The 288358-nt window shown below is 40.1% G+C and overlaps 8 protein-coding genes and 1 long non-coding RNA gene across 19 annotated transcripts; 3 read left to right on the forward strand and 6 right to left on the reverse strand.

Annotated features, from left to right (window-relative positions):
* Positions 1–1284: 1284 nt before the first annotated feature.
* On the reverse strand, positions 1285–3570 carry mos (v-mos Moloney murine sarcoma viral oncogene homolog). The gene has a single exon (XM_051410269.1). It carries the CDS (start codon positions 3412–3414, stop codon positions 2395–2397), a length of 1020 nt encoding a protein of 339 aa, XP_051266229.1. The 5' UTR covers positions 3415–3570; the 3' UTR covers positions 1285–2394.
* Positions 3571–5975: 2405 nt separating this feature from the next.
* Positions 5976–25806, reverse strand: plag1 (pleiomorphic adenoma gene 1). Its single transcript, XM_051410253.1, has 3 exons — positions 25517–25806; positions 17890–18246; positions 5976–17676 (listed from the first exon to the last, which is right to left on the reverse strand). Exons 2-3 carry the CDS (start codon positions 18135–18137, stop codon positions 16488–16490), a joined length of 1437 nt encoding a protein of 478 aa, XP_051266213.1. The 5' UTR covers positions 18138–18246; positions 25517–25806; the 3' UTR covers positions 5976–16487.
* Positions 25807–25997: 191 nt separating this feature from the next.
* Positions 25998–30120, forward strand: chchd7 (coiled-coil-helix-coiled-coil-helix domain containing 7). The gene is made up of 4 exons (XM_051410295.1): positions 25998–26292; positions 27686–27745; positions 27854–27952; positions 29781–30120. The coding sequence occupies exons 2-4, from the start codon at positions 27692–27694 to the stop codon at positions 29883–29885; spliced, it is 258 nt and encodes an 85-aa protein (XP_051266255.1). The 5' UTR covers positions 25998–26292; positions 27686–27691; the 3' UTR covers positions 29886–30120.
* Positions 30121–46474: 16354 nt separating this feature from the next.
* arhgef4 (Rho guanine nucleotide exchange factor (GEF) 4) lies at positions 46475–173918 on the forward strand. 7 transcript variants are annotated; one of them, XM_051410209.1, is made up of 15 exons: positions 46475–46940; positions 53754–53783; positions 105656–110350; positions 112356–112649; positions 113005–113134; positions 149528–149679; positions 162274–162453; positions 162707–162907; positions 163681–163860; positions 164119–164351; positions 165246–165375; positions 165482–165613; positions 166260–166503; positions 169686–169763; positions 172479–173918. In XM_051410209.1, the coding sequence occupies exons 1-15, from the start codon at positions 46752–46754 to the stop codon at positions 172634–172636; spliced, it is 7026 nt and encodes a 2341-aa protein (XP_051266169.1). In that variant the 5' UTR covers positions 46475–46751; the 3' UTR covers positions 172637–173918. The 7 variants fall into 7 exon arrangements, with proteins under 7 accessions (XP_051266169.1, XP_051266170.1, XP_051266173.1 ...); XM_051410210.1 differs by having other exon boundaries at positions 112356–112628; XM_051410213.1 differs by lacking the exon at positions 112356–112649.
* An 8395-nt stretch (positions 173919–182313) lies between these two features.
* On the reverse strand, positions 182314–188857 carry LOC127369188 (CBY1-interacting BAR domain-containing protein 2-like). The gene is made up of 9 exons (XM_051410296.1): positions 188756–188857; positions 188347–188581; positions 188184–188252; positions 185511–185612; positions 185110–185115; positions 184888–184992; positions 184677–184790; positions 183311–183514; positions 182314–183200 (listed from the first exon to the last, which is right to left on the reverse strand). The coding sequence occupies exons 1-9, from the start codon at positions 188773–188775 to the stop codon at positions 183006–183008; spliced, it is 1050 nt and encodes a 349-aa protein (XP_051266256.1). The 5' UTR covers positions 188776–188857; the 3' UTR covers positions 182314–183005.
* A 3466-nt stretch (positions 188858–192323) lies between these two features.
* On the forward strand, positions 192324–216899 carry frrs1b (ferric-chelate reductase 1b). Of its 4 annotated transcripts, XM_051410242.1 has the most exons (17): positions 192861–193069; positions 194222–194416; positions 194502–194653; positions 196642–196736; positions 197033–197165; positions 197857–198045; positions 199016–199114; positions 199194–199341; positions 201709–201822; positions 202290–202405; positions 202605–202691; positions 209719–209816; positions 209972–210030; positions 210774–210917; positions 214280–214338; positions 214434–214486; positions 214770–216899. In XM_051410242.1, the coding sequence occupies exons 2-17, from the start codon at positions 194224–194226 to the stop codon at positions 214771–214773; spliced, it is 1743 nt and encodes a 580-aa protein (XP_051266202.1). In that variant the 5' UTR covers positions 192861–193069; positions 194222–194223; the 3' UTR covers positions 214774–216899. The 4 variants fall into 4 exon arrangements, with proteins under 4 accessions (XP_051266201.1, XP_051266203.1, XP_051266202.1 ...); XM_051410241.1 differs by lacking the exon at positions 192861–193069 and adding an exon at positions 192324–192381 and having other exon boundaries at positions 214434–216899; XM_051410240.1 differs by having other exon boundaries at positions 192864–193069; positions 214434–216899.
* Positions 216900–218934: 2035 nt separating this feature from the next.
* Positions 218935–221642, reverse strand: palmdb (palmdelphin b). The gene is made up of 3 exons (XM_051410233.1): positions 219542–221642; positions 219356–219447; positions 218935–219034 (listed from the first exon to the last, which is right to left on the reverse strand). The coding sequence occupies exons 1-3, from the start codon at positions 221592–221594 to the stop codon at positions 218951–218953; spliced, it is 2229 nt and encodes a 742-aa protein (XP_051266193.1). The 5' UTR covers positions 221595–221642; the 3' UTR covers positions 218935–218950.
* Positions 221643–239685: 18043 nt separating this feature from the next.
* Positions 239686–242537, reverse strand: LOC127369191 (uncharacterized). Its single transcript, XR_007886026.1, has 2 exons — positions 241459–242537; positions 239686–239959 (listed from the first exon to the last, which is right to left on the reverse strand). It is a non-coding gene; the product is annotated as an uncharacterized LOC127369191 (long non-coding RNA).
* A 7737-nt stretch (positions 242538–250274) lies between these two features.
* On the reverse strand, positions 250275–282215 carry LOC127369156 (palmdelphin-like). Of its 2 annotated transcripts, XM_051410238.1 has the most exons (9): positions 282047–282215; positions 272439–272543; positions 271245–271295; positions 266157–266237; positions 264283–264413; positions 259423–259537; positions 257389–257413; positions 256148–256258; positions 250275–253871 (listed from the first exon to the last, which is right to left on the reverse strand). In XM_051410238.1, exons 2-9 carry the CDS (start codon positions 272511–272513, stop codon positions 252613–252615), a joined length of 1848 nt encoding a protein of 615 aa, XP_051266198.1. In that variant the 5' UTR covers positions 272514–272543; positions 282047–282215; the 3' UTR covers positions 250275–252612. The 2 variants fall into 2 exon arrangements, with proteins under 2 accessions (XP_051266198.1, XP_051266199.1); XM_051410239.1 differs by lacking the exon at positions 272439–272543.
* Between the last annotated feature and the right edge of the window lie 6143 nt (positions 282216–288358).

The following is a 288358-nucleotide window of genomic DNA, read 5'->3' on the forward strand; positions in this document are numbered from 1 at the left end:
ACGGTGATTATAATAATTTGTCACGTCACTTTCTTAGCCACGTGTGTAAATTAGGGTTGTTAAAAAGTGGATGAAATTGTCTTCATAGACATTCCTATCTCACACTAGTAAGGGAGATGTTTGAGTTAACACTTCAATAATGTAGTTTTGTCTCTCGTTTCATTATCTCAACCTTAGTCATGCTACAGTTTGGAGGATCATCTCCACAACCAGCAGGATCAACAACCGTACCTCCTCGCTGTTGGGCGTCAGAAGAACTGGATCGACAGCTTCTACATCACCATGGATAAGCATCTCATTTCATGCCAGGCAAACCACTCCCTCAAGCCATCAAAGCACATTTTGCCTTCACTTTGTACAATTTCTGTGACGACATGATTGTGCATTGTTTTACACATGATAAAGCAAAATTAATGTTTTTTTTTTTAAATTGTTGTGAGAATTGTAATTAATTGTTTTAATATATATATATATATATATATATATATATATATATATATATTTTATTTACATTTTATCAGTGTAGATTCTACACTTTAGGGAGTAAAATTACCTCCACACAAATAGTAAAAAATGTAACTCAGAGCAGTGTTATGTCATATCAGTGTTAATTTAACTCTGGAGTGTGTGGAGCTATATAAACCCTAACACTTTCGTTTGTAGGTTTGACACTTGTGTTCCATTTCAGATAAAAGAAAGACTCAAAATTAAACATGTCTGTCTGTTCTAAGAAGCAGGTTCTGAGTTATCTTAGACCGGGCTCTGAGTTTTTCTCTGTGTAGTTGATCCAAACAGCTCTGTAAAACTACCTCTTGGAACAGGCACCCCAAGTGTTCATGTGATTAGGAAGTGTCACAAACTGACTCAAAAGTGGGTGACAAAAGAGGGAGACCACACAGTCTGAGATCTAGTAAGTATTTGCAAATGAACACTAGAATGTAATGTCTGTCAGCAAATCAAAAACCGAGTTCAGTAAGCAGGCCAGGGGAAGAGACTGAGAAAGCTCCTGAGCCCAGTCTGCTCAACTTTCCTTACTGAAACCACAAAAGGTACACAGCAAACAAAGAGGAACAGAATAAGGTCTAAGACCATCACAGAAGGTAGAGCCAATAAAAACACCATGGCCCTTACACCAACTGGGTTCTTTCTGTGTGGAGGTTTTATGTTCTCCAGATGCCTGAGTGGGTTTCTTCCCACAGCCCGAATGCCGGTCAGGTTAAACTCTGTGACAAACTGGTGTCCTGTCAACATGATGTGTGGAAGAGCTAAGAAGTACAATACATACACAATATAAAAATAATTTTAATGAAAACCCATCACACTTAAATCTCATTACAATCTCATCATGGCAAATAAAACTCAATTCACAACACAATTAAGACAAATCACTAAAACAAGTTAGGAGGGAGCAGTAATATATTGTGCTGGCAAATTGTACAACTCAAACAGTGGATATAGAATGGGGTTTTAAAATGTCTGTCAATGGGCTAAAATAATGACATTTATCCAAACAATTATCCAAAGTTTCAAAAGATCTCCTTGACACAAAGTTTGTTATATTGGCATATGAAAAAAGTGCAAATACATCAGCCTGTTGGTAGATGGTCTCATTTGTTTTCATTCAAGGTCAAACATTAAAACTTAAAGTGAGAATATATCATATTTGCTGAAACTCTCTATATCCTGACAGTAGTACATGAGAGAGTTAATCTGTGAAAAATATCTGGTTCCTCTGGCTCCTCCTAGTGCTCCTAATGGCATTTCTAAGAATCCACCTGAAGGAAAACGACATACAGACACTGGTCGTGGGAATGAGATTTAATCAACTATCTTGAAGCCACTGACCCAAAGCGTCTTTCTGTCTTAATGGGCTCTGATTGGTTGTTTTTCGTTCAGGCCCGGTGGATTCTTGCAAATGCTATTATTAGGAGCACTAGGAGGAGCCAGAGAACCCTGATTCTTTCTCATATTATCTGTCTCACGTACTACTGTCAGGATATAGAGAAAGTTTCAACAAATATGACAAAGTTATTTTTATAAAAGTTACCTACTGCAGCTTTAAATAGACACAATTAAGTGTCTTAGTTCATTGGAAGCCACTTCAATTAGGCACATAATTACCAATACTCTTTACAATACTATTTCACGGCTGTTTTTGTCACAGGACGTGCTTTGCAGAGAGTTGTGCATCATTATATAGTGCAACCATTTTAATTTCCGCCAATACACAAGAAGGCACTTCTTCAAGAAGGTGCTCTTTTTAAAATGGGATTTGGCATGAATGTGAGCATGAGATCTACTGCTCCTGAAGCTGACACTACCGGAGAGGACCTAGTAAAATGTTCTAAAACATATCCATTGTGAGACCCACAGTACATCTGTGCACCAACAGAGTCAGGTCTGCGAGCGCAGCTGCTCCAGCTGAGGCAGCAGCTCCTCGGCACTGGGTCTGCAGCGGCCCTCTCCGCTCCAGCACCGGCTCAACAGAGTCCTACACAGACGACCTTGCTCGGACTCAAACACCGGGAGGTTCTGCACGCACGGCCGCAGGTTGTGCGCCACCACCGCGTAGAGCACGTGCTGCCTGTCCCCGGTGTAGGGCTGCTCTCTGCTGATCAGCTGCCACAGCGTGATCCCGAAAGAGAAGATGTCCGCTTTAGGAGACACCCCCTCGCCTTTCAGCAGCTCCGGGGCTCGGTGCGTGTACGTGCCGCCTACGTGGCTGAGATGTGGGCTGATCGGGCTCATTTCACTCCCGTGGTCCAGTTTCAAAGAACAGCCAAAGTCGGCAATTTTGCAGACGTCCTCACTGGACACCAGCACGTTGGCTGGTTTTATGTCCAGATGCACAACGCTGTGGGAGTGGAGGAACCGCAGGCCGTGTACAATGTCTGTGGAGTACCTGAGCCACCGGTCCTCCCCCAGCGGCTCTGCACGTCCGTAAATGATCTGCTGCAGATTTCTGCTCCCCACGAACTCCATCAGTATCGTCCCGATGCTGCTTTCATCTCCAAAACTCGCCGGTACGCAGGTGGTCGCCGCGATGACGCGCACGATGTTCCTGTGGCGCAGGTGTGCGGCGTTCAGCTCGGCCCAGAAGCTCTGCCGGGACGCCAGCTTGTTCTTTGTGCACTTCTTGACCTTCTTCAGCGCGACGGTGCTCCCGAGGTACTCCGCCTTGTAGACGGAGCCGAAGCCTCCGGAGCCCACAGGCTGCATGGAGCGCAGCTCCTTCCAGTGGATCACAGAGGACCAGAGCCGACTGGCGACTCTGCCGTGGAGCCGCTGTACCGGGACTTGTAAGGTGGCGGAGCCGTGGGAGTGTTTGGTCAGCGGGCTGCTGCAGGTCCCGATGTCCACAGAGGGGTACAGGTCTTTGGGTAACAGGCGGGTGACAGGGACCGGAGAAGGCATGGTGCGCAGTGGAGACTGTGCAACCTGAAGTCTGCTGCTGACTGAATTGCAGCTCTGTTCTCTCAGAGCTTTTCAACACACACACACACACACACACACACACACACACACACACACACACACACACACACACACACGGTTAGCCACACCGCCACTTAGTGTTGTGGAGTATGTAATGCGTTCTGCTCGGGTTCATCGGGTTCATCCCGATGGTTCAACTCAGTTTACTCTGTCTACAGTAGGGGAGGAAGGGGTACAATGAGCCACTTTTTGCATTCTGTGGTAGTAAAGCACAATAATATGTTTGCGTGTAAGAATGTGTGTGCATACCATGTTCTAACTATCAGCAGCTAGACAGCTGAACACTGTTGTTCACTTTCAGAAGGGCTCACTGACAGATTTGACTTAGACAGGCTGAGGCTGGGGGAGGGAGCCACTGAAGAACATGTTACAGCTCAGAGTGTGTGTGTCCTGTTCACTGAGAGTCTCCCAGCGTGCAGGAACAGATGATGACATTCTAACTGACTACTGCAGTGTATGAAGGTGATAATAGGACAGGACCTGATGTGCTGCATCATCTGTGACCCTCTTCATGTATCAGTCTTTTGTTCTGATCCCTCGTTACTGATGAAGTTGACCTCCTTGGCTGAACTTTAATAGGTATTTGAGACCATCTGCAGTCTCTCTTTCTCCAGGACTGAGTGATGAACCTCCACAATAATACAGGGGTATCAAGAAAACAGATGTGATAAAGTGAGAGAAGCATGAATGTAAAGGCGAACTGGTCAGCCTACAGTAAAATCTAGCTTGGTTTAGTTGAAATTTGCCTCAGAGTCCGCTAATGAAAGCTTTGTACACATAACCAGCCCTCTGTAACTGGCAACGTCAATTGTTTGTTTATCATTACCAGAATATTAAATTAACTTACGACATCAACTTATGACCAATAGCATAAGAGAACATATCTGAGTGTTCTAAACACTTCCCCAGCAGCATGAACCTGGTAGGAATGTATATAGTATGTGCCAAAGATAAATCTGTTGTCTCTAGGACAGTAAACCAAACTTAAGACAAAAGTCTGTCAGGTCTGCTTTACTCACATAGGTAAGTTGGCTATGAGTTATGTTTTATGTTTCACACAAGGTATATTTCCTGATCTGCCCAGTCCACAGTCACAAATCGTGCTGGTAGGCTCCGCCACTAAAATCTAAACTAAAATCAGATTTTCAATGAGCACAGAGAAACTTTCCACTTCAGCAAATGAATGTGAAAACCTCCTTCTAGTGTCAAACTCTGCACAGATAGTGTGTACAGTATATGGATATATGGCTGAAAGAAGTCCCCTGTGTGTATCACAGCCGGATATACCTCCTTCCTCTGTGCCATAACTCCGTTGTTGTCCAGAAACTATTAAAAACACATCAGGGAGCCACAGTGTTGCACTGGGTGACGTGTTCCTTTATTACATGAACACTCAAACTGTAGTTTATTTACACGTCCTGTTGCTCCTAATACTCACTAGAGTACCAAATGTAGATTAATTAACAGCTGAAAATAGTTCTCAATAAATGCAATCCTTCTGTTTCAGTAAAATCTGATAGAAAATACAGTGGACAACTGTTTTAGGAAATTACTGAGCCTTTTTTTAATTAAACTTTATATTTGTGAGCTGTTTTTAAAGATTTACGTCTTCAGTAGGAACCAGTGGGCTCTGGGACGAGAGCTACCGACAGGGTAGGGATTTCAGAAAGTATTAAGAGACAGAATAACATGTTGTTGGTTGTGCCCTTGCATGGGATTTGTTGATAATAAGAAAAATATAGAATAACATAAGACTTTTCCAGCTCAGCTGCTAAACCTTGTAGGCACATATGAGCCTTATCCAGGGTCGGATCTGGAGGGGTGGATCTAGAGGAACACCCCAGTTTGGTGTAAAACTTAACACGTGAACTTAATTTTATGCAATAGCAGGATAAAAAAGTTGGAAATGAATTGAATGATCTGTCATAGCCACATTTTAGACCCAGTGATAGGCTTAAGTTCAGTGAAGACAGACATGAATTTAGATAAATAAAACAATGTAGTGATTTCTAATACCACCTTTAGATATTTATATTCAATGCTTTGCTAATGTGCCACAATAATGTCATGTTTCTGAGTTCAAATATTTATGTTCACTTGGTCGCTTTTCCAAACAAACATTGATATATGTGATTGTAATTAATCATCATATGTTTCTGCCCCCTCTTAAAGTCTCCATGCCAACCTCTGAACACCCCATGAATATTTCTCTAGATCCACCACCAAGCTTCTGCTTCAGCCAGGCCCACTGTTCCAGTTTTTATTTTTATTTTTTATTCCAGTATTTTTCAGGGTGCAGATTAGGGCTTGAATTTAACAAGCAACCAGTTTCAGCAAAGCAGAATTTACTTTCATTCAGATTTAACGTTAGCAGCACATAAAATGTCCAAACTTACAGTAATTAAGACTTGAAAGAAGCACCAGCTTACACAAGAAGTACGGACAAAATCACATTTTAGAATGAGCAGACAGACACACAGTTAGATCCTTCTTTTATGTTTATTGAACTTTCATTAGACTGTGTAAAAACACTGGAGTTGACGACTGCAGCTCTTCTCTCTCATAGCAGCAAGGTATGTAAATCAAATCAGGTTATTCTGCCAGACAATAAATAATCTGCCTCTTTGGATGATGTCAATGTTAAAAAAAAAAAAAAACAACAGGTAAAAGCTGCAGCATTCATTTTTATTTTACACAACCTATAAACATATACATATATATTTACTCATATATATGTTTATGTGAATTACTTTGCCTATATTTATAAAAATACAACAGTAGTTCGTAAAATAGACTTGAAGTAGAATATTGAGAATTAGCAACGAGTCCATCATTGTCACAGGATGGCATTGTTGAAATGCAATGAATAACAGAACCAACATGGCTGGAATGCAGTTCGTCTCTGAACCTCCTCAGCTCATTTTAAAATGGCGTTACGTTGGAGTCGCAGTTCTCAGTTTCGGCGCCAACGTCTTCATCTCCGCCGAGTGACTTCACTCAGAGCAATCTCCCAAAGCGACGACGTTTCCCAATATCACAACACACAGGTGGGGTGGGGCATGTGATATTACAGGCAAGTCTGTCAAAAGACTACAAAAGTCACAGTACAATAAAAATATAATGTAGCTATATAGTACAACAAGGCACACACATGCCAACTGTTCAGCTAAACTGGATACTTGTACAAACGATACATTTAAGAACTAGAAAAGAGGTCTGTAGCACCTTAAGGAGCTTTAGAAGTATGTTAGCAGCTTGATCCAATACCAAAATATATTGCAGTATTGCAGTGTTTCTTACATACACATTCAAAAAAAATTCACTGGTACCACTGAAGCTTATAAAGAAGTTTGAGTTGCTGAAGGTCTGTGCCTCTCACTGAAGAGCATCTCCCACCTATTGGAGACATTCTGCCTTTATATTCCTTTTTCCCAGGACAGGTCAGATTAGCTTTAGATTTACAAACTTTATCGGATACTAAAGTCCAAATCTGGATCTACCAATGTGTAGAGCTTTTTTTCTTTCAACTTTGATCCAAAGTTTATTGCTTTTATTCTGCCCATATCAAATTCTGGATTCTGTCATATGAGTTGAACCTGTTGTTAGCTGACTGGAAAATGTGTGTTTATTCAAAGTCCACATGAAACAGAAAACAGGGGTGGTGAGGGGGCGTTAGCTGCATGAGCTAACTAGCTAACAGCATTTAACATTACTGTTAGCAGCAGTTAGCGAGTGCCGCCAACAGTCCATCTGGAAACTCTGTAAATCATCTTGGTACTGTTGTCGTCAAACTGGCCTCCTGTCTTGGAGGCTGGGTTTATTCCCGGTCTGGCCTTGTTCACTGTGAGGCTGCTAAGCCGGTTTCGGTTGCACGGTAACCGCAGCTACATTTGCAGTTAGCTGAATTGAGGCAGAATATATTTTCTTCATCAAATATGATCTGGTTTCACCAGAATCACTGATAAAGTTGTGTTTTTGTACAGTAATCAGTGAGCTCCGACCTCTAGAAACACTAGCTGTTGCTAAAAGTTGAAGATTAATTGATGGCTGGATTACATGATAGTATTAGTTGAAACTGGTTGTTTCATAAGTGGATTTTGATGTAAAAATACAAAGAAATATTTTTGAAATAATGGTGGCATACATTGTTAAATATGGGTACAAAATGACTAGGGATGTAATCTTAAAGGGTCAAAAAGACATTTTCCATTTCATCTGGACTTTAGCAGCTTTTAGACAGAAACCCCTAAGAAATCAAGTCATTTTTACGTCATAATATGTCACACGGAGGTCAAAGGATGATGGAGGAGGACTAATCACCCTGGGAGTTATTGAACATAAACACTGTCTTTATAACAACCCATAACAAGATAATAGAATTAAGTGCTAGCTAATCGTCCATTTAAGCTTCATTGTTGCTTGTGCTCTCACCTAAACCAGTTGACCAATAGTCAAAGAAGGCTCTCTGAAAAACAAGGCCTACTGAAATCTGTGTTTAAGGTACATTATTTGTTAAAAGACCCCTTAATGAGATACACAGAACACTTGTGCAAGTAAAGCAAAAATGACACTTTGATAGGAAAAACACTGTCAAAATTGTACCTGTAAAAATAAAACATTTTATATTGTATTTACATGTTATTGTTCTCTAAAAGCTAAATATATCATCTATACATTTGTAATTAAGGTTTTAAACAAAAGGTATTGGAGGAAATAAAGGCATTCAATTTACAAAAAGTGCTATGAAAAAAAAAAAAACAATAGCGGCTTGCTAACATCTCTTGTAAAAACACAAACCTTCACAAGATACACATAGCAAATTTCCATAAATGCTTTGAAACATTACACATTCAACTCTACCTTTCACACAACCCAGAAAAATATCGTCTCCATTCATGTCTCATCAATCCTGTCGTTCAGGAAGGAAAACTGGGAACTTAACACTTCTAGTTCATCATCATTTTTGAATCTCGGAGCACAAAAACAAGATGTGAGGTAAATGATAACACTATTGGGTTATATATCCATTAAAACATTTGATGTAACGAAGATCTGTTGACTGCTATGGTGGAAGGAAAAAGGTGATGTTTGGCAAAATCTTTGCAGGCTATAAAGTTCACATTTTTGCCATAAAGTGTGCAGTCCAATGTCTGTTCTAGATGAAATATGTAATCTGTGTTGTATTAAATAATATAGATCAGCTTACATCACCTTTGTGACTTTTCATCCTTCAGTTACATTGTCGCAGAGCTGGTATTGATTTTTTTAAGTTTTCAATATGTGTCAATGATGATACCAGACAGACAAAACAAAACCTTTCTTTCATTTTTACAAAAGAAACAACAGTACTGAAATGTTGATCATTTTTGACCTTGGGAACAGTAGTTTGACAAAATAATCTTAACTAAAGGTTCACTTGATGGATTTTGTACGGCCCTTTAAAATGTTGTTATGGAGTTTGTTCTGTTGTCATCGTGTGACCTAAATATGGAACTTTGGTCTCATGATCAATTTTGAAATGCCAAACATCCAAACATAGGCAGTTGGAAAAGAACTTAAATTACAGTCTAACATTGGCTAAAGATGAGTATGTGGCTTCCCTTTTTTTTCTTTTTCTAAATGTATGTCTACAAGCCAGCACCTGGGGTGTGTGTGCATTTTCCCTCCGTTTTTATTAAAATTGTGATTTAAATCAGGAACTACTAGGTCAAAGAATGAGACAAGATTAATCTGACCTTTGATGACATTTAAATTCAGCTTTTAGTAAAGATTTTGGTATTCAGTGCTACACATGTATTTCAGTCAATATACCCAGCCGCACTGCTGGCTAGTGATTGCTAGCACAATGTTAACTGCATGAGAAATGATACTACAGTCATACAATTGTAGCAACCGCTGGGGAATACAGTAACTGGAATGGGATTGATATAGTAACCTAAACATATCCCCATTTGTGACCTCAGTGTCCTGCATGTTACTGATTGGGAGTTTACTACGCAAACCTGAGTGGAAAAATCTGAATGTTATTTTTAAGCAGCAGATTGCATCTTTAAAGATCCCCTTAAGTCACGTATGAAGATATATACAAATAGTCTGCTTGGATCAATAATGTGTGTCTGATACATTGCTGGATGTTGAAGAGCTGATGCTAAACTGCATTGCTGGCTTTAATTTGTATGGAGAAGTTGCTAAAGGAGTACGAAAAGTAGGAAAAGTGTGTCAAATTAGTATAAATTAAAAGAAGAAAGATGTGGAACATTGTAAGGTTTGAATGGAGCTCCGGGCTTATGAGCAGATCAAATTTGAAAAGAGTATGAATAACTGGAAAAGTGAGAAAGGGATGAAGAATGCAAAATATAGCGTAAGATGTGCACTTAACTGTGTTGCTTAATAACACCTGGTAGCTAAACTGCATTGTTGGTTTAACTTTGTGAGAAAGCAGCCGAAGGAATATGAATAATGACTGGGAGCTAAACTGCCTAGAAGTTAAATGTGCTATGCAGTTTCCTATGCGACGGGTGCTGAGGTCACAAATGAGGCTAACCCAAACTAAGCAACCTTATATGAGCAACAACAGCTACAGTAACTATTCAAGGCAACATTACCACATTTAGAAGATTTAAATCCATGACAAAATAGAGGTAATGGCAGTTGCTCATAACATGTCAAAGCAATGTATCAGTGCTAACTGTAGTTTACTATGATTCTGTTGTTAGCAAAAATATCTCTTGAACCTCAATTTTCTAATAAGAGGTCCACTTTTATCTCACTTGTTCTGTATCTGGTTCATTGAATGTATATAATGTTTATACAGTCCAATATTCAAACCCTCAAAACTAAATGTTTTTAAAGGCAATGTCTTATTCATCATTCCAGCATATATTTTTGGAAATGTTAAAATCATTAACAGAATTTAGAGGGTTATTAAAGGTGATGTTATTATAATGGTTAATGTGTATACAACTATATATGTGATGTGCATCTGTTCCAACACAGTCATTATTTTGTGCAGTTTTTGTGTGTCCACATTGATTCTAAATGACAGCTGATATGTCTTAGGTATTGCATAAAAATAAGGCAAATCTGCTTACATTGTATGATTGTGTCCATGCTAATGACCGAGCAGTGAAGCTACAGTTGAAGAAGACAAGGTTGAAATGTACGTTTGTGTCTGCGTGGACTGACTGAGGCACTGACTGAAATGAAACCCACTGATTCTCTTGGCCTCTCGACCAAACAGAAAGCACTTTTTCATTAGCAGTGAATCACATGCTGGGCGGAGTGTCGCTACATATAGCTTTGACTTTCTAAATCTCTCAATAACAAAAGCCTCAGACAATGCTGGGAAGTCCTGATTGACTTCATGCCCACACCAAAACATCATGTCCTTAAAGAAAGATTGTATCTAAATCTGTAGTTTTGTACTTATATCACCAAAAAAACAACAACATATATTTTCTCTCCCCTCTAGCTGCATCCATCCATCCTAACCCTAACCCAGTTTTGGTTTCATTTGTCCAGGTTTTGAGACTTTTACCACCACATGAGTAACCTTGTGAGATCACACAATTATGTGAGAATCCATCTTGCCAGGCATCAGTGTATGCTTTTCTGGCCAAACTACAGTGGTATCGGACCAGTCAGTGTCTTTTGACTGCTCCGATACTAATGGCAGCTACGTTGGTGGGAGCTAGGTGTGACGCAGTGAGAAGCGATTGTTTGTTAAACAACAATGGAGGCTGCTAAAGAAGTTAGTGTCCATACTGCTAGCATCAGTTATATCAGAACTGGAGAGTATTTCTTCATTGAAAGAAGAGCAAAGAATGGCACTGAAGATGTTTTTGTTGTTTGATGTTTTCTCCCGACTGCCTTCAGTAAAAGTTTGACTACGTCATATGGTCAGGTTACTATACCAGCACAATGGAGGTAAATAGAATTTGGTGTGTGGAGCATCAACAACAGCAACATGTTTTTCTAGTTACTGAGGTCAGTCCACAGAACAGTGTCATTACTATGGCAGCCAGCATTGTAAATGATAACAGTTTATAATGATGTAGATTATCTGATACAGTTTTTTCCAACCCGATCACCAGATAAACCATTGATAATGTTTTTTAAAAATCTTGCTTATTAGTCTTATTCCAATTCCTGGGTGTTTCTGCAACTATGGGCAAGTTTAAGTCCTAGCTGTGAATGCTTGATGCTTCATAAATATATACACAGTGTTATTACACATCTCAACATAAAACAATTAGTAAAGAATGTGATTTAATCAAATCTATTTTTTTTGTTACCATTTTATAGTCGCAATGTTGACATATGTAAAATGAAATGAAACAATTAAAATGTGACATTATTTAAAATGACCGTTTCATATAAATATTACTTAACATATTTTTTTATTTATTTATCATGTATATGATTTTTTCATCTACAAGTGCCTTCTGAGTACTCACTGTGACATTGAACAAAATAAACTAATTGAATAAAATCTAGTTTCTACGGAAACAGAACTTCGCAAGTGAGCACATGGATGACAGGCCACTCACACAATGTGACCCTCAATGTTAAGATCGTCCTTTCTTCTGAAGTATTTATTGTTTGTCGTTAATTAGAAATAGTGTTGGATATATATTTTATTATTACTGTATTTAATTCATGAGTCAAAGCTAATGTAGCAGACCTTGCTAGCTGCCATTTCTCTGCAATATTATCAAAAATTGAATTTCTGTAACATGTCTTTAGGTATAAAGCCATTGTGTTGAAGCATATATATTATATTATATAATTCAAGGTAAATTATATGTAAAAAATAATAAAAATAAAATTAAAAATAAAATTTAAAAAATTAAGTTGAGGGATTCAAGTGGCAAACACCTAAGGATACTGGGATTGATTTTTCACCTCCACAGTATTGGGTGGTGGCAGAAGTTTCAAAAACTGGGGGTTTAACAGTGAGCCTTCGGGCATGTCAAGTCTTTACTATTTCCAAAGAAACTTTCTACCAACACATTTAACTGCATTTGAAGTGATAGTCCTTTAAGGTTTGAAGGAGGAAGGACTACCTATACACTAATTATATAAATCTAGCATGCTTTGGCCTAATGAATTGAATTTTTCTGGGAAGGTTAGAATCTCAGCTCTTATCCAGCACTGTTCTGCTTCACATTCATACAGAATAGATTTACATTTGGGAGATGCCCAAGCACCACTATAGTTTACTATTGTCCCTTGGTAAGCAGCTTTGCTTGTACAGCTAAGTGCCTTGCTAGAGGGCACTAGAAGCAGTTAAAGAAGAGGCATGTGGCCCCTAAATTGGATTCCTACCATCTTAAACATTTCAGTCAAGGATGAAGCCAGTAAACGACTCTCCCTTAAAGCTAGAAACCACATAGCTGAATGTGGAAACATGAAGGTAAATTCTGCAGACTCTTTGATTGTACACTTTGAATTCACTAAAATGAGTGTGCTTCAGTATCTAAAGCTTTATGGCATGAATGCATTTCCAGAAGAATGGGTGCGGTTAGCTTCAATACCAACACTTTTATCTTAAAAGACCAACTGAGCACTGAAGATGTTCCTTTGATTGTTGCAATATACCATTTTCCAGCAGCATATGTAAGCCTCATTGCTGTTATCATTAAAGAGCAACTCACTACACTGAGTCTCTTCACATTTGCATGAAAACTGGAATGCTACCAACTATTGTTTTGGATGAGGGTAAACTGAGTCAAAGACTCTGTCTCCTAGCTCCGTCATGTTTTTAGCTTTCAGAGAGTTTGTGTTTGCAGATTTAGGCCAAGAACCTACAGGACTAACATGTGTTTTGTGTTTTAGGGGGTGACTTCCACTTTAATCTAAACATAAAATAAAGTGGAGCCATGCCAGAGGAAGTCAGAACATGTGGCTCTAGACATTTATTTTAACCATAAACTGTTGAACTGGTTCTGAACTGGGTGTTTCAGAGCTTACAGTAATATTTGCGTTATTACTAAATGTGGTTCGGGAGAGCTGCATGCTGAGTTTTAATGGTAGCAGAACATCCAAGTAACACCTCACAAACCTCTGCACAAAAATTATTTATGTTTGAGAAAAACATTTAGAGTCTAAAGGGAATGACTACCAAGGTGTGGCACAGTCACTCAGAAAAGATTTCCCACATCCCATTCTTTTGGCTAAATGACCAAAATAGCAGCAACATTTGGCAGTTCTAAATAATGTTACAAGAATTTCATATACTATTGAGAAGTTCTAGTGTTCCACATTGGATGACAACAAATGTATTGACAGTTTATATGTATATTCTTCATCTCGCTCTTGGTTCAAAGGTAGTAGAATGTGGTAAACAAAATGTTTGCCATTATTCTGGCAGTTGCTTTTAATGTGTCGATCGGTGTCACACATTATAAAAACTAATGTTTTCTTCCAATGTTAAATGTTTGCAGTTTTTTCTAAGTGGGGTAGGGGTCCAGTGAACATGTCACTTAAAGGACCAGTGTGTAGGATTTAGTGGCCCCTTAGTGGCAAGCGATGAAGTTGCAGATTGCAACCAAATGCATAACTGCTTGCCTTCTGAGCACGTAGGAGAAACTATGGTGGCGGTATCTATGGAAGAGGACACACTTGCTGTGTAGATAACAACAGCTCATTCGAAGGTAACAAAAACACAGTAGTTCTTATTTTCAGGTGATTATACGCTAATGAAAACGTGCCTATGAATATTATATTCCATTTCTGCCAATTGATCCTTCTAAATGTTACTCACTGGACTTTTTTAAAAAGTCAAATGTAGCCACCCCATTATTTGTTGTATGGTTAACTTTTGAGACGATGTTTTACAATACATTTAGTACAATGGTACTCGGTACCATATCCAAACACTTAAGGGTAATGATGTAAATGTAAATTTTCATTTTTTGCATCCAATCTACAACTAAAAAGTTTAGTTTCAGTCCAACAGTCATAAACAAGGCAACCTAACTACACTTATTAGAAGTTTACTAAAAGGCACAGGTACTTGAATACACACAGGAAAGACTTCATGTATGTGATAATGCATTTTTGCAGGAAGAACTTCCCTCATCCTTGAAAGAGTGCTTGCTTTGTGGGTCTTTGATATAATAGTTTTTTTCATAAACTTTGAAAATTAAGGCACAATGACATTAACAAGGGAAGAGTAAAGCAGCTCATGACACACTGGCTATTTTCACACCGCAACATCAGCGCTCAATTCTGATTTATTACTCAGATCTGATCTGACGCAGTACTGAAGTGACCCACCCAATCAGAATAATGGTAAATGGTAAATCAACCTGTACTTGTATAGTGCCTTTCTAGTCTTCCGACCACTCAAAGCGCTTTTACACTACGTGCCACATTCACCCTTTCACACACATTCACTCAGTGATGCACGACATCAGGAGCATTTTGGAGTTCAGTATCTTGCTCAAGGATACTTTGGCATGTGGCGTGAGGAGCCGGGGATCGAACCAACAACCACAGCCGCATAGCCGAATAGAAAAGATCAGATTCCATGTGATTTGTGCTGTCATGAACAAATCTGATCTGAATAACTTGTGCCTCAGTGTGAACATAGCCATTGAGCCTGTAGTACTCTCTCCTACTAAAAGATAACTCTACGGGGTGGATGCTTCCAGCTGGTTCACTAGGTAGGGCTCATAAACAGTGACTGCTTGTGTGTTTGTAAGTCATGGTTAAAAGCGTGATTTCTCAGTTTTCTGGTGTCCAGGACTGGTTAATCCAGATACATGGTTGATCTTAACTCTCCAACTGGGTGTGGCGGAGAGGGTGTTGATTTAACCTGATGGGATTTGTGTCTTTTTGTGTTTGGTTGATTTTGGTTTGGGGTTGGAGGATAACTAAGAAATTCCATAAGACACTGGTGAACACGACTGTTGGAGAATAAAGATAACTGCTCAGTAGTTACTATCCAGTACCTTGTTGTTAACAATGTAAATACATTTCTGATTTATGGGTTGATCAAAAGGACCAGACTGATGTTTTTGTATGTTTTAGACTATTTACTGCTGATGAAATATTAACTTAATGCAAAAAATAATGTTGATGTTTGAGATGTTTTGAGATAGTCTTCCCACCATCCAGGAAGTCATTGGTTTCCTATAATTTCACTAAATATTGGAAACAAACTTGCATGACTTGAAAACTTGATGCGATGCAATAGCTGTCTAGAGCACTGCAAAAAAAACCATCCGAAGTCCGGTATGGTTTGTGAAATGCTCAGCAGTCACGTATGTAAATGGGCGAAAACATTCCAAAACTACAGATTGGTCCCTACCACAAATAAGAAAGACATAAAACAAAGGTCAACTGTAATGACAGGCGACATCACAGGCTTCAAAGTGCTGCACAAGAAAAAATCTGCATACTAAGGTCAACCTATTCTAAAGCATGGGGGGTTAAGTAATGGAAAGTCACTGCAATCAAATTACTATCATCATTCATGTATGTGAAAATTCTCAAACTCCCAAAAACCTTGTGTAATGAACACAACTCTCACTGTTATGGTTAAGCATTGTCCACATTATTACGGGAAAAGAGTTTTAGCTCCATTAATATGTGTGTGGCGGGGTTTTGCACTGATGAACCTTTTTGAGCACAGCCCATGCCTGAATTCTACTGCGGTATATTGTAGCCTGCAGATCTTTGAGAAGTATTTTCTCCTGCCATCCAGAACTAATCATGATAGGTTGTACAACTTAAACTGAGAATCTGGAAATTGTATTTGCACAAACATCCAGCACAAGAGGATGATTGGTCAGCTATTATGTGAACAGATTTGATGTGTGTGTCAGTACTGATCATCATGTGTCTGCAAAATGTGTTAGTGTCTGCTCATGTTGTCATATTAAATGGAGATGGGACTAATATCTTCAAACTAGCATCTTGTTTCACGGTGGGCTGGTGTGTCAGTATGTGTGAGTGTATGTGTCTCATGCGCAGTACATACTGGATCACTGAAAAGCTTGGTGGAAGCGGGGCAGTGTGGTGGGTGTGCTCAAGTTGGATATGAAGGAGGAAGGGAGCCCCTGAAGCGGATTCTCTGCAGCCTCTGGGCCTTCGGGGGGGTGGGGGGGCAGCTGGACAAGAGGTGTGGGCTCTTCGTTGGGTGGATAGGCGACGCCTGGCCCCCCGCTGCCCCCGGCCTGGTTATACGGAGGCCCGTTGAGTGGCAGGAAGTTGAAAAGCTGTGAGAAGTCCATCAGAGAAGAGGATGAAGCCAGAGAGTCTCCTGCGGAGGCTGCCACCACCGGCGTGGACATTTTGGACAGGGACACCTCCTGGCTCGTCTGCTCCAGCACGCCCACTTGAGTCTCCAACTCGAGTTTGGAAGAGGGGAGTTGGGGTTCTTGGGCTGCAGAGGATGAGGAGGGCATGCTGCTCTGCAGCTCCATCAGGTAGGTCTCCAGTTCTCCCTTTAGATTCTGCTCCCGCTCCTGGGAGGAGACGGTGTATGAGGTAAAGTTGGAGGCCAGCGGGTACTTTAAAGAAAAGGGGTGTGTTGGGTTGGGGAAGGGCTCTGTGTCCAGGACGGGGCCTGTGTACATGTTGAGCTGGTGCAACCTCGGCGTCAGCATTCCTGGGAGCTCGCCCTTGATGCCCCCAGACGCCAAGTCATAGGCAACTGGTTCCAGCAAATCAGCTGGCTCAGTTTTTACCCTCAGAAGCTCCCGGGCATGGCTCTTTTTCACGTGGCGTGTCAGGTGGTCCTTCCTACCAAAGCGCTGGGCACAGTACTGACAAAGGAAGTCCTTGCGTCCGGTGTGCACCACCATGTGGCGTCGCACGTCTTTACGGGTGTAAAACCGCCGCTCGCAATGCTCACAGCGATGCTTTTTCTCTTTGGTCCCGCCAGAGGACTTGCCAGCGTGCGTTTTTAGGTGTTCCAGCAGAACCCCAGTGCTGGGAAACGGCTGCAGGCATACTTGGCAGGTGAGGTCTCCACTGTTGGCGGCGTGGAGGGCGAGGTGGCGTTTGAAGCCCAGCTTGGTGTTGTAACTCTTGCCGCACTCCTGACAGGTGAAGGCCTCCTTGTATGGGTCGTGAGTGTGTAGGTGATTCTTTAAGTGATCCTTGCGGTGGAACATTTTCTCACAGTATGAACACTTGTGGTTTTTTTCTGGCGAGTGAGTTGCCATATGCCTTGGAACACAGACACATTCTATGAGCTTTTTTTTCATGAATTCAAGAATCATGTTTTTAAATAGGCATGCTTTACATTACACATAAACACAAGAACTGAAAACTAGAATTCATCAACACATCACAGTGACCACTACTGATCATTATGTAACCAAAGGTGTAAAGAGAAAAGCAACATGCTGCAGCCTGCTATATACTGCTGCTTGTCTGTACCGTAGCAGCTTGTATTTGGAGACGAAAGCCTTGGTGCAGTCAGGGTGGGAGCAGCAGTAGGGTCTCTCTCCTGTGTGAGAGTACGAGTGCACCTTCAACTTCTCCAGGCTGTTGAAAGCTTTCTGACAGTCCTGGCAGAGGAAGTTCTTCTTCGGCTTCCCCTCAGCTCTCCTGCGCCTCCCCATGGGCGGTGCGAGCTTGGCTTTCTCCAGGACGTGGTCACGGTGGCCCTGGGTTCCCGTGGCCATGGCACTCTAAGGGAGACCAGCTACATGGACAAGGGCACAGCGGCCAGCTAGTACTGATGCAATTATTCTATCCAGTTTTATGTGCTCAACACTGCCCGGACTCAGGGGCCTGAGAGAGAGAGAGAGAGAGAGAGAGAGAGAGAGAGAGAGAGAGAGAGAGAAGATTATCTGAATGGTTCAGTTTCAGGTTGCTGGCAGTGCAAAAGACTACATCAAAATAAATCACAAACACTGTTCTGAGGCCTGTGTAACGGCTCTTACCTGTCCTAACTTAGTCTAACACTGGTGGTCCTGGGTAATTGGTATCATGAAGTTGGTTATCAAGTGGCTCAGTTAACTCTGGCTTTTACAATACAGCTCAGAGTGCGTTCATGTGACAGAGGAGGGGTTCTTAATTACAAGCAACATAATCAGAACCATGAGTGGAGGTCTTACTGTGACATGAACTCAAATAATGATACCTGCTGGGGAAATAATAAATTCCAAAGCTGTAAGACACAAATAACAAATATATACTATCTATTGATTTAAAGCAGTTGGCTATAAATAAGAGTGGTATTATTACACCATGTACAATACATGGATTGTACCAGACTGAGCTAAAAGCTCTTTTTCACCTGTAGACCCTGGGTGGAGATCACTAGTGATGTGCCGGTTACAAAGATAAAACATCAGTAGTAAATCAAAACCTTACACTCTGTAAAACAGAAACAGAAAAACAATAGTTCATACCTAATATGGAGCACAACATCAGCAATTACAACACAGAGACATAAAGTTCTTTAGTACAAGAAACCAACCAAACACGCAGTACCAATGCCGGCCACATTCAGTGTCTCACAGCTCAGTGGCTACTATAGAAACATGGTGGTTCAACATGGCTTCTTCTGTAGATAAAAACAGCTCATTTTAAGGTAACGAAAATAAATCATTCCTATATTTAGTACACACACACACACACACACACACACACACACACACACACCTAATTAAAGCAGGAATAAAGCAGCTTTTATTTTTTAACTATATACTAAATTTGATTGTCTTTTCATCATAAGGGGAAAGTTGACCAATATTCTAAAAGGGTCAAACTGTGTTACACTCAAAGCTATTACTTTGTCCAGCCCCATTTATGTCAGCGAGGCTAGGCTAAATAACAAACTTCTCTGTATAATGTATATAACATTCATGAAGGTAAGACTTATTAAAGGACTGTTGTATTAGACTGCTTTAGCTAGGTGTACCTAATAAACTGCAAACTCAGAATAAATAAATAAAATTAAATAAAGTTTTGTTCTCTAGTTGCCTTCAGTTTACAGTGATTTGGCTCAACTGAGGGCAGAGACCAGACCATCACGTCTCTGGCCATAATATCCATTCAGTGCAGTTTTCCCTCGCTGGGTTAAACCAAGACCATCATCTTTCCCTTGTCTTAACCAGAAACTGTCATTATTCTTTAGTTGTCACAGATGGAATGTTGTAAAATTTGTGTTTTGGCACATTCATAAAAAAACGATCAGGGTGGCATTACGTTTCAATCAAAACGTATTTCCTGTTGCAAATTCAACAGAATTTATATATAGAAGATGAATTACAAATTGGGCTCCAGAAGTACATGAATGAATCAATAATGAATTGTCACTACTTATAATGTATGTGTATGTATGTGAAGTATGTGGGCTCATGTGGATAATATGTATACCTCACGTATTTTCTATTTTTGTTTGTTAGGTGTCGACTGTTTTAGGTAGTTGTCTGTTTCCCTCAGCTCAGGAGTTGGTGGTGGGGTACTGTATATGATCATAACTGAATTAGTGGAAGACTGGTGTACATATATGAATTCTATATTACCATTTACCCCTTTTTTAATTTGCAGAAGTGTACACTTAATTATGCAATACTGCTACTAGTAACTAACAAATTGTCAAAGTTCAAAAAATTATTTAAAATTGCATTAAGGACAAAGTCCCACCAAAAACCAAGACAAACCGCATAAGTGCACTTACTGTGGCTTGAGACAGCCATTCATGAATAAAGCTTCAGTGTCTGTAAATCCAATTTCAGGACAATCGAAAGAAGGGAATCTTAGATAGTACAGCCATAATTGGGTGTTATACTGCATATTATGTAGGTAAGTCACAATTTACAGAACTTCATGTTAAGACAAAAATCGAATTCTAAAAAAAGAGGATTTCATAAATTGTAAAATTAAACAAATCTGTCAAGCCATGTTAATAGGTAACACCTCTTAAAAGAACACTTAAAGATTGTATGAATTTTTCTTAATTACTTATCTATTTCAACTTTTTAAACATGCAAACAATAAAACCATTAAATACAGGTATAATGTAACAAGAAATCTAATTAGATTTTCACAGAAATGAGACAATAAGACTACAGTTACTGCACTTTGCCTTTGCACTACCTATGTATCTGTTTGAGGAAAAACAAAGGCAGAGTCATGGTATTTAAGCCACGAAAAGGAATGTAGAATACGCCCATAACTGCTATCTTACCTATAATGCATTTGGCTGGACAGTCAAAAAAACCTTTCTCACTATCATTGTTAGCGTTGCGGTTAGCCATTGCAGGGCAGTACTTCTGGCAGCATTGAACATCTGGAGCAATTGGGGGTTCAGTGTACATACTGTCAATGGTCTTGCCCAAGGACACTATGGACACGTGGACGGGGGATCCAACCCTGTGTTCAATGGAGGCTCTTCCTCCTAAGCCCCAGTGTGTGAGACATCCTACAGGGGCCTTACAATCAGTAATCTTTGTAGACTGCTTGACTGACTTATTCCTGCCAAGCTCACAATGAAGCTGGTTAGAGAATGTACCGTTAAAAGTCTTGATTTTATCATTCTGTAGTTACTGCACATATTTTGTAAAACAAAATCATTTAATGACGAAATCCCATCTAAGTGTGACACATAGGATGGACAGTCATTAAAACACCAGCATATCAGCACAACTCGTTAATGCTATAGTGTTGAACTACTGTGATGAATCGGCTTACTTCAAGCAATGACTCTGCAAGCCAAATGTCATACAGTGTGGAAATGGAATGAATGGAAAGCAGACAGGCAGACAGATGAGAGGATGCTCATGGTGGTTGACAATCAAAATAATATATGACAAACGGAAATCTGAAACTAACAAATTAAACTAAAACTAGAACCATATATCCAAATGTAATATGTATACTGGCAATACCCAGTAATATACTGTATTTTCAAGTATAATATTATTATTATTATTATTATTTCTTTTATTTGAGCAGGGACAGTGCACAATAAAATATTAACCCTGCATATAACAAGGAGAGATGCATTGCACCGGGTTTTAGCAAGTTGCTATTTTCCACCCGTAGTCCCTGGGCAGGTAGATGGAACATACAATAAATTAAAAACAGTTACTAAATTCACAGTTGTGCAAAATTTCAATTACAAAGTTATGCATACACACATTCCCACATCATTAAAACAATTTAAAACAATTTACCCCCCTCCTGCCAACTAGTAGTAGTAGTACATCCTGTATGCTGATGTTATGTACCGCTTTGGCAAGGTTCTGCGTTGGAAATTAGTATGGGAATTGAGAGCTGGTTCCTATTGAGAACCAGTTCCAAATTGTCATATCTATTAGTATGTCTCCGAGTTGATCAGTTCCTTTTATCAATGCCTGCATGTTTTTCTGACAGTTGCACATTGCAAAATAGTGACATCAAACTCATGCCTACGCTGCTGGAAACTTTCAACAAGAAAGGAAGAAACGGTCCAAAGAAACTCACACTACTATAACTCTACTCTGCTTCTACACAGTGTTCAGACTCTCAGATAATAAAACAGTTGTGTTGACACTGAAAACTTTTGCAGTGTGACTTGTTTCCACACAGAAAACTGATCAGGAACCAGTAAGGGATTTGACAAAGAATCAAACTGAATTATATAGGTATCAATAAAATCTTATTAATTCCAATCCATAGTTGGAATTAATATAGAAATGTACAAGTTATATGGACACATGTAGGTATATAATAATAATAAGAATAATAATAAGAATATTAAGAAAAGTAATACTACAGATACAACTACTAATACCAGGTACGTTCTGATCTAATCTGATACTTCTGACCCCTCTGCAAGGTCGAGATGAGATCCAGAAGAGATGATCACATGGAGGTCTCAACAGACTGACCACTGACCTCTCCATCCTACTGCTGCCACAACGCAAATATTTTAAAAATGGCTGCCAGTGGTGCTTTAGATGTAATCTGTAACACCCCTGTAGCCAAAACCACTTCATCCTTAGATAAAATGCTTTTTTCCAGAAAGCTCACACACAGTGAACCAGCTCCCACTACAGACTGAACCATCTAGAAACTTCTATTAACTGATATCTGAGATTCCATAAAAGGACAAAGGAATAAAACAAGTTAGCTTGAAATAATTAATTGTATATTTCAAACAAAGAAGTCTACAGAATTTTCCTGAACAAGTTTTACAAGAAACATTTAAATGAATAAAAAATAGATTCAACTGTGCTGAATAAATATCCAGCAGAGAGGAATACAAACAGACAAGATCACATCTGCCATCATTCTCATATGATATTATTATTGAAAAGACTCAAAATTCACACATAGAGAATTATTAGCCAGCATAGTTTGCATGATCTGCATCTGTTCTGCAAAGCAAATTTAAAAATACTCATTCATTAGTACTGGTGAACAGCAGCACACTGCGAATGCATCACAATTACATAAAGAAAGATATCCCATTATTCCTTCTGATTGTGGAAAGGAAAAATATATTTCATTTCATGTCATTTTATTTAAAATGGTCTGTAACTTCAAAGAACAAGAGTTGCTGAGGAGTCGCTCTTTTTGCTATTGAGATGAAGAGTTAATTGTCTGCAGTGATTCATAACTGACAGAAACTGAACTAAACGGCTGCCAATAACCACATGGATAACAGTAAACTATTTTGCAATAATTAAGACTTACCAGTGGTTGAAACCTAAATAAAAGTAAATATTCTTTAGCAAAAAAGCTAAATTATTTAATTTTCAATACTGAGCCTAAATTTAAACATTTCAGCATAACACATTTAATGCATTTTATAATTCATATTTTGTTCTGCTAAAAAGTCAGTTTTCTGTTCATTTTAAATAACATTAATGATTATAAGAAAACACTGATACATTCTGTATCTTCAGCTGCTTGTCTCAACTTTATGTACTAAATAGAATTTATCAACAGATATAGAAACAAATCCTAAATATCTTCCAAATTATCATCATTTTGTGGAAATTTCTTTCATGTAAATTAAAGTTAAAAAAATATTTATTTCAAGACAAAAAGCCCAGTAGTTGATGTTTTACAAGAGCTGTGTTTAGGGAGAGTTGTCATTTAGCTGAAAACACATGTTCACAACAGCAGGATCATATTGCACATAAAAACATTTCTGCCTAATCACGGCTGCAGTCGGGACAAGAAATAAAACTGCTTCAGACTCGGTGCATTTATATAAAAATAACCCAGGCAGGCAGGAGGCTTGTAAAAAGTAACACAGGAATTATACTGCAGAGAAAACCAAAATTCTTGAAATTCTTAAAACATTTATCAACATTTATATAATGCTTAAATAGAAAAAGAAACTCAATAAGCTGTTAAGGATCAAAGTTTCATGACTATGAGAATTGAGCAGGAATTTATAGCCATACATGCAAATCTTACAGATTACAGGTTTTTAATCTCAACATTATTCCTTCGAAAAAAAATCAAACATAGCCCACACAACATTTTCTGTTAGCCTGGATAGCATTTAAAGTCTGGTGTGAAGCATCTCTCATGCAAACCTGTTTATCTGCTATAGCATTGCACTGTCTGTCCAGAATTTCGCAGAATTGTTTTGGGATTGTTGTGGCCTAAAATGTCTGATTTCACTGCAGCTGTGACAACGTTTCTAGGGATTTTTTGCAATGAAATTGCAGGAGAAACTGAAAATTGCAAAAATAGTTGTGATTTTTTTGTTTGATTCATTAAAAATCTAAACCAAGCTGTTCCAGTGAGACCAGAATTGCTAGTAGTTTGGTGATGTATGTGCAATGTGTGCAGGGGACTGCTATGATTGGTGAAACTCACAGGAAGCTACAGTGATTGGTCGAATTTGGGGAAAAGTTTTGGTCAGTGGATAAAATTGCAAGGTTGAGCGGAATTCACAAAAATTGGTTGAATTTGACTTTTTGTTGTGATTGCAACTTCCTGGAGGGACTGATTCCACATCAGGACTATATTATTGATGAACACAAACACATTCAATCAGCAGCCATTCTCTAAAAGAGTCAATATCCTGCCAGGGCAGCTACACAACAGAGAGTTCAGGTCTGCTTTAAGGTATGGGTCAGGTGTAAACAGAGACCAACATTGACACACTTCCCCTCAGGAACAGTTGCAATTGAAGCTTTCTAACCAACAACAACACACACAATAACACATGTGCTATCCACAGTTTGTGTTGAGCTGACAGGCTCCTGTGGGCTCCACTGGCAGCTATAGGAGCACATCTTGTAAATAGGAATTTCACAGTGCAACCTGCCACCCCGACCCGACTCAACACAATGGGACTTTTGGCGTTAGAAGAAGCAGTCTGCGACAGGCGGAGGCTCAGGCAGATCTTAAACACTGCTGCCTAATTAGTTTGCCTTAAGTTCTCCCTCCATTTTGCTACTTTATTGACAAGCAATTTCTTGTTTGTCAGCCTTACGGCGGGTCACAGCCGAACTGTCACATGTATGATCGATACCTGCAGTGGGTGGAAATGCGATCTAGCACATAGCCTAAAAGACAGTGACACAACGTCAGTGTGGCCGCTGCACGCTTGCGTTTGGCGTTCTGGAAAGGAGATGCTTGAATCGATAAGGACGTGTTGACACCGCTTATGATGAAGAGTGTAACTTCTATGAGGCGAAAATAAATGGGAATGCGGATAGCAGGATCATTGACATTATTGCTGGTTTCAAGTGCGCCTGCTGCTGTCGGTGCTCATCGCACTGCCGTTGTAATTATATTTTTAAAAAATAAACTAAGTGGGGAGGCTATGTTCAACTTTACTTAACTTTGCTTTATTTTGCTGGTTCCTGTGCTCTTTAATGTTCGTGGACACGCACCGTGACACTATTATCACCGGTGACATTATTTATTTGATTTAAAAACTTCAATACTTTTGCCTTCCCTTGGTTTTCTCTGTGGTCCCAAACTGGGTACTGATTAACACAAACTTTTCCCCAGCTCACCCCTCTCTCATAATTTAAATAACCCCGATATTTTAATTCAAAAACTGAGTGACCGCTTGCTTAATTTACATCAAACTTACCCCGGGCGCTTTAACATCCTTTCTGTTGAGTTTTTCTTGACTTTCAACTATTTTCCGAATTTTTAATAATTTTTTTCTCATATTTTTTGCTAGACGCGGCGGGCCTGAAAATTGTTTGCTTTCCTCTCTTTCGAGCAGCCATTGTGTATGCGCTGCGATGCAACCGCACTAGGGTTTAGCCACGCCCACCCGAAGTTCCGCCCACTTGTGCTTTTTGATTTGTGTAAGCCGCTGCCACTTTCACTTCAATGTCAGCTACAGTCTCTTTCAATAAAACTCAATTTTTGGACTTGCTAGATGTACTGTCAATCGTTTAAACTTGGTTTAGTCCAATATACAACGATAGGAAGACCAACATGTCAGCCAATAAATCCTATTGGCTCATTAGCGTGTCAGTCTACGTTGTTAGTTTTCCGGGGCTCCTATTGGCTGACGTTGCTGTCAGTTGTTGGTGACGATGTGGGTGATTTTCCTGGTGCGCTGTTGCAGTAACGACGCTGGGGCTGTCTTGAGCATGACGGGGAGGTTATAGTCTGTGGCTTGTGTAGCTTTATTAGTTAGCCACATGTAGTGTATAGCTGCTCGCTAGCGTTCTGGAGCCTTGTTGGCATTCTAAGGGATATGAATGACAACATCTTTTTTTGAATAGCATGCGTGTATAGGCTTGCTAGTTATTTTGTTCATTTAAAAAACGGGATAACCTTCACTGGATATTAGGTGCATCCACAAGTGATTAGCCTACCCGGAATAAGAGTTGGTAGGCCTGTTTGTAAAAGGTAGGTATAAGGTTCTCCGTTCACCCCTAACGTTAGTCATTCCACCTAGGCTAACTAAAAAGCCGCTACGAAGTTACGTAAGATCAGTGAAGGGCAGTTTGTTACAATGTAGCAACGTTACATGTGGTGGGGGTCACCCAGCCCCGCCAAACTCCGTTGAGAAATCTTGCATTTTAAGTAAGACGTGTTTATTGTAAAATGTACACCCCTGCTCGGTACGAATAAATATATTATGTACAAAAGGGAGAGTCAGTCTTCAATTCGGCAGACATTTTACACATCAAGCTGAAATCATTTAAATAGAAATAATGAATACAAATTTCTATTCCACCAACACACAGTGTGGTTAGTGATAGCAAGGTGAAGGTTAAACTGTAGTTAAATGGACTGTGGCACTATGAATGTAAACTGCGTAAAGTCTACGAGCTTGACAGACGTGAAAAAGGTTGCAGTTAAACATCACATTATTTCAGTGATATCTGCCAAAACCTTTTGGAGCTTTGTAAAATCTAAATGAAATATTCAACAGCCTCAGACATGTATACAATATCTAATAATAGACTGGAAAGAATACGTCCCCAGACAGAATTAGAGCCTGGCAGATATAGTGTCGTGGTAGCTTATCACAGGTACATCAGTTTCAGTGTAGCTGTATTCTGGCTGACAAATAACATATAATTGCAGTACAGTACAAATCTGAGGGATCCTTATCAAATTCTTTGTTTACGTGCGTGTTTCTATTAAAAACATCATACTTATCGTACGGTTTTTACTCTCAATTATCAGGTTGGTATTGGCCCCAAAAAGGTGATTAGTGACTATTTGAATTGAAGACAAGGGGTCTGTTAGCCTCCTCAGTTGCCAGACCCACATGTGGTTCCATCATTACAAAAGTGTGTGGACAAATGGAGAAAGTTTCCAACATGTCAGGCTAAAGCTTTTGTATAAGATGATGCATGAACCATCTAAAATGTCCATTTAATGAAATGCTGCCACCATAGAAGAAACATATTGTCTCTTGTCTTGAATTTCTCAGTTGTTCATACAGTATACAGGGTGTCCCCACGGTCTTAAAAAGTCTAAAATTCAGTAATCAGATATTGAAGTTAATGTTTCTTGTATCAAGTCTCACTTTTAAAAGGGTTTTTGCTAGTGTGGACATAAAATAGGTCTTAAATTGCATTCATTATGGTCTTAAAAATAGGGTTGGACAGTATGGTAAAAACACAATTTCCCACATAGTGTGGGAATGATCATTTTTGCATCACAAATTTAATTTAAAAAAAACAACTATTAGAATTATGATCATTTGACATTTTACTGTTAAGCAGTGTTATCACCCTACTTCTGAGAAACAAAACTAAACCTGTCTATATTGTACATCTGTACACAGATCCAAATGGATAAAAATACACGAAAGCTTCGGAATCAGGACATTAACCCATGCATCGACGTAAGCCTGCCCTGACCCTTGACATCCTGCATTGTGTCAAACATCTGCCTGCAGCTGGGACGTAAGTGTCTCTAATCCTGTCCTGTTGTTGGAACTGCTCTCTTTAAGGAAAGTGACGCCTCCCACAAGTGTTTGGATGCCTCCAGCTACAATAAGAGCATGTGTTCTGCCTATTTCCAGAGATACAAGAACTGTAGGAAATACTGGGTGAGTATGATTGTTTCCAGCATCAAAAACAACAAACTGAGTAAACTGGTGGGGGAAGAGCGTTAAAGACATTGTGCAGGTTATATTTTTACATGAGATAGAGCCTTTCATGTTTTTTGGAAGTTTGGCGTCCACCGTAGTTTCTCCTACATACAGCCTGCTCTCATTCTCAGGTTGTCAGATACAGACGCGAATGGTGTTCAGTTAGTTTCAATCTGCAATTTCACTGCTAGACACCACTACACACTGGGCCTTTAAGCATTAGCTGTCCTTATCTTTGTCCAATAAAAGGTTTGTGATCAAATTTAAGTAGGGAAGTTTTCTTTGTGAAAACCTTAATAGAGCTCTGCAGTGATTTATTACTGCACTCCAGAAAGTCTTAGAACTCACAAAAGGATCCAAGGATTTAAGGTTATTTTATTGTCATTTACAAGGTTGTAGAATAAAATTTAGATATGCTGCCTTTAAAAGCAAAATGAAAATTGATTGAGTTATAAAAATTAAAACAAATTAGTAATTTGTATGATGAATTGTTGAGGACGAATATTCTAAATTTGATAATGTTATAAAAGTGCAGAAAAACCCCAAACTAACATTTGATGGAGAAAATGAATATTCGGTTGTGGGAAGAAAAAACACTGAGATTCAGGTCAAGCTGAAACAAGCAAATAATTCATCAACCATTTGGTAATGATGGCAGAGAGTTCTAGGACTGTCAACGCATATTCTAAATTTGATTATATAGTCGAATTGCAAAAAATAACTGTCAATTATGAAAATGAATAATTAGTTGTGGAAAAAAATAACTGCACTACTGCAGCTGTATCACAAGTTCCTGTGTGTGCTTGAGCCTCTGCATGTCACCAATAAAAAAAAAAAAGAATAGGAGCTGGAGCCACTAGTGATGAGGGCAGATCTGTAACATTTCCTTCATCCTTTTTCCTTTGACTCCAGTCTGAACTGATGATGCCACATGAATCAATACACAGAGACAAATTAAAGGGACGTCTTGTTTTACCTTAAGGCTGCATAGGTAACTTTTATAAAATAAACATTTTTTCATATTTTCTGAAACTTTACATGAAACATAATCTGTGAAAGAATCCGGTTCCTCTTGTTAATAATGGTATTAGTAAGAATCTACCAGGCCCAAACAAAAACAACCAATCAGAGCCAAGAGGGATAGTTGATTGTTGAGTCTCATTTCCAGCGTGTTGTACATCAACGCTGGGAATGAGACTCAACAATCAACTATCTTCAAACCACCAATCCAAAGCGTCTTTCCATCTTTCTCGGTTCTGATCCAGTTTATAACCCCATTGTTACCATCCACTGTTTAGATCTTGGTGCTTTTTAACTCTAGATTCCAACCAGATGAAGGATTTTAGTCATCGATGTCTGGATCTTAAGTTATCAGAGAAACAAGCTGAGCTAATGTTAGCATTAGCTCGGCTCACAGCCCCTCTCCGGGACGTCCTTTGTCTGTCCAACAGCGTGGGAGAAATAGGGATTTTTTAAGGTGGAACTGCTTTATTCAGTGTGTTTAGTGGTTTTAATCAGCGGGTCTGTTTGTTTTGGAGAGGAGGAGACCTCTGTGGGTAATTGGGCTCATGGTACAAACCTCCTGAACCATGAACACTGAAGGAATCCTAACTGGGAGAAGCTGACTGCAATGGTAGTGAAGACCACAACTCCCATGATCCTACAGTACTTCACAATTTCATATTGTCGTCCTTTTATCGTTTTGATGTGAGAGACCCATATCGGCAGAAATGAGAAATTGTATGTATTGTATGTCTAACGGAGCCTTTTGTGTTTGTCTTTGCAGCACAACATAATGCTGCAGAGGAGAAGAGACGGTGTGAAACCTGACATGCCTACTGCTGCCGAGAGGCAGGAGCTGCTCGCTGCCATTGGAGGGAAACCTTACTGAGAGTCAGCGGGTCACACACAGACACTGGAGAGCAGCGGGCCTTGGAAATTCACTACAGGCCAACACACTGTGCTGATGCTACTCTGCCACATTGGCTTGGAGTGTACTGTGATTTCAATCTCAGGTCGTGTGGAAGAGTCACAGAAAGACAAGATGTACAATATGTGATGATTTATTGAGATCTGTTAACAGTGTGACATGAACTGACACTATAAATTAAAGGACATTCAAAGCATTTGTGTTTTTGTTGAAAGGTCCTGTCCATGTTTTGAATTGCTGTGGTCTTGTTGTCTGTACATTTCATAATTATTAAGGTCCTCCAAAAAGGTAGGCACACACTTGAACCTGTGAGTACAGCTGTATTATTCCCACTGAAAACAATGTGTGTGGAAGACTACTTCATGTGTGAAATCTAAAGCAAACTGAGCACTGACTGGATTTCAGCTCACCAGCATTATCCATCATGGGCTTTAATTTAAAAAAAAGTATTGAATCTTGGTCATTGTTTCACGGATTGTTTTACCACCTCATTCTGTCACTTTAGATCATACTTCTTTGTATAATACTAGAGAAAGGTAGAAAATGAAGGAATTTAGAAATGGGATACTTATTTCAGTGTGAAATTAATGTATAACACACATTTTAATCAACTTCATTGGATTGAGCCAATTCAAATCAAATGCTTTTCAGTGTATCTGATGGAGTTGACATAAATCAAGTGTCAACCAAAAACCTGCTCCTTCGTATGATTGCTAGTTGAAACCTTTTTACAAACATGTTTTGTCTGGAAAGAACTTGAGAATGTCTGTTTCCACAGAATAAGGACTGGATTTTGTTTCCTATCACAGATATTGGAGTCATCACTTCTACGACGATTACAATGGCCGTAGAAATATGAGCCTATCCTTCAAAACAGTCAGAGTATTCTATGTAATAATTTAAATGTTTTATAATTTATAACTATTAAAAATAAATAAAAGTTACACAGCTTTTTCATGCACTGGGTAATTTTTGACATTTTGTCTTCTCTCACACTAGTGAGAAAAAACACCCAAAATACACATTTAGCTGGTTTTTTTGTGTCTGTAGATTTCACCAGAAGTTTGTATTAGATAATGCCTTGTTAGCATATTTAAACCTTCCATTTCAGAAAACAGAATTGTCTCAACTTAAGTAATCAACTGGGGAAGTTTATCTATTAAGTCAATAATGTTGCCCCGTTCACATGTAGTGTCTTACATGTACGTACATATTTTGAAAGGCTGTTTTCTCAAAATGAGTTTTTTCTCACACTCTTAGTCAGAAATCTCCTCTTCAGCAGCAGTTACATACACCAAACCTTCCAGTTTTATTCCTATCCATATTCTGAAGCTTTTTACAGAGGGCTTTGGTCATATATATATATATATACACACACATATACAGGAACCACCTACAGCTCAACACAGGGAAAACCAAAGAGCTGGTGGTGGACTTCCGGCGGAGCAAGAGGACCCCCTCCCCAGTTGCGATTGGGGGGAGAAGGTAGAGATGGTGGACACCTACAAGTTCCTGGGGGTGACAATCAACATCACACTGAGGCCCTCTACAGGAAAGGACAGAGCAGGCTGTTCATTCAACGTGTGCACTCGGCTACTACAGATGTTCTACCAGTCTGTAGTAGCCAGTGTCCTCTTCTTTGCAGTGGTTTGTTGGGGTGGAGGCATCGGCACTGGGGGTGACAACAAGCTTAGCAAGCTAGTGAGGAAGGCCAGCTCGGTGGTGGGGATGGAAATGGACAGTGTGGAGGCTGTGACTGAGAAGAGGATGAGAGGGAAGCTGAAAGCCATCATGGACAACCCCTCTCATCCTCTCTACACTGAGCTGTGGCAGCTCAGGAGCACTTTTAGCTACAGACTGACCCAGCCCCGAGCCTCAAAGCGGTTTGGAGGCTCGTTTGTTCCGTCTGCCATCAGACTCCACAACGCCACAGCACCCAGTACCTCCATCCCCCGCTGACTAAGACTGGTTTAAAACTCCTACCTACAACGCACAAACCTGTTTAATTTCCACATGTACAGTATATTTTTATAGTTTTAGTCAAGTTTAATTTTCTGCTCATATTTTGCACTCCATGTCCTACTTGAACAATGCATAGTGTATATACTTTCATTTATAGTTTTATATCTTCTAATATTAATAATATTAGTAATATTTTTATTGTGGTATTCTTTGTTCTCTGTTTTCACTACTTTGCCCTATTGCTGCTGTGTCAACCTGAATTTTCCCTAAGGGGGATAATTAAAGGAATATCTTATCTTATCTTATCTTATATCATTTACAGCCTGATTTATATCACATTTATTCCTAAAAACATGAAAATGCATTTTTATGGCTGATTAATGGAGTGATAAAAAGAGGTATCCAACAATCCCTCTGTAAAAACCCTTTGAGTTTAATATGTCAGAATATGAGAAGATGAATTTTGAACCTGGTTTTATCCAATGTTCAGATTTATGTTCTGGAAACAATTTGTATGCAAATCTGTGCATTTTCTAATTAGATAATGCCTCATTTGCACATTTAAACATAACATTTCAGAAAACTAGAATTGGCTTAATGTGAGTGATCAACTGGAGAAGTTTCATGCTGATATCTATAAGTTACGTTTTGTATTCTATTCACCTGTAGTGTTTCCCCTTAAACAAAGTAAAAGTTGTTTCCTTGAGGTATACATCATTACTTACAGGTATTATCACACCATGTGTGCTAAATAACATATATGGTCATGATTATACAGAATATAGGAGCCTAAACTGATAAAAAAAACAGTTTTTCATACACAACATATTTTACATACTAATAATACTGTTTAACACATTAATGACTGAACATCAGTGTTCAATGTGCAATATGAGACAGCAGATATAAAAGTGTGTGTCTATATATTTAGCAACTTACTTTTTCTTTTAGTTTTTTCTGCCTTTTTTGTTGCTTTCATTGTTTGTGTTGTCTTTTCATGTCTCATCATATCTTGCATTAATAATAAAATAAAAACAAACAAACGAATGAATTAAAATATAAAACAAAAACTAAATAAATATCTTAAATAGACATTAGACCACGCCCTTTCTATCAATCATACGGTTAACGCGAGGACGTCACTAAAATAAGGTCCAATCACAGTGGAGACTGACACTGAGCCGACTCTCTACGCCGGAAAAGCCCCTGAGCCCGTAGCGACCGTAGCGACCGCAGGGGGGCGCTGCTGTTCTCCTACAGGTGGAGACTCCAGAGAGGCTTCAGCAGCAGGCGGACCCGGTCTCACGGTCTCAGGTGGGCTTTAACTACGGCTGCAGGTCCAACATGCTAACTCTGTGGGTTGACTTTGCTCGTTAAGACACACAGAGTACATGTCCCTCAGGCAGCACAGGACCGACAGCATGTCCCTCATATCAGGAGGAAGCCCACTTGTTCTCAGTGTGAGACAAAGTAGTGTTGTCCCAGTGCTGGAAACGAAGCTGCTGTTGAGTTTTTATATGATATAATTGAATATAATAATGTCTCTGGGGCCTTCATTCAAACGAAGTCACTATTATTACGATGCTGTTTGAAGAAATGGTGTCTTATTAGAAGAATGTTGGCTAGTTTTAGTGGCTACATTTTTATGCTAGTTTTAAGAATTCTTGCCAAGCAAAAGAGGCTGACCCCGCTGGCTGCTCAGAGACAGATGTTGATGATATTTAAGAACATCAGTACCTGCAGTCCTTACAGCTGCATTGGGGCAGTGGTGGAGGGGGTAATCCCATCTTTACATAGCCTATATGTAAAAACCCACAGTGGGAAGTTCTCTGTGTGTGCCCTATTTGGAGTTGATATTCCTTGTAGACATTTTACTGTACACATGGGTGACATCTAATTTGAATGGTGGAATAGCAATGATAAGGAATTTGTACAAATATTTCTGGCTGTCACAAGGAAGTCACTAAAATCAGAGCCATAAAATGTGATTTACATTATTTTTGATCACATCTAATAGCTCACTCTTTATTCCTTTTTACTTTTCTCTCATTTTTTTCCTTCTCTTAAATTAAAGTGTCCCATGTACAACTGTAAATAATTAAAGCTAATGTGGTGTAAGGACATTTCTGAGAGCTGTAAATTGGTTTGGTGCACAGTATTGTGTGAATCTACCTGCAGTGGTACCTACACTGCTGATACTGGGTGAACTGGTGAATGTGAGATGAATGCTTTTCCAAAGACAAAAAGTATTAAAAGTAGAAAAATGTCCCATGTGACTGATAAGTAGTCTTACATGATATTATTATTACTGATGCATTCATGTAAAAACAGGATTTTACTGTTGTAGCTGGTTAAGATGGAGCTTATTGTGAATTATTTTAAATATAACTGAAACTAATTACTTTCCTTATAAATTAATCTCTCTGAGGATTTTCTAAAGTAGTCCATTCCATTAGAAAATAATGTTTGTTTCAGAATCAGAATCAAAATCAGAATCAGAAATACTTTAATCATCCCAGGGGGAAATTACTTTCATTACAAACTCCAGATATACATACAACATATAATATATTAAGAACATATATATATATAACTATATATATATATATAAAAGATCAAATGTACAGTTTAATAATGTGCAAAAAGTGCAAAAAATGGTTGTCCGCGTTGAGGTCAGATTACAGAGGGGGGGTGTCTGACTCTCTGAGGGAGGCGTTGTAGAGATTGATGACCACAGGCAGGAATGATTTCCTGTGGCGCTCTGTGGTGCATCTGGGTGAGAGGAGTCTTCTGCTGAAGGTGCTCCTCTGCTGGGCCAGTGTGTCGTAGAGAGGGTGTGAGACATTGTCCAAGATGGACTGAAGCCTGGACAGCATCCTCCTCTCTGCCACGGTCGTCAGGGTGTCCAGCTCCTCCCCTACGACATCACCGGCCCTCCTGATCAGTTTGCTTAGTCTGTTGTTGTCAGCGACCCTCAGCCCACTGCCCCAGCATGTGACAGTGAAGAAGATCGCACTGACCACAACAGACTCATAGAACATCCGCAGCATCGTCCGGCAGATGTTAAAGGACCTCAGCCTCCTTAGGAAAAAGAGTCGGCTTTGGCCCTTCTTGTAGACAGCCTCAGTGTTTCTGGTCCAGTCCAACTTATTATTAAAGTACACCTCCAGGTACTTATACTCCTCCACAGTGTCCACAGGGACCCCCTGGATGGAAACAGGGGTCACTGGTGATTTCGCCCTCCTCAGATCCACTATGAGCTCCTTAGTCTTTTTGACGAAGATTGCCCACAACATTCCTGTATTCAGTCTCATCACCCTTTTCAATACAACCAACTATTGCTGAGTCATCAGAAAACTTCTGAAGGTGGCAGGACTTGGTGCAATAGTTGAAGTCTGAGGTGAAGAGGGTGAAGAGAAAGGCAATAGTTGAAGTCTGAGGTGAAGAGGGTGAAGAGAAAGGGAGAGAGTTTTGTCCAACAATAGTCCAAACTTATAAATTATGAAAGCCAAAAAACACTGAATACAGCTGCTGCCATCTTTGGCCAGAGTCTATGGAGTAGCGTTTGGTGCCGCGGTATCATAGTCACGCCCATACACCCATTCCACTCCATTAGCAGTTGTCAATCATGATGTGAAACCCTTTTTATAGCTTAAAATAACTAATTAAAACCAAACTTGTGATAAAAATGAACACTGTTCATTCAGTGCGAGAAGAACTACCTAAAACAACAGAAACCATCTTTGAGAATAATTTATTTATATATTTATTAAGTGTTCTTTGATTTTTTAGTTTGGTTCACATCCCATCTGCTAACATGGTGACAGTGAGCTTTATGAGCTATACTGCAGTCAGCCACCAGGGGGTAGTTAAGATGTTTTGGCTTCACTTTTGGAGAGCTGTCATGTCGTCCATCTTTATATATGTCAATTTCTATCAGCTATGATATGCAGTCATAGGTTAGACAAACTGTGTGTTTTGGTTCACAGACCTCACTGCCCTCCATCAGCCTCCTCATGGATGTGTATGTTGATCTCTGCTGTTCATTTGGGTAAGTTACACATTTCCTTCAAACACACTGTATTGATCTTTGTGTTTAACTGCCCGACCACTGGATAGCAGTGTTAGAAATGTAAATTGAGGACTATGGTGTTGTATAGTAGGGACTGTGATATAAATGTAGATTCCACTGTTCCGTTTGCATAAAAAACACTTTTAACATATATACACTGTTGCCCTTAAAGTTGGAATAATTTTGATTTCAGACACATTCCTTTTTATTACCTTTTTATTCCTTTTATTCCGATTTATACACATCAGTAATCACCTTTGACCAGGTGCAATGGTTACATACTGAGTCCCAGTTACCCAGGTGAAACAAATTCAGTTCAACAATTGTTTGGCACTATAAAAGGCAAGACATTTGCTGTGTTGTCCTTTTCCTGCTTAAAGTATGTATGCAAGTAAGTCCACGTTTTCAGAATTGGCTGTATAACTTTTAACCAAATTTGACACAGAAATTCCCTAGGCTATGCCTCGTCCGACGCAACTGGCAATACGCCAAAGAGTGCTTGCACTCCGACAAGACGGACACAAACAAGCCAACATTGCTGATGGAGTGCAGTCTGTAAAATCCTCAAACATCATCGAGAGGAGTGTCATTTGAGGCCATGGAAATCTCCAGGAAGACCAGGACTAACTACCAGATGAGATTATCGGCAACTGTATGAAAACTGAAAATGCCAGCAAGCCGCCTTTATCGTTTGTGGAGAAGACACCATGGAATCAACATTTCCCGCCAAACTCAGCATGGTTACCGAGCAAGACGAATCACGCGTCCACGCCTAACTGTTCAACACAGAGTTGCTCGACTTCGCTGGGCTAGGGAGCACAGAAGATTACAGCCTGTGCACTGGCGACATGTTGTCTTTATGGATGAGAGCCGCTATATCCTCCGCCGTATAGATGGAAGACAAAGGGTACAGCGATAACATGGTGAGAACCTCCGTGATAACTGCATCCAGGAAACCACTCAAGGAGGTGGTGGCTCACTCATTATTGAGGAAAAACGCCATTGGGACATGTACTGGGACATCCTGGAGAGCCATTGCCTCCCACATGCAAGAAGGGTCTATGGGAACAACTTTAGGCTGCAAGACGACAACACAAGAGCACATAGGGCAGCTGTAGTGAGAATTTCTTGATGCAGAGGGGGTGCAGGGGGTGCAGCAGTTGCCATGGCCTGCTTGCTCCCCTGATATGAACCCTATCGAGCATGCCTGGGATGCCTTAGGCCGAGCCCTTAATGAGAGGGACAATATTCCTCAGAGTCTACAGGAATTAGCCCGGGATCTGACCGAAGTGTGGGATGCCCTGCCTATTGACGGCGTCAACAAGCTTGTGGACAGTATGCCACAATGTCTTAAAGCACTGATATGTGTCATGGGTGGCCAAACTCAATATTAGTGACTGAGTTAAATTTGACAGAGCAATATTGAATATTATTACGCATGAAATACCCTCAAATATGTGTTTCCTGTTAAATTGATCAAAGTTAAAAAATTTAAACAAAGCCCTTAATTGTAAATCTTCCTGTCCTTCAGACTTCCTGTGTGGGTAGCATCGTTGCTCCACGCAGCCAAACGCCTGAGGAGTGACTGTGCCCGTCGGAAGAAGGTCTACAGGCTCCTCCACAGGAAACTGGTCGGTACTCATATAATAACAACATGGAAAAGTGTGTTACAAACATTGCTTTCTTACATCATGTTCAAGATTTGACCATATCAACACATTTTCTTTCCCAAATCCTCAAATACTGCAGCTTGGTCAGTGGCCAAAATATGACACCGTAGATGCCCCTCCCCCATCATTTCTGGACACAAAGGACTTTGCAGTCAAGAGACCAAGAATAAATATGTATCATTTAGTTAGACTTGAATAATAGTTTATCTGGTTAATGTGAAATGTTCAGTTGGGTTAGGTTCAGGGAGATGGTCATGTTTACGTAACATACATGATGTAATGAACACGAACAGCAGTCTTCTGGGTTAAAGTCCTGTGTTTGTTTGAGCCATCCATCCGCCCCATCACCTCCATATACGGACTTTCTTGCTATTTATACTATGTCACCCGACTTTGACACCCTTAAATGAAGCTACAGGGATACACTACAGCACAGGGTTTACGCTAGACTTGTTTTTGTTAGCCAATATGTCCATTTAAATCCGACCATGTGGAACAACTACTGGACATTTGTTCTCCAATGTTAACCATGATGCACCATTGTTATGGACCAAATGTTGCCCTAACTTGTAAGATCTTCCTATTTTTCTACATTTCTTCCTGCATATATGTTTAAAGATGTTCTTTCATCCCTTTCTTACCATTTATTAAACTGACGAACCCCCTGACTAAATTTTATATTCAAAACTGTACAATCAACCCAAATAATGAACTCCGTTACTGTGAGAATTTTATGTAAAACAAACAGATTTTGAGCAGATTATTTCCTATTTATGGAACTTTTTATACAATTCTCTGTCTGTACTATGTATTTTCTTATTGATTTTTTTTGGGACATATTTAGTGTTTTCTTCTCCCTAACGCTTGGCCATTGTTCTATTTGACAATTTACTTGACATTTAGATTTCTTCACAGAAGTGAACCAGAGATAAAGGCCCACTATGTATATTTTTAAAGTTTTCTTACACCCCTTAAAATCTAGAAGGCTCGGATTTCTCCCAATCTTTCTTATTCCCCCCCAAGTTTGGACCATCTTGCTTTCCAGGCCTGGATAAGCAATAGAAAAGGAATCATCATGGTATTCACAGCTACAAGCAGTCATGAAATATTTGTGTCAGCTCTTCCTCTTTTTTCCTTCCTCTCACTTTTATTCCAGATGTTTCACAGGGTCGGTGTGAAGGAGGGGACTTTGTGCCAGCCCACCTATGTTTACCCTGAGGAGTTGAAGATGTTGATGCGCTCTGTCTTTCCACAGAACATCTGTGACTACCCCGACCCCTGCCATGATCAGGTGAGTATGAGCTCCTTTTACAGTTCATGTAGTCTCTGAGGTAGAATCAGCTCAGAATCAGGTCAGTGTATCCTGTGGCAGTATGCACCACAGACACTTGGTGTCAGGTGGACTTAATTTGAAAGGAGGTATTGTAAATTGTATTGTATGCCATTTTAAAGGAAACCCTCACATATGAAAGAAGTTGACATTTTCAATGAATAAAACACAAGAATAAAAGATGACACAATATACAACACAAATTGCAATATTTGTTTCTCTAAACACTACTTCCTTTGCATTTGCTTCTTTACATCATAGTTCCTTTTTTTCTTTTTTTAAAAGTTGCCTGCACCTTATTTTATTAAATTGGCTCTGCGGTGCAAGCAGTTTGGTTCCTATGTTCACCTATAGGTGAAAGGTTGGCAAAAGAAAACTGCCTCTGACTTCCTTTTCAAAACAATTTAAAATAGTTGTATAAACACTATAAACTGACTTTAAATACTCAAAGTATTTCAGTATTCAAAGAGAGATTTCTCAAATGTCCTGTTGCATAAATAAGAAACAAATTGTTGTATGCCTTGGTGTTTGTCATGTTAAAGAGATGGTTATTAATTGTTGTTTTATAAAGTTAGAACATTAAGTAAGAAAGGTACACAGTTAATAGAGCTCCCCTCTCAATACACTCTACACAGCTACACTGTAGTGCTCTTCACTGCAGAAACAATGCCTATTGAGGAGTTGGAGAGCAGTTGTTTCAGCTATGCTATAGCTACACACAGTATGGTGGTGTATGAAAAATGTATATCATACAGGAAACTAAAACTGGTATACTAGTATACAAAGGTGATGAGAAAGACTCCTTTCCTCTGACAATGTGGAAGAACACCTTACAAACTAATGCAGCCAACTTAACTTTGGTCGAGACAGATGACCACCCACCTAGAGCCCAAGGATCTGTCCTAGGTTTCTGCCTCTTAACAGGCAGTTTTTCCTTGCCCTTGTCGCCAAGGTCTTGCTCATGGTGGTACTGTTGGGTCTCTGTAAATAATGTTTTAAAGAGTTCGGTCTAGATGCTCTATTTGAAAAGTGTCCTGAGATAACTTCTGTTGGCGCTATACAAATAAAATTGAATTGAATTCCCAATTCACACCAGGATCCCCCACTGCCTCCTTCATGAACAGTGAGCTCAGTCTATCTGATAAATGTTCTTTATTCTGTAGTCATTATTTCATTCAGCCCATGGTCAGAATGGTCAGAATAAAATGATGTGTAACTGTGTGTGTGTGTGTGTGTGTGTGTTGTTTCAGGTGGTGTACGTCACTGTAGAGGATCTGCACAGAGTTGAGATCAACTGAAGTGTGTGTATTTCTTCATCTGTTCTCGCATTGATAATGTTATGGACAAGTAGCAGTTGTGTACTGTGGGAAGATTATTTGTAGGCAGTGTTTATTGTTAGCATGTTTGCAGATGTTTGACTTTGACCCACTGATCCTGTGATCCACTGTATGTTTCAGGGTTGAGTCAACCCTCTTGATTAATCAGCAGTGAGCAATTTGATTGAAAAAAAAAAAAAAAAGATCTCACTTGGCACATTTCTACTGAATGTTCTACTGTAGTATCTGGTACCAGTTTGTTCATGTGATAATGCTGTTACAATGCAGATAAAAATTAATCGTTTGAGGAACCCTTTAATGGCATTTGTTCAGGCAATGACAACAAACACTGTTTTTTTTTTTATGAGACCACACAGGTTTGAATTAAGAGCTTCTACCAAATAGTTGAGATGGTGATCAACAGAGTTTTTTTTTCACAAATCTACATACATACACATCTCCGCATATCAGTGGGGCATAGAGCGACTACATCATCAGCCTACACTAAATCAAAAGGGACTGTCAGAACATCTGACCAGAGTCTTCAAGTCACGAGGAGTCAGCACTCACCTCAGACCATTCAACACCTTCACAGCTACACTGGTACACCTTTAGACTCTTATTTTAATGGTTTTCAGTTTGAAACTGAAAAATTAAATGTCCTGTACAGTATATATTCTCCATTCAAATTGCTCATTGAGTACATGTGTAATGATGACAAATTGATTCACTTTGGAGTGTGTAGTTTGTGTTGCTGTTGTTTCAGTGAGGTGCTTTACCCTTACTAATAAAAAGGAAGACTAATGGACAAAACAATAGAAACCTGGCAACCTGTTCAATAGCACCATAGGTCATAACTTCCAAAATGATTGTACAGTTGATGAAGGCAGGCCTTTTTGTGTTACATTGATTCCCAATTAGATCCCCGCATTAGAAAAGTATGCCGTTAAAACCAAAGAGCTAAAAGAATAATGAGAAGGAAACACAAAAAACAAAACAACTATTAAGTATAAAGGTCTGTTAAAAATACAAATACAGACAGAGAATTGTATAAAAAGTTCCCCAAAAAAACAAAAAATCAATATTCACAGGAAATAAGCTGCTGAAAATGTATCCAATGTTAAATTCAAACCAATCTCTGGTTTTACACAAACTTCCTGCAGTTATTGCGGGGTTAGTTTATCAGTTGTTCTCTACTGTTGTGTTGTTATTATTGAATATAATGTGAAAAATCCATAAAATATGTCACTTATTTATGTCAGTTTACTCAATGATAGAAGAGGACTACCTTAAGAAACAATGCTGGCAAATAACTAGTGTACCCAGGAGCGGAGTCAAGGGGGGACCAAGGGAGGGCCACTGCCACCCTAACAAAATCGCCCCGGTGAATAAATAACAAACGCAGCCAGCCAGTGGTTTTGGTGTGCCAACCCAGTAGGGGTAGTGTTAGGGTTTCCATTGTCATGTCAAGGCTGATTTTTGAAGGCACGCCACGGACACGCCGTTTGACTGAATGTACAGATTTTAATAACGTAACATCCTGAACTTCTCTGGATTGTACTCATCAATTCTGAAGTCGTTCTGAATTGCCGGAAATGCGACACAGTTTGACATTCGATTCAAAACGGCCAAATTTGACTGCACGCCACAGGCACGCCATTTGACGTACAGTCACAAATAGCACAACTCAGTGGTTTGTTTTGACTGTACTGACCAATTTTGAAGTAGATCCGATAAATTACCTAAGAGGAGTTCGAGCAAATACAACACGAAAAAGTCACAAAATGACCACAAAATTCAAAATGGTCGATTTCCTGTTGGGTTTGGGTTATGGGTCCAAGAGGCTTTTTTACTTGTCTGATTATGATACACATGTGTACCAATTTTTGTACATGTCGGTCGTACGTGTCTTGGGGGCTGATTCTGGGGGGCGTGGCTAAGCCATTATGCCTGCATATGTACAGGAGCAAGACAATACGTAACCCTTCGCCTAGACTAAATTTTGTGCAAAGTTTCATGAGTTATCGGCCATGTTTAGTCGCCCAAATACTTCAAATGTTACAGTTTTTCTCAGTCGCTTTGGTGCATTTCTCACATCACTATTTACATTTGCACAACAGTTAATGCATTTCTCAAAACAATTAGTACAAACTGCAAAACCTAGTTGATAACCTGCAAAAGCGTGTCACTTGCTCAAAATGGATAGCTCATTCCTCAAAAGCAACTATTCATGTCAATTAAAGTGTCAGTGTCATCAAGATGAAAAGTCCTGACACCATTGTTTATGAACAAGATAGTCAAATGGCTTTGTCATGTTTTCATTATGACAGTTTACTCTGTAAATGTTTTCCAATGCAAAAAAGTCAGATCTCGGTGACACTACCTGAAAATGCTCAAGACAGCACTATATACTATTTGCACAGCCATTTGAAAACTACAGTAAATTTAGACATTACTGTATTTAGTGAGGTAACTGAGTACAAGACACTGAATATGTATGTTTCAAGTGTTTACTGCATATGCTCTTTGCAATTCTAATTTGTTCACAGCATTGTGCAAAAGAAAAAATACACCCTTATTTACAACAAACATAAACTCCCTTTGGATAGAGCTGTGCACAACTGTAAACAATATCGCAGTACATATTGGAACTGAACATACAACATACATAGTACTGTAAATCATTCATGCACATCCAGACGTTCTTCTCTGTCTGGCCACATAGTTTCATCTACATCACAGTGAATATCATCTCTTGCAATGCAGCGAGGAAAGTATCTCCTCGAGTGGCGAATCCACCCTCTGCAGGACTCTGCACATGCTGCATCCATGGCCACTAGCAGGGCCATTTGGGTATGTGGATGCCGGTCATATACCTTCCACCTCCAGGAAGAGAAAAAATTCCTCTATTGGATTTAGGAATGGTGAGTAGGGAGGGAGATATTCCACCAGCATCCTATCATGTGCTGCAAACCACTGTCTGACGACATCTGAGTGGTGAAGACGCACATTATCCCAAACAACAACATGCTTATTCAGATGGTCTCCAGTTAGACCCCTCTCATTCTCAGGGATTATGTCCCTGTAAAGAGTGTCTAAAAAAGCAGATGTTGGGTGATGTATGGACCAAGATATGGGTGAGGACGCCGTTTTCTGAGATGGCTGCACACATAGTAATATTCCCTCCTCGTTGGCCTGGGAGATCAATGGTTGCTCTCTGTCCAATGCGATTCTTTTTCCTTTTGCCGACTGAAACCCGCCCATCGTTTTGTGTGCAGCGGTTACCTTTTGCCAGATCCACTACACTTTTATTACAGAAGAGGAGGGGAGAAAAAATAAAATTTTTGTAAATGCATTTTGACACATATTGTCAGCTGTGAATACTCATACAAGCTGTATATGAATGTAGTGCACGACACTACAAAAGACGGTTTGACAACATTAGAGTATGCATAGAACACATACATGTTTTACCTGTACATACTGGTGACGGATCTCCTTCACTCTGTCGCTGTTCCGTTCAAATGGCACATTGTACAATTGTTTCATGTGCATTTCATTTCTCCTGAGCACTCTGTCAACTGTAGTGATTGAAACAGATTCAATATTCCCAAAGACGTTGTCATCCTCTATAACAGCACTTTGTATCTCTCTCAGCCTTATGGCATTGTTTGCAATCACCATTGCACAAATGGCTTCCTCTTGTTGCGGAGTAAAAAGGGGCCCTCTTCCACCTCTGCAAGGTTGTCTTGCAATCCTATGTGGTGCAGAGTAAAATTACAGTAAATATGGCAAATCTTTACTGTAACACTACTGTACACTACAATACACTAAATCTGTGATGCAGTAAAGTTGTAAGTCTAAATGTAAAATGTAAAAAGTGACAAGTTCTTGTCCCACTGCAAGCTTCATGTATGACACAATGACAGTAGTGCAGTGCAGATTGTTTGGTGCTGAATTACTGTCCGTTTATACACACCTGTTCTCCTGACGAAATGTTTGAATCATTGAATTTACAGTGGTTCTCCCAACATTTGGCTGCACCCTTCCACCAGCCTCAGCCATTGTGAGGCCGTGATTAACAACATGATCCACAATTGTAGCCCTGATTTCATTAGGAATCCGCATATGTACATGGCCTCTTCTTCCTCTTCCCCTGTTTTGTCCCCTTCCCCTTCCCCTTCCTCCCCGCACCCTCACCCCTCTTCCACAAGGCTGACCTTCCATTTTTGTGTTACAGTATTGTAGAAATGGTACACACTATGTCCTGCTTGGTTCATATATGCTTGTGAAGTGGGGGTTTATGGGATTCAGCTCTGAGTGATTGTAGAGAAGTGGCTTATCATTGGTTGCAACTAATGCTTCACACACCCCTTCTCATCAGTGAAAGCTGAGGTTCACCTGAGAGAAATTGTTCACTTTAGGAGACATTTTCAGGAAAAAAAAGATTCCAAAAAATTTATAAAATTTGCTTGACAGATTTTGACAACTAGTTCAACATTTTTGTATGTAATGACCCAAGCAATGAAATGAGGACTATTAGTTTTATATGGAATGACTATTCAGCATTCATAAGTATAGTTAATTTTGACTGACATGACATAAGCAAATGATAATGTTATAAAACAGCAGAGAGTTGTATGAAAGCAATTGATGCATGTCCAAAAGCATTTGCAATTTGTTGGAAGGAATGAGAAACTGCTACTATGATGTGCACAAATGACTAAATGTTGTGGAGGTTGAACTAACTGTTGTGCAAATGTTAATAGTGATGTGAGAAATGCACCAAAGCGACTGAGAAAAACTGTAACACGAAACCGTGTCGCTATGGCAACGTGGTTCTATGAAAATTCTTAAATTCATAAAATGTCATCGTCATCATCTTAATGAACTTCTGACAGAATTTCAGCTGGTCAAACTGCTGGGAGATATACATAAAAGTATAAAACTGACATTTCCTCTCGCCACTAGGTGGTGCTATCACTACTACTGAATATTATCACATAGATGTGTTCAGGGCAGGACTTGCAGGGTTGTGACAACTTCCTGTTTCATGGCAAAACTTCAATATTCTGCGCCACACCACGGGCATGCCGTTTTACACACAGTCACAAACAGCACAACTTTGAATCGTGAATGTCTTTAGATTGCAGTGTCCAAATGTGAAGTCGATCCGATCAATTCCCTAGGAGGAGTTCGTTAAAATGGCCGCTAAATCCAAAATGGCCGACTTCCTTTTGTGTTTGGGATATGGCTCCAAGAGGATTTTTTTGTACGTCAGGACATGATCTACATGCGTACCACTTTTCATAGTCATAGGTGAAACGTGCCCTTGGGGCTGTTCAATAGTTTTCACCATGACTGACGTGGCAGATTTTCAGGACTTTACAAATATGATAAAGCCTCCAAAAAGGCAACTGAAATGCCTGAATACTAATAATTCCTACAAATACAATAGGGCCTTTGCACAGTCAGTGCCCTGCCCCTAAAAAACACACAGCTGGCTTTACTATATTATACAAAACGTTCTCTTTACTTATAACATTTGAACACCTTGAAATACAGCCTATCACATTCATATATTTAATAAAACATACGATTGCTGCATTTACTCAAAGATGAATAAAAGCCCTTGCTTTGCTCCTCCTGTTTTAACAAATAGTAATCTATTCAAAATTGAGAATATTAATTGCAAAAGCTGAAAAACATAACAAATAGTTACAAAGTCAGAAATTGCACTGTCCACAGAGATTACTCATCCACTTGAGACTTAATTAATTAATTAATTAATTAAAGGACTCCTTATGTTCTCAAATACATGCTGTTTATCCTTTAATATGTTATCCTTTCTAATAGAAAGTTTGACAACAACTTGAACTTGCTTACTCTTAAACTGTACTTTTTAAGTTAGAATACAATGCTTGTTAAATTTGTATTCTGCAACAGTTAGATTTGCTCATGGAAAAAACACATTTGCTGAAAACTTGCTGCCAATGGCGAGCTGGCCATGGTGGGGCCCGACACAAAGAGCCTCGGGGCCCATGACCACCTTAATCCGCCACTGCAGGTATGCCTTGTGTTAACGTAATTCTGCCACCACGGGGCGCTGTAAGCCAGCCCTGGCGTTGGTGAATACTGGCGATGAATGAGAGCACAAGCAGTGCTGGAGAGGAGTCGTGTGGCTTTTATTTGAAGAATGAAACGCGTTTCCACTTCAGGCGTTCCGGTTCTCAGTTGCGGCTCGGATGAATCTTCGACGTGCGCGTGCTCCTGCGCGTGATTCGGAGTTGGCACCATCAGCGTCAAGTGTGTGTGTGTGTGTGTGTGTGTGGAAGAAAAGTTGCTCTGAGACCTGACAGTATGGGAGACGCTCTTCAAAGTACCAGCCAGTGCTCCGACACCCGTCCGTGGGGCTTCTAGGTGAACTGTAAACTTTTCCGGAACCGCAAACACGCGTCCAGCAGCGGGGGACCGAGAATGGACAGCCCGGGTTGTAGCAGAGACACGGCCGCGGAGAGCAGCGGGTCGGCCCGCAGAGAGGAGCCGAGCAGCGTGGGACGGTCGGAGCTGCTCACCTATCTTACCTGTCTGACGGAGAGATACCGGACCGCAAAGTTCAGCCTGGCCGCTTACCTGCTCTGCTGGGCCCTGCTCAGGTGGTACCAGGTGAGCTTCTGAACTTCTCTGACATGCTTGGCTGTGAAAGGTAGTGTGTAGAGGAGGTGAAGACAGGCACAAACCTCAAACTTAAAGGTGCCCCCCAGACATGTATTAAGACATATAGTATACACATAGTCTGCTTGGAACAGTAGTGTGTGTATGATGTTTTTTCTACAAAAAAGTATCATTTCCACATTAAAGTCCTAAAGCTCATCTATTTCTTCTGCCTCATTAAGAATTCCAGAATCTCTGAATATTCAAATGTTGTTCATTTCTAAAGTTTTCTTCCTGCTGGACACAAGATGTCTCCTCCTTCACTGTAAAGTCCATTCTCAGTGGATGTGCACTGGTGGCTTCAGGTTTCTACATCACACTGTACAAGTTGATACTGGACCAGGACTGACTTCCTAACTATTGATGTCACAAATCATGCTTGAAGGCCCCGCCCCTTAAAATATTTTTTTCAATATGCACAGATAGAGTATGAACCTATAGCTGCTCTATAGCTGCTCTATAGCTGCTCTATAGCTGCTCTCATTGGCTGCACAGTTTCCACATGTGTGGAGCTCAGTGACAGCCTGCTGGTCACAGACTGGCTCACATGTTGCTGTTAACTGTTAAAGGTTATAATGTCACTGTGTTAAGACTGTTTATTGCACTTACTGTGTTTTCAAGGATGTCAGTAAATCAGTCGCCTCATCTACCTGTTTGAGTTAGCGTACCTGTGATAGTTAAGGGGGCGGTTGTTGTTCGTGCTTGTTTTTGGTAGTGTGTGTGAATAGCTTTCGACCGGGAGTTGATGAAGTGAGATGCTTGTGCGTGGAGCACTGTACACTGCCGGCTTTTATTATTTTGCTGGCGTTGGCTACGGCCTGCAGTAACGTCTGTATTTTGTTCTCTAATAAAGAGTGAGTGAAACCAGCTGTCATGTCCATAGCTGTTAACCGAGGGACACTACAATGTGTTTGACAGCTTGATCTGACCTAGGATTAGACTTTATACGATACGATATGATACGATAATTCTTGTCGTTGGGATGACATTGCCTCCTGTATGTTGTCAGAATAAAGCAGCCTACCAGAGAAGAAGATGTTGATGTTGAATTTAAAATAGGCTCTTAATGGTTGCTAAATGACTTTATAAACACCGTGTTCATGCCCACGTGACATTCAAGTGATTTTAGTAAATTACACTGTTTTTTTCCCAGATAAGTCTAAAAATAGTATTTGTTCCACAGTGTCAGTGTCACAGCAACCTGTTTACTGTGTGTGACAGTTATCAGCTGATAAACTCACTGTGCACATCACCCCACTGTGTGGATCATCAGTGCCATGATTTAGGAATATTCTGTGGGACAATAAAAGCATCTGCACTTTTTTCACTTTTCATTATGTGTATTAAATGAAGAGTTTGTATGAATTGCATATTGCTAATCTGTGATAAAACCAAAGAGGAAAATGTGATGTTGGTGAGTCTGAGGATCTTCTCTCACTGCTGTCTGACAGATTGCGATTTATTGTAACGCATATTGCGATTGCAGTATCCACGAGTAGTGGAAATTAGAAGATTAAAATCACGATGATGTGACTTGTTGGGGTTGTAAAAAGGCAGAGGCAATTATTGTGGTTACCAAGACAGTCCTATATTGCCCAGCTCCTTTTTTCTATTTAGAAATGTTCATTGCTGTTTTATTTTTACTAAAACTTGACAATCATGCTGGTGAAAAAGCCTATAAATTGAGTGAACATTTGCAGATAAAATTAAAAATGTATTTGGTCTGCACTCTGTAATATTGTATAAAACAGACAAACAAACAGGAAAATTACAAGCATTGTGAAAATGAAGGTAATACATTAGGCCTGTTTAGACAGGGTTAAAGTCATTGTGCACAGCGTGTGTTTGTGGTATGTTTTGGAAGCATGTAAAGCAAATTTACATGAAGCTAATAATTTGCATGCTGCAGTGGTCCACCCACTACTCACAGAAAGATTAGCTGCTAAAATCTCTTTCAGATGTTTGGAATAGCTGACCAGGCACAGACCGCTGTGGAGCAGCATGTTGGTGTTTCAGATGAAATGATTATTATGTTTACGCATGAGATCATTATAGCTGACTGTGGATCCTTTCAGTGGAGAAACCAGTTTAAAACAGGTGAGCCTCATCATGACAAACCACTTTTAGAGGCCAAATCAATGTGACAATATTATACAGAGATATTACATTCCATAGTAGTGTGGTGAACTCTGCACAACATTTAGGGTAGTGCTGGGAAATTTGTATCACAGTATTATTTAAGATTCCGGCATGTTAATGGTATATCCTGAACCTTTTATATAGGTTATAAAAACTTTTAATACTGAATGCTTTGATAACTGTAGGGCTTTCTTGACCCCACAAAATGATACAATATACTGTTCCCTAATAGTCAAGTAAACTGTCAGTCGATGGGAATGGTAAATGGACTGTACCGATCAGCCGTGACCACCTGGGCACCCTGGTGGTAAGAATGTTCTGCAGCCCCATATTCAACAAACTGCTCTGCACTGTGTGTTCTGACACCTTTCTATCAGAACCAGCATTAACTGTTTCAGCAGTTTGAGCTACAGTAGCTCGTCTGTTGGATCGGACCACATGAGCCAGCTTTCACTCCCCACTTGCATCAGTGAGCCTTGGCCACCCATGACCCTGTTTACGGTTCACCGCTTTACCTTCCTTGGACCACTTTTGATAGGTAGGTTGATTGGAGATGCTCTGACCCAGTCGCCTAGCCATCACAGTTGGGCTTTTTTAATATATCCCACCCACGGAGAGGTGCCATGATAACCAGATAATCAGTGTTATTAACTTAACTAACGTTATAGCTGATGGGTGTTTTATAGCACCTTTCTAGTCTTTGGACCACTCAAAGTGCTGGGAACTACATGCCACATTCACCCACTCACACACATTCATTAAGTAATCAATCACAAACAGAATCTAACTCATTCATACACATTCAAACAGCATTGCACAGCATCAGGAGCCATTTGGGGTTAGAAGTCTTAGAAGAGTCTTAGTTGACAAAAAAGTGCCCAGAAACATTGCAACATGCATCACAATTTTTTAGAAAACCTGCTGCAACCATTGCAAGTAAGCCTGCGAAATCCTAGAGGGACTGGTTAACTGTACGAGCTACTGACACTAGGTTCCTATCAGCTGACTGCACCTGGACTGTGAGCTTGAAATACCGGGGTAGGTTTGTTTACACCACTAGCATAGGAGGTTTGGACTGCTGGGAGGAGGAGGGGCCGGAATGAGCACCACAGCCAGAGTGGGGCGAGCTGGTTTTCTGGGGCTCAGTAATATTCAAACCTTTAGTATATAGAATCAACATGTATTTTCACAGTAAAAACTGCACAAAGCTTACATTGAGCTGGTACTGTTGTAGTGTAACTGAATCCCTGTCTCATACAAATTACATGCAGCTATTTTTCCTTGGTAATTTACATATATTCAATAGCTTCGCAAATGCAAATTAGTTTGGAACCTTTTAGTTCATGTTTGATTTGCATGGGGCATTTTCTATGGGTGCAGACCAAAATGCCTCTGGATGCAACTGGATAGATCTGCAACCAACGAGAGCAACAAAATGTAATGTACAACTAGGCATGGGACTATATGAAAATTTTATATCTTGATTATCTTGGCCAAAATAATTACGATAGACAATATTATCACCATAATTATTAAAATATACTCCATTCTTTTAAAATGGCACTAAAACATACTGGAATTATCTTTGTTTTTTTAAGCAAAACACATATTTACTGCAACACAGATAGGTATTTTGGAATCTATTCTATTGCCAAATATCCGATTTGAGATTTTTTGTACTGGGGGATACAACGGGCAAGCCGAGCCTTCAGCCATGGAGACAGGTGTATGAGTTTAAAATGACTGGAAAGATGTGGGCATCCTATTGTCGCCTTGTTCAAAATAAATCAGGAATTCAATATAGGACTGTATGCTGGAGAGCTAAACAGCGATTATCGCGATAATGGAAATATACCGCAATACATTTATCGGATTGTTTTTTGTTGCGATACGGGATAATATCATATATTGTCCCATCTCTACCTTCAACCAATCAAAGCAAACAAAATATGTGACTCAGGTTTGAGCTGACAGGCAAGTCATGATGGTGCCAGATTCATCTGCTTCCTAGGCTATATATTCGGTATGCCTCCTAATCAGAAGGGAGAAATATATGTACCAGTGTAAAGCCAGTGTAAATCATTGGTTCCCAACCTGTTTCTTTTGTGACCTAAAAATAAATCAGTGTTTACTTGTTACCCCTCACATCACTGATTATTTCCTTAATGTGGGATGGCAGGGTGTTTTTAAGAATCATGTGATGCTGGCACTTTTGTCTGTGATTCTCTGCACATTGACTTGACAAACCATTATCCAATTTAATAAGACAAAGGTGTGTCAGGAAGAGGGTCGATCCACATGTTGGAAAATGTCCATGGATTTGGTTTGTGTTCTTGTCTTTGTAGTGCTGACTGCGGGGACAAGCAAAGTCATGTCTTGAAACAGCCTTCAGGCTCCTCTTTGCTCAGCCGAGGTAGAGTGGCTCACACCCAGCCTGACCGATCCAACTCCTCTACACACTGTGATATTCCATGCCCCAGTTCACAGACTTCTGCAGTGTGTACACTTTTCTTTACTGATACTTCAGATAAGGTTTTTGAGTGTGAAAAGAAAAAAGCTCTCAGTCTTGATTTCTGTTTTTCACCTTGTAGAATAATACAGGTTTCAGTATTCATTCTCCTTCTCTGGTCTGATCTAAAAGAGGGTTTCTTGTTAAGGCCCTGACATACCAAACCAACATCAAAGAAATAGCAGTGACAAAAGTCAAGTTCTTAAATGTCAAGGTAAAGGTAAAATGTCTTTGTCCTGGAATGACCTAAATATTAGCTTGATTTAATCTGAGTAGGCTTTGAGAAGATACCTTCTTAAAAGCACAGATTTATGTTTAAAATGGTATTGAACTACTTTCTCCTTGCTTCTTTCCTGTTATTTTTTTTTATCATAGCCTTTAAAACTGAGCCAACAGTATCAGCATGGCTTAAGAAGTGCTAGCTTCAAGTGATGCCTCATACGGATGTGGCCTAGTAATACTGTAGTATTTGAGCAATTTATTGGCTGTGACTACCCTCACTGTAACACATGATATAGTTTTGTGTTCATTTTATTTGACCAAGGGGCTGCAAGTCTTCTTTATGTGGAATCTTGTTTTTCTTTGAGCATCAAAGTGCCACAGATGAAGCATATGTTCCAGTTGCTGCAGTGGTTTATATGCAGTTTGTAAGAACACCATTGAGCCTTTTTATGAGGCTACACTGCTTTTGTAAGTGCTTTAACTCAAACTGAGGCTACCGTTGGTTGGGACTGTCTCCACGTGTTTTCAGAGCAGCAGTGATACAAAGAGGCTGCAAAATGACTTATTTAAAGTAATTTTAAAGGAGTGGGGCTGTGCTTTGACAGCCCCACTCTCGACTTTTACACTCGACTTTTTGGACTTTAGACTTTATTATTTTATTTTACACGTAACAACGTGTAAATTCCTTTCCACACGTCTGTACATATCAGACAGCGACCAGCATACAAAGACAGACAGCAGTATACACATCGCCTACCTTGCTCCTTCTAGTAGGACAGCAGTTGTGGTCAGTTTGATGTCATGAACAGTTGTAGGATTGTTTTGAGTGACAGATACAGACATAACCCTTGGGCTGTCCCCAAATAGCTGAGTAAACTGTTAGTCAGTGAGGAGAGTCTTAGTCTATGCACTTTTCATTAGTCAGAAAAAATCCTTCCCTTGTCACCAGGGACAAAAGTATCAGGGGATCGTTGCACCACAGACCTTTTCTCTTGTAACACAACCCTGCTGGATGTGCTAACTGTACTAGCTGCTGCCATTAGCTAGTTAGCAGTCCTATCAGCTGACACTTCCCAAACTGCGAGCTCAAAGTACCGTGGGAGGTTTGTTTACACCACTAGCACAATAGCAGGGCCTGAATGAGCACCATAGCCAGAGTAAGGCGAGCAGGAAACTGAGTGGGGCTCAACAGCCTCCCAGTGACCACAGCCAGAAACGAACAGAGTTAGAAGCCAGGTGATTTACAGTGGCTCCGACCAGGACTACACACAAACGGGTTCAAACAGGGACAGGAGAGGCATGATGGGAGAGGAGCAAGTTTGTAGCAAGTTGATGTGTAAGTAACTTTATACATCATCTATCGCATCAATAAGTACCTAAGATGGAAGTTTTAAACAATGAGACACTGTTGAAATAAATGATTATTATTTTTTTTAATTTATTATTAAATAATTGTTCAGTTTCCTTACTGGTTGTTCTGACACATTCACAATCTTAACCGGTTATTCAGTTATCATTTAATAGGTGGCTGTTAATATATATATATATATATATATATATATATATATATATGTTTAAATAAGTGAATTAATATGATAAACATTAAAATTGACAAGGAAGATCATTAGTCAGGGACAGGCCTAATAACCACACTGGAATGTGTATTCATATATTCACGTATATTCTACAAAACTTTTAGGAACATGCTGAAACATACTGAGTACATAAATAGTCAGAGAAGTCAGGGGGGAAATTTGTTCCGAATTTGATACGATTTGACTACAGCATTTGGTATTCAAAACATGAGTCAAGTATTCCATGAAAGATTAATTCTACAAAGCTTTTTAAAAACTGTTGTATTCTTCACTTCATCATTTATCTTTTTGTCTCCTCAGAAACTCAGATGCCAGCCTGCTCCTCCACAGGTAAGAAGCCAACAGAAAATGTATCTTTTTAACGTTTCTTTTGAGTACTTGTCTTTCTGGTTCTGCTACTTTGGGAGTAAAAGGGATAGAAGACTTTGTGTCCACCTCTTATTCCAACTGTAAGAGTGGAGCTACAACGAGTTGAGGCAAGAAAATGTAAAGTTTGTACAGAATATAGTTTATCTTGATATCTATGGATTATATTGAAGCCGAATTGACAAGATGACTGTTGACATATGATGCCTTTTAGCTTGTGTTTGTAAGGTAACATGTTTTAACAGACACGTTAGGAATTGTTAAAAAATGTGATATTTCCTTTTAGTTGAATTCCATCTGCTAATATGTACCATTTTTAATGTTTTGTCACCACTACAGAAACACTAGCTAATTGCTAATGTAGGATAAGGTTGTCTGACGTTGACTTGGAACATAGTTTGGAGAACTATGGGGATTACTCCTTGTGAAAGATCCTGTAGTGTGTGACCACCCGTTGCAGATCATTCATGTAGTGTGAAAACCACACTAACTTGGTAAATGGTAATGGTAAATGGTAATTCATACACATTCACACACCGATGCACAGCATCAGGAGCAGTTTGGGGTTCAGTATCTTGCTCAGGGATACTTCGACACGCGGTGGCAAGAGCCGCGGTGGCAAGAGATCTGACCACTTTGAAAGTCTTGTGTGTCCAATGCTTTAAATGCAGTTAGGCTGTTGGTGTACTAACCAGATTTAGTATCCATTATTCAAGCATACGTACTAATACCTCACACCTCCACTACAAGTAAAAGTTCTACATTCTAAACCTAACTAAGGTTAAAGTTTGTGCAGGGCAAAAACAACAGAGTGGTTGGATGAAAATGTCTATAAACTCTAGAGCTATGTTCTATATGTAGTTAAGCTGTGTACTTTCATTATCCCAAATGTTTCCAACAGTGAATTTATTGCGGTAACACTGCACTGGTAAATGGTGTAATATCCCACTTGTGCATGCGTCAGAGAAACAAGTTGAGCTAACATTAGCAGCAGCTCGACTCAACCTTTGCACAGACAGTGATTCTTAAGATGGAACTGCTTCATTCAGTCTTTTTAGTGGTTTTTATCAGTGGGTCTGTTTGTTTTGGAGAGGAGGAGGGCATTTGTTGATAATTGGGCTTCTGGTAGAAACCTGAACGAGGAGAAGCTGACTTCAGTGACGGCGATAATGGTGAAGACGACAACTCCCATGATCCCATGCTACTTCACCACCTCATCAAACTTCATCTTTTGTTATCGTTTTGATGTGAGAGACCCCCTAGTGGCAGAAATTACATATTGTACATTTGAAAGATGTGCCTGTTGAATATGTAGCAATGCCACTTTGTTTGTTAAGTTCATCTTTAACCAGTGTCTGCCTCTCAAATTCTACTGCACTATTTAGTAGCAGGCTGAAGACGTTGGAGACACATTGCCAGCAGATGCTAAAACTAAGCAGTGCACAGTGTAAGAGGACTAAATTAGTCTTTGAGGCTTTCTTGTTCACCTTTTACCTGGTTTTTCTTGTTATATGGATAACTGCTAATGCACTTTTTATATGAATTTCAAAGGCTCACATGACTCCAGCTACCGAGTGAGTAGTTGAAACCATATGGCGCCAGAGGCTTCTGATGTTGTTGTGGTGTTAGTTATGGTACCCTGTGTCAGCAGAGGACATATTTGTTCTGGGACTTCAAGAAGAACCTGAAAACAACAGTTGTTTTATATCACAGGACTAGAGTGTGTAGAGTCAAGTGGAATTGGCTGCGCAAACCTTTAAAATCCCTTGCAACCTCTCTCTGTGTTGTTGGGGCACCTCTTCACCACAGTACAAGGGAGTGTAATCGCTTCCAGTGCTGTGACCCCCACTTGAACCCAAATATTCCAGCTCATACAGTCTGCCTGTCAGCGGTCTGCCTGGTGCATTCCCCTGGGACTGGATTGCACTGTGTAAAAAACCAAACTCTATTCCACACTTTTAGGAAACAGTATGTGGAAATGCTATCAGGAACCCTCTCTATAATTTACAGAACTACAAGGAGTTAAGTCTGGTTCACTGTGGAGCTCAAAAACCACAGCACACAGCAGTAATAGAACTGTCTGGACCTGCTGAGCAATGCTGCCCAGCCTGCTGGTTCTGTTGGGTTTCCCAGTTCCCAGGTTTCCCTGGGACCAAAATCAAGAGTCTCAACAGTAATGCAGAGATACTATGACAATGTTTCTGTATTAATGTTAAAAATAACCCACTCACCCAATGAATATATACAGAAAATATACAGAAAACAAGCAACTCTGGTCTCTGAATTTTTTTTCCTGCAATTCAGATAAGTTTGGTGTTGTGCGTAAATAAAAACTAACAGCAATACAAATTTGCCACATAAATGTGAGATGTTTTACAGCTTTTTTTATTGTCACGTCCACAAATGGTAAATGGACCTGTACTTGTATAGCCTTTCTAGTCTTCCGACCACTCACAGCGCTTTTACACTATGTGCCACATTCACCCTTTCACACACAAAGTCCGTCGAACACAAACTAATATTCACACTCACTCACTCACCGATGCACGGCATCGGGAGCAATTTGGGGTTCAGTATCTTGCTCAAGGATACTTCGACATGTGGCACCACCGGGGATCGAACCCACAACCTTCCGATTAAGGAACGACCCGCTCTGCCTCTGAGCCACAGCCACCCCACAACAATTGCAGTGAAGAAGTTGTTGGCATTGAAAATCAGGATGCCTCCAATTGTGCTCTTACAGATATATATAAATGTATAAAGAAAAACCACATAAGTGGAGCAAAATCTAATTAGATTGAGATTGCAGGGCAGGAATTATACCATAGACAAACTACCAGTGCCGTTAATGGCCTGCCATGTGGCCATAATAACCCTTCTAAAATTAACTACCCACACAGCCAGATTGGTGTGCCCTGTTTTGGATTGGCCATTAAAATAAAATTGCTGATTGCTGAACAAAGCCACGTTTCCCAGTGTCTGTCATCATACTGGACATCAACAGAAGCACAAGATTTCTCCCACAAATTTATTTGTAACCAGAGACATTCAGAAAGTTAAGCCTGTGAGCATTTTGGTGCAACCCTAACAAATAAGTAGTCACTGTAGTCAGTTGCAGTATAATAGTTACTGTGTGAAAAGTTACTGTTTATGTAACATTACTTCTGCAACTTCTTGTACTCTTCACAGCAGACTGTGAAAATAGTTACCTAATTAGCATCTATGAGTCAGGTTGAAGAAAAAAAGCCAGAGGTCTTCCAAATACGCTTTGGAAGTGGTGGGTGAAACAGGAGTGATTGTAGTGATTGTGATGACTGGTAGCAGCTAACTGGCACACACAGGTTACCAACTAGCCCACCTTCCTTAAAGGGGAAAGAAGGGAGTTTGCAATTTTGTCATATTCTGCAGCCATCATAGTATCTCCTTCACACTTGCAAGGGAAGGGTGAAGCAAGAGAACTGCAATCAGCAACTGCACCGCTAGATGGCACTAAATCCTACACACTGGTCCTTTAAGCAAAAGCACTCATACCAGCCCCTCCTTGAAATGCTTCACTATAAATAAAAGTTCTGCTTTCTCCACTGTCAAACAGCTCACCACGACAACCACACTCTGTTACACTGAAAGAATATAAAAAACATAAAAGAAACTGCATGGCAGTAAGCCCTTGTTCTGTGGGGAGACAGAGATGTAAAAGTAAAGGTGATGCAGCCTGATCACATTCGATACATCAGCTTTAGTGGTAACATCAATGGGGGAAATTCCAGGCTGAACTATAAATCAAAAACTGCTGTTAGTCCCATGTGGTATACATCCAGTTTAAGGTGTAAAGCAAACTTTTTTTTTTCTTGAAGCCCCTTTTCTTATATCCTTTATCAGATGTAATCAAATGCTTTAAATCCAGTGGAAATGGTCTGGGTGTGTCGATTTTCGTCCGTTATTTTTTCTCTTGGAGTTAAAAAATAGTTTGGTCAGGAAAACCTCAAACCTAGCAACTGTGCAGCTGATCCAGAAGCCATCACAAACGGGCCATTTTCTCCTGGTGACTGTATGTCTTCCTTTCAGTGGCAGTCGCTCAGAGTGCTGTAGTCAGTGTTGTCATTTGCGTTGTCTGTGAAGGCATCTCAAAGGGCTTTGGGCATTTTAAGCTGCCAAGGCAACACTGGTGCCAAGTGCTAACGGCCACCTTCTCTATGGGTCCTTTTAACATCTCAGCATGAAGGAGCACAGCGTTTGTGTGTGTGTGTGTGTGTGAGTGTGAGAGAGAGAGTCCATCTTACAGCATATTATCAATGTCAGGACTTAAGAGGATCAACTACAGTTCACATCATGCAGCTAGCCATTGAGCTCAAGCTTTTTTTGGTGGAAACAGTTGTAGCAAAATATTCATTTGTGTGTGCTATTGATTGCAGCATCATTTAAAGGGCCAGTGTGTAGAATTTAGTGGCATTTGGCTGTGAAGATGCAACCAACTGAATACCACTTGCCATCCAAGCGTGTAGGAGAAACTATGGTTGCTGCAAAAAATGCAAAAGGCCCTATCTACCAAAACAATGTTTGATACGTAAAATATAAATATACAGGTCCCTTTTTTTCAGAATTCAGAGTTCAGCACTGCAAACTCCATCCTGTTAAAAAGTATTACCTCTCAGCACATTGACCTCCCAGGCGTTTCTTAGTTTCACAAGAAGTCCTAGAAAGCGTCTTCATTGATCACCCCTACAGTTGGGGTACCCTGGGCCTCCTCCTCCCGACAGTCCAGCTCCTACGCTAGTAGTGTTAAAGGGGAACTTGGCAACTCTAGCCATTTCTTCGCTGGTTTTCACTTTTGTGTTTTCTCAACGAGCTCCCCCACTGTCGTAAAAAAACTCACTTGCGGCACCCTCCTCCCCCTTTCTACCGCTGCTGATGTGCATTTGTTGCCATGCAACTTTTTCGTGTGGAGCAATGTCTACCGAGGTGTGTAATACATTATACACAGTATCATAGAACATTGTGTTTATGTGGAACTGCAGTAAAGCAGTTTGTGTTTCTCGCTCGTTCTCGCTTCTCACGATACTTCCTATTTCCAACTTAACGGGACGGTAGTCCCAAAGTTGCAAGATTGGTTTTCCGCCTGGGGATGCTAGGGGGAGCAGGGAAAGTCACCATTAACACAGGAACAGGCCATTTAACCATCCAAATGATTTCTAAACGGGTTTATTAAGTTGAAATAGTTGTCAAATTCCCCTTTAACTTACCTCCCTCCTTTAAGCTCCCAGTCAGGGTAGAGTCAGCTAATAGGACTGCTAATAGCTAGTAGAAGCTAGTGCAGTTAGCAAATACAGCAGTACTCGGTAAGAGACTTTCAATGGTACAAGAGAAAAGGTCTGCAAGGTTCTGCAACTATCCGACTAATGCAAAGTGGGTTGATTAAGACTTTTCTCTTTGACTGGTTGAAACAGTTTAGTCAGCCCTAGAATAACCCGCCACAGGCTTCTTTTTAGTAGTAAATTATTACTCATGTCTCATTAGGAACATACGAGAGCACTGAGGCTTTTCCACTAGTTGCACAGTTGTGGAGACTTATAGGACCTGCCGCTGCTGCTGAAGCACTTCCTTTGTCCCCCAATATTTGACAGTGATGGGAACATAATCTGCTTGTAATGCATCACCACATACAAGTAAAGTGCTAGCCAGAATTAAAAACACAGCTTTACAAACAGTTAGGGTTGCTGAAGAGCACTCCCTCCCTCTGGCCCTTCTCCCCTCCCTCTCCTGCTTCTCATGGGCTTCTGTTGTGTGGTTGGACTGCACGAGTCCAAGCTGCTGTGGAGAGACAAATACTATGTATGAAGAGCGAGAAAGTAGTGTTTCTGCTTGTCCGTGCCGGCCAACACAAGCCACTGCAAGATGTTTCTTCGACTCCTCGATGGCACAGGTGAGGCTGTTTCTCTTTATGCGTACGTGAGAAGAGCTGTGAGGGAGCACAGAGTCTTTTTATGTGACAACAGTAGAAGTTCGTTATGTAACAAGCAGCCTCATTAGTTCCACTGGTTTGATTTGTGTTGTCTTTGTTTGACCAGGGCTCCACTGGGTCGTACATACTCTCTGATGGCCAACAGAGCTCTGAAAACTCTTAAAAACAAAACATATGTTCTGCTGCTCCTCTTGTTCTGTCACAGTCTCAGCACTGTGGGAATAGCGTTAAGGCTCTGAACATCCGACTGCCTCCTGTGGGTTGTTTGGCATTTTTTGAGCATCAAGGAATTAGGCCAAAAGCTTATCCTATAGTTGCACTCGCTGCACAACACTCTAGATTAGGGCCGGGATCCTACCCCAAAGTGGCAAGATCTGCTAGTTCAGGAAGTGTTGTTTTCACCACTTTAACCCTTGAGGTACCTTTAAAATGAACATACAAGTTTGAACCTGGGGACCCAAAATAGTCCCTCATAAAAGTATAATAAAAATGTCATATTAATATTTTTTTCCACTTTCACCGCATCAAATCTTTTCAACAACTTCAGACCTAACCAAAGATATAAAGTTTTTACAATTTAAATATGTTTTATGTTTTTATGCCCTTTTTGTCACAAGATGTCATTTGTATCGTCTTTTGCGTGTATTCACAATTCAAAGCATAAACCACTGATTTGAGGTGCATTTTATTTGAAATTTGGCGCACTTTTGTTCAAACCCTTCTGCACTGTGGGCACAAGACACACTGCCTCTGCTTTCTGGAGGGCCTTGGCTATGGCTCCTCTTCCTCCTCTTCCTCCTCCTGACCATGGACCTGGCTTTGGGCTTGTAGGACCAGGCTGGCTGCAGACGGTCCTCTGGGCAAATGGCAGGGACTCTCCATGTGTGGGGGACCATAAGATTTCCCCATTTTCTTGGTCTCCATGGAGCAGTGTCATCCTCCATTGCCTCTAACTCTAATTTCTCCTCCTCCTTCTCCCCTTCTTCCTCCACTGAGCTGCAGGGCACTGGCAGGAACCTGGCTGTAGTATAGCCTCCTGCAACCTTGCATCCTCATATGGGGACATAGTTTTATAGTAAAAAAAAGTCCTGATTTCCTCATATGAGGACATCATTTTTTGTGAAAACTACAAATTGATCAGAAACAATGCTTGTTTTTACGTCTATCAGGTCCTACTAATCCAAAATAGCTAGGAGAAATTGAAAATGCACCCCAAACAAAAGCTCAGGTCTCAGGAGGGTAAAAGCGCATTGAGTGTTCTGAAGACTAGGAAGGCGCTGTACAGCTCCATTTACCATTTACCATTTACCATTTATCATTCCAACTATTCTCACACACTTCTAACATGCATAAACAGTCTATACCAAGCATCCAATAGGAGGGAGGAGGCTCTCTCTTGATCAGGAAAAACATAAACAGCTCATTTGGCCTTTGATTCAACTCTCTCTCTCTCTCTCTCTCTCTCTCTCTCTCTCTCTCTCTCACTCTCACTCTCACTCACTCACTCACTCACTCACTCACTCACTCACTCACTCACTCACTCACTCACACACACACACACACACACACACACACACACACACACTATTTTATATCACTCCCAACATACCAAGACCATTTTCATGGTGTTAAGTTTTTTATTGCCATGCAAGAGAACTAGGCCTCCATTGAAACTTTATGTGATGAAGCTCTGCTGCCCCTGGTGGTTGGGGGGGGGACGACCTAAAACCTGTTTTCCCTGTATTTTGAAGGTAGTGGCTTTGATTTATTAGGTATTCATGGGAAAAGCATTATAATATGTCAAGATTACAGTATATCAAAAATATGTGGTTATAATGGGAGTCAATGTGTCCAAGTCGGGCCCGAGGTGAAAGGTTGTAGGTATAGGTGCGAATCTCATATCCTATACACCTTACGATAGAGGGGATCATGGAATTTTAAAAATAATAATAAAAAACAAATCCTGGCGAAGTTTTCTATAAATAGCCTTTAAAATGATCGATATATTGAGAATCAAACAAGTCAAAAGAGTGTACACGTTGGTCCCCCAACGTGCCTCGAGGGTTAAATTCCCATTTTTCATTTGAAAGGCTTATTTTAATTAATTCCTCAATGTTCCACCACAAAGAAAATAGTAAAGTCATGTAGTAGAGATTTTTAAACAAAACTATAGCATGGGTTTATGTTACATTTGAAATGTTTTTGAGATGGATAGCTTTATATAATGCAATACCCATTAGCCTCAAATGATGCTATATGGAGAATAAGTCTTTTGAAAAAACAAGGGTTATAGAGGGTTATAAATCTTGTATGTAAATGTATGATTTCTTTTTTATACAATGTACTTGTAGATGTATCTGATGTGTGTGTATTGATATTTTGAAGTACATTACATGACATCTTTTCGTACTGTTTTCTATGGATGAGTTAGGGTTAGGGTTTAGGGTATGGACTGTATTGTATTACTTGTTTGATCATTGATCATTACCCTGGTAGGGATGATTATATAGCTTGTCAGCCTATTGATGTCCATGATATATAAATATGGGTGTGGTGCCAACTCTTTTCAAACGTTCTGACCAGATGAAGATCCAACTGGGATTGAAATGTTAAATGTTATTGGTGCTGTTTTCTGACAGCCTTCCACCTGTGACGTGACGTGACGTGACGTGACGTGACGTGACGTGTGTATAATTATTTTCCTTCAGCTCTCTATGAAGAAGTACACAGAGCTATAGTGAATTCAGAATGTTTTGTCATTGTATTTAAAACTGAGGAGTAAGTGCTACCTGGGTTTGACAGTCAATGCAGCAGAAAAACAAGCACTCCTGATGCACAAAGTTTGACTGTCGAGTTTTACCTCCCTTGTAGGGCTGTCGGAAAATTTGTTTGAACGTGGTTCATTTTCAGAGTAATGACCTGTTTAAATCCAAAATGTACAGACACTAATGAGCAAAGCATGGAGCAAAGCTGTCCTGAACGGACAATCACCAAAGCATCTGAGAAGCAGCGTGCTTCTGTTGACTTTGTACAGTGCAGACAACCAAACTGCCTACTCACTTGGTAATGTTAGCTTGCAACCCGAGTGAGGCAGTGCAGCAGAGGAACCAAAGACAATAACTGAGCTATGTCAAGCGTACAACCTTGTCTGACTGCTACTATTCGGCACACTCAGCTTCAGCAGGCCACTCGCTAGAAGCTCGTAAACATACCATCACCAATTAGAGAGCGAGAGTTATGTGTAAGGATATGTGGCCCATTGGTGTGGTAAGAGCGGATGTCATTTCCATTTTATACAGTTGTACTATGTGTTTTGAGATTATTTGAATTGCCTGTCATTTGTGCGAACTTAATTTTGGAAAACTTACTTTTTTTTCTTTTAGATTCAACTTTATTGTCATTGTACAAAGTACAAGGACCAAGACAGCGAAATGCAGTTAAACATCTAACCAGAAGTGCAAGAAGCAGTAGTGCAAGTGCAGAGTAATGTGACTATGTACAGGCATATATAAATATATATATAAGTAAACATTATAGATATATATCTGAATATACTAGCAGGATATATACAGTATGAACAGCATTAACTGAGTGATAAATATGTGTTCGGGTGTGGGGGCTTAAATAGTGTGCAGTAGTGTGGATTAGTGTGGCGGTAAAGTGGAGAGGGGGTCAGTGGTGGGGAATATGGGTAGAAAAACAGTTAAGTCCATGGAGGGTGAGGTGGGGTGGGAGTTCAGGGGGAAGGGAGAGACCTGTAGCGCCTTCCTGAGGGGTGGAGGGCAGTTTGTGTCCTGGGTGGGAGGTGTCCCTAGAAATCTTGCACTCCTTCCACAGACATTACTTTCTTTGGACAGCATCAGTGGTGGGTAGAGGTGAACTGGTGATGCACTGGGCAGTTTTCACCACCCTCTGCAGAGTTTTCCGGTCCGAGGCAGAGCAGTTTCCATACCAGGCTGTGATGCAGTAGGTAAGAATGCTCTCGATGGTGCAGTGATAGAAGTTCATCAGAATGTGAGGAGACAGATGGGCCTCCTTGAGTCTCTTCAAAAAGAAGAGATGCTGGTGAGCCTTTCTGACCAGGGTTGAGGTGTTCAGGGTCCAAGAGAGGTCCTCGGAGATGTGGACACCCAGAAACTTAAAGTTGGAGATGATGATCAATGATCTCTTTGGTCTTCTTGGTGTTAATGACCAGGTTGTTGTCAGTGCACTAGGTCACCAGGTGCTGGACCTCCTCCCTGTAGTCTGACTCATTGTTGTCACTGATGAGGCCAATCACCGCTGTGTCGTCCGCAAACTTGATGATGGTGTTTGAACCATGTATGGTGTGTAGTCGTGGGTGAAGAGGGAGTAGAGGAGGGGGCTCAGCACACATCCCTGTGGGACGCCAGGGTTCAGGGTTAGGGTTGAGGAGGTGTGGTTGTCTAACCAAACAGAAGGGGTCTGTTGGTTAGAAAGTCCAGTATCCAGTTGCAGAGGGAGGTGTCGATGCCAAGGTCGCTGAATTTGGACTGAGTTTGGAGGGGCTGATAGATTCAGCCAGTTTCATATCCATCTGAGCCTTGTAGAGCTCTCAGCCACCTAACATTGTCTGTGTAAAGACAGGACTTGTACCCACCAAATCCAGGATTGTATCTGTACGTACTAGTATGGTCAACTGTCACTGTTTCAGATTCTTATTTACTTATTGCACATTCAGGGGTCAACTAACATGCTAGGTCCAAGACTTGCCAATGGTAAAATCTGTCAATGGGTCAAATCCTTTGCTTTTTGGAGGATCTATATTGAATCCAGTGGTGGCAGACAGTGGTTCTAATATCTGTGACCATTTATTTTCCTCCCTCTTCCTTTCCATTCCTTCTTCCTCCTCTCTTTCAGACAAATGTTGTCAAAATGTGAGCAGACACACAGCTCTGTGACCCCTCCTCCCCCTCCTGTGTTTTTGTAGTAGTGTGAGAACTCTGCACACAAATACACACACAGACACACATGCAGTCATCAGTAAATCAGTGTCTAGAGGCAAAGCCGTCACATTCCTCTCAGAGGCTTATGGCTGAAGTGGGGTTGATGGGGTGATGGGCTGACGTCCAGGCTTTAGCACACAGTTGCAAAGTTGACACAAGGGAGATACTCAGGAATTTGTCTCTTTTCACATCCAGCCAATCTGAGGGGAATGGATGGTGAGGAAACACTCAACTGTCCCATTTCCCATGCTCCTTCATTGTATCCATGGTTATGAGAAAGCCTGTATTCTGTCTTCTTATTTGACTTACAGTGTCTCAGCTTTGTCATGGCATGTTCCCAGTCTGTCTTTTTGTTGATCTTTGACTTCCTAACTGTTGGAGAACAGTGTACAGACTGATTCAAAAATTATATATATATTATATATATTTAGTGATATATTTTATGTTGATAAAATACGATGAAAAAGTCTTGTAAAACATTTCCGGCATTTAACCAAAAGCCAATAGACTTCAAGGAGGGAACCAGAGGGGTAAAATGCTAACTCAGTTCAAGGTTATAGGACTTATACCTGCAGCACTCCATCATAAGGACTGAGTAATTGCTAGAGTAAATTCCTTTCATCCCGTTAATAACATATAAAAGCAGCATAATCATGATGTGTTAAAATGTTGTACATCTACCTGCATTGTAAATATGCAAGTGACGAATAATTGATCATTAATATATTTCTTAACATCCAAGATGTGTGCTTTACTTAGAGTGGAGCTCCTCAGACATCATGAGTACTTTGCAAACACATAATGAAGGCATCATATTTATCACAATCAGATAAGGATGATGTACAGAAAACTTGACAGAACAACATGCTTGCTCATGGTGGTACTGTTGGGTCTCTGTAATTAATGTTGAAGAGTTCGGTCGACCTGCTCTATTTGAAAAGTGTCCTGAGATAACTTCTGTTATGAATTGGCGCTATACAAATAAAATTGAATTGAATTGAATTGAACAATAATATTTATGACATTAAATTACATTCAGTTGAATTCATGTGATCAAATTCTATCCATTCAGTAGCTGTTGAGTCATTCCAATCTAGAAGGGTGTATCCACTGACCAAGTCAACCTTTGATTCTTGCCTTGCATTTCTCCAGCTCAGGGAAACTTAAATGACAATACTGAGAGACCTGCTCTCAGTTCTTTGCACCACTCATTGTTGTGAAAGGGAGTTAGACATCCCAGTTAAAGCCTTAACACTGTTTAGAACCCACTTTCAGATTCTTTTAAGGTATGTAAGCAAAAAAAATATTTCTAGAGGGGTGGCAGAGGGCTGAAGAGTGGAATAGTATAGACTTTAAAAGTACCCAAATGATGGAAATTATGATTGTTGTATAGTTTTTTCACAGCAGTCATTTTGACATGAAACAGTAGGGTAAACACAGGTGTTACCAGTGATACTAATTAAGGTTCTCTTCCATTCAGGTCTAACCGAGTCAGGGTGCTGCTATTGTGCGTGTTGACTCACTGGAAAGGCTCTGCTACACTAAATGGAATAGAGCCTTGATTAAAGTCATTTTTACCCTACTATTTCATGGCAAAATGGCTGCTGTGCATAAGGTGTATGTTGTATATCTGTACATGAATAACACACTGCATGTCTCTGGTGAAGGCTTCATATATTTCTTTAGATCTCAATATGTACTGCAGAAAAAAAAGACATTGTTGTGTAGCCCTACTCTTCTCTACACCACATCAGTGTCACACTACTTCCTGCATTTGAACTGAATGTTGATACTGAACTTCATCCCTGATTAATTTAGCATTTTTTTGAATACACTGTATTCCCTCTACTGACTTTATATTATATAATAGTAGAAGATTGACTTGTTGCTGGCAAAGCACCTGGAAACAGCTGCTGTTACAGTACAGGAGAAGATTCAACTTAGGTGAATGACAGTGAGTCTGTGTGTACTCACGTGTGTGTATGTGTGTTTGTAGTCTCCCAGCCAAGTAGCACTCGGCTACTCTGCTTCCTTCCAGAGCCTGACCACTAATTTTGGACTCAGCGGCCTCCAGGCCCAGCAAAAACCAGTACTTCCAATTAGAGAGGACCAAACGTTAAAGGTGAAGCCAGACTGGAAGCAGAGTTAGCCCACTGTGGCTGAGTTACACATGCATGGACTCTGTCCTGGCCCTTTCCTCCCTTTTCTTCTTATTTTGTGCCCTTCTATTTTAGTGGCGTCTATGCTAATGACCTTCAACCAGAACCAGTCTGACCACAGAGTCCAACTTCCTCTGAATATTTTTTTTCTATTTGACTTTAGCATGCAAACAAAAAAATTCCTGCTTTCACGCACAGCGTAATGTATGTGGTTGATAGATTTGAAGGAGCAATAGATCTCACAATGTATCTCAACTGTCTTTTAAGACATTCGAAGATGACTGACCTGGAAAACCTGGAGACTATTTTTCCACTCATGGAAAGATCTGGAAATTGAATTAAAATAACCAAATATTGTGGAAATAGTCTATATTGTCTTGTATTTTAGCCTCTCACTCTAAAACACAGTAAACTGTAGTACAATCACCGGAAACATTGCATGAGAACAGTGGAAAGCAAGACAACACACACACACACACACACACACACACACACACACACACACACACACACACACACACACACACACATCAACGCCGACCACCTACCTGTAATGAACCTGAGACTCTTCAATAACCCTGCATCGTTAAAAAAGGAGGAATAAAACTGGGGTTAAGTGTGTCAATAGTAGGCCTACCGGTAAATTATATGACCGTTTGAGCAGGAACTGTCTTGTTGCAAGAAAACCCCTGGAAAATGTCCTGGAATGGTGCTGGAAAATGATTTCTTAAAAAGAATGGGAACATGTAACCACACAGTAGCCAACAAGTGCTGTAGAGCTACGACATCAACATCATAGAGTGCTGCAATTATTAGATAATAGTTGTGATGGTAGCCTACATATGGGGCAGATCATGCTTGACTGAAAAATGTTTAGTGAACAGTCAAAAGAAAAGGTAATATGACAAAACAAAAGTTTTTTGCACCACTCATTGTTTTGAAAGGGTTTTAGACATCCCAGTTAAAGCCTTAACACTGTTTAAAACCAACTTTGAGATTTATGTATGAAAGCAAAAAATTCTTTGTGGAGGGATAGCAGAAGGCGGAGCCAAGTGTGGTAGAAGAAGGAGGGGGCTTGCAGCTTTTTTTGGCTTCTCTAAGTCATTAAATGAAAAAGGTCAGAAGATAACAAACAAGATATGAGGTTGTTTTCCATAGTTGACAGGTTTTATTTTCAGTTTCACTTTAACATAGGAAGGCACTATGGAAGGAATTATGCATTGTTTTGCACAGTTTACTTGGCAGAGATAAAAAAGGATTCTATACTTTGATAAATAAAATATATTTTGTAGATTTTTGTCTGAGAAGGTATCCTTTAAGGTTCATATTGGCTTATTCTACTGTCAGGAGTACAGAGAATATAAAATTTCAAATTCAATTCAATTTCAAAATAAAGTTCATGAAATAAAGAACAAATAAACTTGTAATGATTCGTAGCTGAGAAAACTAAACTGAATATGAGATTCAAACAAACATTGGGCTAGATACAGTTGACTCATCAGTAAAACACAGCACTGACTTCACCGCTCATCCTCACCTTTTTTATAAAAACATTGCTGTTTGTCTTATTGTCTTCAGACAGCGTATTAGAGGCTGTGCAATCTTAAACCTCACAGGTGGTACTCGATGCATGTGATATTCGCCTCCTCCTCTGGCTGTAGCCCATTCATTAGAGCTTGTGGTGAAGCAAAACCTGTTTGAGTCTGAAGAGAGGGGAGTAAACCTGATCCGTTGTGGGGATAAGTCCTCACTATTGAAGTTTGTCTGATTATGTGGTTCTCTGTGTGTTTTTCTATAGCTGGCCTAGTTTCTCAGTAGAAGCAAACAGTTGTGACAGTCTGCCTGTGAGACTTCACCTTCCATATGCACCATGGTGATGTCATTTGTATGACTGGGCAGCTATAAAATGTATGCAGCTGAGGTTGGAAGCAGACTGTCCTCTTAACAGAGCCCAACTATTGAAAGAATTGGTAAATGGACCTGCGCCTTTCTAGTCTTCCGACCACTCATAGTGCTTTTACACTACGTGCCACATTCACTCAGTGATGGCAAAGTCCATCGAACAGAAACTAACATTCATACACATTCACACACCGATGCCAGCATCGGGAGCAATTTGGGGTTCAGTATGTTGCTCAAGGACACTTCGACACCTGGCACCAGGAGCTGGGGATCGAACCAACAACCTTCCGATTAGGGGACTGGGAATGTAATGTCAGCTCAAACAAATCTCCACATATTCTCAACAGAGCATATACATGTATACTGCAACTGCTTTGTTGGATTATTTGCATTGTTAATGCCGTAACGTATCTTACAGCTTATATGACTAGTTTACAGAAAATACACATTTATATAGTGCACTTTTGGAGGATTTGTTTTGAACCATTCCGTCAAAGCTTTGACTAGACTGTGTGGATCTTTGTGTGGCTCTGGTGGCTCTGAGTACCTGGAGCTTCTTCCACCTGACTGAAGAGGGTACACAGGTCTTTATTTTCAATATTAAAGCTGCAAGCAGCGTTGAGCGGGACCTCGCACTCCACGCAACTCGGGGCGCATTGCGGCCGCGTCAAGTGCCGTCGCAACACGTGCGGACCACGACATTAAAATGTCACGTAAGCTCAAAATCGCCACGCAACACTTACTTCCTGTTGCCAGTAGGTGGCACTATCTCTATGTCTGAATATTGTCATGTAGACGTGTTCAGGGCAGGACTCTTATCAAACACGTGAAGTTTCGTTGAGATCAGATAATATACACTGAAGTTGTGAGGATGTGTTCAGGCTAGGACTCTTACAGAATATGTGAAGTTTATTGGAGATTGGACATTGCACACTGAAGTTATGAGTACTGTTTTATGGCGAATCGGCTGAATTGGACAAGTCGTCACTGGCTAACGGTTTGATTTACAGTCACAAAAAGCTCAACTTTTCATGGTTTGCATGACCACAGAATTAAAATTGGCCAACTTTGACGGCACGCCACAGACACGCCATTCAACATACAGTCTCAAATAGCACAACTTTTGATAACCAATGTGTTTAGATTGCAGTGATCGAATTTGAAGTCAATCTGATAAAATATGTAGGAGGAGTTAGTTAAAACAGAAGCCCTTAAATACCGGAAATGGCATCACAGTTTGACATTCGATTCAACCTGGCCAACTTTGAGGGCACGCCACGGACACGCCCTTCAACGTACATGCACAAATAGCACAACTTTTAATCAGGACCATTTGATGAGTGGACTGACCAAATTTGAAGCAGAACGGATAAATTCCCTAGGAGGAGTTTGTTCAAATAAAACGTGAAAAATCACAGAAAATGAGCAAAAAAATCAAAATGGCTGACTTTGATGCCACGCCACGGATACGCCCTTTAATGTACATGCACAAATAGCTCAACTTTTAATCAGCACCATTTTTTGACTGTACTGACCAATTTTGAAGTAGATCAGATAAATTCCCTAGGAGGAGTTCGTTCAAATACAACGCGAAAAGTTCGCCGAAAGTGAAAATCAAAATCAAAATGGCCGACTTCCTGTGGGGTTTCGGGTATGGGTCCAAGAGGCTTTTTTGTACGTCCTGGCATGTTACACGTGTCTCCTGAGTTTTGCACATATTGGTGAAACGTGGCGCTACAAACACGACAAACACGATTTTTGGTATGTGAGTTTCAGGCACCACTCTACACGTGCCCTGTGAATTTCATATTCATAACTATTACGGTCTCCGCACAGTGATTTACCATGCCACCAGACCGCCACCTAGTGGCAGATTGTTGACACATTTTTTTGTGAGCCTCAGGGAGCCATGGAGAAGCATCGTACCAAGTTTCATCTTAATCACACATACTGTTGTAGAGATATAAACTTCTTCATTTTAAAGAGCGCCACCTTGTGGCTATGGCCTGAAACTGTGCAAGATGCCTAAGGAAGACATGTGGAACTATGGACTAGGGCTGCAACGATTCCTTGAGTACCTCGAGTAACTCGATTACAAAAAATGATCGAGGAATTTCCTCTGCCTCGAAGCCTCGTTTAATTAAATTTAAAACTCACGTTTCGCACAAATTCTTATTAGTGTGACACAATGTGCAACGGCATTACTAACGGCGTTATTTTTTCAGTAACGGAGTAATTTAATTAATTAACGTTACTTTTCCCATCGTTGCAACACCGTTACCGTTACTGAGAATGTAAAGTGGCGCGTTACTTGCGTTACTACAATGTGGTTGAATGAAGAGCAGCGGTGTCAGGCTTTCTGACAGCCACACATCAGCTGCTGGGCCCTGCTCACGCTGTCTCACTACTACTATAAACACAAGACAGAGACAATGGCGACGAGCCAGCGAAATTCAAAGGTCGCGATATCAAACTGGAAGTACCGACACCACTTCTCGCTTACTGAAGTTAAAGGCAAGAATGTTTATGTAACATGCACTATGCCCAGGAAAAAAGACTTTATCCACGTCTGCCTCAAGCAACTCAAATCTTATGAAGCACCTCACAGCAACGCATGCTAACACGCCACTTGTTGGTGCTGCTAACCCAACCTCAAGCCCAGATGCAGCTAGCGTGAGCTCCAGCGAAGGAGACGGAGCCACTCCGTTAAAACAAGCAAAGCTTGGTCAGTAACAGGTGGCGACTAGGGCCGAGCTGAACACATTGATTGCAAGGTATATTGTTGAAAACATGCTACCCCTGTCCATTATTTCTATGCATATGGCCGGCTGCAATCTGTTGAGTTCAAATAAATACCAAATGTTCTGAAATACTGTATATAGTGCTTTTATTCTTCATTCAGTTATTATAAACATATTTTACGTTATAGAAGATGTTATAGAATGTAATAGCGTTATAGGACATAAAAAATAATGTCAGTTACTTTGCTGAGTAACTAATTACTTTTACAATGTGGTAACTGGAAGAGACAGAAGATGTCGAAGGTGTGGGATCATTTTAAATTAAAAATTAAGGACAAGTAGAGCCTGACTGATATGGCATTTTTGAGGCCGATACCAATTTTAAAGGGAGAATATTTCCGGATTACCAATATGGAGGCCAAGTGAATTTTTGAGCTGGAAGGAAAGTAGACCGATATGACTGTAAAGAAACTCAGAAGGCTGCTTTCTTCAACAAATAGCTTTATTAAAGAATATTTAAGTTAAATATTCTTTAACATGTTAAATAATTGAACATTGTCAACCAATCCTAGTTAACAGTGTTGAGAGCTGCTTCTTCTCTCCTACTCTGTGCTGCTTGCCACAGTATTGTAAACCCCAGTGCACTGTTGGTCAGGCTCTAATATATATTTATATATATATGATGTTAAAACATATGTAAAAATGCAGGTGACCAACATCTCTTTTGACATACCCCACTCTCCCTTAAATACCAGTTATATTCTGAAAAAAATCCTAATTTCATTCTAAATCATAATCCGATTTAATTTTCCATTTCATGTAAAGGTCCAGTGTGTAACATTTAGGAGGATTGGAATCTAATATTCATAGTTATGTTTTTATTAGCGTATAATCACTTGAAAATAGGAAACAATGTGTTTCTGTTACCTTAAAATTAGCCAGTTTTAGGGAGTGTGTCCTCTTCTAAAAGTCTGGCACGTTGAACCGCCATGTTTGTACAGTAGCCCAGAATGGACAAACCAAACACTGGCTGTAGATGGGGACTTTCTCAGCCATTGTAGTTTCTCCCTCGTGCTTGGAAGGGAGGGTAAAATGAGGGAGTTAAATCAGCAACTACCTCACTATATACCACTAAATCCTATACACTGGACCTTTTAAAATGTATCACAGGACTGTTGTATTGGTTGTATGATGATCTCCAGTACTGGGCTTGTATTCCGTAGTCACTTTGCGAAGGTACAGACTGCCAGCCACTGACACTCTGCTATCATGTTTGTTGGCTCATCCAGCATGTCCAGGACATCACTTGTTTGTACGAGCACGAGCCAGGGCTTTAGAGTAGGACCGGGTTACTTTGATCCACCTCTAACCCAAATTCTTCCAGCAGCTGAAAATAGAGAGGAAGAGAAAGGGGTCGAGGGCCGGTAGACGAGCAGAATGGAAAAGGGAGAGCCAAAGAAAGCATTCCTCACACAGGAGGATGAAATGAGCCAGAGGGAGCGTAATGACTGACTTTTCTTTTTCTGGACCTGTGGTTTCTCTGCCTGGTCATTAGGTTTCTCCGGCCCTCCAGCCCCGGCACAACTGTGTGTGTGTGTGTGTGTGTGTGTGTGTGTGTGTGTGTGTGTGTGTGTGTGTGTGTGTGTGTGTGTGTGTGTGTGTGTGTGTGTGTGTGTGTGTGTGTGTGTGTGTGTGTGTGTGTGAGGGAGAGGGAGAGACGGCAATAGCTGGGTTTGGGGAAAACAAGGGAACATTAACATAATAACATATAACATAATTCTTTATATTCTTTTGACAAGTTGGCAACAAGACCTTTCTGAGGAGGACCCTGTCCACTGAATCCACTGAAAGATCAGACGGGCAGTCATTTTTTTATTTTGGAGGAACATACAGTATAATTACACAGAATGTTAATGAGCTTTGCTCCACTGGCTCTCAGCCTGAGGCGAGCTTCTCCTCTCACCATCCAGTTGCTCATGACAATGTCTCACTGTCAGCTCTCATTAGAACTCAGACCACACAGTCTGACCTCTTCAGAGACCCTGTCCCATAGACAGCCTGTATGGATTCTGCCATATGTTGTTTGCATGCTGCTATGATTGTCTGCATTTGTCCATATACAGCACATTTTAACAGGAGTCTCATTGAAGCCTAACACCAGGGCTTTTTTTTTTAATCAAACGTTTCAGAATCCTTCCTCATGCCGAAAGTTGAACTACTAACACTACCACCTCATTATAGGACTGAGAGTCACTTATGAAGCTTTTGGCTGCAAAATCTATTGACGTATTGTAGTTTTCCTGATAGTTTACACAGTGGGGGAACGCTGCATGCAAACAACAACAATGCTTTTGTGGACCCTGTAGGGCTGTCATTTTATCCAAAAATTCAAGTTTGAACAAACCTGAAGTAACACGCAATTTGTTCAAATTAATTTGCAAAAAAATCTTGCAATTAAGCAGTTCCACAGGAGCGGTCGGGGTTAAGGGCCTTGGTGTGTTGTGGAGGTAACAAGGGACTCAGACTTCTGAGAACTGAACCAATGACCTACCAGTCACAAGCTTACTTCTCTAAGCAAAGCTACTTAGCAAAAAAAAAGATTGGAAATATGGTTCACCTGCTTCCAATGATGTGTGTCAACCCTATCCAATCACATTGTCTTACAGTGACTATAGTAGAGCTTTGCAGACTTCCCTTTACCTTGACTTCACAATGTCTACTGGCGAGATGAATGAATCTGTGCATTATCTACTGTAAAAGCAATAGATGTTTCTTTACTAACACACACCCAAAGCATCACTGTCACAAAGCATTTGTTCTGGTACCAAAAAGAATAAGGGAGCAAGGGCCTTGTTGTTTGAGCAGTTACAGTACATCCTGTCTGTATCTCCTGTCAGCTCTAACAGGTTAGGACACCTCTGGAGCTCTCATAAATATCAGCAGAAATATGTGTCACCTCTACTCCTTTCCCTGAAAGTAGGACCAAATATGCGTCACTCTGACAGGATTTGGCCAATAAGGACTGACTTCCTACCCTGGGACGCTCGACAGACACAGAACCAGATCTCAATGAAGACGTCTGGTGGTACATTTTCAACCTTATCAACCGACAAAGCTTTGGGCAGCTGATTTACATGTCCCTCTCATCAATAATTCAGTTCAACGAAGCAAAGCACATTGTTAAGTGGCCGCTTGCAGAGAGCGGAAGGGGTGGAAAGTGGAGGGGCTCTTTGCACCGATGCTCTTTTAGGTTCACAGAGTTGGCCCGGGCCTCTGCTATGCTTGTTATGCAAATTAAGGAACGGATGCATGATGATTTCCTCTTGTAACTGTTGGTTACCCAGAAGATCTGGAGGGCCCACTGTCTTTCATTCATTTGTGTAGAGGAAACAAGAGATTGGGGCTATTCTTATTCTCTTTGGATTGTGTAACCATGGAGGTCTGGTGAAAGACAACTCTGTGCCAGAACCATACCTGAGCTTCTGTACGGATACAAAAGTAATATTTTTTGATACCTTTTTTGTCATTGAACACAGTATGCCAAATTGTTGACTACAGTTCAGTCAGTTTTAAAAACGTAAACTTAAAGTTTGACTAAATAAAAATAGTTAGAGAATGTACTGATTTAGATCAGAAAACATCTGATCAAAGAAAACCTTTAATTTATTTTCTATGTTGTTGAATTTAGATTAAACCAGCTCTTGATTGTTGGTGAATTGAAAGGTCTTAAGATTTACAAAAATGACTTACACTACATTCAATTAAAGACTAGATAATATTTACATCCAGTGAAGCTGCAGTAAAAGATCCAGGGAACCCTGTATGCACTAAATCTAACTGCGTCTGAGTGCTAGCTCATTACTTTATGTTGCTGGCACTTACATCTCACCAGAACCCTGACGCACAAACAATAGTGGACTGCTTGAGAATGTGTAGATATTTTCACTCGTGCATTTGCCCTCCTTACTCCACTTTTACTTCAGTTTCTAATAGTCTTAGTCTCAGCACTTCTGCCATTACTTCCTGTCTCAGTTCATATTTTGTAGTCAGGACTTTGACCTCTTAATGCCACTGCCAAGCCCCAATTGGTTGGCTGTTGTTTAACACATTTCTAAACACACTCAAAGAAAACTGACAGTCATAACCTAGAGGACTGTTGTAGTAGACTGAATTAGTTTTTGCTAGCTGTACTTAATAACCTGGCAACTGAATGCCATTCCCATGTTTCAGATGCTGTAATTTACTGCAGAATAATCACAGCAAAAATCAACTAGGGATGCATCAATCTATTATCTATGTATTTTTTTTCTGTTCCCAACTGATACCGATTTGGAATTTCAATCTTTTATGTGTAAGGCAATATCAAGCTTGACTTTAACATTGCTTTCCTAACTTTGTAAAACAAAATGTAACAAATAAATACACACATTTACTGAATTGTTATTCATTACCGTAATACACAAATTAATAGCGTGGGCTTTTTTTTTGCTTCAATCAGTGAACTCAACCTGCCTTTATTTGGAACAGGGACAGGGCTATATGGGACAGGCCTTTAATTTCTTTAGCACAAAACTCTTGCTCAGCAAAATGGGAAATACCACTTTTTTTTAATTTTTATATACCAGTATGAACATTAGTGACACAATTTGACCAAACATAAAAATAATTTAAAAAATCTTTAAATTGATTTATTTTCCAATTTGAAAAGGTTTCTCTTTTTTTGGAATGTCTTCGTTCACAACCTGGTGGTTTAGTTGGTGATCGTCATTTTTGTGCTGGTTTATAGTTTTAACCATTAGTGAGATGGCTGTTACCATTTTGTGAATTAATCTGCAGTTTGGCAAAATACTACCAGCCCTGCAGACAAGTGATGTAGTGTGTGCATGTAGAAGTAAACATAGGAGCAAACTGAATTGATTGGCCCGATTTTCAGCAATACTCGATCCAGCTATTTGAGTCAATATCGTACCAATATAATATATTATAATATATAATTGGACGGCTGTGGCTCAGAGGCAGAGCAGGTCGTTCCTTAATCGGAAGGTTGTGGGTTCGATCCCCTGCTCCTGGTGCCACATGTCGCAGTATTCTTGAGCAAGATACTGAACCCCAAATTGCTCCCGATGACGTGCATCAGTGTATGAATGTGTGAGAATGTTAGTTTCTGTTTGATGGACTTTGCCATCACTGAGTGAATGTGTGTGAAAGGGTGAATGTGGCACGTAGTGTAAAAGCGCTTTGAGTGGTCAGAAGACTAGAAAGGCGCTGTACAAGTACAGGTCCATTTACCATTTACCATAATTGCAACTCAAAACTAGCCTGCCAAGGTCTTGTTCTCCCTAGTTATTCAATATGTTTGTTTATCAGCCAACAGCTATTGAGCTTATGGATGCTGGTCAGTCAGCAGGGCTGGGTGTCATGTATACTACTCTTAGCTCTTCTCCTTCATTAAAGGACTCATCTAAAGAGTCCATGGTCTTTGTTTTTCTGTTTGTGACAAGAAGCAAAGAAGAGGGTTGAAGTGTTTTTCCCATGCTCTACTGTCCATTAAGGTCTAGTTCCTTACTAGAAAGCAGCATGTAGCACTAAAAGCTCTCAGTGTGCTCTATACACCATTCTCCACCTCTCTGCTCTTGGAGCCTGTGCTACCAACACTCATTTTCAGGGGACTTTTTCTAATGGAAAGCCTCATCCCTTGAGCTTAACACGTTACAACTGCACATGCATTGTCATGTATATGCAGAGGCCACCGTCTTGTCCACCAATGAGAAACATCCTAGAAAAACCACCCTGTCCCCTTCACCTATTGACAGGTGTCAGTTCCATGAAAGAGTATAACAGGTTCCTGTGGGCTTTACAGCTGGCAGGCCTGCATTGGGGCTTAACCTGCCACCTGTGACCAAATTGTGTTTGTGATGACACTTTGTTTGAGAACTAGGCCTCAGCTCTTTTAGCAAGTGGTTAAAGGGACAGGCAGCTGATACACACCAATGTCTCTGTAGAAGGTGGAGTAGGTTAACCACAGTGGATGATCAGAAGTGTTCAATGCCAGCAGCAGTATGTCAAAAAAACATCATGGACACAGTAAAGGAAATATCAACCTTTGAGTTTAGTTTAGCCTGTAAATGTCTGTTGGTTTTGGGACCTAGTTATGGGTAATAACATCTGCACAAAAAGCTAGTCTGCACTGGTGGTGTACTACCAAGTAGGGCAACAAGAATTAAGTTGCACTATAGGTGCTTTAAGCATGTTTGTTTTAGTGCTATATGACTCAAAAGTATTGAGGACAATGAAAAGTCTTTGGTGGTAACTCACAATAAAGTGGTGCTGAAAGCTTGCGAACATAGTGGTTAATTCTGGAGAAAGATTTGTTTGAGTCTCATTCCTAGGTCGTCAAATACTGATGGTTTGGGGAAACAAACAATATGGCTCGGAGGAAGACACTAAACAGGAGATCTTCATGCACCCAGGTTATCAAATACCAACGCTTTGGGTTGCCAAACCCTTTTCAGCATATGCATCCGGCGAACATCTTTTATTGGACTCAATGGGCGCCTTCCTGGAACATGGTATTCAGTTCTCCTAATACAACCATGGAATCCAGGTATTTCTTCCCTTAAAGATCAAGACTCCTTTGACATGGATAGAATTACTATGGATCATCTGTTCTTGTCAGTTTGACGGCAATCAGATATATTTTCCAAAATATCTGTTCTGTTCCTTTTTCAGTTTTGACCAGATATTAACTGTCATGTCTTGAATCCCTTGCACCTTGTTGTTGTTTTGTTGTTTATCAGAATTATTAATGTTTGAGCTAGTTGACAATTCCAGTGGAGGCTAAGACGCTGTGGCTGGCACAGAGGAGAGGGGTCTTTACGTGAGCATGCAAACCTTTAAGCCAGTTTTGTCCTAATTGTGAGTTTCTCGTGAATACATTAACAGAAGCACTTAGCTCTAACTCACATGATACAGCCAGACAACCTTGTTTTTCCATATAAAAAGTTTTTTCTGGTGACAACCAGTCAAAATTGTCTTAAACCAAGTGATTATTTACTTGATGATGCTTTTGTCAGATACCACGCCAACTATTGTCAACATCAGAAATCTCCATTTAAAATGTGCTATTTCAGAAGTTAGCTGAAATGACACTTTCAGAAGTATATTTTTAAGATTGTTTCGAGAAGCATAAAGAAATCTTTCCATAGACAATGCCACAAGTCAGTTCATAAAATTTCTGCCTTAGATCCAATCAGCTGTAAGTGCTGTTATTGTGAAGTGGCATCCAGGAGCAACAACCAGTGCTCACCAATCACCTGTTGCCACTACAGAGTTCCAAACTGCCTATTGAAGCAACATCAGCACGTGAACACACCTCAACTGGACACTGGAGCAGTGGAATTGCGTTCTTGAATGATGGAGTGTTGATCACACTTCACTACCTGGTAGTCTGATGGTGGATGCCAGGAGAACGCTACCAACCAGAATGAATAGTGCACTCTGTAAAGTTTGGCTGAGGAGGGATAATTATCTTGGGCTGTTTTTCAGTTTTCACACATTTGAAAAACTGTGCCTAATTATGGAAAGTTTGGGACTGACTGTCCAACAAAGATTACTCACAAGCTGCTGATTATAGCTAGGAAACAAGAATCTTGCAAATTAGCAGTTTATTCTCTTGTGGTTTGAACATTTTGTCTTTGAACAATTTTTTCTTATCAAGCTGCTTAGTAAATTAAGCACATCATATATTGCATTATAAAAATAAGTTTCCACTGCTGACTGACTGGTGACATATGTTGAATCTCTCAGCTGACAGACACTGTCTGTCTGATCAGTCCAAACCTGTTCTGTTTTGTCCAACTTTTCTGATGAGCCAAATGTCTAAATGGGACATCCTTGGCTCTTAAACCACAGCAATGTTTCTCTCCCTCTGTAATCCTGACAGGCAGCCGACAGCCTGGCCAGGACACAGCCATTTATTTCAAGCCTTCTGGGAAGAGAAAGGCTGGGCTGTCAGAGAAACAGCCTGAGTCATGGCTGCAGCTCACTGGGGACTACTGGTTTTAGGGATGCAAAAGACACCAGACAGATGCACAATTTCAAATCAGCTTTATTTCACTCAGGGATCAGAACTGATTCTCATACAACATTTAGTTAGATTCAGAAGTGTTCAATGTTTAAATACTGAAAAATATAAGTTGTATATGTGACAAAATGATCTAAGTCTTCTCTTCTCTTCTCTCTTCCCTCTTTTTCTTTCTGATCTGAAGGTGTTCAGTCGGTTGTGGTATGTGCTGACTCCTTGTAATGTCACGATACCAGAAAAGTAGTAGTCAATACTAATACCAATACCAGTGAAATTCCAAGGTTCTTTATTGCAATTCAATACCAACATGGTCCTGATCCCCATTTAATATTAAGTATCTGCTGATACAGAGTCCAATCAGTCATCCGGTACTTGCATTGCATAAACAAATGAATATATTAGATTAATATAATATATGCGGTTAGAGTTAAAGTTAAGATAGTGGTCTGTGTGAGTGGGTTTTCTTTATGCTGTGGAATTCCCCTCTGCCTTCACATAAACACGTTTTTTGGAACAGAAGCTTAGTACCATCCTCTTCCTGTAGAACTCGCTGTGTGGGTTAATATTTTGGATGTTGTTGATACAACATATTTATGATGTAAATAGTGCAAAAGGCTATTGGTCAAGTTTAGTTCAAATAAGAGTAGTGAGGTTAATCTGTATGAGGTCTAGAGAAGGTTGAAGATATGCTTCAGAACAGTACACCAACTGAGAAGGTCTGGATGCTGGAAGCTGTAGTGGAACGCAGTGATAAGAAATGGTCCTCAGCTGAGTTTTTCTGGGCACATGAAGAAAAATAAGTTGTAGTTCTACAGTTGACACAGAAGGGGGCATGATTTGACTTGTTTGTTTTTCCACATTCTGTCCTGTGTGTTACTCCGGCAGATTTAAATCACCTCACCACCCAGGTGTCTAACATATTTAGGAAATATGACGAATATATTGTTTAAACAGCAGACATCGCCTGATCCTAGATCTGTCTGGTTTTATCTTGCTGTCTGTGTGCTGGCTGTTTATATGTATTCTTGATTTCCTGAAATATTTGTGACAACTCTGTGTATTCAGTAATGTGTTGGCTTACATGTTGTGAAGCCTGTAAATAAAACACAATTCCAATTTCGCTGTTGACTGTTGGTGGTTGTTTATGCTGCTGAAGCACAAACCAGTGGCTTTTTGAACACAGTAAAGCCCTGGCTCTCAAGGGAGAAGTTTCCCATGTCCTCCTATGTCCAGTACTGCTGCAGAGGCCACAGTGGCATGACCAAAGTTTTAAATACTTATATATATTATATAAAACATTAAATTGTAAAATTAGTTGAAGAAGTTTTCCACTTAGTAACTGACAGTCAGGTGAAAGTACCCACATGGAGTCCTCATCATTCCCATGAAATAAAAAGGATGAGTAAAGGGAGTCTTTACTAACTAGAAGAACCTCTGAGAAGATTTCAGTGCAATGAACCACATGGTTTGGTTGCATATTGGTGTGCTGGAGCAGCACAGGCCCCACTGACCTTTTGTTTTCACTCTAAGCCCTTGGTTACAGAACAGGGAACTCATTGTTTTCTCTTTCTAACTGATGCATTATTTATGATGATGTGTGAGGACCGTGCTTTTTGTTTTTGCGTATTTTACACCTACATGTTTTTAAAAATCTGTTGCCTCCCAGACTTGAGAGTTGGCTGCAGAAGAGATTATATACCATCTTTTAATTATCCCTTTCATGACAGTTATTGAGAAATATTGATGAAATTTGTTTCATATATGTCCATGACAGTACCATTCATACACAAGGGAACTGTTCTACTAATAGCTTTACAAGTAAAGACTTGCTGCCCTCGACACTTCCCATACATGCTGAACAATACTGAGGAGACCGACTGGGGGCTTCAGAGCTCACAGTATGGATTAATGTACCAGGCAGTGACTCAGACAGTAGACTCAGTGCCTGTTAGGATGGATACTATTCCTGCTGCCAGCAGAGTTTGGAGAGATTCAATGCTGCCGTTTGCTTGGTAGTTAGACTAATGTAGTAGGTAGTTATTTTTTGCTTTTTTATTTGAATACTTTGAGTCAGTAGATTTGTAGTTGGTAGACTTGTATTATTTTTCTCTAAAATATATGCACATAGGATCAACACCATCACATGAAGATCAAGATTTCACAAGGGTTTCGAATTTCATGTTATCAGATTTATTCAACCTACAGCGTAGTATTTGGAGTGGATATTGAAACTCATTGATTTACTTTCACTTAATACCCATGTATCATGTTAGTATGCCTTGCACTCTCATGTCCTGAAAGGTGAGCAACACTAAATACTCAAAATACATTAAGAGGTCTGGACCGAGGCTTGCTGTATACAATTTTGCAGTTATTAGTGAATCATAACAACTAAAAACATACCTCAACATACAAATCAACTGTAACAGCCATCAAACAATAGACAACAAAGAATAGGTTGTAAATACAATACAAAGATCATTTCAATTTTGTTTAAAAGGCCAGTGGTAGCAGGAACCAATGAGTATTTAAGTCTGTTGGTCCTGCATTTTGGCAAAATGTATCTGCAGTCAGATGGAAGCATCTTAAACTCTTTACAGAGTGGGTGGCGAGGATCAGCCAGGATAGAATAACCCTAACCCCAACCCCAACCCTTCAGGATCAGAACTCTGTTGGCTTTGTTTTACCCAATACCGGCCCGTTAAATATGCCTGGATCGGCCCTGATACAGAACCCTTGGATTGGCTAAGGGGATCTCTAAGATAGCCTCATCATCTACTATGTTTAGGGTTCAATGACAAAGCATGAGAATAACTTCTATAGACAGGCTTTTTAAAGATATGCTAGATTTAAGATATCTCTGCTACTGTATTTCCATAAAGATCTATTCTCTTGTGTCTGCTTGTCCTGCATGAACAGTGAAGCTCTCCACCTGTGTGGGGCTCTGCTGGTTAAGCTCTCCGTGTTATGCAACTCCTGTGGCAGGACTTTCTCCTCCCTCCTTCCCTCCTTCCCTCCCTCCCTCCTTCTCTCTCTGTGTGATCAGGGCTAAGTCAGTTTTAAATAGTAGCAGGTTGTGCAGCTGGAGCTCCTACAGACCCAGAGACCTGGTACAGGAGTGGGGCAAAGCAAGCTACTGGGGAGGGAAGGGGAGGGGAGGGGAGGGGAGGGGAGAGGAGAGGGAAGACGGCTGTATGTCTGTCTCTCTCTGACTGAATTCTTCAAGAATGCTAAGTGTTATGTATTTCCTGCGCACTATCTTCCAGGTAAGCCTTCTCACTTTGCTTTTAGTCTGCTGCTTTCAGTTCTTTGCTGTGTAGTTTAACTCCCAAAATGGTGTGATTCATTCTGTCTTGCCTACCTCACTTCCTGTTGTTTATCATAACTACGCATTGTCATCACTGTGCACAGTTCCTGTGTAGGAACCAATCTCAGCTCATTTATTCAGTGTGATAGCAGTAACAGGCTGTGACAGGTTGGGACAGAACCTAATCAGGATATTATTTCTCAAACACCCCAGGTGTTTGAGTTTAACACACGCTGCTGCCTTTTAAGGTTTGCTTTATCACATGCAGTGAAGCACTGCTTAAATGACTGTCATCTGATGGGTTTCTCTGGTCCAGGAGGCCTCTTGGACCCCCATTCCCATCCATTCTTAGCTGTGGTTGTACACTGACAGCTGGTTTTACTGGTGAGGCAATATCTGAATTATAACAGTGAGTTGAAATAATGCTTCGTCATAATGGAGATAGAAAGGCCACATCAAATGAACATGAGGGTATTATCAGCTTTTGTAGGGATGAGGCTTTGACAGTAGTGTGAACTCTTTAGCTGTTAGAGCATCTGCTGCCTCCATCTGCTAAACGACATCAAACATTATATATCAACTGTTATTCAAGTACAGTTGTGATGCATCTGAACTTTAAATGAGTCTTTTTCATTTACTTCCCACAGACTTCATAAGACTAGATTGCACTGTATATTAACTATATTTATTTGACAGCTGTAGTAATTAATTACAAGATTAAGTTTTAACACCTGTGAGAATGTGACGTTGATGTACTCATCTCCTCAACAGAGTGCGACACAGGTGTTCATACACAGGGTTCCCTTGTGTCCTGGAAACCTGGAAAATCTGGTTCAGTCATGGAAATAATATTCATATACTTTGTTGTCCTGATTTTTATTGTAGTTTAGCCCCTCACTCAGATCGGCAACATAAACCTAGATGCAGATTTTGTTGGAAACTTAACAGATGGTAGCTGACATGGAAGTCTTATTTGAGTTTAGGGAAAGATGCTATTGCCATTGCTTTGTGTAGAATCCAGTGTTTTTGGAGGTTAACCTGTATATCACAATCACAGCTAGTCATTTATTATTTTTTGATAGGTTGCCAAACTTCAAGAAGACATCTGATGGACAGAATAATAACTCTTTTCCCAAGCATTGTTTCTGTCTGTGTCTATAGTTGACCTAAATGAACTAAAAGAATCAATCAAAGCATTATGTTGTGACCTGTTAGTAGCTGGTACAACTGAAAGGCTTAGTGTTTACTATATCTAATAGATCTAACAACGAATCATTTAGCCAGTACTGTCTGTGCTGTGACTCATACTAGGGACAAAGTCAAGATATGTCAGCCTTTGTAATTCTAAATCACTGGAATACCCAGTTTAAGTACAGATGTTTTACATAACAGTTTATCAGAATATGTTGCATATTAGTATTAGTATTTGTGGATATTTCCTGCCTGGATATAAAGTTCCTAAAGATAAAAAAACAAAAACATTGATTCATAACGTCCAGTGGTATATCCAGCATTACAGACTGTGTGTGGATGGTTGGGGGCTGGTACTTCAGCAGTGTGATTCAGAACTGAGGTATGTGAGTGGAGCTCAGAGCTGGATTCCAGCGAGTGATCCACACCCAGTGCCTCTGTCCACTGGGAGCCCAGCGGTTCATACTGGAGCTTTGCTGGAGAGGAAGCACATGGATGTACCAGCAGGATTCATGATGTCACAACCAGTTGGAAAGTCAATCATGGTCCACTATGCATGTTACATAAGTGTGGTGTAAAAGCTTGAAGCCTCCAGCATACACACACTTTTCCATGAAGTACGAGACATCTGGTGTCCCACAGTTAAACTTTTGAACAATATTTAAGTATTTTGGATTTTTCACCGAGGTACAAGGAAAGTATTTTCATGTGTTTATGTCTTAAAACATTTCTTTAGGGGATCTTTGAACAAAAACCCTCTCATCAGGGTCAGAGCACATTCACCCAACTCCTCTTTGAGTTTCTTTCCATTTCAAAAACTCTTGACTTTTGTACACCCAGTGTCAATATCTCAATATCTATAGTATGCTATAGTGATGGTTAGGGAAAGATTTGGCTTATGGTTGATAAAAATGGGAAGGTTAATTAGTTAACTAAGATGTTCCTGGCAACTAATTTGCTGTAGATTAAACAGAAATTTATATTTAGACTAGTCGACTAGTCAAAACAGCAAAACGACAAAACGTAGATGATGGCATCAGTGATGATGTGAAGTTACAGAGGATAATGTTACAGCATTCACAAAGCAGGTAAGCTAATGCTACATTAGCTTACTGAACATGGCCTCTCCGTCAGCATATACAGCGAGGATGACAGCTGTTTTACAAGGTGTAAACTCGGGGTATTTTCTCCAGGTCACCATCCTCTTTCCCCTGAATAGTACCATCTCTAACAGATTAGTTGTGTGAGGTTGGATGATAGACAGTAAATTAAGCTGCTAAAATCCCAAAGCAGACTGCAGTAACCAAATTAGTGGGACAAAGATGACTCGCAAAATTAGCAGGGGCATTAGTGCAGGGACGAGGGTCTGCTGTGGTTGTATCCCCGGATAGTGGCGACTGGCTGCAGAAGGACACAATTAACCAGCATTGTGCATTAAAGAAATCTATACCAATGGTCAGACTGAATACTTGATGCTGATTGGCTGCTGGGTGTTCATTAATTCCTGATATAGGACACCTACTAAGTAGTTCTAGGGACTGTCTGTCCACCGTTCTAAATTAAAGTGTTGAAATAAATTGAATGAAACCAAATCAGAATATCATAAATATGTCAAAACACTGATCCTCATCCTCTGAACACCATCCACCCTTCCTACCCCCACACCGTTAGAATCCACCTAATCCACCTTTCATTTAGCACAGAGGCTCAGAATGAAATGATGGGGCGTGGAACAGCCCAGTGTGGGATGCTGGTTGAACTTTGGGTCAAAACAGAGAGGAAAGTAAAGTTTTTAAATATACTCGGTTTATGGGGATCCACTCTAAAATAGAATAGCAGTCCTGGACACATTGTATAGCCACATTGCACTGGCACTGTTCCCAGACTTTGCCCTGGTAACTTTACACTCCTCTTACCCTACTGCTTGACCCCAATAAGCACACAAAGACCTATTTCACACATTAAGCTAACACCGCATTTGCACAATCATCATATTCCACTGTAGAGAAGGCAGAGAGACCAATTTCTAACCTCAACAGACCATAATGCTTGCATTTTTATTAATCCATCATTCATTTATCTGCTAGCAGTTGTTTCTTTTTAAAACTGTTTAATTTAAAACATATTGTTCTCTCAGAACATATTTAGTTAAAAGCCCAGCTATAATGGATAATGGATTTTAGGGTGAATTGTTTTTTAATAGCATATGCTCAAAGAACTCCGTAATTTAAATATGTAAAATATTGAATTTGCTAATGTATAAAGCTGCTGAGGAAGGAGGGAGAAAAAACAGGCCTCATTAGACTCTTGTGGTGAGTTTCCACTGTTTGGAAATTTAGGTGGCATCACTGCAATATTAGTCAGTGTGTCTAGTTAACATTGGGGAGGGGGACTGGTTCTGGCAGTGAGACTGGGTCAGGAGGCCAGGGCTCTCTCAGGCTGATGGACAGCCAACTTGTCACTGTGACTGATGTTCTTGCAGGACATGCTGCTCACACGGCAGTTATTAAATCTTTCCTTCATTGTCTTGCCTTGCTCATGGTGGTACTGTTGGGTCTCTGTAAATAATGTTATAAAGAGTTCGGTCTAGACCTGCTCTATTTGAAAAGTGTCCTGAGATAACTTCTGTTATGAATTGGCGCTATACAAATAAAATTGAATTGAAAATTGAATGAATTGTCAGCGACAGGGAGAGTGTAATGAAACCATCAGCAGCCGGGGCTTCACACTGTCCCTGTTGTTAACACTGACTGATTAAAAACATTTAGGAGGCTCCTGGGTGTCTGACAGGTTCTTGCAGACTTCAGCCCCTCTCAGACATGTACCGCTTTAATCTGATGGCAGTTTAATAAGCCAGATAGGCACCCTGGTCACTTTTACATAAAAATCACGATGGCTGTCTTACTAGGTTGGACTTTTCCATGTCACCTTCAGTAACTAACAGTAATTTAATCTGTAACTAATTACTGGTGACTTGAGTAATTAGTAATGTCATTATTTTTTCAATAAGTGAGTAATAACATTTGCACTAACTTGCCTGCCTATAGCTGCAACTTGATTGGACGTTTGCCCTTTGGTACTGTAGTGTTGCATTATTGTGACTCATATTTGTGGGAAGTCTTATTATTGCATTCCTGTTTGCTGTGTCACTTTAATTGTGAACCGCAAAGTCTTCCCATTTAATCCAGCACTCAGTCCTGGTTTTTACATTGGTCCTTAACAGCACAAGGGATACTTCCATCAGATCTAGAGTGTTGGTTCATTATGAAGAGCTTACGAAGTCATCCACTAATGCACAAGTGAATGAAGCTATGGTGTTTGTGCGTGCGATGGGCTGGTGCAGGAGGAAGTGCTGGTCAGAATAATGAAGTCTGCAGGGAATCACATGCAATCATTGGCTGCTTCTTTCCCACACTGTGCTATTGGTATGCTAACCCAGATCTCAGAGGGCTGTTTTCACTGGTCCCTCCTTTGTGCTATGTTACCATGGTAGTGTTCTCTGGAGGGAAGACAGCTGGGTTAAGTGAAAGGGCTGTGTGTGTGTGTGTGTGTGTGTGTGTGTGTGTGTGTGTGTGTGTGTGTGTGTGTGTGTGTGTGTGTGTGTGTGTGTGTGTGTGTGTGTGTGTGTGTGTGTGTGTGTGTGTGTGTGTGTGTGTGTGTGTGTGTGTGTGTGTGTGTGTGTGTGTGTGTGTGTGTGTGTGTGTGTGTGTGCACGTGTACCTATCCATCAGTTGACCTCTGCGCTGTTTTCGTATTCAAGAACAGTGGAGCGGTGAGCCAAGGTCAGGCTGTAAATCATGATAAAATCATGTCAAAGTGCTGAAGTCCATATACATCACTGCCCCTGCAGGCTGGAGCTGGGATCCTAATGGTTCCCCAATGCATGTTGTTTTTTCACAATCCTTCTATGTAACTGTTTACTGTTTCCTAAATGCTGGATCCTGCAGGAGAACACAAGTTAGTCTAGCGCTGGCAGAAGGAGAAGGTTTGTAACATAACCTATAGGATAGGATCACTTTTGCTCGTTGCACATATCGTACTTTTAATGCATTATGAAAGCTATAATCCTTCCTCATTAAAATGTGTATAAACAGACCTATGTTCAAAATTTACCATTTTATTCAGGTAACGCTGCGTATCACTGGTCGCCTGTCGATGCCGTCGTATCCCTTTTGTGCCTGCATAATGTCTTTTGTTATTGTTTTGATGTGAGCGGTAGAAGTCACTAATTGTATTTTTATTATGTATACTATATCTTTTTGTTAGTACCACTGGGGGTGCTAACGTCCAACATTCTGAAATCATATGCATAGTGGCTTTATTAAATTAGTGTGAGACTGTTGGCTCTCTTTTGAGGATAAGGCTATCTCCTGGTCTGACTGATGTTACTGACTGCTTCTGAAAACAAAAAACTGTCACAAATTCGGAATCATGTTGAACAACTATCTGTGTAAAGTTTGTTTGGAGCAAACATTATTCTTCTTTGAGATGCTCATGTTCTCGCGGTCTTCTTCGCTGTATTCTGACATTTGAAATGAATGAATTGCAGCTTATTAGCTATGCTGTTCTTGTGCTGTCGCTCGGTGTAAGACAGAATATTGGCTCTATAGCCCTGTGTGAGCAGTGAATGGAAGCCTTTGTTACAAACTGGAGTGCTCTGTTTTTGCTGCAGGCTGAGGACAGTTAGCAAAGCAAATGTGCTCAGGCAAACTCAGTGGTGAGTGTTGACCTTTTCACTGATTCATGTTGACTGACATCAGTTCTGCCTACAAATAATAGAAAAAGCTTTATTGTGTTTTTGCATATGAAATGGTCAGGATGAATCAGATGTTCACTGCCTGTCAAGCCTCAGTGTCAAACACATTGTGGTATTTGGCTTCACTAGTTATTCCGCTTTCCTATTTAATTAAATTTAATTCAGTAGCAGATTAGATCAAGTCCAATAAAAAGATTAAGTCAGTGTGTTCATCTTCAACAATGCCTCCAGGAAGAATAGGAGGTGGATGTGAAATTGATGCTAAAAGCTGTGAACAGGTGTATTGCATTTCAGTGCTGTCCAGCAGAGAGCAGCTTAAACCTGCCAGTAAACACAAAACACTGTCATTAGTCTTCATCCAGAAGGATCCAGAAGGAGGCTGTGTCTTTGGGGTCAGAACTTACTGGCACTGACACAACCTCCTGGCAGCCGTGTTACAGTGGGCTGAGGAGGTAGCCGAGGCAGGGGAGTTTGTTCAGTTCTGATGAGCAAGCAAGCAACAAGCAAATTAGCGGCCCAGTCAGACCTTGTGGTGGAGCCTGTCGGTGGGATTTCTTTGGTTGCTGTTGGGGTGGAATGGAAGGAGGCAGCTATAAGCACTGAAGAGAGACATAGATGTTAGAGTATGCACTGACATCGCAGTATAAATCTATTATAAAGAAATACACAACTGCTGTAGCTTCGTGTGAAATTAAAAGAAGGGTCCTCATTACTTCTCTGTAGAAACTAGTATAAAGAGCATTTGTTATTTGGGGAGAGAGAGGACATACAGATGTTATGATGAGTAACCTGGACACACAGTCAGAAAGTGTGCGATGGCTGCATCGCTGAACTGCTGCCAGCCCCGTCTTTTTACATTGAGTTTGCCTTTGATAAATACAATACGGTAAAAGCCTTGAAAAACATATGATCTGTCCACAGGAACACTAGGGAGCTTTTAATATGGGTTTTTAAAAAAAGTATATATTACATTTTTTTATGTCTGTGAGTGGGTCGTCCCCTAATCAGAAGGTTGTTGGTTCGATCCCCAGCTACTGGTGCCATATGTCCTTGAGCAAGATACTGAACCCCAAATTGCTCTAGATGCCGTGCATCAGTACAAACTCCTTATAACATTATTTACAGAGACCCAACAGTACCACCATGAGCAAGCACTTGGCGACAAGGGCAAGGAAAAACTGCCTGTTAAAAGGCAGAAACCTAGGACAGATCCTCCGGCTCTAGGTGGGTGGTCGTCTGTCTCGAAAAAGTTGGGGGGGGTGAGAGAGAGAGAGAGAGAGAGAGAGAGAGAGAGAGAGAGAGAGAGAGAGAGAGAGAGAGAGAGAGAGAGAGAGAGAGAGAGAGAGAGAGAGAGAGAGAGAGAGAGAGAGAGAGAGAGAGAGGCACAGCAACAACAGTAGCAACAACTACACTTATAGTAGTGACTGATGATGATGCACATGAAGAAGATGACGAAGATGACAACAGCAACGATGGGGGACAATGAGCAGTGATTATACTAATAATAGTAACTGTAGTAATAATAATATTATTAATAATAATAACAATAATATCAGTGATATTATCAATGGCAGTCAAGCAGGACCATGGCAGGAGGCTCCAGCAGGATCCATGAGAACCTGCGAGACGAGAAAGCACAAGAACTCCGGGGAAATAGTGAAGTTAGTAACATGCATTAATGGAACATGAATGAGTGCAGAAAGAGAGAGAGAGGAAGAGAGTGCACCATGGGAAAACCCCCGATAGTCTAGGCCTATAGCAGCATAACTAAGGGATGGTTCAGGACTCACCTGATCCAGCCCTAACTATAAGCTTTATCAAAGAGGAATGTCTTAAGTCTACTCTTGAATGTGGAGAGGGTGTCTGCCTCCCGAACCACAACTGGAAGCTGGTTCCACAGGAGAGGAGCTTGGTAACTGAAGGCTCTGGCTACTGTTCTACTTTTAGAAACTATAGGAACCACAAGTAGCCCAGCATTCAGAGAACGTAGTGTTCTAGTGGGGTAATAGGGTACTATGAGCTCTTTAAGATATGAAGGGGCCTGACCATGAAGAGCTTTATAGGTGAGGAGGAGGATTTTAGATTCTATTCTACATTTTACAGGGAGCCAGTGCAGAGAAGCTAGTAAAGGAGAGATGTGATCTCTTTTTCTAGTTCCTGTCAGTAGTTCTGAATTAATTGGAGCATGTTAATGGACTTATTGGGGCAGCCTGATAATAAAGAGTTGCAGTAATCCAGCCTAGAAGTAACAAATGCATGGATTAGTTTTTCTGCATCTGTCTGTGACAGGATATGTCTAATTTTTGTAATATTGTGTAAATGAAAGAAGGCAGTCCTGGAGGTTTGGCTCTGTCTGTATGACTATGAACAGATCATTTTCACTGGGGTCACAAGATAATTTTTGATTAATCAGCCTGGTCAATAAATCTGCCGATATTAGCTTATTGCAGATCAGTAAAGTAAGCTCCTAAGTTATTCAAAGAATGCAATGGTAATTTAATGCAATTCTATTAGTTTGAAAAGAAAGTAAACTCAAATTTACTTTTAGATCAAATAACAATGGAGACAAAATTGATCTATATGGATGTTTGTATGTATCCACAATATGGCTGCCACCATGTGTGCCTGTGAGCAGCAGCTTGTGCGTTCTTTTTCTCTCATGAATAATTGAGTGGCCGAGACAGCTGGCTCCTGTAACTATAGACCTCCATTAAGTCAGTCCACTTTGTTTCCTGTGTGTAACCACTTTCACACAATTCATTCACCATCAACCCTCATCTCTGTATAGCAGAAAACTGCTAGCTTCTGCTGCTGAGCAGACTGAGGCACTGAGGGACACAGTTAGACCAGTGTCAGTGTCCCATTTTAGATATTACTTCTTGCTACAGTGTGAAGTCTCTGTAGCAAGAACACGAAAGGCCAGTATTCCATTCCATTCTGGGCTACTGTAGAAGCATGGTTGACTCCATTGAAGGCAACCCACAGTGTCTTTAGATAAAAACAGCTCATTCTAAAGTAACGAAAATGCAGCGATTCTTATTTTCAGGTGATGATACACTAATGAAAACATACCTAATGAATATTATATTCCATTTCTGACAATAGATCTTCATAAATTGAACGTTAATGAGTCACCCCCACTAAATGATCAATACTGCTCCAGTTGTGTGTGGAGAATCCTTAAAGACATTCCTTGTATTCCTTGATTGTGTTAGAACACCCAAATTTCCCCCCAAAATATCTTCCCTAACCTCAGCAATTTATGATCAAAAATTAGTTGATACATCATTGATAAATTTAGAAAGAGATACATATTATTTATATCAAACTCAGTATTGTATATGAATGATTTAAGTGCTTCTTAAGGGATCTAAAGATTTTATCGATATCAGTTCCATTATCAGTTATGCTCATCGTCACAATTCTCTGTCGATTCCCTTATTGATTCTTGATCAATTTTCTGTGTGGAAAAAAAGTAGGCCTACACAAGTTCTTAGCATCAACTGTTGTATTATCTCTGAGTCAGTAGTTTGAGTTTCTTTGTGAAATAAAGGAACACTTTGGACTGTGTCTTTCTGTCAGTCTATGTCTATGGTATGAAAGACAGGTTGAACGACATAGATGGTGAATGAGGAAAGGGAGCGTTGGTAGTGAGGAAGCCAGTCAATCAGAGAAATAAAGCTTTATCTTCTGATGTTACACAGCTTTTCCACCACACCCCAACAGACCACCACACCACCCTGATGCTTTGGTCTGAATGTGGCCTAAGTGTACATTGAGGTATCACATTCAACCCCAGGGACTCCCACCACCTCCTCCCTCCCCTCCTTTACTCCAAGTAGAGTCTCTACAATAGAGATCAGGTTCCTCCTCCTCTCTGCTGAGATGCAAGACAGTAGACGACAATTTGTAGATGACCTCAGAGAGCAGGCGGAGAGAGGAGGGGCAGTGATTGGGATGAGGGAGCAGCGGTAGATTGAGGTGAGACAGAACGAGAGGAAAGTGAAAAGGGAAGACCAATCCTTGGTCTGCCAACACTAACCCTACATCCACTGCCAGACACTGCTAGAGGTAAGTCCTACATATGTGTATGAATAATTGATGCTGGCCAAATGTCAGCCACTTGCTATTTTGTCAGTTAGAGAGAGAAAAACAGACAGTTTGAGGTGTTTTCTGTATTCAACTGTATGTGAATGGCTGGAGTAGAAGTCAGGTATAGCTGCGGCTGTGGTGAGGTGAAGACTTGTAGCTGGTGCAGCAGAACGAGGAATATTGTGTCTTTGAGAAGAGAAAGATGAGCCTTGTTCCTGTGTGTGTGTGTGTGTGTGTGTGTGTGTGTGTGTGTGTGTGTGTGTGTGTGTGTGTGTGTGTGTGTGTGTGTGTGAACTCAGTGGAGCCCTGGTGGCACAATAGCCAGCTGTCCCCACCGTGGCTGCAGCACCCACGTCCACATTCCCTCCATGCTGGGTGTGGGTGGCACCTCAAGGCCGTCAGGAGCAAACAGTGGCTCAGTTGAGAGTTAGGATGCCGAGGCAACAGTTGTTTCTAGAGAAGGAAGAGAGAAACGAGGGAGAGGAAGATAAAAACCTAGATCAAAGGCACATCTAAAGACAGGTACCCTCTGTGTGTGTGTGTGTGTGTGTGTGTGTGTTATTTATAGCAAGTGTTGTTTTCTGATGGGAGTAAAGCCAGTCTGCATGTTTTGTCTGAGCTAAATTGTAAATTGCAAGTAATGACGTGTCTGGAGAAGAGGGGGAACTTTTCCATCAGCACTTTGTACTCCCACATGCAGTGAGGTGTTGGATCCATTTTCTTTTTTTAACATAAGGTCATAAAGAGTCTTAAAATGGCCCTAAAGTAAGTCTGGGTTTAAATAATGGATCGTTGTTTGAATGATCCAATATTGATTAGTTAAATCTTGACAGCTTCTCCTTGGGTGCATGAAGCTTTAGTCTTACCTTTGGTTCTTTGCACAATCAGAATCAGAATCAGATTTATTGCCAGGTAGATTTTTATACTTATGAGGAATTCGACTTGGTGCAGTGGTGCATAAAATATACAATCCCACAAAAATATACAAATCACACAACAATCACACACAAAAAATGGAGTACTTTTAAAATATAAATAAATAAAAATAAGAAAACTGTACAGAAAACGGGAGTGCATTAATGTAATGCATATATACAGGGTGATTTAAGAGTCAGTGTCAGTGGGAGATCCGGGCCTTGTTAATGCAGACGGAAAGAAACTGTTTTTGTGGCGTGAGGTTTTGGTCCTGATGGACCGCAGCCTCCTGCCGGTGGGAAGTGTTTCAAAGAGTTTGTGTCCGGGGTGGGAGGGGTCAGCCACAATCTTGCCTGCATGCTTCAGGGTCCTGGAGGCATACAGGTCCTGGAGGGATGGCAGATTGCAGTCGATCACCTTCTCAGCAGATCGAATGATACGCTGCAGTCTGCCCTTGTCCTTGGCAGTGGCAGAAGCGTACCAGATGGTGATAGATGAGGTGAGGATGGACTCGATGATGGCGGTGTAGAAGTGCACCATCATTGTCTTTGGCAGGTTGAACTTCCTCAGCTGCCGCAGGAAGTACGTCCTCTGCTGGGCTTTCTTGGTGAGGTGGTGGTCACTTGAGGTCATGGGTTATAATGGTACCCAGGAAGCAGAGTCAACTGGGGAGTCACACAGGATGATGGGGGCGGGTTGAGCTGGGTTCTTTCTGAAGTCCACAACCAATCTCCACTGTTTTCAGAGCGTTTAGCTCCACGTTGTTCTGGCTGCACCAGGTCACCAGATGGTCAATCTCCCATCTGTGGGCGAACTCATCTCCACCAGAGATGAGCCCAATGAGGGAGGTGTCATCCGCGAACTTCAGGAGCCTGAGGGACGGGTGACTGGAAGTGCAGCTGTTTGTACAGGGAGAAGAGCAGTGGATAAAGAACGCAGCTTTGGGGGAATCCGGTGCTGATGGTCTGGGAGTCAGAGACATTTTTCCCCAGCTTCACGTGCTGTTTCCTGTCAGACAGAAAGTCTGTGATCCACCTGCAGGTGGAGTCAGGCACAGTGAGCTGGGAGAACTTGTCCTGTAACAGAGCTGGCATGATGGTGTTGAAAGCAGAGCTGAAGTCCACAAATCCTGGATCCTGGCATAGGTTCCTGGGGAGTCCAGATGCTGGAAGGTGAAGTGCAGGGCCATGTTTACTGCATCGTCTACAGACCTGTTGCCTCTGTAGGCGAACTGCAGGGGGTCCAGGAGTGGGTCTGTAATGGCTTTGGGGTGGGAGAGAACAAGGCGCTCAAAGGACTTCATGACCACAGAGGTGAGGGCAACAGGTCTGTAGTCATTGAGTCCTGTGGACCTTGGTTTTTTGGGGACAGGGATGATGGTGGATGCTTTGAAGCAGGCTGGCACATGACATGTCTCCAGTGAGGTGTTGAAGATGTCAGTGAACACCGGAGACAGCTGGTCAGCACAATGCTTCAGCATGGATGGAGAGACAGAGTCTGGTCTGGCTGCTTTGCGGGGGTTCTGCCTCTTAAAGAGCCTGTTGACATCCCTCTACTGAAGGCAGAGTGAGTGATGACTGTGGTGTAGGAGGAGGGATTCACAGAGGTGTGGAGTTGTGAAGTGGCCCCGGCTGCTGCTGAGCTGGGGGAGGGGGAACTGGTGAGGGGTGTCATGGGGGATGGTGTCAGGACTGCTCCTTTGTCTGTTGAAGCGACAGTAGAACTCATTCAGCTCAGGCGCAAGTTGTTGATGGAGTATAGTTGATGGAGAGGGTTTAGGTTTATAGTTGGTCATAACCAGAGTCCTTGGCTGAAAACTGATGTTTGAGTTTCTCAGAGTACTGTCGTTTAGCTTCTTTCACCGCCTTGCTAAACTTGTACTTTGACTCCTTAAACCTGTCCCCGTCCCCACTCCTGAACGCTTGTTCCTTCTGCAACCGTAACTGTCTGAGTTTGGCTGTGAACCAGGGTTTGTCATTGTTATAACTCACCCTGGTGCGTGATGGTACACAGCTGTCCTCACAGCTGATGTATGACGTCACAGCCTCCTCCGTACTCGTCCAGACTGTTGGTAGCAGTCTTGAACACATCCCAGTCAGTAGAGTCCAAACACGCCTGAAGATCCTCTGCAGCTTCACTGGTCCACTGCTTTGATGTCCTTACAACAGGTCTACAGAGCTTTGATTTCTGCCTGTATGAAGGAATCAGATGGACCATGACGTGGTCAGAGAGGCGGTGTGACGCACGTTGGAGAGGAATATTCCAGGTAACGGTGTGCGATGTCCGCGCTGGTGGAGACGCACAAGCGCACCGGCACATTTTCTTCTCCACCTGCGTTTCACTGCATGAGCAAAGGTGAGCGCACCTTTGACCACAATGTCCAATAATTCAACGGAAGAGAGAAGAAAAGTGGGAAAGAGATCAGCTGGAGTTGTTCCCCTGATGTTCATGTGCTCTTCTCTAGTGAAAGAGCTCCGGGTATCACTGCCAAAAACTGAATTAACACACAAAACAAGAAAAAATAAAGCGCACCAACACACCGAGGCGACCGTTCGTGGTGCCATCTTAGGTTAGGACAACAAGATCTGGCCACATGAGAGTGAACTTTGGTTAAATCAATTACTTATATTAGACAAAACCTAGGTCATAAAGTGGTGTTTTTCCAGGATTAAGATGCTTTCTTCAGCCCGAAGTGCAGCGCACAGAGACGGCGGATCAGAAAGCATACAGAGACCGGTACATAATTTATCAACCTGGCTAAAATTAACTGAAATAGCTAGACAACTGTCAGAAGATAGGGCCTCTCTGATTGGAAATATACGCTTTGTTAGAGGTGATTCAAAAAGGCTATGAAGTAGGCATGTCACGATACCAGAAATGTAGTAGTTATTGTGCCTTGAAAAGCACAATACTACTCTTCCTCGGGCTTAATAAAATGATTATTCTTCCGTACGTTTTTCGGTGCGCTACTCCTCCCGCAGCTTTGATCGCACATACACAAAAAAGGTATCAAAACGTGCGGCTCGGTGAGGACATTAGTGCCATGACTTTTCTAAGCGTTTCGCCAAACAGTTTGCCGATAAATCGCCAAAAACCGGTCCAAAAAATGAATGGGTGTGTATTTGCGAGAATGTTCAACTGAAAAAAACCGCTGATTCACTTAGAGTGTAGGGAGAATGTCGAAAAATAAATTTGTAAACTGCTCTGAAAGGCCACAAATGTCACTCTACAGAAATAATTTATAGATAGAAACGTAGGTAAATTCGTTGGGGTCGCAGTGATACCACTGCTGAAGCTGTCAGACAAATAGTTTTGGCGGGAGACGCACTGATGCGCCAGCAACGCCCTCTCACGGCCCCATCTACTCCCATGTTAAATGTAGAGGAGAAATGTTTAAAGGAGCTCGTTGAACCTCTTCTCTCTCAATCGACAATACGACATGCTTATTATTCCCACCATGTGGTTATTACTTATTTAGTTACTTTAGCAATTTTAATTAAACCATGATCCTTCCTGCATTATCCCAGGACAATATTATGCCAAACTCCATTTAAGAAATAACCATATATTAACAATTATTTGCGTTTACATAATAGCACATAACTGTAGAAACACAAGAAAAAAAACTCATCATATCTCAACAGTCTTCTGGTCAATTCGGCATCAATATAATACAGAAATACAAACTTTTTGGCCGACTTTGTCGCATCAACTCGTGACGAGCCTCACTATTTCAATGGGAGAAGACCGTGGGAATAGATGGAAAAAACAAGATTTTTCATTACAATACGTGGTTGTTAGTGGATCACGCGTACGTCGAATTAAACACAGGTGTCTCCCCTCATTGTACTGTAAACTACTCGGCAGTGTCAGTAATGTATGGGCCAGAGTCACGGGCCAGAGCAAGACACAATCAAAATTTCTTTAGGAATTTTCTAGTTGATACTGAAATTTTGCGATTCTTCATACCCACACCACTGGTGTCACCGCTGGTATCTAACCATTACCACGATCAAAATGATCGAAACCAACGTGGTACCGAACAGCACCAGAAGATTCAGGAAATGAGTGGCTACCTCTTGTCATAATGGAGACTGCCACTAGAGGTCTTCATCAGCTAAAAATAAACATAGGTAGGCCTTACTTATGGACTTACTGTCTGATGTATATAATAGATAATTATCATCTGCCACAACTTATTGTTAAGAATGTCACCCACATTTTGCCAGCATGATGCCAGTATAGCCACAGGGTGCTGTTAACAGAACCCATGAAGTCCATTTTATTTATTGTGTTGGTTGTGTGGTTTTATTTATGATGTATTTATCAAGGATATACTTTTTTCACTTTCCAATTCCTATTGGAATATTCATAAAAATAAAAACTAAATTTCTATTTGAAAAGGTGTACTTGCAGTATTGTGCTTTTATATTATCATTACATCACTGGCAATAAGATCTTTTATTGCAATTATTTCTGTGACAGTATATCATCCAACAAAAGCAGTCATTGTGACAGGCCTAAACACATGTATGGATGCATGTGGGGCTATTTGTAAGTATTGCGATGAAAACTGCTGCTGTCACATGTGGTATGACAGTCTAATAAATGAGTATACACTGTCTTATCAATCCTTAACAACACACTAAAGGAATTCTTACTGTGTGGTCCTTAAGATTGATTTGTCGGTCACTGAGCTGTTATTGCACATTGATATATTGATTATTATTATATATTTACTTATTATTTCTACAACAGACCTAAGTGGAAACCTGTCTGTTTGGTGTTGGTGCTGAACTGCAACTGACTGTATCCTCCCTCCTGTGTGTGTGTGTGTGTGTGTGTGTGTGTGTGTGTGTGTGTGTGTGTGTGTGTAGCAGGATTTACTTTACAAGCTCATGTGTGTTTGGATTGTCTTTACTCCGTCTCAGACTTGCGCAGCCCTCTGAGGTCAAACTCAGTTCATCTTCAGATGGTTACTGCCCGCAAGCCAAGCCAGTAAAGCTTTGACCAAACTCAGTCCTTGGTGATCAGGGGTCAGACACAGTGGCTCTGTGCAGCCTAGGCTAATCTTACAGTCACAGTGTTGTTGTCAGGAATGGTACAATCATGCTAAACTAACCCTAAAAACACAGAAGTGCTGGCATATGGATAAACTGTGGTTCCAAGGCAATGTCTCTGTGGATGATCAGATAATGAACATTTCTCATTCATTTCACAAACCTGGTTAAGAATAATAAATAATTGGTCTTGTCCCATTTGTTAGTATGATTTATTATCTGTTATTGCAGTTATTGTTAAAGAAGGAGGATGCAGACATTTGTGTCTCCACTTCCTCCCACTGTACAAAAATGCTTATGCTTATATGTTCAAATAACTAGTTAACGATCAGGAGAATCGACATCCCCCAGTATGTGTCTGTGTATGTGTGTTTGCACACGTTTTGTTTAACAACCCTGCTGAGTAGATTGCTAGGGCTCCATGGCAACCCTTTTAGCCAGACCACCATCATAGATTAAAGGTCCAGTGTGTAACATTTAGGAGGATCTATTGGCTGAAACTGAATATAATATTGATTTGCCATCTTTCTACAGTAGCCCAGAATGGACATAACACAACACTGGCTTTAGATAGGGCCTTTTGTGTTTTTTACAAGTTTTTAGTTTAGTTAGTTTTTTATACACACTTTGAAGACAACAGATATTCTGTTGGTTGCAAGCTGATACATCACAACTAGATGGAACTAAATCCTACACAGTGGTCCTTTAAGATTTTACTCTGTGTCACCTACTGTTCTGCTTTTAATACTAGTTTGATTGTCTGGAGTCATGGGTGGTCAGGGGACTATGTGTGGCATGTGTTGGTACTTCTGCCACCTTCTCATCTTTCTTATCAAAACACATATACTGTACACACACACACACACACACACACACACACACACACCACACCTCACACTCACACAGCACGTCAATTCCAGGGTTATCACCATGCAAGTCTGTTGCTATGGAGACTTTAGCTAGTCAAAGACATTCAATTCAATTCAATTCAATTTTATTTGTATAGTGCCAATTCATGAGAGAAGTTCTCTCAGGACACTTTTCAAATAGAGCAGGTCTAGACCGAACTCTTTATAACATTAGACATCAGCCCTGATACCATCATTTGGATTGACTTGGGACATCTCCAGTTGTCAGCTTTAAAAAGTACAGTGAAGAATCATGAAACAATATAAAAATGCGGTGAATGGACCCTGAAGCTCTTCAGTATGTGCTGGTACAGACCAGAGGTAATGTGAGAACTTCTATTTTCCAGCTCAGTGAGTTGTTGGTTCTGTAGAGAGTGTCTCTCTGCTAGTGGTGCTCAGTCAGAAGTATGGGCTCTGCCTGCTACAGGGGATAATAACATGGGCCGTGCATGCTTGGGTAACCGGTGAAGAGTTGTGTGTGTGCTGTGCTTCAATCAGCCACTCCACTGTCTGCTAGAAAGGGAGCTCTGCTAAGCCTCTAAGCTTCTTTAAGACACTCAACTCTAATTAATTAGCAGAAAATAACAGCAGCCACTCTGTGAATGTAGCATGTGTGGATTTACCAATGATAGGAGTTTTTCTTTTTGGTCCCGCCCCTCAGGCTAAGGGGGGTTGGGTTTGGGTGGGCAGGTGGGTTCAGGGAGTGGTGTTCAGCAGGTCAGTGGGGAACATTACATTTGTCTGCCAAATGTCCAAGTGGATCTGGCCTGGGCACCTTGTTGGAGCAGGTATCTATAGTTTGAGTGAACTGGAGACATGATTCATAATTTTTGTGTTCTAACAGTCAGAAATACCACATCTATTTTGAAAATGTGATTACTATCACAGTTTTAACTGCTACTTCTCACATTATGGGTCATCACTGATATGTATCCACAGTACCTCCAGGAAGTCGTGATTAAGTTTTATTCTCACAGGAACTCAAACTCTATTTTTAATAAATTATACATTGCAGCTTTTCACTTTCTCCCACAAATTCATTGCAAAAACATCACAACATGCATCCCAATTTTTTTTTTAATATCTGTCATTAAAATCCCCCCCCCTCCAAAAAACAAGAAAGCCTATGAAATCCTGCAGGGACTGTATCATGTACAGTACATCTATCACAGTACATCATTGGGCCACTGATGGCCCAAATACCATTGCATTTTACAAACAGTGATGATTTGAGTTGGTGACAGCTGCAGTTGGTGTAGTATATATGTATTAGTAGTAATTAGTTTGCATGAACAGTGAATTGCGGTAATAAACATACACATTTAGTGTGCATAATGGGTCAAACAAATATCCCTAAGAACAGAAAGGTTTTCTTGACCTTAGCTGATAACACATTCGGTACTTGAGGTCTAGCAAAAGTGAGTAAGTAGACCTTGAGTGTAGACTGTTTTGTCAAACAGGTATCTTTTTGCTTATTACTCTGCTTCTATCACTGGCTAAAATGTGTTTCTGCGGATGCTCTAAAGCTATGTTTAAACTATAATTATTAATTTACTAAACCGCTACCTTTTATGGTTTGTTTTGAAGTCTTGTAATGATTTGTGTGATTCAGAATCCTACAGGATTTGCATTTGAATGTTAAAGGATTCTAAGAATCCATGTGGGCCACGCAACAGGATCCTGACATTTTGGTCACATTCTTAGAATAATCTTTACAAGGCTTTTCTGTTGTATTACTTAATCATTTTAAAATCAGCGAGATTTATTCTGAGGTTTTCTTTTATTAGAAATGTATAGTATAATTGTTTAATGCTCTGTGTTTTGAAAGCCCTCTTAATCTGAACTGTCTTTAAATTATTTTAAAGTGCTAACACTATTGCTCATAGATTACAGTATTTCAGTATTACAGAATTATAGGGATTTGTTTAGGCCAGAAAGAGAAACTATATGCTCGGACTCTAACTAGTAGATAGCGCCATCCAAAACACTTAATGATCAACAATGGAAGTTTGGCAGACTTGTGCAGACCCTATTTTAGTTTACAACCCATGGAGCTATTTACTCCCTAATGTGATTGGAGTGAGCTTGCATTAAGGTTACCTGTCCTTGAGTTGAGTTGTCATGCACCCTGCACTGCCTGAAGGTGCAGCTCTGTATTTATAGCAGGGCTTCTTAATGTCTTTCCTTGTTATTGAGACACAGAGATCACTGTGTACCTGCTGTTTTGAGGTTGGATTAGGTTGCGGCTGCTGTAGAGGAACCACATCTTTAACATGCAGTGAAAAGGGAAGTCATGCTCCTTCCCGTGTGTACAGTTATATTGCTGCAAGGCTTTATGTACAGGCCAGTCACTGCAGGTAGATAAAGAAAGGGGTGGTTCTGTAATTTAAGACTTTGGAGCTCTTAGCAAGCAGGATTGATGATCATGGGAGATAAAGCAGGAGACAAAGGAAGAGAAGCGCAGAGGGAAGCTACAGGCATGTAGTATTGGGAAAGAAGAGACCCTGCGAGCGTGTATATGTAATGTGTGTGAGCATATGTGTGAGGGAGGCCATGGGAGCAGTGCTTAGCTGGTTTGCTGCTCGCCTTTTTGCTCTGGTGCTGGATACAGGAGATGCATTGAAACACTGGAGAGTAAGTAAAAGTTGATTTCATTCATAAGAATTGTGCAGGTACCATAGGCACTTTTATGTGTCGGTATTTGTGTATGTGTGCACATTGCTTTTAAGAGGGAGAGAAACCTGTTGCTTGAGATAAACTTTAGCTCAAAGCATCAACAGTATGGAGAACTTTTGAGATTATGTAACAGTAACAGTTTAGTTTGATTTTACATTTGTCCCTTGTAACACATGTCTTTGTTTGTTTTGACTTGTGTACTTATTTTGTCAAAACTGTGCAAAAAAGATTTATTTGTTTGGTGCAATATCTGTGGTGGTTCATTATATCGCTTTAATTCAATCCAATTTAATAAGAAGTTTATTAGCTGGAAGGTCAATGTGGCTCCCCTTCTGTGACCTTAAAACTCAGTACTCTACTCCAAGACTCTGTACATTACTCTCTGATTTTAAATGACAGATACATAAGTGTTGAAGTAGCATACACAAAGGGTAAATTCTAGTGAGAATGAATTGTAATGTTAGCTGGAGTGGAAGACAAACTTGTGGAGGCCTCATGTTCTCCAGTTAGTAGTGCAGATTTTGTACACAGAGTACACATTTGACAGTGTGTCTCAGAACGCTGTTGCTCAGGTGGAAGAACGGTTGTTCCACTGATCATAAGGTTGGCATGTCGAAGTGTCCTTGAGCAAGATACTGAACCACAAATTGCGTGTGAATTTGTTTCTTTTGATGCAACATGCATGCATGGCAGCCTCTGTCATCAGTGTATAAATGTGTGTGAATAGTTGAATGTGACATGTGTATAGTGTAAAGCGCTTTGAGTGGTCGGAAGACTAGTAAGGGGCTATATTGGTACAGTTCATTTACTATTTACCATCTCCTAGCAATACCAGCAGGTCGTTGTCAGTCAACCGACCCCACAAGATAGTGATTTTCAAACTTTTTTACAAGAAGTAATTTTATCAGCCAAATAACTCCTGACCTTTGCAAAACATTTTTGCAAGAAAAAATGCCTATATTAAGAGATACAATACAGCATCGGACCATCAGTGTCAGATTTAAGTCCCCTCCAGCAGAGATGTTCACAAGTCTTTTTTTGGAAGTCCAAGTCAAGTCTGAAGTCTTTGGTCACGAGTCCAAGTCAAGTCTCAAGTCTCTAAAAAATAAAAGTCACATGTCTCTTCTGGTTGTAATAAGCCTTCTGTCATCTGCAGCTATCCGGTCTACTAAGAAAACTGCACAGCTATATTTAAGAAATTCAAAGCATTTACTGTATTATTATCACTCCTTTATCTATTAGCATACAGTATCAGTACTGATTAGTTGTTTGTTATATGATCACTTTAAACAGGCTATTGCAATGCAATATGAAGAAAACACACAATGAATGCCTTCCTTTAAAGAAAACTGTACTCTTCCTACATGAACATATAGTTACAGTATATCTTGCCCCCTATTGTGCAGGCTCAGTGGGACCATAATAAGAACAAATATAGAAAATGTTACACCTCACCCAAAGACATTGTAATTAACATCATTCCAATTAGTGCAAAACATCACACTTTAGCTAAATGCAAACAACTTGTAAGCAAAACACTTAAAAGTACTTTAAACACTTGTATATGTTACTTCTGTGTTATTTGCAATTAAAAATTTGTTCACAAAAAAAAGCAAAACTGTTGCTGCCATATTATCTGAAATATACTGTAAGTCTATAAACTGGTGATATTAAAACATGACCATTTTTGTTCCAAAAGGCACCTTGTATGACAAAAATGATTCCTTGCATAAAAGTAAAACTCAAAATAACAATGGTAATCTATTGAGTGGCTGGTAAAATTTCAACATTCACTAGACTAGCCATTTTGCCAGTGGACAAAAAAGTTAAAGGTTTGCACTCTGCAACCGTATTGTTTAAATACACTGGGTCTCTAATGACACATTCCTCTATCCTCTCACTCAAACTCAGTGTAATGGTAACCTGGTAAACCTGTAACATTAACGTTACGTGGTCAACAATTAACCTGTAGCCTGCCTGTAAGCCGACAGTATAACTATGTTTTTTTTCTACGGTTAACGTTAGCCAGTAGATGGTGGCAACGTAGATGATTAACGTTACCCGACCTTTTTTTTTTATTTTTACGTCATGTCAACGCCACTCAATGCAAACAAGTGCGACAAGCAAACTAACATTCACTCATCTATTCAAATATTCAGTTACAAAGCTAGTAGCAAGCTAAGTGAACGTTACATAGCCGATGCTGAGCTAACCGTCCATAAGCGCTAATGTGACTGACCTATCCGGGTGAGTTTTCAGGTGCCTGATAAAATGTGATGTGGTGGATCCAGCATCCTTGATTCGGGTACTGCAGACTTTGCAGTCAGCGCTCCTTTTGTTGGTGCTGTCCTGTTTTAAGTTTTTATAACCAAATGTAGTCACAAATGGTACAGCAGCAGCTGCAGGTGTGCCGCCGGTCGCCATAGTCGTCATCCGAGGTACTAGTGTGTGAGGCCGCACACCCAGTGCGTAATATGTTACTATGGTTACCATGGTTACCATGAAAAAAAGGAAGGAATCACATTAAGCTCGTCAGACGTTTCAGAGTTTCCTCAATATTAATACGCCAAAAAAGAAAACATAATGATTGTTCACGAGTCCCAAAACACGAGTCCGAGTCGAGTCTGAAGTCTTTTGAGCACGAGTCCAAACTCGAGTCCCCATCTCTGCCCTCCAGTCATAAATCAGTTTCTTCTTGTTCCTACAGTGTGATGTTTGAATGATGTCTGTGCTGAGTTTGACACTAGAAGGATGGTTTTACATTAATCTGCTGAAAGTGGAGAGTTTCTCTGTGCTCATTGAAAATCTGATTTAGAGGGCCAGGGCCTACGAGCAGGATTTGTGACATCACAAATAATTTGGAAGTCAGTCCTAGTCCAGCATGCAACTTCTATGGTGTAATGTAGAAACCTGAAGCCACCAGCACACATACACTGAGAATGGACTTTACAGTGAAGTCAGAGACATTGTGTGTCCATCATTTATACATTTGACTTTTTTCGACAATTATCTGTTTCTTTTTTGTCAGTTGCTGTATGAGCATCAGCTTACTAGCATTGTGCTAAACCTTCTGTTGTTACTGGGCTATCTATCTCACCCCCCTCTACTTTCCTGTGTCCACAGCCCCAGGAAGCCCTTGAAGACTCCCCCCATCTCTCTGAAGGATTAGATTTAGAGGGGGATTTAGGCGCTGACTGCCTGGAATGGTGTGAGAGAGGCATAGGAGGAGGTGACACATCTGATGAGTATTTTGACTCCCGCTCCTGGCACAGCGACACCCTGTCAGATTTGAGTCCAGATGGGGAGGACTCTTTGGATGCCCTGCTGGGACTGGAGGACGCCTACATTGGTCAGCGAGGAAGCAGCTTCCGCAATGGGCAGAGTAAAGCCTGGCAAAGAGAGTCTGTGACATCCAAGGACAGCCACAGAGATGCGACAGAGACTTATGTTGGACTATCCACATGTAGCAGGAGGAAAAGCCCAGAGAATCACTTGGACCCTAATATTCCCTTGAAGCTCAGCACCAGAGACCTGTGCTCAGTCGAGATCCGACCCCATCTAAGCACAGAAAAGCTAAAACTAGACTTGCACCAAGAACAGTCCAGTTTACAGGGAGGCACGGAGCCATACAGTTTACATGTTCAGAGCCAACACAACACAGACACCTTTGAGACAAAGGTAAATAGTCCACCAGACACTCAGGGAGTGAAGTTGCATGTGCGACCTGAAGAAAGCAATCCCAACAGGCTGAAGGAATCTACACACTCAGAAATATGCATGATACATGTAGATCCCACAGAGGCCAAAATTGTAGAGACACAACAACAGAAAAGCACACATGAACATGAGACAAGGTTACAGACAGGAAACACTGATAGAAAAAGCTTAGAGAACACAATCGGAGAAAGATTATTTAAAGTTCAGGATGTAGAAGTAGAGAATATTGAACTGCTGAGCACTTACTCTGTAAAGAAAAACACAGGTTTAAATATATGCAACAATGGCTGCAATGATAGACATCACACACACATAGAAAATATAGAACACCAGGATATAATCGAATATGACAAAGTGCACAGCAAGAACAAATGGGACTTGTGCGAGAGTGTGGGGACATATTGTAGTGAAAAACATCACAAAATAGCAAAAAATTGTATAGACAACACATGCCTAGCTGATGCACATTATACTGATGTAATAAATGCACCAACATTTGACCGTACTTGTACAGCAACACACTCTAAATCTGAGATAATTACAGAAAGTGTTGTAGCCAGTCCAAACATCACAGAAGCATATGGTACAAAGACAAATAGTGTCTCCCATAATACAAAGTCAGGGCTCAGAAACATACTCGATACACAAATTGATGTATTGGCACACAAGGTGGATATTTGCTGCTCACAACCTCTGTGTGAGGAGAGCTCCAAGAGAGGACTGTCAGAGATCCACCCTCAGGTTTGTACTAGTGTAACAAAGCCCCAGGATAAGGCATGGGTGTCAGGTGTCTACTTCCAGGCAGAGCAGTGTGGGTGTGTTGGCACTACAACAGAGAGGACTAAACCACCTGGGACAGTAAATGAAATCTGTTCCTCCATCACATTCTCCAGAGAGACCACAGTCTCTTTTCCATCGGATACCTGTGCTACTGAGCTGACTGTGGTTCCAAAGGGTTCTGTTTTAACCTTACCTGTCCCAATTGTAGACAGGGAGGAGCTCACTGAGAGGCTACCCGATCAGAAACGACTTCAGAATACAAACTTACAACCACGGCAAATTCCAGGTCAACCACAGAATTTAATCCCTAATCAATTGGATCAGGGGGGTGCTACGATAGAAATACCCACTAATTGGCAGCTCCATTCTGTCAAAAAGCTCTGGGTCTCAGGCTGTGTAGAACCAGGGCCTGACTCAACTCAAATCCAATCTGACACTGGTAAGGGGACTGAGGAATATCCTCATTCCCCATTGTTTAATAATCTGTTTTTTCCTAGCAACCAAGGAGCAGAGGATACCTCCCCTCTGTTATCAAACAACATTGAAGGAGAGAGGAGGAGGGTAGGGTCACCCTGCTCTCTTCACCGGCAAAACAAGGAGCAGGAGGTGAAGGGCAGTCATGTTTATCTTGACCAGGAACAAATTGTGGAAGCAGTAAGCAAAATCAGTCATCCACATTCAGATCTTGGCACAAAAGAGCTTTCTGAGCACAGTGAGCTGAGAGTAATTCCTAAAGCAAATGCCAGGGATCCAGATGCCTACTTAACTCAGCATGTACCTAGTGAGATAGGAAAAACATCAACATGTCCTGCTGCTACTAAGTCCATTCACATAGCTCAAAAGGCCATTTTGACAAACATACAAACTACTGTCAGCACAGTTTCTAGTCATTGTAAACAAGTTCAGCTGGAGCTGAAGATCCCTGAACCTTCCTGTAGCCTACAGGCTTCTCTTTCTCTGCTCTCAGACTCCAACAATAACACCAAGTCCAGTATAAATGGGGTGGGGAGAGGGGACGGTGTAGGCTGTTTCTCAGGGGGAACCCAGAGCAGCTACAAAAGTAATGAGAGAATAATTTGCCCTCCTGTTGAGCCATCAACGAATGTGACCTCTGACCCCTTGGCAGAGGTAGACAAGCTTCTGGAAGATTCTGAGGTGTTCCTGCCTTCACCGGATCACAGACCCAACTGGAGCAGTGAGGACTCTGAATCTATTCTATGGAAAGACCTTAATAGCCACAGACATTTAAGCCTGGCACATGCAGATGAATTAGAAAAAGTAAAGACAGAGAAGAGTATTCAGGATAACACTGCTGTAGAAATTCTGAAATACAAGTATTCTAACTCAGAGAGAAATGAAGCCCTGAAGCCTTCACTGTCAAGTTCAAAGAGCAGAGGCCTATTAGTAGACAGTGAATTTAAAGAAGAGAAACACTATTGCTGCCAACCAGGGGATCACAGCTTACCCAACAAAGAAAGAGGTAGCTTATCCAAATCTTTTGAGGAACATGCACTGGCTGAGGAGTGCAGAGACCACAGAAAGGTCAGCTTGCCAGCTCCACAGCAGGAGGTGAGGGTAGTAAGGTACTCACACCCTGATACCAGCCTTAACCTGCTTGCTGTCAGTAGTTTAGAGCCAATTCTAGAGGCTGAGCGTTCACTGGAACATTGTTGCACAACAGAAGATGCTTTAGAAATAGAAACAACGAAAGAATATGAGATCATGTGGCCTGCTGAGGAAGTTAAGGATAATGTTAACTTTTCAGGGGACATCTCCAGTCCACATCGCCAGAATGAGCAGGAGGAAGAATCTTTTACCACTGCTGAGTTAGAACCTGAGGTGAACCCAGCAACACCTGTCCTACGTAGTAGTAGTGAAAAGCGCTGTGGACCTATGACTGTTGCCTATGATGCTGTGTCTTACACCTCAGCTAGTAGCAACTGTGATGAGTTGGAAGATCCTCACTTTGCTATTTCAGCCAGAAATGCCAATCCTGACAAAATGAAGAGAAGCAAAACAAAAGGCAACCAGACAGGAAATAAAGGCTCTAAGTTTTCTGTCTTTGCTAAAATGCCTTCTTTTAGGAAGGCTAAGGGCTCAAAGGGTGCCAAAAGTGAGGAGGTACCCCAGGAGTCATCAGATGGAGTAGGGGAAGGCCTTCTGCCTGAGCAAGGGCTGCTGAGGGACAACTCAGATGATGAGGTTTTTGTCAAAGATGACATCCTCAACCAAACAGTCCACCAAGCATTTTCCTCATTCCATTACGAGGTAGAAGAAGATGACTGTGGCTTTTTGCCCTCTACACCCCACACTCGGCATGTCCGTCAGCTAGTCGGCCAAGGGAGTAGCAGGGAGGGTAACGAAGGACCATGCACAGACAACCCCCTCCTTAGGCAAGTCCAGTCACCTAATGGGCAGACCTACAAGAGGAGCAAGAGCAACGACAGTTTAAACATCCGCATGCGCTTCGCACAAGCACACAAGTCCCTGTCCAGTCTGTTTGAGTCCCGTTCAATGGATAAGGAGAATGAGGAGCAGGCCACTATGGGCATTGATGTAGATTCAGGTAAAGCCAAACAATCCTGGAGGAAGCTGAAAAAGGCAAAGGAGGCTGAGCTTCTGAAAAGAACTCTTTCAGTGCCAGATGGGGAATGTAGCAACATGGCTTCTGGGCAGGACTTTCTGTCCTCTCCACTCCTGGACAGGCTCAGCAGTCCAGGGTCACCATCCTCCTTCAGAACCCTTCGCCACACAGATCCTATCACCAAGCGTGGAGTTCCACAAGGGAGTGGAATGGAAACCCCCCACGGGTGCAAATCTGAGGGCCAGAAAAGAAAATGTTCCCCAAATGTTCTACCTACCACACTGTGTGTGTCTGGCCTATCTCCATTTTTAGATGACTCTGCAGTCCCACTGCCCAATCACATCAGCCCTGTCTCACCTTTGAGCCCCTGCTCACAAGTCATCCTTACTCATCAGATTTCTCCATCCTGGACCAGGTCTCATCCAGTGGCCAATGAGAGCCTGACTGAGAGTCCCCTACGACCAATGAGCCCTAAACCTAACAGCCCTAGGCCAGCAGCTCAGCGCAAAATCTTTCGCTACCCTCACTCAGCAAGGTCCAGTTCTGTCTCTCCTATCCTTCTGGGCCAGTCAGTCAGCGTGGAGGGTTTGACAGACCCCCCCGAGAGACCTAAAACCCTAAAACCCTCAGCTAGCCCTCTGGGTCTCTGCCTCAGCCCTCTGGATGTAGCCGAGGGCAGAATAGACTGCCAGTCACACATCAGCCTGTATGCCATTGGCTCCATCCACGAATTAGAGGTAAGAAAAAGTCTGTTCCTCACGCACAGAGCAGAGTTTTGTCAAATTTCAAAAGAAATGTGTAACATCATTACAAAGAAACTGTCATCTTAATATCTAATCTTCATATTTCTGATGTGTATGTATAAATGTCATAAAGGCCCCTACTTTTTGGAAGTCTCACTATCAAACCCGATAGATAAAACAATTCTTGTTCAGGCCTTAATTAAGATGCGAATGGGGTTTCAGCTTCCTGGGAAAAGTGTTTAATCCCCGCCTTCATGTCACACACACAAAGTATGAAAATAGAAAAAAAAAGCCAAGACCAGTTAATCTCTTGCTCTGCAATCAGTGGTGTTTTTGTGTATTAATGTGTGTCTGAGGGTGGTTGCCAATCTGTCAGTATCTTGGTTGGGACAGAGAACATGGCCCTCTTTCTTTGTGGCTCTCTGTGAACTTGGTGAAGAGGAGGAGAGAAACAGCAGAATCAGCTTTTTCTCCCTCCCGGCCCCAGTAGTGTGGTAGGTTTCCATTCTTTGAATTAGCTGCTTACCATCGTCCTACCTCCTTGCCAGTTCCTACAATAGTCCTGTGATACAAAATTCAGAGCAGGATAACTTGAGGACTAGCCCCCCCTTGTGGCTTCCTCCCACATGGTACAAACTAGAATAAGACTATAAAGCAGCTGCTGCTACACAGGATTTTCCCCAAATTAGACTGAATACATAAGACTCTTAAGCATTGCCAACTGCAGACTTATCACATAATCAGAACAATTTGTGTGGTCTTTTATGTTCACTTGTTCCTTTGTTCTCTCCTCTGGGCCAGATTAACACAAATTGGCCTGACACACATACGGAATGGGGTCCTTCATGCATAAGTCTCACACTTGACACTTAAAGGACCAGTGTGTATGATTTAGTAGCATCTAGTGTTGTAGTTGCAGATTGTCACTACCTCACTTCACCCTCCCTTTCCAAGTGCAAAGGAGAAACTAAAGTGGCTATTTAGAGCGAGTGTTTGGTCTGTCTATTCTGGGATACTGTAAAAACATGGTGGTTCAACATGACTACATGGAAGGTGACCCATGGCGTCTGATTTAAAAGGGTGATTCTATGGTAACAAAAACACAACAATTCCTATATTCATGTGTGCATGTGTATTCTCTGTGCTGCAAACCGGCTGCCTGTCAGCAGCACATCAGCTGGCCAAACTATCCTTACCAAGCTGACTGATATCTGAAGTTTATCAGATAGTTGTCAAGAAGGCTGTTTGGGGATTATGCAGGAAGAAAACAGCATTGTTTATTGATTCATTGACTTTTTCCTGACAATGAAACTATACTCGGGGTGTAAAGAAGTGTGGATGGTCCTGGGTTGAGCGTGTTAGTTGGGATTGATACATTTGATAAAACTAAAGCATATCTGTTTTGTGAGAGCTGCAACAATTAGTGGATCAAAAGAAAATTAGTTGCCAACTATTCTGATCATCAATTAAATCACTTTCTTAAATGTAAGGGTTTGCAGCTTTCCTTTGTCATTTATGATAGTAAGTAAAGAGTCTTTGGGTTTTGGAATGTTGGTTGGACAAGATAAGTTTTTTGAAGACATCACTTTAGGCTCTCGGAATTTGTGATAAGCATTTTATAGACTAAACTAGATTAATCAACAATAGCAACCCTATTGGGTACTCAATCTGTTCTATTTCCTTCCTTTAGCGTTTTTTAAATTTGATCAATGGACAGGACACTGAAATTGCAAAGGTGTTGGGGTTGACACACCAGCTCTATATCAGTGAATGGAAGTGACAAGTACAAGATCCTGTAGTGATTTCACTCTTATCCCCATGTCACATACAAACACACTGACAGCACTGACTGCATACTTGTCCTTTATCCGAAGTTACAATCACTATCTGGAGGTAAAAATAGCCACAGTCATGCACTGTACCTGGGCTGGACTTTAAGGGAGTGGAGTCAGTATAAAAACGGTGACTGTGACTAACCAGTTAACTGTACACTTAAAAGGGCACACAAAACGGTGGTCGACCTGCCAACAAGTCCAGAACAAGAAAGCTGTTGGAGTTGAAGGGCGAAGGGAAGGCCTCTGTGGTTCCTGGTGGGCTGAGGACTGGCTGGCAGGTGGATGTAGGCCGTGATGGAGGTGGCCAAAGGCGAAGGCAAAAGTGTTCAGACGACCTCTGGATTGAAGAGCAAAAGAAATACAAACGCAAACTGGCCAGAGCCATCAGAAGGAGTCTGGTCCAACTCAGCACACTGTTATCTGAAGACATGGACAAAGTAAGATGTGTCCACAGCGTGGTGAGCTGCCAGAACAAAGATCCAAACCTTGGAAGTCTTTGTAGTCCTCATCTTCTTCTTTCTCTGCCTTGCTTCTGAGTTCCTTGCTGGACAGTCTGTTTTCTGGTGGTTTCTGACAGTTTGTCGTGGAAATACTTTCTGTTTCAGGCATGGCCTTCTAATCTATTTTCTCTCTTCTTTTCTGCACTTTAGTTCATGCATGCCCATTCGTCTTGTATTCTTTTATCTACATCATTGTTGTATCCAGTAAAAGATTGTCTTTTATGGTTTGACAGGTCCACTTCTAATTTAATGTTAGCAGACAAATGTATGTCGGTGATAATATCAGTGATTTGAACTAATCCTCCTACCACAGGCTGATGCTGGATTCACCTTAGGGCTCATCGATGTCTTCCGGGGGATGCCCCTTAAGGCCCACTGCTTCTCTCAGAGCACCCCCATTGGTCTTGACTGCCTGGGCTGGAGAAGACGCATCTCCTACTCCTGTAAGTACCCACTCTGGTCCAGTCTTCTGCATTTTAGATACTGCACTCTGCAGATTCATCTGGGGTTGTTGAGTGGTGCACTGGCTGTTAGAATGCAGAAGCAGTTTCACCGCCTTGCATGGCAGCTCTACTACCAGTGTGTGTGTGTGTGTGTGTGTGTGTGTGAGAGAGAGAGAGAGAAGTGGTGAAGGTAGGAAAAGTGATGGGTTTGGTGTTGAAACCTCTATTTTGTGGGCAGAGCTGTCCAGCATTGCAGTCAGAGGACCATATAGAGCTAATTCTTGCATTGCGCTCTGCTTGAACGGGGATTAAAGGAAATTAAAACTTTAAGACTTTTGAGATGTACAGAGTCCCAGTTTCCAGCTAATTTCCTTGTTTTAATTTATTGTCCCCCCAGTTGATGATTAAGAAATAGTGATTATCATAGTGTAATCAGCGTGCGGATTTTGCTATTACGGACATTTAAATGGTGTCACTCTCCCAAATGAAGTGCCATTATGCTTTATAGTAATGTGCACATCATTTAATGAACTATGTTTACATTTTAAGTGCTATTATAAGGCAATAATACAAATAATGCCAAAATCAGCTCATGTGATCTGAAGGTTCCTAACTGAAATAATGTATTAGCAATAATACATGTACAGTGTATTAGATTGTTACTCTACTATTACAACTACAAAGGCTGAATCTGCAGTGCATTACATCAGTGCAGATTTGATTAGTTCAGGTCATTAGATCACTGATGAATGTTAATCTTGATGATTTTTCACCTCAGTGTATCTATGATGAATTTGTACTGTGTGTAACTGGAACTGAGACAGTTACATTGCTGTAACTACAGACACATTGCACTACATGGGTATGAACACAATTTACAGCTTGAAGGGCTGCTAGCGACACATTAATCATTGACCTGTCCATTATGTTTTCTGTGCAGCCTCATAATTTTACATGAGAGAGCAGTGTTTTGACATGTCTGGGATTAAAACAGAACCATTGCAGTTCCTTATTCAACCTGCTGGCTGCAGTACATTCTCACTCAAACACAAAGCTCAGAAAGTCCCTCTAACCATACACATCCATGCAAACAGATACAAGCCATCAGAGTCTTTAGGGATGTGCATTTTTTCATTTTATGCTATCATTTAATTTTATGTGTTTATTTTTATTCTCTTTTTATTTTAGAATAATAATCATATCAGTATCAGCCCTGTTAAAACCATTTTGGACATTCCTAATGTATACACAGCTGTCCTGCTGTAGTGACATTAGCCTTACCATCATCATCCATTCAGTGACAGTACACACCTGAGTTGTGGTCCATGAACGCATCACGTCTGGGACACTCATGCACATTAGGGCATGCCTGCACACACACACACACACACACACACACACACACACACACACACACACACACACACACACACACACACACACACACCCACACACACACAGTGTGAGCTCACTCTGTCAGGCAGTAGATTACATGCTCTCACAGTGAGGTCAGTGGTCTTGCTGCAGATGTCCTCAGTATAATTAGATTCAATGGACTAAATTGAATTGTGAGCTGAATCATAAGACAAGTGCCATCTCACTGTGCTGGGACTTGGGACAGCACACACACGATAAAGCCACTTTAATCTTTTTACACAATGCTATGCATTATGGTTTTGATCCCCAGCAGAGCAGAGTTAATCTGTACAGTAATATATCTCTTTTTGTCATATAATCTCTCTTTTAGGCGGTTTCATTAGGCTGAAATCCCTCAGTAATGGTGGTCTCCTCTCAAAGAGTCCGACAGTCAACTATGAAGTCACACACTGTTAACCTCAGGTGTATGGCTTCAGTTTTACCCATGGCCAGTTCATTGACCATGACTAAGAGCTTAATGGACAACAGTGGCTTTGTGCTACATATTAAATATAGCCTATATAAAGGTGTATAAAATACATTTTGATGTATGCAATATAAAATATTCGATACACATGTATATGAGAATATAAGTATAGCAGCAAACAGCTATTTGCTATGTAAAGATATACTGGAATCATGGTGTCCCGAGCAGAGAATGACATCACACACCTTATGCCTACCTGGTCTGGCTGTGTGTGCATGTGAGTCCCTCCATGTGCAGCTGAGTAGAGCGACTGGAACTGCTGTTTTTTTTTGTCTGTGTCAGTGAATTAATGATTTACTTCCACCAAATGAGAGTTGGTGATCTTAGTGTTTTAGTGAGTCTGGTCAGCCATAGAGCTCATTTGGTCTGAGATGCTGTGCTTGAGTGCGACATCTAGTGGCAAGTGGATTTCGTATATATATATATATATTATATATATATATATATATTATATATAATATATATATATATATATATATATATATCCTTTAAGTGAGCATTAAGAGAAGTTGTGTAATTATTATTAATTAATTATTAGTCTAAATTTTTATTTCTGTTTAATGGATGGCGAAATTAGTCACAGGGACATAACTAGTATTAAGGTAGAGGCAGCAACTTAACAGCAGCTGGAATTCTTGTTTCTGCAGCCCTCAGGTGATTCGATTATTAATCAAATTGAATTGAATTAATTAATTTGTAAATAATTGGAAGGACAATTGAGCTTAAAAAATATTCATCAGTTGTATTTCTCTCACTCAGTACATGGTGACATCACTGTTTGGTGTGCTCAGAGATGAAACTGAATTAAAACATTCAACCAGAGAGGGCAGTAAAACACAGTTTTTCACTGCTGTTCAGCCTGCTGTTCATTTACCCTTTAAAAGTTACTGAATATTGGATGGAATTATACACATAAGGTTTAGCCCACACATCAGTATGCCAACATACTGAGCCTGTTCTGATTCAAAAATCTCATATAACTCAGCCATTGTCATCCTCTTCTAGTCGGGTAATACAATCTTTATTTTTTTATTTTATTTATCATTTGTATTGGTATTATTCATATCTGGATTGTACTGTACTGCTATATATATACTTAGCATCTACGTAATTTGGCTGAAAATCCCCAGGAATTTAATCCAAAAAATCTTCTCTGTAACTCACAGTAGGGGGGGGCTGGCTGTTTTCAGTCTCCACCTAAATGGATCCTGCACCATTAGTGAGCTGTCCATGCTGTCGCTAGCGGGCAAATGACACAGTCGAACTCCAGAAACCCCCTGCAGGACCCCCACTGATGTCAGCCCGGAGAGAGAGAGGGAGAGAGAGAGATGGACTGTGAGTTAATGTGAGGAAATGAAGCAGTGTGCAAATGGGTAGAGAGACCCAGAGAAACAGGAGCAGAGAGAGAGGAGGCAGCCACTGTGTGAGAAGTGATCCAGTGCAGAGAGGTGAAGGGAGGAGAGGAGCAACGCTACAGCTCTCCTCTTCTGCGCGTGGAAGGAGGAAGCAGCAAGTTGACAGCTGAAGCTTACCTCAGCGAATAGTGCAGCAGATATCAGCTAGGAGGCCGCCTCCTCCTCCCCTTCCTCCTCCTCCTCTGCGCTCTCTCCCTGCTGAGGGAATAAACCACCTGCTCAGCTACCTTGCCTCCTCTTCATTACCACTTACCTCTTCACTGCCCACTTTCATCTCCCCCCTTGTTGTCGCGCATCCAAATTGGGATGCGGACCCAGCAGGGCTCAGAGGGGGGTGTGCCCTTACCCGGGGGCAGCTGTGGCAGCAGCGGCAGCGGCAGCTCGGGGCTGTCACCTGGGTCCGACTCGGACGGAGGAAGCCCGACAGGCGGAGTGGTGGACAGCATGGTGGACGGAGGTCTCGGGGTGGGTGGATGTATGGGTGGAGGTGGAGGAGGAGGAGGTAGCTTGGGCGGCACGCTGAGGGGGGTCCTGTCTCGCTATTGGAGCTTGGAGAGTCTGCACTCCACCACAGGTAAGATGCAGATACAGGTCTGTGCATGGATGTATACGCTGTGCTGAGCACACGTGCACAGCAGCAGACTGCCAGGAGGTTAGTGTGTTATTTAGGGTTAAATTAAAAGTAAAGTGTGTGCGTTGTGTGTGTGTGTGTGTCATGCCAGCCGTTTAGCTGATACCCGCTGACATGGTGCTGTGTTGATGTGTTTGGGTGGGCCAGCTGCTTCCTTTTCTAGTCATGCAGAAAGAGCCAGAAAATACCAACAGCTTTGCCTTTCACAGCCCTCTTCCTTACAGTCTTATGCTCTCCTTTTCACTGATTTAAACTGATACACAGGTTACATTCTGTGTACCTAATAAAAATGTGTAATGTGCTTGCTTGCAACGGTTGCACTCATGGTGGCCTGCAGGTAACATATAAAGAATCTGACTGACCATCCTCAACTCTCAGGACTTTTTTTTTTAGAAAAAGAAAATTTTAAAATCAGTGCTGAGTTACTGAACTATATTTTCAGGTATTTTTGCTTGTCTATTTGAAAGTGACAGCCCAGAAATGACTGGAGAGAGTGGAGGAATGACATGCGTCTAAGATTCTATTATAATTGAATGGTTGTTGTCTGGATGATACTTTTTTCGATATCTTACTTCAAGACATATAAAAGCAAGTTTTTTTTCTTAACAAAAATCTTTCACAAACATTAAATGTCTGTACACAAGCAGCTGTTAAAGAACAAAAGTAAGTCTAAAATGAGCTAAATTTGGATCTGAATTGGGAACTATCTGATTAAAGATTATGAAACTGACCTAAATTTTGATTTCAAATGTTCTCTCCATAGTTTTGATCTCAGCACTACAAACACTTTTTCTGTTTCCTGAGCCTGATGCCATATTCATATTATTTGTTTCATTTGACCAATATCCCATACTCTCAATTAGAGAAATATACTGTAAAACAGCAAATTCTTACATTTAAGAAACTGGAAATAGTAAAATGTTTGAGTTTTGTACTTCGAATGATTAATGAAACCAATCCCATATATATATATATATATATATATATTATATATATATATATATATATATATATATATATACACACACATTTTCTATATAAAATACTGCAAATTCTGGTTGTAGAGATTCAATGTCCTCATCAGCAGTTTTATTTCTCATCGGTAGTACCTGCAGGCCTGGTAGTGCTGTATTGTCTTATAATGGTGTCTCTTTGCTTGTGTCTGATCTGTTTGTTTATGCACATGAGTGCTTATATATCTCACAATTGATATACATGCTTTTCATTCACCAACTTTACCTGTCAGCCTATTTTCCTGTTGTTGTCATGGGACCGCGTTCACTGCAGCTTTCTGAGGAGGGACCAGGAATAACAGGAGAGGAGCTGGCCATTAGCTCAGGACTTTGTACAGCTGTGAAATCCAAAGCTGCAGGCAGGGAGACATATTAGCTCATAACACTGTGGCATTTAGCCAGGATCTGCCTCGTTGAAATGGCATCACATTAGCTTTATCGTGACTCCCAGTTGTTGTCATCGCGACTTTGTCAGTCAGGCTGTGTGTGTGTGTGTGTGTGTGTGTGTGTGTGTGTGTGTGTGTGTGTGTGTGTGTGTGTGTGTGTGTGTGTGTGTGTGTGTGTGTGTGTGTGATGAGCTGTGGTTTTTAACTTGTAAAGGCTGGAGTGTGTACATTTCAGAGAGGAGGAGGGATGAAGATGTACAATAGAGTGGGAGGAGGGTTGGATGCATCGCTGAATATTCCCATTGGAACATTAGCAAGTGTTTGTTGGCCTGTCGGAGGTGGACCAGTAAGCATATGTGCTGGCATGCTGCTGTATTAACATACAGTACACACACTTGGAAGAGTACAGCGCATATAAAGAAAGTGCGTAGTCACAATGGATATATAGTGTGTATATGGACGTGTCCTTGGCTGAATAATGTTTCTTCATTTCTCAGTGTCTCACTCTCAGTTGTGGGCCCATAGCACACACACACACACACACACACACACACACACACACACACACACACACACACACTGCAGCCTTTATCTGCTCTCAGGAAGTAGCATGATGTATTGTAGTCTTTTGCTACCCACTACCTCTGAATCCAACATCCAAGTTCTACCGACATTGCTGCTCATTCAGCAGTTCAGCTGGCACGGTCCTTTAAATGTTGTACATTTGCATTTTTAGTCAGTAACTTAATCGTAATATCTTGTATAGTATTTATTTATCAGTGTCTGTAAAGGATAACGGTGTGTGCTAAGCCCTCCCTTCCATCATTTACAGCTTCACTAATTTCACTTTCAGAAGCAAAGACATTAGAAGTATCATGTTATAATTAGGGATGGAACAATATGCGATATTATCGTGCAATACACTCACATGTAAGTATATTGTGGTGAATTGCATTTTTGGGATAATCTTGAAATACTCTTACATGGCTTGACTTGAAAATGCTGTAACCAGCGTACAGTCTTCTGGACTTGTTGATTGTAACAAGTGGGAGCCCGCATCTTTTTAAAATCCTAAGCCTGTCACCATGGCTGAAGGCTCGGCTTGGCCAGGAAATTGATGGATTTCAAACTAAAGAACAACAGGGAGATGAGGTTTCTATCTGAGCTATCCTATCGGTGACACAATAAGAGTGTTTTAAGATGTTTGGTTTCTCCGACTACTGTGGAAACATGGCGGTTCAACATGGCGGTGTCCATGGAAGGCAACCCGCACCCTCTGTTGATATAAACAGGTAACAAAAACACCATTCTTATTTTCAGGTGATTACACACTAATGGAAACATACCTATGAATATTATATTCCATTTCTGAGAAAAGATTTTCCTAAATGTTACACACCTTTAAGGACCTTTAAGCATATTTTCATAAATATCATGATACTATGAGAAATGAAATTATTTTGACCAGGACTGTGACCTGAAATTTTCATATTGTCCCGTGGCACCATAAAACCCCAAGGGGATAATGTCAGAGTGGATGGTTGGTGAGCAGGTATATCCTGTCACATTGAGTAGTTTGCTTGAAACAAAGTAGTTTGAAAGATGTGTCACCTGACCATGTATAAAGGCAAAAGTGTCTGTATCTGTTCCAAATGGCTCCACTCGAAGTAACAAAAACACTTGGACGCAGCCCCTACAATACCATCGCCGGAAAGATGCAGAGGGAGGCTTTTCTGCTTTGCTGTTTTGTTTGAAGCCGACTCAGGCCCTTAGGTGCCTAAATTGAAGTAAACCTTACTCATAGTGGTGGCAGAACAGAAAACTCTCATATAAATCAATATGTTGCCAAATGGTGTCAACCTGCTGATAGTGGCATTAGATAAGAAAACACTTATATGGGTCATTTTGGAACACTTTTTGTTTAAAATACACATACCTAACTTTTTTATTTCTTCTTCGTTATTTTTGCCTTTGATAGATAGTAGCAGGAGTAAAGGGGAGTTTGGGCTGGAGATTTCCACTGATGGAGATTAGAAAAGAAGTTTAATCTGATTTAGGTTGTTTTTTTGTTTTTCTTTTGGAGGGAGCTGGGCCAAAGAGAAGTCCCTCCATTTAGTGCTGGCAAAGTGACAGGAGGACGTCTGTCTCCTGCACAACACTGAGCCCCTGTGACACCCACCCACACACACAATCTGCCCTACTGACTTTAGGAAGATATTTTTGGTGTTCTTTATCATTCTTGGGCTAACAGTAAATAACATTACCCATTACTTTCGATCATTGTTGTTAATCCTAGAGGCTCATCTTAAATTCAAATGGGGACCAAATTTTTTATTTAATATTAACTACCCCCCACCTCTGCTGTAATGTTAAACTTACTTAAACATACGTACGTGCGTCACATATTCACAATTTATTCATGTAGGTAACAGGTATATAACGTAACCTTCTATCTGTTTCTTAACCTAACCAAGTAGTTTTTGTTCTAAACCTAACCAAACTGCAACAGTTTCGCAACGCAACTTTATTTTGAAGAACTAATTAGACATTGCATATTTATTATTGCTACCTTGACCAGAAGTTACAGACTTTGTAGATTTAGTCTCGCTAACATGACCGTGCAGCCCTGTGCATCCAGAAATGACACTAGAGGAATACCAAGTGGGGCGGCTGTGGCTCAGAGGCAGAGTGGTTCGTTCCTTAATCGGAAGGTTGTGGATTCGATCCCCGGCTCCTGGTGCCACATGTCGAAGTATCCTTGAGCAAGATACTGAACCCCAAATTGCTCCCAGATGCCGTGCATTGGTGTGTGAATGTGTATGAATGTTAGTTTCTGTTCGATGGACTTTGCCATCACTGTGTGAAAGGGTGAATGTGGCACGTAATGTAAAAGCGCTTTGAGTGGTCGGAAGACTAGAAAGGTTATACAAGTACAGGTCCATTTACCAAGTGTCATATTTTAAAGCGGAGGGCCACTGACCAAGCTGCAGGACTTGGGAAGTTGGGAGTGAGAATGTGTTGACAAAACCAGAAACAAAAGAAATCCACACCAAAAGTACAGTGAAGTATCTGGACAGGGTTGTCCACATACTTTTGGCCATATATTGTAAGTAGATTTTAGTACTGAACCTTGCGTGTGTTTAATCGTCATTCTCATCGATTTACCATCATACAGCATGACTGCTCTCTCCCAGTGATAGTGCTTCCCGTCCCCTACAGGGCTTTTATCACTCTTGACCCCAAACCACCATTACTCATGCCACTTCCTCCACTTGCACCCAGTGCTGCATGGCCCCAATAACTATGTAATAATGTCAAAATGAAGCCACAGAGGTCATGGGCTTAAACATATCTGTGTCTGGGCCATGCTTGTGTTAACACTTGCCTTTGTGTGGGCCTTTGAATTAAAGCAAGGCCAGCTGGCAACTGTGCAGCACACTGTGCCACCCAAACACGCACACACACACACACACACACACACACACACACACACACACACACACACTGCCAACCGTCCTCATCTCTGGGGCAAGAAACAGTGAGAGGAGGAGGGAAAGATGTCTAAAAGCATCCATCACAAAAAATGGGAGGCACAGGGCTCTCTGGGAAATAGGTCGCTGTGGAACATCCATTCAGCCTGAGGCATCTTCGTATTCTACTCTGCTGAAGTAGTTGAGATGGGGACAGGGGAAACAAAGAAGTCAAGTCAGTCAAGTCAGCTTTATTGTCAAATATGCTATATGCACGACATACAGCACAGATGAAATTTCAGAACTACTGCAATGATTTCATTAGTTTTGAATGAACTATTTTCCTTGATGTGTTTCCTGTGGATGCCGAGGTCACACAGAGTTGAGTCAGTTTTATAAAAGTTTAAAAATCCTCAACTTAACGGCCAATAGCCAAGCATGTACACATCGGCGTGTATGTGCAATTTGTGTCAGTGCTGGAAAATAGAGGTGATTATTTCTCCATATTTAAGTTAGGTTAGGGTTAGTTGGAAATAAGCAACACAACATTCATGTCAGTGATACCAATAAATCGTTTCATCCCTGGAAAATACTCTGACACTTACTAATGTCTTAGTGAACCTTTTAACTCTCCTTGCTCTTTTTAATAGGCAAAGATCAATATAGAAAACCTTTAGGTAATGTGAGCAGGCTTTTCATTTTTAGCCAGTCACTTTTGCTGGTTACATTGAGCAGTGTCACTGGCAGCAAAACATATCAGCTGTAGCTAATTAGCATTAATTCTGCAATGGCTTAAATGAAACTTTTAGACAAATTGAAAAAAAATTTTTGAGGGGAAGAAACTTCTGTGTGAGGCCATTAGCCAATTGCATAATATCCTAGAATCTCTCATTTAAACATTCATTCATCAATAATTTAAGATAATCAGTTTAATGGTTTTGAATCAGGACCTCTAGTATATGGATCAAGAAGCTTGTGTCAGATACAAATATAAACAACATTTTATATATTTTGCTGCACATCTCATAGTCAGGTTGTAAACATTAATCAGACTGACACACAAAACTGTTTCTGGCTCCTCCCCCAACAGAAAATGATTCTTTCAATATTGATTATTTAACTGAAGTAAGTGTGTTAAATGGTTAGAAACTGGATTTGAATTGGTAATATGATATTAAACCTGAACCACTGACAGGCTTTACACAAAGAATCACCTTAAACACCAGTGAGAAAACACATTGCACATACTCTTCTTTCCAGTGTCAGAACAGGACGACGTAAAGTGCTAGGAGCAATTAACTCTGCTTAATGGCATTGTTGTCTCCAAACAGCCCATAACGTCATGTCAGAGGAGCACGGCGTGTTCCATAAAAGAGATGGACTGCTGTGGTGGTTGTTGTTTTAGGGGCACATGATGTCATGTAGCAACTGAAGTGAGAGGTTTTTCCACAAATCAATGGTCTCCAGTGGTTGATCTTTCAACGTTGATTGATTAAACAGTAAATTATAATGGATATATTGGTGTGTTTGTTTTTACTTTCTAAACTTATGAATTATTTGTTGAAAGTGGATTATTGCAACACAAGGGTGAAACTGCCATTTCATTTCGTGTCTTTGATTTTTGATTAATACTATTATTCAGTGTCATTTCCCTGTTACCCCTTCCATAGCAATGTTTCCTTTAGTCCCAAGAACTATTTTTCAAGAAAGGTTCCTTCAGCCTGTTGCTGTCTGTGTTTAATTATGTGACCTTAAAATGTTCTGCAAATTAGTCCACTGACATTTTAAAAAAACAGCACGTGTTTTTACATGTTTTTGTGTGCAACTATATAAGAATAAGCTGAACAATCATCGGTCAGTCTGTTGAATGCTTTCTTCTCTAACTCCACGGTGATGTGTAGAAGCACAACGAATTAAAAAAAACTGGTTTGAATCTGCAGAATTTTTGAAATGGTGGCTAAAATAAAATGCTGCCAATACTCGACCAATCCGAAATGTTTAGCAATGCAATGTACTAACCCCCCGAGGACGGACTTTTTGGTGTGCACCTGATTCTAGAGGTGTCGCAGGATTTTTTAAGTGTCACTGAATCAAAATACACAGAACATGGCTAAGTTTCCACCAGTTTCACAGCAGACTCTTAGTCTTGTACATTTTTGTTGTTTTGCATTTTTATGAACTATGATGTATGACATTTTTTATGTCTCTCTCATCTGTTTTTCTCACAGTTATCACTCTCGAGTACAGTGTTGTGTGTAGCTGCTGTGATTGCTTTAAAAACAAATGTAATGGTTTATTTTTTCTAATGTTGGTCTACAGCCTTGGTAATAGTAATAGTTGTTAGTTAAACTTGAATTATGTTTTTTTTCGAACATATTACCAGTTGTCAGATGCCATCTTGTGACTAACCTAATAGATTTATTTTTCTCTGTATATGACCTTTGATTCTCCTCAGTGTATCATTTACTAAGCTGTATCAGCCTTCATATATCTAATGCAGCATTAAAACAATTAATTTAACATACAATGTGTAATCAACCGCCTCCCTGTGGCTGGCTTGGCAGCACCTCAACTCCACAGCATGCTAAAATTATTTCTCTTTGTCTTTGTTGGAGAAAGAGGAGAGGAGGAAGAAAAGGTTGCCTCCCTATCTCTGCTCTCTCATTGGCAGGCCGATAGTGAGAAGTCTTTCTCCTTTAAATAGATTTCCTCTGATGGCGAGGCATGTCGACCCCCCCGGGCTGAGAAGTACTAAGGCTGAAACTCCCATTCTTTCTCTTTCTGCCACTCTCTTCATTGCACGCATCGCTCTCGCCTTGCTGCCACTTCGCCCATCACTGCTGGCAAGGGCAGAGCAGAGTGAGCAGGTTTGACATGAGGTTTGACGGTACAGCTGCCTACATGCTGGCTGCTCCCACCGGTGTTGATTGACAGGTAGACAAAGAGTCACAGACAGGATCAGGGGTGTATGGGAAGATGGAGGGATGCTGGCAATTAAATAACAGGTTGATAAATGTCTATAGCTGCCACTGCATCAATTCAGATCAGAGGGTCCTTTTGCACAGCCACACTTACAGAACAGTAAAGTCAATACCAATCCTGCATCCAGTTTGATCCCACAAAATCAACAGAATTGTCTCTTTCTGTCCCTGTTGCTAAATAGATCCTCAAAAAAACATTGTCAGCAGTTTTTTGAACTATGTCTTTGCTAGAAAGTAGCTCCTGCTGAAAACTGCTATATGTCAAGCCTGGGCAAATTATACTCTGGTGGTATCTAGACATACAGTTTCTGCAGAGTTAGACATCACAAAAGCTAACTAAGAAACATAGAAATCGTGGTCAGGCAACTTTGAAACTGGCATTGGTTTGGCAGAATACATGGAACAACATGCTACTTTCTGTCTGATCTGGAGTCAGTAGGGATTTCTGCTTCATAATCTTACATAAATATTCTACAGTTTGGTCCATAATTGGCCCAATTATAATGCTCTTGTATCACAACATTTCTAGGGCAGAACACCCATTTGGTGTTCTAGCTAGTTGGTATACCCTTCGTTGTATGTTATTGAATGTCATTTTAATTTGATCTTTATTCCATGCTTCACTGCATTCAGAGCACTGACTCCATGCTGAAGGGTGATCAGATAAATTTAAATGAATTTGAAATGCTGTCTTAGCTAATTCTTGTGTAACATTCACTGTCTTCCTCAATGCTCCCAGGCACATTTTCACTTCTTCCACTATCTAATATCCTCAGGTACATCTAGTTTGCTGTCTATATCTCCTTTCAGTCTGTCTAACTCTCTTGCAGATCCCCTCTGTTTGTCAGAATTTACCCATGTCTCTGCCAGTCTTTCTTGTCCTTAGCTGCCTGACCCTCCAGACCCTTTGGTTCTAATGGCTTCTTCACTGATGCTATAATATTGATAGACCATGAAATCAATGTCAGTATCACTCTCAGCTATTGAATGTTTTTGCTTTCTGCCAGCCACAAGGGCAGCTTCAGTTCCATTCTTTCTCAAGTTTTCAGTTATGTGCTGTCCCTGTCCCTCCTAAATCTGTTTTACCTCCTCTTCAAACTCATGGGATAGGCTGTTCTTTTCTTATAGCTTTGTAGCTGCTTAGGCCCCTAATGGCTCAAGTAAGTTGTAGTGGGTTGTCTTCCCAAGCTGTGCTCATAGGCTTTCCAAAGTTTTAGCCATTGCAAAAGTGTTGCTAAAGTGATATCTGTTTCGGAAAGGCAACAGTCAAAGGTGGGTGGAAAAGCCTGATGTTGTTTGAGATACAATCAATCTCAAATGGACTTTCAGACAGGCTCTGCTTGAAGGCATTGGTGTTGCACTTTACACCCATGGCCAATCATTGCATAAAGTGGGTGTGATTGTCAGCTGTGTAAAGTTGCTATGAGCAAACCTAGGCCTGCCAATCCAGTGCCAGAAAGATGGCAATCTGACAAGCTCCATTTGAAACACACTGGTGCCTTTACCATTGACAAGGTAAGGTGACTACCCTACTTACTACCTTACCTGACTAACTTGACAGGAGGTTCGGTGACTGAATTGTTTGACCCTGCACTGGTGCTCCTTCACAATGCTCTGGACTCTTATCCTAAAAAGCTCAGTATGTAAGATAAGATCCAGGACCTGTCAGACTCAAGAAGATCACACCTTAGGGTGCTGACCCTTACTGAAGGAGCCAGATGTCACTGACATGTAAGGAGTGAGTGTCTGGCAATAATATCTTTTGTTTGTGTGGCCATTGCCTTTTGTTTGTAGCTTGATGTCACAGCACTGATAAGCCTGGCTTTATAATCTTAAATTAGCAAATGTGACTCACTGAGAATGACGGCTACCTTGTGACTCAATCACAAGGTAGCCTGCTCTAAAGCATACCCTGCTTTATCGTCTATTTTATGCTAAATGGGACCATAATTTACTAAATGAACATCATGCTGTATGGAAGTAGACTTGAAACTAGAGACTGAAACCATAAACCAATTACTTAGCTAATGAAAGTCAGAAGTTGGCTCCTTTTGTCATTACATTAAAGGCAACCGGGTTTCTTTTTGCAACCAATGGAGCTGCCCCCTGCTGGCCATGAGAAAGAATGCTGGTTTAACGCTGGTACTACTTCATTGACCCTACTTCTCAGACATGGAGGCTCTGACACTAATTATGTACAGTCAGTGATTTTATTTTAGGTCAACATCTCCTGAAACAGTTAGACCATCACAACATCTTGGGCTCTGACTGATACCTGCAGTCAACCCTGTAAGTTTCTCTGGTCTGTCATTTGATACCACAGTAATAACAATACATCAGCTGCGGTCGGGGAAGTAATGTCCTCCATGTTAGAAGCAAACCACATGATAAGATGCTATCTGATTAATCTGCAGGCAAAAAGAGCTTACTGATGCTTGAATGAAAACAGCTATTTACAGCAGGATAGAAACAATAGGACAGAGTAGATGAATGTAGAAAAATGGAGGATGAACAAGGTGAGTGGGAAGAAAGAAAACAGCAGAGCTGTTTGCAGCAGTGTGGACTGTCTTGACAGTCCAGGTTAAAACACATAGCATTAAACCACTGTTCCGTGGCTTGTTTCTGTCTGTAGTCCTTTTTTAGGGATTGCATACATGGCATTGTGGGCTTAATTGATCAGTTGAAGTGATGGCTTTTTGTCATTCAGACACAATGCAGGGGACCTTTATGTTGTTCCTTGGCTTCACTCAGGCACGACAGAGCTGCGACATTTGTTAGGAGAAAGAAAAATGACTCCTGGGGAAGGAAGACTGTTTTGCTATGTAATTGATGAACACCTATTTCGTCATTTAAACCTAAATTAATAAGCATGAGTGATGTTCACCTCACTTCTCATAGACATGAAGTTGGGATATTAGGCAAAACATTTTTAAAGGTTGCCCAAAGGATCTTTTGAGAAAACACTATTATTAATGTAAGTAATTAATAGGGCCTCCGCAATCTATATTTCAGGAGTGTGGTACTCATGGGCAAATGATGAAACCTGTGAGAAGGTAACTAATGATTTGGCTGACTACAGAAGCATCATTTAGAAGATGATTGACTTAGAGAAATCATTCAAACTGCATCGGGAGACACCTCTTATAACCTACCCTCGAGAGGAACACCCTCAAGAAAACAAACTTTGTATGAAGGCGAGAGGGCACAGAGGATAAACATGCTTCAGCAAGGAAAGGACAATGCTCTCCGGGGACCATTGGACACAATATATATATACAGTATTTTTAAAAGCCATCACTTTAACATATAGATGAAGGTCCAACGATGTTAGATTCCTGAAAAGAGCTTTAGTCTTCCTTTTCTTTCTCCTCTTGTCCTTCACTCGCCCATCCCCCTTCTTTCACTCCTCTCCTTCACAGCCTCCCCCATTTCTCTGATAATAATGCAGACGAAGGTGTGCAGCAGCAGCGGGAGGAGGGTTGTTGAAGTTTTCACAGACCTTCAGAGAGGGGAGTGTGTGTGTGTGTGTGTGTGTGTGTGTGTGTGTGTGTGTGTGTGTGTGTGTGTGTGTGTGTGTGTGTGTGTGTGTGTGTGTGTGTGTGTGTGTGTGTGTGTGTGTGTGTGTGTGTCACATTCCATTTAGCGGCAGTCAGTGTGTTTCTGTCCTTGTACTGTATATGTGCTGGCTTTCATATACTGCCCATGTATGGCTGTAAACACAGAGCCAGAGGAAGAACTCAGCTCAGCCTGGCACTTCCTTGCACGCACCCATCACTTCCCCTCTCTCAATCATCGAGACTCTTCCTTCCACTCGGTCATTCCTTTTCACTTCACTTGGTCGGAGCCTGGAAGTCCTCATTGGAGAAGAGGCCACACTCGTGTGGCACAGTGAAGCCATAAACTAAGAGCTGTAAACTTTGCTCTTGTTCTCTTTGTGAGGATGTGTGCCTTTAAGAGACCAGTGTACCAGACTGATCCAAGCCAGAAGTGACCTTTTCTTAATGATGGACTTGATAGTTTGACTCTGGTTTAAAAGAAGGCTGACAGAAGAAAAAATATGGAATTGTTTTTGGAAGCCAGTGAACATTATGAACCATTGGAAAGATCATTGTCTTTTTGGAGAGCTGATCCGCTTCAGCCTCAATGTTTTAAGATAATGTCATTCATTGGCTGTAATTACTCCTCTCTGGCCTGTTAATCCCAATGAATGTGAGGTTGTGTGTACACACACACACACACACACACACACACACACACAGTGTTAGACCAGCAGAGAGGTTGAGCTGAGCAAGGATGAAATCCGCTCCACTTAGATAACCCGGCCAGTGTGGTCACCAGGTCTAAAACTCCAACCTGCCACGTGCTCCACTCATCCACTTCACCATCCACTCCCATAATAAGAGCATGCATAATCCTCACGTTAGACAGACACACAGCTGTTTCACTTCAATGCATCCACACTAACCCATTTTCCATTTGTCGCTCTGTGTTGGAAACAAAATACTCCATCAGCTGTTTTACAACCCCACAGAACATTTAAGGATCTCTCTCTATTATAACATATTATAACATCTTATTCACCAATGTATATATTTAAGATCTCCTGTTTTTGAAGCATTTCAAATGTAATGAGTTATCTTTTAAAATTGTTTACACACATTACTTTATTCAAATTAAATGAAAAGTCCTGCACACAGGTGGCACCTAATCTAGTACACTGCATCCAACTGCAAGCAACCAATGGAGACTGAGCAAGTTGGCAAAACATTTAAAGTTTGTATGGAATACAGTTTATCTTCATGGATTATATTGATGCCGAACTGAGAGGACACTGTCAACATATGACGCACTTTATCTTGTGTTTCTTGAGTTATATGCTTTTATGGACACATAAGGAATTGTTAATATTACATTTTTCTTAAAGGTTATAATATTATTCCCAAGAGAGCACAGGGACATCTTTAAACTGCTATGTATATTTGTTAATGTTTTGTCACCACAACAGAAACACTAAATTATGATGATAAGTTGTTTTATGTTGAATGCTGTTAATTATTGGTTTAATCAATGGTTTAATAATGTGTCTATTTATTAGGCAAATTCTGAGCTAATTGCACTTCTTTCTAACGGCAGTATGCAGTAAGTGGTTTCCATTCTCCGGAATTGTCTTTACTTTTTGTCTTTCTAAACGCAACAAGCATGAGGAGGCATTGGTGCATTTGTTTATTTGAGACCAGGATGTCCACATGACTGTAGGTAATTGTGTTTGTATTGTAATACTTATTCTGGACTTATTAAATCTAGCCCCTGATAAATATCCCACATATCTATAAAAAACCTTTTTAAACAATAAAAAACAAACTGAAATGCACACCAAAATAAGAAAGAAGGAAAATTACAAAACTATGATAACAAGCCCCAAAAAAACACTGTGAAATACTGTATGTGTTTAGGTAAGAAGGCACTGGCAGTTATTCCTCATCAAAGAAGATTTACCTGAAAATAAAGAAAGGTTAGGTTGCGTTGCAATTTTTGCTGACCAGAACGATTTGAATTGAAAATCACAAAAGTGATTTGAGTGCAGAGGTGACAGTTCAAGCAGCGTGCATCATTTCAATTAGCCCTGCCACAAGTGGACTGTACGCTGACACAATTCTGCCTGTGAAGTTAAAGGCTGAACCTGATTACAGTTTTTTGTCAATAATGTGAAAAATACATTGTTACCCCAACATGGATCATGTTACAACATGGCATTTTCATATGTCCATAATCTGAAAAGCTATCATAGTGTCACTATCACTTACAGTGAAAACATCTACCTAATATTAAGTAACATTAGAAAAAAGCTTTTGTTGTTTATATTGGAAAACGTGCAGATTTTTCCTCTTCAAAAATGAGATGCACCCTGGTCTCTAGAAGCAAAAACCAATCTCCTATTACTTTAACTATACTAATCCTTTTCAAACCTTTCCTGCATGAAGTATGTATTCTGCATGTTGTATTCCTCATGGCCACACTGCATAATCCAAAACTGGGTTGGATGATTTGGGGCCCTGGGGGTAGGGGACAGTCAAAGGGTCATCCCAGGCGTCTGTTTCCCACCAGTCTTTTGCCCCTGGCTGGATCTTTCAAGGCTGACTGGGTGGTGGGCGGTTTGGGTCTCTCCCACTTCTGGAGGACAACTTGTCCCACTGTTACTATTTATAAAAGCAGTAATAACACAGCACAAAAGGGACTGCTGCCCCCCCACCAGCACACATGTGTTCTCTGCTCTATACACTGTCTATACTGAGTAAATGTGTGGTAGGAGCAGATATATGGAGTTTTGTTAGATCTTCAGACCCTGTCTCCAGAAACAGTTCAAATGAACATCCAGCATTAGATGTTATCATCTGCTTGTGTTTGTATGTTTTCCTTATAATGTTTTGTTGTTGTGGTCACTGAATTATTGAACTATGTATTTATATTATTATATATATATATATATATTTATAATGTTTTCTGTAGCTATTGCAACAACTAGTAACGTTAGAAAAACTACAACGCCACACCGGATCTAGCTAGACCAGAAACAAAACAACAGGCACGCCGCACACACTTGTTTAAGAGTGGCAGACATTTTGAGTGGATGGCGAGCGTGAGACACCGAAATGGATGGATTCCTTGTTGTCTGAAAATGTCAACAGGCTTGTCTGTTTGAGTAACTGGCTCAAAGCAAAGAAATAGTAGGCTTACCGTTGGTAACCGTTACTGTTCATTCTTTCTGAAATAAGAGGCTGGGTTGAGCCTCTGGTGAATACAGAGCAGTAGCCTGACTGCTATGTTCAGAGAAAACTTGAGGAAAGTATTAAGCCATGGTTTAACTGCACTATAGGCTGAGTCCTAGTTTACCTTACATGTCTTCTACTTCTTCATCTTCATCCGCTTATCCGGGGTTGGGTCGCGGGGGTAGCAAGTTCAGCAGAGGACCCCAAACTTCCCTTTCCCTGGCCACATCGGCCAACTCTGACTGGGGGATCCCAAGGCGTTCCCAGGCCAGTGTTGAGATATAATCTCTCCACCTGGTCCTCGGTCTGCCCCGTGGCCTCCTCCCAGCTGGACGTGCCAAGACGCTTTCGATGCAAAGGAGAAGCGGCTCTACTCCGAGTCCCTCGCGGATGTCCGAGCTTCTCACCCTATCCCTAAGTTCTTTCGGTCACGACCCATCTCTCATGACCATAGGTGAGGGTAGGAACAAAGAGCGACCCGTAGATCGAGACAACTTTTCGTGACAACAGTGCGATACAGGGACTGCAATATCGCCCCTGCTGCCCCGATTCTCCGGCCAATCTCCTGCTCCATTCTACCCTCACTCGTGAACAAAACTCGCTATGGAAATACAGGGCTTGAATGGCCCTGAGAAGTGGCCCCCTCACCCCATACTCCCGCTGCACTTCCCACAGGATATCCTGGGGAACCCGGTCATATGCCTTCTCCAAATCCACAAAGCACATGTAGACCGGATGGGCATACTCCCAGGCCCCTTCCAGGACACCTGAGAGAGTAAAGAGTTGGTCTGTTGTTCCACGACCAGGACGAAACCCGCACTGTTCTTCTTCAATCAGAGGTTCGACAATCGTCCGGACCCTCCTTTCCAGCACCTTAGAGTAAACTTTCCCAGGGAGGCTGAGTAGTGTGATGCCTCTGTAATTTGCACACACCCTCTTGTACCACTTTTTAAATAGGGAACCACCACCCCAGTCCGCCACTCCGGTGCTGTCCCTGACTTCCACGCAATGTTGAAAAGGCGTGTCAACCAAGACAGCCCCTCAACACCCAGAGCCTTCAGCATTTCTGGACGAATCTCATCAATCCCTGGGGCTTTGCCACTGTGGAGTTGTTTGACTACCTCAGTGACTTCCCGCAGGGAAATTGATGTAGATCCCCCCATCACACTCCAGCCCTGCCTCTATCACAGAGGGCGGGTTTGTTGGACTAGTCGGGTTCAGGAGTTCCCCAAAGTGTTCCTTCCACCGCCCAATTACCTCCTCATTTGAGGTCAGCAGTGTCCCATCCCCGCTGTACACAGCTTGAATGGTTCCCCGCTTCCCCCTCCTGAGGTGTCGGACGGTTTTCCAGAAGCGCCTGGGTGCCGTCTGAAAGTCCTTCTCCAGGACTTCTCCGTACTCCTCCCACACCCGCTGTTTTGCTTCCCTCACAGCTGCGGCTGCAGTCCTTCGGGCCTACCGGTACCCTGCAACTGCCGCAGGAGTCCCCCGGGATAACATATCCTGGAAGGCCTCCTTCTTCAGTCGGACGGCTTCCCTGACCACCGGTGTCCACCACCGTGTTCGAGGGTTACCGCCCCTTGAGGCACCCAAGACCTTAAGACCCGGCTCACAGCCGCAGCTTCAGCAATAGAAGCTTTGAACATCAACCACTCCGGTTCGATGTCCCACGCCTCCACAGGAATGTAGGAGAAGCTGAGTTTGAGTTTGAGAGTTGAAGGTCTCTCGGACAGGGGCCTCCTCCAGACGTTCCCAGTTCACCCGTACTACACATTTGGGTTTACCAGGTCTGTCCAGTGGCTTCCCCCGCCACCTAACCCAACTCACCACCAGATGGTGATCAGATGACAGCTCCGCCACTCTCTTTACCCGAGTGTCCAATACATGCGGCCTCAGGTCTTATGATACGATCACAAAATCGATCATAGACCTTTAGTTTACCTTTGTAATTTTATTTTGTATCCCCCTGTTTTGATCCCTTAGAAAGGGCTGTTGAAGGGGCTGTTTGTGTGACAAAGTATTTTTTTCACCCTTTTATTGATGGACAGTGTTACATTGTGGGAGAGATTATTTGCTCCAAGTGAGAATGTTAGTGTGAAATTGAACACTACAGTATAATATCAATAAAAACAACATTTGCGCAAAGCAAGCCGATCCACTTTTCCATGTTGATAAGAGCATTAAAATGAGAAAAAATAATGGGACAAAAAGAAATCAAGGGACATTTAGAATAGATAAAAATGTGCGATTAATTGCGAGTTAACTATGACATTAATGCGATTAATTGCGATTAAATATTTTAATTGTTTGACAGCACTAATTTGTATTGAACGTTTTGGCAACCGGTGCAACATACATTAACAAAGTACTGTTATAGGATCATTCATTTTTCCGTCTTGTATTAATTTATTTAAAAAGGAAAAAAAAAAACAGAAAAAAAAAAATCTGCTTTCAAACTCGAGCCGGCTCATATCACTCACTTAAAGGAGCCTCATAGAGCTGACTCATTCACGTGCAAGTCATGGCTATTGTTAAGGTAGTTCTTTTTTTTTTCCTTTTAGGTGTGTATGTAGCTACCATTGACAGTATATATAATGGACAAAGCTTAAAATATAATAGATGATAGAGGGTATGCTTTATGGCGGGGCTACCTTGTGATTGACAGGTCATTCTCAGTGAGTCTGTCCAGCTCAAATACCAAACTCAGATCAAACTCAGGAGTGCTGATCAACATATGGATTCAGATTCTGATACGGCATTGACCATTTCTCTCCCCAAATCTTATCGCAAACATATTTTAGTATGGCATCTGGAATATGATATTGTGTGTGACCAGGCGAGCCGCCATTCCTGTTATAGACGAGTTGAAACTGTGCAGCCAATAAGAGCAGCTCACAGTATGTCACCTGGTTCTGACAAACTGCCATGGCGAGGACCATAATGCCAAACTTGAGGCTTCAGAACAGTACTCCACAAACCAATTGGTGACGTCACGATAGGTTCAGAATTGGTAGTTACTCAAAAATTTAATTTAATGTAAGTGTAGACAGTGTGCGTGAGCTGATTTTTGTTACAATGTTATATTGCAGTAGAGATGAGGATAATCATCTGAATTTAGCTCATTTCATTGCTCATCGCTTCCTTTACTTCACCGCAATTTAGGATTTGAATTGAGGGGTTAAGAGTGAAAATCAGTGTTCCTTCAGTTTGTTTAACAGATCCTCTCTTTTCTCCTGTGTTTAAGTGTGTGAGCTATAATACTGACTCATCATGTAAGGCATGCATTGAGACCTGGAAATCATCACTTGTCAGCCTTATCAGTCATTAGCTGGAATGCTCACACTGACGGACTGCCAGGAAATAAACCCGCAAGTTTTCTCCTCCAAGAATGATGAACACCAGCTCTGTTATGTCATCGTTGTATGTAAATGTTTGGATTGAGTGAGTGTATATAGTTAAACTTGATATAAATGATGGAACTTGCGTGACCAAACGGGTGCATTTACTTTTGATGCCAGTAGGAAATAACAGTTCACCAGGTGTCAACAACCAGGTACTCATTGTAAATTACAACTTGTCTGGAAACACTCCCACAGAGCAACTGAGGACAGTCGTGTGCTATTACAACAGACAGTAGAACCGGCAGAAATGTTACATCGCATCGGTGTATGACTGAGTTAATTTCTGTTTGTAATTAGGCTTTGCCATCAAGTGGTCGGTCCATTACCATTTACCATTTACAGGCAGTGCATTCCTGTGTTCCTGTCATCTAGGAGGAGAAGCAGCCATATACTTATATATATGTAAGTTGTTAAAACTAGCCATAACAACATTCACTTATAATGTGGTGTCTGTTTTTCAGTGAACATTACATTATGTTTTTAGTGTTCCTGATGTGTTGTCCACTCTCTCCCTGTATTGAAAAGTAACATTTGGCTGGTGAAAGCACAAACTCAAAATTGAGTAAATGGGGGAGCTAAAAGGGGGTTCTTTGAAGAGTGAAGATATAAAGGTGAGTCAGACTGGAGACGTAGGGTCAGGGCAGAATCAGTGTGGAGGAGAGATTTCTGGGGCAAAGAAGCCATCAGGTCTGGAGGTGGAGCAAGCAGTTCCATCAATATGTGGTAAATTCAGAGCTGCCGGGCAAGGCTTACAGGATCAAGAGCTGTCCCTCACTGCAGCCATGTACGGCCAGCAGCTGGTCCAACACAGGAAATGAGGTAGTCAAGAAACCAGTGAGGATTATATAAGAGGAATTCAGATCTCTTTATGATTGATTGGTTGTTTACTGTCCTGTTCACAGGGTAAAGACACATTTTACAGATTTACAGATAATATAATATTCATAGGTGTGTTTTCATTATTGTATAAACTGAAAATAAGAATTACGATTTTGTTACCTTAAAATGAGCTGTTTATATCTACAGAGGGAGCGGGTCCTCTTCTACGGAGTTTGTCATGTTGAACCACCATGTTTGTAGCCCAGAACAGATAAAACAAAAAACTGGCTCAAGATAGGGCAGCCAACATAGCTTTTTGCGGCCACCGTAGTTTCTCCTTCATGCTTGCTTAAACAGATAGCCTTCTATCAATGAATTAATGTAATTTTAATCCTGTGCAGGAATGGCGGGCTCCACCACTGAAAACTACTGTGATTACTGAATGTAATCTATTGCTAAAAAAAAAGGTATTGTATCCTAAATAGCATCAAAAAGAGGTTTAAAATTATTTGTTTGTTTATTTATTATAACTTCAGGTCACAGTGTGTCGAGCACTTGGTTACATCCAGTACAGACCCAGTTGAATTTTCTACTGTAATCCATAAGGTTTATAGCAGAAACTTGCCAATAATGAATATAGCAAGATTCTAATGTAGTGAAGTGTTACTGTGTCTGGCTTTTTGCTATGATATCGTTTAGCACAGTTTTATTAATCACTTATGAAATAATGACCTGAATTTGAATTGCAGTCAGTTTGGGTAGAATTTGATGCTGTACTCACTGTGCATTGGCATGTACAGTATAGCCTTGTAAACCCGCTTTCTGTACCTTTCAGCCTATGGATTGGTATTATTTCTGGTCCCCTGTTTCCAAGTTTGTGGGCTACAAGTCCATCAGCAGTCAGAAGGAAGCTCTAATGAAGCAGAAAACGCTGACACAAATGCTTCTCTGCTGCTCACATTTGTCATTCTGTTTGTTATCGGCAGAAAAGAGGCCATCTCCCTGTCTTCAGACTACCACCCTGATTTTCTTATCATATTTTATAGTCAGCATTTTCAGGGCATGCTTGCTGCGTCAGTGCCCTCTGTGACAGTCCCAGCCCATCCCTGTGGGACATGCTGAATGGTTATCCATCTTTTTTCCATTCTACAATCACAATCTGACCTTTGCAGCTGTGTTTGTCCATCTTTGGTTCAGTGAAGCAGCCATGGGGAATCAGGAGTTTGACTTGACCTCATTCTCAGAGTCCGGAAAATGCCAAAAAACACAAAGGAAGAGCTAAATATACAACTTAATGCCTAACAGGAAGTGATATAGATTTTTATATTTTTGAATTAGATTTAGTTTCCTTAGCTTCTGTGCCCATATCCAATACTTCAATGTCTAAGACGATCTCACACCCAACTCATTGTCATTTTTGTTAGATTTTAAAAATAACATTTGCATGGTTAATGTTGTGGACTTTGACAACGTAGGTATCCTTCTAGTGTAATTTTTCTACGTACCGGACTCCAATTCCACATTACAAAGAATAAATATGATCAATAACGTCCAGTTAGACTTTCAAAATACATCTTACATGGTTAACCTTAAACCTAACCAAACTGCAACTGTTTTACAACGTTAAAGTCCTGTGTTTGTTTAGGCCATCCATCTACCCCACTACCTCCATATGTGGACTTTCTTAAAGTTTTTTTGGCCTTTTATTGGCTTTATTGGATAGTGACAGCCGTAGATAGACAGGAAAGGTGGGTAGAGAGAGGGGATGACACGCAGCAAAGGGCCACAGGTCAGATTCGAACCCAGGCCACTACAGCAACTCCGTACATGGGTCGCCAGCTCTACCGACTGAGCTAACCGGGCGCCCTATATGTGGACTTTCTTGCTCGTCACCTGACTTCAACAGCATTAGCTTCCAGAAATGACACTAAAGGGGAACCTACAGTACCATATTGAAGAGGAGGGCCACTGAACAAGCAGTATAGTTTGTTGATAATTTGATGACTTTGGGGTGAGACCTGGTGATACGTTAATATCCCCAAAACTACTATGACCACGGGTTAATTCATGGGCAACAATGCTGTTTTTGTCATCTTAAAATGCATTAGCCAAGTTGGTTAAGTTGATGGTAATTCAGTTTGAGACTTAGTTAATTACATTAGCCACATCATGGTTTTCCCCTATCCTGTCAGGTAAATGACAACACTGGCTATTTATTTAAATTCTTCAAATGACTCATCTTTCATTTTCCTGCCAAGCGTCTGCACAAATAATGATCATCCTCTCTCATTCGCAAAGGTAGAAGCAGCATGTTGTTGTTATACTGCTACAAAAAAGTCTTGTGTTTTCGATGCCAGAGAACACCGTTAGCAGCATGTGCAGAGTGTATCTCATACTACATAACAGTTGATGTAGGAATTAGGTTTTACTCAAAAACTATGATCTGTCTGTTACCAACAGAGTTTTGTTTTCTTTGGTACAGTATAAGGATGTATTGGACCTTACCTAGTAGGCCCTTGGTGTGGGTAGTTGCATCAACAGCACTGCTTGCCTAGAAGGGCCAACCCAAGGGCAACAGGAATTGTTTAGCCCAAAAGGTTTCCTCAATTCTTCTCACTAGTCAGAAGAATAGCAGGTGGGGAGTACCAGCTATTTAACCTATGTACGGTCATTTCCCTGCCAGAGCGATTGAGGTCACGTGTGGGTTGTAAGTCTACCTGGCTGTCATGTGACAGTGTGAAGAAAGAAACTAAAGAAACTGAGAAAGAATGTCAGGATGGCATTATAAGTGTGTGGTTTTGTCAGCTATTAGGGATGAGTCCATATTGCCAGCATCCTAGGTTAAAGCTAGATTGCTCCTGTAGCCAGATCTTTATTTAATATCTCCAGCAGACCCTGAGTGTAATGAAATTACTGACTGGCTATTACAACACTTTGTGTACTATATCCATTTTAATCTTGCCATCTTTGTTGTCTGAAAAACAGTTATAGAAAGTTAATTTAATTGTTACAGTTAATTGTAATGCATTTCATGGAGCTCAGATTCATTGGTCTGCGTGCCTCCCTCTCATGTCTAAACAAAAGCACCTCAGACTGATGATGTCTGCAGTGTTTTAAAAGCATAAAAGACACAGAACTGTCCTCCATTATGACACTTTATTTGGTCTGTGTTCATGTTGACAGTAGGACAAATGACTGGCACTACTCTACAGTACATGTAAGGAGTGACGAGGCATTCTGCTTCAGAATTCCTTTCTCTATTTTAGATTTTCAGAGTATTACAAAGACTGGTAATGCAGCAATATTTTTCCTTGTTAATTTCCTTATGATAATAGTCAGTATTGAGCAGTGAGACCATATAATAAATACTTTCCTTCAGTAGCACCTTCATACCTGTCAACCCATACCTGAGTGTGTGTTTTCTCTCCTCACACCTCCGTCTGTCATCCCCCCTCAGGCCTCGCTGACTGAATTCTTCCTAACACAATTTATACAAAGTCTACCTTGAATTTCAATGAGCACCAGTGTGGTGCGTTCAGCCAGGCTCCTGAACTGCACCGTATGGTTACAGAACTGCAGCTATGAAAAATGTAACCTCTTCTCATTATTCCTACAAAAGGAACAAACCCATCAATGAAAAAAATGTATGTGAATGGCAGTTTTTGTTGTACATTCCATGCATATGCTGACAGTCAAGCCAGATAATCTCACAGTGGTGTCAGTGCTGTGTGTATGTGGCTCCATGACCAAAAGTCATTTTGGTGCAGATCAATACACTCAGAGAAACTGGTGCCTGTGCTGTTGATCCACATCGACCCACCCATCACTGATTCAGGACTTGTTTGATGTTGCCAGCCACAACAGACAACCTATTAATTGTCCTCCAGCCAGCCAGGCATCTCCCCAAAATCACGCTGGCACATGTTTAGACACCATGGCTGAGGCCTTGTTTCTATAGTATACCCATCCAGATCACAGAACTGTTAGAGCTACAGTGTGGTGACATTAACCTCGCTGCCTCTAATTATTTGAATCCTATTGAGATACATTGAATTTGTATCAAATATTGCATCCCATCTTCTCAAGGGCAACCCACACCACCAGCCTTTTTGGAAGACTTTCTGGACTGTTTTTGCTATCTGTCTCAGGCAACAGATAGGCTTCCAATTTTACAAATGTATCAACAAGCATGGGACTCTGACATGGGAGACTGCTGATCATTGCCCATTTCCTACCAATAGTCAAGGTAGTTTTCTTTTTATCATGACTGATTGTTCCTTAACGTTAAGTAAGTACTTTTTCTGTGTAAACCTAACTTACAAATCTTAACCATATAAGAGACAGATAAGCAAACAGTCGTTCTGTAGTGGTCAGTTGTAACAGTTTTAAAAGGCACTAACAAATGACATTGCCCTGCTGATCAAAAGTCTAGGGCCAAAGCAAATACATTTCTCCCAAATGGAATTTTGAAAAAGAAAAGAGTGACATTGTCCATGCAAATTATCTTTTCATGGATATTATATTATTGTTTTGGCTCTTATTTTGAACTTCGGCTCCCTTAACATGGTTGTTACATCCCCTGACTCACTTCTCTATCCATTAATAGATCTATGGTGTTTTTGAGCAGGCAGTAGCTCAGTCTGTAGGCACCAAACCCCTAACTGCTTCCAGAGCACCACCATGTGGCTTCACCATCTTTCCACATTGACATAACTATAAGCCTTGTGATTGTATTTCAGTCCTTTGTGCATAAAAAATTGAGCGAAAAAATTACTTTCATTTATAATCCCATTGGGAATTAATAAAGTAAAAAACACAAAACACGACAATTGTTGGCATCTCTGAGTAGCCTAATGTATCCTGAAAGTTACAATATATAACATGGATAGTTTGTACATGTTAAAACCATGTAAATCAAGAGTGAAAACTGAACTTAAAGGGTTCAAAGGGCTAAGCTACACTGCTGTTGACTGTGGCAACAATTTTCATCAAGGGTAATGTCCTCTACTGGGTCCTCCTGGGCTAGCGAGGTGTATTTGACCCCTGACCACAGCCCAGTCAGAGATCAATGGAATGCCGTACATCACTTACAAGAACAGGATACACTGTGTCTGGCTCAATCACCAGGGGCCACTCTGCGTCAGGTTTTTTTTGAGTCTGTGGACATTTGAGATCCTAGCCTCATCATTAATTTAGCATCCCCTACACTTGTGGCAGGATTCTGAAATGTGTATGGAATTCAGAAATGTCTCCCAGCAGCAGTGCTGCTGGTAATAGGGGCTTACTTGTCTTGATGACAAGAAAGCAGGATGGCAGTTCAGCAATGATATTTGAGCAAATTAAGCTAAAATACCTTTTTTTACATTGTTACCGGAGGATCCTGCTGTGACAGACCTGGGTTTTTGCAACCCAGGTCTTACTGTCACTGGACTTGCCTGGGATATAGGAATGTACCTTCCATGTTTGTGTGGCGCATTAGCACAAGATATATTAAGTCTGTTTCACTCAGAGCAACAGACCACATCCCATGGAGCATCCTTTGATTTGACTTAAAAATAACAGAACAAAGTGACACATCTGAGCACAGTTATCACTCCAGTCCAGTGTGGGATGATTTTATTGGACATTTAGTTAAAGGGAAAACTACTTGTTCATGTTTTTATTTCAGAGATGGTCTCTGGGGTCAGATGTAAATATCTCTAGTCTTCCACTGACTCCTAGTCCTTTGACCTCTTCAAGCGGTTGCTGGTTTTGGCCTGGTGTTTACAGACATCTGATGTTGTCTGTTTCTGTTGTTCATTCAGTCTCTTGTCCAGGGTCCTTGTAGTTTCACCAATGCAGTGTCCCCACAGCTGTCACATGTGATGTCATTGATGATATCATACACCATTCTCCTCTCTGAGGGGGTCCTGGCAGGTCTTAAGGTGTTGGCTGACTTAGTGTGACTGGAAGTCTCTGGTTTAATGTTCTGACAGTCCAGCCATGTAAGGAAGGCCCACTGTGATGGTTCCAGGTCCCTGTTGAATTAGCAGTGTCTGCCCAGGGAGGAAGTCAGGGTGGGATTCTTATCATCCTTTCCTTGCACTCTTTGCTGAACCCCCCTCTCTCTATCTTTCTTCTCACTGATGCAATGTTCTGCTCTGTGTAGGAGGCTCCTCACTGCAGATCTTTGATAAGTGCTGGGTAGAGTTTAAATTGAAATACTGGTCTGTGTGAGTGGGTTTTCTGTACACTGTTGTCTTTGTCTCTACATTAAACATGTTTTATGCTTATGCCATTGAACTCTTGGTTTTCACTGAGAAGCTGCAGAACAGTAGATAGTTCCTCAAACTGTGGTGGTACATTTTAACCAGGTGAGTGTTTTAAAAGAGTCAAGCTTTCCTTTCATTAATCTGCACTGTTGAGGACCTCTCCAATGTCACCCTGAAGGATCCAGTGAATGTTTCTGTGTGTGTAGATTGTGCTGCAGGGCCGTGTTTTATTTTCTTCCTCTCTCTGTGCACAGGTGCTATAGCTGCTTGCTCTTACAGTAAACACATGACTTCATCACATTTTCACTCAGAATGAAAATTTCCAGCATTTCAGCCTCCTTATTTTCCAATTCCAAGCTGCTCCACCATTTGTGCAGTTTTTGTTACAGCGCACATGGAAGAGCAAGGTGACCAAAAATTGATTTTTATAATTGGATTTCATCCACATTGGCACAGGTGGGTTTGAGAGCACAGCAGGGTCCCAGTGGACAGCTGAACTTGTAACCGATGGCGCTTAAAAAATTCTTATCCCTATCCATTAGCTGAGGCTTGAGATTAAAACCCTGATCATATCAAAGAAGCCTCTTCTTCCTTTTCCTCGAAGAGCAAATCCATCTATTTAGAGAGAGGGGAGAAGTTCATGTATGAATGTGTGTGTGTAGCCTGCCCTCTGAGCTGTGCAGAAGTGGCAGCTGAGATGCTTGCTGTCGGGCGACTCTGTCACCTTGAAGGAGCATTTGGCAAGGTGCCCGATTCCAATCCGTCACTTCCTATAACAGAGGAGAGGGGCAGTGGTAGTGTCACACTGTGCTGAGGGGAGGACACATGTAACACTTAACCCAGTTTCCTACTGAACTGCTTCCCAAACAAATCATATCTGAACAATTAACAATATGGCTGTTGGATGATTGGATAGATTTCTGGCAGGTCAGAATTTTCTCTTTTGTTTTTAAAGATTAGTTTTTTGGTCTATCTTGGAGGGATGATCTTGCCTCAGAGCCTTGAGTTTAGATAATTTTGTCAAATATTATTCACAGCCACGGGCGGCTGTGGCTCAGAGGAAGGGCGGGTCGTTTTCTAATTGGAAGGTTGTCAGTTCGATCCCCAGCTCCTGGCACCACACGTCAAAGTATCCTTGAGCAAGATACTGAACCCCGAATTGCTCCTGATGCTGTGTGTGAATGTGTGTGAATGTGTGTGAAAGGGTGAATGTGGCGCATAGTGTAAAAGCACTTTGAGTGGTGGGGAGACTAGAAAGCCACTATACAAGTACAGGTCCATTTACCATTTACTATCCATACTCACGATATGTTATGTATGTACATATATAGGCTACTGTATATGACATACTTGCTGTAATCTGTCTGGAAATATACATGATGTTGCATACTGTACATACTTATGTTGTATAAGAAGCATTCTGGCTATCACTCACTTATGTAACATAAATACGTACAGTATGCAACATCATGTTATCATAATGCATTTTGGCAATATTCAGTTGCCTTTCTTAGTATGATCAGGCTGACAAAAATGAGGCCGAGGTTGTAATAGACCAGAAGGAAGAATGAGTGTAGTGTAGTGTAGTGTAGTGTAGTATGGTGTCATGAACTGGCCCCAGAAAAAAGTATAGCCCCAGCTGAGGTTTTCACATTTCTTTCAATTTGTGTTTTTCACTTCTTTATTGCAGTAGATGCAGAAAGATGCAGTGGTGGGCCTGTTTTTTCTGTGAGGTTCAGTCTGATCTATGATGCAACATTTCCAGAGCTGTTTTGCTGATCCTGTCTGAAACAGCAACACTCCCCAGATGACGCCACACCACTTTGACTCACTACATATGCAGTGTGTGCCAGACAACACTGATAAGTAACAGTGTTTTGACAACCATCCAGCCCATACTCTGCTCTTGTTTACAATTAAATGAAAAGCCTGTGTAAAGTGCATGATAGAAAGAAATGGAAAGCATTTATGATGTACAGTGATGCACTAAGAAAAGATGAGACAGGTGAGGCGATGATTGATACCATTAATTTGGACATTTTTGTTAACATGTTAATTGGTGAGTTTTAGACATTCAATTGCATTTTCAATTCAGTTTTATTTGTATAGCACCAATTCATAACAGAAGTTATCCCAGGACACTTTTCAAATAGAGCAGGTCTAGACCGAACTCTTTATAACATTATTTACAGAGACCCAACAGTACCACCATGAGCAAGACCTTGGTGACAAGGGCAAGGAAAAACTGCCTGTTAAAAGGCAGAAACCTAGGACAGATCCTCCGGCTCTAGGTGGGTGGTCGTCTGTCTCGACCAGTTGGGGTGAGAGAGAGAGAGAGAGAGAGAGAGAGAGAGAGAGATGCAGATAGTGACTGATGATGATGAACATGAGGAAGATGATGACAACGACAACAACGATTGGGGACAATGAGCAGTGATTATAGTAATAATAGTATTTGTAGTAAAAATAATAGTAATGATAATAATAGCAACAATATCAGTGATACTAACAATGGGAGTCAAGCAGGACCATGGCAGGAGGCTCCACCAGGATCCATGAGAACCTGCGAGACGAGAAAGCACAAGAACTCCGGGGAAGAAGTGAAGTTAGTAACATGCATTAATGGAACATGAATGAGTGCAGAAAGAGAGAGAGAGGAAGAGAGTGCATCATGGGAAATCCCCCGATAGTCTAGGCCTATAGCAGCATAACTAAGGGATGGTTCAGGACTCACCTGATCCAGCCCTAACTATAAGCTTTATCAAAGAGGAATGTCTTAAGCCTACTCTTGAATGTGGTGAGGGTGTCTGCCTCCCGAACCACAACTGGAAGCTGGTTCCACAGGAGAGGAGCTTGGTAACTGAAGGCTCTGGCTCCTGTTCTACTTTTAGACATGTTGGTATTTTAACTGTATTTGTCACTTTGGACAGATCCAGGCTAGCTGTTTCTTCTATGCATGCAGTTTTTATTCTAAGCTAGGCTAACCGTGTACTGACTATGTAACACTCAGACTAATATCGATCACCTTCTCCTCTGCATTTCCCAAACATTTGAACTATTCAATGAAATATACTACAGAAAGCTTTATCTGCTTATGAAGCAGTCTCAGTTTAACACTGATGCCTCTATATGACCTACATAAACAAACAAGAACATCAGCAAGTAGACTGACTATTTCTATATAGTTATTATTCATGCCTGCCACCTGGGTCGGATTAGTTACTGCTTTTGTCAGGGCTGCCAAAATTAACACAAAATAGGTAATAGGAATATTGAATATAAAATGTGGTTTATAGAACCATATGTACATTTTTATTTAATTTATTTAAATTTTATCATTGAATTGTTTTAGGAAATAAATGTGCATGGCATATATTTTATTAAATAACATTTAAAAACAATATTGCATACCCCCTGCAGTACTTCGAAGTAACTCTAGGGGTACATGTACTCTCATCTGAGAAAGAATGTTTTAGGGTACAGATACAACAACAAGAAAAAATAATTAGTTATAAGTACTGTCGTCATGTAGCCTTGTAACCACATCTAACCCCCCTCCCTCTCTCTCCCTCAACCCGGTTAGCCCGTCGTACGAGGCTGCCCAGTCACGCGCTGCCAGTGGACACGTGCCAAGCTGCAGCCAGGAGCACACACACATCTAATGAAAATGCAACCATTACGCTTGAATTCCTCAGATGACCACAAATACACACACATACACAAAGATCTACACACACCCGTGTCAGCGAGTATTGAATGTTCTCCATGCAGACAAATCTGATCCACTAATATGGCTAACCCACATCCAGAGGCTCAGGATGATTAAATGCTACAGTCCAAACTCACACACTAACATGCTTTGCCTCAGCTTCCAACGGTTACACACAAAGCCCATTTAAATCGGTGTTCTGTTCTGTGATCCCATCAACATCTCACTCATAACACACATTTCTCAAGGACAGGCTGAGCAGCAGACCGAGAGGCAAACAGTAAACAGTGCAATTTAGTTCTCCCTCCCTGCTGAGAGAGGCATGGTGGCTTGCATGGATCTGCTGCTGTTCAGTAGGTGACACTGATTGCTTTTGTTCTTTGTGAAGGATAGAAATCCTCTCCTGTCACTGCTCCATCCCACGGTGCGTTTACTAGTTTTCTATTCACCACACTGTGTATTTGTCCCAGCTACATGGCAGGCCATCACAGGATAAGTCACAATGATAAATGTAATATTAGAACATGGATCTTGGATGAGAAAATAATGTTTTAACCCTGTCAGTGTGGAAAGCAACAGAAAATGAGGGTATTTATTAATATATACCATTATCCCCATATTGCAGTAATATCATATATTGTGCCATCTCTAGTGATGCAGTGTTGTTTCCTCAAAAAGAACGTTACATTTTTTTACAAATATATAACAATTTACAAAAAATGAAGATATCTACAGAAGACTAGAGAGTACACACCATATTCAAGTTACAATGATATTCACAGTATTTACCTGCGGTAACTCTCTCATTTTATTGTCAGTAGAGTCTCACAAAAACTTATTTTAGTGCCCCTAAAGTACATAAATAATATTATACAAAATACATCATAACGTGTAAACATGAATTCACAGTCGGCACAAAATGGTGGCTGCACTCTGCTCACAACTATGAGTCACTCTGCTAACGAGCAAGGTACTGCTCACACACACATTTTACTGCTCTTGACAAAACCTAACTCTAACTTATAAAAAATGTCACAAGACATTGTGTTAACACTCTGAACACAGAATCAAGTTATTAATGAAGCGATTTCCTCAGGTATATGGGTGGAGACAGAAGCAATCAATCTCAGACTCTGATTAAGACCACTCTATAGATCACAGGTTAACACTATTACTGCTTACATTTAACAGTAAAACATGGCAGATTTGAACAGTTTTAAATTATTTTATGTATGTTATATAATATTTATATCACAGTTAATGTGGTCAGACGCAGAGTTTTCATTTGACATTAAAAAATAGAATTTTGGAAATGATTACACCCATTTTCTTTTAATGAATAAATGTTTACTTTTTGAACTTTGTAATGCTTTGGAGTTACTGGAAATGTTTGGATCACACAAATCGTAAATAATCCAATGCAGCCACCACTGGAATCTAATACTACACCAACCTTTATGTTTTATGAGACAGAGAAAGAAAGAAATATTGTGCCCAAGTAAAAGCAAACTGATGTGCTCTGCTTTTAAAAGCATCACCAATTAATTGCATTGCTTCGTTGTGGTTGAATTGTGGATTAGTTTACTTCTTGGTTTTTTAACTGTGTTGATCGGTCCAGTCTAAGAAAGGCTTCTGACCCATAAGGGCACTGCATGTCAGTATTGTCATTTAAGTAACTGAAATTCACACATATACAGGCTTACAACAATAACAGGGCGTGTCAAAACTAGTTTTAAGGTTACATTATGCTGTATTGTACATGAAAGAGTCAATTGTAACAATTAAGCCTCATGGATTTATAATGTGGGAAGTGTCAGTATGCCCCAGTCAGTCAGTGCAGAGCGGCGGCTTGTTGGAGAACTAATTTGCTGCATCTCCTTTCACCGCTTCATGTTGCTGTAATCCAGACTGCAGATTATTAAAGGCCAGTCAATAACTAGAGCTATTCCATCTCTCTATAGCATCACACAATCACACATCATCAGTCAGAATGTCCTACACTGCCCCCATGAGGGCAGCACCTGCAACTCCCACTCTCCCAGTGATGGCTGTGATGGCTGTTGGAATACATTGTGATGGGTATGTAGTGTAAGGTGCTGCTGTATGTACTCACAAAAGCACAATACCTCCAGTATGTTCTGACTGTAGAGGACTGCATTTTGCCCCCATGGGGCTCAGAGGTAGAACCGGTCGTCCACTAATCAGAAGGTTGGTGGTTTGATCCTCTCGCTGCATGTCGAGGTGTCCTTGAGTAAGACACTGAACCTCACATTGCTCCTGATGCTGTGCATCGGTGTGTGAGTGTGTGTGAATGATTAGTTTCCGTTCTGATGAGCAGTTGGCACCTTGCATGGCAGCCACTGCCATCAGTATGTGAGTGGGGGATGTAGTATAAGTACGTAAGACTGGAAAGGTGCTATATAAGTACAGTCCATTTACCATTTACCATATCCCACTTACATTTTAATTCAGTGACCCGCTCAGCTGCATCTTATTGTGCATTCTTTAATAGCTGATTCCAAGTGCATCGCCCACGGGGCTGTATGTGCTTTTTCATTATATCCGTCTCTCTCTGTCTCCACGGTGACTTGTCACCACGGATACATCCTGCGTGGCAACAGCTGTCGGTGAAGCAGCAGAGGGTGACGCCTATGATGAGGTGTGGCGGCAAGAGTATTTTTAGCCCATCAGCCAGGTAGCCACAAACTGTGAGACACTTCAGAGGACGTCTCTATGATGGGATGAAACACAAAGCTATACTAGTATGGTTGCTTTTGTGTCTATATTATCTTAGATTTTTGAATAATCGTATGTTTCATTTTGAATAATCGTATCATATAAATCCAGCTTCACCCCATTATAAACATCACACCAGATGTGAATGACTGACCAATATCTGTCAAGAACTGGCCAGTAACCTGTGTATTGTTCACCCTGGTATGTTGTGTGATACTATGGCTAATGTTGTGTTCATGTAGGATGGGAACAATCTCCATGGTAACAACTTACAAGCATTTACATTAGTCACTGACAGGGTGCTGCTAGACCCCTGGGTGCCCTAAGACCTCTGAAAACACTTCAACAAATGCTCTTAAACAGTAAATCTCAAGATTCTGTGGCAGGAAGGTCAAACCTAGCCTAAATATAAATTATTTTTAAGATTACAGAGGCGTTTTAGCTTTATTGAGTCCCTTTTAAAATGATATTTATCTGAAAAGTGTCCTTTTCTTTATCTGTATTTTCATACCAGCAGTGCCTGATATGGGCCGGTACACACCAGTACTGAATACCGACACTTCTGATTTTTGTCCACATGAGTACCCTTACCTCTTCTGAGTTCATGGCTGTACCCACCAGTGATGTCTGGCGGCCAGCTTAATGCTAAAAAACAGTACAGAAAATGATCTTGTTAAAAAAGATAAACGCCACAAGAATTAGGGTTATGTTATGTTTAGGGTTGTGCTGAATTAGGGTACTGGCACCTTCTTTGGTCCAATTGTATGTGTAAGGCACTGGATTCCTGCCTGCTCATCAATTTGTTGTTTGCTCCATTGAAAAAGTTCAGCTCATTTAGCACCCACAGTTTCGGGCTGGATTAAACACCTCATCTGTTAATCTGTTGTCTCTGTCTCTCCTCTGTGTCTCAGCGGTGGTTGTTCCTGATGGGGCGTCAGAGAAGGTGGGGCTCGGGGATGAACTTGGCAGTGAAGAGGATCTACTGTATGAAGAGTTTCGTGGTTCTGGACATCGTTTTGGACACCCAGGAGGAGGTGGAGGGGAGCAGCTAGCCATCAATGAGGTAGGCAATATGGTCTCTACCATGAAATGATGAATGTCGCTAGGGTGATTGGCTCAGCAGAAGTTCAAATTATTCTGATTGTGTGTGTTCTTTTGTGTAACTTTTTTATTCAATATCTTACACCATTGTAAGATATTTTTTCAGTAATAATGACTTTAAAAAGGTTAATGTTTAGCTTTAAGTTAGATCAAGATGAAAATGGTTATTTTAGGTTAAGATGGCTTTACACCAAATTATAGTCCAGCAGTGATGATGGCAGAGAGGTCATCATCCAGTTAAATTTCTGCCATTGTTTCAACATTAAATTACATTTCTGCCATTGTTTATGAATAAGGTTCCAATGTAATGCAGTCCTATGTCCTTTGTCACTGGGGCCGATTTCAGACCATCCAGACTCCTTCCTTCGTCTAGTTGTCAGGCAGAGTTGCTGTGACAAATTACAGAAAACCATGAGCCACCAAAACAATGCCTTTAAAAAACAATTTGGAGCTCTGCAGAGATAAGGGGGGCAGAATTGTTGGAGTTAGGCCCTTCAGGGAATGAAAGAAATTGGTTCATTGTCGTGACTAAATGCCATGAATTCTTAGAAACCTCCCCCCAACGCTAGGGAGAACAAAGTATTAAAAGACTTTTATCTCATATAAACCTGCTTGTCCTTAACCCACCACTGCCATTCTGTAGACTTCTTTTAATGACACCCGTTTGGGTCCTAGGTGAACTGAACTGACAGGAAATGGCAGATACAAAGTTTGGACGGTAACAAGTGAGACAGATCCTGGCCTCAGGAGAGGACTAGAAATGGCTCTCATTGGCTTTTGGCTAAGAGGGTTGGCAAAAACAAGCTCTGAGGTTGCTGGGTTATTCGGTTGTCATGGATACCTGATCTGGATTCTGCTGATGCAAAGATTCGGTCAAATGTGATTGACTGAGTAGATACATGCAGTCTTACAGTACCTCACAGTATAATGCTGTAAATAATCTCTCTATGTATTTAAATTGTGGGAGCATCGGTGTCATTTCCACTGAGGATGTGGGGCATTACTTAAGTCTCCTTTAACCACCGAGTTCAAATGAGAGACGTTCCAAGTTGATAAAAATATCGATTCACTCATCAGTTGCAGGAGCATGTTGGAACTGTATGCAGAGGCCTGAAAGGAATTCCCTTGCAGATACTTCTCAGGACAGAAGGTTGTTTTTCAGGTTAATGTAAAATCCAAAAATGTCTCAACTGCACATCAGTCAAATATGAGACAGCAATATATATTTTTATTTGCTCAGTTGATTTAGGTATATAACAATAATATATTGAGACCATACAAAAAAAGGCAGTATATCAGCATGCAAATTTATCTACCAGATTTCTTACAAAAATATAGTTTAAGTCTCTGAAATGTATGGCTGGATAGCGACTTTAGCATTGTAGCTAAGGTGGCAGAACGTGGAACGCTCATATAACCAGTGTATTTATAAAGATGCGAAGAAAGAGGATGCAAGTAGAATATATAATGACAGGCTCTCCGCCTACTTTGAGTTTGGCCTTTGTTAGAACTGGTTTGCTTCAAGCATACTCTGGCCTTAATGTTGGTTATAGCTGGTGTACAACCTTAAAACTATGTTAACTATTTACTTTAAAGCAGATACAAGGAGCTTCCATTTGGGGGTGATTCTGGCAACCCCTGTGGAAATAAGTGTTAGCCATTAATAATTCTATAGAAATAGAAATTTTCCCTCTGATGGTCTTGCTTGTTTACGTAAGTCATATAGAGGCATCAGTATTAAATTAAGTTTCATAACCAGTTAAAAACTCCTTGTAGTACTTTCAAATTATATTCATATGTTGTTGAAAACTGTAAATCTAAAGTTAATAAATTAATAGAAATATAACTAGGATAAACATAATAGAGATAGAAGATAGATAAAAAAAGAATTGCCCTCTATCAAAGAGAGAGACCTGTAATCTATCTTATATATTTGTTAGGACTGATGTAAGACATTTATCAAAGGCTGTTTTCCTGGCAGAGTTGAATCTGTTTGCTTGCATAATCAGTATATAGTTTTGTTAATGTAAGTATAGCTTACATTAGCTTATTATTATTAGCTTACATATCTCATCAGCTCTACAGAGCATTTATCCTTGGATGTGAAACTTGGCAATACATTTCTGATTCCGACTGTTCATTAAACTCATGTCCAGCAACAACAGGCAGCTGTTTGCATGTTGTTGTAATACTAATGTCACATACATTCATCACTTTTGCCAGACTTCAAGTTAAACTTTAAAAGACCTGTTTGCCTAAGATTTCCAGCACAGTCTTTATTTGGTGGTTTTAAAACGTATTCTCAGCTGTATCGTAGTAGTTTTGCTTTCTCTCCAGTCATGTGCCAAACTGTTTGAAAGACACTTTGGGCTGGTGGCTTGAAGACAGTTGATCGTTGAGTCTCATTCCCAGCGTTGATACGTGACGACCTGAAAATGAAACTCAACAATCAACTATCTGATTGGTTGTTTTCATACAGGCATGGCGGGTTCTTACCAATGCCATTAGGAGCACTATGAGGTGTGATTTTTTCACAGATCTGTCTTATGTACTACTGTCAGGATATAATAAAAGTTTCAGCAAATATGACATAAAGTTACTTTAATAAAAGTTACCTACTGCAGCTTTAATAATTCTGGTAATAAATATATGTAATAGGTCTGTAATCGGTTACTTTGAGTTATAGTCTACTGCTCCTTCTCCCTCCTTCTGCTACATCCAGTCCACGCTCTGTCGGATTGGTTGACAGTGGTAGCCAATTGAAACAGATATCCAGTCAACTGGTTTTCTTCTTCTACTCTCCTAAGCACCAGACAGAGTCAACGCTTTGCTGCCACCCAGTGGCTCACTGATTGTTGTTATGTAGGAACATAAGGAGTTAAAATGTGTGTCAACAAAATGGTGCTGTGTGGTTTTTGGCAGACTCAGAAGAGCAAGGCTCAGTTAATGGAGACTCAAAAAGGTTTGGTGAAATGTGAGATGGCTCTAGGAGGCTGCTGTTTGTGTATGTTTGTTGTTTATTTGTGGTTGTTCTCGGGTTCCAGCTTCCCCATTGTGAAGATCTGCTTCTTTTTTCTGTTTTAAATCATTTTAATCTCGATATCTTTGGCTTTTTTAATGTTGGTTGGACAAAACTAATATATGAATATGTCACCTTGGACTCCAGCAGAGGGAGGCCCATGTTACTAACACGGTAAGGTAGCCTACTTGGAATTTCTCTGAATTTCTTGAAAGCCTGAATCGGTGTCAACTGAAGCTCATTAGAATTAAGTCATGTCTCTTTTTGCTTTGTGCTCCAATAACAGTTGAGCAATCCTCAGTACTTCCTCTGCTTAGATATATGTGGGGAGGCTCAGAGGTAGCGCGGCTCGTCCACTAATCGAAAGGCTGGCAGTTCAATCCCTGGCTCCTCTCGCTGCATGTCGAAGTGTCCTTGCATGGCAGCCACTACCATCAGTGTATGAATGTGTGTGAAGAGTGTGGCATGCAGTGTACAGCGCACTGAGTGGTTGAAAGACTAGAAAAAGCACTATATAAGTACAGTCACATCTTAAGTTTCCTAATGCTAACCTAATGGTTCTGACCGACTGTTACTGGAGACCAAGAAGGGGCGGGAGTTAGGAGAACTTCAGACATAGGTCATCAGAAATACATAACACATAACACAACAAGCTTGGAGTGCCACAGACAGGAAATCAGAAAGTCATACCAGATTTTGTAATTCATTTTTTCCTTTGCAACTGCTATCACATTTCATATTAATCTGTAATTTGCTGGATCGCGGTAAATCTATATGAATGCAGCAAATAGCACTCAACCTTAAACCCCTGCACACGCACACACAAAAACACACACATACTCACACAAACATCTCCCTTGAGATCCATCCATTATTCTGCATGGCCTCCACCGTACCCCTCCCTCTGTCCCTCCTCATCTCAACAGCCCACCCCCTCCTCACCCTCCTAGGGGTTGCTATGGCCCTGCTTCAACTATTCTGGTATCCAGGATACGGTGACACTGTCTGCATCCTGATTGGCTGCCAGCTATGCAAGGGTGGGCACACAAAAAAAGGAAGGGAAGGAAGGGGGGAAAAAAAGAAAAGAGGGTGATCCTGGTAGTTAGATGGATGGCTGAGACAGCACAGCTCTAGGCAGAGCACCGAGCACCATTTTAGCAGGAGCTTTTAGCGGAGAGAAAAGGTGAGCAGAGACGGAGGAATCTGAAAGGAAGAAAACAAGCCAGAGGGAGAACAAATGGTTGGTTTGAAACAGCTGAACGTATGTAGGCTAGAGTGAGAGAAGAACGAGCCGGAGAACAAGAGGACACAGGGATAAAAAGAAGAGTAAAGGAGAAGACGAGGAGGCATGAGCATGAACCGGGGAGATGCAGCATCCCGTCCTCCGTCTTTTATCCTGACATCCTGACTGAGAGAGAGAGAGAGAAGAGGAACCAAAAGGAAAAAGATAGAAAGAAGAAATAGAGGGGAGGTGCCTGTTCCTTAAAGAGGAGAAAGGGAGTAGAGAGCGCAGGGGGGATGCTCAGCACGTAACACACAAATAGCTTCACAGAGCGCAGATCCACACACACGCTGAAAAAGATAGGCACCCAGCCTCCACTGGCAGGCCGGGGCAACGCTGGGCATCGGCAAAGTGGCAGGAGAAGCAGAGGAGGCGACCGCTGGAGCTGAGCGGAGGAGGAGAGCGGCGCTAGAGGACACCGACGGAGATAGCAGAGGAGGAGGACGAAGACGAGGTGACGCCGTGTGGTGTGGAGGCTCGGCGCTGAGGGAAAGGCGACGGGGGAGGGGCAGCGGTGCTGAGGAGGAGGAGGAGGAAGAGGAGGCCAGGGGACTGATGGCTCGTGGCAGCGGCTCGGGGAGGTGGAGCAGGCAGAGGATGGGATTCTTCAGCTCTATGCTGCGCTGCAACCTCCCCCCAGAGACCCAGAAGGTGGTGGTGTTCCTCATCATGATGCTGCTCATCATCATCAATGTGGTGCTCATGTTCCTGCTGGCCTTCCAGTAGAGTGCACACACACACCACTGCTCTCTCTCTCTCTCTCACACACACACACACACACACACACACACACACGCTTCTAAATGGAGGAAAAGACCAGATAAACTGAAAGACGAGGAAACAAGGAGCAGAGGAGCACTGCCCTGTTGATGAGAGGGACTGCTGGAATTGATGGGTGTCCAACGTGGCAGCAGCAGAACACAGGTACAACCAGGAGGAGAGGGAAGATCGTTTAGTGTGAGAATGGATGATGTGTGTCATCACAAACATGTAAACAAGAATTAGTTGTTGTTGCCTGTAAAGGTTGGGTTCATCAGAATGTTTCTCTCTCATACCTCTAGTGATTGATGATTTGTCCATGTTCTGAGATACCTGTCTGTGTGATGGAATTCAGATTGTGGTACTGGAAGGATAAGGCTCATGCTATTCTATAAATGTCAACAAATTCCATAAAAAGATCCAAACCAACAATGTGTTAGTCCGTCTCTCAATACTTTCTGACTTCCCTACCCTGTCTGTGCCTGTCAGCTCCAACCTCATTGTTCCTACTAAAGACATAAATCTTTAAAAATGTCCCACAAATATATAGTTTCATTTTAAAAAAAGGTTCAGTAATTTCCTAAAACAGAAGAATAAGATATAGGAATGGGACGATACAATGTTGTTGCGCATCGTGATAAAAACACACATTTGATTGTGGTGAATTTCCATTATTGTGATAATTGTGAATATCTTCAGATGGCTTGAATCTGTCTAGCTCTCCAGCATACAGTCCTATGTTGATTTCCTGATTTATTTTGAACAAGGTGGCAATAGGAAGCCCACATCTTTCCAGTCATTCCAAAATCCTAAGCCTGTCTTCAAGGCTGAAGGCTCAGCTTGCTGGTTGTAACCCACAAAAAAAGGTTAAACAGGATGTGTGGAAGTTTTGATTCCAAAATAAAGAACATAAAGATGAGGTTCCTATCTGTGATGCACTAAATTCGTGTTCAAGTAGGGTAAAGTATAATTTAATGTGGTAATATAGTGTATCACGATTATTTTGGTCAAGATAATGGTGACATTAAATTTTCATTTCGTGCCATGCCTAAAGATATATCAGGCTTTAGAGAGACACCAATCACTTGTTACTAGGATACATTCACTGTTGGGGAGGTTCTGCACATGGGATTTGTTGACTAAAAAAAAGAATATTGCCAACCTTAGTCAACTTCAAAGTGAAACAGCAGCATCTCTTCCAGAAACAGTGCCCCGTGTTACAGTGCATAATCCACAGAACACACTGTTTTCTCATAATGGAGTATAGTGTGTGAAGTGTTTTGTGGTATAAAAAGGTAGTTTTTCTGGTTTGGATGAACCAACCCTTCAAAAGTAAGAGTAGTATAAAGGAGTACTTTCAGGTGATGTAACACACTCTGTGGTGACCCTGCTACTGCTCCTCAGCTCTTAGATAACCATGCTTGATTGTATTCTGAACATACAACACTCAGTTTCAGTTTCAACTGGATAGACGGGCTTCTTTTTGTTCTCATCTGCCCATTTTATCACTGGTTTGGTGACATACATTATAATAGAACTTTAATGTAATCGATATAATACAATGTGATTTAATAAAATACCAACCATGTAGTCCGTACCTAGACATCTAACCATGCAAGATAGTATAAGCAGAGTACACTTGCACTTTAACATGAGCTGCTGTTGCTATATTGCTAAGTTAGTGTGCTGTATAGTCAGGTAAACAGAGCTGGCATCTCAGGATGCAGTATTTGTTTGAGTAAGTGAGACTAGAAGTAAAAGGGGGATAGTTTACTGTCACAGTAAGTTCCATATGGAAATAAATGGGATTATTGACCGTTACTGAACGGATCTTTACCAGTTTTCTCACGCGGACTTCTGTTTCCTGCCTGGGATGGGATTATTTAAATTGATACTTCTGTAAAGAAACGTCACATAACCAGTATATCTTCTGCTATACAACTATGTACTCTTGCTCCATAACAAAACATAAAAGCATGCATATATAAAAATAACTGTTACACATCACAAACATTAATTTAATAAAATTGCATTTTAGTTATCTATAACTAATCTCATCAGCTTCATAACAGAAACACCAACAGTGTATCATGGGGCAAATTGCTACTGTTACATTTCAATGAATGAGATTAACAGTGCTTCATAAAACAGCAAAGTAGAGGTTTGATTCTCGAACCTGACTGGACCCCATACGACCCGCTGGGTTCAGGCCCAAAACTGCTGCCCTTGGTCGGGCTCAGGTCTGGCTCAAACACAAGTGGATTTTTAAAACAATACATATTAAGTATTTTGTGTTAATGTATTTTACTTTAATTCATGAGTGAATTTGTTATTTGTTAGTTTTGATAATAATTTGCATTATATTATATTATTTGCACAGTTCATTTACTTTAGATTGTAGTAATTTATGTATTTATTTTAACCGGAAACTGCTTTAATGGTTTAAGCTCGTTTCGGTCTCTCACACAATTTTCTTTGGGCTTGGGTCAGGTCAGGCCTGATTTTGCTTTGGGCCGGATCAAAGCTCTACAGTATAAGGACTAGTGATTGAAATCAGTGTTTCTATTTATCTGTCTTTATTACCAAGTAGTATTAACTTTTTGTATTGCTTCTGAACAATTCTGACTGTCCAGTGTACTTTATGTTCTTGTAACATACACTAAAATTGCCCAACTCTGACACCAACCCAGCTCTGGCCCATCATGGCAGAGGTACATTCTGCCTCAGTGTGACAGTGTTACATTTTCAACATATGCTCATTCTGCAGTCAAGTTAGGAACCTATGCAAAATCTGGTTACACTTTAAAAATAAAGCTTGCTGAGGTAGCAGTTTGGTTAGGTGTAGGCAACAAAGTCATTTGTTAGGTTTAGGAAAAGATTGTATCTGACTTTTGGTTTCACACAGGACTTGAACAGTGGTCTCCTTGGTGAAAGTCCTGTGTTTGTGTGAGCTATTCACTCAACCAGAACTCCTCCAACTCCTGGTCGTGCACCTTCATACGCTTGTGTACTCTTCATGTCTAGACCAGGCAAAACTTGACACTGAAACGGTATCTTGTGGGTCAGCAGGTCTATTACACACTTTAGGATGATACTGGGATGCTGACACAAAGTACACTGTAGCCTTTGGCCTTTAGCCTTTAGCCTTGTACTTTTAGCTAAATCAAGGGTCTCAAACTCAAATTTCTTGGAAGCCACTGGCCAGGTGTTTTCTCCTAGCAGGGGCTGCTTTATCACTCGTTAGGACACAAAGCTGAGCAACTCATCTTTCCCTCTCATCTCTCTCCTACCTGTCTTACTGCACCACATGTTCGGTATAGTGATGTTGCTTGAGGTTGTATTTCTGGAGAATCGCAGCTTTCTGCTTGTAGGTGAAGAAGGATGCAGTCAAATTAAAAAGCTGGATTTTTTGTTTCTGTTTCCAGTTGTCCACCTCTCTTAAAATTATCTTTGCTCCAGGTGCTTTTATTCCCCCAAGTGTTTATGTTGACATGTTGCACTGTTAAAGTGGGAAATAAAGTGGCCAAAGAGCCAGGTTAAATGATTAAATGATTGATTGATTACATTAAATGATTACATTAAATTAATTATAAACTGATTACACCATGTCTGTGGGAAACTTTTAGTCACAATCTATCACAATTAGTGCTGTCAGTTAAACGTATTATTAACGGCGTTAACGCACACCCATTTTAACGGCGTCAATCCTTTTATCGCAAGATTAACGTTCTTTTTGACCTAGCACACTTTGTAGTTTTTTTCACATGCTGTTGCAACAACTAGTAACGTTAGAAAAACTACAACACCACACTGGATCTAGCTAGACCGGAAACAAAACAACAGACACGCCGCACACACTCGTTTAAGAGTAGTAGATGTTACGTTTTGTGTGGATGGCGAGTGCGAGACGCCGAAATGGATGCAAATAATATTCTGAATGGAAAGTTTACTTTTAAAAAGTTGCCAAATGGTTCCATTGACAAGACCAAAGTGATCTGTGTGTTTTGTCGTTGTGAACTGAGCTATCATCGCAGCACGTCCAGTCTGAAATACCACTTGATGGCCAAAAACACAGCTGATGCGAATTCTCCGCCCCCTCGTCAAAGCCAGGCGACAATGGATGATTTTTAAATAAAAACAACATTTGCACAAAGCAAGCCGATCCACTTTTCCATGTTGATAAGAGCATTAAAATGAGAAAAAAGAATGGGACAAAAAGAAATCAAGGGACATTTAGAATAGATAAAAATGTGCGATTAATTGCGAGTTAACTATGACATTAATGCAATTAATCGCGATTAAATATTTTAATCGTTTGACAGCACTAATCACAATATGATTAGCCAATGGTATCTCACAACTGTGTTTTGGAGTCTCTTAATGGTAATAAATCACTTACTGCGGCTTTAAAAAATGGATGGCAATGTGCACTATTTATTTTGGTGGCTGCAGAGGAAAGCAGCTCAACCACAGTGATTGTTCTTTTTCAGATTGTTAAAATGAGTGGCCTGACCAGTGGCCTGAAATAATCTTAAAGAGTCTAAATCAAGAATTTTTGTAATGTTGTGGCATAGATGACATTACATATTTCATTAAATAAACAGTATTTGATTTTGAAAGGTTTAATTCAGGTCCTGCATGTGTGTATGTGTGTCAGGAAAAAGCTTGTCTGAGCCCTGAGCCCCTCAGGGCCAAACAGCACCTGTCTGTGCCCGGCTCAGCTGCTCACATCAGGATCAGGGGGAAAGGTGATGGGGACACAGTTTCCTGTGTTTGTGTCCGGTATTAGCCATGGCTGTTGCCATAGTGACCCTTTGACCAGAGCACTATCATGATGCTTGACCGGTTTACAATGAGCTGGATGTTGCTGTTTACTATGATAACATTTAATCAGAGGATATTGTGGTGTCATGTAGTCAAAGAGGAATCTGGAGAGAAAGCAGAGAAGCAAGACGGTGTGGGTGTGTTGCCTAGCAACAGCCACATCGTCGGCTTTCCTCATTGCCATGATGTATCAGTGGAGCTAAGAAAAATAAAAAGACTATGCCTGTAACAGCACTAGTGAGGTAGTGTGAAAGAAGCGAGCCTGCAGAGAGGAGGGATGGTAAGCTGATGTGGTCCAGCAGGATTTGTGATGCCTCTGCAGGAATGAGAGGCTGAGCAGCATAATAGCTGGCCTCTGTGGAGCCCGGGGCCATGTTGACGCAGTGAAACTGGCGGTGTATACGAGTCGGTGTGAAATATGACCACTGCAGTGTCTTCATCAATAACACTGGCACCATCTCCTTCCTGTATCACTCTGTTTCTACCCCCTCTTCCACTGTCTCTCACACTTCCTCTTCCCTTGTGCTGTATCTCCATCTCAGTCCACTTCCACCATGGCTCCTCATTGATTTCTCATTCTGCACTCAGACTTCAGCAGTCAGTGTCTGCTCACCACTGCACTGCACGTTAGCCCATATCAAAGCTGAATGATAAAGTCAGGTACATTAGCATCTTATAGTGCCACAGATTGACCTCTATGTGCTGAATTATGAGCCTGCCTTTAACCTCATGAAATCAAAACAGACTGTAAGGAACACACCTTCACTGTGTCCCAATCATTATTTGATAAAAACTCCATCAAATACACACACACACACACACACACACACACACACACACACACACACACACACACACACACACACACACACACACACACACACACACAGGCTAACTGATATTAGTAACACAAACATACTTGGACAGGGATCAAATACTCCACAAAAGAAATCCATCTGGAGCTGTGAAACATTTGGGCCTTATAATGCTAATTTCAGATCAAACGTACCGGTAAGCCAGCAGCGTCAGTATTGATTTCTATTCAATACTGAATAGTTTAAATATTTATTTAATCTGTCCATGCACTATCAAAGCTATAATATGGAACATTTCCACTTTAAGATGTTTATAAACTCTAGAGCTATGTTCTATATGTAGTTTATTGTCCCCTATCCCCTTTGTGCATGTGTTAGCGTAGTGATTGTTGTTGTGGATGTTCCCTCTTCTAGTACTAAATATATAGTTTTTAGACTTATTTGGACACTTGCTTGCACACTACTTTTTTATGTTTTGTTATATAAGAATAGACCATATTTATTAAGTGTCATTAAGGTACTACCACCTTGCAAGGCCAATGAGCACGTCATAAGATCATAATTTATGTACAACTTAATTGCTTACTATCAATATGCAGGAAAAAGGATAGTCTAGTAAATGGCCTAGTAGTTGTAGAATATAGTCATGCAGAATAAGGTATTAATAAGTTATTTATAATGACGAGTGAATATGATACTAACATGCATGCTAATAAGCAACTAGTTAATGGTGAATATATATAAGTGTTACTGAGGCTTTTACCTGCTAAACATTGTGGCAGCATGTTAGCCTTCTGACTTTAGCATTTAGATAGATAGGTAGGTAGGTAGGTAGATTAGGTAGGTAGGTAGGTAGGTAGGTAGGTAGGTAGGTAGGTAGGTAGGTAGGTAGGTAGGCGGTATTTGTCCCACAATGGGGAAATTCCAATATTACAGCAGCAAAGTGGATAGACAAAAAAACAGTATAAAAAAACAGTAAGAGTAGGGAAATAATAATAACACTATGTACAAGAGAAAAAACAGTAAGAATCCACAACAACATATAACACAAATATTAGCAGCAGCAGTTTCACATGGGCAATAGATTGCACAGTGAATATGGTATGGTATGGAGTATTGCACAGTAATTATTGCACATTGTTATTTCCAACATTACTATTATTATTAAGGAGTCTGTCACTGAAGGAGCTGCTCAGTGTAGTGATGGTGTCCTGCATGGGGTGGGAGACATTGTCCATCAGGGATGATAGCTTTGCTATTATCCTCCTCTCTCCCACCACCTGCACTGAGTCGGGGGTCAACCCAGGACAGAGCTGGCCTTCTTGATTAGTTTGTCGAGTCTCTTCCTGTCTGCTGCTGAGATGCTGCTGCTCCAGCAGACCACTCCAAAGAAAATGGCTGATGCCACAACAGTATCAAAGAAGAACCACATCTGTGGTTACGTACAGCTTCACAGATGGGAGTGCAGGTTGACTGAAAAATCTGCAAAAGTATGTGAAAGTCATTTCAATATATTGCCGTCATTCAGCCAACTCCTAAGGAACAGATCTCAGAGCAGCACAATGAACAACCCTCTAGCCTCACTTTTTGGGGTCAGCTTGTGTGAAACAACAGCAGAGGAAGATAACTGGTAGAACTGACAAATGCACTGATACTGTGTAGTGTCAGTAAACCCCTCCATTAGTTGTGTGACTGGTAGTCAATATTCCTTTTATGACTACGAGTGGTGCTATTGCAACCATGACATTGCAGAATAATTTAGGGCAAGTCCTCAATAATGCCAGACCGTGTGCTAAAACTAGAAATGAACCTAATAGAAGCCTGACCTGTGTCCCTCTTGTGGTGCTTCCTCTACAGCTGATCAGTGATGGCAGCGTGGTGTACGCCGAGGCTCTCTGGGACCATGTCACCATGGACGACCAGGAGCTGGGTTTCAAGGCTGGTGATGTAATCGAAGTAGTGGATGCCACCAACAAGGAGTGGTGGTGGGGTCGCATCATGGACAGCGAGGGCTGGTTCCCTGCCAGCTTTGTACGGGTAAGACATAGCTCATAATAAGTGTGCTATGTTCTTGCACAAAGGTCTACAAGTGAGAAAAAAGAGAAATGTCTTGACTGACTGTAGGCTTATCAAAATGTTACTTCCTGTAATCCAGAAAGTATTTCTGAAACTACAGCTGATGTTAATGTGAGTTTTGTAAATTGACAATGAGTGAAATGCAAAAAAGAGTTAATTGTTGGGGGAAATCAGAATTCTTCCTGGGCCTTTAAGTTACCTGTGTTGTCCTCAGTTGCGTGTGAACCAGGATGAGCCAATGGAGGAGTATCTGGCCCACCTGGAGGAGGCTCAGGCTGGAGAAGAGGACCGTGCAAGTCTGGGCTTGTTGCTGGGACCTGGTTTACCCTGCAAAGAGCAGATGAGGACCAATGTCATCAATGAGATCATGAGCACAGAGAGAGACTACATCAAGCACCTTAAAGACATCTGTGAGGTCTGCATTATGCCTTATTGATACACTGGTATCCACCAGCTGAAAATAAAAGTAATATACAGCATACGTACATGACACTGCATTGATTTGAACAAGATCACCAAATCAAGCATCCAAAAGATAAATAACAGTTTTTAGAATTCTGATAGTTACCTATTATTTTATACAAATGTAACTTATTCCAATTCCTGACAAAACAACTTGATCAAAAGCAAATACAGTACATTATTACATCTGCACAACTGGATGGAAAACAAAAGATCTTCATTAACAGGAAAATACAGAAGAACCTCTGTAGCAGTCTAGCAGTGTAGCAGTTTATTCCCCCCCAACAACATTTTACTATACTGTAGCACCACCAAGCCATGTAAAGAGCAGATGATGTAACTTGGCACCATAAAACATTAAAAGGGATGTTGAAGAAGCAGCCCAGTATTCAAGAGTAATTGCAAATATAGTGACATTTATTAATAAAAACCTTACTGAAATATAAGCTGAAATGGACCCTGGAAAATTCAATAAAGCGAAATTAAGCTAACGGAAAAAAGGTTAAAAAAGTAATGAAAGTTGCAGCCTCACAAAAAGCTGCCAACTCCTTCCTCCTCCGTACTCCACTTCAGTTTGTCATGGACATGATACAGGGGAAAGTGTTTAGGGAAACATGCACTGTAGACGCAGCTGTCACGCGCTGCTCAGGTGGCCTATGAGAGTCTGCGTTTTTGTGTATGTGTGATTAGTTTTTATTCATGTTGTGTGTCTCTCTTTTCCATAAGGGTTACATCAAACAGTGCCGCAAGAGGACAGACATGTTCAATGAAGAGCAGCTTCGTACCATCTTTGGCAATATTGAAGAGATCTACCGGTTCCAGAGGAAGTTCCTGAAAGACCTGGAGAAGAAGTTCAACAAGGAGCAGCCGCACCTCAGCGAGATTGGCTGCTGCTTCCTCGAACACGTAAGATGAGTCACGTTCAGAATCTACAGAACTTGCAAAAAGAAATTTCTGTATGTAAAAAATGGTTGTTGCTAAATGTCAGAAGTCTTCCACTGTTCCTTTGTCTCTTTCATTTTGTTGTCTTAAACCCTTAAACTAATATCTATATAGTTTATGTAATGTAGGAGTATGAGTGCCTAACTTTTTACTGTGGGTGAAACATTGTACCAAAATATTTTCATCCTTCTAACCCCTTCTCTTGTTGTGTTTTCTGTGTAGCAAACAGATTTCCAGATCTATTCGGAGTATTGCAACAACCACCCCAACGCCTGCGTCCAGCTCTCTAAGCTCATGAAGGTCAACAAGTACGTGTTCTTCTTCGAGGCCTGCCGACTGCTCCAGAAGATGATTGACATTTCCTTGGATGGCTTCCTGCTCACCCCAGTTCAAAAGATCTGCAAGTACCCACTGCAGCTGGCTGAGCTGCTCAAATACACCAACCCCCAGCACAGGTGACTGCACATTCTTCACGTGTTCACACAGGGAAGGATCTGTGGAAGTGTGTTCTGATGTCACTTTTATTCTTTCCTCTATAGACAGACCAGCCCTCATTGGTCAGATCGGACAAATGTTGTTGTGTATCCATAGTTGATCCTCCCTAAGTCCTGCCCCTTTTGGAACCTTGGTCAATTCTCTCCTTTCCTGTACTTAGATAATATGCTATGAAGTAGACTTGTCTATTCTGAAAATACAACCACATTTCCAAGATGGTTAAAACATGAAAGTGACATATAGCCTATGTAAGTAAGATAATGTTAGCAAAACATTACTGAAAATTAACTAATGAAAATCAGACATTGCTTTTGAATGGTGGTTTAATAGAATCATTTTAAAAAACAAACTAATGAAACTGGCCTCGACAAAAATGGTAAATGGACCTGTACTTGTATAGCGCCTTTCTAGTCTTCTGACCACTCAAAGCGCTTTTACACTACGTGCCACATTCACCCTTTCACACACATTCACTCAGTGATGGCAATGTCCATCGAACAGAAACTAACAATCATACACACTCCACTCACACACCACATTCAGTATCTTGCTCAAGGATACTTCGACGTGTGGCACCAGGAGCCGGGGATCGAACCCACAATCCGATTAAGGAACGACCCGCTCTTCCTCTGAGCCACAGCCGCCCACCACAAATGATGGTACTCCTAGAGGAGATTGAAAAAAATTAGTTAATTTTCAGTACATTTTTTGTTACTATTATTTTTGTCAGTTTCAAGTTATTTCAGTGACCATTGTGGGTTTTTCTTTCTTTAACGGAAGGGTACCAACAATTTTGTCCACGTGTGTTAGTTTCCACTTCATGCACCAACTGCATGTCTCTCTCTGGTCTTTAGGGACTACAAAGATGTGGAGGCAGCCTTAAACGCCATGAAGAACGTGGCCAGGCTGATCAACGAGAGGAAACGGCGCCTTGAGAACATCGACAAAATAGCCCAGTGGCAGAGCTCAATAGAGGACTGGGAGGTGTGGCAAGAAGCATCTTTGTTCTGAAATGGTCTCTCACTTCCCACCATTTACTGCAACTGTAACAGGTAGAAAGTAACAGCTGTGTGTGTTTCCATCCATGAAGGGTGAAGACGTTCTCAGCAGGAGCTCTGATCTCATCTTTTCAGGGGAGCTGACCAAGCTCTCCCAGCCTCAAGCCAAGAGTCAACAGAGAATGTTTTTCCTTTTTGATCATCAGATGGTTTACTGCAAAAAGGTGCCTTAGCATGTTACACTGTATTTTACACTGTTTTATGCAAGAAGAATCATCCTAAAAAGGCACTTGTAGTGCGCAAATGGTTGATTTATGATTTTATATGAGAAACAAAGTAATCCTCATACATTAAGTCCTCGATTGCCCACATCCATAACAAATGTGGTCCATGTGGAATTCTAATGGGCTAATCAATCATTTCATACTGTGCAATAGTGGCTGATTTCTAATTCAGGAAAGGCCATGATCCAAATATTAACTAAATTTATTAAATGCTTATATTTTTGATGACATCAACATTTTCCAGTGAGCAAGGTGGTATCCTTAAATGTGTCTGAGTAGCAGCACTCTAATTGCATGTAGTGTAATCTGAGTGCCCACTTTTATGATGAAATGTGCAATGCTAAAAGCCACGGCCCACCAGACTCCATTGACCGAAACACTAATTTTACCTCCCACTTCATAAACAAACTCAGACTCACATTCAGACTTGCCAGAAACAAAATAAAACTCATCAATACTGTATTTGTTAGTCTTTCCACTGTTCCAATAACAGGTATACCTGTCTGGTTTGGTTGAAATAAATCAACCAAACTATTGTATTTGAGTATAAAAAGGATTTTTTGCTATATTTGCCTTACCATTGTAGGACCTCCTGCGCCGGGACATGCTGTACTACAAGGGTCGGGTGGACATGGACCACATGGAGGTGATAGATGTGGAGGATGGCAAGGAGAAGGATTTCAACATCAGTGTGAAGAACGCCCTGAAGCTGCGGTCGCTGGCTGGAGATGAGGTCCACCTCCTGTGTGCCAAGAAGCCTGAGCAGAAACAGCGCTGGCTCCGAGCCTTCGCTGACGAGAGGATTCAGGTCCAGCATGACCGTGAGACAGGTCAGACAAATGCACAGTTTCTGTTTGCCCTAGTCGAATGATCTGTAAGACACAGAAAACACTGTAATGAATCAAACCTGTGATCTTCTGATTCCTTGGCCCTGACTCAAGCAGTGCTCTTTTTTAAAATCTTTTGCCAGGGAATTAGCCCCGTCTTGTTCGACACTCATACAATTCCACTAGCTTGAAAGACATTTCATGTTAAGCAATAGGTAACATACAGGATCCTAAAGTGTCAAATGTGTAACTATGTTCAATCTATATGTAGATTTCTTGAATTTCAATTTAAACTAAAGTTAAAGTTCTCTCGTATGGTATGGTAGGGTAGGGTAAGGTATGGAATTTTATCATATGGTATCTTATTGTCGTATAATGGTATATGGTATTGTCATGTCATAACGTATCGTATTAGCCAGCATCGTTTCCATAACATCTCAGCCAAGCTTCTTTCTTTACAAACCACAGAGCGGTTTCCTTAAACTATCATGCAAGTATCAGTATCCTCCTTTCTTCTCCCTCCACTACATCTGCATTAATACTTTAATGTCCTCACTTGGCTGTGTGTCAAGGAATATGGGGCTGCCAGCAGTAAATGGATTTCTATGATGCTGGTCCAAAGAATATAGGAGCAGAATGTCAGTGATTGTACCTCAGTTCTCTCCATTACACACAACCAGGCTTCTGTTGTAAGTTGTTGTCTATATATACTATGACAACTTAGTGTTTTTTCTTTTTTTGTCCTGCACATTTCCATCCATTAAATGCATGTTGGGTTATGGTGTGGACATGGGCAGTCTGTTGGATTCACCTTTTGTATAGGTTAGAGCACTCTGGTTGGGTTTAGAGTGATGAAGCAGGTTGAGAGGGTGATGTCACATTGAATTAGTCCCTTAGTATACAACAGACCCAAAGCTTTCAGCACATCAGTGCTTTTGTGCTAGTGAAGGTTTACAGCATTTGCCCCAGATATGACGCTTTCTTCCTCAGACACGTGCTGTATTTAGCAAACAGACTCACCAGGCTCAAAATTAAAATTAGTCAAACTTTGTATCTAATTTTAGTGAGTGTTTTCACCTCTCTGTATATTGAATATTATATAATGTATTATACAGTATATTATATAGGCATTCAGGAGAGGACTGTTAAAATAATGTTAAGGTTATGTTAAGGTTATGTATGTAATCTACTAAATCAAAAATCATGTGATTTGCTATAGTCAAATTTGCTTAAAAATTCAGGGAACCATTTTTTTACAGGTCTATACTTCACTTTTTCCTGGAACTCTGTAATTTGGTACTTATTAAAGGCAAATAGTTATTTATTTAAACAAAAACAGCTCAAATTAAATACAAGTAAATATAAATGAATTTAGTATTGGAACCATCAACATGACAGCTCTCTAAAAGTGAAGCCAAAAACATCTCGATTGCCACCTGGTGGCTGACTGCAGTATAGCTCATAAAGTCTGTTGCCTCTTCCATGTTAGCAGATGGAACATGGGACAAACTAAAAAATCCCTAAGATGGTTTCTGTTATTTAAGGTAGTTTTTAATCACACTGATGTATGTCCAAGTATTAATTCTTCCATTAAGATTGGTTTTAATTAGTTATTGAAAGCTATATGGGCGAGACTTTAATACCATGTCATAATTGAAATGGAGCCGATCATCGCTGACACAAGCTAATGGCAGCCATGACAAGTTTCCTGTGTGCCATAGTAGAGTTTATGGAACAAACATACTATAGACCATACACCTAGTTACTTTTATGATTGAGTATTCATAATATTGCACACAGTCAATCACAGTCAATAGTGTCCCTCCAGCACACTGGCCCACAGGATAGTGTTTCAATGTGAAAGAGTATATGTCACGGCTGCTGCAATAATATGCCTCTAACCTGTGACTGGACAGTTGATTGTTGTTAGTTTTTATATTTTGGTACAAACAATACATCCCCATCTCAAGAAAAGGTTCCCATCGGGTGGCACCTGGGTAGCTCACCTGCTAGAGATGGCGCCCCATCAACCAAGGCTGAGTCCTTGCTGCAGCTGCCATGGGTTTGACTCCAACCTGGGCTGCGTGTCATCCTCTCTTTCTCTGCCCCCTTCCTGTCATTCTTCAGCTGTCTCTGTCAATTAAAGACAATAAAATATTATATTTGTTAATTAAAACTAATGAGCATGCTTTGCATTTATTATTGTGTGATTAATTCTGCTCTCTGCTGGATACCACTGCAATGTAATACACCTCTTCGCTTTGTTTTCTGTGTTGTGATTTGATGTGTCATGGAAAATTCATGGGATGAAATGACAATGAAAAACAATTTAATCAGGCATTTAAGACAGAAACCCAGGAACAGACAGTAGCTCACCTGGTGGAACATACGCCCTATGTGGGCAGAGTCCTCAGCGCAGTGGCCAGGTTCAGTTCCAACCTGCAGCCCTTGCTGCATGTCATCCACCCCTTCTGTGTCCCCCCTTTCCTGTCTATCTTCAGCTGTCGTATCAAAGTAAAGGCATAAAAAGCCCCAAAGATATCTTAAACAAAAGACAAAAAGCTAAATAAGTGCCCTTTAAATATGTTTTTTATTGAATTAACACACAGTAAATGCACACATAAATATCAAATATATATTACAATCTGTATTGTATTTTACTTTATTTCTGTGTTTGATCTGTGTTTTCTAAATCTCCGATTGCTAGCATTTACAATAAATCAATTACTATTCAATATAAATCTCAATGACACAAAATCCTTGTCGCTTTCATAACAAAAATGTTTATAGGAAGCCAAACTAGAAACGGATTGTAAGAAAGAATAAGATAATAATTATAGATGTAAACACTCACCATGGCATAGTATGCATGTTCTTGTGGTCTAACAAACGTCTCAAGAGCATTTTCTTCCTCATGCAACATTTCCAACATCGATTTTTTTCTTAACAGTTTAAAACCTTTGCTGTTAACAGTCTTCTTCACAGACTTTGTTGGCACAACCATGTGTTTCTTGACTTGTTACTAACACCGATCGATCAGTGGAATAGTGTGAAACCATTTGTTCTTGTGCATATTGCTTCAGCTGGATGCACAAATCAGTGATTCTGTTTCTGTGGTCATGTTTTCGTTCATGACAGAATAACTAGAAAGCTTTTAGTGACATCATTTATTCCTCTCTTCTCAGGGTTCTCTCTCACAGAGGTTCAGAAGAAACAGGCCATGCTGAATGCCTGCAAAAGCCATCCAGCTGGGAAACCCAAAGGTATGCACCCAAGGGTGACTAATTGGATTGTATGGACTTGAGTAGTTGCACTAAGCAGTTGTATCTGAGTTTGTGTTTATATGAGTGGAGACTTTACACCCCATTTACTGTTATAAGTTATATTAAGTTTTATTTCCTTTACTTAAGGATAATAATACCCCTCAGATCATATTAAGCCTCTATAAGACGTCTTCTTTTCTCCCTGCTGCTTGGACATAGGCAACCTTACTGTTGCATGCATACAGCAGGACCTTTTTTAAACTGTCACCAGGACTTATTCTTCAAGCATCTCAGAATCCCTGTTAGGAATTACAGTAAAGGTTGGGACTGGGACTGAAAGTACTCCTTCAGCACAGAACAGCAGAGTTATTTATGAAGATTCCCGCTCTCACACTCTCCTTTAAAAATAAATATCTGCACTCCACTTGCTTCTACTTTACTGTTCTTTGATCAGTGTTAAATTGCTGTTATTAATGAAATGAAGCTATCACCAATATTACCATATCAACAGCTTAAGATTGAGGGATTGGGAGTTCCTCGTAGAAGAGGTTGCTATCGCCTCTTCAGAGTCAATGAAACTTCTTCCTGCACAATTGTTTCACATTAAACACCTGCTAAAAACAGGAAAAGTGTTTTCTTTAGAGCTAATGAAATGTTTTAAATGTGAAACATGTTTCACTGATAGTATAGTTCAGGGTTCAGCAACCTTTTCTATCAAATTTATTGTTGGGAAAAAAACTTATAAAGCTAATTTCTCACCACAGATCAAACATACCAGTAAACCAGCAGCATTGGTTGCGGAAGCAAACAAATCTAGAAAATTCTCTATTTTCCTCTGAGACTTCTTTTTTTGGACTTGGACTCCATAGCTAGCCTAGCTAGGGAGACTCAAGACTAGTAGCCACCACTATTGAGGTTCAGGAAAATATAGAGGAAAGCCAAGACAGGATGAAACATATGACACACATTTTAGTTGACAAAATGTTAAAACATTTTTTAACTGAAGAATGAAAGAATCATTCTTCATTTCCATATACATTTTACCTTGTACTATGAAAATAAAAACTATGTAAAAAATGCAGAGAGACAATATGACTGTAATATTGCCAGTTTTAAATATGGCACAACCATCGATCCAAATGTTTTCTTTAATGAACTGAATACTTTTACCTTTTTTTGTTTTCTAAGCTATTAATGGAATTGGCTTATTCATTTCTGTAATGCATTGCATTGTCAGACAACATTGTCCTTAAAAACCAAACTCAAATTTCGAATGATTTAAGAGAGTGCAGAAATCCTGGCATTTTCAAATCATCTTTAATTGGTTGTTCTATTCCTTAATCGGAAGGTTGTGGGTTCGATCCCCGGCTCCTGGTGCCACACGTCGAAGTATCCTTGAGCAAGATACTGAACCCCAAATTGCTCCCGATGCCATGCATCGGTGTGTGAATGTGTATGAATGTTTCTGTTCGATGGACTTTGCCATCACTGAGTGAATGTGTGTGAAAGGGTGAATGTGGCACGTAGTGTAAAAGCGCTTTGAGTGGTCGGAAGATTAGAAAGGCGCTATACAAGTACAGGTCCATTTACCATTTACCATCCCTGTTCTAGCATCAAGTCAAACAAAGAAACGGCAAAGTAGAAGCAAATGTAATTAATTAGTGAAAGAAATTATTTTTTTCAAATAAAATAAAGTGAAAGCAGCAGAGAGATGAGTATGACATGGCTCTGTTGAACTGACGGAATTAGGGCTGTGGAAATGTGAGCACAGATAGTACAGGTAACTCCCTGTGTTTTAAATGGTAAATATTAAATAGACCTCTACTTGTATAGCACCTTTCTAGTCTTCCGACCACTCAGAGCGCTTTTACACTACGTGCCACATTCACCCAGCGATGGCAAAGTCTATCGAAGAGAAACTAATGCATTCATACACATTCACACACCGATGCATGGCATCAGGAGCAGTTTGGGGTTCAGTATCTTGCTCAAGGATACTTCGACATGTGGCAGGAGGAGCCGGGGATCAAACCAAGGCAATAGCAGCTGACCTTTACTGCTTAAAGGTCCCCTCCAGACATGTATTAAAATATACAGATAGCTTGCTTGGAACAGTAATCTGTGTCTGATATGTTTTTCCACAAAAAAGTATAATTTCCACATTAAAATCCTAAACAAGGCATCTATGCCTTCTACCTCATTAGAAATGCTACTGTTCATTTCTAAAGTTTTCCTGCTGGAAGATCCTAGAAGTCTCCTATTTCACTGTAAAGTCCATTCTCAGTGGATGTGCACTGGTGGCTTCAAGTTTCTACATCACACTGTACAAGTTGTATACTGGACGAGAATTGACTTAATTGACTTTGTGATGTCACAAATTCTGCTCGTAGGCTGTGCCACTTAAAATCAGATTTCCAGTGAGAAACTTTTCACATTCAGTAGAATGTATGAATGTATGAATGTGAAAATATCCTTCCAGAGTCAAACTCTGCTCATACAGCATTCACAATGTACAATCAATGTCAATACAATGTCGGATTGGCCATTATTTTAATTACCCACCTGAAATTGAGAATTACAGGCCTGTGACACTAAATAAATACAGTCCTATATAAATATATTGAATACATGCTTTCTGTCAGCTTTTCTCAGCTGTATATGATAACTCTGAAGAAAGTGATAAGTAATTATATTTTTCATTTATCTCTTCTTCAGCGGTGACCAGACCCTACTATGACTTCCTCCTGCGACAGAAACACCCCTCTCTGCCCACCGCTCTACCCCAGCAGCAGGTCTTCATGCTGGCTGAGCCCAAGCGCAAAACCTCCACCTTCTGGCACAACATCGGCAGACTGACACCCTTCAAGAAGTAAAAAAATCTGAAAGGAAAAGAAAAGCCGTGAAGAGAAGGAACAGAGGAGGAGAAAGAGAAGAGCTCTCTGCTCGTGCCTGAATAGACCCTTTTTAATTCTTCCTCTCTTTTCTTTCCTACTCGTAACATCGCCCTAACTGAGACACTGATCTGTTGTATAGATGAGGATGATTATGATATGGAGGAGATTATTTTTTTGAAAGCACTTTATAGGTTGGCTAACAATCAGACTTGAGAATGGTCTCCTGGAGGGAGAGTGGACTCTTGCTTAACGTACTACTTCACCTTCAATCAAGCGCTGACTGGTACTAATACTACTACTGTACTGCTGCGAGCGAGTGTGGGACTCCTGGCTGTGCTGCCTCTGTGAAGACATTGGCTGTCGACGAAAACCGCGTAGTTTATTTCCACTGTTGTGTTGTTTTATGATTTGACAGATGCCAAGTGTTCGCAGTGCCAGATGTTTTTATATTTGTTTGTTGTGTCTGCTTTTGAAGAAAAAAAAGGGAAAACTGAGGAGAGGGAGGATGGGGGGTGACGTTTCCTGTGCTTTTTCTCTGTGCAAATGTATCATTTCAGGGTAATTTCAGCTGGTTTTCGAACTGTTTTGTGATCTCCATCCGCCGAGATTTGGTTCCGTACGTCTTCGGTGCGTTCGTCGTATTGTGCAAACACTCGATTGAAGTCATTAAACGCAGCCCAAAGGAAGATTCAGCTCATCACAACAGCAGCAACCCACACACTCTGGCAACACACATTCCTCGAGTCTGATCCTTGACTCATCCTTATACCTACCGTGTCAATGAAAGTAAACAACCTTTTCTTTTTTTCTTTCTTTTTCTTTTTTTTAAGTGCCATTTGAGGTGTGTCATGGATGATTTACAATGACATGCATGGATGTGATGAAAAAATACTGTGAAGAATATTTTTTTATCTCTGAAGAACCCTGCTATATTTAACCAGATGCAGGAGCTGAGGTTTCATTGTGCCACTAGGCTGACAGCATCCACACACACACACACACACACACACACACACACACACACACACACACACACACACACACACACACACTTACTGATGTTCTTTTATCTACCTGTATTTCTGATATCCAGTATTCCTGCTCTGTGTATTTGGCCTCCAGTATAATCTCATTTCAGATCAATGCAGCCCAGTGGTATCGCTCTGTAAGTGCATTCAGTGAAATGTACTCCTTTCACCTTTATGTTAAAATGTTTTAGCTTCTGACTATATGGAATATTAAACATTCCTAAGCTGACAAATTTGGCCATCAGTCGGTGATTATTATTTGATTTGACATTGAAGTTTTGGCCTGCTCGGCAGACATCATGGGTAAGGGATTCTGCTCTGTCATTAGCTCCCCTGCTGACGTTTAAGCCAGTGTTTTTGCTTGTTTAATTGTCAGAGAAACAAGCTGAACTAATGTTAGCAGCAGCTTGTCCTTTATCTGCCTAATAGTGTGGGAGAAACAGTGATATTTTTAAGGAGGAACTGCTTTATTCAGTTTTTACTAGTTTTAATCAGTGAGACTGTTTGTTTTAGAGAGGAGGAGACCTGCACTCCAGGTAGAAACCTCTTGAATGATGATAATGGTGGTGAAGACAACAACTCCCATGATCCCATGCTGCTTTACCATGTCACCAAACATGAAGTTACTAAAAAGAAGACAACCTGTTAGCTTCCCTGATGTCATTCCACAACTGAGGCGACTGAACTGAAAAGTCCTGGTCACCTTCAATTTTAAGGTTTAAAAGAAGAATGGCCAGGAATGACCTACCAGAGGATCTCAGACACCATTTCAGCTCGTAGGAGGTGATTAAATGCCATTGTTCTTGATACCTGTGATGCACACATGGATGTTGTTTAATTGACTGGTGTCATTACTGTCAAAGGAGAGATATAATTGTGTCTCAAAGGCATAGAAATGGTAACTGATATTGTGTTTATTAATAATATGACCAAGTGGTAGCATGTGATTGGAAAATAGTAAGGGCCCAAGGATGGAATCCTGTGGAACTCCATATTGTAACGATACGTGAGTTGATTAATAATCCAGATTTCCACAAACAATGACCTCCCTGGAATGTAAGAATGGACTCTAAAGTCCACTCTCTAGTGAACAAATGACACATTTTTTGTACCCCATTCCATTCATAACAACACAGTTCTTCAGACCCTTTGTGGAAAGATCTTCTTCTCTCCATATATCAAAGCACTGACTATATTTTGAGTTCAAGTCTTTAAAAATCCAAAACCATAATTTTCACTGCTATGAATGGTTAAAAATATTCAGTGCAAAATGCATTAGTCATAAGAGGCAACTGTGATTTACTGTAAATTTTAAAAAAAAAAAGGCATAATTTACAGACTAAATCCCTGACTGAGAGTCACTGTACCATCTATCTGCCATCCCTCCGGAGACTTCTACACATTCTAGTATCTGCCAGCCAGAGCTGAATAACTGGAGGATAACAGGAGAACAGGCTGTTTGTTGTGACAAAATCATTGTTTCTTTGCTCATGTTGTGGAGCAGACCTGAGATCTTCAGACACACCGGAGAAGTAAGCCAGCAGGATGAGGCTTGACAACCCTTTGATAAGGTAGATCTGAGAAGGGTACTATTCACAGCCTATCAGCTGCTGCAGATGAGCCAGTAAATGACTGTGGACACAGTAGACACTACTCAACATTTCTTTAATTTCTCAAAAGTAAATCATTACAAAACCTTTTTCTCGTTTGTTTTTCTACTACTAGTAACACCACAGTTTCTCAGTTTCAGTCAAATTAACTAGCTAGTATTCTGGAGTGTTTCACTTTAAGTATTAAAGTTCCAATATAATGTCCATAGGTATGTTTTCATTAGTGTATAATTCAAATAAGAATAACAATCGCTGTGTAGAATGAGTCTGCCATGTTGAACCAGCATGTTTCTACAGTAGCCCAGAATGGACAAACCAAACACTGCATAGATAGTTTCAGGGCCTCCACAGTAGCTTCTACATGCTTGGAACAGGGAGGTGAGTAATCTTGTCATCTCATATCACTAATTCCTAAACACTAGTCCTTTAAGGCTTCTTAGTCCCTGGGATATGATGTTTGCATGTTTGCAACAAACATGCTTTTCGGACACTTGAAAAACATTGTGTTCAACTTGCAAGCCTTTGGAAAAGGGAGGGAGATGCCACTCAATCAACTCATATGCAATCTTTTTATTTAAAGGTCTAGAAATTGCCATTTTGGCACATTGTGCCTTCTTCGATTAAAATCCAGCAATTATTTGACTTAATGACAAGTACAGGTGCTTCAAATTAGGGCTCACAAGGCATCAACATAGAAACAAAAGGCACAAAAGTAATGGTACAGACCAATCAGTGACCTTTGAGGAACTATTGGCAGCTGCAGCATGAGCTAAGGCATGGTTTAACACTAGGTGTGTGCTGGAGAGTATTTCTTGATTGAAAGAAGAGCAAAGAATGGCACTGAAGGCTTGTTGTTTTCACTCTTCTACCGATTGGCTTATTGGTTCATTGATCTGATTGGTTGAAGTTCACTCGCGATAGAACGTGATAGACAGATGGTCCATCCTATTATGAAAGTTGTTGTATGTTTGCATCACACACATCTGCATGGTCTGCATCTTCATCACTAGAAAGAAGGAAGTGAGTTTGGTGACGTATGGCTCAACGTTTTGTGTAAGAAACTACAATGATTGGACATATTTGCATAAAAGTTGCAGTGATTCGAAAAACTTTCAAGGACGCGCAGAATTCACAGGGATTAAGGGAATTTGCATTAATTGTTGTATCGCAACAACAAATTCAAGATATGCCAAAATTTTGACATTAAAGAAAGAGATTGCATTTGTGTTACGAGTGTGCTGCTTAATGTCAGCTCTTAGTATGATGAGTGTTCCTTCACATCTTCAACCTGCAAGACTTGTCATTTTGAAAATCAAACATAATGAATCAGATTAATCCATCTAGATTTATTTGGGGATTTTTGTTTTTGCTGAGTTGACTCAGACATTATAAACAAATACACCAATTACTCACCTGAACAATATGGAAGCGAATCGTGACCAAAATTTAAATTTAAATGCATTTGCAGAAATGCTTTTTCATTTTAATGTGGCTGCATTATTTGACTCATAAATAAAATTAATAATCAATCATCCTATTTGCATTTTAATTTTCTTCTTCAAGACTGTTCATTCTTTTACTTAATTAAAATGAAAAAGAAAAAGACATTTGAGATTTAATTTTCAAAATATGCCCCAGCAAATAGATACCAAAATTCAATTTGAAATGTAAAATTTGAAAATTAAAATGCATTTGCAGAAATGCTTTTTCATTTTAAGAATGTGGCTGCATTATCTGACTCATAAATAAAATAAGTAATCAATCATCCTATTTGCATTTGCATTTTCTTCTTAACTGCAAATTTTTCTGCCATCATCAAAAAGAAAACAAAGAGGAGATTGCTATTTCGTTTTCGTATTTTTTGAATCATAGATGGTTTTGATGTACTGTTCCATTTCCTTACCAAAAGCAATAAAAGAAGGTTTAGAGTTACTAAATTTGGCTTTGTGTATATGATATTTCCCTAAAATGATCAACAAATTGATTAGGTATATTTCTTTCTGTTTTTTACTTTTGTTTTCATGGAAACCAAACAGTACATCTTTCCACAACAAAGAAAAATCAGAGACAAGTTTAACAGAAATGTATCGGGAAAGATCTTTCCAGAAAGTGGTGGTGTAGGGTCAGAACAGGTGCACCATTGTTTCTGGACATATTCCACATAAAGAACAGTTAACACATATGTCAAGCTTAAACCTAAGGAGATATTGCTTAGCAGGATAATACCTATGTATGATTTTGAAAGAGACTTCTATTACTTTATTCTTAAGGAGGTATTTGTAAGGAAGGTTCCAGATATTTCCCCAATTCAAGTTGTCAACAAAATTAGACCAATAGGGAACAACATTAGGGATACTGGGGACATCTCTCTGGAATAAAGAGCGAATGTAACGATTATTATTCCTCGTTGTGGTAGCAAAACATATATTACCAACTGAGGTCAACTTAGGGTCTGAAGCTGGTAGCTCCGTGCTGACCGTGCTACCCATACGTAGACGCCTCATGACGTGAGGAACGTATCCAGCGTCGCCGCCATATTGGATGGGTCTCCTCACTCTACGCTAGCACCAGAGTCAATCAGAGTCAACGAGCAACTATGCCTGTATTTTGTGCAGCTTACGGTTGCAATAACCAGCGCAGCATTGATACCAGATCGCGTGGGATTACCTTTCACAAGTCAGATTGAACAATAATTTTAATTATTTTACCATTTATAATATTATGTCATCGGAACTGGTACTCTCTCTCATTGTCTCTTGCTGTTTTTTTTTTCTTCTTCACATTTTGAAGGTATCCCAGTGATACAGGCTTGAGGAGGCAATGGGAAGTTGCTATAAGATGGGAGGGTTTTGTTGCAACTGAGTCATCAAAGCTCTGTAGTGAGCACTTCAAGCCTCATGATTTTGACAGGACGGGTCAGATTGTCAGGCTTAGAGATGGTGCGAAATAAATTCAAATGAACAATCAAACTTGTTTCTTTATTAAAATATAAAATTAATTCATTTATACATTTATCAATATGCCATAGCCTACCATATGTCTTTGTTAAAGAGCATAATGCAAAGTCTTTTAGCATGAAAGCACGTATTTTTCAATGTGTGACAGTGCCCTGTATCACAACTAAATCTCTGCCGTTTGTCACAAACGAAACCGTGTGAAAATCCGGTAAAAAGGTATACACCTTCCTAAGTAGAAATAAATGCAGGGCGGGCGCATTGGAGACCCATCCAAGATGGCGGCCGCGCTGATACGTCAGCTCCAATAGGCAGCGTCAGTCTATGAGGTGTCTATGTATATTATGTCTATGGTGCTACCCACAAGACAGACCAGTGTCTTTAGCGCCCCTGGTGGTAGTGACCACTGGTCCGTGCCAGGTAGGAGCTGGAGAGGACTGTGCTGCAGGTCACAAACACACTGACCTGCATAATCGATAGTACTACTCATACAACTATGACTAATAATAATAATTGAATCATTGTTATTATGATTTCTGTTAATAATAGTGATCAATAACATTGGATAGACAAACGATTATGGCTTCTCACATTTAGGCTATTCTGCTAACACAGTGAGAAACGGGAAAAGTTGTATTAAAAATAAATACAAACAAACAAACACTCCACAGATCACTCAACTGGTCCAAACAACAGATCACATAGGAGGTGGTCAGGACCAGTCATTTTAGATCCTTTTGTGCCAGTAAGAAGCTGGTCATGACCGCTGTGCCACCAGTGTCTTTAGCGCACCTACCTAGTGGTTGACCACTGGTCCGTGCCAGAGTCCAAATGGTCCCGGGACAGACCACAGAATCGGCTACATTTGAGTGTACATGTGAGACCATCGAATGTACTCAAGGGAAAAGTTAAAGTAACTCTTTTCCGGGAGTTGATTTTTTAATTCTTTTGTGGAGTTAAAACTGAACACTTGTGGGAGTTAAAAAACTAATCCCATGTGGGGTAAAATACAATTCTCACCTGGAGTTCATTTTAATGTGAACTCTTTCATGGTGTTAACAGTCAACACTTAAAAATATGTTTTTATTCAACACTTTTCTGAGTTAATATTTAAAAACACAAAATATTTTAGGTGAAAATGACTACAAAAAACTTTGATTACCACACATTTTTATTTTAAATCCATGTGTGCATTTTACAAACTGTAAACATGTTACAGCAAACCAACCAGACATATTCACATTTAAAACAAACTGCTTTAACAGCAGCTAAACAGCTGGAACAGGCAGTTATTTCAAAAATCATGTCAGTACCACATCTTTCTGTAGTGCATAAAGAAAAGTGCAGAAAGTGCATAGTATAAAAGCATTGCACAAATGTCTGACAGGATAACAAAGAACTTTTCTGTAATGGAATGTATTAACATGAGGTAGACTTTAAACCTGTAATTTAATTACATAAACATGTACATAAAAACAAGGGTGAATTCCATATAGCTAATGTTAATACTTTAAATAATACAACCCTCTGACATACAAATGTGAATCACACATCAGGCACACATATCTTTGCTGTGAGTTGACACTGAAGGGCCTGCCTCAATAATTTGGGATGAAGTAGAGGGTGTTCCATCATTAAAGCACTGAGAATTATTGTGCTGTTGGCTGTCATGGCTAGAGGGGGTCTCAGGAGGCACACAGGTGTTATCACCAGAAGCATGTATCTTAATCAAGTGTCTTCTAAATCCAGAATAACTTGAAAATTGCAAGCAACATCCTACTTGACCACATTTTATTCTCAAATTTTTCCCAGGGTACATCCCATGAATTAGTTTGAGGTGCCTGAACAAAGGTAACGCTGTACCAAAGGATGAAGCACAAAGGAAACATCTGAGCATTTTTGCTGGATAAGCTAATTACTGCTTGTTCAACAGCTTTGCTCTTAGCTCTTTGACTCTTGGAGTTTCTTCTGTTGTACCTATATCAATGTTGTACAGAGTAGTTTGCAAAAATGTGTACAGACTGGACAGAGCATCATCTTATTTCACACTGAAAACAAAGTGGGACTTGAACAACTCATCAAATGCACCCAAGGATGTACATGACTGACATGGAAGAAGCTTTCTATCCAAGACTATGTAGAAGCTGGAAACCTTTACTTTAGAAGTCCCTGAGGCCAGAAGATAGTGCTGAGGGTTTCCTTCAGTGGTCATGAGGTGATCCTCCAGGCTCTGGCAGGACTGAAACACAAAGACAAGCATCTACATATAAGCCTTTAGTTTAAAAAATGTTGCATGACCCACAATATTTGGAATTAGATCGTACTGTCTTCACAAACCTTTTGAAATTTCACCAGATGATCTGTTGCCTCTATGACACTGATCTTCTTGGGCCTCTTCCTTCCAGCTGGTTGTGGAATGAGAAGATGCAGCAAGACAAGAAGAGAAGCCATGTCGCTGTCCCACTCTGCAGTGGAAATAACATAACATAACTTATAATAATTAACTCAACAATATTTGTCTTCACATGTTTTCCTTGTGGAGGACAAGGTTACCACAAGGTGGTAGGCAGACAACATTAACACAAAGCTGTAAAAGCTTTTCTGCAAAAAACAAACAAACCCAGAAATTGTCAATCCCCTTACCATCATCAGTGGAGATAACAAAACACATTGCTTCTGTTGCAAGTTCTGGAAAGACATTCTCATCCACCTCTATGCCCTGCTCATCTGTGACTTTTAGCACTTTATCTTCTGGTATGAGAAACGTCTGCTGCACTGAAGCACAACATTCAACACATTATTAAATTATTATTTCCCCTTTAATGACATCAGACAACACATAGGTACATCACATACCTGCTTTGTCCTTCCTTGTTGTACCTTCAACAACCTCTTTACCACTTGAGGGAAAAATAATCATTTAACCAGTACTAAAAGCAACATGTGGACTGTCACTCTAACAGAAGAGTCTTTGTAGGAGCTGTTATTCAATCTATAGCATGCTTAGCATAATATCCAGTGGTCCCAGTCATGTCTTTACAACGGAAATGACTGAGAGATAGCCTCTAAGCTTGTAAAAAAGTCGCTGACAAGTATCGAACACGTTCACTGACATCCAGAAAGACTCCGCCATTTACGTTAAAACAACCTCTCCAACACGAGACGGAGCCGCGGTGCAAGCTGTCCGGCTGTTGTCTTAAGCAGAACTGTGTGTATATATAAATATATATATATATCTGGCTGGTCCCTTTCTCGAGTCTGTTACGGTCCTCCTAGCCGTGCCGACTCAACTAAGAAAAAAACTACTTAACGTGTTCAGTATACATCAACAGAAGAAGAAACAGTGTAGGCTAATGTTAACTTAAAATACACAAAGAAATATCAGTAATGAGAGTATGATGTTAATTCCATGCGCTAAGTACAAACAAGTAAAATGAGCGGAGCCATCGATTTATATTAAGCTCGGTCCGACAAGTTCAAACATTAACTTCAACAGCTAACGTTAGCTAGCGAGTTGACAGCTAGCTAGCTAGCGAGTTTGGCCTTGCAAAGGTTTATGACAAAACATAGAAATGTGCCGTTATTATACTGATAGAAGCCTAATAGAACGGTAGTCTGAGGAGTAAAATGGCACTTTTACCTGGCTCAGGAGTCACGGTGAAGTCCAAGTGCAGACTGCTGAGCGGAGCGCGGGACAAAGCTGTGAACTCACCCAGTGAATGAACACCCAAATATCACTCCGCCAAAGAGTTACCCTGAACACAAGCTGTAGTTAAATGGAGAGAATAAACTCCCAAAATCTAACACTTTAGCACTTTTTTGTTTAACTCCAGATTTTTGAACTCCATGCGTCGATATATGAAATGTGCACACCGCCCTCTACTGGAGCTGAAGAAGAGCGGCTACTGACGTCACTCTCCTGCGCCGCTCAGATTGCCAAATCCTTTTCGAATTATGGGCACTATTTTGCGGGGCAGACCACGAAAACGAAATAGCAATCTCCTCTTTGTTTTCTTTTTGATGATGGCATAAAATGTGCAGTTAAGAAGAAAATGCAAATAGGATGATTGATTACTTATTTTATTAATGAGTCAGATAATGCAGCCACATTCTTAAAATGAAAAAGCATTTCTGCAAATGCATTTTAATTTGCAAATTTAATTTTCAGTGCATTCGGTGTTACATATTTAAAGCTGCAGTAGGTAACTTTTTATAAAAAATAACTTTGTCACACTGTCAACTTTTTGCTGAAACTTTCCCTATATCCCCACAGTAGTACATGTGACAGATAATCTGTGAAACAATCAGGTTCCTCTGGCACTAGAAGAATCTAATGCTTCTAATGGTATTTGCAAGAATCTACCAGGCCTGGACGAAAACAGCCAACTACCAACTCAACAATCAACTATCTTTAAGCCACCAACCTAAAGTGTCTTTCTGTCTTTCTCGGCTCTGATTGGTTGTTTTTGTTCAGCTGTGGTGAATTCTTGTAAATACCAGTAGAAGCACTAGGAGGAGCCAGAGTAACCAGATCTTTTTTTAAAAGCTTTAATATTGTAAACATAATTTGGGGATAATGCAGATTGGTGACAACAAAAAATTAAAAGAAGTGCTGATGGAAAGATAGCTGTACAGTCATCAGCATATCTGTTATATAGTATGGAGGAAACAACACAGTGTTTTCATTAATACAAAAACAGCACTGTGTACACATAGGTGTGTGTGTGTGTGTGTGTGTGTTTCCATACGCAGGCTGCTACTTTTGCCATTTGCGAATCTGAGCATATTGAGCGGCATAAGACTGCCTGCTGGTGTGCTGACCCTCCTCTGTCTCTGATTCATACATCTCCTCTTCTTCCTCCTCTTCGTCCTCTTCTTCTTCATCCTCTTCTTCCCCCTCTAGGTCATCCTCCTCCTCCACGCCTCTCTGGCGTTGTAAGGTGCTGCGAGACTGCAAATGAAAAAAGGTGAGAATTCTCAGGCTCATTGAGTGATGGCCTTCAGGACAGCAGTTTAGAATTGACCAGCAGTCACTATGGTAACAGAGACATCAGCGCTTACCCTCCTGGCTGTGTCTGGGTACTGGCTGTGTTGTCTGTGGTTTTGGCCTGCCGTAGAGGCCGGCGTTGACCTGAGGCTTTGGCCTTTGGGGGAAGCCAGAGGTGGACTGGGGTAGCGGCTCATGAGGGGAGAAGAGTAGCTGCTCAGTGTGGTGTCTAGGCGCCCAGCCAGAGGGTCGGACATCTTGATTCGTCCATTGAACAGCTATGGAGTCAAGAAATAATCAGAGTTTTCAAGCTTTTAGTCTCAGTTTTATATTTATAGTAGTTCTTTTAGTTCTACCGTTATCACCTGACTGTCCTTTTTGGAGTAGATCTGCTCTTATACTGTGTGTTGTAAATTCCGTTGAATCTCTTAGAGACCTCCTAATATTGAACTATTTTGGATGATGGATGACCATCCACCCAGTGTTCCTGGCTAAAGGGGTAGTTGTCAGATGCACCGACCTGTTTCACTGGAATAGTTGCTTCAGTTTTCAATTTATTACAGGGAAAGAACATGGTACTAGTTAATTAAATCGAAGCATCTAAGAGCATGGAACTAACTGATTCCTGAAAACATTGCATAAGCATCTATCATCAAGCCACAACAGGATACTTTGGGATTGGCAGTATATGGTATATAAAGGTAAGTAACTGTAACTCACCAATGTATTCTAAAACACTTATGGTATTTCCATGTAAATACTGTAATATTTCTAACAGTAATATGTACCTACTGGGTAGAAACGAAGTACTACTAAAATAACTTAACTTATTTAAACTTATTTAAAACTTATTTTCTTGATTATGAAATTATTTCATTACCATCTAGTTTCCTGGTATGTTTCCATATACTTACTATACTTAAGTAATCTGTTAGTAATCTAAAGTACTTTATACTTACTAGCTAGTTCTTTTGGTACTTTTCTAATAACTATTTTGTTGCTATCTAGTTTCCTAGTAAATACGAGGTAATTAGGGGACTGTAAAATAAAGTGTTACCTGGCACAGTCTCTGTAACTCTGATTAATCTATTTTTGGCCTCTTAGGGGGAGCAGAGCAACATTTTACATATTATGACCTTATAAAGTTGATATGCTGAATGGACAGAAAACTGTTTACACATCCAGCATACACAGAGCAACATTCATTTAGAGTGGTGTTTCTGGCCTGATAAAGGTTTAAGGTCTCAATTCGTTACAAAAATAACTGTCTCTTTAGCTGCTAAATGTTTCACTCTGTTCATCAGCTAGTCTCTAACTGTCTGTCTGCTGTTAGCTGCTGAGCAGGTAGTATACGGTGGGTTTCTCTTTACAGTTACAGTATATCAGTAATTACACAGTTTAGTTTCAGCTGTTATCAGGTGTATCATTAGCATGAGCTACCTCCAGATCCTTTTGAATGTCCATTGCTTCCAGGTTGTGGTATGTGTGTGTGTAGACCTCCAGTGCTTTAGCATGGAAGAGCATCTCCACTGTGATGAAGTCTGTGAAAATCCCCTGCCAAAAATCAAAGCAATGCTTGCCATCAGTGCAGCGTTGATGCTTTACCTGGAGGATGTATTATATATGTAGACTGTGTGTGTGTGAGACTGACTTTGATGTCCTCTAGCTTCTTCCTCTGGAAGTCTGTGATGGCCTCCTCTAGCTGTCTGATACTGCGCTGGGCATTGTTGGAAGCTTTCTGAGCATTTACTTCTGCCTGTCAATTAACACATGATACAACAAACAAAGCTTTACCTCATAGTCTGTATGAGCCGCCCAAAGGGTCAGTAATGTCATCATATGCATGAGATAATAATAAAATAATTTACATTACCTGAGACTGAAAGTTCTTGTCAAGAAAATATTCTCAAGTGTAATTGTGTATAATGTATAATAATATGTGGTGCCTATAAGTATAATATCATAAAAACAGATATATGGCCATAGATGTAAATTGCATATATAATATATCAATGTATGTCTCTAACCAATATCCATAACATAAGAAGTCCCACCAAAAATAGAAATTCAACCAAATTCAAACCTGAGATTGCATGATTTTTATGGTTACACCAAATGGAAATATACCATGTGGAATTTTTGGCAACTACACTAGAACTTTAAATAAAGTTGTGGGGGTTTGACTGACCCACTGGTGGTTCATTAAAGTTTAATAAGTCAATAAAACACATTTCTCATGTGTGGTGATAAAAAGAGTCCGTATGTGAAGGATACAATACTTTGTCGATCTGCTGGGTTCCTCAGCCGGACTTTCTCAAGTTTCTGCAGCTCCTTCAGCTCTCTGTTCAGATCACTGTTGAATTTCTTCAGATCTGCCTGAATGGTAGATACACTGTCAGCTACACAACACACAAGTATTTTTCATATAGTTCATGCAGTGCTGTAGTACTCGAGTCCAGTATCCAGGCGTTTTTTCAATTGTCTCGGACTTGTCTTGGACTTGTTAGTATATGGACTCTGACTTGTCTCAGTCTTTGGTCTTGCCAAATATTCTAATTAGTCTTGACCAAGTCCAGCAATATATGTTTTTGTTTTTTTTCTGAAGTAACTTCCTCCTTAAAAACAAACCCAATGATGATGCATGCTTGTTCAGAAAATGGCTATGGTAGTTCTAAATCCATCTAGAATTGGCATTGACATTGGCCATCTGGTTATCAAAACTTATTTCACTGGCAATGGCAAAAGCATTATTTTTGTCTGTCTCGGTCTTGACTCTGTCCCTCTCATTTGGACTTGGTCTTGACTTGTACTCAAACCTTCCAGTACTCGGACTTAACTTGGACTCAAACCTCCTTTGACTCGGTTTTGACTCGGTCTTGACTTGGTCTTGCCTTCGTCTCGACTTGGTCTTGACTAGGTCGACTGGTCTTTGGACTCGACAGAGGTGGTCTTGACTACAGCACTGAGTGCATGTAACACTTTCCACACAAGACAAAAACAGCACTGGTTGCAGCAACAGACTGAAAACTGAATTATCTGTCCAGCAGCCAAGAATTACAGCTGTCACAGATAATGAGGAGCTCAAAAGACAAGTCTGAAAAATGTTAACTGTCAGAAAAAATCATTAAGATTGCCTACAAGAGTCTGACAAGCGAGAGTGAGTATATGACAGATAGATAAGCTACACAAATGTGGGACTGACATTCTGCTGTCTCCTGTTTCCCCTTTTTTACAGACTATACCAGTGGTTAACAACCTTTTTCCTTTTCTATCATTGACCCTTGACTAAGTGATGATTTTATGGATATTTCATTTCATATTCATAAAACTAACATTACAGAACAACTGATAAACTTTACAGTGAACCCACATAGTGAACCCAATAACAGCAGGAAGTGTAAAATGGGTGATTGGGAGGAATTTTCTGAACACTTGAAATCTGTACTCATGTATGTTTTTGTATTCCGTTTACCATCCTTGCACTGGTGCATCGGCATAAAAGTTCAAGTTCAAGTATACAGTTCAGGATGAACTCCGACGCATCGTTTCATTTTGCACTCCCTGTACTATTATTTGCTAGTAAATGTTTAGTACACACACACAAAAAAACATGGTACTAGTTAATTAAATCGAAGCATCTAAGAGCATGGAAATTTGATATAACTGATTCCTGAAAACATTGCATTAGCACCTATGACACATCATCAAGCCACAACAGGATACTTTGGGATTGGCAGTATATGGTATATAAAGGTAAGTAACTGTAACTCACCAATGTATTGTAAAAACAATTACCGTATTTCCCAGACTATAAGTCGCTCCAGACTATAAGTCAGATCAGTCAAAAAATGCCTCATGAAGAGGAAAAAACCATATATAAGTTGCACCGGACTATAAGTCGCATTTATTTAGAAATGTATTTCACAAAATCCATGACCAAGAACAGACAGAGACTATGTAACTGGACACACAGAGGCCAAAAAGATTGAGAATTCTACCGGGAATGTTAATGAAGACGAAGGAGTGAAATGAGGTGAGCTGGGCGATATGAAGGCGGCCAATTTACAAAAGATTCACTGAACAAAAATGCTGAAAATTTAGCTAAAAATGTGGAGAATGCAATGCAATCAAGCATTTTGGGCGATGTCTAGGCAAACGCCGGCAGCAGAGCAAATACTCGGGAGGCTACCTTATTTAGAAATTTATTTTACAGCATCTAAGACCAAGAACAGACATTCAATCAGGAAATGCAAGTTAAACACAATAGCACACAGAAATTAACATAATACGCCACCGAGTCCAACAGGCAAGTTACCGGTAGCAAGTTCACCATCCATTAAATTCTTCGTCCTCTGTGTCGCTTCTGAACATAGTTGTATATATAACGGCTCTGGTTGTCACAAGCCTAGAGCGCCTTCTCGCGGCTGTGGACGGTAATGTTTAGGCTACTCCTCATTTCATGTTGGAATTATTAGTCAAAAACATGTTAAATTTCATATATAAGTCGCACCTGACTATAAGTTGCAGGACCAGCCAAACTATGAAAAAAAATGCGACTTCTAGTCTGGAAAAATACGGTACACTTATGGTATTTCCATGTAAATACTGTAATATTTCTAACAGTAATATGTACCTACTGGGTTGAAACTAAGTACTTACTAACCATTTATTTGGGTAAAAAAAACTCAGTACTTACTTTCTTTTTCTTATGGATACTACACAAATGATTTCATTACCATCTAGTCCATATACTTACTATAGTACTGTAAGTAATCTAAAGTACTTTATACTTACTAGCCAGTTCTTTTGGGTACTTTTCTAATAACTATTTTGTTGCTATCTAATTTTTTGGTAAATACCAGGTAATTAGGGGACTGTAAAATAAAGTGTTACTTGGCACAGTCTCTGTAACTCTAAGTCAGTATCAAAATCTTTATCCAAACTCACCCTTTTATTTTTGACTATGTCTCCGTAGGCTTTTAGTGGAGCAACAATTCTTGTCTCCAGTCTCTCTACCTGCAACAATGAATCATGATAACAAGCTCATATTAAAGAGTTTGATGCAGAAAACAGAGCACATTGATTCATGGAAAACCACAGTGTCTCTGACCTGAGCTTGCCTGTAGTCCTGCACCATGGCAAGGTCTTCAGCCAGGTTTTTCAGGCCTATCTGGAGCTCAGGCTCCTCTGTCTGGGAGAAGTCGAAGAGCTGAGCTACCAGCAGGTCTGCTTTGTCTCTGAGCTTGGCAGTCTTCCGGGTGTAAGAGGCTAACAGGGAGCAGATCTCACCCAGGTACTTCTCAGCATGTTTCACCGTCTGCTCCATGCTCTTCACATGGGCATCCCTGCTAGGACAAATTAAGAGAAATAATTGTAAATTAGCAATTTTTTTTGCAACATATAGAATAAACTAGCTTGTTCACACCCTGGCCAAAGCTCCCCAGTTTACAGAGGAGCTGTTGAGACTACCTGTTGTCAACTGTGTGTATAATGTGAAACATTAAAGCACTGACTCCTACCTGGACATGAGGCTGTTCATGTTTGTTCTGTTGTCCTCCCCACAGCTTCTCTCTGCTCTGTTGTTTGCCTCGGTTGGTTTTCACCTGCACCAGGTAACGGAAGACTGTTGCTATAGAAACACTAACAACAGAGGTTGTAACAGCTGTTGTGACGATGTTAGTGATGCCCTTTGCCACTTGATGGCAGCAGAGTATTATTATGGCCATCTACTGTACCTTAGAGCTGGAAGTGCTGCATCTCACAAAGGAACAATTCTTTTTTTCATCATATCAAGTGTCATTCTCTGGAGTGTTTTTTTTACATTGTCTTTCTATATCACTGCCACTGGGGGCACCAAGGCCTACCATATTCTCAGATTCAAAGAACCTGGTTCTCTACTGTCAGTCAGCTAAAAAACATTTATTCATGTAAATGAGAAAGGAAATGTACAGTGATAATTGAGGGCTTGGAGCCAAAGGGACATAAGTGTGTTGTGTGCAAACTTGAATTTGCTGTTACTAAACACAATAAAAAACACATTTTTGTGTTATCATATTGAGCATGATTTTAAAAACAATATTGCCAAAGTTTGAAATACTTTGCAAAAGAATGAGATACACCTTTTGGCACAAACATTTTACCAGCAGGGCTTGGAAGTAAATAATTGTAAACCATATTCATTTTAATTAAAAAGTACACACTTGTACACACAGAGGTGTTTCCAGACTTTTTTGACTGGGGTGGCACAAGTAGGGCACTGGCTTATGCAGAGGTGTCATTAAGTATCCCAGTTTTTACAATTCTAATACTGTTTATGGACCCCAGTCTGCAGAAATATTCAAATACAAAAATACATTTATACCACATGCAAAAAACTGTATGTTTTTTCCCCCCCAAATTGCATGGGATTAGCATAAAGTTAGCATGTGTGTAAATGAGACTTGTAGGTACCCATAAAACCCATTTTCATTCAAATGTCTTCAGGTCAGATGTTAAGGGACCACTTTGAAAATGGCCACCTCAGTTTTTCCATCGCTAAAATTTTACCTGACTTTGGAGCGTTATTTTGCCATGGTTGGTACCAATGGATGAGCCTGCTACAGCCTGGAAGAGGTAAGAATAACAGGGTGGCACTTGGGGTGGCCAAATATATTTCAGGGCCCCCCCTGGAAACACCCCTGACAATTACAATTCAATCAACACTGAATCAAGATAAGAAGATTGTGTTATCTTGAAATAATGCTCTGCAACTTTCACAAAGGCTAATGTATCAAATCAACTGATATTGATTTTTATGTTAAAGCCTGTGAAAAACTTATATAGACAGCATCACTCAATGTACATTAGACTTTTTAAAATATATTTTTGGAGTGCCCGTGTCATTTATTGATGTGTCCTGGGACTTTTGTGTTCTTTTGACACATTCAAAGGGCTATAAAACTCCTCAATGATCAAAATCCCACTTTTACCGTTACGCCGTTCAGTTTTATTTGCAACCTGTGGGTCATCACTTGAGTTGTGTCTTTTTGACACCGAAAAAACCAATGAACCAAAGCCAACTATGGTTCAAATTATGTCATATTATTATATTATATATATTAATATATTATTAATTACAATTTTGCAGCAATTCCAGGTCATTACGAACAACAATAGCCCCACCCAACCCACTCCCACAACCTGTTAAAACAGGAAAAGCTGCTTGAAGTTTGTGACACAAAAAGTTAAAAACAGCAAAGTCTTCAGTTTCAAGAGATAGCCAAGGCTACATGAAAAATAGCTTTGCTAAAGCAACACACCTGTTTATTCCAGCTTAATAATAATAAACAGGGACCTGTTACTCTATATAAATCTGCACAAAGGTTGATGCTAAGCTAACAGTTTCTTTCAATGACTGCTGATATCTTATATTCTTATTGAACTGTTGCTTAGAGGATCTTTGTCTCTTCCTGCTCTTTCAGTTTTCAGTCATACAAAATAACATCTGTTTGTCAAGAGGACTTTCTACATGCATGAAAGGCCATTAAAACATCTACAATAGTCCTCTCAAACATCTGACTGTACTGAATTAAGCTTTTGTGGCAGGTGACTCTGAACTTTTGAGGGGTATAGTGTGTATATTTTTAAAAGAGTTTTGGTAGAGCACTCGAAGGTGCTCAGTGTTCTTGTGCTATGTATTGATGCCATGTGGCTACATTTAATGTATTTGCTAAAAACTCAGTCCTGTTGTGAAAAATGCTAAATTTTCATGTGTGTTATCAGATACAGTACTAAACAAAGGAATTAAGTTTAATTTTGAAAAGGTATAACATGGTATAAAAAAACGGTACCACCATGCCTCCAATATCATCATTTTAGGACACAAGTTGCGCATGAGGCCATACATAGGTGGGACGTGAGTGGAACATACTGCTAGTGGGATATACAGATGGACAGCAGACAGAGACATTGATGGTGTAGCAGTGGTTTGACAAGTTTCACATTTTCCTACTTTTTCCACATTGTAAAGAGCTCATTGGAACTAAAAGGGCAGCCATCTATCAGGAAAGCACAAACTTTGATATCATTTCCTAAAGGTCAGGTTTACTGGTCAGATAACAGTATACACAGTTGTCTCCTGCTTTTCTGGTAAATATCATTTGTCTGAAGCTGTGGTATACCATCATTCTAATTAAGCATGGATTCTCCTCAGTGCATGAATGTTGTCCACATGGCAGTACCTCCACCTGCTGGTTCTTTACTAGTACTACACACTTGGAAATCATATAGTTTGATTATATTTTTGATAGTCATGGCTATGACTGTGATGTATTTTACCGTTTAGAATGTAGTCAATTAATCAGAATCTCTAATTCAATCAGTGACTGCTATCAGTTGTGAGAATAGAGTGATCTGTATTACTAAAAGCAACATATATATAAAAAAGATTATGATAAAATGGATATTTCAATCTTGGCCACAAACATTGCATTAAATTTAACATAAGAAGAGACAGTGAAAGACAACTTGGCCAACACACTTTTAAATTCTCTTTTTTCCTCTGAGACTTCTCTTTTCCGCCATAGCTAGCCTAACTAGAAAGACTCAAGACAAGTAGCCAAAGCAGAAAGGGCAGCCAGAACAGGGATTAACTGACAAAATGTTGAAACTTTTGCTTTTATTCAGTCTGTAATGGCTACACATTCTTACAGGAGAATGTAAGAATCACTTTAGACTTAACAATAATAAATTAAAATGTTAAAAAATAAGACTTATTTCATTTTGAGATTTTTTTCAAAGCCACAAGGAGCCACTGCAGAGTGGCTAATCAGTTTGGATCTGGAGCTGCAGGTTACCACACCTGTACTAGAAAAAATCTTGATGTTTCTCTAGTTGCTCCCAATTCGATTTTTCCCATTAGCACACTTGAGCTCAGTAATGATCCTGTTTTGCATTCTTATGCTGAGCATAGACCAGAAGGTTTTAGAAACTGAGACCCTTATTACTCAAAGTATGAGGAAGCTGGGGTAGAATGTATTTCCCAGAAAATAACTCATAAGTCCCATTTTCTTCTATGGGAAGTGAAGGCAGCAGAAGCCCTGCCCTTTGAGAGCCAACACAAGTCAGTACATTCAGGGAGAAGACAGACACAGCCAGCAGAGTGGAGGTAAGCCCATACACTTTCAGCTAGATGAGTTTATCGTGTTGGAAGGTATCTTACTCTGCTTTCTGTTTGAGTATGAACCATGGCTCATTATTCTACTTTAAAGTCAACCTTTGTGCCCTCACTGTAACACAACCTTTAGCTGATGAGATTTATTTCCCTCCTGGTCACTGCAGCTATAGCAACATACTGAGGATGAAAATGAGATAGAATACAACTGTTTTGTTTCTTAGAATAGATAAGATTGCCAGGGGATAACTTTGAGATGATTTTATTTGACAATATGACTTGACTTGACTCCAAATTATTATTTATTTTAATAAAGAAGTTGTATTATATAATCCCCTTTTGAATTTAACAAAAACTAATGAACTAATAAACAAAAAGTGTTATTTTAGTTGGCTGACCTCAAAGCTGTCAGTTAGTCATTCCTTCCCAAACAGAAACTAGACTTATGGTTTCAGATGAAGCTGCTCACTCATTATCTCAGAAAGCCTGTAGAGCTCAGACTGATCTGCAGTGGACTGATAGTGCTGTGGAGCTGGTGACGGTGTGTCAGCCTCAGTCCAGCCTCCCTCTGCTGTCTGTACAAGGATATCAGCCAGTGAGTCAGCTGCATGTTGGAGGTCCACGCTGACTTCCCATTTATTCTTAAAATATGCCACTGGAAGGGAGTTTCCTTTTGCCAGAGGTGCGACCAATTCATTGTTTTGCAAGTCTCAAGGCTTTACACGCATGTCGCAAATTGAGTCTGACAAGTCCCAAGTTCTAAACTTTGAGTTTTGAATCCTAAATGCCATAATGTGACATGAGTACCCTATTTTTAATTATTAAAAGGTATACTCCTATACAGTGTTAGGCAGTAACTCATTACTAGTAAAAAATATTACAGCATTAATTTATTACTTTTGTTGTCACCCCCTACTGATCTGAAATGAACAATCCAATTGCATCATGGATCTGATTAATTTTTGTAATCATGGAGGAAACTGGTTTGGAAGATGAACACTTACATTCAGCAGCTCGACATATTCCATTACTTTGATTTTAACAAACAAAATTGGATCGTTGTAAGTCTGAATTTTGGGGAGAAGGGACACCGTTATCAACTTTGTGGTGACTAGCAGAAACGTAATATAACTAGTAGTGTAACAAATTGCTCCCAGATTGTGTGAATGTGTTAATTTCCGAAGGTGGCATGTAGTGTAAAAGCGCTTTGAGTGTTCGGAAGACTAGAAAGGCACTATACAAGTACAGGTCCATTTACCATCCATTAATTATGGTAAAGAAATATATACAATATATGACAATACATACAAAGGAAAGTATGCCACAGTATGTGACCGAAGTGAAGTGAGTAATTGCATTTTAATCATATTACTGCAAATACATTTCAAGCATTGAGTGAGTGATAACTCACTAGTTTTGACACTCAGGGAGGAGTTAAAGCCTTGCGGATCAGTTTATTTAGTCTGTTAGAGTCCGCTACCCTCAACCTGCTACCCCAGCAGACAACAGCAAACAGAATAGCACTGGCCACCACAGACTCATAGAGCATCCTCAGCATTGTCCGGCAGATGTTGAAGGACCTCAACCTCCTCAGAAAATAGCAATGGCTTTGGTCCTTCCTGTTCCACAATACAATGGAATCTTCAAAATGTAATTATATAGGATTTTATATGGGAGTGTTGTTAATTGAATTCACAACCCCAGGAGAGGTTTCTTGTCGGGAAAAATAATTAAATGTATGACCAAACAAGTAATAATGTGAGGCATAAGTTTGAGGAGATGATCTTTCCTTTTCTTTCGTCTTTAGTCATAATTTCCTCTCTTTTTGCATCAGCAATGTGGCATTCATACTTGGTGCTGGCAGTGCTGATTGGGTGTACGGACCCAGTCTCAGGGTACAGTAATGGGAAGGTGAGCATTGCTTGTGAAGACATGGTGCCTCAGCATGGTTATGAGCCAAGCCCAGACCCTCCTCCATACAACATCAGTGTGGATAAATCCACATTCAGTCCAGGTGACAACATCACAGGTAGGCTGCTAAGCATTAGTTTCCACTGTGGTGACATGTTATCTCTCCTGTTAGCTCACATTTTCATCTCATTCTTCATCCACAGTATCTTTAAGAGTGGCCTTCTCCTACCCCACGTTCTTCAAGGGGTTCCTGATAGAAGCTCGGGATGCTGGGAAATGGAACTCCCCAGCAGTAGGATTCTTCATCCTGACTGACCCACATGAGTCCCAGCTGCTACAGTGTGGCCACACTCAGGTATAGAAACATCATTGTTCTTAATGTTTTCCTCAAATCTCTCATGAACTAGCTTTAAAGTTAGTCAACCATTTTTTCATACTGTGTGCCAGAGTCACCACTGGAGCAAAGAGACATACTGCCCTACACTAACAGTGAAACAAGGCTCTTATACAACATAAGAGCCTTGTTTCATCCTCTTCTCAGTCGTAACTCATCAAATATGGCCACTTGGTCTGTGACCCTAAGCCTTAACTATGGTACCCCTTTAATGTCATATATGGCTGAAAAGGGGTAACGTAATGTTTTGATGTGCTGTCAAAGTCAGGTAAAGTAGTTTAAAAAGCTAGAAAGTCTGTATGGATGGGCCAGACAGAGACAAGACTTTCAATTGGGAGATCTGAGGAGAACTGTTTACATCCTGTGTTAAACCAAAAGTCAAAGCTGACTTCTATTTAACTTACCTTACGTTTGATGCCCTTAAAGGTCCAGTAAGGAGGATCTAGTGTCAGAAATGGAATATAATATTCATAGGTTTTTATTAGTGTATTATCACCTGAAAATAAGAATGGTTGTGTTTTTGTTACCTTAGAATGAGCTGTTTTTATCTACAAAGGGAGCTGGTCCTCTTCTATGAGGCTGCCATGTTGAACCACTATGTTTCTACAGTAGCCCAGAACTGACAAAGCAAACACTGGCTTTATAAAAAAAAGTATGTTTTCACATACAAGGAATTTGCCATGGTATATCGGTGCATAACAATAAACTGAGTACGAAAAAAAATTAAATAAAGATGTAATAGAGGCAATAAAGATGCATAATACTGTATATGCATACATATACAATATGACACAAATTAGATTTTTGCAATGTGCAACATATAATCCAATAGATAGATAGATAGATAGATAGATAGATAGATAGATAGATAGATAGATAGATAGATAGATAGATTCATAAAATGTGAAATGTTTCTCTGCAAGAGTCAAACTGGATGTTGCACATTATTAATTATAACCTGATGAAACTGTTGCATTTGAGTTGGGAGTGCGAATGTTTTGAAAAAATGATATGGTGAATTTTCCTAAATACATTTTTGGGGTTCAATATTGGCCTACAATTTTTATTTTGTTATATTTTATTTTTTGCAGGATGTCCCCTTAAGGGGTTCTGTACAATATGGCCATGCAAGTATGTAAGATGAATAAATATGCAAGATAACAATAGGTTATAAGAAATAGTGCCTGAGATCTTTATTTAGCCCAGACACTATTGTAGAACTGCAGAAAAACAAGAGCTTCACTTGAAAGAAGCATATATTAGAGATGGCTAAGTGCTTCATATGAAATGTTTAATACACAATGTTATTATTTGCAACAGTTGGGTGTGTGTCATGACCAGATGGATTGTGAGTTTTCTAGATGGTGACTCTCTTGTTTTGTATCAAAGAGCCTTGTTACGTCAATTGTAAAATTAATATTTTTTCTACGGGAGGTATTTGATGTGCAGATTGACTGTTTCATATAACAGTTTTAAAACCCTGTGACTGTGTAAATGCTATTCCATCCTAGTACAATGAACACTAAATACCTGGCCTCTCCTGGAAGTAATCTATATATAGATTAATAATAATAATAATATAGAGCCAGTGGTATTGATCAAAGTATATAGATCAAACACATCCAGATATTAATACTGACATTATGTACTCATTCTGCCAGCCATATTGATCAAATACTGACAAACCTGTCAGTGGTGCAAATGAGTAAGAAATAAGCCTTGACTCAATAAATATAATGTTGGTAGCCTGTGAGGTTTTTGTTAAGGCTGAGAAAAAGGTTTCCATGTACTCTAAGACACATACTCTGTTCAAATGCTGCTGTTACAACCAACTTAATTATTACCTTCTGTATGTAAGCATGAGCTAAAGCAGCATGCCACCTCAGCACAAACATTATGCGTTTAATGATGTTCTTGTGTGTGGCGCTGTGAATCCCTGTCATTTGAAGGGATCTGGGGTGAGCCACACGAGCAGCACAAGAAAGACTCACATTCAGGCGGTGTGGAAATCTCCAAGAAACCCTCCACACAGAGTCCAGTTTCTGTGAGTACACATTACACTTCAGTTCAAGTTTGAACTTAGATACAGGTCTAGACATTCGTTGTATTGCAGACCCAATCTGTGATTCAACAACAAAATATTTAATGGGCTTTTTTTTTTTGGACAAATTCAGTGTGTTCTACTCTCTGATGCTTGGCCAGTGTTCTACTAGCTCTTTGTTGTGGCTGAGAGTACAAAGTTTTCTTACAATCAAGAAGGCCTTGTGACCCACCGTGAAGCTTTGGTGACCCCTAGAGTCATACTTTAGTATCTGAATGTGTATTTCCTTTTTGTTCCAGTGTGACGGTGGTGCATAAATATAATATGTACTGGGTGAGGATTGCAGGTCCTGTGGTGTCTCTAGGAGTGACCACTGTTCCATCCACTGTTGTTCCTGCTCAGACCACCGGCCCCACTGCTTTGTCCACACCGGTCAGTATCTGACACATAACATACACTTTAAGTGATAATCAGAAGCCTGCTATGAAATATGAAACCTTACTTTACTTTTTAAAAAAAAAAATCTAATTTACACTCAAAGGTTCATCTTTGAATTTGCTTAATTAAATCATGGGACAGATTTCCATGTGATTAAATGGCTCTCCTTCAGGATTAAGCAAATTATGTTGGGCAAATTTAATTTACTTGGGTTGAATCAACTCAATTTACTAGTGTAATGTTACAACTGTAAAATTAGTTGGACCAACCCTATTAAAATAAAAGTCAGACCCAAACCGGGTAAGTAAGTTCAATAAACCTTACTAAATTAGAGTGACTAAATTAAGTTTGACCAACATAAATGCTTAATGCTGTGGAAATACCTTTCCATGATTAATTTAAGTTAAATATGTTTTTATTATTATTTTTTTATTTATTTATTAATTTACATTTTTTTGAGTGAACATAATGTTGCTTTAAAATCCACTAGAAGCATCTCTTTCCAGAAACAGTGTCCTTGATGCTTTAGATACAAGACAGACCACACTGACAACTTTTTATTTCTTCTGTAGAAAGTAGTTTCAATCAAACTGTTCAAAGTTTTAGACTATCCAATAACCAGGTCATTGTAATTCTGAATAAGAATGTCAACTACTTTTCTGAACCTTTTTTTGCTCCTTCTCAGCTTAGTTCAGCAGGTTGTGGTCGCAATAAGTCTTGCCTTAGAGACCCAGTGGGCTGTCACCCTGAGTCAGATTCCCACTGTTACTTCCTGTCATTTTTTACTGACCAAGAAGGACAGAGTGTGATGTTTGAACTCAGTGGGCCTGCTGAAGGTTACATGTCCTTCGCCCTCTCTCTGGACAAATGGATGGTGAGTTTAATCATGAAGTGTACTGGTTTGTAATAGTTTGTACTGTACACAGTTGACACTGCTAAAAAAACATTAGTATCTCTAAAAGACCAAATTATTTAACTTCATGTATGACACCTCATACTGAATAGGATAAATAAGGCAACAAATAAAATATCTGCTTGATATACCAGTACCACCCAGTGTTTTTATTCATCTTTCATAATTTTGATTGTAATTTAATTAAGTAATTAATTAATTAATTAATTACATGATCACTCTACTGCATTTGCGACATTTGACATCTTGTTGTGTTTTATATTTTTAAATACTTTGTTGCAGCTTGCCGATTTAGCTTCATGTTTATGTTGTCTTGCAGCATTGTACTAAAACTATGGGGGACTTAATATAAACAGGACTGTGAGTCCATTGTTTACTGTGGCTGTCAACACTGTAAAACACAAGCTGAAAGTCAAAACTTTAATATTACAATCATTGCATTTTAAATCCAACATGTTCGACTACAGAGCACATACAAAGAGAAACATAATATAGTAACATAATATACACTGTGTCTGACTGCACTTTAGATGTAGGATAGCTACTGTATCTACAGTAGATACAGATATAGTTACCAAAACCAAAACCACGGTGTAAGGTGGTGGCACTGTATACAGTGTATTTAGCAATCAATGTTTTGTTTTGTTTTTTAATATTTTTTAAAAGGTATGTATGTGTATTCATTTAGATGATAATAGGTATAAGGAAATCTTCCTGTCAATTAGTCCATTTACAGTGCAATTAATATGTAGTTTAACCGTTTCAATCAGTGTTATTCACTTCACCTGTCACTGCTCATAATTTTATGGCTGATCGGTGTAGAAAACCTTACTTTGACTTGGAAATAATCTTATCTCTAAGCCAAACTGTGTCCTGTTATAATAAGAAACACAATGAGCTGTATGTATGTAATGTTTTTCTGCCATTGTAGGGGAACGATGATGTCTATCTGTGCGTGAATGATGGAGGCAGAGTTACCATCAGTGCTGCACATGTCACCGGACGAAAACACCCTGAGCTGGTGACAGAGGTACACACTCAAACACACAGGGATCACTATCCACATACATTTATGTTTTAACAGACAATCAGCTGTCCTATGTCTCCAGGAGGATCTCTGGGGTCAAACCTGGAGGTTGGCTGATGGGGTCATCCAATGTCGTTTCCAAAGAAGTGTCCTCCTCCCTCAACAGGACAACCGGTTCAGCTTAAACAATAGCTACTTTTTGTTTCTCGCACATGGTAGATCTCAGCAGGGTAAGACAGTCAGGATTTATGGGGCTTAATTGGGCTTAATCTCTATGAACGTCTGTGAATGGGTGAATGTGGCACATAATGTAAAAGCACTTTGGCTGGACAGAAGACTAGAACGGTCCTATAGAAGTACAGGTCCATTTTGCCATTACCATTTATGTGATTGCATGACAGTTAAAATGATATTTGAGTTTGCAGGAATTTAAACTATTGTAAAAAAAACTATAAAATACATATTGGCCAGTTATTTGTATCCACTACCAATCTGATACAGTTGAACAGCCAGAAAATTGACAATTCCCCACAACTGCATTAAAACAAAAGTGCCCACTCACATGCTCCCTCTGTCTCTGTTTTGCTCTTTGTCGCTGTCTGTCTTTTTCAATTTGTTTTTCAATGTTTGTTCAACCTCATACTGCCCACTGTTCTGCCTGCTGGACACTAGCACTGCCTCACTGACTGCCAGTACTGTGAGACGTTAGTAAGATTATACGTCGTGCCCTTGAAAAACATAAAGAACAACACATAGTTGGGGTAAACTTGTGGTGGCTGTGGCTCAGGACAGGTTGTCCACAAATCACAAGGCAGTTTAATTCCCTCTGGCTGCATATCAAAATGTCCTTGAGCGAGAAACTGGTCCCAATTGTGCCATCAGTGTATAAATGTGTGTGAATGGGTGAATGTGACATGTAGTGTAAAGTGGTCAGAAGACTAAAAAGGCGCAATGTAAGTGCCGTCCATTTCCTATTTAGTGTACAACTAAAACCTTATACATATTTTACATGTGAAGGTCTGTTAAAGGTCCAGTGTGTAACATTTGAAATAAGAATACTTTTTGTCACCTTAGAATTAACTGTTTATATCTTCAGAGGGAACTGGTCCTTTTCAATGGAGTTTGCCATGTTGAGCTGCCATGTTTTTACAATAGACCAGAACAGACAAATCAAATACTGGTTCTAGATAAGGCGATTTTTGCGAGTTTCACAGCCATGTAGTTTCTCCTACAGGCTTGGTTGAGCCCAAGTGTGAATCTATCGTGACATAACCCATTGGTTTGTGGAGTATCATTCTGAAGCCTCAAGTTTTCCATTATGGTTGTCGCCATAACGGTTTGTCGGCGGTGGTGACCTGTTGAGCTGGTCTCATTGGCTGCACGTTTTTCACTCATTCATAGCAGGAAACAATGGCAGCTCATCTGGTGACACACACTCTTGTGTTTCAGCCAAACAATACACTAAAATAATAGTTTTTGGGTGGAGGAGGAAACGCAGTAACAGAATCTTGCTTCGTATCTGATCAGCACTGCCTAGTTTGACAGTTTGATCTGAGTTTGGTGCATTGAGCTAGATGGACTCACTGAGAATGACTTGTCAATCACACTGTAACCCGCCCTAAAGCATACCCTGCTTTATTGTCTATTTTACTCAAAATGTGACCATCATTTGCTAAATGAAAATCATGCTGTATGGAAGAAGACTGAAACTAGAGATTGATACCATAAACTCATTAGGAAACTCTTTACTGAGCTCATAAATCAAATGAGAAGTTGTCTCATTTCTCCATAAGACTGCATGTTATTGGTCTTTCATCACAGCCAATGGAGCTGCAGCCTGCTGACCATTACAGTAAAATGTTTAAGACACTTCCATGTTGGCTACACTTCACAGACCTGGAAGCTCTGTCCACTATATTTACTGTCAATGGTTGAGCCGAGTGGTTTCAGTTAATTGTAATTTGGGTTAGGGTTGGCGAACTTCACCACTGTATGCCACTGCACACTGATCTTTTAACAAGTCATGATTAGTTTTACTCAGTCTGTAAAAACAGGTGTGACTTCTGTGTCTCTGGTTGAGCTTTGTCAATAAAAAATAATGTCATAGTGATGCCATCATACTTTAAATAATAAGAAAACTTAAATTAGGAACATGGGGCATGGAGATTGAAGGCATTTACCAGGCAGTTTAATTAAATATACATTGCGTTGTGGGACACGTAGGATTCATTGACACTTTTTATACACATCTACATATATATACATCTGTCAATTGCTGTTGCCGTTGTATTACTGAACTGTTTAGCCCAGCCAATGTAGATCAGTCAATGCTCTGTAGTATTCATGAAGACACTTTGAACGAGGCTGAGTTGGCCCTCACACCTCGGGTCATGTGTGTTTCAATCTGACCAGTCAGGCCTTCAGAGAGAATACTTGCATGAGTCACATTGCTGAGAATAGCATTGCTTCCTCTTAAACTACTGTTGAATCACAATGTTATACTGAGCTGAACATGAATACTCTTGTGTTATACTTTCTTTTGTAAAATTACATTTGTGTAAATTTAGTGCATGTTGTCAAACCTTTGTCCTCCACAGGTTTAATCTCCAGACACGATCGACAGCCTCTCATCTCCACCCATCAGAAGGTGATCACTGGTCATCCAGAGATTCTTTGTGGCTCCCGCTCCCCCCTGCTCATCAAGTTCCATGGTTGGTTGACAAATGCATCCTGGCTGTGCCGTCCATCCTATTTAAAAAAAAAAATATATATATATTTTATATATATTTTATAAATAATAACTTTTTATCATAATATGCTGAAACTTTCACTTTATCCTGACAATAGTACATGAGGCAGATAATCTGTGAAAAAATATGGTTCCTCTGGCTCCTCGTAGTGCTCCTAATCCATTTGCAAGAATCCACCTTGCCTGAACGACTAATCAACAACTAATCAGAGCCAAGAAAGAAGAAGAAGAAGAAGAAGAAGAAGAAGAAGAAGAAGAAGAAGAAGAAGAAGAAGATATGCTTTGTTAATCTCCAAAGGGGAAATTCTCTTTACACTCTTACTTTACACAGAGGCCCAAAATACAATCATGCACATGCAGGGCTTATAGACATGCAAACGTGGAGAGATGATGGAGTGAGTTTATAGTACATGCGGTCTGTCCTCTCAGGTGTATTAATGCTGACTGTGTGGATGTGGATGGTAAGCACAGCCGTCTTCATTGCTCGGCACTACAAACCCTGCTGGCCTGACACAACTCTGCTGGGACAAAGGCTGTGGTTTCAGGTGAGAGCCCCAATACACCTCTGACAGTGACAATAAAGAACATGGGACATCCATGTCTCATTTAACAGAGTAATTCACAGAGTTTTCATAAACAAATTATTTGTTTTCTTCCTTCTATCTCTGCTAGATAGAACACAATAGTAATCCAGTCTTCATCGAATCTTTATATAGTCCCCCTCCCTCTTTTTCCTCTCTGTAGCTCCATCGAACCATGATGGTCTTGGCTGTGGTCCTAACTGGTGTTGCGTTCACCCTGCCTTTCATATACAGAAGAGGATGGAGCAAGGTAAGTGTGTGAGTCTGTGTGTGCGCTTGTACCCCTTCCAGGCCTGTCCACCTGTCCCTCCATCTGTCTAACTGGCTTTTGGCATCTCTAAATCTTTTGGTCTCTCTCTCTCTGTCTCCCTCTCTCTGTCTCTCTCTCTCTCTCTCTCTCTCTCTCTCTCTCTCTCTCTCTCTCTCTCTCTCTCTCTCTCTCACACACACACACACACACACACACTCATAGTCTCATCATGACTTGTTCCTTTTTGTCAGTGGAGCTCAGACTGTGTGTACTAGTAGAAACTCATTATAAGGACTACAATTTGCATTAGCAGATATTCCTGCAGAGCCTCTCTCAGGATACACACAGGATATCTCATTATGTAATAGGCAATTTGTCTTTGTATATGCATGTTTTCATTTTACTGACCCATTAGCTTCTCCTGTCTATCACAAGAGAAAGAGTGATAATTTACACATTCAGCTCTGATTGTGTATTTTCTCTCATTGCCACTGTACTGACAAACAATGAAGAAGTTCATTTCCTGAGTGATGTGCTTTCACACAATATTTTCAGTCCACAATGAATGGCATCCTGACGTGTCTCAGTCTGACTGTAAAAATAGCTAAATGAGTTGATCCTAAACTTTGGAGTGATCCACCCTTTAAGTAAGGGAAAAATGTAGAGCACATTGATTTTTGACAGGGAATAAAATGCTCATCAAGACACAGACATAGACAAGTAAACCTATCCTTCTCTGAGCTTCACTGCCAATATAAGAATATCTTTTTTGTCTAAAAACTTCAAGTTTGACATTATTTGTCATTCATACGAGAGCCTAATTAGGTACATGTAAAAGGACTTTCATGTGCAGTATAAATTACCTTCAACCTAACCTTTCGACAATTCTATTATAATACATAATAACATTGACAAGTTAGTCAGAAGTCTTTTCTTCAGTGAATCAAACTTTATTCCACTTGAGGGAAGTGTTCCTGTAATTCAGCTTCTTCTGCTGTGAACCAACTCGTAGCTAACACTCCCCTGTTTGTGTGTGTTCCCGTGTCACTGTGGTGTGTATGTGTGTGTGAATGACTCAGCCGTTTTAGTCACATGCTGTTCTGTGGGTTGTGTGAGTGACACAGTGTTGAATCCATCCAAGCACTTGTTCCTCCTGACTCAGCACAGAGGCTGAGCTTTTAGAATCAGGTTTTCCCTCCAGCTGAACACTTCATCATAAAGGTGATGAGAGCGTGTTAGGTAGGGTCTTCCACGGCATGAATACGACTTTGAAGAATTCCGGTTATAAAGGAAAGAGGAGCCACATCAAGTTGAATTTAAGTTTGAGCTTTTAAGTAATTAATTAAACTAAAATAATGTAAATAATATTCCCCAGTTTTATATGTGGTTATTTCTTATAAGTTTGATAAATATGAGCCCAAACTTCTTACCTGAAGTGAAGAAAAGTGGTTGGTTGACAAAACATTTTCTTATATAAATTGATATACGGATCCACATGCTTATATATACATATTAACAAGACTAATGATCTAAAACGCACAATCTAAAGACTAATGGCCAATAGTGAAGAGACTTATCTTCCACTTACAGACAGTTGTAGTAATTTAATTTAACGGAATCTCGTGGTGAAGTTGCAGAATACAACTATTTGAATACAGCTCAGCCTTCCAAGCGTGTAAGAGAAAGTACAGTGGCTGGTAAAGAGCTTATCTATAGAGCCAGTGTTTGGTTTTGCCCAACATTATTTACAGAGACCCAACAGTACCACCATGAGCAAGCACTTGGCGACAAGGGCAAGGAAAAACTGCCTGTTAAAAGGCAGAAACCTAGGACAGATCCTTCGGCTCTAGGTGGGTGGTCGTCTGTCTCGACCAGTTGGGGTGAGAGAGAGAGAGAGAGAGAGTCAGAGAGAGAGAGAGAGAGAGAGACATATGCTTTTCTAAAATCTATTTTTTATGTGTTTTTTATGGTTCCACTTAGAAGGTTGTTTATTAAAAAAGATATGCTCAGAGAGGAGTCAGTTATGCCCAAATTTTTCATTATCTAAAACGTCCGACATTTCTCAGTGAATCTTTTATTCTGTAAAGTAATTAAAATATGGTTGTGAAATCAAAGCAATTAATACACAAAATCAACAAATAATCTATGTACAATTTACAGTGCCAACAATAAAAGTGCAGACAATGGAATAAGAGTGTGAGGCGAGGATGTTGCTGTCAGCAACTATACTGCAAGATGCCATTAAATCATACACTCTATAACTTTAAATCTGTGAGTAGGAGGAAAAGTAGATGTCTTCATCTTTCACTTAAGTCCAATATTTATCTTGTAGCAGTTTGACAAACCGTCCAATTTACCTGGAACACAGCCACTGTGCTTATTTAAACTCTTTGACAGGGACACATCCCTGTTCTGTTCCTTCCCTGTTGACAGTATTTTTTGAAGTGGCCTCTAGGTTTCCCCATGACATCCTGACCAACTCTAGCACTAATAAATCAGCCACCAGCAGGTTAAATCCTCATTTACAGAAGAATACAGTTATTCTATAACTCTGTAGGAGTGTTGCTCTTCACTCATGTCAGTGCTGTATTCTCTTTGATTGGTAACAAACACATGGACAAAGTGTCTACTTGTTCTTATTTCTGGTGTCTACTTGTTCTTATTTCTGGTGTTCACCTAAGTAGCCATAAAGAGTGCCAGAGAATGGGGCATTTTCAGATTCAGGTTACTGATGTTAGCGCACTATTGTGCTGTCTCTAGAGCTCAGACTGAAATTTAACTTTAACAGAATGTTTCAGACTGTTATTTTGTACTGCCACTGCTTGCAGGCAGAGTTAAATGCCTATGACCACTAGTGTGTACTGAGGCAGCTTCACTGACTCTCATCCCGTCTCCTCTGTCATGTCTCGTCCCTGATTCTGGTGTGACACTGTACGATGTTAACATACCACCTGCTGCTTTCCCTCCCGCTGCTACTCCTCCTCCTCACAGAGCTTTTTAAACTCATTAGCTTAGAAAAAGTTTTCCCTACCACTGGATAAATGGTTTTTAAAGATATCCGGTCTGAAAATGTCACAGCTAAGATGCCAAACTGCTCATTTATGAAATCAAATTTATTCAAAACTGCTCTTATGTCTTCACGATCCACAATTTGTGTTCCTATCTTAGAATATCCTTAATTCTACTAATTATATCCTGTTTATTAAAGATTTGCTAATGCTGCTCCTTTTCTTCATTCACTCTCTGGCTCGCTCAACCACTGCTAACCTACAGTACTATAGTTTCCTCTCCAATGAGGGAATGTAAGAAAGAAACATTTCAGGTGTGCTCACTATTTGACTGAGCACCGGTGATTTAGATAATGTGGATAAACTGTTGGCTTGTTAACAACTAGTGTTGTTTTTGGCAGCCTGTTTTAATTTTAGTTTTAGTCTAGTCTTTGTGTCAAACGGTCATTTTAGTTTTTATTAGTTTTAGTCACGTTTATACTCTGTTTAGTCAAGTCAAGTTTCAGTCGACTAAAAGTCTGAGCATTGTAGTCTTATTTTAGTCAGAATTATCCATGGCTATTTTCGTCTAGTTTTAGTCGACGAAAACTGATGACATTTTAGTCTAGTTTTAGTCAATGAAAATTGTATTTTAGTCTAATGCAATTCTATTTAACCCAGTTAATATAGTACAAGTACCTAGTTTAGTATAGACAAAACCAAAAATTTCTTTAAGTCACCCATTTCACAAGTCAAACAAGGTTATCTTATTATAATATTATTGTTACCTTATAGACTAAAGAATACATTTAATTCCAGACACGGAAGACGCTCTGATTTGAATTTACAACATATTTATTTTACCTACCAAACATGTAAGAAATACACACACATAAATTTAAATAAAATAAATAAATAAAATAGCTTCAAATGACAATCTTGTCACGACCCGGCTCTGGAGCCGTGACAAAAACGAGGAGATGCAGTTGAAAGGACAAATTATAAGTAATTTATTTAAACATGGGACTTCCGGTTGATGTGCGGAATGGAGTATTGGTGTTTTCCAGGCTCCCGCCACATATTTTATATTTTGACTATTTAGTCATCTCATTTAACTCAACTTTGCAGAAATAAGGCAGTATGTCATCTAGACCTGGCAAATCTTCGAAAAAGCCTGAGCAGCAGACAACTTTAGCCGGCAGTGCCGACATCGATAATGCTACACTAGCTGAGCTGGGGGCGGACCTGTTGACCAAACCTGACTCACTAGCCGTCAGTTTTGAAAACAAGCTTGCTGCCATAGACTCCAAGCTAGACGGATTGCAGATGACGGTGACCAACCATGAACAACGTATCTCCGATCTGGAGTCTGGGCTGAACCAGCTCCAGTCTTTAGAGGCAATGGCTGAAGATAACGCCAAGCTGAAAGCTAAGATCACCGATATAGAGGGGAGAAGTAGACGGTGCAATGTGCGTCTTATTGGAGTGCCTGAAGCAGTCGAGGGCACACGACCCACTTCTTCTCTACTTTTCTGGTGGATGTGCTGGGAGAAGACGTGCTTTCAGCCCCTCCAGAGCTTGACAGAGCTCACCGAGCACTCAAACCCAAACCAGCTGAGGGGCAAAAACCTAGAGCCGTGATTGTCTGTTTCCATAAATTCCAGACTAAGGACATGGTCATACGGGCTGCCCGCAAGAAGCGAGGAGAACTAAAATATAGAGACAAGCTGATCTACATATACGATGATTACTGTCCTGAAGTGATGGAGCAACGTGCGGAGTACAAGGAGGTCATGCACCAATTGTACACGCGCAAACTTAAGCCTTCACTACTCTATCCAGCGCGGCTGTTCATGGCTGGAAATTGAGGCGTTTCATCATGCAAGAAGCCCAGCAGTTTTTGGCATGTGCGCACTGTGGGGGGGTCATTCCATCTTTTTTCTCCCTTTTTTTTTTTTTTCTCTTTCTATGGGGTCAATACTCAGATATTGTATTCTACAACCACAAGATGATTCATTACTTTGTGCATGGAAAATAAGAACATGTCAGTGAACAATATTCGTCTCATATCTTGGAATGTTAATGGGGCAAATCAGAATAGTAAAGTAAATAAGATTATGTCACATCATCAGGATCTGAAGGGAGACATAGTGTTTCTGCAGGAGACACATTTACATAGTGGGGAGATTCAGCGCATTAAAAGGGGCAGATTCAGCCAGTTATATCACTCAAAGTTTAGTGCGAGAGCCAGGGGTGCTGCTATCTTGATCCGTAATAATATTCCATTTGAGCCAGAAAACATTATAGCTGACTCAAGTGGTCGGTTTGTCATTGTTTCAGGGAGGTTGTGCAATACTCAAGTTGTTTTGGCTAGCATCTACGCACCAAACTGGGATGACGAACGATTTATCTCCAGGCTTTTTACTTCTATTCCTAATGTTGAAACATACCACCTTTTAATTGGGGGTGATTTCAATTTTGTGCAACATGCTGATTTAGACAGATCCTCTGCTAGACCGCATTCTCTCACCAATTCTGCTAAGCTTCTAGCTTCTATTGCAGGGTAGCTGGGCCTGACTGACCCATGGAGGTGTAAATTCCCAGATAAAAAATCTTTTTCTTTTTTTTCACGTCCACCACTCATATTCACGAATAGACTTTTTTCTCTTAGATAATAAACTGCTCTCTAATGTACACTCACGTGACTATCATAGTATAGTCACATGCGTGTGACCATGCTCCTACATCATTAGATAGATTTTTTCCCAATATCAACCGCACTTTTAAACAATGGAGATTTAATTCACATTTACTATCAAATGACGCTTTTGTTGATTCCTTAAGATCAAATATTCAACTATTTTTCGAAATAAATGATTCACCAGGTCATATCATTTCCTATACATCTCACAGAAAAATGGCTAGTTCCAGATAATTGGAACTGTCACTAAAGCTCCAGGAAGTTGCCGATAGCTATGCTAACTGCCCAGACCCCTTACTCTACAAAAAACACCTACGACTTCAAACAGAGTTTAATCTTTTAACTACACAGGAAGCAGAATCACAACTACTTAAATCTAGACAAATATTTGATACTCTTCAAATGGCCTGTGATTTTGTGGCAAAAAAAAAGGAAAAATATTGGAATTATGAGCATTGTTTTTATGTCATTCTGCTGTCCCATTGTGGATGTTTTGTATTATTATTGATGCTCAATAAAATATATATATATATATATAAAAAAAAATGTATTTAAACATAACAACCTAAGTGCAACCTGAAAAATAACTAAATAGAAGACGAGGTTTGTCAGTAACATCAGTAGTGAAAGTGTGTGTATGCATGAGTGTGATGTATAATGAAAAGTAAATGTTGGATGATAAAACTGAACTACTCCGAATACCAGCAATGATAATAAGATAGAGAGAGAGAGAGCCCGTGTCAGCCAGAGAGGCGGGGCTTTTATAGCTGGGAAACACCGGGCCCAGGTGCTTCCGGGTATGCTGATTGGTCCAACCCCCAAGTACCTGCTGCCTTAAAAGGAAGAGGAAACATTAGAGCCATTCAGGGGACCGTCACAATCGTCAGTGACAAACAACAAAAACAGGTTAAAAGTTTCAATAAACTGAAATCTTTCTAAAATGGTAAATGGACCTGTACTTGTATAGCGTCTTACGACCACTCAGAGCGCTTTTACACTACATGGCACATTCACACAGCGATGGCAAAGCCCATCGAACAGAAACTAATGCATTCATATACATTCACACACCGATGCACAGCATTGGGAGCAATTCAGGGTTCAGTATCTTGCTCAAGGATACTTCAACATGTGGCAGGAGGAGCCAGGGATCGAACCAACAACCTTCCAATTAGGGGACGACCCTCTCTTCCTCTGTGCCACAGCCGCTTAAGGCAGCAGCAGAAGTGGCACTAGAGACCACGCCATTGTGTAAGACCACACCATTGTGTAAGGCCACAGTATATCACTGCAGCTCCTTTTCCTCTGTTCTGCCTCTTGTATTCTCTTTTCCTCTTAGCGTGCGGGATCCCACCCTTACATAGGCTGCACTGTCATGGCTCTGTCTGTCATCCAGCCAATTATGGCAATTCTCAGACCAGCCCCAGAGTCCCCCAGGTAAGACCTGAAACCAGATTTTAACAACTTCATGATTTGCTCATCACTGTCTCAAATAAGTGGATTTTATCATTATGCAGTCCTGAGAAGCAACACAAATTATTTTTAAATTCATCCACGTCAGCTGAAATCACTCTGTCTCTTTGTATCTGCAGGAGGATCATCTTCAGCTGGCTGCACTTCGCAGCAGGCACTGTTGGACAGATCCTCGCTGGTAAGATTAGAAAATAGGTTTTCTGGAGAAACTGTATGTAAATGGTAAATGTTAAATGGACTGTACTTATATAGCACCTTTCTAGTCTTTCGACCACTCAATGAGCTGTACACTACATGCCACACAGAACAGAAACTAATCATTCATACACACTCATACACAGATGCACAACATCGGGAGCAATTTGGGGTTCAGTGTCTTGCTCAAGGGCACTTTAGCATGCAGCGAGAGGAGCCAGGGATTAAACTTTCCGATTAGGGACGACCCGCTCTACCTCTGAGCCACAGCCGCCCAATTTGATTGCTACAGCTCAAAGTGTGATGAAGACTTGTATGTCATGATCTGTTACAAATCCATGGAGTACTGTATATGACTGCGAAATCAAATTGTTTGAACAGTAGTTTTTATGAGGGATAATATCCAGGCCTCATAAATGAAGCTCTAATCGTTCAGGCTCCGTCTACTGTATACATTTTGTAAAAATGAATTGTGCTTAATTAAATTTAAGTCAGAATTTTGGCCAGTGAGACACAGCAATTAGTGAAATGACAAATTATGTTATAATGTGTTGATAAAATAAAATCTGACTTTCTACAATATGGGACCTTAAGGCTTTTTTTTTTTTTACATAGAGCAATATATAAAAGTGCCTGTAGCATAGTTTGTCCCATGAGCTAAATGTTTACTTCCACCCAAGATTGAAATTCCATATCAACTACAGACTGGTTCTCTCTCTCTCCCAGCGGCATGTGTGTTCTTGGGTGCTGCTCAGCAGGCGCTGTTGCTTCCCAGCCCCTGGTCTCCTGTGGTATTGACTGGATGGCTGCTGTGGATCGTGCTGGTGGACCAGCTGCTATTGATCCACTCTTACAGTCTCAGAAGAAGAGGTACTACAACAGGCCAGTGTTGGTATATGATGTCAGACTGATTGTCAGAAAGAATTACATTTTGACAAAGTTCATCTAAGTTGAACTCAATGTAAAAGGACTTACTTTGATGATGTCATGGTATAGATTCCTGTCCCCTCTGTGCAAGCACCCTGATCAGCCAGCAGGACTTACTATTCCATTCAATTCAATTCAATTCAATTTTATTTGTTTAGCGCCAATTTATAACAGAAGTTATCTCAGGACACTTTTCAAATAAAGCAGGTCTAGACCGAACTCCTTACAACAATATTTAAAGAGACCCAACAGTTCCCACCGTGAGCAAGCACTTGGCGACAGCGGCAAGGAAAAACTTCTTTTAAGAGGCAGAAACCTCGGACAGACCCGGCTCTAGGTGGGTGGCCGTCTGCCTCGACCAGTTGGGGTGAGAGAGAGACAGAGAGAGAAAGAGAGCGGTGACAACAGACGTCTTAAGCCTACTCTTAAATGTGGAGAGGGTGTCTGACTCCTGAACCAAAACTGGAAGCTGGTTCCACAGGAGAGGAGCTTGGTAACTAAAGGCTCTAGCTCCTGTTCTACTTTTAGAGACTAAAGGAACCACAAGTAGCCCTGCATTCAGAGAACGCAGTGTTCTAGTGGGGTTATAGGGTACTATGAGCTCTTTAAGATATGAAGGGGCCTGACCATGAAGAGCTATAGTAGGTTTAGTAGTGGTAGAGTATATTTAGACAGTAAGTCTAGTGTAGTCTAGTAAGTGTTTGGGGCCAGGTACAAGAACTTCAGGAAATTGCAGCTCAAGACATGCTTGTAATTAGATAACTGATTGATTTCATCGGGCTTGAGTGGTACATATAACTGGGTATCATCTGTATAACAGTGACAGTTAATGTAGTGATTCCTAAAAATGTTGCCTAAGGGAAGCATATATAAAGTGAATGAAATTGGTCCAAGCGCAGAACCTTGTGGAACTCCATGACTTACTTCAGAGGATTCATCGTTAACATGTACAAACTGAGAACAATCTGATAGATAGGATTCAAACCAGCTTAGTGCGGTTCCTTTAATGCCAATTAGATGCTCAATTCTCTGTAACAGGACATGATGGTCAGTGGTGTCAAATGCAGCAGTAAGATCTACCAATACAAGTACAGAGACAAATCCATTGTCGGAAGCAGTTAAAAGGTCATTATTAACTTTAACCAGAGCTGTCTCTGTGCTGTTATGAACTCTAAATCCTGACTGAAAATCCTCAAATAAGCTATTGTTATGTAGAAAGTCACACACAACTGTTTGGCGACTACTTTCTCCAGAATCTTAGAGAGGAAGGGGAGGTTAGAAATCGGTCTATAGTTCGCTAAAACCCCTGGGTCAAGAGTGGGCTTTTAAAGAAGGGGTTTAATCACAGCTACTTTAAAGGACTGTGGTACATATCCTGATAATAAAGAAAGATTAATCATATCCAGTAAAGAAGTGCCAATTAAGGGTACGACTTCTTTAAGCAGCCTAGTTGGAATGGACAGACAGGTTGATGGCTTCGATGTAGAAATTATTGAAGTAAGTTGATGTAGCTTGATAGCACAAAAACTGTCTAAATATATATCTGATTTTACATTAGTTAAAGTTCCTGAACTTGGAGAGACAGCAATACCTGTTGAGGGCATTTGGTGATTAATTTTCTCTCTAATAGTAATAATTTTATCATAAAAGAAGCTCATAAAGTCATTACCACTGAGGGTTATGGGGATATGTGGCTCAATAGAGCTGTGACTCTCTGTCAGCCTGGCTACAGTGCTGAAGAGGAATCTGGGGTAGTTCTTATTTTCTTCTATTAGTGCTGAGTAATAGGCTCCTCTGGCATTACGGAGGGCCTTTCTATATATTTTTAAGACTATTGCCAAATTGAGTGATATTCTAATGATTTGGAAGAGTGCCATTTCCTTTCAGATTTCCATGCTTTTTGCTTTAATTGGCGGGTTTGGTGGTTGTACCATGGTGCTAGCCTTCTATGTTGTAATATTTTCCTTTTCATAGGGGCAATAGAATCTACTGTTGTTCGCAGTGAGCCTGCAGCACTATAACAAGATGATCAATTTTGGAGGGACTAAGCTTATTAAAGGAGTGCATACTAGTGCAGCAGTATGATCAAGTGTGTCCTTGTGGTCTTAAAAGTCTGAAATACAGGGTGCCCTGATAGCTTAATTAGTGGAGCTGATGCCCTGTGTGGATTGATGCAACAGCTATGGGTTTGAATACAATCTGTGGCCCTTTGCTGTATGTCATCCCCTGTCAAAAAGGGCAAAGAAGCCCCAAAACAATAGTAAAAAATAGGCCTTAAAAGACCAGTGTGTAGGATGTAGTGACATCTGTTGGTGAATTTGCAGATTGCAACTAATTTAACACCACTCATCTGTATTTGACGACCTGGGAATCAGAAACGGCTGTTAAGTGTGTTGGAAACTATGGTAGCCTGTGGATAAAAACAGCTTATTGTAAGACAACGAAAATACAATTGCCATATTCAGGTGAATATACACTAAGGAAAACATACCTATGAATATTATATTCCATTTCTGGCAATAGACTGGACATTTAGAATGTATTAAAAAGTCTTAAAAACAGTTTGGAATAATGAAGTTAATTGCATTTTTCAGTAAATATGTTTTTGGGAAAAACAACAACAACAAAACCAAACCAAAATGGAACCAATACTGATTTTTCTTTATATCCTCTGTAAACTACATTTTCCCAGTATGGACATAAAATAGGTCTTAAATTGTATTCATAATGGCCCTTTTAAAAGAAAATTGAATGAAATTTAACTTACGACACCTGCAGACACCCTGTGATCCTTCACTGGATTCCCGACTGTGTTCCTGGAATGCACCTATGCCACCAGGGCACTCCAATATCTGCTTTTAATTTTCTTCCTGTGGATTAGTTCTTAATGCCTAGAGTAAACAGTTGATATTACTTGTTTGTTTCAATTACCGATGAGTGCTGCTGCCTGCAGTGACAAAATCAATAGTTTTGTTCCAACGCATTATGACTAAAGCCACAAATTATTATATATATATATATTGTGTGTGTGTGTGTGTGTGTGTGTCTCCGAGGTGGGTGTATTCATGTGGCTGTGTGTGAGTGTGAATGCTAAATAGCCTGGAAATGTCAACCCTCCATACTAGTCTTTTAATGACAGACCTAATATGAACTCCATTATTGAAGAAAACAGCAGTGGGAAGACTGAGTTCTTTCTATTTTCTGCATTACGATGAAATAGATTAATCTGACCTAAAACCATATGTGCTATTTTATATTTTATATTCACTCAACAAACTGACTTAAAATTGCATATGTATCCACAGGAAACAGCAACAGTGATGAAACAGAGATAATTCATTCAGAAAGTCAGCAGCCTGGAAAGGTGAGACTTGAAACCACATTTCACCTTCTATTTTTACTTGATTTATTAATTGTTCTTTTTTCTTTTTTACATATCTTCATTGATTTCTTTTTCAGATGTCCAAAGTGAAGAAGATGATGTTAGTGGTTTTCCTAATAGGAAATACAGGGTATCTGGCTGCATTTATAAAAGCTATTGCAAGTATATAATTATCACAAGTGATCATCTCTTATCAGTTGTTCAGGATGCAGTATTTCTGTGATTCAAGGATATTGATTTTACAGTTTACTTTTGCTGCAAATACTTATTTTAAAACTACAATATGTAAGATTTCTGCATTAAAATATCTATAAACTCTAGACCTATGTACTATATGTAGTTGAGTTGTGTACTTATTATCTCAAATGTTTCCAACAGCATTTAAACTCAGAGAAATCTGTCATTTTATTCAGGTAACGCTGCGTCTGTCAATGGCGTCATATCCCCTTTGTGCATGTGTCAGCGTTGTTGTTGTCAACAAAGCTGAGCTAACGTTAGCAGCAGCTCGGCTCGCAGCCCCTCCGGGACGTCCTTTGTCTGACCAACAGCGTGGGAGAAGCAGTGATTTTTTAGGTGGAACTGCTTTATTCAGTGTTTTTAGCGGTTTTAATTAGTGGGTCTGTTTGTTTTGGAGAGGAGGAGACCTCTTTGGGTAATTGGGCTCCTGGTAGAAACCTCCTGAACCATGAACACTGAAGGAATGCTAACTGGGAGAAGCTGACTGCAATGACAGCAATGGTGGTGAAGACAACAAATCCCATGATCCCACAGTACTTCATGTGTTATTGTTTGGATGTGAGAGACCCCCTTGCAGCAGAAATTACATATTGTATGTTTAAGAGAAAATTGTTTTTCGGACCTGCATCGTACTATAGTGTGTATATAGTAGTAATCCATCTCATGCAATTTCTGGATTTACGGGACACCGCGGTCAAGTTGGCAAACTTCTGGTTACAATTTAAAAATAAAACGTTGGTTCATGCTGTGAAAGGGTTGCAGTTTTGTCAGGTAAAGGCACAAAAGCTACTTGGTTAGGATTAGGAAAAGATCGTAAGCTACGGTGAAGAAATTGTTTACTTTTGGTTTCACATGGGACACCAACAGTGGTCTTCTCTGTTTATTGGAGTCATCTACCCCACCACATCCATATGGGGACTGTGTTGCTCTTGATATTTCATCACCCCTTGCATTACTTGAGAACTTAGGAGTGAGACAGGGCTGGTATAGGCAATATCTAAATCTGTTTCTTAACCTTGTTAACATGGTTTTGGCAATAGTTGAATCAGCCCAGCTAATGGATAATTCTGGTTTGCAGTTTTGTCCATCTTTTCCTATCAATAATAAAACCTAGCATCCATCACAGTACAGCAGGTCATTTGAACATGGAAGAAATTTGACCACATGACCTTTCATCTCGTACAAACCAACATTAGGTCAAACTTACATACCACATTGGTCCATGACAAAGTCTTTTAAGTCTATAATGGCCAGACTATCCTATAATAAGCCATGTTCATGTCCCAAGGGATCCAAGAGTGATCAAAACTGCTTTTGTGGACCTTCTGGTTTTTCTAGAACCCCCATAAAACCCAAATTTGCACATCTATATTTTATTTGGTTCCAACTAAGGGTTCGTTGAAGCTTCTTGATCTTAACTCATCGTCCTTCTCTAAAAAAAGTATAGGTATAGTATATGATTGTTAAACAATAAATAAATACATAATATGATTATTAATATGTTATGATATTTAATATTAATAATATCATATGAAATATCCATAAAATGTGTCACTTAGTCAATTTACTTAGTGATAGAAACCACTGTTCTAGTACCCTCAGGCTAAAATATCTTCTTTGCACAAAGGTAATCTCATCATAGGCAGAGCATGTTCACATAACCAAACAAATAAAGCTAGCAAACATTTTTCATATACATATTTTATTGTAGCACGCACTAATCTCTTCAAAACTTGCATGAGGAATACAAGGTGAAAAGCCCCCGCATATTTAGTCAAAAAGAGCCAAGTAGGCCCCAAATGGTCATGGCAGGCAGGGGCTTTTCATTCAATGTGTAGACATCAGCAAGCAATCCTTGAGATTTGTAAGCTATACTTTAACAATGAAGCATACAAACATGAAATGTAAAACAATGCTGTTTAAGGTCGGTTGAGTCTGAGGTCCAAAAAGTACAGAGCTCTTAGAAGCTGCTTTTCATAGTAGTTGGAAATATCAAGGCTTTGTAAATAATGATAAACATCTGTTTATTAAAATCAGCAGACACTGGTGTTTGTATTTAAGAAAATATTTTAGAAATGTCTTGTATGTGGTCATGAAATTCATAATAGAGGGAACCACAAAGAAAAGTGCTTCAGAATAAATACTGGCCTTTAAATGCCCTGTTACATAGAAATTCATAGAATTGTTAAATGTTGGAAAATAAAGCCGGAATTTGATTGACATGAGTAGTTTAAATCTATATATTGTAAGTCAACATTCATTTATAGTGCTATTGTATAAAGAATAAAATACTTCAATTTGTGGAAAACTGTTTCATTATTTGGAATATCCAAAGCACTTGTGAGATTTCTGACAATGAACATCTGTTTTCCACATAGTGCACTTTGTCCTGTAGTCTTGAGCACTATGAAAGCACTGCTCACAAAAACCTGTGCTTATTGGCTTGTCTTACTGTAGGTCATACAAAATAATCTGGAGCTAGTTCACGCAGACAACTCAAATGGTGTCCTGAAGTCGGGAGTGACAAAAGTGAAAAATGAAATCTATCTATCAGCTATATTCGCTAATGCAGGCACAGGGAGAGCATGCAAACTCTGCACAGAGAGACCCCAGCCGGCCGGCAGGTTCTGACTCAGGACCTTCTTGCTGTGAGGCGACAGCACTAACCACTCACAGCCTGCTGAAAACTGAAATGTATTTTTATTCTTGCTAAAATCTTGACATTCACTGTGTGAGTTGTGTGAGTTCTACATTTTTCAAGTCAAAGGTATGGAATTAATATATTTAGTATATTGTGCAGATTTATGCCCATCCAGCTCACCCTGAAATATAATTTGCAGCAAAAAAGCATAGTATGAAAATACAATTAATATACACTGAGCAATGTATCATTTGCTTTATCAAGACGTACAATAACATCAAAATATGTTTTCAAATCTGATTTACATTTATAATGTCAAGAAAAGTTAAGCAAAGAGTGGACTCAACGATACATGTATCTAACATTCAAGCATCTCAGCAAAAAACCTGTCTCAAAAACACTTTCAGCTTACTGTCAGCAAATTCTCATCTTTTTTATAATGGATAGTCTATCTTAATACAATTGTCACATGTCATATGTATGTTGAAAGAGTTATTGGTCACTGTAATAATTTCTCCTGTCCATACTGGCGTGACTACACTGTAAAGGATTGGATACAGAAAATAGTGCTTCTTTTTTTTAAGTATATTTTTGGGGGCTTTTATTGCCTTTATTACAGTGACAGCTGAAGTCAGTGTTATTCACTTCACCTGTCTGTTGTCATAATGTTATGGCTGATCGATGTATTTACAATGGATAAAATTACTGCAAGTAATATAAGGTGTCGATCCTAGTGATAATCAACCCACTGTACACTACCCACCCAGCACCAAGCAGCAGACAGACACAGCTAGACACTATCTGGTGAATGTATGAATTGAGCATCTAACAGCTAAAGAGCCAATTACTTTTCTAAGGAGTTAGGGAAGACCAACTATAGAGCTAAAATGAATATTGGACTTCAGATGGACACAAACATGACTACAAATGAATGATAATGTGGCTTCAGCTGAATGTGTAAAAAAAATCTTAATACACTCACCATAACAACTTTATAATATATGTCAGTGTTTTGTTTATAGCCTGTTTCTGCTGCCCTCAAGTTACCGAAAAAAGCCAATCTTAGCCCTAGCTATGCTAGCTAGCTAACTATAAACTAAGCCCAATCCTCAACCTCAGAGAGCAGCACTGCAGAAAAGACTATTCAAAGGGGACTTCAGGACAAAGATACAACACTACAGTCAGTTATACTGCCAACACAAACCTACAGTTGACGGCCACCTAATATTTCAAACTCAAAATGCTGAAGCCTAATATTAGTTTCTGCTGAACTGAATTTCATCAATGTATATATGGCATGTGAGTACTGTATTAAGTTAAAGTCTTACCCTTTACTACTATTCTTATATGTAAAGGCAAATCAGTTATCAGAGAATAATACTAAAAAAAAGGAAAAATGTCAGGTTTTTAGATTCTGTAATTCTGAATTGGAACTTTTTAAACAGTAATTTAATAGTCAAGGGATAAACCATAAGAAGGAATGCAGTTATGACACATTAATTGATAACCTGGGTTTAGCCTCCATAGAGTACGTTATGTCCAATCTATTGTGGTCACAAACATTGTCATCATCTTTCTAATGTTGCCCAAAGCGTTACAGAAGCAGAAAGTTTAGATTATGTCACAACATGAAACAAACAATTGCAATGTTGCATCTAAGTTTAATGAGTATAACAATTGATGGCCTTATATGGCAAACTGTTGACTTGTTCCTCTTCAGTCATTTTTTGTAAACTCCCCCGCCTCCCAGCGCAGAGCCATGGCACTCTTGCGTCTTCCTCCCGTGTAGTCCTCTGGAAACTGAGAAAGACAGTTGTTTGTTTACCTGCTTTCAAAGCACTTCCTCCACATCCTCCTCCATCACCACCGCCTTCACTCCCACCTCCTCTCTCAGATTATTAGACTGAAGGTGGAATAAGCAAATCAGTTTTGTATGGTAATGTTGCAGATCAGAGCAATCTACATTTTGCCACAAACCTTTCTTTTTACTGTAAAAGAAGACACTCCAATTTAAATTATAAATACTTGTAACGCTACTATTTTTCAGTAGGTATAATACAAACAAAAGAATATTACATCATTTTTGTTGATGATTATGATTGTGTTTGAGCAGGAGCTTACTCTGTGATCGCAGGATAAAGCAGAGCGATCCATCCTATAGGCTGTTTTCATTGGGGATGATGGTGAGGACTTGCACTTCACTGGTACATCAACTAATAACAGACCAAAGATCAAAATTAGATTAAAAGTAAACACACAGTGTTGTAAATAATGTATTGTTCTGAGGTCAGTATTTTGGTTACATACCTGAATTGTCAAATGCCAAAGTGTCCATGTGATTTGACAGCATCCTTTCTGTATTGAACCTGTCTTTGCCGTACAGATTTGCCCTCTCTTTCCTCAGCTCTTCCTCCCTCTGCTTTACCATCTTAATCTCTTCATCCACCAGCGATATTGAGCTTCTTGAACGCAGCTTGAAAAAGGGGTTGTTCAGGAACATTTTTTCTTGGGGCTGCTCACAGGCTTTGTTGAGGGAGAAGTCTGAGGCACTGCGAATAATCAGATTGGATGTCTCTAGGATAATGACGTTGGAGCCATTGTCCTCAGAACGCCACTCACCGGACCGAGCTGCCACGTTGTCTTTGCCATGTCTGGGGCTGGAGGAAAAATCATTGCTAGGGTCAAGAATGATAACGTTGTTTGCTGACACTTCATTTTTCAGTGGTTCCTTTGTGGGTGAGGAGGTGATGATAAATGATGGTGTGAGAGGAGTGCTTATGGACCTGGGAATATTTCGTGATGGAGCGCAGTCAGTTGATTTCCCCATCCTAGAGATGCCCCTTTCTCTTCTGAAGTTTTCCTCCCTTTCTATTGATATGCGAATCTCCCTTTCAACTGGTGTTTCTGGATCATCGTAAGGAGACCTGTAACTGGAATCATCCATGCCAGAATCCTCTGAGCAAGGGCTGAATTGGGTGTGAGGATAATCCCCAACCAGATTCAAGCTCTCCAGATCATGTGCTTTCTTCTGGGTTCTTTCAATGTTGCGAACTGGTGTGTACATAAAACTGTGGCTGCCATGAAAACTGGGTTGCTTGGTTGTGGGTAAGACGATCTTGTTCATGGTTTGCTCCTCCATTTCCTTCCACTGTTTACGAGCCAGCTGGAAGTCCACATGCTCTGTGCTGACATTCTCGCTCTTGGTCTCCTGTATCACACAGAAGTCTTTAGGTAGTTTCTTGTTTGAATCTGAATTGATGTGCTGTTGGTGGTTATAGTTGGCATCTCTGCCATTTTCACTCTCATCCTCAGAGATTTTGGACAATCCTTGAAGGCCTAAAGGGTTATATTTAACCTCTTGAGGAGGAGTCGGAAAGGAAACTTTATCATCCGGTTGTTCCAGAACTTCCTCCACTTGTGGAACCTCAAAACGGACCTCTTCAAAGTTGTGATTGTCTTGTTCTTCAAAGTCTGTTACCTCAACTTTCTGCACAAAAAGTCCCTGGGCACTCAGCTGAAGACTGTCCAAATATGAGTCATCGTCTTCTTTATTTATAGAAGAGGAGAATATTGTTCTCCATTTTTCATCTGTGTCACTATCTGAGGAAGCCGCTGCAATCTCAACTCTCAGACATTCGTCCATTTCGTCAGGGTCAAGGTCATGGCAAGACTCATTGGATACATCTGACATTGCCTCTTGTCTAATGCACTGCTCTAATACTGACTCTTCTGTAATGGGTGGTTCAAATAGGATGTCATGGCCTTCTGGGTCTTCCTCTGTGTCTATTGCCAGATGTTGATAGCTATCATTTTCGGGATTAACCTTATTTTTCTCATCCTCAGGCTCTGGTTCAGGGTATAATTCTAGCTCAGGGTATTGCTCTGGCTCAGGGTAATGGTCTAGTTCAGGGTCTTGTTCTGGCTCAGGGTAGTCCCCCAGTTCAAGGTCTTCTTCAGGCTCAGGGTATTGCTCTAGTTCAGAGTCTTGTTCTGCTTCAGGGTATTTCTCTTGTTCAGGCTCTTGCTGTCGCTCAGGATACTGCTCGGGCTCAGGGTCTTGCTCTGGCACAGGATACTTCTCTGGCTCAGGGATTTGTTCTTGCTCAGGGTCTTGTTCTGGCGTGTCCTGCCTCTTACGATGGGCCTCGTTCTCGTAAACACTGTCAGCACTAGAGAGTGTGTCGGACACAGATGAAGTGATTGACTCATTCCTGTTGAGCTCTTCATGCCCTGGTTCTAATATCAAAGCTTCCTTTTGATCCTGACAAGGCATTTCAGGGCAAACACTGGTGTCAGAGCAGTCAGGCTTGTCAGTCTCAATTGTCTCATTTGGCAGGTCGGTTAATAATTTGTCAAGCATAGCCTTTTCCTCTTGGGAATCTGATGTGTCTGTCTCCAAACAAACTTGCGCATCATCCACCCTGAAATCCTTTCCCTGCTCAGGTGAATCAGCCACAGCGACCTCCACTTCACAGTCCATCGGCAGCTCTGATTGTTCAGTAGTTTCCATGGTGACAGAGAAGGAGTTGTGATTCTCAATTGTGCTGCAACCTTCGTTCAGTTCTTTTCCATCTGCCTCTCCATCCACCAAGGTAGCTTTCTGAAAAAAAGAGAAAATAAGGAAAAGAGACTTTCATTTTCTGGGTGGGGAAGTAGGCATTATTAAGTTGTACCTCATAGCTGAGTTCTGTGCATATGAAACAATAGCAGAGTATTCACAGTATCCTTATTTCACCTTGGCACTTTTGTGCAGTCTCCTTACCCATGTCCTTCTCCAGTGTCTCCTTGTATTTAAAATATCTTTTAATTTTCTGATGACAAGTCTTTTCTTTACTGGTTGTTCATGTCACACAAGCAAATTCAAAGACATTATCATGTAAACAGATAGAAGCTGATGAATTTGACAGGGACAAGCCAGAAATATTATTTGAACATTTGTTCAATATTGCACACAGCACATTAGAAAAATCAAACCATTGTAGTGTAGTAGTGTGTGTATGTATGTATATTTATTGTGAAATAAATACAGCAGCAACTCTTGTGATCCATACAAATAAGAGCCTGAATTGCCACTGAATATTGCCTGTGGCGATAATAATTTTTGTCAATACAGAACTCCTCACAATGATTATCATCCTAACTGTCACAGTGGATCAGCTCATAAACACTTCAGGATGTTATTGTGAATGTAATCACACCAACATGACTTCGGCAAATCCTCCCGAACAAGTCTTGAAGTGCAATAAGCACACTAAAGTTGTCCAAGGACAGCACTTAAATGTTCAGTGCCAGGAGGAGAAACACTTTCAGATGTCTGTGGAGAGATGCAGGTGGTGATGACGACGACAACGATAGTGTCGGGTTATGTGTGAGTGTAAAGGGGGCTTGTGCTTGCCGTTGCTGTGCTAAGTGAATGTTTCTCTAAGTGGGTTATGTGCAGAAAGAGAGGAAGCACATCAAAAGCAGCTGAATTAGACGGCATTATACATCTGTTCTTATGTAAGACTGCTGGGCTGGGTCTGCCTCCCACACACTGCCAGAGAGTCCCTGTAAGGCTGAGCCCCACGATGTGTTCACACATGCATACTCGAAGACATTTAAATTACTATTACTAGTCACTGTGAGAATCATCAGTGGCTACATTCATTCCATGACTTTAAAATGTTTGTGAATACTCTATCTCCTCCCAGTTCATTGTGGGTAACAGTGGCTATAAAACAGCCTTTAGCCAGATCTAAATTATATTATCTGAGCACAGTTCTGGCTGAGTGGGGCTACATGAGTTGTAATCTAATGTAGTACATCTTTGTGTAGAAAACACCAACAGGTAGATGAGTTTAAATTTGGAGATTTGCAGTGTTACAGTTCCACTGAATTTACAGCATTCACTGGTAGTGTTTACAGAGTGATACCTCAAAAAAGCCAACATTTGTTTGTGTTTTATAGTTATGGATAAAAATGCTTTTCTTTATTCATTGTGACTCACTGATGTGTTTTAGTAGTTTTTGGACAACAATGGAGCTCTATGGCTCAGAGGCTTTGGATACACACACAAGGCTTCTTAGTAGGATACAATAATTGTTTGGTTTTGTTTACAAGAAGCAAAATATAGATCATTAAAAATATTTTAGCCCCGACCAATGAATTTTAAAGTCTCATATGTCCGCCATAACTCAATGCCTATTCATGCAATCAACACAAATACATTCATTTAAAAAGATTCAATACTGTGACTGCAGCATGGCATTTCATATATTCAGCACATGATCATATGGTACTCAAAGTGCAAAGTTAGTTCATGATGGGTAAAAATGGATGCAGTCTAAGTCCTGGATGAATATTAAGTAGACATGAATCTTTTGATGTGCAGCATGAGATGCCACCTGAGCAAACTGCACAGGAAAATTCTACAAAGGACTAGTGAACTTTAGTTACCTTTGCTTGTGATCAGAACATACTGTGATTTGGTATCTTGGCAGTGTTTTGTATTAACAGTTGTTGTTGAAACAATCTCACTTTACTTTGCCTTTAGCCTTTTCAAAAAAATGTAGTGTCATTGAATGCATTCACAACTTTTAATCTTAATTAAAAAAAAATTCTAAATATGTTATCCAAATTATCAGCCACCCTGTCTCCTAGGAATTAGGTTTATATTGGATTAAATTGTCTTCCCAATCATCTTGTGTTGTGCTGCCTAGATTATGTTCAGAAGCAACATTTTGGGCTACATTTATGGTCGCAGTGAGGTTGTTGCTGTGAAGTTGATAGACTGAGACTTATGGTTGAAGAACCAGGAATTGCAACTTCCCTGGTTTACTTTGTGAACCAGCTGTCTGGCCTAATTAGCCAGATAATGCTAAAGATCAAAATCCGGTGTGTAGACCTGCAGTGTCTGTAGATGAAAACAGCTCATTCTAAGAGACAAACACACAGTGATTCTTATTTTCAGGTGATTATACACTAATTCAATTCAATTCAATTTTATTTGTATAGCGCCAATTCATAACAGAAGTTATCTAATGAAAGCATACCTATGAATATTATACACATGGTAAATGGACCTGTACTTGTATAGCGCCTTTCTAGCCTTCCGACCACTCAAAGTGCTTTTACACTACACTTTTCACACACATTCACACAGTGATGGCAAAGTCCATCGAACAGAAACTTCACGCACCGGTGCTGTGCATCGGGAGCAATTTGGGGTTCAGTATCTTGCTCAAGGATACTTCGACACGTGGCAGAAGGAGCCGGGGATTGAACCAACAACCCTCCGATTAGGGGACAACCCGCTCTGCCTCTGAGCCACAGCCGCCCTCTACTATCATATGTGATATGTGTTAATATAAACCATGTTGATATTATATATCATATGTATTTATTATTATTATTATTATTATTATTATTATATTAATAATATATTATTATTATTATTATTATTATTATTATATAACAATAAGATATTATCTATTGTATGTAGATCTTCTTGAATAGTCAAGTATGTATTATACATATGCTATATATCACATCATATCTTTATATGTGTACATATTATATATATTGTGTATATATATTATAGTATATATGTATGCACACCTTGCACAGGCTGAATATATGACACATGTTTACATCATATCAATATTAATGTATAATATCTATGTGTATACATGTATATCTGTTCATTCTCATCTAACCCATAACAACTTGTACGAACAATTCCAATCTGGTTTCCGCCCCCTCCATAGCACTGAATCTGCACTAATCAAAATCACAAACGACCTCCTCCTGGCAGCCGACTCTGGTTTACTCACTATTCTCATCCTCCTCGATCTGAGTGCGGCCTTCGACACCATCTCTCACACTATCCTCCTCAACAGATTAATTTCCATTGGTATTTCACTCACAGCCCTTGACTGGTTTAATTCCTACCTCTCAGGCCGCACTCAGTTCATCCAACTCCAATCCTTCAGTTCCCACCCGTCCCCCGTTACCACTGGCGTGCCCCAGGGCTCTGTCCTGGGGCCCCTTCTCTTCATCATCTACCTCCTTCCCCTTGGCAATATCTTCTGTAAATATAACATCCACTTTCATTGCTACGCGGATGACACCCAGCTCTACCTCTCCAGCAAACCAAATTCCACTCTCCCACCTTCCTCCCTCACTGACTGCTTCACCGAGCTCAAATCCTGGTTCTCCTCCAACTTCCTCAAACTCAACAGTGATAAAACCGAATTTCTTTTTATTGGCACTAAATCAACCCTCTCAAAAGCTAACAGTTTTTCCCTCACCATCGACCACTCCTCTGTCTCCCCTTCCCCCCAGGTTAAGAGTCTGGGTGTCATCCTCGACAGCACATTATCTTTCCAATCCCATATCAATAACATCACCCGGTCTGCATATTTCCACCTACGCAATATTAATCGACTCCGCCCCTCCCTTTCTCCCCACTCCACTGCCATCCTTGTACACAGCCTTGTCATCTCCCGCATCGACAACTGCAACTCCCTTCTCTTCGGTCTAGCTCACAAATACCTCCATAAACTTCAACTGGTTCAGAACTCTGCAGCTCGAATTATCACCAGAACCCCCTCCATCCACCACATCACCCCTGTTCTACAGCAACTCCACTGGCTCCTGGTAAAACTCCGCAATGACTTCAAAATCCTCCTATTCACGTTCAAGGCCATCCACAACCTCTCCCCTCCTTATCTGTCCGAACTCCTCCACATCGCCAACCCTTCCCGTTCCCTCAGATCTGCCTCCTCTGTCCACCTCTCTGTCCCTCCCGCCCGCCTCGTCACCATGGGGAGCAGGGCTTTCAGCCGCTCTGCCCCCCAACTCTGGAACTCACTCCCACCGGACCTCAGGAACCTGGACTCTCTCACACTCTTCAAATCAAGATTAAAAACTCACCTATTCAGAACTGCCTACCCCACTTAACCATCTACATTGTCTTTTCTTATCTGTTTCTTATTTCTTTTTTTTTTTTTTTTTTTGTTGTACGGTGTCCTCGAGTGCCCAGAGAGGTGCCTCTAATAATCTAATGTATTATTATTATTATTATTATTAGTCATCATATTATATATGCATTATTATTATTATATTATTATAAATATTTTTAATATTATCATTATATACTGTTATAATTATATACTGTTATTAACAATAACACTACCATCATGTCATCAGTACTATTACCACCATCTTGCAACTACAACTCTTTGCACCTTACCTACCTATTTATCTTTGTTTATCTTTTCTATCTAAGTATTTTATTCTATTGTTGTATTTTATTCTATTGTATTTTATTGTATTTTAATGTACCTGGCTGCTATGGCGACCCAATTTCCCTCCAGGGATTAATAAAGTCTATCTATCTATCTATCTATCTATCTATCTATCTATCTATCTATCTATCTATCTATCTATCTATCTATCTATCTATCTATATTCAATTTCTGCCAATAGATCCTCCTAAATGTTACCCATTCAGGTTATTTTCATTGTGGGTACAGTGAAGTCTGCAAATTGTAAAGCAGATTCTCTGTGACTGGTGAATGTAAAAATCTGAGGTGAATACTATATATTCTTTGATCAATACCAAAAACTGGGTGCTGGTATTTTGTGCCCCATTCTGTGGAAGGCTCTGGTTGAATCCACCTCACCCTGCAGCTGATGTCATGTGGTCCTGCTGCCAAGTGTCGGGCCAGCAGCTCACCAGGGCCTGTGGGCTCTTTTCACTCCAAAGCTCAGAGTACTTAACAGGATACCCACGGTTGCTGACTCCAAACATCAAACACTGCCAGCGGCCGTCCACTTTCCACCAAGTTTCTAATCCTTTCCCCCCAGTCACAGTAGGCACATTCCTTTCATCAAGCCCGCTACTGCATAATGTGAGTCTAACCAGAGAGTGGGATCAGTATTTGAACTGCAGTGTCTATTGTGACAATGCTTGAATCACCCACAAATCAATATAATCATCTTAGTGTGTGAATTACTCCTGCAGGATGAAACAGTACAGAATGCACTGCTCTCTGCACACAGTGACTTGACAGTACCAGGCAATATTTGAATGTAAAAACCATGTATTGTTTCAGATTTTTATTCAGTGTGCAACATCTGTTTCTCTATTAATTACAATGCAATAGGTTGACTTTATTTTTTCACATATAAATCTGTAGTTACTGGTGGATAATCTTCCTGCCAGTGGCAGACTCAGGTTATTTGAGGGTGACATTTTAATTTCACATTTAAACTCCTAATTCATTCAGACATTATGATTCTTAAATTAAAAAGTTTTTTTCCCGCTGTGGAGCAGTGTCATGGATTTGGGTGTACTTTGGTTCCTGTTTTATATTGTAATGCTCCTCCTCTTGTGTCTTTGTCCCTCCAGTAATTACTTGCATGAGCACATTACGCCGTTGGTTGTCTACCACAGGGTCTGCAATGTTTACCTGACACGTTTCTACACAAGGCCAGAATGGACAAACCAAACACTGACTCTAGATAGGGGCATTTTTCACATTTCATGGCCACTGTAGTTTTTCCTTCGCACTTGAAAGGGGAGGGTGAAGCGATGGAGTTGCAACTACACCGCTAGATGGCACTAAATCCTACACACTGACATTTTAATGTACAGAACTTCTCCTGTTATGATGTCCTGGAAGCTTCCTGTTGGCAGCACACAGCCTCATACTGAAATATCGTCTTTGTCTTCAACGTCAACTAACCCTAACCCTTCACACTAACTAACTTTGTGACACATTCATGTTGTAACCTCATTTTATCTGATTGAAAAGAGTGTGAAAAGAATCTCACCCAGTTTTCAACTAGAAAATCAATGTTGAAATCCCGGTTGGTGCTCATTGGGATTGTCACAGCTTTCTTCCAGCTCAGGTGTAGCCAGGTTCATGATAAAATTATCATTATGATCATGTCAGACCACAGCGTTGTGTGTTTCTTGCTCACATTAGGCATCCAGTAAAATGATTTTATCCATCCCTTTTCATCCACAACTGCTCACACTCCCGATTTGCCAGTGGAAGTTTTCAGAAAACACACATACACACACCCGCCTACAAGGACACGTGCATGCAACAGACTGTGCCATGGTAACCATCAACAGGCCTGACACTTAGTGCACTGCTCAGCTGTCGCCTCCTCCACCTCCCCCACACCACCTCATCAGCAGACTGCTAAATGTGACGGGGAGCGGTGCTGTTTTCATGTCGCGTGGGAAAAATGGTAAATACAAACTTCCTACTAAAAAAAGTTCACATCGTCATATTGGACAAATCGAAAGAATCTTGGTCATATCTATGTTTAACACACTGGAATGAGCATGTTTACGTTTTATGCAAGTAGACATGATGGTATTTGTGAAAATAAAAGCTCATATTAGACTAAAAATCCCACATGTCCTTTTTGGTATTGCTACAAGGACACTGTCAAACATTTTTCCACAAGGCTGTCTGTGTTTACAGCATTAATCAAAATGTGGCATCAACCTTTCAATCTGATGCTTCCAACATTAAAGGCACACTATGCAAGATTTGTACCTCAATATAACAGCTTTGAAGTCATTTCGATGGTAAACAAACTCGTAGTATAGCGAATCATCCCGATAGCAAAGCAGTAGAGGGCAGAACCAGCAATGCAATTCTGAAAGGTGGCGTCCCGCCAAATCTCGCGAGAGTCGCAAATACTTTACGGCGCGACGTCACATACATCAGCGACATAAGAAGCAGCCTCAATGGAAGACGCTAGCAGGCATTCACTCAGACGTTACCTGGTCAGTAGACATCTTCGGAGTCTATCTTTGCCTGTTCGATGTCCGAGCTTCCATCCTACTGAACATGTACCGGTATACAGGGGGGAGGGGATCAGGCTGTGAGTGCAGAGACGCAGAGCCGTATATAGAGACGGCTCTGGTGAGTGGTATTTACGACAGTTAACGTTAAATACAAGTACCCCGCAGAGAATCTAGGGGTAGCTGTTTGACAAAACCGGAAAACTACATAGTATGCCTTTAAGTGTGGAGAAACTGAAAGCCTATAGCTTTATCAAAATAGTAAAACATGGCTTCCATCAAAGCTGTCCACATTATACATACTCTGTTTAGTGTATAATCAGACTACAGAAAATAAGTGTCTATAATCATCCCAGATTATGTAACAAAGAAACAAACACTAAATCTGTATTTGTGTCTGTACAAGGAATGGGCAGGGCCTAACCAGACTGGGTGGTGCTTATACCAGAAGTGGGAGGAAATTGATATGGATCAGAAGTTACTATATTTATTAGAAAACTATTGACAGGATTGAGCTTTAAACCAATGTTTCTGATCACAAGAGTAAGAGAACTATTTACAGAACAGAGTTTGTTTTTTGTTAATATAAAGTTGCATGATGAAAGTACATGATTCATTTTATACTCTACTATAAAAAGTACATTATCTGTACCGGGTACTCGTTTCAGCTATGTACTTGCTCAGCCCTAATAGTTACATTGTTAAGAATTACTTGATTATATTTGGTCCTTACTGATTACTGGCCTGGTGCCACAATGTTGATGTAGCCTGAAATTTTAAATTAAATTGAAATTTGATCTGGAGTCAGCACGTGGTATTTTATTTTGAAAATGTACTGGATTTTCTTTGCTGTTTCTGTGTTTGACTTCCTGCCTGTGTGATCTGCTCTGTGCTGCTTGACGAGAGTGGGTTGCGGCATCTGTCAAATATACACCAGCTGTGTATTCTACGTGTAGCAGAGCGACGCTTCTTAGACGCACTGTGGCGCTTCTGGTGGAATTTAGAGTACTGTCTAGAATGGTGCGATCAGCTCCGGCGACCTGGCAAGAGAGAAATCAAGGTGTTGATTCAAGATGGAAGGTTCACAATCACTTTGACTTGTGCAACTCAATTTTTTGTGTGGCTGTGTCCATTTCGTTAGTATAAGGTGCAATATTTTATTCATATTCAATTATTATTATTATTTTTTTTTTTTATCTGACTCTTAATAAAATGACAAACAAATGCATATCCCAAACAGCAAAAAAAAAAATAAAAATGCATGTGTACCCAGATAATCAACAGGAACTTCAGTCAATCTCAGCCGCTGAGAGCTTCAGTTCAGTGTGAAGTTACGTGAAGTTCTTCCCATAAGCCTGAGAGCAGAATAAAACATGACGCAACACCAAATCTATTTAGTTCTGCTTGTAGTCTGGTGGGGTTTGTTACCCCCAGACTTATGAATATTATCAATAATTTATAACTGCAGTACAACTTGACTGTTTTTGACAGTATGACAATAATATTGACAGTATCAGTATCAGTATCAGTTGTGAGGTTGAAGAAGCCTCTGCAAATCTAAACAAAGCCAGCACCCATTTCTTGCTTTCTACTTGTTCTATGCCTCCAGAACACGGTACCCATTTCCCTCAATAATTAATAATACATGGAAAAACTTAACACCCTTCGGTACATTTCCTCTAAATCCCTACAGCTTCTGACTGTGAGTTTTCCAGTCTTTGAGTTTTTTACAGTTTTGACAAACATGGTTCAGTGCAGTGTTGAGTCATGGCCTGGTTAGATTTTATTATTCAGTTTTTTAAAAAGAATTTTACATTAGAGTGAATGTCCACGTGTTTCAATAGTACTGACCACGCTTTTTATCACCATTCTCTCCTTTGATATCTCGTGTTTCATGCTTTTGTAGCGAGTGTAGTGTGTAAAAAATCTTGTTTTGAATGCATCACAGTGAGAGTTCTCTACAGACCGCAGGCTGCAGCCTCTTCTCTTCAGAACATGTGTGCACTCAAATGAATATCGATGGATTAGTATTCTGATAGCAACCTACAAGCTAGCAGTAAATCTTTCTTTGGAAGTGCTGAACTGAGTTCTTTAGCTTAACCCAACAGCACCCCAAATTCAATAAATTTCCTCCAAAACCCAACAAATGAATTCCCTTTAATGCAAGTGGACCATGCATATGTATTCTTGCTAACTGGACACTGGATAACTGGATATATGGACTGGACGAAATGAAGAAGTGAGAACATGTGGCGTGTTTCGCAGCCACTGTAGTTTCTCCTTTAGCTTGGGAGGGGAGAGTAAAGCAAGGGAATTGTGAGCTGAAACTATGCCGCTAGATGCCCCTAAATCGTACACACTGGTCCTTCAGTGTTTTATATTGTCTCGAATCCAGTTATTAAATAACAAGCAGTTCTGGGCTCACTGTGCAATGACAAGGCTTTTTGTGATATGATCACTAAAAGATGAATTCAGAACAAAATTAGTAGTATCTGTGTGAATTCTGCTTTACTAAAAACATTTGGACTACATAGACCTCCAGTAAGATGTTTGTGTCATGTACATTTGTAGATTGATGACTTAATATATATTTTTCGTTTTGTTAAGAAATCCAATGAAAAGACCAAGACCAGCAATCACTGTATCTATTAACACAACGTAATAACTTCGTATTAACATACTGTGCGTGTGTATTACAGCCTGATATATCTTCTTCCTCTGTATCACAGTGCCCCATTGTTGTCTCAAACTATTAAAAACACATCAGCACACACATCACACTGTTTCACTGGGTGATATGTTCCTTCATTACCATGAACACACACATTGTAGTTTTTTGTGCCCCACATACAACGTACCGTTGCCACAAATATTCACTAGAGTGCAAAATGTGGATTGCTGAAAACAGTCCCTACCAAATACACTATTACTTTCATTTCATGTAATGATGGCTGAAACTACTACAGTGACCAGTTGTTTTCAGAAATTACTGAGCAATACGGTTTTTCATTTTTAAAAAAGATTGAAAAAATGTATTTTTACACATGTGCTTTGAGCTGAGACCCACAGACAAGGTAGGGTAAGTATAAGTATTCAGAGACGGACAAACACATTGTTGGTTTGGGTCTCCTAATGGGATTTGTTGACTATAAGAAAAATATAACATAACACAACAGCTTAAAATGATTAAGTACACACCAACTCTAAATCATATAATTAGTTGTTTGAAGCATTATCAAAAAGACATTGGCTGAACATGACTAAAGGGTTTACAATACCTTTTCCATCTGTAATCCTTTGGTTTGACCAAAGCAACTCACAGAACCACATCAATTGCATATCAAGTTAAAACAATTTGAATAATAAAACAAAAAATGTCAGTGGGCTTGAAATATGTTATTTTGTCTGACTGTATCTATTTCAAAATAGTATTCCTTTCAAATCCCCAAATTATTGACTAGTTGAATAAGTACAATGTCCAGTTAGTTTGTCTGTCTTTCGTCTGTAAGATTACGTGAAACAGAAAAATACTACTATAATTTTTTTCAGATTATAGAAGAATCTTAATTTTATGAAATTATTTTTTCATATGCATTTGTGTGTATATATTTGATATTCAAGTTGTTATGAGTTCATAGATTATCAAATACTCTATTGTGCTCCTTGTAGTTTCTGAGATACAGCCAATTTCTTATCATACTAGATTTAGTCTTTGGGATCTACTTTTTCCTAGAATGGTAGAAAATGCCCTGGGATTTGAAATATTTTCAGTACACACATGCAAGGGGCTCTATCTGTATATTCCATATACATAAAAGAGAAACAGTAGTTACAGTTGCATTACTTTCTTCATGTATTAATGTTTCGGAGGAGGAAGAGTGTATTTTTTCAGGTTTTATACCACTCTTTACAAAACATATACTATCACACAATATCATGTCCTTTTTTTTTACTGAATATATAAAAACATAAAAGCCATAATGATTAAAATGTAAAATAATCTACCCTCTACCCAGCATCCTATAGATCTGAGCTATACCTACCGTAAACATGTAGTAGATCATCCAAACAGAAATCATATCCAGTATCCAGATATTACAGACAGATAGAAACAAACTACACAAACAGTGCTACTGTGTTGGAGTGATAGCAGAGTGAAACAGAACTTAGTTGGCCTTGTGTTTGAACAGTTGTGTTAAACTGACACACACACACACACACACACACACACACACACACACACACACACACACACAGGAGTATTGGGAGAACTGTCATTAAGATGAAGCTGAGAGTGGAGATGAGGCTCCCTGAGGCTGTTTCCTAATGACAAACACACATACACACTGTGTCAATCCCAATCAAAAGTGTGTGCCCCATCGATGCAGTGAGAGCTGTGACTAAGCCTAAAAAAGAACTGCAGAAACACTATCTTATTATCTACAGGGGCCGCCAAAATCAACACAAATGTTCAGGGTAACTGCTTTCAAATCAAATTAAATCAAAAAATTAGTTAAGTTAGTTAACTAAAACTTAGGCAAGGTTTAGGAATTAAAATGACGTCTTCCATCTTCCATACTCCTGATCCACAACATTTATAATTCACCAACCCGGGGTCACTCCAAAGTCATCAAATACTGCCACAGTGATCCTCTGCTTCAAATATGACACGGTGGGTATCCTTCTAGTGTCAAACAAACACAGGACTTTAACTCAGGAGGCCGCTGTTTGTGTCCCATGTGAAACCAAAAGTAAACAGTTTCTGTTAAGTCATGCACAAAAGTACCTTAGATAACATACTTAAAGGACCAGTGTGATCGGACAAACCAAACACTGGCTGTAGATAGGGTATTTCACATTTTTTGTGAATTTCACAGCCACTTCCTACACACTTCACGTCCCGTTCTCATTCTCAGGTCTAATAGGTATAATATGAAACTTCACTGCTAGATGCTACTAAATCCTAATCATTGGTTCTTTAAGTTGTGACAGGTACGTAACGTAACTTTTGACCTTATCCTGTAATTTTTGTGCCAAAACCTAACCAAACTACAACCGTTTCACAACATTAACAACACAAGCTTTATTTTGAAAGTCTGCCTGGATGTTGCATGTTTATTCTTGCTAATCTGACCTCGGAGCCCTGTACATCCAGAAAGGATGTTAGAGGGATAATATGGGCTGATTTTTGTGTCAGTAGAAACTGAATTTGAATCATTTAGAACTGAATCTGAATTGCTCAACTTGAATAACTGATAAAAAAAATTTAAAAAAAAAAGTTTAAATTTAATTTTTTAAAAAAAATATTCAAAAACTGAATCTGAATAGCATAATTTGAATTAGAATTTATTAGTTTGAAACTGAATTCAAATAAACTTGAAACTGAATATAAAATTATGAATCTGAATTCACTTGCAACTGAAACTGTATTTGAGCCTCACTAAAAATTTAACTTTTTATGTACTTTCAAATTCAGTTCTCTCAATTCAATTTCAAACCACAAGATTCAACTTTTAAGGTCACAGACAGGTCAAGGTGTTCAGTAAGAGCAATCGAGTGCAGATGCACAGAGCTCCTTTTTGGCCAGCAGCATGTTTGTTTTTGACCATCACTTGGACCTGTAGACATTGGCTAGCAAAAAACAAGCTTAAAGGAGTCATATTATGCCCCTTTTCAGGTTCATAATTGTATTTTGTGGCTCTCCTACAATAGGTTTAGATGTTTTAATGTTCAAAAAACACTTTTTTTCCCTCATACTGCCTATAGCTGAGCAGCTCTTTTCAGCCTCTGTCTGAATCGATCGGTTTTAGCTCCTGTCTCTTTAAGGCCCCCCTCCCGAAAAGCCCAGTCTACTCTGATTGGTCGGCATTATGACGCGGATGACAGGAATGACGCTCCGGCCCCTCCCACTTCTGCCTCAGCATTGCCCGCAGTTAGCTGCATTTCTACCGTCAATATTAATTCAATAACTGCTTCTAAACCAAAAACTTCACCACCGGACATCAACAATCAGGATTACAGCTTTCTGTGATGTGTTCCTCAGGTAAATACTGCTATATTAATTATATATATATAATTAACCTAATCACATAGTTATTTTATACCTTAATTATGAGAACCAACACGTGTTTAATGCTTGTCTTTACACGTAAGCAGTTGACTAAGTTTCACACCCAGTGAAGAAAATATTATAGAATGGGGCAGCCTGTTATGGCAGCTCCTATCTTGTTGTAGTTTTTTTAACTGTTTTCTTACTTTCTTACTACTTTGTTCACGTCGCCTAAATACTTTTTCTGCGTTTTTGAGCACTTTTTATTTTTTGTTTACACGGGTCTCCGTGGCGACGGGGAGTCGCATTGTTAACACCCGCGACCAGATGATTGCCCTGAGGCACCCTAGCATCCTGACTGGAGAGAGACCCTCCATACCGGAGGAGCTGAGGAGGAGACGGCGAGGCTGCAGAGCGGGGGTTAAACGGAGGATGAAGAAGAGGAGGTTTAAACCCTACAAACGTGGCTACACGAGCAGATACCGGACTCCAATGTCACCCTTCCCGGCTTCCAGACGGTTCGAGCCGACAGGGACACCACCGCGACCGTCAAGAAGAAAGGAGGGGGACTGTCCGTGCTCATAAACAACAGGTGGTGTAACGCCGGGCACGTCTCTGTGAAAGAGCGTGTCCACAGCATGTCGCCGTCGGACTTCGTCCATGTTTTCTGCCACGGCTACAGCACTTTGGTCAACTTTGGTTGTTTTTAAAGTGCTTAACAAATAAATTTGGATTGGACTGGATTGGAGGATGATGAAGAGGAGGTTTAAATCCTACATCCCTGCAATCATCGAGCAGATACCGGACTCACCCCCAACTGTCACCCCCTGCTCTCCTCATCCCCGCTGGTGCGGGGTGAATCACCGCAACTTACGGCCTCTGTGTCGGGCTCCCCAGACAGCCAACGCCGCGGCCCCACCGGTTCCTGCTAGGATTGGCCTGGTAAATGCTAGATCACTAGCGAGACAAGACTTTTGTCTTAAAGGATTTCTTCACGTCCCGAGGATTGGATTTCCTCTGTGTGACTGAGACATGGCTGAGAGTTGGTGAATCCAGCGCTTTCACTGAACTTTTACCCCATGATTGCTGCTACTTTAACTCCCCGCGGACGTCGGGCCAAGGAGGAGGAATAGCGACCGTCTATAAGAGTCATTATAAATGTAAGCAGCTATTGCTGTCAATCCTCTTCCACCAGCTTTTAACTGAGCTTATTTGAGCTTGGTCGCTCTCACACAGTGTTGTGTGCTGTGGTCTATCGGCCTCCCAGGTACAATAAGGACTTTTTAAATGACTTTTCTGATTTCCTGGCTGAAATCATGCCTAAATATGACCGTGTTCTTATTGTTGGGGATTTTAATGTTCATGTGTGTTGTCCAGATAAGCCAATGGCAAAGGTTTTTTTAAACCTCATTGATTCTTTTAATCTTGTGCAATCTGTGTCTGGACCCACACAAGAACACGGACACACACTTGATCTTGTCTTATCATATGGTTTGCCCGTTTTTAACCTAGAGATATGTGACGCAGTGTTTTCTGACCATATGCCTGTATTATTTGAGGCTGCTCTTGCCTGTCATTCAGTTAAACCTCGCGCCGCTGCTTGGCGCTGTCGCATTATTAACTCTTCCACTGCTGTTCAGTTCTCGGTTGCTTTCAATCAGAACTCCATCATTCCTGAGTCAGTGTGCAGTACAGAGGAGCTTAGCTCATGGTTTCATTCCACCTGCCAAACTGTTTTAGACACTGTGGCTCCATTAAAATGATGGTGACTCCTGAACCATCCCTTAGTTATGTTGCTATAGGCCTAGACTATCGGGGGATTTCCCATGGTGCACTGAGCTCCTCCCTTCCTCTCTCTTTCTGCACTCATTCATGTTCCATTAATGCATGTTACTAACTTGAAAAGTGTCCTGAGATAACTTCTGTTATGAATTGGCGCTTTACAAATAAAATTGAATTGAATTGAATTTAATTGAAAATCCAGGCAGCCTAAAACTAAATCTGAGCCCTGGCTAAATGACACAACTCATGTGGTCAGATGTGAGTGCCGTAGAGCTGAGCGCAAGTGGAAGAAGGACAAACTGCAGGTGTCTTTTCAAATGTTAAGGGACTGCTGGCGTCATTATCAGAAAACTGTGAAAGATGCTAAAAGAAAACAATTCTCGGATATTATCCTGTCAAACTGTCACAAGCCTCGTGTTTTGTTTAACACTATTGACTCACTTCTGAATGCCCCGCAGACTGCCTGTATGGAGGCGTCCCCTGCTGTGTGTGAAAACTTCCTTCACTTTTTTATTGATAGGGTCACTTCAATTAGGGCTCAAGTCTTTGACCATTTTAAGCCTGTGACTTTTTCCTTTTTACAGGAGGTTGTTGGTCATTTGAAGCCCTCAGGTTCTCCAAATGATGCTGTCCCCCCTTGACTATTTAAGGAGGTGTTCTCCACTGTAGGACCATCTGTTATTGCAGTCATAAATAGCAGTCTGACCTCAGGTGTGGTCCCTGAAAATTTTAAACATGCAGTAGTACAACCTCTGATTAAAAAACCTGCTCTAGATCCTGCAGTTCTTGCTAATTTCAGGCCTATCTCAAAACTGCCTTTCCTTTCAAAAGTCCTGGAGAAGATTGTGCACAGTCAATTAATGGCCTTTCTGGAAGAACATAATATCCTAGAGGTTTTCCAATCCGGTTTTAAAACCGTGCACAGCACAGAATCAGCTCTCTTAAGAGTTTTTAATGATATATTTTTAGCTACTGACTCTGGTGACTGTGTTATCCTTGTGCTTTTAGATTTAACTGCTGCATTTGACACAGTGGATCATGAAATACTGATCTCACGTTTGAAGCAGTGGGTGGGCATCAGGGGCATAGAACTGGAGTGGTTCAGGTCGTACTTGGCTGATCGAACTTTCTGTCAGCCTAGGTGACTCTGTATTCTCCTCTGCTTCTCTCTTGGGTGGGGTCCCACAGGGCTCAGTTCTTGACCCTCTCCTTTTCTCTCTCTATTTGGTTCCATACTTAGGAAGCACAGCTTTTCATTCCACTGTTATGCAGATGACAGTCAGATTTATGTGCCTCTTAAAAAGAAAATTGAATACTCTGTCAGACTGCTACTTAAGTCTCTCAACGACATAAAGGCCTGGATGGCTCTGAACTTTTTAAATTTCAATGATAAAAAGAAGGAAGTGATGGTTTTTGGTGGCACCAGTGGGACCCCCCTGTAGATCCAATTCTATCAAGGCAGCACTTTGAGACGGTAATCCACGCCTTTGTTACCACTCAGCTGGATTACTGTAATGCACTGTATGTTGGGGTTAGTGGGTCCTCCATCGCCCGTCTCCAGATGGTACAGAATGCTGCTGCACGTCTTTTAACTGGCACACATAAACATGAGCACATTTCCCCCATTCTAGCCTCACTCCACTGGCTGCCTATTCAATTTAGGATCCATTTAATTAAATTATCCTTATAGTTTGCCCCTCCCTACCTCTCTGAGCTTCTACACCCCTATATACCCGTCCTCTCCGGTCAGATGATCGCTGCTCCCGAGTGTGCCTAAACTAGCGGAAGCTCAGAGGGGGACCGTGCCTTTGTGTACCTGCTCTTAAATTATGGAGTGATCTGCCTCTGCACGTTAAACAGGCCTCTTCTCTGTCTGTTTTTAAAACCCGTCTTAAAACCCATCTCTTCTCTGTGGCCTTTGACACCTAGTAAGATGTCGACTTTATTAACTTGATTTAATTTCTTATTTTGATTGCTTTTTATTGCGTGGCTATTATTTTTACTCATGTTTTATGTCTTTTAATTTTATTGTTGTATGTTATATGTAATTTTGCGCCTCATGTGAGCTGTTATGTCTTTTATTTATGATGTCTTATTTATTCTCCTGTACAGCACTTTGGTCAACTTTGGTTGTTTTAAAGTGTTTAACAAATAAAGTTGGATTAGATTGGATATATATTACATAATATTAACAACATTAGTCAAGCAGTTGTTTCTAGTGAAGACACAGCCAGTAAATGTACCAAAGTAATCAGAGTAATAGTATAATGATTACTGTCACCTCCCATCTTTTATATTCTTTATACACATTAGTTTACTGAGACCATGGAAACTTACATAATGAGGCAGAAACCTGCCTGGAATACTTACTTACTTACTCATCTAATAAAGTAACTTGTTTATGTGGTTTAAAAACTGCTCAGTAACCAACTGTACTGTACTGTACTATTTCATAGTCTGATATTTTAACTTGAATATTTCATAGTCTGATATTTTAACTTGAAAGTATTATTACCAAAGTTAACCTTCAGATATTTGTAAAAGCTGCAATTATGTTTTACGTTCTATTTGATATATTATGATGTCATTTATCTTCCAACATAATAAAGTTTGAATGTGAGACAGTAATGTATTGTGTTGCTTAGAGTCATTAATACAGGTTTAAATTTCACATTTTCATATTGATAGATGTTACACGAACCAGGTTTTCAACTCTTGTACATGCAGGAAATCTTCATAAAACCTTTGTGAAATAACATGTTATTTATATAAAACCACACTTATTACTGAATTTAAAAATTACCAGAACTCTTCTTAAAAGTAAAACACTTTATTTATGTTTCAGTCATATTCCAGTTACACATGTTGTAAGTAACAAAGCTAGAACTTTTATGTAAACTGTGCAGATCATGTCCTCCATCAAGGTATCTTAGGTTTCTAGTATACTGAAGTGTGATCTAGTAATGGAGCTCTGCAGTCAGTGTTCATCTTCATCAGTCTTCCTTTGGATACCCAGACTGTCCTGATGCTGCAGCTGTCTCTGTCCTCTGATGGGTCCAGGAACACCTGAGCTTCATCAGGTCACCTGTAAGACAAGGCGGATTCAGTGTTACTTGTAAGACCGCATATAATATATAGTATAATATAATATACAGTGTAATATAATATAATACAGTATAATATAATATACAGTATAATATAATACAAGTATAATATAATACAGTATAATATAATATACAGTATAATATAATACAGTATAATATAATACAGTATAATATAATATACAGTATAATATAATACAGTATAATATAATACAGTATAATATAATATACAGTATAATATAATACAAGTACAGCAGCTCATTGTGGCTCAAAGTAGTCCTACCTAAGTTATAATCTAAAATAATAAAGCAGTGTCTCTGGTGGGTTCCTTGTTGCAGCTAACTGTAGTGATGTGTTGTTGAAACAGTCTGAGGTTACCAACACAATGTCTATCTAATGGCAGCAGATACACACACAGGACATTTACTGACTGTAAACTGATGTTGGAACAAGTTCCCGGTGCAATAACAGACATTTAGCAGTGAGCCTCAGTGTTTATAATACAATAGGAGATTATATGAGTATGAGATGTTACACTGGACCTACCCTTATATCTTCAGTAATACCAGTACAGCAGTAACACTAAATAAATGGATCAGAAAACTTTTATTCGTGGGTTTGACTCCACAAAACAACCTAGAGAGCATCGAAGTTACAGAATAATACTAAACTAATGAATCCCTGCAGTTTGACTATTTCTCTCTCACTGTAGCTCTATTGTTAACTCTGGTGCACGTAGATCAAGTTAATTTACACACCGTAACACACACACACACACACACACACACACAGTCTCTGGAAAACAATAACGCAGCTAGCCCCAGCTGGTTAGCACGTTAGCAAGTTACACAAACAGAAAATAATCAGCATAACTCACTCCCGGTATTTTGGTAGTTTCTAACGAGGGTTAACGATCACAGTATTACAACATAAAGTCCGACAGACTCAGTAACTATAGTAACAGTGACATCACAGAGCTGCTGTGTGCTAATCAAAGCTACAATGCTCCTAACGAATGACCTCCGCTGCTGAATTTATATGGTACACAGTACGGTGTCTCCTGATCACAGCTGTATTGATCCACACGGTGAACAGATACTGAGCTACCCAGCAGATAATAAGTTACCAGGTTAAAGACAATTAAACATATCTGACGTTATCTTCCCGGTTCTACAAAATACAGACCAACATAAAGCCAACCCCCCCCCCCCCCCCCAGCACGAAGCTTGGTGATTCTCTGTATAAACTTATAATAAACTTTGTGTGAATCTCTATAACAATATCAGCAGGGGAGAATATGGAGACATCTGCACCAGCTGGCTTAATAAATTAACCTCACTTTATAAGTTTCATGTTCATCTTTTAACATTTAACAAACAATAACTACGTTAGCATCACTGAGGCTCCTGCAGCTAACAGCAGTTAGCATGAGCTAACATTACATGAACAATGAAAAACAGCATAAATTGTTCAAAATACTTACAGTTACTTCCTCTGCCGTCTCTCCACAGACAGTTGGTATGAATCCCTCTTTCAGGAACAGTCTTTCAGTCAGTCCACTGTTGTACTGACCGAGGTTGTGAAAACAGTCCAACACAAAGTGGTTCACACACGAAACCAAAATAAAATTTAAGAAAAAAAATACAATTATGAACCTGAAAAGGGGCATAATATGTCTCCTTTAAGCATGTTTTTCGCTAGCCAATGTCTACAGGTCCAGGAAATGTTCAAAACAAACGTGCTGCTTAGCCAAAAAGGAGCTCTGTGCATCTGCACTCGATTGCTCTTACTGAACACCTTGACCCGTCTGTGACCTTAAAAGTTGAATCTTGTGGTTTGAAATTGAGTTGAGAGAACTGAATTTGAATTTAGAGAACTGAATTTGAATTTAGAGAACTGAATTTGAAAGTACATAAAAAGTTGAATTTTTAGTGAGGCTCAAATACAGTTTCAGTTGCAAGTGAATTCAGATTCATAATATTATATTCAGTTTCAAGTTTATTAGAATTCAGTTTCAAACTAATAAATTCAAATTCAAATTATGCTATTCAGATTCAGTTTTTTTAATGCAATTATTCAAGTTGAGCAATTCAGATTCAGTTCTAAATGATTCAAATGTAGTTTCTACTGACACAAAAATCAGCCCATAGGATACCTACAACGTAATATTTGAAAGCAGAGGGCCACTGACCAAGCTGCAGTATTTGGTGATGATTTGATGATGAAGTGAGAATGTACTGAATTAACACATCAGATAAAATTCTAATATTCATGATCATGATTCATTTATTGTATAATGTAAGTATAATTATTTTATTTTATTATTAGGGCTGTATCTGTTAAACCAAATTATCTGTATCTGTAGCCGTATTCATAAATTGATATGGGTTGATCAGAAGTTACAATATTCAGAAAACTATTTACAATATTGATTTTCAGAGTGATGTTTTTGATCACAAGAGTTAGGAGAACTATTAACAGAGCAAGTATATTGACACAGTTTACTTGTTTGATAAAAAGTACATTATCTGTACTGGATACTAGTTTCAGCTGAATACTCGCTCAACCCTATTCTTATTATTATTATTATTATTATTATTATTATTATTATTATTATTTTACAGTATATTACAGTATTTAGTATGGTAGATATTATAGTTACATGTGAGCTCGTTCAATTTGTGCTGGCACTAAAATAACTATAAAAATGGCTGCAATAGTTGTGTGTAATGGATGTTCAAGTGTGAAGAGGAGGCAACTGGGGTTAATAACTGTCATAGTAGCAGTAGTATACTTTATTAATTTTTTTGTGTGAAGAACATGGACAGGGTTGGGTCAGTGGGGGGTATTTTTTTTCTCTTGATGTGAAAAAAACAAAACAAAATGCCAATAAATATATTTGTCAAAAAAAAGGTTGTTTTAAGTATTTGAACAAGCAACTGACGCTGTTGTCTCGTAAAGAAAAGCCACAGTTAACTGGGGGGCCATCGCATACACCAAATGAAAGATATCAGAATGACTGTCTCTGTGAGGGTGTCACTAAAATCAGGAAAAGCTTGTGAATTATCACTTGCATTAAGTGCCCACTTCTCCGGAAACAATGAGTCTCCAAGCTCAGTCGAGACATTTAGCTCTTCAGAAAAATGTCACGTTGAAGTTGTTAGGATGGACACGTGCCAGCATTGTCAGGAGGTTTTTATCCTCCAACTTCAAGGCCCCCATGAAATGAGGAGTGATTGGTTTAAATCCTGGAAAAAAGACGACAATGAAATGAAGGGCATTTTGTATGAGTATGGAATTTATGTAACAGCAGTGGAAGCTTGAACTGTGCAACATGTTGCATTGCACACAGAAAGGCTTCTTTCAGCCCTTTCTCCAGTGATGCACAGGGAAACAAAAGACTGTCCATTCTGTGATCATCGCTAGGCAAAAGGCATCAGAACAGCACTAATTTCTCCTCTGTATGTATTCCATCAAGATTTACATGAGCCTGCACAAAGGTGGAATTAATTCATTGAGTGTGTTTACCCTCCCTTAGAGCACTGCCTGAATATATTTCAACCTGTCAACACTAAAGGAAAATGAGGGCTGTCAGATTTTCTTTGGCAAAAAGCAGCAGAGAGTATTACATTCACTATACAAAGCTTCAGTCTAACAGATAAGACAAATATAACAGAGACATTAGTGGAAGTTCACTCCGAGGGATACAAATCTATCAAAGTGTGCCTGTGCAACTCCCCATCACAGCTACACACAGGCACTGACACATGTACAAGATTTTCTTTTTCTGTTTGTGAAAGCCTTGAAAACTGTGGCTCCATCCCTCTCTACACTCAAAATTCATATGCAATCATTGCAGCAGTCTGTGCAAGACAGCCTCAGGCTGAACGGCAAATATAATGCCATCGTTTCACACTGTCTATTAAGAAATAAGCATCACTGGAATGAGTAGTAAGCAGTCATTAAGAATTGAAAAGTAAGGCTGTCAATAATCTGTATTTTCCTCTCCACCAAAAATACATCAATGAGCCACACTGTTGCACTGGGTGACATGTTCTTTCATTACCTTGAACACACACACTGTACTTTATTTTGATATTAACAGGGTTGACCCTTTTCAGGTCAAACAGAGTCAGGGTGCTACTGTTGTGCATGTTGGCTGGCTGGAAAAGCTCTGCCACACTAAATGCAACAGAACCCGAATTAGTGTAATTAATGACATTTTACCCTATTCATGTCAAAATGTATGGAGTTATTTTAGTGCAAGGACAATTAAATCCGAATTAAATAGTTTTGTATTTGAAATGTTCAAACCAAATATTGCATGCAAAGTTTTAAATTGTATTTCACAAATTGAAATTTGAAAGTTGAATTTCAGTTTTCAAATTCAATTTTCAGATTCAATTTGTGCTGCGAATAACTCTAAAGTGATATAATGGATATTCAAGTGTCAAGAGAAAGCAACTGGCGTTAATAAATGTCAACATAATAGTGAATTAGTTGTGAGAAGAAGCTCACCTTAGAAGGTTCTGCATTAGATTCTTCTTCATATTGTTATTTGGACACTATTAACACAATGTTTTGTGTTTTGTTACATAATAATAGACCATATTTATTAAGCATAATTAAAGGAGAATGACTATTCTTGTGGTACTACCACCTTATAAGGCCTATACTGATTAAAGCACATAAAGGTTGTAATTGAAGAATGTACAACTTCCTTACTATCAATAGTTGTAGAATATGGTCCTGCAGACTTTATTGCTTTATAATGAAATAATAAAGAGTGACTATACTGCTAATATAATGGGAACTGTTGGGTCGAAATAATGTTATAAGGAGTTCGGTCTAGACCTGCTTTATTTGAAAAGTGTCCTGAGATAACTTCTGTTATGAACTGGTGCTATACAAATAAAATAAAATTGAACTGAATTAATATGAATCTTAAAAAGCAGCTAGTTAATGCTGAATATGTGTACCTTATATAAGTGTTGCCATCCCACATACACCGTCCTGTTAGCCCAAATACTCACAAGAGCACCAAATGTGGATTAATCTGCCACTGCAAATAGTCCCCAAAAAATGCACAAAAATGTCCTCCTGTTTGAGTATCATTTGATAAAAAAAGAGTTGTCCACTGTATTTGTTAGGCGTATTTCAAGATTTTTAACATTAACCTTACCCTTTATACGTGGAAAGAGATGAGTCAACTGACATACTTTCTTATGAATCAACTCATCAGGACTAACTTCTCTCGTTGTTTTTCAAATAGACACCTTGGGTACATATACCCAGCACTGTCACACACACACACACACACACACACACACATAAATGCTGCTCTTCAGGAATACCTTTGTATCTGGCAACCTCACTTGCTGAAGACTGGTAAACTTGGATAACATACTTGTTGGAGTTTGCATAATACGGTACACATATGAAAGAAAAATGTAACCTTACAGGCTTCTTTCCCAATTTACAAAAAAAGTTATCTGCCTCTGGAGGCAAAAATTTCAGAGACGGACATCTACAGACCTGGAAAAATACAACCGTAGCTATCTGTATGGCTAGATACTACTAGTCCACCAGTCAACCCATTAATGGTATTTAATCAATCAGATAATACCAGCATCTCAAGTCAGAATCGTAATATAATCTCATCAAAAATATGGCGTTTATCCACTCCATACAAGGACAGTTTAACCTCACCGCTTATTCACACCCTCTAAGCCCACACACAGACGATCACAGACTACTGCAGCTAGTCGATACACAGCATATTATCAACCCAATAACTGCTCTGCTGAGAGGCATGCAGCATCACTCCGTCCACATCAATACCAAACACATGACGTGATTTCCATTTTAGCAACAGCAGTGGATAATGCAGTGTGGATCTATACTCACAAAGCAAGATATTTGCAAACTTTTGGATGCGTGTGTATGTGTGTGTGTGTTAATGGACCTACCTGAGACAGTGTGGCGGGCTAATGCAGAGGGCTCTGCTCTGTTTCTGAGTGCAGCCTCACACTGGCAGCTCTGCCGGCTGCTGCTGCCTCTGATTGGACGGCTGGTGGAAGGGGGGGTGTACTGGAGACAGCCAATGCTTGAGCTTTCTCTGATGAAGATACACTCAGACAGAGAGGAGCTCATCATTCGCTCATACAGGCATTCAATATGCCACAGCGGGATGGATTTGAACCACCTGTTTATTAAATTGTACTTTTTTTTAGTAAGTTACACCTACATTTACACATTTAAGTGAAGAGTTTGGTTTATTGTTGATGAAATCATACCAAATCAAATCCAAATATGCAAATAAAAACAAATAAAATAAATACAGATATTGTGACTTTCACGTATAAGACAGCTGAATAGTGTAACTATAGAAAACAAAATAGGGAAACCAAGATATTAAGCATAAAAAATGTATCCTCTGCTGAGTTTATTTCAATAAATTCAATACTTTTTAGGGGTTATATAAGACTTAACATGTGTAACATTTAGGAGGATCTAAGCTTTGATGACCTTTAATACCTCTGGTACTGTTGGGTCTCTGTAAATAATGTTATAAGGAGTTCGGTCTAGACCTGCTCTATTTGAAAAGTGTCCCGAGATAACTTCTGTTATGAATTGGCGCAATACAAATAAACCGAATTGAATTGAATTAATAGGAGTCCCAACCCCCTGGTTGGAAACCACTTGTGTATATTCACTGTCTTACCTTAAAGAACCAGCCATTTTTAGAAGCAGTGGGTTGCCTTCAATGGAGTCCGCCATGTTAAACCTACAGTAGCTCAGAAGGGACAGACCAAACACTGTCTGTAGATAGGGGAGTTTTTTGTGTGTTTCACAGTGACCATAGTTTCTCCTTGCAACCTGTATCTACACCACTAGATGCCAGTAAATCCTACACACTTGACCTTTAAATGTATTTTAAAATTGTAATCCTGGTAATAATTATTACTAAATGTAATTGTAATGTGATTACATATTTAAGGAGTTACAGTTATGTTTTTTTGTATCCTGAATACAGGGTTTGTTTGTTTGTTTGTTTATTAGGATCCCCATTAGCACCAGCAATAGCCTTGGCTATTCTGTTGCATGCAATCTATCTGGCCTGCTGCTTAAAACTGAAAACATTCACATGTAGTTTTTGTTTCATTAAAGAACCTGTATGTGTACACCTGTTAGTGTTAATGATTTGATGTTCTGGTCGTGTTTAGAATTTTGGTGGTAGCCATGCTTCAGTTTGGATCACAGGTTATCACTTAGTGTAGGATTCAGTGGTATCTATAGCGTGAAGTTGTAGATTGCAATCAATCACTGACTCAACCAAGTGTGAAGGAGAAACTACTATGGCTGCGAAAAACGTGAAACTCCTTATCTAGAGCCAGTGTTTGGTTTGTCCTTCTGGGCTACTGTAGAAACACGGTGGTTCAACATGACAGAATCAATAGAAGAGGACCTGATCCCTCAGCAGATAAACAGAGCCTATTATAGGGTAAAGAAACTTTCTAATTGTTCCCACTCAGTTTTAGCAATAAAAAAAAAGATGAGAGTCCTCAGTCTCTAGTGAGCGAAGCATTAACAGACTGACTTGTGAGTCAGTAAATGGTAAATAGACTGCACTTATATAGTGCCTTTTTAGTCTTCCAACCATTCAAAGTGCCTTACTTTACATGCCACACTACCCGTTCAGTTAGACACACCGGGAATCAAACCACAAACCTTCTGATTAGTGAATGACCCACTCTACCTCATGAGCCACAGCTGCCCCCACATGGTCATGGTAAACGGATGGGTCCACAAAGTGTATAACTTGGAGTCCAGTCCTTACAACAGTCAACACTGCTTTCTTTTAAATATGACCATGATCTTTCCCTGACCCTAACCAAGTAGTTTTGTACCTAACTAAACTGTAACCATAGATGTTCAGATCAAATGAAAAAGAAAAAGTCAGAGATTTTTAATAATCGTTTGAACTAGTAATATGCATTTTTAAAGGAAATGACAAATTATTATGTTTTCATTTAGTCTCCCAATACAATGGAGATGAAATCAGTTGCTTTTGCTGCTCACAGCGTTTACATTTCCAGAAATGTTCTTATTACTATAGATAATCCAAATCATCCAAATGTGTGAGCAGTTGTCTTTCAAAACTAGGTTAGAGGTTGAGGTTACACTTTCTTTTCTCCTTTAAAGGCTGTTCAGGAACAATGGGCTAACTACATCCCCATTGTGTTTTCTGACTCCAATCAATCTATTATGAGTGGAATATGAGTCATGTTATTGATAAAAAAAGTAATATCCTTCCACAAGGAATATGTGTTCCTGTTAGAGGATGACCGTGGAATATATTCACACAGTGATTAAGTACACTCTTCCAGCAAATAGAAAGACACACACAGAGAATATTGTATTTCAGTGACAGTAATAACAATGGATTGCCCTGGGTTTCTCACTTTTCAGCTTTTTTGTCTTACATAAGAAATTGCTGTTATATAACCGTATCCTTTAAGCATGATGTCTAAGGTGCCACCTCATTTTTTTTCCCACCCTCCTCCATGTTTTTCATAATGCCACAGAGAGACACAGGGAGGAAGAGAAAGCGACCAAGGACGAGTGTTTTACTTGCGGAACAGAACAGCAACATACAGTTCACTCAGCAGTCTGTCCTTGTGTCCATGCAGACGGGATTAAGAACAAACCTGCTGTCCTGATTTATACAGAAGAACTTCGACATTGTGCATGCACACCATAAGCATTTTCATGTGTCCTAAAGGGTTACTAAATATCATTCATTAACAGGGGCAAACTCGACTCACAAATTTGAATACTTTAGACTCAACTTGACAAAATTAAAAAAGACTTGCAATAGTGTAGCTCTTTCGGCTCCCAAACTGCTTTTATAATTCAGCCAAATTTAGTACTGTTTTGACTTATGATTTGTATGTGTCTACATATATCACTTCAATTATTTAATACATTCTTTGTACTGAAGTATTCAAAAGTAAAAAAGGCATTTTCTAATATAAATAAATTGCTGTAGCGAATTGTTTTCATTCCATTTACAGACCCTTGTAACTCTCTGAAACCACCCAATGAATGCAACAACTTGCTCGTAGAACCACTCTGCTACACAGAGAAACTTAAGCATAGTAATAAAAAAAAGGAACAGCTATTGACATTTTAATTTTTTATTTAAACAAAAAAAATGTATTAAATACAGGACTCAAGTAGATTTGCTTTGTTAATGCCCACCAATGACATCTGGACAAATAAAACCAACTGCATGCATAGAGCACCTGTAGCGATGCTGATCATCACATCATTCTGCCTTGTATTACTTTACAACAAAAAAAAACATTGCTCGCGGTTGGGAGCCGGCTCCCAGCATTCACTTAAAAGAGCCGGCTCTTTGAACCGGCTCGTTCGCGACCGGCACATCACTAACTTGCGACTTGGACCAATGACTCGTAACTTCACTTGGACTTGAGCTTTTTGTCTTGAAAATACCTGACATCTTCCCCCAAGACCAAAGATTAAAAACTATGTTATTTAAAAAGTGTGCAATAAAACAGTTTAACCTGTACTGACATATGTGGATATGACTACCAATCGATCATTTTCACTGTCCTTTTGCTCTGAGACGTGTGTCTCACATGGGCAGTGTGACCACTGTTAACATGGGCTAACTAAAAATCAAGACGTTCCGCCACACACACACACGGGTGTTAAGCTAGCTGTGTTTACACAGAAACACAGTTACACAGGTGCTTAGGAGTTAGGAGCCACACTCAACAGACAGTACTCAATAAGAAGTAAGGTTACCTTTAGACAAAAATCAGAAGTGCAAGTACTCAGAACTGAGGCGTACTAGCCCATTTAAAACACTTGTTTGAACCAATCTGATGGCAAAGATAAATGGCATTACTTTTGGTGAAAAGCGCTTTAGGACTTTAAACTCAAAGTTCAGGACTTGATACTTGACTTGAGCTTGTCAGTTTTGACTTGGATATGATTCAGAACTTGCTAGTCTTGACTTGGGTCTTGACTTGAGACTTGAGTGCAAAGATTTACTTGTGACTTGCAAAACAATGACCTGGTTCCACCCCTGTTAGTTAATTTAACATAATTAACACTTATTTGTCATTTCTCATTCTTGTATTTGAACCAGCTTTTGTAGTGATACAGGTGATTAATATCCAATAGAATAGTTGTTTTAGATTTAGTTAGTTTTTTGTATCACCATCAGCAAAGTCTTTTGACGTACAAAAACAACACTGTCACCATTAGTTGATGGGGAAATCTTTTAATCACCAAGGAAGTAACAGCACACAGGTCAGTTAGTTACAGTAGAAATTCAAGCAAAACCATGATTTACATTTACATTTTAAAGGGGAATTTGGCAACTATTTCAACTTAATAAACCTGTTTAGAAATCATTTGGATGGTTAAATGGCCTGTTCTGGTGTTAATGGTGACTTTCCCTGCTCCCCCTAGCATCCCCAGGTGGAAAACCAAGCTTGCAACTTTGGGACTACCGTCCCGTTAAGTTGGAAATAGGAAGTATCGTGAGAAGCAAGAACGAGTGAGAAACACGAACTTCTTTGCGGCAATTCCACATAAACGCACACGCCCCCCTCAATACCGTTTAGCCACGCCGGCTATAAGAACAAGCGACGATGAATGTATTACCCATCTCGGTAGACATTGCTCCACACAAAAAAGTTGCCCGGCAACAAATGCACATCAGCAGCGGTAGAAAGGGGGAGGAGGGTGCCGCAAGTGAGTTTTTTTTACGACAGTGTTTTGAAATATACGTCCCAGAGCTGTAGGGGGAGCTCGTTGAGAAAACATGCGACGACAAAAGCGAAAACCAGCAAAGAAATGGCTAGAGTTGCCAAGTTCCCCTTTAACATTTAAAAAAAAAGGAACCACTTTAAAAAGTCCATAACTGATAAATGTTTCTAAGTTGTATTAAATGTTTTTATTAATGGTAAATTAATTATTCATTAATTAATTTTGCACTGTATAACAAGTATGTGGACACCTTATACATTTCCTAGACTTATACCTGTTTATCTACCTGCCTACTTGTACCTGCACCTGCTTGTAAGTTCAATATACATTGAATCACTGAAGTCATCCTGCTCCTGTCTTGCATTTGAGGCCACTCCTGAGTTTCCTGACTTATGACATAAAGGGCCTAAACCTGCAAAAAACAGACCTTGACCAAAATTTTAAAAAAGTTTGTCCACATACTTTTGGCCATATTGTGTAGCTCAGCAACAAAGCATTAAAGGCATACTATGCAGTTTTCCAGTTTTGTCAAACAGCTACCCCTAGATTCTCTGCGGAGTACTTGTATTTAACGTTAACTGTAGTAAATTCCACTAACCAGAGCTGTCTCTATATACGGCTCTGTGTCTCTGCACTCACAGCCTGATCCCCTCCCCCCTGTATACCGGTACATGTTCAGTAGGATGGAAGCTCGGACATCGAACAGGCAAAGATAGACTCCGAAGATGTCTACTGACCAGGTAACGTCTGAGTGAATGTCTGCTAGCGTCTTCCATTGAGGCTGCTTCTTATGTCGCTGATGTATGTGACGTTGCGCCGTCAAGCAATTTTTGATTCTCGCGAGATTTGGCAGGATGCCACCTTCAGAATTGCATTGCTGGTTCTGCCAGCGGCGTCCCTCTCCTGTTTCGCTATCGGGATGATTCGCTATACTACGAGTTCGTTTACCATCGAAATGACTTTGAAGCTTGCATAGTGTGCCTTTAATGAAAATCCCATGGGCTGCTTTATATCATGGTGAAGCGTAACAAATCTCTGTCAAAGTGTTGCAGTCGCACCAAAATCAACTTACCAACATTTACTATTTCAGACTTGGTGACTGGTTAGAAAGTGATTTAGTTAAAAGGTCATGTGTTACTCACTTTATAATAAGCCATCAGGTCTACCATTTTGTACGATAATAAGGCATTAATAAAGGTTTCCTCAACCACAATTATCCATTAATGTAGGTGGTATAGCGTCCTTTTCAAAGGGTCTACCTGGTGAATTAAAGAGACAAAGACATTTATACTGAAGGAGGTTATCTGAAGGTTTCTACAAAGCATTAACAGAGACTATATTTACCAGTAATACAGCAATTTTGTACAAACATTTATAAAGTATTTCATTTTACACAGATAACATTAAAACTGCACTGGTAAGGCTTTGACAATGTCATTGTCCATGTTAATGTGACTGTGTAATGGAACTATTTTGTCAGGAGGTGGCAGTAAAGCTTTCAGAATCACCTAGGTGCAGGGACTGATTGTCTGTGGCTCAGCTGTGTCCCTCAATCCGGACAAAACACAGACACGGCAAGCTAAGGGTTTCTGCAATAAATGTCACTATGAGAAAAGTTATTGCCTTCCTAAAATGCATCTGGAGTAAGGCTGAGAAGCACTGTAGATTGGATTGGCAGCAGGTTAAGCATTTACACACAAGATATGTTCAAACCTATAAACCATGGACATACATGGTGAAGGACTAGTAAGAAATTTCACAGAACAAATCACCAAAATCCTATTCGTACATTACTTCTACCCAGTTTCAGGTGATCAGGTGAAGTTCTGTCTCATCTCCCTGTTGAACAGAGCTTCATCTTCTCCATATTAATGCTGCCGGTGTTTGCAGACTCATCCGCCCCCTGTCCATGCAGGTAGGGACTGTGCTTTCCTGGCTTGTGGATGAACGTTGGCGTGTGGAGCCCTAAATCATCCCAGTTTGTGTGGGAATCTTTAATAATGTCTCTGCAGCCTGTAACCTTGGCTACACCCACTTTGGGTTGGAAGACTTGGCTCTTGTATCCCTCAGGGTGGAATGAGAGACACTCCTGCTCGTCGTTTTCATTTTTATCATACTGGGCCTCATCATCATCACTGTTGCTTATGATCACCAGCTCAGCCTGGATGTCTTCTTCCTCCGCATCCTCAGCATTCTCAAAGCCCATGAAGATCATGGTGATGGGTTCTGATTCCAGCTCCTGTGGGAGGGTGTTGACCAGGTTCAGAGACGCGATACTCTCTGTGCAGAAAGGCGAGTGTCTGTTAAAATCACTGGAGCTCTCTATCAAGCCATATTGATCAACTTCGGACTTGTGGCTGGCCAGTGAAGGACTATCCACATCCCTGTAGACCGGCTGCATGGGTGCTGGCATTCCTTCGGACCTGGCTTTGACTGAGACAAGTGCTGCTGAGTTTGGACTGCTTGCTTCCCACTTGCTGCTGGTAAGTCCTCGTGGAGTTTTAGCACCAAAGTGAGGCTGTGGAATTTGATGTCTGTCACTGTTGGGTTGTCCTGGAATGTGGAAGAAGGGCTGCTTGATTTCTTCATGTCTTTGGACTTTTGTCATGGAGTCCTGTTGGATGTGGCTAGGGCTGGGTGTTTTTTGTCCCTCCAGGTCTTGGCTTCTTTGGTTTTCCTCTCTGTGGATTTGAGCTCCATTTCTTGATGAAATTGCACTCTGGAAGGGGCTGGGGCTGCGTGTTGGGGTTAGCCTCTGTGTTTTATTTGGTGCCCTGGGTGTTGAAGGCCTGCTGCTCCCTGTGTAGGGTACAGAGTAGACTGGCTGATGGTACTGCACCCCTGTGGGCACGTTCTTCTCTGTGGCCTGATGCAGCAGCTCTTCTACCTCTGTGGGCGTCATCTCTCCAACTGCCCCACTGAGCATTTTGCATCCATCTGGATGCAGCGCATATACAGACTTGCGCCCATCATCGTACACCTTCAACCCTCTGTCCTGGATGGTTTCTGGGGTGATGGTTGCTATAGAGACTACCTGACTTTTGCCTGTTCTCTTATCCAGTTCAACACTAATCTCCATTGCAAACGTAGCTGGAATGAAGAAAAGACTTAAATGAAGGTCTTAGGACAAATAGGAAATACAAATATTCAAATACGTTTCTTGTCATTGAACATTTTTTGATGTTAGATTTTCATTCTTAAAAAGATAAAAAGCTTAGGAAACTGCCATAATGCTGTATTACTTAATACTTTGCTTATAACACTCTGTAAATAACATAATAAGTTATACATTACATAATATCCTGCATCAAATTACAGCTGAGGCAATTGATCAATTAATCGTCCTCTCTATCTACCCATCCTCCACCAAGGGTCTGTGCAATGCTCCTTCAAGGACTGCTTTTATTGGTACTTTTTATTGCCACTGGTTTTGTTGGCACATTTATTCATCATCTTATTTATTTTATCTTATTAATAATTGTCTCTTTTTAACCCATTAGTATTCTTTTTGTCTTTTAAGCCATATTTGTATATGAACAGTCCGAGCTACTGGATACCGGAATTTCTCCAAGGTAAAGTATTTATCTATCTATCTAAGCTTCAAACTGGCAAACAAAAAAATATTTTGAAGATGATTAAGATTTAGGAAACTGGGACACCTATTTGAACTATTTTCTGACATTTTATAAACAGGAAGATCAACAGATTAGCCAAATAATCGTAAATATAAAATTGTTAGTTGCAGCCCTGTGTCAAATAAGCATATGTGTTTTGACCAACATGAAAACAAGTAAAAAGGGGTGAGACGGATAATCTGTGAAAAAAATCTGGTTCCTCTGGCTCCTCCTAGTGCTCCTAATGGCATTTACAAGATTCACCGTGTTTGAACAACAACAACTAATCAAAGTTGAGAAAGATGATCCCAGGACGTCAAATACAGATGCTTTGGGAATGAAACTTAACAATCAACTATCTTCAAGCCCTCAACCCAAAAAGTCAGTATTTGACGACCTGGGAATGCGACTAAACTATCTTTCTTGGCTGTAGTGAAAGTTTCAGCAAAAATGACAAAAAGTTACAACTACAGTTTTAAGGACATGAACCTCAGGGAAGAAAGAACTGGTGCACATCAATTGATTTGTAAAGTTTAATAGTGCAAGCACTTCATCAGAGTCAACCCTTGAATAGGTATATTTGTTTTTGGATAGAATTTCCAATCTATACTGTTGAAAAATATATTATCTATCTGAAACAAAGATTTGTACATCTGAGAACAAAACAAGCAATATACACACAAAAAAGGTTTATTCTTAAGATGCACTTTTTATAGACCTTTTGTGCACCATGGTTTTATTATTTTATCTCTCATCTTATCTTAACCATGGGTGGGAGCTATGTGGCTGCAAAGTTAAGAAGGTGTTTCAAAATTTTCTGTGATCTTGCATTTTCAAAATCAATATAGCCATTAATAATCAATCGCTCAATCTCTTTGGAGTTCCCATGTTCCCCCCATATTATGCAAATTGTTTTTATCAGTTAATTTATTAATATTCTTTTTTTATCCCTATTATTAATTTATCTTGTCTTCATCTATTTTATTGAGTTTCTAGTATAGTTTTCATTAAAGACTATTTATTGTTAAACTTGTCAAATCTAGTTTATTGTATCTTTGTCATCTTTATATTTGTTTTGTGTTTTAAAATTTGTTTAATGTAGTATTTTTTATTTTACTCGGTTCACACACATTCTGTCTTATCAGCTTGTCATGTGTGAAGCACTTTGAGCTGTTGTTTATAAAAGGTACTATATGAATAAAGTTTGACTGATTGATATTCTGTCTCGTATTAAGTTATTCCAAAAATAATATTGGCTCCTACATGGGCTCATGGAGGCGATTAGTTTGCAAACAATGCATACTACTTAAGACAAATGTACACCTATTATAGGTTGTGTATATTGTTGTGTCTGTTGAAGGCTGAACATCACTCAGTGCTCTTTCATCAGCCTATTTTCCCTCTGATGAAAACTTTGCTTTCTCCCGATGTATGACTTCAACAAAGTTCCAAAATGGCAGGCATGTTATGTTCTCCTCATCTAATTGCTTCATAATTTCCATCCTGGTGAAATGTAAAATAACATCTTTTAAAATAGCATAATGGAAGCAGGAGGCATTTCAGTCAGAGCAGCTAGTCTGCATAACCCTGGAGCTAAAAGATTGAGCTGAGAAACTGCATGGCGAGCATCTGAACCTTTTCTATCCCACTGTGTACCACTTCTCACTACCGTCTCCTATCATATTTCAACAGATTGCCCTGACAGCTGTATGATCTATTTCAGCATATGCACTACCTCTATAATGTCTTTACCTTTCTTTGGTTTTTCACCACCAGGCTCATGTATAGGAGGGGTTTTCGCTGCTATCAGTGGGATGAATGATGGGATATCTGGGAGGGGCGAGTTGACATGATGTGTCAAATCTAAGGAGAAAATACACCAATTAAGGCTCTTGTTATACAGAGGTGTCAAACCATCACTATGGTATAGATTAGTTTTATCACAAGATAACAAGTTATGCTATTTTTTTAATTATTCCAAGGTAATATACTTTAAAGGGATAATTCAAGAGGAAATATGGTTGCTCGCATTCCTTAGCTGGAATCAGGATTAGCCTAGCTTAGCATAAAGACTGGAAGTGGAGGGAAACAGCTAACCTGGCTCTGTCTGAAGTTCAAACTTATACCCACCAACATCCTCTAAAGCACACTAAGTTACACAGTGTATCTTGTACGTGAACAGACCTTTATTTAATTGCTCTGGGCAGATGGACAAACTGCAGTATGGTCTGTCAAGAAATAGTTCCAACTCTACAACTTGGTTTGTATATGAATTAAACAAATGCCGTGTTATACAATGTGTTAGTTAATTAACTTTAGAGGTGTTGGTTAGTGTATTTTCTAACTTTGGACTGAGACAGGCTAGTTGTTTCCAGGGATACGGAACGCATTTTGTGATCATTAGGACTTGATCATTTATCTCAAAACATGTTCTATATGGTCTGTCCAAGTCAGCCATTTGTGTCAATCTTGATAAAGAATGGAGGGCATATTCCCATTATAGCACAATTTGTTACCTCCATATTACTAGGGTTAGGTAGCTAAATACTTACACAGCCAAATACTTCAGTCATTAGCTTGGTATAACAATTTGAAGAAAACACAATTTATAACACCAGACATATCATAATTTGTTATCATTTCAAGAAAATATAATGTCAGTTGGGGTAATGGCTGGCAGAAAATACATTGTTAACATACATTTTGTTAATGATATAAAAATAACGGGCCTAAAAAATTAGCAACCAATCATTGCTGTTTGTGTCTGAATGATAACCACTAAAGGTTAAAAGGGTTAGTGTATCAACAGTATTGTTTACTGTCACTAATATATGTTAAGTAATGTCCGATCTTTTAATATGTTAGTACAGCCTCGTCTTACATTTTAGTTATCACAAAGAAAAGCTGATACAGAAAATGACATACATGTAGAAGTATTAGTCTAATTAAACTAATAAACCAATCACAAAACAAAATGCTACAGAAATGTTTACCTGCGTGGAACTCTGCGTTTAGCTCCTACATGTGAAGACAGAGTAGTCGAGGGTCAAAGTGGTGAGAGAGGCAGGAAGTCAACATCACAGCAGTGCTACAGATTAATGGTGTTTAGCATCAGCAGTCCACGACTTTGCCACATTCAAGTCACAGTTATTTCACTGTGCCTTTGAGTCTAAATACAGACAGCAACCAGAAAGCAAATCATGCATATTAGTTCTTGTACGCCGCACGCCCACTGTGTTAGCAATCCATTTACCTGCCACCTTATTCACTCAAAGCAGCCTCTTGTGAACCAAAGCACACCCACACAGTCCTCAGTGGGTGCATCTTGTTAGAAACAAGCAGAGATTAGAGGAAGAGGCACAGGCAGCATGGGGTGAGTAGAAAACAATGACATTTGAATTCAATATAGTATATTCATAGAATATTCGACCTCTTATAACCCACACATCTGACCGAGCCAGACCTTTCTAAATATGTAGTAAGCTGAGCTATACATAAGGTTGGTTATGGCTTGAGGTTATACACATGTTGCTCAAGTGGCATTATACTGGGGTCAATATCCAGATTTCATCATTCATCATTTCGAGAGTTATTTATCTGAGATGAATATATTTTTACATTGTGTTATTTACATTAAACTTAATTGTTTAAAAGAACAAATGCACATTTTGTATATATATGTATATATGTGAGAGTTTAAACATGAATGTAGCAGCAAACAGCTATTATGTATGTAAAGATACAGTGGAGTCCTGGTGTCACACTCCCTCTGCCTATGTTGCTATTGCAGCCTCTCTATGGTTTGTTTGCTTGTGCTCTATTACGACATCCAGTGTTAAGTGAATTTTGTATAACCTTTAAATTAAAGTTTCTTGTTTAACAGAACAAATGTACATTTGGAAACAAGGGGTAATTTAAACCAAGACCTGGCTATATTTTAAATGTTGCTGTGTCACAAATCTACACACAAAATAGCACTGACAAATGTAGAATCACATTTTATTTTATTAACTTTAATCTGAAGCTTGGGTGTGCTGATGATGCAGCATTAGACTGCATTGGCCAATCAAAAGTATTTTGTAATGTAACACCATAACTCTGGTGATCATGGAGACAGAGGATAAAATGTTTGACTGTTTTAGTGTTTTGGCGTCTGTTAAACCTTCATATTCAAACTGGCAATCCTAGATCGTATTTCATCATCTTACATCAACCTGAAGTAACAACGGCCCCACCTACACAGCCAGTATTCTTTAGTTGCAGTGCTGCTTTCAGTCTGATTGCCTTCAGTAACACCTACAGAAAGTCAACCATTCACTCTCACATTCACACCTACAAGCCATTTACAATATGAAAACTATTTAGTAATATACAAATGTAAATTTTAGGAGACAGGGTTGTAACCTTACCTGGAAGTTTTAAGACTATTAATGATTAAAGAAGTACTTCTGCATCACCGCAAGGTGAAACATTACACCACTGCAGGAAAAACAAGATTTCCAGGAGGTGTTGAGTTACTGTTTGATGTTGTGAGTCAGCTTTTACAGAGAAATGTTCACTACAGAGCTGAACATTTCTATTCACCAGTGAAGCTGCACATTGAACTTACAAATCAGTAAAACTTTCAAACTTACATCAAGAATTGGTTAATTATAAGCTGTTTATTCATTGTGACAAAACGACAAATGTTGTTGCTGAATGTAACTTTTATCACAAATTTAACAACAGAGAAGCACAAATTAAGCAGCCTGTGTGTGTTAAGGTGTACTGCTTCATCAACACATCTGCAAGGAGCAATGTTTCAAATGTAGCCTACACAGCCATGTCTTGACCTCATTTTGTTCTCACATCAGGAAGCAGCAACTTATGTTTTGTAAAAAGCTAAATGATTATTAGAACTCATCATGTTTCATTGCCTCCAGGTGAAAAGTTGCATATTGCAGCAGAATTAATCAGTAAGCACACACAGGGTAAGAGCCGATAAAGCAAGCAGGGTATTAAAAGGCAGCCAGTTTATTAGAGCCTACCTTAATAATGTCTTCAGCTGTCCTCTCAACCTCTTTTAATCGCTTCAGAACGACTTCTTCGTTGGCAGAGATGTTGAGCTCCTGTGTTTCCAAGGCCTCAATCTCCTTCTCTATTCTGTACAAGAAAGGAATGAACTGTGTTATTACTGGAGTGCTTAACTGAACAGCATTTTCAGCAGGTTTTAACTAACAGCAGCAGCTAAGGAGTACTTGAATGGATTTTCAAGCAAGCACAACACATTTGCTTCAGTGCTGTTTTTTGGTATTTTGGGTAGACTACCCAATATAATATATATAGTTGTTTTTCTTTTTTTGTGTTTTTTTTGCTTCTTACTTTAAGCAGCTCCAAGGAACTTTCATTTTGTGTTATTTATGTAGGTCATATATAGGCATCAGTATTAAATTAAGAACAACACCTTGTAGTTTGTTTAAGTTAAATATCTTTACTACTCTATCATCAGCAGATATTAGGAGTCCATTTGCTCTCCCTCAGAGGGCAGGTTCACCTAGACTGGGGGGTCAGGTTATATCAGATAACCTTAAATATTTATTTGGTATACCTGCTCCACATGAGCCAATAAGATGTTGCAGTGTGTGTATTGGTGGCTGTTTATACAAGCTTTAAAAACTCAAATATCAAGAGTCTGACAAAACAAGAAAAAAATGTTAATTCAGTGTCAACAAAATGTTTCCAAAGTTTGTTCATCAGTAAACTTAGTTAACTTAACTTAGTTATCATTGTCTTTTAAAGTATGGGACTGTAATAGGATGACAGGTGGTCATTAATGGGTTATAAACAATATATTGGCATAGTGAAAGTTCTACACATAGGTAATATGATGACAAATGAAAGGTCACCATCTGCTGAGGAAGACTGCAAGATGTAATTGAAAGATCAGGACAAAGCTAACTGGACCTTTAGTTAATATTTTCTTTTCTTTTTTCTGGTTCCTGTTGCCATATTATGTGAAATGTAGATGCATCGCACCTGATTTCTAAAAACATCATGAAGTTCATTAAGAAAGTTAAAACTAAGCATGACATCTTCAATTCATAAAGGCCTATATATATATTATATTATTTTTGGGGGGCAAGCATGTTTTTGCCAAGCGGCAACTTCCATGGTTTGTGAATAAAGCCAAACAGAAGTGCAGTTCTTGTAACAGCCACTTGAGGCTGGCCCCACGGGCTCAATCTTCATATGTTCAACATTATTATTTCTAAACATGTTTACAGCCTGGTAGAAAAAAACAGTTTATGTCTCTGTAGCTAATTTCTCCGTTCATGACAACAGGGTTGTTGTTTTTTATATAACTCACCCCTTTAAATTATAATAAGGCTTTAAGTTATGCATAATTAGGGCTTTTAGTGACAGATGGGCCAGAGGCTTCATTCATTGTGCCTCAACTCAACAACCCACGCTCCACCTATTTTCCCATTTTTAGATTAGCTAGGATTCGGTGGAGTCAGGACTGCCAAGATTGTGACGGACCAGAGCTATCACACTGAGCTTCACAACAGCTCTTCAGAAACCTATGGGTGATGTCATGAGACTATGGGTTTTGCCTTTAATGGAATGTAACAGGTGAAGAGGAAGACAGGAAACGGGGAGAGAGGGGTAAGACATGCAACAACAGCTGGAAGTAAACTGGTGACAGCGAGGACCATGCGGCCAGGCACTCCCTCTATTGATATCTTAATGTATCTTTTATGTCTTTTCATCATGTCACTCTAGCAAAAACTAAATTTCCCAACAGGGAGCTTTTTAATTTTGTTTTAGCGTAACACTCTTGGAGAAGCAGAAGATATTGTGTTATTTTGCTGCTATATTCTCACCGAAAACTCATGGTGTTACAAAGAGTGTGTTTCCACATATTTATCTCAAATCTACAGGTGTTTAGTGTTGGGAAAGGTTGACAGCAACAACCACTGTTTTTCTAAATGAACTGGTCAGTACTACTGGTTTTATGTGTTCAGGTTATGAGATTTTGAACTACATTCTGCTAAAGAAATGCTCCTTATATGAAAACTGAAAACATGATTATAGGAGATATTGTTAATAGAGGCCTTCACAGGTCCTAAATCTTTGACCCAATCCATCATGGACCAGTGGAAAACCTACCCGAACCCTGTGCGCATAACTTAATTTTCAAAAAGATCCCAAACTGACCTGAGTACAGTCAGACCTGAACAGACCCAAAAGGAGAGAGAGCACAAACACATAGCAGCAACACAATGCTCAAAAAGCACATCAGTACATTTCATTTTTTTTTTGCATTTCACAGTTAATACTCCATCTGCCTCAAAAGACACATTTCTCCTGAGATGATGCACAATGTGATCAGAGGTGACAGAGAGTCTCATATCGGCCCAGGTACTACACATAGTGACACACATTACAGCAACAGAGCGGAACCCTACAAGATCTGATTAGACTGAATATAATTTGAATTTAACTGGCCTGGCAGGCTTTTAGTTCAGTCCTAATGATGCATGGCTACAAGTGTGAAGTAAAATCGAGATTCACCGCAACCATAAGAGGTCTTCGAGCATGCAGTCATAAATGTGCACAAAAAGTAAATATGAGGCTGACTGGTCCAGTAGTATGTGAGAGCAGCTGTGGACAGATAAACACACACATACACACAACCAAACGGATGAAAATGTAAGGATATAAAAGGAGACAAAAAGACTAAACGTGAAAATAATTACTCAGCATTAATGGTTTGGCAATGCTTCTCATATTCATACATGAATTCTTATCCCACATTGAAGCAGCATTAAAGATATGCTGCCACCACAACATCTGTGTCCAATGCACACTTTATGAAAAGATGTGACCACTTGGAGTCTTTGGCAAGGAGTGGTGTCAAAGGGATGACAGTTATGGTTTGTGAAGATGTTTAAACTTTCTAAGAGAACCATATGGACACATGCAGAGGCGGAGTCAGAGAGTGTAAAAATGTATGGCTTAGCCCAAACCTAAGGGGGTATACTACCCCCAGTTAGGTGCACTTTTCCAAGCTAGATGAGATAATAGAAAGCGTAAAAAACTCTGTACATCACTTAGAAAAAGCATGATAGTTGCTGTCATCATCATTCTGAAACCAGAATACAACAAATGTTGAGGATGACTCATTTTCACCCATACCACCTAAAAAGAGGCAAAAATTGTCTGACGTTATTATTTTTAAGTTACATAACATAGGTAGTCATAAACAGAATGACTAATCTTGAAACCTATTTTTGTTCAACTATGCTGGAGTAGAGTTCACATAATGAATATTAAACTGATCTGCTACAATGCATCCCATAATACAGTAAAAATTGCGATATTTCTCTACTAATATAACTTTTGATACATTGATTTTCCAATCCAGTCAGAGAGACTGAGTGGAAATGACACAAAGTTTGATTTCTAAGTAAAATCCAAAAAGATTCAGGGCTTTTGAGAAAACATTCAGGACTGGAGCTCCAGTAACCCCTTCCTGGCTCTGCCGCTCAACACATGTAGAGGATGCTAGTGTAATAATGCTTTCTTTTCCATGATCCCGCAATATATTCATTCAAAATAATCAATATTATTAAAAATCATTTATCTTAAACTTATGACCTCCCCAGCTTCCCATATAAAGACATGCAGTGGTTTGAATGTGGAGGGTGTGAAGCTTGCTTGTGTTCTTACTGTCTGCATACACTAAGCTATGGCTAAGTAGTTGTGTTATGTAATGAGGAGAAGGTTAACAGTCTGTGCTTGACTGACACACATGCTGCTGACAGGGAGTTCATGTGAAACAGTCTGGTCTTAATCCCGCACTGCTTCCCACTGTGGAACACATGGTAAATGGTAAATGGACCTGTACTTGTATAGCACCTTTCTAGTCTTCCGACCACTCAAAGCGCTTTTACACTACATGGCACATTCACCCTTTCACACACGTGATGGCAAAGTCCATCAAACAGAAACTAACTCATTCATACACATTCACACGCTGATGCACTGCACTGAATTTGGGGCTCAGTATCTTGCTCAAGGATACTTCGACATGTGGCGGTAGGAGCCGGGGAACGAACCAACAACCTTCCAATTTGGGGAACGACCCGCTCTGCCTCTGCACCACAGCCGCCCACATGCACAGTGCCTCGAGGCTGTAGCCTATCAATGAGTGGGTGATGATTCAAAAGACGCTAGATTTCTTCAGCCCCAGAGGTTTTAATCTAGAAGTAAAATTTAACATATACACAATCAATGTGTAATAATCTAAATAGTTTTAATAGTGTTTCCCCTTAACTTTTATAATTTACAATGACCTCAAAGCTGCAGTAGGTAACTTTTATGAAAAATAATATTTGTCATATTTGCTGAAACTTTCACCATATCGTAAGCTAGTTGATTGTTCTAATCATCGGACTTTGTCACAACCCCCCTATTTCTAAACCAAACCTACACCCACATAAATACAGCTTGTATAAAGCCTTCTATTTTCTATTAGTTAATTTTTACTTTTGTCGATTTCTATGTAGGAATTTCAGGAAACAGAAAGAGTGTCCTAGGGCAACGAAACTCCTGGAACAACTAAAAGAGATAATAATAATCCAGTTTGTGGCAGATGAACATATAGTTCATTTTGCATTTTAGAGTTTAACCTGAGTGACTTCAAAGTCTGTTCCTGTTTGTCTCTGTAGCAACCCGCCTTCTCCACTGGGATCACTAACTAAGTTTCAGTCAGACTTTGCATTTTTCAGTGACCTGAACCAAATATAAACGCCTTCACCCACATGATTTGTTAGTTCTGCCCGCTCTGTCTGCCCATTGTGTCCAGTGTGGGATGTACTGTGTGTGATTTCCAGGTGCCTTACCTGAAGATGTTGCTCTGGAGCTGATCGCTCTGCTGCTGTTCATCCTGAGCCTGAAGCCTCATGGCCTCCTGTTCCTCCTCCGACTGCTGACTCAGACCATCCATCAGCCACTGCTCCCTCAGGGCTTTCTTCTGTCAATCAAACACACCAACACACAGGAACCTCAGTTTTAGCTGGCGACGGTATTTAGAGTTCTATTCATATTTTGACAACAAAAACGTCTTTTTGTCTGTTCCCTTATACAGCAGTTTCTGTGAGGGGTAAACAAGACCTCTTGGTGGTTCGAGGTATAAATGATTGTGAGGTCTCTATCAATGAAAACTACATTTAAATTTTGACATTAGAATGTTCAGAAATGTGCATTGCATGTTAATTCATTAATTTGGAAAGCTTGATAACCTATTATGTAATAATGTATTACTTGCTAGAGTGATATAATATATACATGCAACACATCTTTTCTACTGTTCTACTTTTTTTCTTCTGTTGAACAACCTTTGACTATGTGATATGTGTATATGTGATATAGCTGGGACCAGGTAATTGTTTTGAAAGTCACAATTAAGTCTCAAGTCAACTTTGTGTTTTGAGTCCTAAAGAAGTCATTATGCACTCTTCACCAAATGACATGCCAAAAAATATTTTACACAAAAATGTTAATACATTTACATAAATCAGGAATGCATTGCATTGTTCAGTGTATTAACATTCAACATCATTTCCTCTTCTGTGGTCCCCACTATGAATTTGTTTTGCCTCCTCCCCTCTCCCTTTTTGTAGAACTCCCCTGTGGGAGAAGTGGGTGTCATTTCTTCTGACCCATTCATTATCCTTATCCATCCATTATTTATTGTATTTTCTTGTTGGTATTTTGGTAACTTCTGACTGGTATATTTATTTTATTTGTGTAGGAGCTGGAGCGGGCAGTAGAACTCACATGGAGGGTCTGTTTCTCTATTTGTTTACCAGAAGGTCAGCCATAAAAAGACCCCAGTGTCACAGCGCCTTCTCTGTCAACAGTGGAGTTTATTGATCTTGTTAAGTCGATTTTAACATCATCAAATCTGTGACTCCAGCTGACTCTGGTCCAAGTCATGTGACTAGAATCCACACATCTGCCACCAATTGTGAAAATGGGGATGACAACAGTATATTAAAAACCTTTCAATGTAATGGACCCCAATACACACCACAGTAACTGCTGTGTCAGAAGTAAGCAAAGAGTTGGATCTGCACCTCCTGGCTGTGAGATTGTTTTGGAGTTTTCCTGCCCCATGGTGGTCTTTTAATTGTTTAAAGCTGCAGTAGGTGACTTTTCTTAAAAATAATTTGTTCGCTGAATCTTTCACTATATCCTGACAGTTGTACATGAGACAGATAATGTGTGAAAAATCAGATTCCTTCTAGTGCTCCTAATGGCATTTGCAAGAATCTGAGCCAAGAAAGATACTGCAGCTTTAAGAACAGGGAGGTTAACTCTGACAGTAATGCAGGTATGTGTTGCAGTGAAAAATAGCTGTAGGTAGAAGAACAATATTACAAGCTATATAATGCTACTGCTGAGAGACTCCAGTTAATATTTGTGAAATTAAGGCCTGACCTTGTTTTATAGACTGAGTTTGTAGATAAATAAACAGGGATTGTTGCAGTGTTATTAGCTTTGAGATAATAAAAGAAATCACAATACACTCAACCCAGAGCTCCTCCAGGAGTCTTTCCAGTCTCTGTTCAGTGTTCAGTGTGTGCTGCAGACACATTCATACTCTGTAATGTTCTTTATTAGATGGAATAAGATGTTAGAAGCACATTTTGACATATCTGGTTTATTGTCTCCTGGATGTTAGTTTTGTTGCTACTCTAACTGTAAAATCTACCTTTATGTACTGGAGTTTTAATTTCTCCTCTTCGATCTGTCTCCTCTTCATGGCGATGCTCTCCTGGATTCTTCGTTTGTCCTGGGGGGGGAATCAAACACACAGTTACATCATGTGTACATTTTACAGCATGGAAACTATTCCACCTGTTGTCTTCACCCACTGACACTTCAACCTTGAGCTGACAGCTGGACGCCAGTGGCCATAAATAGCTGAAATGCAACTCAGCCTTCCTGACCTGACCTAACCTGTTGTTTGTCTGTGTATGTGTTTGTTTGTGTGTGTGTGTGTGTGTGTGTGTGTGTGTGTGTGTGTGTGTGTGTGTGTGTGTGTGTGTGTGTGTGTGTCCACCTGTTCACTACAACTTTCCCTGCTAATAAGCACCTGTAGCTGGATAATTAATCTTAAATCAAGTTAGATTGTCATTTAATAATGGACAGATATTTGTCCTGCCTGGATAATCACAGACAAACACACTGCTTAATGGCTTTGACAATTAACAAAACACAAGCCTTGTATTCCTTTGGAGGGGGAGTCACTGCAAGTTAACATTAGCTCCTGGATCTTGGATCAGTGTGGCACTAAGTCCCAAGGAAAGGGGATCTCCCTGGTGACGTCTGCCGGTATTTATAGTCCCGTCTCTGTCTGCGTCTGACTGTCAAACTCGGTGATGTCAGTTTGCTAAAATGTGTGGACCATGAAAATCATTTCACAGAGACAACTGGCACCACAACAATTAGAGGCTTACCAATCAAATGACCCTTGTTATTCATCATGTTTTGTTTTGCACCCACAGATATCAGATATGTGTGAAATGTCGACAGAGGGTCCTAACCAACCCACTTAGATTTAGATACCATCAAACACCAGAGGCAGATTCAAATCTTTTCAACTGAAGTTCAGTGTGATGTGTTAGCAAACCTCCCCAAATGTATAGCAACCAGTTTTCTCTTAAAAAAATAGATTTTTTCAACTCATTGCTTTTTACAGAAAGAATTATGTCAAAGTGAGTTTTCTAATTAGAGTCAGAGCAACAAAGCCTGTTGAATGCCCTTCTGAAACCCTAACTAATTTTATTCCCCAGTGAATCACATTTTTTGCAGCTACAACATGCTTCTAAACTCATGAAACGTGCCACAGAATTTGGCAGTGGCAAAACATTATGTATTATATGGGTCTTGCATATGTTGCAAAATGGCTTGACCATGCCCCCTGAATGAAGCTCCCAAGGCATGTTTCACCAATATGTATAAAAATCTGTACGCGTATGTATCATTATGAGACAAACTTAATAGCTACTTGGTCCCATACCCTAAACCCAACAGGAAGTTGGCCATATATAATTTAGTTGGTGATTTGCATGTGTTGTATTTTAACAAACTCCTCCTTTGAGGAGGAATTGATTGAATAGACGTTACATTTGGTCAGTCTTCAGACCATCACAATTCTTTTGTCGAATGTCCATGGCATTGCACCAAGTTTTGATATTTCGCCATGAAATAGGAAGTTGTCATAACTTCAGTGTACTTTGTCCTATCTCAACCAAACTTCAAATGTCAAATAAGAGTCCCACTCCAGCACTATAGTCATAGTGCCACCTACTGGAAACAGGAAGTAAGCCTTGTATGGGGATCGTGATCTGATTTATGTGACATTTTCACAACAAGTCTACACATGATATGTTGGAGCATGACGCCCCAAAGCACTGTAGCTTTAATTGGTTACTAACATTTTATTGTTTTCTGTATGGTAGACACATTTTCAAACCTCTGGTTGGAGGGACAGTAAAAATAAACTTGCACTGCTGTTTCTTACAAGCAAAGAGCAGACAGCATTTTGTTAACAATGCTGTTTAAAATAAGGACCATGTCTTTTGTATAGTTTTTAAGATCACACATAACAAAATTGGTCTGGCCCAGTGATGGCCCACACAGCCCACTTTCACTCGGACCAGATACAGCAGTGAATTATGGTGCACATGTGGGCCAGATCTGGTAGCCACCCATCTGGTAGCCATCTCAGCCAAATGTATGATTTTTGACATCACAAATAGTTTGGAAGTCAGTGGCTTATAAGACAAGAATCACACAATATACTTCATACATATATTCTGTTTCGATTATTTCCAACACTGAATTAAAGCAACAAAGATGCTTAAACTTTTTTGGCTGCATCATTTCAACAAACAAAAATGGCTGTATTGTGGATCATTGGATACAGGCAAAACATACAAACATTTTGTACATATGGAAACTAAGACATCTCCTCATGGTTTTGGGTATCTTAGTTTCATTTATTCTGGCTTGTCATTTATTCATTCAGCTTCTATCTCTGTTGTCATTTCAGACCCTGCACAAATTACTAAAGCTATTTGATCAAGAAAGATGTAAATGTAATAACATTTACAACAACATTTTTGTTAAATTAACTTATCTGGTTTGAGGTTCTGTTTGAGTTGTTTGCATGCCTGGATTTTTGTATGTTTGTATTATTTCCAAGTAAAGACTTTACCTTTGTCTCCTGGAGTCATGCATTTAGGCTCTATTGTATTTTTTGAGCTTTGACATTTTTTAAGACGGGTGAGTTTAAAGGTGATAGGATTTTGGCTTCCCCTCAAATTTAATGTATTTTGTCTCTATTATAGTTAAAAATGCCCCCTGTGTTAAGCTTTATAACTTAGCACAGTTCACAGTTGAAGAGGCAGTGCTGTGGAGTGCTGTAACAAAATCAGGCAGTGTATCTTTAAGTAAATAGGTCCTTCCTAGTGAATACACTCCAACGTTTCATCAAAACCCGATTAGTGCACACACACCCCAGAGAGTACACGTTAACGTCTTTTCTAGCACGGATAAAAGTCGTGCCTTCTCTCTACACTCTCGGGGGAACTGACCTGCACATCTACTGCCAGAACTTTGAAGGTTTTCCCTGTACAGCTCTGTCGTCCGCAACTACACACCCACACTTGTTATTTTCAGACTCTGCTAGGAAATGGCTCCTGATTCAGTACTGCAACTTGGCATCCTGCTCAGACTTAATGTCACAGCACTGAATCACTAGGATGCAGTTAGTTATATTGCTGGAAACATACACACATTACATATAGGAGATTATTTGCAGGCGTTTCAATAACGGCAGTATAGAGGAACATTGTCCAAGTCTGTTGAATCATTACATGCTGTGCTGAGTTTTGACTTAATTCTGCATAGGAGCCACATTTGAGTTGGCTCTGTAGAGTGAGTGCACTCTGTTGTTTAAAAGAGGAGCAGATGTATAGAAAATATTAATGGCATGTCCAAAACTGAAAAACATGACATTATTGTGGCAAATTAGTAAAGCAATAAACAGAAATATCTAAAGGTGGCATTAAAAAACAATACATCCAAACTTTTCAGACATTTTTCCAATCATCTTTTTTCATTGAACTTAAGCATATCACTGAGTCTTAAATGTGGCTATAACAGATAATTTAATTCATTTAATATTTTTAACAAGTTATTTTTAAAATTAATCTAAATGAATGAGTTAAATTTGACAGCATTTGACACCAACCCAAGGTGGAAGCTGGGGTGGCCAGGCACCTCTATATCTGTGCCTGGTTTAAAGGCTTTCATAATGGCTCATCAGTACAGGTTTTTTTCATAACTGTTAACTCACATTTCTCTATGAAAAGTTAATTCTTTCAAAACTCTTCAGACAGTTCTCTTTTCCAACATGAAGCCAACAGTTTATCTCCAAAATGCACTAATGCGACCAAAACACTTCCCAGAATCAACCCTTGTATCAGGACATTGACAAAATTTGTCCCCTAAGAGTAACACTTTGTGACTCATTATTTAATTACCATAAATAGTAAGTAGTAGTAGTAGTAGTAGTAGCAAGACAATTATGATGATGATGGTACTTTATTGTCAGATCAAGTCTGACATTTTTCTTGCATCACATGTCTATTTGCAACAATACAGAAAATACATTAATCCAAAGAAGAAACAAATATACATACATTTAACATAACATAACTAACACACAAGACAATATTCAAGGCCCTTCAGCATGCATTTGAGCTTGGTGTCTAAAGGAGTACTTCAGTATAACCCTGTTAAATTGTGGAACCCTGTATCTCTAGTTTGATGGTAACAGTTTGTATTCTCTGTTCAGGGCATGAGTGGGGTCAGAGACAATGTTATTAGCCAGCCTTAAAATATTTTTATAGTAGGCTGATTCATAGAGTTAGTCAAGGGATTGACAATATTTGAGCAGATTTTCATTTGGTGGAACATTTTTGACTTTTTAGTAGTGAATAAACATTTGTATCAAGTCGTATTACAATACTGCAGAAAACTTATAATCACAGAGATAAAAAACAGAATTAGAATTTGTCTATTTACACATAAAGACCTGAAGCGGTCTTTTTGCATGCAAGTTAATTGTGGTCTTTCCAGTATCACAGTTCAGTCTATCATTAAACCAAAGTATTTGTATAAAAATGCCTGTTTGATTTTTTAAATTAGGGATAAAAATAAGAACTTCATGTGAGCCAAATGTTGAACCAAACACAAGTTCTTCCATTTCTTTGTGTTAATCTCAAGAGCATTGGTATCACTCCAATCGACCCCTTTGTTCGCACCATGCTGGTGCAGCCGAGGATTGTGTGAGTTACTAAACAGGTACTTAAATAGTATGCAAACATGAGTGGAATGAAGTGTAACTACACAGAGGATTGGTGGTGAATCACTGGTTGGTGTGGTCACTGAATGCATTTTATATGAAAGTAATGAAAAGTGATCGACATGACTTCTGTTGTGCTGACTGTGTGAAACATTCTGAAAAAGAGAACTCAGAAATGTACCACAACTAGATGAATTTCTCTGAAACTGTAGTCTAACATGTCCACATGCACAAATCAGTCGATTAAATTTCATTAACACAGATATTGCCGTGAGGCTGGGTTGAAACTAATAAGTGACACATTCTTCCAAAATAAAAAAAGAATAGTACAAGTCAGCAAACCAGCTCTCAGCATGCGACACAGATATTATTTGCATCCCAGCTTTCTCCTGTCCCTACCAGAAGCACATGACTGGTCCTTACCGTGATAGCCTGGAGCCTCTCCTTCAGCAGGTCAGCCTCCTCCATAATGGCCTGCAGGACATACAGAGTACAGGGCAGTGAATGAGCTGGAAGAGGAAGTATGATTTCAAATAGGTTCAAAACTTCCATGCATAGTTGTGTAAATACATAGAAAAGTAAAACTCACTAATATTATAAAAGAGCTTAGAGGTAGAGCCTAAAGTGAGCATTTAGATTGTACACCCATTCTTGACGTTATTGGGGCAAATTAGTAAAGCAATAAATAGAAATAGCATTTGCAATGAAAACAGCCAATCAGAGCTGAGAAAGACAAGCTTTGGGTTGGAGGCTTGAAGATAGCTGATTGTTCAGTCTCATTCCCTGGGTGCCAAAACATCTGTATTTGACGCCCCCCAAAAACCTCAGAGACTCACTGTCTAAAGATATAGTTACTCTAGATGGCATTACCTTGGCCTCTAGCACCACTGTCAGGAATCTTGGAGTTATCTTTGATCAGGATTTCTCATTTAATTCCCACATGAAGCAGACCTCCAGGACTGCCTTTTTTCATCTACGTAATATTACATAAATTAGACACATCCTATCACAGACAGATGCAGAAAAACTAATCCATGCATTTGTTACTTCAAGGCTGGATTACTGCAATTCCTTATTATCAGGTTGCCCCAATAAGTCCATTAAAACGCTCCAATTAATTCAGAACGCTGCAGCACGAGTACTGACAGGAACTAGAAAAAGAGATCACATCTCTCCTGTACTAGCTTCTCTGCACTGGCTCCCTGTAAAATTCTTCTAAATCTTCATGATCAGGCCCCTTCATATCTTAAAGAGCTCATAGTACCCTATTACCCCACTAGAACACTACGTTCTCTGAATGCTGGGCTACTTGTGGTTCCTATAGTCTCTAAAAGTAGAACAGGAGCCAGAGCCTTCAGTTACCAAGCTCCTCTCCTGTGGAACCAGCTTCCAGTTGTGGTTCGGGAGGCAGACACCCTCACCACATTCAAGAGTAGGCTTAAGACATTCCTCTTTGATAAAGCTTATAGTTAGGGCTGGATCAGGTGAGTCCTGAACCATCCCTTAGTTATGCTGCTATAGGCCTAGACTATCGGGGGATTTCCCATGATGCACTGAGCCCCTCTCTTCCTCTCTCTTTCTGCACTCATTCATGTCCCATTAATGCATGTTACTAACTTCACTTCTTCCCCGGAGTTCTTGTGTTTTCTCGTCTCGCAGGTTCTCATGGATCCTGGTGGAGCCTCCTGCCATGGTCCTGCTTGACTGCCATTGCTAATATCACTGATATTATTGTTATTATTATTATTATTATTATTATTATTATGATTATATAATAATCATAATAATAATATTACTACAGTTACTATAATCACTGCTCATTGTCCCCCATCGTTGTTGTCTTTGCCATCATCTTCCTTATGTTCATCATCATCAGTCACTACTAGTAGTGTAGTTGTTGCTACTGTTGTTGCTGTGCACCTCTGTCTGTTTGTCTGTCTGTCTGTCTGTCTGTCTGTCTGTCTCTCTCTCACCCCAACTGGTCGAGACAGACGACCACCCACCTAGAGCCGAAGGATCTGTCCTAGGTTTCTGCCTTTTAACAGGCAGTTTTTCCTTGCCCTTGTCGCCAAGTGCTTGCTCATGGTGGTACTGTTGGGTCTCTGTAAATAATGTTATAAAGAGTTTGGTCTCGACCTGCTCTAAAATGTAATTGAATTGAAACAGTGTCTGCACCTGCCAACAATGATTTACTGCAGTACATTATAACACACAATAGGGATTTGCACATATCAGCCTTGACAGGGAGAGAGACAGAAAGAGAAGTAGCATGTGTGTGTATGATTGATCCAGGCCTGAGGAATGACTGTAGGGAATGTGACATGGCTGTGTTGGTTTCTCTGTGCTCTAATGCATGGCAGTAAATCAGAGGAGAGCAGAATGATCACTGAAGGTTAAGATGCACCTCACCCTCTGCAGTTTGAACACAGTGCGGTTTGAAAAGAGAGCGTGCAGTTCACATCCACAGCAATGTGGAGTAATGTGCTGTGGCTTAAAGAGAAGCAGGAAGGCAAAGGACACTATAACGAAAGCGAGAGAAGGGGAAAAGGTAGAAAAGTGGAACGAGTGGGGTGAAACAAAAAAAGACAGAACAAATGAAAAAGGTGGTAAAAAATAAAACAAAAGAACCTGAATTAAAATTCAGTCAGCCAACTCAGTTTGAAATGTTTATTACAGCAGTATAGCATATTTAGATTTTGGCGTTAGGGTGACCTCATCATTCCCTGCAGATATGTTTACATAGAGATATTAGGGAGTGATGAGCAAATACCTTAACCCCCTAGCCGGAGCCTACAGGTGGATGCTGGGGTGGTGGTGGGACTTACAGCGCAGCAGGCAGCAATAGCTTACTGAGCAGCCGCAGCAATACGGATGCAGGGCAACAGCAGCATTGACAGAGCAGAGGGAGAGCTGGGAAATTGTGCAGTTTAAATAGACCGCCAGATTGGAAGGGTGCGCTTGGTTAGTGATTATGGAATAAGGCATGTCGTGTGTATAGCAGCGCAGCTCGAGTTGACTGCCTGAACTAGCTCGCAGGCTTCACTTCATTTATAACATTTAAAGAGTAGAATAGAATAATGCAACATTTCCCTAGCTGTGTTTCAATCCAAATGTAGCGCAAACTTTAACCAAATTTTGAAACCAAACAAATAAAAAAGGAATGTTTGTTTCCATCAACTGTACAGTTAAGTGATTATTAGGAATGGGTTCATTGAGACAGGCAGTAAGTGGCGCCAATTCTTCAGTTGGAAAACGAAAAAAAGATAAGTTATAAAATTATTATATAAGATATACAGCAGTTTAAATTACACTGCTGTATATCTTATCTTAGATAATATAGACTATGAGGATACTAAATGAAAACAGCTCATCAACTGTTCGCTATGTCAGAAGTTATACAACAAAAAGTGTTTCCATCTCCTATTACATCAAATTACGTTGATGGAAACGGTTACTGTTGAATATCTTTTTTTAATTTCACTTTAACTTCGTAACTTCACCTTTCAATTCCCAAACTAAATTTGTGAGCCCAAACCACAGAGGCAATTTTGGTCCTAAGCCAAACCTGAATTTCCACTTGAGATTGAATGTTTCTGAGTTATAAATAAATCACAGTGGGGCTTGACTCTTTTCACTGGCCTGTTAACACATCAACTGCTAACATACAGCTTAGCTTTAACAGGACTGGCCAAGTGAGTGAGTGCACGCCTCCAGTTTCAAGGCTGTTCAGATATGAGGCCAGTGGGGGCCCTTCTGACCACTCGGTCATCTGAAGGCACTGGCCACCGAAGGACCTTTGGGATTCTAGGACAAACAATGACAAACTAAAATAAAAGCAGCAACCCTGATATGAATTCAAATGGGAGATTGAGACTTAACACAACACAATCACATGTCCTTGAGTATATTTATATGACTTGAATACATAATCTGAATGCCTGTTTGACAACTCATTTACACCTTACTCCTATATTGTTCCTATAAGCACATTGCTTACTTGGTCCTCAGTTCTTCCATCCAACATGATGTTCATTTAGTAAATGATGGTCCTATTTAGAGTGAAATAGATGATAAAGCAGGGTATGCTTTAGGGCGTGGCTACCTTATGATTGACAAGTAATTCTCAGTGAGTTCTTCCAGCTCAACGCACCAAACTCAGATCAAACTGTCAAACTTGGCAGTGCTGATCAGATCTGAATCCAGATTCTGTTCCTTATTTCTTGCCTAAAATTGTTTCAGCTCAACTCGCAGTACGTCACTTCCACTGGCTCCGACAAGCCTTCATGGCGACGATCATAATGCCAGACTTGAGGCTTCAAAATGATACTCCACAAACCAATGGGTGACATTAAGATAGACACAGAGAGTGTCACTGTCAATGGCTCAAAAGAACATGTTCAAGTGTGAAGAACCTCTTTAAACACGTCATCAAAGTTAAATAAAAAATGTCCTATGGGAAAACATTTTCTGCTGTCAGCTTTGTCAAAGTTCAGCTAAGTGAGAGTTTCCCCACCTGTGTCATAAATGTGGCAAACAACAATCTATGAATCCTGATCTTAGTACAACCAAGTCCAAACTGAGGAAGCTAGAGGGAAGTCCAAAGACTCACAAATAGCAGGGGAACTACATGATGCTTGGATTCATATCACTGCTCTCATGTGAGTGTCTGTCCTTTACAATCGCTCCATCCATAAATAAAATAAAGGAATATCTATCTATCATCCCTCCACTGATCCATACTGTAATCTGTTTCAACAATGTCATCCAGTATAATTCTGCTGTCTTTCTCAGATCCACCACATGTAACTCTCAACTGCATTCAGCTATAAAAAGGTCATCACTTATAGGAGATTTGGCTCCGCGTGGACTGGATCAGCTGCCAAAATGGCAAGCTGCTGTACTGTAGGAGGTAACCAGATCCTCAGTGATAAATAAGCAGGGACATGTTTATTTATGTAGCGCTAGTGTTCACACTACTAGTAGCACCTGAGCTGGGTAAATGTCATCTTGTCCGTGTTCATTGCTGCCTGCTTCCTTAATAATCAGAGGGTATACATGGGTTTATGTCCAGTACAACTAAAAGGTGGTGGAGTTCATGCTGGCTCCATCAAAGGTGCTATGTTTGGCATTTTCAACATCTCCTTGCCAAGATAATTGTAATGCATGAAACTGCAGTGGGAAAATGACAGCCTGTGTCTCACAGCTGTGGTATAGTTGGTCAAGATGTACATGCAGGGAATGTATTTGTATTTGGGAGATGTGGGATGTCATTGTTCTACAATCAACTGTTAAAATATTGAAATAAAACATTATGACAGTTGACTGACTGCAACCAGCTTTCAATTTTATTTCCTTTTTGGTTTAGATTTTCTTACTCCAGAGCACATTGTTGTAACACTGTTTAGGACCCAATTTCAGAGCTTTTTTGTGCCAACATGTTCTCACTCATATTTCCATAGTTATTGGTTTACTTTTCAGATTATGATTTTCCATAAAAGATGATCATTCTGCATTTTGTTCTTTTTTATTATTATTATTATTTTTATTTTTTTTCTTGTGTCAAAATCACCTACTTTGTTGACCCACCCTTCCACCCCTGGTTTTTGGAACTAAAATTTTCAAATTAGAATTACACACAAATCTATTAAGTATGTTTTTTAGCTGATTAAACATTTTTAAAGGAAAAGAAAACAACTGTTATACTGTGTACATATACAGACAAGATCAATGCAAATGTCCTTGACAATCCCTACAGTCCCCACAGTCCACGTTGTTAGTTGAGAGGGGAGGGATCACATGAACCAGTCATGTCAGTACAAGTCTGTTCTAAATACCATATTGTATGTGAGTGGGCGCTTATGTTTATACACATTCATGCTCAGCCCCCTCACACACCTACACACGTACCGACTAAAATCAGCCTTTCACCCACACGTGGCTAACACAGGCACAGTTTTCATGTCACACAGTGGTAGATACTCATTTGTCAGCTTGTAATTACCTATATAGAATTTAAAATACATTGTCAAATCAAGGCATTTTTGGTCACAGCTCCTAAAACACCTGTAATGTTAATGTTCATAATTCATCACTGTCAAACAGTCTGCTGAGCCATCCACTAGATACCGCTAGATACCACTAAATCAATCACAGTGGTCCTTTAATCTGTCTCCTGTTCTTGTACTGTAACGGATTTGAAGCTCACTTACTATTTATACTATGTAGATGTAGTGCTTGAAGAAAGCTCCACAATTTGAAATGAAAACCTAAAATGTCAAGTCATTTTCCTGTTAAAAATAGTCATGGATCCTGAAAAACCAGCTCACACAACTGTCATGTTAGCTATTTCCATTTTATACACTGTCTATTAAAGTGGGATCAAGGAATTTGTTTTTGTTAATTTGTTTAATTCTTTTCACCATATTTCCCACATGCACAGTGTACAATTGGATATGCAATCAAGAAGTAGCAGTGGATTGTCACTGTCCTATTGACTGAAAAAAAAAATGCCAATGTGTAGTGGCTTTCAATTGTACCCGGCTCAAACAGTATGTATAGATGTGGTTTAGGTAAGAGTGTTGAACAAATCAACTCTGTAGGTTAGAAAAGAGACAGAGAGTGGCGTGGGGAGATGTGAGCTGGATGAACGCTGAGATTGGAAAGAAATCTGGAGACCATGTGAGAATCCATCTTGCCAGGCTTGAAGCTATGCGCTTTTTATCCGAACCACAGAGGTTTGGCGTCCGATGAGGAACTATTACTAGCATTACACAACAAGAAGTGACTGTTAAACAAAAATGGAAGCTGTTTAAGAGCTGCTAGCATGAGTTATATATCAGAACTAGAGAAAGTTCTTCATTAAAAGAAGAGCAAAAAACAGAACTGAAGGCTTTTCTTAATGGAAAACATATCTCCTGACTGGCCTACTGATTCATTGGTCTGATTGGTTGAAGTAACCTGTGATAGTGATCACCTTCCAAGTATGTTTTGAAACTTCATGCCCTTTTCCAAACTGTTTCTAAGGGCAACTTCACAGATAGTTCTGTGTAACAAACCATCTGGTGCAGAGAGGTTGCAAATGTTTCTCTCAAGTTGAAACAGTCTTGACTTCCATAGACTATACTAGACATAGCCTTCACTCAAATTCCTTTGATGTGGGCGAATAAAATTAGCTTTGTGGTCTGTCTGCGTTATCTAATCCTTGTTGTTTGTATGGGTTTCATCTGTACTGGAAAAAATATTCATCTTCTGCTCTTAAAGAGCAAACAAGAATACACAATCATAGGCTGTGTAAGTGTTGTGGACATGCTAAGTGTATGCTGTTAGAGAGCTGTCCCAGTTTAGTCCTGGGCTAGCTTGTGTGCGACTTCATTTCTCTGTGTATTTTAAGGAAAGGGTTTGTGTCATATGATTATCAACATTGCACATGTAGAAATTAACCACAATAAAGGAAATTTCAAATCTGAATAAGTATTGTATGTGTAGCTACAGTGTGATAGTGCTTATGCCCCTGAGCTCCATGGTTATCCTAAAAATATTAAAAACAGGTGAGTGACCTTTACCATTGCACTGGCTGGCATTTTCTTTCATTGCAGTAGACATGCCAAGTTATGCTATTTTGCTGTGAGATAAGTGAGATAATTAAAGTGTACATGTGCTGGGAAAACCCATTTCTAGGATTAAGTAAAGGTTGAACGTTGAGTGACAGAGTAAAGAAGGAAGGAGAAGAGGCAACTGAAGGTCATGCTGTTGGTTAGCTTGTCCACCTGTTGACACTACTGAGGACTGATCCCACACTGCTGAAAATAGAGACACTGCCTGGCTCACAGCTGGACCAACCTGACACTGTGTGCATGAGAGCGTCTGCATGTGTTGACAGTATTACACTGCTCTTGAACAAGAGCTAATGGTGGGAAGAAGCCCCTCAACACCTGTCAATCACATTGCATAAAAACACATGGCCAAACATGCACACCTTGAATGAATAAAGTGCAGTCAAACAAAAATGGATTTAGTCACAATCTGGATGTGTTTGGCAGTGTTTTCTCAACCAGGCCCAGCGGGTAAAAGAAAGGTGCTATCTACTTTATCTTGTGCCAGTAAACCTTGAAAGTTCTACCTGGTCTAATGCAGTGCCAAATTGAGCAGGAACAGCAGGGAGAAAGGAATCAATAAAAAATGCCATGGGTACAAGCTAATGGAGGACAAAAAACAACACCAGTCTGTGAGTGTCATTACAGCACTGGTAGTTAAAGAATTTACAGGGCTCTAGTTAGCCAAAAGTACATTCCCTGGCATGCACAAGCTGTTTGAGCAGTTTCCAAAGCTTCTGTGATTGTAGACTTTCACTTCTTATACCTCCCCTCCCTTGAAAAGCTACCTCTCTTGCTTGCAAGCAGTCATGGCTTTGAGATGACACTACTGCAAACAAAAACAAAGATGTATGGTAAAATATAGTATTAATAATGGCTAAATATAGGTTAAAGGTAAGCTAGAGAAACTAGATTAGATTGAAAGGCTGCTACTGTTTTATCCTCTGACTGACGATATGAAAGAGACACTTAAGGTCTCAGTATTCCCGAAACAACTAGTTCACATGTCATCTGACTGTGTTTTAAAAGTGGTCACTGCTGTTCTGAACTGCCGCATTCAAAAAGCCTGCCATCAGTCTTTCACTGGATTCATTCCTGTTCTGCCCCCAATCTCTCTCCAAGAACTCTTTGCATGGTTTCATGGTCTTGACTTGAATCAAACAAATGAAGGACTCTTTAGGACAGGGTCTGCACGGAGATCTTCAGTGCTATTGCACTCAGTTCTCGGAGATCTTCAGTGCTATTGCACTCAGTTCTGCATGGTAAATGGTAAATGCACTGCACTTATATAGCACCTTTTTAGTCTTCCGTCCACACACATTCTTACACTAGAGGCAGCCATGCAAGGTGCCAACTGCTCATCAGAAATGGAAACTAATTCATTCACACACATTCATACAGCGCTGGCCCAGCATTGGGAGCAGTGTCTTGCTCAAGGACATGTAGCTGGGGGAGCCAAGCTGCCTATGCAAAAAATGAAAGTAAAGAATGAAACAAAAAAGCTTGAGAGAAAAGCTCAAACCCTGCTTACCTTCATAACTCCACACATCTATCCAATCCCTGCATAAAGACACGTTAAGAAACCTTGAGATATTTTGCTTTACCGTTTCTCCCGAGGTAGCCCCGTTTGGGACTGTCTCATCTCATCCAGTGTGTGGGAGTCCTGGTAATCTTGCTAGACAGCTGTTGTATGGAGTTTGGATTACTGTGTCACACTTAGTAATGCATCACAATTACAGTGACTGCATTGCACATTGGGAATGTCTCGGGACCATGAAAATCACATAATCTAGATGAGCCACTCCTTTGCATTTTTGTGACTGTCACCAAACCTACAGCGCACCCACAGTAGAACCTCACAGTGAGAATTCATATTTTTTTTTACATTTGAAGGCTTCCTTATTCATATTCTTCAGCCTATAGAGTTTGGGAAATAACCCAGCCAGGTCTTTCTGTCAGTGCTCTGTCCATGATCCAAGCCAGACTCCAGTCCCACTGACATGACCCCAGTACCTCCCTGTCTGTCTAGACATTTAGCCAAGGTCCGCCTGATTTCTAATCCCTGCTCCTCCTTCTTTAATCTGATCTCTGATGGATTAACAGCACACAGGCTAACAGCAGATTCTGTTACTAGTCTACAGCATGGTCTGTAAAAGTCAGTTCACCAAGTCGATATTGGCCTTTGATTAACACTCAGATGTTGAGCTGATCGACTTCAGGTGCCATCCCGGAATCATTAATAAGATGACTTTGTGAGCCACAATGGTCAGGGTTAGGGTTCACTTTTCAAATGTAAACTTAGTGTACTTTTTGTATTCACTTTCTTTTCAGTATTTATAGAAGACGTTTGACCTCATAATGGCTTTTATTTTTATTATATATTATAGCAGTCCAAATGAAAGTATTATCTTTCATTTGGACTTTTGTTTGTTGCCATCTGCTGAATGTAAATCCTAGGGTTGAGTGAGTACTCTGCTGAAACGAGTATCCGTTACAGATAATGAACTTTCTAGGTGTACAAGCCTATTATCAGAGTAAAATCTATACTCGTAAACATTTTTTCTTTTTTTAAAAAACTTTTTCTGTAAATAGTTCTCCTACTCTTGTGCTCAGAAACATTACTTTGAAGCTGACTTCTGAGGCTGTTCTGTAAATAGATTTCTAATAAATATAGCAACTTTGATCAACCCATATCAATTTCAGGCTTAAATGAACAACTTCTGTATAGCCCCTTTCCATCTAAGCCCCGCCCACTCCAAATATGAATACAGATAATTGTGTTGGTTAAACAGATATAGATAATAGTGTACTTGCTCATCCCTAAATATTCACTAAAGCTCTAAAGATCTGTACTGAACAAAATCCTGGATTATGACACTAAAATTAAAGAATAGGTCACTTGAACATGTTTATACTGGATGTACTTTGTATGAAGATAACAGCGGTGTGATCTCAGGTCCTGATAAAGGTGTGAAAACTAGCTCTCTACTTCATCAGTGTCTTCCCTCCCCTGCTCTGCCACATGTGCTGAAATGTTGATCTTACTGGGATGAGTGGGAGGGAAAGGGCTCAGGGTGACTGGTTTTCTGTAGGCAGCCCAGAACAACAGCATGTATGTGGGAGTTGCGTATGTGTCTGTTTACATAAATTAATTACATACAAATACATGCAATTTTTCAGCTTGTCAACTCTAAAGATATTATTCTTATTGTTATAATTCTTATAATTATTCTTTTAAATGTGATTTCTGAAGAGTATAAAAATATGATGTCATAGTGACTTTATAAGCTCCTCAACTTGAGTGTGTGTCCATCTCTGAGTAAAAGTACTTGTTAGTTAAAGCCAGACCGCCCTGCTGGGAGGCTGCAAGCAGCCGACAGCTTAAAGGAATTAAAAGATTATAGAATCAAAAGACCCTTATGTCTCATTTTAGCTCCTGTAACAACAAGAAGTTACCTCTGTGTAACTGAATTATGCAAGAAACTGTGTACAGAGAGTAGTTAACAACACAGCAGTGGTAATCTCTGTGATCTGACAAGAGTATCTACCCCTTGAAAGCCCTCAGCTTCAAATAGATGCTCTACATTAGTGTGGCAAATGCAAACAGTAACAGTGATACAGAGGTCTACTCACCGGATGTGCGCTGTGTGTGTCCTCGAGCAGGTGATAGCAGAGCTTGTGTGGAAGGTAAAGCTTACCCTCGCAGCGTATCCAACATTACTGAGCCCAAGGTTGCCGGGAGATTGTGTAGGCTGAGAGAGATTCAGACTGACTGGGAAGACTCCCTCCCTCTCTCCCTCTCTCCCTCTCTCCCTCTCTCTCTGTCTTTATCTGTAAGTCTGTCACAGAGCCCAACCATGTGCCTGAAATACCTCTACCAAACAATTGCTCCACAAATGTACACACACTCAATACAGGTATATGCTGCATTAATGCTGCAGTACTATAAACAGCTACAAAGATTTGATTTGTCCTATTTTTTCCATCCATTTCTCATACAGAGATAATTACTTACTTGTTAACTTGCTTACCACCTTAAAGGTTCGGTATGTTACATTTAGGAGGATCTATTGTCAGCAATGAAATAATGTTCATAGGTTTGTTTTCATTAGTGTATTATCACCTGAAAATAAGAATCGTTTTATTTATTAAGAATGGACAACCCAAACACTGGCTCTAGATTGTGCTTGACACTGTTGTTTTTCCTACATGCTCAGTTGAGACGGGCGGTTTCAGTTAGTTGCAATCTACAACTTCACCCCAGATGCCACTAAATCCTACACACACATTCACCGTAGTTTAAACTTCGTGCTTGGAAAGGGAGGGTGAAGCGAGGGTGTAATCCTGGTCCTTTAAAGGATAAGATCTGTCTCCTTATTGTCTACAAGTCCCACGTAAAGACCAAGGCTACTGCCTACTACAGGGCAGCTGTGGCTCAGAGGAAGAGTGGGTCGTCCTCTAATCGGAAGGTTGTTGGTTTGATCCCCGGCTCCTCCCGCCATATGTCGAAGTGTCCTTGAGCAAGATACTGAACCCTGAACTGCTCCCGATGCTGTGTATGAATGCGTTTAAAAATACAGTTGGGGGAAATGTCTATCTGAATATGTGTGCATAGGTGTGTGTGTGTCTGTGTGTGTGTTCAGCTGTCCATGCTCATGATGGACATGCACAGACATCAGCGCTGACATGCAATTAGTGTACCACTCCTCTCCATATTTAGCTTCAAAGAGTGAGCAGTCGGCATATATCTGTATGTGTGCATGTCATTCTCTTTGTGACTCAACTCCAGATTTCCTGCATGGGCCAATGATACAGCTGAAACACTCTTGCTTTAACAATGGAAGGCACACTCACTGTGAGCATTCAGGTTGTCAGACTTCCACAAATGTTAATGCAGAAGCCATCAGTCCATCTGATACAACTTCATAATGGTGCTTCATTCTTGAATTCCTTTTGAAATACTGCTCTACCTAAAAGCTTTAATTGGAGAGGTTGCTGTTGCCATAGCAACATTCCCCACTCCAAATTTGTACATGGTTGGTAGCCAGACCAGAGAGAAGGAATGCATGCTTTTCAGGCAGTATGTTAGTCATAATGGCAGAATGACAGTATACGTTTAATGCTAATACTGCCACTGCTGACATTTCTGAGTTTTTGTGTTGGTCCATTTTGGGTTGATCAAAATCATTTATATAATCAACTGAGATAGGATCCGCCATATTTTGATAGATTTTGCATCAGAGAACAGTATTCCTTGAGCTGCAGGATACTAAAGGCCTTTTTTTTAATATACTGGACAGCCGACCTGATAAGCTGAGTTAGAAAAGCCAGAAATCTGAGACCAAGAGCTGATGGCCGAGGACATATTCATTCATTCATTCTGGTGAGCACCTTGCATGGCACTGCCATCATTGTATGAATGTGTGTGAATGGGGTGAGTCTGGCATGGAGTGTACAGCATATTGAGCGGTCGAAAGACTAGAAAGGCGCTATATAAGTAAAGTCTGTTCACCATTTAACATAGATTAGCCTAGCATATCTAAGTACAGAAAAGGAGGAAGTTGGCCAAGGTTCTGACCGAGGGTTGCCCAACTGTCATTGGAGCACAGAGTATAGGACTTAGGAAAGGTCCATTTAGAGGGCTCAGGGGATCAAATTCCAACATTTCCACCGTACACTATCTTATGGATCTGTTACTCCAACTGATAATTACACACCAATGTAGCCCCTTGTATTGTTCAAATTCAGTCTAAACATCCACTTAGGCTGAAATCAGACTGTGTCAGAATCATAAAAAAAAAATCAAAAAATCATAAAAAACGCCTACTGTTTACATGAGTTTTGTTGTGTAGTAATAGTTCTAGTTTACGACTGTTGGCTTACAATTTACTTTTTCCCTGTTCATTTGATATGTAGACAACATAAGAAATAGATGGAGTCATTCTCAATATTTGTCTCATTTACACTTTGTCTCTATCTCAAACCACTTTCAAGCAAGAGCCTTCTGAAATTTAGATGTCAAAATCTAGTATTTTTTAAAAATAAAACCCAGTGCCTAAAGGGTTAAGAATTTTAAAGCAAAGATCCCCCACCTCTTATTACTTTCATCAAGCAGGATAAAACACCAAAAACACCAAGGCTGAAAGGTCTTCTTAGTGGAGACTGTATAATCCCTTACAAGACCAACTTTTCATCCAATCCTGCTTCTCAATTTAAAAACTTAAATTTGAGATTTTACGTCTTGAAGCTGGTGATACAATCTCACTTTTAGGTCCAACCAGTAGCTGTTGCTAGCTTTCAAGTGTCACATGATCATAATCAGGAGTTGTTGCGTAGTTTTCATATAATTTAGATTTCAATTCAATTCAATTCAATTCAATTCATGTTTTATTTGTATAGCGGCAATTCATAAGAGAAGTTATCTCAGGACACTTTTCAAATAGATCCTTATAACATTATTTAGAGAGACCCAACAGTACCACCATGAGCAAGCACTTGGCGACGGCAGCAAGGAAAAACTTCCTTTTAAAAGACAGAAACCTAGGACAGACCCCTCGGCTCTAGGTCGGTAGTCAAGCAGGACCATAGCAGGAGGCTCCACCAGGATCCATGAGAACCTGCGAAACGAGAAAGCACAAGAACTCCGGGGAAGAAATGAAGTTAGTAACATGCATTAATGGGACATGAATGAGTGCAGAAAGAGAGAGGAAGAGAGGAGCTCAGTGCATCATGGGAAATCCCCCGATAGTCTAGGCCTATAGCAGCATAACTAAGGGATGGTTCAGGACTCACCTGATCCAGCCCTAACTATAAGCTTTATCAAAGAGGAATGTCTTAAGCCTACTCTTGAATGTGGAGAGGGTGTCTGCCTCCTGAACCACAACTGGAAGCTGGTTCCACAGGAGAGGAGCTTGGTAACTGAAGGCTCTGGCTCCTGTTCTACTTTTAGAGACTATAGGAACCACAAGTAGCCCAGCATTCAGAGAACGCAGTCTTCAAATGGGGTAATAGGGTACTATGAGCTCTTTAAGATATGAAGGGGCCTGACCATGAAGAGCTTTGTAGGTGAGGAGGAGGATTTTAAATTCTATTCTACATTTTACAGGGAGCCAGTGCAGAGAAGCTAGTACAGGAGAGATGTGATCTCTTTGTCTAGTTCCTGTCAGTACTCGTGCTGCAGCGTTCTGAATTAATTAGAGTGTTTTAATGGACTCATTGGGGCAACCTGATAATAAAGAGTTGCAGTAATCCAGCCTAGAAGTAACAAATGCATGGATTAGTTTTTCTGAATCCGTCTGTGACAGGATGTGTCTAATTTTTAATATTACGCAAATAAAAGAAGGCAGTCCTAGAGGTTTGCTTTATGTGGGAATTAAATGACATGTCCTGATCAAAGATAACTCCAAGATTCCTGACAGTGGTGCTGGAGGCCAAGGTAATGCCATCTAGAGTGACTATATCTTTAGACAGTGAGTCTCTGACTTTAACATCAGAAAATTGCAGCTCATCCAGGATTTTATGTCCTTAAGACATGTTTGTAACTTAGATAACTGATTAATTGATCATTTCCATTCCTAGGACTTCTTAAAAGTTGTGATTGAAAGTCTCTTGTTAACACGATTAACCCAATCTAAGAGCACCAGTGATGCAAAGAGCAAGGAAACCCACTCACTCATTCAGACATTCATAGCGTAGTCATTTTCATCATTTCATTATGATCCCTATCTTCAACACACCAGTATTACTCTAGTGCTGTTAGGCTGGCACTCCCGTTTCCATGGCAACCACTGAAGAGAACTGGAGTGTTTTAGCTGCTCCAGTCTAAAGATAGAGCCCTTATAAACACACCAGTTGGGGAGCCCAACCACAGTGATCATTTTCAACAAAGACAGAGGAAGAGTGGCTACAGCAGAGAATGGATGACACTGAATGTTAAGTGGCACACAGAGAGATACAGATTGAAAGACAGTCACTCCTATATGATCACTATGGGCTGTAAGGTGGATGGGAAGGTTATCTCAGGCAGGTTCCCCACTTGTCCAAATCATGATTTACATGATGATTCATGACATGATTTAGATCTAGTCATTACCTCACTCAATCCAAAATATGACACATACCCATAACCCATACACATAACTGTAATCATAAACTGACTCCCGTCCTATCTATGCAATGTGTCCAAGTCCATTTACCACTTACCATTTAATTTAATTAAATACATTCCTTTATGAATATTCAACAAACAACCCCACAACTGAAATAATAAAGGTATTCTTATTAGATTTAGGGGTCCAGTCAAGAGTGAGAAATGAAGAAGGGCCCATCTTATGCCCCTTATCATCACTGTTACTTCTCTCTAAAGTAACTGAACTACTTTAATTCAATTCAGTTCAATTAAATTTTATTTGTATAGCGCCAATTCATAACAGAAGTTATCTCAGGACATTTTTCAAATAGAGCAGGTCTAGACCGAACTCTTTATAACATTATTTACAGAGACCCAACAGTACCACCATGAGCAAGCACTTGGCGACAAGGGCAAGGAAAAAAACTGCCTGTTAAAAGGCAGAAACCTAGGACAGATCCTTCGGCTCTAGGTGGGTGGTCGTCTGTCTCGACCAGTTGGGGTGAGAGAGAGAGAGAGAGAGAGAGAGAGAGAGAGAGAGAGAGAGAGAGAGAGAGAGAGAGAGAGAGAGAGAGAGAGAGAGAGAGAGTCAAACAGGTGCACAGTAACAACAGTATTGGAAATGTCAATCTAGCAGGACCATGGCAGGAGGCTCCACCAGGATCGATAAGAACCTGCGAGACGAGAAAGCACAAGAACTGTGTCTAATTTTTGTAATATTACATAAAAGAAAGAAGGCAGTCCTGGAGGTTTGCTTTATGTGGGAGTTAAATGACAAATCCTGATCAAAGATAACACCAAGATTCCTGACAGTGGTGCTAGAGGCCAAGGTAATGCCATCTAGAGTAACTATATCTTTAGACAGTGAGTCTCTAAGGTTTTTGGGGCCAAGAACAAGAATTTCGTTTTTTTCTGAGTTTAACATCAGAAAATTGCAGCTCATCCAGGATTTTATGTCCTTAAGACATGTTTGTAATTTAGATAATTGAGTAATTTCATTGGGCTTGATCGATAGATATAACTGCATATCATCTGCATAACAGTGAAAGTTAATGGAGTGATTCCTAATAATGTTGCCTAAAGGGAGCATATATAAAGTAAATAGTATTGGTCCAAGTACAGAACCTTGTGGAACTCCATGACTAACTGTAGTATTTATTGAAGATTCATCGTTAACATGTACAAACTGCGAACGATCTGATAAATATGACTTAAACCAGCTTAGTGCGTTCCTTTAATGCCAATTTGATGCTCAAGTCTCTGTAAAAGAATATTATGGTCAATGCTGTCAAATGCAGCACTAAGATCTAATAATACAAGTACAGAGACAAGTCCATTGTCAGAAGCAATCAGAAGGTCATTATTAACTTTAACCAGAGCTGTCTCTGTGCTATGATGAACTCTAAATCCTGACTGAAAATCCTCAAATAAACTATTGTTATGTAGAAAGTCACACAACTCTTTGGCGACTACCTTCTCCAGAATCTTTAGAGAGGAAGGGGAGGTTAGAGATTGGTCTATAGTTAGCTAAAACCCCTGGGTCAAGAGTGGGCTTTTTAAGAAGGGGTTTAATTACAGCTACTTTAAAGGACTGTGGTACATATCCTGATAATAAAGAAAGATTAATCATATCCAGTAAAGAAGTGCTAAGTAAGGGTACAACTCCTTAAGCAGCCTAACAGACAGGTTGATGGCTTCGATGAAGAAATGATTGACGTTAGATCGATAGCAGAAAAACAGTCTAAATATATATATAAGTTTACATTGGTAAAAGTCCCTGAACTTGGAGAGCCACTGATAACTGTTGATGGCAGTTG

This window comes from Dicentrarchus labrax, unplaced genomic scaffold, assembly GCF_905237075.1.
Source record: "Dicentrarchus labrax unplaced genomic scaffold, dlabrax2021, whole genome shotgun sequence".
Classification (NCBI taxonomy): Eukaryota; Metazoa; Chordata; class Actinopteri; family Moronidae; genus Dicentrarchus; species Dicentrarchus labrax.

What these genes read in the sequence shown, in the direction of transcription:
- mos (XM_051410269.1), bottom strand. Translation starts at nt 3,414, where the DNA reads ATGCCTTCTCCGGTCCCTGTCACCCGCCTGTTACCCAAAGACCTGTAC.
- plag1 (XM_051410253.1), bottom strand. Translation starts at nt 18,137, where the DNA reads ATGGCCACGGGAACCCAGGGCCACCGTGACCACGTCCTGGAGAAAGCC. An exon ending in TCCAAATACAAGCTGCTACG is followed by an intron (nt 17,677 to 17,889) that starts GTACAGACAAGC and finishes CTGTGTTCCAAG; the next exon opens with GCATATGGCAACTCACTCGC.
- chchd7 (XM_051410295.1), top strand. Translation starts at nt 27,692, where the DNA reads ATGGATAAAAATACACGAAAGCTTCGGAATCAGGACATTAACCCATGC. An exon ending in ACATTAACCCATGCATCGAC is followed by an intron (nt 27,746 to 27,853) that starts GTAAGCCTGCCC and finishes GCTCTCTTTAAG; the next exon opens with GAAAGTGACGCCTCCCACAA. An exon ending in AGAACTGTAGGAAATACTGG is followed by an intron (nt 27,953 to 29,780) that starts GTGAGTATGATT and finishes TTGTCTTTGCAG; the next exon opens with CACAACATAATGCTGCAGAG.
- arhgef4 (XM_051410209.1), top strand. Translation starts at nt 46,752, where the DNA reads ATGGACAGCCCGGGTTGTAGCAGAGACACGGCCGCGGAGAGCAGCGGG. An exon ending in GCTCCATCCACGAATTAGAG is followed by an intron (nt 110,351 to 112,355) that starts GTAAGAAAAAGT and finishes TACACTTAAAAG; the next exon opens with GGCACACAAAACGGTGGTCG. An exon ending in ACCTTAAAGACATCTGTGAG is followed by an intron (nt 162,908 to 163,680) that starts GTCTGCATTATG and finishes CTTTTCCATAAG; the next exon opens with GGTTACATCAAACAGTGCCG.
- LOC127369188 (XM_051410296.1), bottom strand. Translation starts at nt 188,775, where the DNA reads ATGAACAGCCTCATGTCCAG. An exon ending in ACATAGTCAAAAATAAAAGG is followed by an intron (nt 185,613 to 188,183) that starts GTGAGTTTGGAT and finishes TCTACCATTCAG; the next exon opens with GCAGATCTGAAGAAATTCAA. An exon ending in ACCCAGACACAGCCAGGAGG is followed by an intron (nt 183,201 to 183,310) that starts GTAAGCGCTGAT and finishes TTTCATTTGCAG; the next exon opens with TCTCGCAGCACCTTACAACG.
- frrs1b (XM_051410241.1), top strand. Translation starts at nt 194,224, where the DNA reads ATGTGGCATTCATACTTGGTGCTGGCAGTGCTGATTGGGTGTACGGAC. An exon ending in ACAGAAGAGGATGGAGCAAG is followed by an intron (nt 202,692 to 209,718) that starts GTAAGTGTGTGA and finishes TTTTCCTCTTAG; the next exon opens with CGTGCGGGATCCCACCCTTA. An exon ending in TGTTGGACAGATCCTCGCTG is followed by an intron (nt 210,031 to 210,773) that starts GTAAGATTAGAA and finishes TCTCTCTCCCAG; the next exon opens with CGGCATGTGTGTTCTTGGGT.
- palmdb (XM_051410233.1), bottom strand. Translation starts at nt 221,594, where the DNA reads ATGCTTGACAAATTATTAACCGACCTGCCAAATGAGACAATTGAGACT. An exon ending in TTTGGCATTTGACAATTCAG is followed by an intron (nt 219,448 to 219,541) that starts GTATGTAACCAA and finishes GTCTGTTATTAG; the next exon opens with TTGATGTACCAGTGAAGTGC. An exon ending in CTTTATCCTGCGATCACAGA is followed by an intron (nt 219,035 to 219,355) that starts GTAAGCTCCTGC and finishes TGTCTTTCTCAG; the next exon opens with TTTCCAGAGGACTACACGGG.
- LOC127369156 (XM_051410238.1), bottom strand. Translation starts at nt 272,513, where the DNA reads ATGGCAGGAGGCTCCACCAGGATCCATGAGAACCTGCGAGACGAGAAA. An exon ending in AGAGGCTCCAGGCTATCACG is followed by an intron (nt 266,238 to 271,244) that starts GTAAGGACCAGT and finishes TTCCCCCCCCAG; the next exon opens with GACAAACGAAGAATCCAGGA. An exon ending in CAGCTGAAGACATTATTAAG is followed by an intron (nt 257,414 to 259,422) that starts GTAGGCTCTAAT and finishes CTTCACATGTAG; the next exon opens with GAGCTAAACGCAGAGTTCCA.